A 272,387-nucleotide genomic window follows, 5' to 3' on the forward strand; every position below is an offset into this window, starting at 1 on the left:
GGGCAACAGCTTCTCCACTCGTAGGCAAAGCAAATTGCCTGATATCGAGTGAAATGAAACAAGCGGCTTAAAAATGTGCAACAGCTGAAAGATGAGAGTCCTTACCTCACAGTTCTCATTGTGGCACTGAGATGAGGAGGGAAGAGCTGAGCTGTGCAGTTAAGGAATCCCTCCCCCCAAGAATATTATGCATCATTTTTCAGGGTGATAAAGAGTAAGGGCTGGATTTTAGGTTTTTTATGTGTGGTGCAGACTTTATAAGAGCAACATTTTGTAGACAGAGAGCCCAGTCCAGGCTGGATGTGCCTGGGGGGAAATGCACACTGGAGCCAAACTGCAGCCATCACCAGCATTTCATTACAACAAAGGGGTTTTTTCTTAGAAAAACAGTTCTGCAGAATTTACCAGCTCCCAGCTCACGCCATTTCAGCTGATTTGGCACTTTTTGAGGATGGAGTGACTGTGCTTGGACAGTGACAGAGTTTCAGGAGGGTTGGTGAGGGAAGGGCAAGAGAGGACACCACCTGTGAGGGTTATCATGGAATGGGTGTGAGAAAGTGAGAGGAAAGAAGAATCTTCTTCTGGAACCAGGTATTTTTCTACTCATGCTGAACTTTATCCCCTATAGGGCCAGAATGCACTTAGAGAGGAGGTTTTATGCAGTAGTGAAGAAAAACCAAACAAAACAAGGAGGATAAATCCTGTAGGACCCAGGGAGTGGCTCAGGCTGGAGAGCAGGAAAGGTTCTTCCCCAGAGGGTGCTGGGCACTGCCCAGGCTCCCCAGGGAATGGGCACGGTCCCGAGGCTGCTCCAGGAGCATTTGGACAGCACTGCCAGGGATGCCCAGGGTGGGATTTTGGGATTGTCCTGTGCAGGGCAGGAATTGGATCAATGATCCCCGCGGGGCTCTCCCAGCCCAGGATATTCCCTGATTCCACGCTGTTGTTTGGCCTTCAGTGATTACCTGGCACCCCCTGCTCACCACCTCGGTACCTCAACATCCCCACACACTTCCCTCTGTCCCTCAAAGGCTGAGGAATCCTGCATTCCCCCCCCTCTGTCCTCACACCACCTGAGCAAGGGGTTATTCCCTTTCTTTGGAGTGGAGAGGGATCAGCTCTTTGTCCCACTTGCACCTGACTCCTTTTCCCATTAACCGGGGCATTCCCATCCTCCCCCTCCTCCTGCCCTGATGGGATAACGAGAGCCCCCTGAGCTGCCCAGGCTGTGCCCTCCATCCCCACCCTCTACTCGTTAACCTGGATCCACCTGCCCAGGCTGGGCTCACTTTCCTGGGCTGTTGGGGGATATAAATAACCCCGAGGAGAAAAAGGGAATTTTCAGTCCCAATCCTCTGTGGGTGCTGCTGGCAGAGCCTTCTAAGGAGTGATCCCTCCAGAGTAACTCTGCTGTAATTCCAGGTAGGAAAATATTCTTTAATTCCCTCACTGGTCTTAGTTCTGTTCCTCTCATACAAATTTCCGAGTGGCTCTTCTGTAATGGTTTATAAAACCAGGTGAATGTGTAGCTGGTTTGTAAAAGCCTAAAGAAAGGCCTTGAAGTGATGAATAATGTAATAATTGTTATGGCTGTAAATCTGTTAACCTTGGAGATACTGTATTTGCCTGCCTTTTATTACTTAAAGGATGTAAATGCCTGCTAGAGTGTAAATTTTGAGCTCAATAAATATGTTGAGGACTAAATATTTGGGACATTTAGTGTAGAGATAATCAATTCACAGCCTGCTATTTATTTTTATTGGCTACAAGAGGAAAAAACCCATAAAAGGGATGAGAGGATTGTGTGTAACAAAACTTAGAGCTGTAGTAGGAGTAGGTGTGACATAAACGTTAATTTACTACAGGGTGATGTGCACAAGGAGCATTTTGCGAGAGAAAATTCATGTGATGTTCAATATATTCCACCAATTAAAGTGTGTGTGAAGCTGTGTGATCTTTGGGTGCTCAGAAATGCTGAGCTTGGTTTATCTGGGTTGCTTTCAAAGTCTTGCAGGAATGTTTAATCTATAATTAACAGCTCTGCTTGCAACTATCCTGGTGGATGAAGACGGGGCTTCAATGAAAACCTGGGTGGTTTTTCATGGGATTCCAAGGTGCTGAGCACAAAAATGACAGAAAATACAGATTTGATGTTAGCATTGAGCTGAGTGAAGTGTCTGAGTTCCTGGCTGGAGGGAGAGACATGAGCAGCCCTGGCTTCAGATGCTCCTAATTAATCCAGGCAGAGGGGTCCTGGAGCCAGTCCTACCTGAGAGCCCTTTTGCTTTGCCTCTGCTTTATTATTTATCACCCTGTCACGAGGTTTTTATGTACTGTCATGATATGTTAATTAACTTGTGCTTCCCCCCTCAAGTAATTTGCTTAAGATTTAATTAAATAGTGGATGTTAAGTGTGGTTTAGTGAAGAGGTTCAGCTGTGGTTGCTCTTTGCTGCCTTGGAGGAATATTAAAGCTGGAGATTCACTCTGTTGGGAGCACTTCCTTCTGTGCTGTGGGTTCTACCTGGATCAAACAGGAGAAACCCCCCATGGATGTTTATCCACATTTATGGACTAATTTTAGTTACAGTTACTATATTAAGAAGCTGTTATTTGGCTGGTTTATGGACTTTGCCATGCCTGTTGCTGTCCTTGTCTGTGCTGAGCTATTGGGCCTTTGAAAGTACAGGATGGAATGAAAAGCTGGCAGTGCCTCAAATTATCCATCCAGGAAGGCTGATGCAGCTTTTGACTTTCCAAGGGGAAAAAAAAACCTAGATGAAAATAGAGGGAAACCAGCCTACTCCGTGGGGATTAATCAGAATTTCTCCTGGGACTTGGGATGAATAGGATGAGACTCTGGGACTGTGTGGCATCCACTTGGTTTTTAGAAGGGAAAGTGCAAACTGTGGGTGGTAACAACAAATGAGAGTTTGCTCTGATTATTTAATATCTGTGCTTAGGATGCAAAGAGTTTTGGTCCATGGTGTTTCTTTAGAAAACTTGCCTTTAAGGTGTCTATTTGATGTGGTTTTATAGGATTCAATGGGATTATTCCTGTACTTTTAGAAAAAAAACTGATTTTCTGCCTCTGCCCCAGGCCCTTAACAGGCAGCTCCTGCAGACAGAGGCATTTTCTCCCTGTCCCCAAAGTGGTTAATTAAAAATAGAACCCCCAAGCAAGCCCAAGCCCAGCTCTGTGCAGCTCAGCAGAGCTGGGCTGCAGAATGAGCCTTTTGTGCAGCTGCTGCTCCCTGGGAGCTGCAGCTGTGCCCGGTTCCCTCACAAATGAGTTCATCAGCCCCATTATTCCCCAAAAGTGGAGCAGCTGCTGCTCCACTCCAGCCTGGCTTCCCGTGCCTGCCTCTCAATTGGTTCACTCCAAACATTTTGTCACTGAATCATTCATCTGGTGGTAACCACATGGGCAAAATCCATTCAAATGCTCCAGAGGGCAGCAGTTGGGAGCCACTTGCTCAAAGGATGGGATCATGCTGGAATATGGAGTGTGGGCTCCCAGCTCCTGGCTGTTAGGAAAAGGTGCTGGAAGGGGAATGCTTGGGGGAGTTGGATTGTGCTGCTGTTTGGGAGCAGCGAGGAAATGGGAATGTTGCCCCTATTTCCAGGCTTTTATCTCGATGGGTTTGGTGCTTCACTTTTGTTCTTTGTGAGTCTCTGGGATGCAGATGTTCCTGGAGTGGAAGGTGGCAGCTGTCAGGAATGTTAAACACCAGGAATGTTGGCAGGGGCCGAGGGAGAAGCTGGCTTGTTCACTAGGAAATGCAACTAAATATTTACAGAGATTTTTTCCAGGATTTTCCTAGATATCCTCCAGTCCCCAAAGGACTCCAGCTGGAGTGAGCAGGGTTTGCATTCACACAACCCTCAGGATGTTCCTGCTGCTGTTTCCAGTGCTGTTCCATGGCTGAGGCTGCACTGTTGGGGGAAAAAAAGAAGGAAATTCAATTTTCTCTAGAGCTACTCAAAAGTCTTGGAAGATCCAAAGAGCTTGGAAAAGCAGGAGGAGAATGGAAACACAAAGCACTCGGTCCTTGGAAATAGTCCATGGTCCTTTCAAGTGCTGCAGATAACTGGGAAGTTTAATTTCCTAATTGCTTCCCTTATTCCCTGGGTGTGAGCTGTGCTTCCCATCCTGTCCATGGAATGTGATTTGAGGGAAAGCTCTGGAAATGTTCTGGCTGCCTGGGAAAAGGGGACCAGAATCCAAACCAACTGGGGCTCATAAAAGGAAGGAGAGGGCAGAGAGTGCCAGGACACAGGGAATGGCTTCCCACTGCCAGAGGGCAGGGATGGATGGGAGATTGGGAAGGAATTGTTCCCTAGGAGGGGGATGAGGCCCTGGCACAGGGTGCCCAGAGCAGCTGGGGCTGCCCCTGGATCCCTGGCAGTGCCCAAGGCCAGGCTGGACATTGGGGCTGGGAGCAGCCTGGGACAGTGGGAGGTGTCCCTGCCATGGAACAGGGGATGGGATTTGAGGTCCCTCCTAACCCCAAACCAGTCTGGAATTCTGTATCCGCAGGGCACAGTCCATCCCTGCTCCAGCCTTACAGTTCCCCTGGTGTTTGTCTGGCAGTGGCTGTTCCCCATCTCCCCAAAGACACAGACACACCTTTGTATGATATCCATGGGTTTGTATCCAGGAGCACCTGGAAAAGGAGGGTTGGGAACAGCTGCAGGACAACCCAGAAAGGGAGAGCAGGCACACCATCCACGGCACTGAGTTTGGAGTGGGACGTCCTGCTCTGCACAGGAGGAAACCGCACAAGCCTGGCTTTATCCTTGGTTTCCACAGGCGGATTTGGGAATGTGCTGCAGGATGTGGGACTGAGGCGAGGAGCCAGCCCTCCTTCCCTGGGCTCTGTCCTCGCTCCCTGCTCGATCCCGGCCACACGGTGGTGGTGTTGTTTTCCTAATCCCGGAAAGTTCTTCCCAGGAGCAACTGAAGGAGTGGGAAGGGCTGGGTTTGTGGGATGCAGCTGACTGACAACAGGCTGATGGTGAGAAATGTTCGTGCCGTTCTCATGTCAGGGCAGCAGTATTTGTGTGGAGGAGCCGTGCTGCTTTTCCAGCTTCCCAGGCCTTGGAATCTAAAACTCCCCCGAGTTTGGTGGTTTAGTGCTGCTTTATCCCCATGGGGAAAAACGAGGTGAGCCGTTTTTCCAAGAGAACTTAGGAACTCCGAGTCCTTGGGAATCATTTTATGAAATTAAACTTGGTTTCTGAAAAGGTGGCTTGGGGTCTGTGCTATAAGTAATGGATCTATCGAGATTCCTGTTAGTTTAAATCCCAAAAATATCTTCTTTGGAGCCTGTCTGCTCATGGACAGGGTGCCCAGAGCAGCTGGGGCTGCCCCTGGATCCCTGGCAGTGCCCAAGGCCAGGCTGGACATTGGGGCTGGGAGCAGCCTGGGACAGTGGGAGGTGTCCCTGCCATGGCAGGGGTGGCACTGGGTGGGCTTTAAGCTCTCTCCCAACCCATTCCAGGGTTCCATGATCTTCCTGGCATATTCCTGGTTCTATTGTGGCTGCAGTGGAGCCTGGTGCAGTTGGTGCTGTGTAGCCTGTTCTTTTCTGTGGAATTTAATTTCAAAATGCATTTTAAAAAGGGCAGTTCTGGGCAGGTTCAGTGTTTGGGGGCAGAGAGGCTCTGACAGCTCTTTTCTATGAGCCACCTGTCAGTGCAGCTCTGGCATCCTCAGCAACCCTCCAGTGTGATTTACTCTGAGTAGGCTTTGAATTCATTGTGTGCAGCTAAACTTTGTCAAGTTTTTGGACTTAATTTGCTTGTAAGCTATGGACAAAAATGGCAGTAATTTGAATTTTTTCTAGGTCACTGTACACTATTATCAGCTGGGCTCCTTTCTATCAATTTCAACTATTCAGTTTTTAGCCAACAGATTTTTAAAATAAATATTCCCTGGCTGAAGAGGGGGAGATGCTGTTCTAAAATTGTTAGAGCTTGTTGTTAAAAATGACCTTTGTGCAAGAGGAGGTTATTTGATTTAAATAGACTTTTAAAAAGTTCCTCATTTCAGCAGAGCAGATTTTGAGAGACTGAGAGACTTGCCTGACCATTAACTGAGAGCAGGAAGAAATTCCAGGGCTGCTCCAGCTCTAGTGGCAGCTGAGAAGGGGGAGAAGGGCTTGGCCCTTTGTGTGGAAAACTGGGATGGGGAGAATGTTGGAATAATGAGAGAGCCTTGGAAGGTGGAGAGATCATCCAGGTGGTGTGGTGGAGGTGGGAGCTGGCCGAAAGCACAGCACAGGGCAGCCTCGTGTTGGCCCCTGTTTGGTGTTTCTACATAAATTTGTGTCCATCCCCGGAGCCTGGCCGCTCTCATCTCAGCCTCGTGCCTCCGGTGCTGCTTTCACCTCCCTAATTCCATTGTTCCAGCCTGTGCCCAGCCAGGCTGAGAGATTTGTGCCCTGGCTCCTCTTCAGCTCCTGTTTCTGGGCTGGTGAATATTTATGAGCAGTAAAACATCCTGTCCAGGCCGTTGGAGGCAGAGGGACTGTGCTGGATGGAGGTCGTGTCCTCGGTGCGCCCGGGAGCTCCTGGCTCTCCTGCCAGCCTGAGCTCGGGTTAAACGCTGCTGCAGGAGAGGGAGGCCTGTCCCTCTGGGCTTGTGCTTAGCAATTCGAGGCAATCTCTACCTGAGGTGGAGTGGGAAGAGTAATGAAACACCAAATGTTTTCTCAGGAGAGGCTCCTCCAGCAGAGCCAGTCCTCTGTGCTGAGCAATCTCCCGAACAGGAAACACAACCAGCCCCATCCAGAATTAGCTCGGATCCATTCTTTTCAGCCAATTTTTCTTTTTTCCCTGATAACGCACTCGCAACACCTCTAATTTTAGCCTGGCTGTACGTTCTCAGAGCCAGCAGTGCCAGGAGGGTGTAGTAATACCCTGAGAGCTGATGGGAACGTGACTGAGCTGAGGGAAATGTGCCCAGCTCCCCACACTCCCACCAGAGAGCAAATCCCAGGGAATGTGGCTTTGGAGCACCACTTGTGTGGGGTTTGAGAACAAATCCCTGTCAGGGGCGTCCATGGGCTGCTCACACCCCGAGCAGTGCTTTGTCCATGTTTTGGGTGGGAGTGTGGATCTCTGGAGGTGTGGGAAGCTCTGCAGGGGGCCCTGGGCAGGCTGGATCCAGGGGTCAGCAAAGCCAAGGGCTGGGTCCTGCTCTGGGGTTACAATAACCCCTGGAATGCTCCAGGCTGGGGAAGAGGGGCTGGAAAGCTGGGAAAAGTCCTGGTGGTGTTGGTGACAGCAGCTGGACAGGAGCCCAGGGGTGCCCAGGTGGGAAAGAGGCCAGTGGCCCCTGGATTGGGTCAGCCCCTCATGATGAGACTCTGAGGGGCTGGAGCATGTCCAGGGCAGGGAATGGAGCTGGGAAAGGGGCTGGAGCCCCAGGAGAGGCTGAGGGAGCTGGGAAGGGGCTGGAGCCCCAGGAGGATTCCTGAGGGAGCTGGGAAAGGGGCTCAGCCTGGAGCAAAGGAGGCTCAGGGGGGACCTTGTGGCTCTGCACAAGTCCCTGACAGGAGGGGGCAGCCGGGGGGGTCGGGCTCTGCTGGCAGGGAACAGGGACAGGAGGAGAGGGAACGGCCTCAGGCTGGGCTGGGGCAGGCTCAGGGTGGACAGCAGCAGGAATTTCTGCATGGAAAGGGTGGCCAGGCCTTGGCAGGGGCTGCCCAGGGAGGTTTGGAGTGCCCATCCCTGGAGGTGTCCAAGGAAGGGCTGGAGGTGGCACTCAGGGCTCTGGGCTGGGGACAAGGAGGGGATCAGGCACAGGCTGGGCTCAGTGATCCTGGAGGGCTTTTCCAGCCTCAGTGATTCTGGGATGTTTTCAGGGCATGAGCAGTGCTGTGATGGGGTTGTGCAGAGGAACTCAAACTGCTCCTTAAATCCCTGCTGTGAATCCTGGCTGGATGAGGCTGCCCGGGGTGCTAAACACCTGTGCTGGAGCACACAAAACCTCCAGCACTTAGTGCTGGGCTTATCTTACTCTTATCTTCACTTAGTCTTGATCTCAGCACCAGTTAAACACTGGGCAGTGCTTTGAACTTTCCTTCTTAGAAGACATTTGGGCAGTTCAGTTTCTGGAGCCTTCAGATGAGGACTCTGTGTCCTCCTAGAGGTGAAATGGGTACTCAGGGCTGGACTCCCCATCCCCTGGGAGTGCTCAAGGCCAGCTTGGATGGTCAAACCCAGATTTTTACCACTGGAAGTTTGAGCTCCTGAACAGGTCCAGGCTTTACTTCTGTGTATTTAAAAATGGACACAGAGACAATTTAGACTAAACTCAGGACTGGAATTTTTCAGGGTTTCATCAATGCCTCAGTTCAAACTTGGCATTGGGCTCAAATCCAGCTCCTTTAAAAATATTAAAAACAAACCAAAACAAATGTCACTGGGAGTTTCTGATGGCACATTAATGATAACAATGGTAACAATGATAAATGAAATTAATGTGATTTGCTTTCTTAGATAAGGGCTCCTTGGGAGTTCTGGCAGACAGTGAAACAAGCAGGCCCATGACCAAGTGATCTCCCTGCTCTCAAAGCTCCCCTTTATCATCTGTGCTGTTTAAACTAATCAGGGAGTTCTTTTGACAAGAGCTTGGAGCTTGTGAGGTTTCAATTGCCAAGAAAACTTTTGAGGAGCAGCGGGCCCTTAACAGTGAATGGGTGTGAGTGAGATTTAGACTGATATTTAATTTGGGCCTCAGCCACAGCCTGGGGGATGTAACACTTAAAGCTCTGCTTTTACACAGTGGTAGAAACTTGGTGCAGTTGAGTGAAATTCCCGAGGTGATCCCTGCTGTCTTCGGGACCAGGGATAATCTGCGTCCTGAGCAGTCTCAGTGTGGGGAACCACGCGGCACAAACTCTGCTCAGGAAGAGGCCCTGTGCAAACCTGCCTCATTATGTAGTGATGCTCAGGGATTGCCAGGGCTCTGTCCTACAAGCATGGATCGTTTTTAACCTGAGCAGTATGAAAAGATGGTGTTTAGAGCGAGCTGCCTGTGTCTGCCGGCCCCGGGTTTGGGGACAGTGCTCAACCACTCTTTCCTTGGCCATTCCAAAGCCAGGGGGTGGTTATTTGTGGAACTAAACTTGCTGTAGAAGTACAAATTCAAAGGAAAAGGAGCATTTCATTAGGTTTTGATCACTTTTATTTATTTGTTTATTTATTATTTTCTTTCCTGACTGAAGTTCTCCCTGGGTCTCAGGGCTCACCTGTGTGAGTTGTAGCTGTGGGAATTACGCACTCCCTGTCACCCAGATTTTTTTACCTGATCACATGAAAGCTTTCACGAATTCTCATGGACAAGAGCAGATGTTGCCAGGTTTAAAAATAAAATTAAACCAACAGCAGCAGCTCTTGAGAATTCCTCAGCCATCGGGGCTTAGTTCCATGGTGCTGTGCTGTTATCTGTCAACCATTCATGCAATTAAGGGAAAATCTCTCCCAACGTTTCCATGGTGCTGGAGCACTCCAGGAGAACAGGCAGCCCACACAGGAGCCAGGAGCAATGAAATATTAATTGAGCACCAGCACATGTTCAATAATCTCCACACTTAATCCAGGCCTGAGTCATTCAGGCCCAGCAAATGAGGCAGTGGAACAGAGCACAGCCTTGGCAGGGACTTCATCTGAGGGGAAAAAGCCATTTCTTGTGGGACCGGGCTGGGGAGGTGGCAGTGGTGCCTTGTGGGGCCAGGAGCTGGCCCAGGTGGGTGTGGGAAGCTTGGGATCCAAGGTGTGCATCCAGAGGAACCCAAAGGAAGAGGGATTTTGAGATGTGCATCAAGCTGGGAATGATGAATTTACTGTAGGGCTGTGAGATTGTGGAATCTTGGAATGGTTTGGGTGGGAAAGGACCTTAAAGCTCATTTTGTTCCACTGTTCCATGGGCAGGGACATCTCCCACTGTCCCAGGCTGCTCCAGCCTGGCCTTGGACACTCCAGGGATCCAGGGGCAGCCCCAGCTGCTCTGGGCACCCTGTGCCAGGGCCTGCCCACCCTCCCAGGGAACAATTCCTTCCCAGTCTCCCATCCAGCCCTGCCCTCTGGCAGTGGAAGCCATTCCCTGGGTCCTGTCCCTCCTGCTGAAGGAGGGTGGGCAGATCCCAGATGGAGTTGGTCTCCCCGTGTGCTGCAGAGTGGATTTGGGGGAAGCTGTGCCTCCTCCAGCAGCACCAGCACACATCCCAACCCTCTCCCCATGGCTGTGTCCACCTTTGGAACGTGCTGAGCCTTGTGCTTAAAGTCAAAAGAAACATTTCCAGACTCTGGGAATGCCCAGGGACTTCTCCAAGGGCTGGGGGTTGTGGTTGGTGATGCCACCTGGCAAGCGTGGATTGAACACGGCTGGGGCTTGGGAGCTGTTGGGTGCTCCCACATGGACAGGGGACCTCCAGAGGCCCCTCCAGTGACACAAACCAGGAATGAAATGAAATTCCAGATTCTGGTGTGGTGTGAGCTCCTGTGTGATCTGTCTGGGAATGAGTCTGGATCCAGGGAAGCGCTCCAGCCGGGCCTGTGCTGCTCCGCTCTGGGGTGGGCCCATCCTGCCCAGCTGTCCCTTTGCCATTTGCTCTCTGGGAGCTGGGATATGTTTGGATAAGCTGGAATTAGTGATGCCAGAGTGGCCTCCTCTCCCTGGGAACAAAATCCTATCCTGATTCAGCTTTCCAGAAGAAAACTTTCCCTGAAAATCTCTGAGGGGGATGCAGCATCTTCCCAGCTCCAGGTCTCTGCTGCTGCTCCTGTTTCCCACCTGGAGCTGCTCTGGAACTTTGGGGAGGAATTGGCATTTTTTGGCCAATTTTTTTTGGCATTTTGAAGTCCTGCAGATGAAGGGGCCCTGCCAGCCCCTGCTGCCTTTTCCTCTCTGCTTTAGAACACCATCCTGGTTTTTGTTCTCATTGCTGCTGGAAAGGAACAGTCCCACAATGAGTTTTTAGGCTGAATAAGTTATCAGTTGCCTTGCCCCTAAAAAGGCCGGATCACAGCTTGAAATGGCAGCATTCCAAGGTGGTTTTCCAAGAATTGATGGTGTAGTTCCAAGCAAAAGGCTGGGAGAATGGATATTTGTGAAGAAAAATCATGGGAAAATTGAGAGTTGTGTTCTCTGGCTTATTTAATTTCTAAATATCTCAAAGAGGGCTGTCAGCTCCCTTAAATGAGAGCAGATAATGGGGCAGATATTGATACCTGCAAAGAGACTTTCGGGGCTGAACTGTATTTATTTTAAACTTCTGAGGTGTCTGATCTACAAAAACCTGAGCAGATAAAGTTTAGAGAAGAAAGGGAGTAAAAGCTCTGGGCTTGAAAGGGAAGTTGAGAGGGAAATATCAAGGTTTTCTGCTTTTTGCCCTTTTTCCCTAATTTCTCCACTTCAGATGCTAATTAACATTTCAGAGGAAGGACGGCTTTGCTAAAAATCCAACACCTCTCCTTAAGGCTCGGCTTAAAAAGAATTCGAGACTTGTGTTGAAAACCAGGCTAATATTGGCATTCCTGATATTTTAAGGATAAAAGAAGGAACAAATCAAGCAAAGCCATCCTAGACAGTCTCTCAAGCCCACATAAAGAAACAAATTCAGGCAAAAGAGGGTTTTGGATACTTGGCAACTCCTCTTTAACATTAATTCCAGTTCTTTTCCCTTATTTCCCTGAGTGATGCATCCCAGGTAGTTGTTCCCTTCAGGTATTTCTGGAGACAATTCCCCATTCCTGGTCAGGCAAATCACTGTGGACAACAGTGGCACCTCAAAATATTGAGTTTTCTGTAATACACCAACTCTGGCAGTGGGAAGCCATTCCCTGTGTCCTGCCCCCCCATCCCTTGGAATGGGATCTCCTGGAGCCCCTTTAGGGTCCTGCCAGGGGCTCTGAGCTCTCCCTGGAGCCTTCTCCTCTCCAGGTGAGCACCCCCAGCTCTCCCAGCCTGGCTCCAGAGCAGAGGGGCTCCAGCCCTGTGGCCCTAAAATGTTTCTCAGCAGAAAAGTCAGCTCTTCTGTTGTCCAAATCTCTTTTTTTCTTGATTTAATCATGACTATAAATGTTATTAGACAATTTACCAGTCATGACAACAAAGTAGAAGTAATTATGGATGTGAATGACAAAAGGAGTTGTGTTCAGTAGGATAAATGAATCCCGTTTTCCATACTGTAGTGAGAATATGTTGTTGGGATGGGCAGTGCAGTCCTCCCAAGAGGGAGTTTTCCAACTCAGATCTCAGCTGGAAACCCTCCAGAAGATAAATCCTGTCTCCGTGGGCATTCCCTGGGGTGGGAGCGACAGCACTGCTGCAAAATTGACCCTTGAACCTTGTGGCTGTTTCAGGAGCCCTCTGCCAGCACCTCCCTGCAGGATGGTTTTTCCTGCAGTGGCCGGTGAATATTTCACCCCTCAGACCTTTCAGACCTTCAGCCCTGTGTTTGTGGCAGCTGAGGGTGAGCTTGAGGTGACCCTAAATTAACTTCGCTGTGACAGCCCAGGGATCCATGAATGATGTCCTGGTTTTCCATCCCCTCATAACTTCACCTCTTACTGTAGCCCCTGATTTTTTTCCCCCCAGATAAAAAATATCCGGCTGATGAAACAAACTGGATTTTTCTACCTGATGGGGGAAAATTTCCCTTTCCCACTTCTCCGTGGCTTTTGGTCTCCTGTTTCTGGCTCCCAGCTTTCCTTACAGACACTTAAATTTCGCCCTCTCTCCCTGCTAAGGGCAGAGCTTTTCCTGGCTCCTGCTGGAGCTCAGCGCTGCCTGGCCGAGGTTTGGGAGTGCACGGAGGGAATCCTGGCTTGGGAGGAGCCTTCTGCCCTTCCAGGCTCTGGGAGGCCACAGAGATGGGGATTATTGCCAGGGGCTGGGGTGCTGAAATCCCTGTTCCATGGAGGAATTCCAGGATATAAAGCTGGGCACGCTGGCTTAGCCATGGCAGCTCATCCATGGATTTGTTTTGTTTTTCCCTCCTGAGGCAAAGCTCCATCGGGGTCTGCTGGGATTTTGTTTGACTGAACTCCTGGAAGCAGAGCTGAGCCTGGGGACCACTCCTGAAATTCTGACGCCCTTTAGCTCCAACACTCCCTGGATTTCAGCCTCTCAGCCCTTTCCCTGCTGTTTTCCTGCCCTGCTTTTATCCCCTGGCTCTGTCCATCTCCATTTGCTGCCCCACCAGGCCGGGTGTGAGCAGGTTCCTGACATCATCCTGTGCCTGGAGCACTTCGAGGCTCCTGCAGCCCTGCTGAGTCCCTGGAAAACCCAGCAGTTGTGCCAAAGTGCACTTTTGGGGTTGGACATCCTCCCTGCCTGGAAAACCAAAGCCCTGCAGGTGCAGCCTGGGTGAGGGTGGAGCACCCTGAGCTGACCTCTTCCAGGGGAGCTCCAGTGAGAATTCCCTGCCTGTGGCAGGGGCTGGAATGGGATTTTGAAGGTCCTTCCCTGGATTTCTGTAGTGCCAGAGGGTGCTGGGAGCCAGCAGCTGCTTCCCTATTCCTGTGGGGATTCCCCCACACCTGTGGCACCTTGGATTTCTCTGGGTTTCTTTTCACTGCTCATCCATTCATATCCAGTCCTGGCTCTTACTTAGGGGTATTAATTCTGTATTTATCGGTCAGCTGGGCCTTACTGGGATGTGTAAGCTCAGTTCATAGCTCTGGCAGAGTCTGAATAAAGAAAAACCAGTTTCAGGAGCTGTTCCCTTTCCCTGCTGCTTTCGGCTGGATGTTTGCAGGCAGTTGAATGCAATATTGACTGGGACATGAGAAGGATGAGGGAACAATCTGAAATGCCATCTGTTAGGCCCTAAATGAGGGTGTAAATCCACCAGAGGTGATGTTTTAGAGGTTCAGTGGAGCAGAGCCTGCCCACATGGGGCTGTGCTGACTGAGGGCCCAGCCCCTCATTGATTCCATTGAGGAAAATGAATTCTTGAATCTCTTAATTGTGCTTGCAATGGAAATTCTCTGGTGTATCTGTTTACCTTCCTCATTCTCTCATCCCTCCCAGTCTGGATTTGATCTGTTGGGATTCTTGGAGTTATCCCTCCATCCTCTGTGGGTTTGGGTGCTGCTGCCCTGAATCCCTGTCCCCAAACCTGCAGCCCATCCCTGTCTCCAGCCCCACAAACAATTAACTCTTGAATTAAAATTCCTGGTGTAGCAAACCCAACTGTCCCAGCCTCCTTGACCTTTCCTTTGGGGGCACTTCCAGGGGGCACTTGGCACATCCAGGGCATCTGCTGTGGGAAGAGCTCTGCCACAGCCTCATTTCCCACCTTTGTCCTGCACCTGGCTGGGATTTTCCTCTTCCAGAGCTCGTGCATTTGAGGAAAATGTATTCCAGCAGCACTCCTGCTTCCTATTCCTTCCTCACTGCGCATGGATAGAGGGAAGGCATGGCACCAAATGAGATTTCCTCTGATTGGAGCTCCTTGGATTTCAGACTCCTGAGTCGGGGCAGAACTCGAACAGTTCTGAGTGTGGCTCGTGCATCTGCTGGGCTTGCTCGGGAATGGGAACCACCCCGTCTCACCCACTGCCCTAAAACCTTGTTTGAAAAGCCCAGGAATGCAGAAGAGAACCCAAACTGGTGCTTGAGTTGCCCCAGTTCCACAGGCAGGGCTGTGTTTTACACAGGGCCGAGCTGCCAAGGCACTGGGAGAAGCAAAAACTCGGTTTTCCTGATGCTCCTGGAAATCCCTTTATTCCCCAGAATGTGCTGGGGCAAGGCCACCTTGCTAATGAGGAAAGCCCCAGTGGGAAGCACCAATAATGGGTGCTTACTGTCCAGCTCCATCTAAAGCTCTTTTGTGCTTGGATTTAAACAAACAACAAAAAAAGCTGCTTTTATTATTTTTGTGAGTTTTATCTCTTCAGCTGGTCTGGAGACAGCGTGTTAGTCAGCTGTGTGGGCAGCGAATCACCCAGGAGGTCAAACTTGGTGTTTTAATTAAAAATACGTGGCTTTGACATATTAAGCATCCATTAAAAGCCCCGTGGCTTGTCTGGGGAGGCTCTGAGGGCAGGACTGAGCTGATTAAATGGAAAGAATGGAAGCGTTGCTTTGGATTATCGTTATTGTTTTGCTTGTCTCCCAAGGAAGAGATCTGCAGGGTTTATCTGGCTGGGGGACAACCAGCAGGTGGAAAAATGTCATTTTTTTTTTTTTGCTGTTTTTGTGTGATCAGCACAGAGCCGAGTGGGGGGTGTTGGGTGGTGTGGCCCAGAGGCTGCTGGACTTCTCAGGGAGAGGAGGAATTGTAGTTTTTAAATCCATGTGACACTTGAAGCAAGGAGGATTTCTCCCCCCGTGGGCTCTGTTCTCAGGGGTGCTGGGATGCAGACCTGCAGGGCCCTGGGGTTTCCTCAGAATGGGAAGGTTCAATTCCTTCAGGAGCAGGTGTTAAGTGTAATTATGCCAAAGAGATGGAGCAGTTATTGGTTAGCACACAAGCAGTGATCCTGGCCCTGGTTCAGGCCACCCTGCACACCTAAGTCTGTCCTGGCTCTGATGCGTGCTGAATCTGAGGAATTTGCATCCTGGCAGCGCTGGCTCAGCTTTGCAGCTGGATTTCAGGATATTTGGTGCCTTCCCCTGCTGGAGGTGCTGCAGTCATGGCTCAGGGCCCCTGGCAGTGGGGTTTGGGTGCTGGGGCCCCCATCCTGCTTTCCCAGCAGGGGTTGTGTCCCCAGGGTGTGCTCCTGGAGGCTGGATGAGCTGGGCATCTCCAGCAGAGCGGGGCTTCATTTCATTAATGTTCACACAAAAACCAGGAAATAAAGAGAAACCTTTAAAATAAAGCCCCAAACACTGAAGGACTGAGTTGTAACCCAGGGAAGGGTTGTCCCTTTGTCCCACATCCATCAAACCTGAGCACTAATGAAAGGGGCTTCTCCCTTCCAAGCAGGAATTGTTCCCTGGGAGGGTGGGCAGGCCCTGGCACAGGGTGCCCAGAGCAGCTGTGGATCCCTGGCAGTGCCCAAGGCCAGGCTGGACAGGACTTGGAGCAACCTGGGACAGTGGGAGGTGTCCCTGCCCATGGAATAAATGAGTTTTAAGGTCCTTTCTAACCCAAACCAGTCTGGGATTCCATGATTGTTATCCTAAGGAAAGTGGGAAAGTGAGATGCTGCTGCTCTGCTGCACAGCTGCCCTTTCTGGGGTTGTTTTGGGCAACCACAGCTTTCTTTAATTTTGAAATAGAAAATGGGCAAAGTATTTGATTAATCTGGGTAAATTCGAGTGGGCTGTGCCATTCTGTTTAAATGTGATTTCAGCTGAATGGAAGGCGCTGGGCCCTGAGGAGGTGCGGAGCTGTGCATTGGTATTCAGGAGCTGCAGGGCTGCACTCTTGCCAGGCTATTTAAAACCCGCAGAAAAGCCTCCCGAAACAAGGTTGTGCTCCTCACTTACCATTCCAGGGCTGAGAAGCTGCCACCTCCAGAGAGGCAGCACAAACCTCACCACGCTTGGAGCTTGTCCATAACAAATCTGAACCAAATTTGGTTCCTTTTGCTGTCGCCTTTCCATGGGGGTGTGGGTAAAACAGGAAGATTTAATGCGTGCAAGTGATTTAATTGCAAATGGACAAGGATTCTGCACTGAGACTGTGCAGTGCTGCAGGGATGTGGCCACTGCTTGAGAGTTTGGGGGAAGAAATGGGTTTTGAATTGCAAAACTTTGTCTCACTTGAACAGACACCCTCGTACGTGGGAGCTCTGGGAATTCAGTTACAGCTCTCCTTGAATATATTAAAATTGGGGGGTTGTAGTTTTAAAGGAAAATAATCCCAGCACGGCTGAGGGTCAGCACTGTTGGGTGTGGTGGCATCCTGGCTGTGGGGGAGCCTCAGGGATGGTGCCACAGTCCCAGATTTTAGGGAAAGCTCTCAGAAATAGCATTCAAATAGGGCAGCTCATTGCCATCCCCTTCCCTGCTCTTCCCAGCTTTCCTCCACTGCAGGCACTGCTGGAGATGGGAGGCTGTGGTGGTGAGGAGCAGCTCTGTGAGGGATTTGGGGTTGTCCTGCTCTGGGGATGCCCCTGGTGGTGCCAGGGAGCACGGGCAGATCCCTGGGGGTGCTCCCACAGCCCAGGAGCCAAGGACAGGTACAGCCAGCTCCTGTGGTGTGCTCCCTCCTGGGACCACATCAGGAAATCTGGGGTTCTGGAGAGAATTCCGTGACTTTGTCACACCCACAGGCATCTCCTGGCTGAGGAATCCCGGGAGTAAAGCCCTGGGCAGGAATGTTTCACTGCTGGCCATGGGGGAGGCTCTTCTGGAACATTCCAGATTTCCCTGGGTTTTTAAGGTGCAGGTTGCTCACAGCTCTGAGTCAGTCACGCCTGGAATGTCCTGAGTTGGAAGGATCCACAGGATCATGGGTCCGACTCCTGGCCTTGCCCAGGACAATCCCAAAATCCCACCCTGGGCATCCCTGGTAGTGCTGTCCCAATGCTCCTGGAGCTCTGGCAGCCTCGGGGCTGGGAGCATTCCCTGGGGAGATCTGGGTGGCTGGAGCCTTGGATCTACAGCATTTTCAGCTGATTCTGGAGCTCAAAGGGGAATCCCTGGATGCTGATCCTGTCCCTGCTAGTGAAATCCCTCCTGTCCTGCCTGGGCAGGAATTCTGTGCTGGGACATCCCATGGGATCGTCTGTCCCCTGCTTCTCCCAGAATTCTGGGGGGGCAAAGCCACTTTTTGTGCTGGGAATGCACGAAGCTGTGGATGGTGGGAACCAGACCATCCCTGAGATCTGTAGAAGGGCCAGGTGTGAAAACCTGGTGCTACAAATCCCACAGCTCCCCAGGAAACAGGTGCCAGAGTGAGGTGACTTTTCCTAGGCCGAACCTAAGGAAGTGGGGACAATGTTGAACTTATCAGTGCACCAGAAGAATGAGAATCCAAGGGGAAAAGCTGAGTTTGGGCTGCAGTGTTGGACAGCAGGGAGTGCCAGTGATGCCTGGGAAGGCTCTGAAGTGCAATTCTAGTCAGAAAAATCACTTTGGGACAGCGATGGAGGGGCTGGAGGCGGGTCATACCCGTGGTTTTCAGGAGTGTGTTCCTTGCTGCTGTCCCTGGGAATGCAGCCAGAGCCCTCCAGCTCAATAAAAGCTGTGACACTTCTGAGTTTCAGCAGTGGTGGCTTCGTGGTGACCTCTGGGGAAGAGGGGACTTTCAGCCTTGGCTCTGTGAAAACCACAGGCTTTAGGAAATGAAAGTCACCCTTTTGTCCCCAGTGTCAGCAGAGCACTTTGAAGGTGTCAGAAGGGACAGAGCTGCTGAGTCAGGGCCTTCCCACAAAACTGCTTTTCTGAGGAAGAAGTGTGTTCTGAGGGAATGTACGAGTTCTATGAACACCCAGCCTCAGTGGGAGATCCCAGCAGAAGAAAATATGTGCTGGAAAAGGCAGGTGTGGAATGTGATGGGACCTCTCGCTGCGATTAGAGGCAAAAAGCAGGAGCCAGAAGGATCCCAGGAGCTGTTCCTGCAGTAGGGCAGAGCTGCTGCCACACAAACTGCTGCATCCCTTGGGAAAAGCCCCTGCAGCGCCTCCCTGGTGGGGAGGAGAAGCTCCAGGGTGACCTAACTGGGACCTTTCCTGAAGGAGCCTGCAGGAAAGATGGGAGAGGGATTATTTACAAGGGACAGGACACAGGGAATGGTTCCCAGTGCTAGAGGGCAGGGATGGATGGGAGATTGGGAAGGAATTCCTGGCTGGGAGGGTGGGCAGGCCCTGGCACAGGGTGCCCAGAGCAGCTGGGGCTGCCCCTGGATCCCTGGCAGTGCCCAAGGCCAGGCTGGACATTGGGGCTGGGAGCAGCCTGGGACAGTGGGAGGTGTCCCTGCCCATGGCAGGGGTGGCACTGGGTGGGCTTTAAAGTCTCTGCCAACCCCAGCCAGTCTGGGATTCTGGGATCCCTTTTTCTGTAGTTGAATTTAGAGTGGAATGAGCGAGGGGGGAGACACTGATGAGGAAATGAGGAATGCTGGAGGTGTCAGACTGAAGCCCTACAGCCACTGGTGCTGGCCCAGTGAAGGGAAGCACAGGGCTGAGGGGCCTGTGGGGTCACCTGGGCTGAAATGGCTCTGGGCTCAGCATCACAGGAGGATTTCAGAGCAGATTCAGACGAAAGGCAGTGAGGGGGAGCAGCATCAAAGGGCTCTCCAAGCCCAGTCTGTTCCCAGCCCTGCAGGAACATGGAGGCTGTTTGCCGTGGCCAGTGACTGCTGTGTCTTGTGCTTGAAGTTTCCTCAAATCACAAGGGATTTGGGATCCTAAAAGGGTTCTGTGGGGCAGAGCTCTGCCCTTGGAGCACTCCTGGCACTTCCGTGCTTGTCCCGGTGCTTCCCTGCCCCCAAACGCACCAGCACAACTGCTTGTGGGGCAGCAGGTGGATCCAGCTCAACAAAAACACCCAACCACTCCCCTGAGGGGCCAAACGTGCCAGGAGGACACCAGGTGGGTCAGGAGGTGGTGGAAGGAGAAGCTGTGGAGATTTGGTGCAGTGAAAAGGAAAGCAGGGAGCTGGAGGGGCAGGAGGGAGCCCGCAGCATCCCGGGGAAGGGAGCGGGAGGAGGGAGCCTCCAGCATCCCGGGGAAGGGAGCGGGAGGAGGGAGCCTCCAGCATCCCGGGGAAGGGAGCGGGAGGAGGTGCCAGGCTGGCGGTGGCAGCGTGCCTGTGAGAGCGGCAGGGGTTGCTTAGCAATGAGCAGCAGAATAAACATTCCTGGAGAACCATCTCAGGGCTTCAGCTCCGTGTGAAGGCAGCAGCTGCTCTGGCAATGGCAGGGATGTCCTGAGGGCCTGGGCACCGCTGGATGCAGCAGGGGAGCGCCCAGGGGGACCTGCCCAGGGCACCTTCCCAGAGTCCAGGTTCACGCCCAGCCCAGGGCCCTCCCTGGAGGGAGCATCTCCCCCTGACCCAGGGGCTCACACACCAGCACAGGCTGTCCGGAGGCTGCCCCACACCTGGAGTGCCTAAGGCCAGCTTGGACAGGGTTTGGAGCAGCCTGGTGTAGTGGGAGCTGTTCCTGCCCTGTCTCATGGAATGAGATGAGCTTTAAAAGTTCTGTTCCAACCCAAACCATTCCACGATTCTCTTGAGGCACCACTGGGCACCTGAGCCCTGCGGAAGGGCCCATTTCCATCTCTTCCAGGTGTTTGGTGCTTTGCTTCCCTTCCCCGGTGGTGGCAGGAGGAATTTCTGCATAGAAAGGGTGCTCAGGCCTTGGAACAGTCCAGGGAGGTTTGGAGTGCCCATCCCTGGAGGTGTCCAAGGAAGGGCTGGAGGTGGCACTCAGGGCTCTGTGCTGGGGACAAGGTGGGCATCGGGCACAGCTTGGGCTCGGTGACCCTGGAGTGCTTTTCCAACCTCACTGAATCTGGGATGTCTGGTTTTATTCACTGAGTAAATCTCACCTATTTTAGTGTCCTTTGATTATTTGTGGGATGAAAGGCAGGGCCTGGATGCTGGAGCTGTGGAGCATCTGAGACTGAGGCAGTTTAGGAATGCCGATATCCTTCCCTGTTTAATTATCCCGTGTTTCATGGATTGTGGGGAGGGGAATTGCTGTTTGTAAATCCTCTGTTCTCAGCACCAAGATGGAAGTGTGGAGCTGCTTTGTTTCCTCGTGTTGCAGCAGAGATTGAAATGGGCCCCCAGTGTCCCTGGAGCTGGAGAAAATCTAATTAAAGCAACAGCACTTCGCTGTGCCTGTGCAAGATTCCCAGCTTTATGCCGTGGTGTTTGAGTTTTCCTTTCCTGATGTCTGGTGGAGCTTTGGGAGACCCTTTGCCTGTCCCGAGGCAGGGTGGGCTGCACGGCAGAGCCCCTGAGCCAAGAGCTGCTGCTGCTCTCCTCCTTTCTGCTGAACCTCCCTGGGAGCGGCTCTCCGTGTGCTGCGGCGGAGTATTGACGAAATGTAATTAAAAACCTTCTGTGCTGCCGATGTGCTGAAATCCCAGCGGTGATAAGGGGTTATCAGAGCTGCCCCGGCCTCCGAGGGGAATCCCTGAACCTTCCAGGTTGTGAGAAAATCAAAGGGAAAGGCCAGAGCTGCTGGAGGGAGGGGCTGAGAGCAAAGCAGGGTAAGGTTTTGGCAGCCTGCGGGCGATGAGTGCGCAGGTAAAAAAGGTGTGAACTGAAGATATCAGAGCCGCCTCTGCCTGACCCTCCTGGCCGGGGCAGCACCTTCGTGCCTCCCAGACGAGCAGGTCTGGGTGGATAAATCCGTCCTGAGACTGTTGTTCAGATCTAATCGGTAGGGTAATTTGGGCAGGGTAATTTGAACACACATCACATCCCCCGCTGCGCTGAGCCTGCCCTCACCTTGCTGCAGGCTGTGCCTGGAATATCTTCCTCTCCCATCCAGGAGAAGGGCCAGCTCTTCAAAGTGTGGAGCCTGGGGCTCCCAAATCCCAGAAAAACAGCCTGGAGAGCTCTGGGAGAGGGGGTGTCCCGGGAACATCACCAGTGTCACGGGAAGATGAGGACACCTGGATGCTTTCCACTCCTCGTGAGGGAAGCAGGAGGTGCCCAAGGAGGGTTTGGATGTGGCACTGGGCTGGGGACAAGTTGGGGACAGGTCACAGGCTGGACTTGGGGATCTTGGAGGTTCTATTCCAACTTCAATGAATCTGCACCTTCCCAGCTCGGGCTTCATCCCAGTTTGTGATGGGTTTTGTTGGGAATTTGTCCCGTGCCCGTTAATGGTTGCAGAATTCCTGGCTAGCCACGGAAATGCCTCTGGAGCAGGACTGGGGCCAGCGTGGCTGGAGGGTTCTGGACACCAGGAACAGCAGCAGATCCTTCCTGAGGGAAGGCAGGGACTGGAGCCCTGAGCGAGATGGAGCAGGGGGAGCAGTTGCTTTTGTAGCCTGTTTTTAATAGAATTCTTTTATTCTAAACCCAAGTCCTTAAAACCTGGAAACTTAATGAGGTGAAGACATCATGCTATGGAACAATGTGTGTATTTATGGGTAAGGTACTTTAAACCATTTATTTGTCCCTATTGGTCTGAACCTCTTTGAAATGTCAATAACTGAAACTGCAGGGCGGTGGAATTGGAATTTGGGGTTTTATGGCTCAGCTGTGGGAGAGCTCTGGGATCTCCTGTGATGATGCTCAGGAGTCTCTGAAGTTTGGGGCTGGCAGGGAGGAGCAGCAGCTGTTGGGGCTAATTCAGGGTTGTAGGACATGGCTGCACCTCAAACCCATCCTCGCTGGCATGGCCACATCTCTTGGCACTCCGGGAGGCAGAAGGATGGATCCCTGATTGAAGAGTCAGATTTGACCTGATTGATCTGTATTCCATGAAAACAGGACACTGCTGGGTTTTGCCAGCAGGATGAGGTGTTAAATCCTGATCTTTCTTGCAGGAAATTTTCCTGTTTCAGAGTAGTTTAAAACTTTTTTTTTTTTTTTTTTTTTTTTTTTAAAACCTCAGATTTGAATTTGTGGTTTAACCTGTAGCAGCTGCCTTGCATGGCTAATGAGGGTGATTAATACTGATAAATGGGCAGTGGAAAGGCAGGGCCACGGGTGGGGTGGTGTGGCTGATGCTGCAAAGTGCTCGGAGCTGATTTAATGTCACAGAGCAATCCCATGTGATGCAGTTTTCTCCTCCCAGGACCTGGTTCAGCCCCAAAAATCCTCAGAAGAACTTAAATCAAGAGGGAGTTTTATCCTTTTCCTGCTGAGAGGTGCCTGCAGGGAGCCCCTGGATGCCAGGCTGGGAATGGCTGCGGCTGTGGGAGCTGGAGGGGATGGCTGGGACACCTCTGCTCTCCAGACACAATTCCTGGATCCACGCTGTTCCAGAGGGCTGGGACACGGACACCATCCCAGGAACACCCTGGCAGCACCCCGTGTCCCGGGCTCTGTGGGGGTGAATCCCCCTGGGAGAGGGCAGGGAAGCGGAGCAGCAGCACGGCTGGCTCTGGGAAGAGCTGTGCCACACACAGGCCTGGAAAAGGAGCTCAGTTTGGGAATGAAGGTGAAGCTGAACCTCTGCTGGATCTCTCTGAATCCCAGAGGGTTTTTGGAAGCCTCGTTGTCCCATCTGGGATGCCAAAGAACTGATGCCTTAAGAGGCCTCCTAGACCCAGAGACTGGACAGGAGTGAGGGAATAAAGGCAAGGATTTATCTGAAAGGCCTTCAAAGGTACCCCTGGGGAGCCAGGATGGGCCCTAAGATGGACAACAGGTCACGAGTTCTTCACACTTTTATAGGTTTGGTTCATTTGCACAGCAGGGTTAATTAAAGCTTCAGTTTAATGATGTAATTTCCCCTCAGCTTGCCCCCCCCTTTAGAGGCTTTTGGTTTATAATTTTGGGCCTAGGACGGTCTGGGTGTCCTTGGAGAGCAGGCCCGGAGAGGCTTTGTTATGTCTGCCCGGCACAGAGAGCAGAAATGAACAGGCCACAAGAAACTCCAGAGTTACACACTGGGCAGTGCAGGATTTGAAAATAGAAAAGTTAAAACCTAAGGCATCACTTCAAGCCCTGCAGAGCTGCTCTCCTCAGCAGTACCGTGCCTCTGGAAAAGGGATTGGCCCTTCCTGGCCGGAAGCAGGATCCGCACTGCGATTCCCATTTTTCCTGTACAGAGTAGATCTTCCCTAATTCTTTTCCCTCCACATTGTTTTTAAATGAGGCTTTTCTTTTCCTAATTAACCACGCAATCATTGCCTTTCTGCCTCTGCTTTGTTGGGGCACTTGAAGGTATCTCACTGAGGCTTTGTTTCTGCTCTGGCTTCCCCGCAGCTTCCAGAATCCCAGCCAAGGCTCTGCAGCTGGAGTTTCCCTGCTGGAGATTTCTCCTTGGAAAGAAATCAGTTCAAATTTACCTGTGCAGCATTTGTTTGGGATTGAGGTGGCATTTCTGCCTTCAGAGCAGCTCCTGGTTTGGTTGATCAACAGGAATTATTGATCCGGGGGGGATAAATGAGTTGTCTTAAATCTTCTGCCTCACTTCCTGCTGCTCCAGAAGCCACCCCGAGTCCTTTCCATGGATTTTCTGTGGACAAAATGCAGATTATCCCTTGATTTACTCTTTGTCCACTCAGGGTTTATCCCAACCACGTGCAGACCAACACCACAAGCCCATCCCTTGTTATACTAAGCACAAATAGTTCTCAACTTCTCACTGATTTTTAAATTTTATTTGGAAAGTAATAAAAAAATCTTAGTTTTTCTTTGGAAAAGGAGATTTTGTGTCTAATGGAGTTTGCTCTGGGGAGAACAGATCCTCCTCTGGGAAAACTTCAGGCAGCTTTTAATAGATCCCTGTTTTTCCTTGTGCTGGGCTTTGGTGTTAACTTCCAACAACTGCAACAATTATTTGGGAGAACCTGGTGCCATCCCTGAGCTCCCCTTTCTGCTGCTTTGTTGTGCTGCAATTTGGGAATCATGGATGTGACAAAACCCTCAGTTAAAGCCAGCTCCGGCATCCAGACAAAATCCCGGGCGTTTCATCCCGATCTCCCAGGATCCCGAGCTTGGAGCAGGTCTGGGACCAGCCGAGCCCCAGGCTGGGGTTTGTATCCCTGGGGACGCAAATAAGCAGGAAAAGCAAAGCAGAGCCCATGGAAGCTGTGGGATGCTCCCAGGGGCTCCTGCAGGGAGCAGGGCTTGTGTGGGGCTCTGCTGTCCCACTGCCCCTGCTGCTCTCATCCCAGGACATCTCTGTGGATCACTGGGGCACAGAGTCTGGATCTGGCTGTTGAGCCCAGAGGGGCGTGAGGAGAATTCCCTGCAGTCACTCCAGAGGCACTTTTGGCACAGAAAGCCTGGAATTTGTCCCTGTTACACTTTGGGCAGGGCATGTTTGCAGTGCTGGCACGAGGCAGGTATGGAGCACGTGCAGCTCCACTGCCAGGAATTCATTCAGGAATTAATTCTTCTTGGAGCTGTTCAGGAGTGCTTTAAATCTTGCATGAAGGGCTCAGGCATCAGTGGAACCTCCATCCAAATTTTTCTTTGCATTTCTGTCTAAGATGATGCTGAAATGGAGACTGAGGTTTTATGTCAAACTTCATCACCTGCAGGAGGAAAATAAATGAAAACCTGGAGCCACGGGGAGCGCTGTCCAGCATCCTGGTGAAGGATTAAGGGGAAGAACTGCAAAATATTGGGATTTTGACATGGTTTTGGTTTTTGTGTAGCAGAGCTGGCTGGAAAGGGCACCCCTGAGATGCCCAGGTATGTCTGGCCCTCTGCCAGGGCAGGATTTGGGGACGGCAGGATGAGGGTGCAGCTTTCCCTCCACCCCTGGCTGGCTCCAGGCTCACAGGAGGAAGCAGAGGACAATCATTTTCTCTCAGGGCTGCTTTGGCACCGGGGCTCTGCTTTCCAGGAATGCAATTTAATCCATGGCCAGGCGAGTGTGAAGGATTAATGGGAAGAGCACGGGGCTCAGATCCAATCTCTTTGATTTCAGCCATAATTCCCTTCTAAAGTGCAGCAGCCATCCCGACTGAAGGATTCGCACCCATTTGATCCCTGCAGGGTGGGGAGATTCCAGGTGTTTATGGGGTGGGATTTACGGCACAGCCTGGATCTGCCTCCAGAGTCCAGGTGTGCTCCCAGAGAAGAGGGAAGAGGCTGCTGGGAGAAGTGCCCTGCTAAGGAGGGAGACTCTGTTGTTCTTTATTAATCATTCCTTCCTGAAAATCAATTAGCTGGCACAGGCAGCCCAGCAATCTCCTGGTAGCCATGGAGACGGCCCGGGGAGCTGGGGGAGAAAAGTGCAGTTCAGTCAGGAAAAGTCCAAATTTTGTGCTGCAGCGTTTTTAACCTTTCGGAGACAATTACAAACTATTTTAATTAGCAGTGTTTATCACCCACTGGAGAACAGGAGGAGCTGCACAGGCCCCCACAGACCTCACTCATCCCGCTTTGGTGCAGAACAATCGGGGATTTACGTTTGGAATGTGCTGAGTGCCTCCAGTTCCCATTAAAACAACAACTTCTCCGGAAGCCAAATGAGCAAAGCTGATGATTGAAGCACAGAGGATGACAATCAGAGCCAGGCTGGAGCTGGGCTTGGGGAGGACCCTCTGCATTCCCAGAGCCTGGCACCCGCCCTGGGGTTTGTGGGGTGTGCAGGAGGCGCTGCCTTTACTCCAGGCTAAAGGATTCTTCCCGTTTTCCAGCTGCTGGGCTGGGAATAAAATCTGCACTGTGCCAGTGCCCCAGCCCAGGGTCATCTGGGGCTGGTTTGGTTGGGTTGTCCATGGGAAAAGTGGATGTGGCATTCCCCAGGGTGGTGCTGGGACGCTTTTGGAGTGCACAAGTGGCACAAAGCCCCAGTTGTACCCCAAACGTGCCCCCACGTGGGAATATTCAAGAGGGGGCCTGAATGTGCTTCCCGAGGTGGGAAAACATGGTTCCTTCCCTGGATCCAGCACCGAGGGATGCACATCTGCTCTGTTGGGAGCTCTCCTGGAGCATCCCGGCCAGGAGAGACCCCACCTCCTTCAGCCAGAGCTCAGGTTTGAACGTGGCCATTTTTTCTAGGACTTCCCAAAAGGAAACTGGTCTAAAATCTGGGACAACATTTTGTTTGGATGGCAAAAAAAATCTTTGCAAAGTTTTCCACACAAAAGGAATTTGTAGGGAAGCAGCTTCACTTTGAAAATTCCCCTGCAGAGAACTTCAGAATTTTGCCTGTAAAGGTGTGGATTTTATTCTCTTTGATAATTTCACTGGAGTGCATCCCATGGGAATAGGGTTTGGCAGAGCTGTGAACCTCATCCTCAGCATCCATGAGGACAGGGGTGTGTGGGATGCCAGGAAAAGGAGGGAAGGGGTGGCCGGCCCTGGCCAAGGGGCCCAAGGGGTGGCATTTTCGAGGAGGTCTCAGTTTTGGCAGGAAATTTGTCCCTTGCTATGTGATCCCCTGGATTTCTGGCATTGCTGCTATTTCTAAGATGTATTTTTTAAATGATGAAGAATATTAATGTACCAAAGGGTTTAAGGGATGACAGAGTCAGGAGATCTGGGTTGTACTTGGAAAGGCCCTTGGAATGGGCTGCTGCTGGAAGTGCAGCTGCTGGATGTGAATCCACAGGGAGGCACTGGGAAGATGTCCTGGACTGTCCCTACGGCTCAGAGCCCGACCTGCAGGTCCCAAATCAGCAGCAGATCCACGTCTGAAGGTGCTGGAACATCCCCAAGCTCCCTGTGCAATCCAGCCTCTCCGTGCTGGGGAGGGATGGAGGAGTGGGATGAGCCTGCGGGGTCCTGGGTGGGTGGGGGGACACAGCACACGGAGCCTCCACGTGTCACAAATGCAGCTCAGATCCATAAACACCACGAAATCCCAGCTGCAGCCAGGCACAGAGTGGAGGCAGAGGTGACACCCCGGGGCCCTGTGATTGTCCATCTGGTGATTCCACATCCAATCCCAATTTGGGAGCAGAGCCTGTTTTTCTGGCAGCTCTCTCTGCATCTGAACCCGGCCATGAAAACCCAAGATTTCTCTTCACACTTCCACCTCTTCACCAGCCCCATCCGTGGCAGGAGTGGCATCGGTGACAGCTTTGTTGGAATGCAGGAAAGCCCCAGCAGGGAGTTCAGCGCGCAGCTCCAGCCCTGCAGCTATTCCTGGCTGAGGAGCGGTGTCACTCCGGAATAACAGCCCCGGCAGGAATAGCAGCCTCAGGCACTGGAGCACAGCCCCCGAGGGTTTGTTCACAGCGAGCAAGGTCAAAGCTCGAACCCAGATTTGTTTCTGTGGAGCTATAAGTGGCAGCTTTTTCCTTGGGAGAAGAGGCGATGCGGGCTCCTGGGAAGCAGCAGCACGTGAGAACAGCCGGAGCCGGGGTTTTATTGGGGAAATGTCCCGATTGCCTCCTGAATACCTCCTTAAAACGTTCACCTGAGCGAACTTGTACTGCAGTGTGTTGCCATGGGGGAAACTTCTCATTTAAGTCAGGAGGAAATAAAAAAGGGGCAAAGATCCCCTTGCCCCAGCTGCCCCGTGGGGGCTTTGGGCTGTTTGCAGGGAAATCTGTTGGATTGCTCAGCTCCAGCCATATCCCATGGACAGGAGTCAGAGGAAATTGGGATTTTGTTCATTTTTGAACAGACTCCTTTGCTCTTTCTGTAGTGATTGGTGCCAAACTTTGGACAAGGCATGGAGGGACGGGACACAGGGAATGGTTTTCCAGTGCCAGAGGGCAGGGCTGGATGGGATTTTGGGAAGGAATTGTTCCCTGGGAGGGTGGGACGCCCTGGCACAGGGTGCCCAGAGCAGCTGGGGCAGTGCCCAAGGCCAGGTTGGGCTTGGAGCATTGGGACAGTGGGAGGTGTCCCTGCCCATGGAACAGAGGAATGAGATGGGCTTTAAGGTCCCCCTTCCAACCCAAACCAGTCCAGGATTCTGGGATTTCATGGTTAGGGTTAGGTAGCCCAGAAACTGTTTGATCATTCCCTTTGAGCTCTCAGAGCTGCCTGCATGGTGAAATCCCTGGAAACACCAGCCTGGGGGTTAATCCCAGTGGAGAGAGTTTTGATTGTAGCTTTAGACTGAAGGGAAGCATCACGTGGATTTTTAGATTCCTTCCAGCTCTACCAAGGCTTTCATTTGCCCCCAGGTTTATAAAAATAAAAGTCTGTGGGCTTCTGGCTGGCTGGCAGGAATTCTCCATGGCTTTTCCCGCAGCAGTCCGTGCAGGAAGCATCCCTTTCCCTTCCAGGGATTATGCTGAGGGATGCAGAGCCCCTTTGGCTGCCTTCACTTGGATGCACAGATTCTGTCACCTCTGTTTGCTGCTCAGACTGTGAGGGGAGGTAACTCCCAGCACAAATTCAGGATCAGGCTCTGCCCCCTTGGAAAATGTGGCTCTTGGAAAAGCCTGAGCTGTTGTGTTTGCTGAGTTCCCCGTGTTCCTACTGTCCAGCAGAGGAGTGTGGGAGGTCTGTCTGTGCTGAGGGGCAGCAGAAGACGAGGAGAAGGATTCCTGACTCCATGCTCAGACTCCCTCCTCCATCCAGGGCTTTCCTGGGACACCACTCCCAGACTCGCAGCCCCATCCAGGCCCAGAGTTGTGTTCTCCTCTCTTCCCAGGATATTAAGAAGCACCCGTGACCCAGCGGGGTTTGGGAGGGAGGACAGGTCAGGCAGGATCCTCCAGCCTTCCAGCTGACCTGGTTTGGAGTTCCATCCCATCACAAATTCATAAGCAGACAGGATTTTATCCTCAGAAATTCCAAGCAGAGAGGATCTGACAGCATCACGGGAAATACTCTCCCAGACCCGTGTAGTCCTGCAAAATGAATGCTGAAGGAACACTGGAGAGCTCACTGAGGGACCATGGACAGCGCTGGGAATCTCAGCCCATGTGGAACTCCTCCTATAGGTTTTGCTGGTGAATTAGGGGAATTTTAGGGACATTTCCTTGCCTGAGCAGCTCCTGCACCATTCCCCTTGCAGCAGTTGGCTGCAGAGCCACGTGTGGCCAAGTGCCACTGCCAGGGACAGCAATGGGCCAAGTTTTTGTCCCATCAGGTTGAGGCCTCTCCCGTCCAGCTCCTGCTTTTGCAGCTTGGCATCAGCCCTGGCCTCTCTCCTGCTTGGATTGTCCTCAGGAGGCTCCCCATGGACACCCAGCGGGAAGAACGTGTGGATCTGATCCTGCGTTTTGGAACCTTCCCTGCCAAAAGCCATCACTCGCCGTGGCTGCTCTTGTTGCTGGAAAAACCAAACAGAAACATTCCAGTCTTAGCTCTCCAAAGGCTTTTTTTGAGGGGGGTGGGGGATGTTTTTATTTGCACTCTGTGGCTCTGCTGCTCTCTTCTTGTCCCCTTCCGCCTCGCGTTGTTCTAAGGATGGTGCTGGCCTGGTACCAGACTCCTGCAGAGCAGATGGAGCTGGGAATGCTGCTCAGCTGGGTTTAACCTTCGCCTGGGCTCCCAAATTCCCGGGCAGTGGATGTGGGAGCGCTGCTTAGGGCAGGAATTCCCCCTGGGGCTGGCACAGTGAGGTGTGGAGGTGTGTCCTTGCAGTTGCACAGTGGAAATCCAATGGAAAAGTGGGGTGTTGTTTGTGTCCAGGGGGTCTATCCTTTATCCAGATGCAAATCTGCTCGTTCTGGAGGACCTGGATTTGCAGGGGGCTGCGTCTCCTTTGTGCCTTAAGCCGGGGCTTTTGTGGGCTCCTCGTCCATCCCCAGCCCCACACCAAAGCAGCCCTGAGGTACTCGGGGAGATTAAAAGGATGATTAAAAACTCAGAGCACGACCAGATCCATCAGTCTTTTAAAAGGGGATTTATTTGTAATCAGGGAAAGAGGAAAATGAGCTCCTGGCCTGCTGAGTGGGAGCGATGTGGCGAGGCCTCGAGCTGGGCCTGCCTCTCTATCTCTAATGAAATAGGAGTTTTTGTGGGCAGGAGGGACCTGCTGCCTGTTCCACACTGCCCCGTGCTCCTGGGCTTTGTTATTCCCGGTGTTTGTGGCATTCCCAGCTGTGCGGGAGCATCCCGGGGCTGCTCGGGGTCTCACGCACACCGGGAACGGGCCCCGAGCTCCCTGGATGAGGCCAAGCTTTGGGATAAACCTTACACAACAGCACTTAGGCGAAAGACTTGCTTTTTCTTAAAAGAAAATAATTCTCCGTTAAAATTTTGACCTGTTTTAATAAAAAAGTCGAAAAGAACAGAAAACTTGCATTAGGAACATGGAAATGTCTTTTTCTCTCTGTACCAGGCTGGCTCAGCTTTGTCCTTCTTGCCTTTGAACAAGAGAAACACCTTTTAAATCCATTTCTGATGTTTCAGCTGGAAAATGACTTTTAAAGGGAATAATCATGTAACACATCTCCTGTTTTCCTCACGAATCTTTGAAGCAAAGGAAGGCAGAATATTTTTTTTCTTCTGAATGTGTTCTGGTCCTAATTGAAGCCTGAGCCCATCCGCTGTCCCTGAGGGGAGACCTTCACTTGTAATTAATTTTATACAGAATATCTATGTTAAACAGGTGCAATTACAGCACCCAAGTCCCTATATTGGGCTGGAGTGCCTGAATTACGAGCAGGTTCTTGCAGCCCTTCCTGAGCCCACAGGTTTGTCCCAAATTTGAGGGGTGCTGTTGGTGTGAAGTGCCTGGGCTGGGATTCACTGGGATTTACTGGGCCCAGCCTCTGTGCTGGTTTTATCCTCAGCAGTTCATGGTGATAAATTCTGCTCAGTGTATTAAATAATTTCTCATCAGCAATAATTTATTGGTGGGTATTGGAGAACCCGTCAGGCGTGAGGGAAGTGAGGCGAGGATGGGGTTGGGGGGGTTGTGTGTCCCCTCTGAGCCAGGGACAGGGGATCTGTGTGTCCCCTCTGTGCCAGGGACAGGGGATCTGTGTGTCCCCTCTGAGGCAGGGACAGGGGATCTGTGTGTCCCCTCTGTGCCAGGGACAGGGGATCTGTGTGTCCCCTCTGAGGCAGGGACAGGGGATCTGTGTGTCCCCTCTGAGGCAGGGACAGGGCTCTGTGTGTCCCCTCTGCAGGCAGGGACAGGGGATTTGTGTGTCCCCTCTGCAGGCAGGGACAGGGCTCTGTGTGTCCCCTCTGCAGGCAGGGACAGGGCTCTGTGTGTCCCCTCTACAGGCAGGGACGGGGGATCTGTGTGTCCCCTCTACAGGCAGGGACAGGGCTCTGTGTGTCCCCTCTGCAGGCAGGGACAGGGCTCTGTGTGTCCCCTCTGAGCCAGGGACAGGGCTCTGTGTGTCCCCTCTACAGGCAGGGACAGGGGATCTGTGTGGCCCCTCTGAGGCAGGGACAGGGGATCTGTGTGTCCCCTCTGAGGCAGGGACAGGGCTCTGTGTGTCCCCTCTGAGGCAGGGACAGGGATCTGTGTGTCCCCTCTGAGCCAGGGACAGGGGATCTGTGTGTCCCCTCTGCAGGCAGGGACAGGGGCTCTGTGTGTCCCCTCTGAGCCAGGGACAGGGGATCTGTGTGTCCCCTCTACAGGCAGGGACAGGGATCTGTGTGTCCTCTCTACAGGCAGGGACAGGGATCTGTGTGTCCCCTCTGAGGCAGGGACAGGGCTCTGTGTGGCCCCTCTGCAGGGCCCTGGCTCCCTTCCCACTTGGTGCTCCCTTCCCACTTGGTGCTCCCTCCCCACTTGCACCACACTGATCCCTTTGCTAAGGGAGAGCTGGAAGAGCAGCCAAGGATGTAATTCCTAATTATGGCAACTGCCAAGAGAATAGAAGCTGGTGTTGATATCAGAGGCAGAGGGCCCTGAGGAGGAGGGGTGGCAGCATGGCCAGGTGGCCAAGAGGCCCAGGGGCACCGGGATTGTCCCAGCCCCAGCTGGGCACAGCCCCAGGGCAGTGACCATCGCTGTGCTGGCTCTGCTGGGGCACCTCCAGCCCTGTGTCCAGTTCTGGGATCAGCACTCCAAGGAAGACATTGAGCGTGTCCGGGGAAGGGAATGGAGCTGGGGAAGCGGGTGGGGCACCAGGAGCAGCTGAAAACCAAAAGTCCCCAAAGATGCAAAGAGCCAAGAACCTGAAAGAAGTTTTCCTACCCATCTTGGCAATTAAACACCTTTGAGCTGGGACTTTATCAAATGCAGCGCATTTTCAAGGCAGCTGTAGTCTCTAACTGGAGTTTTTTGGGAAAACCACTGGGAACGTTCAAAACTGCCTCTGTTTGATGACAGTGGCACATTGTCCTCTTCTTTCTCGCTCACATTTCCGCACAGAGACGTTCAAGGGTCTTGTGGACCCAAAGTATTACTTTTGGGTTTATTCCTTTTGTGTTGGGGGTGCTGGAGTTGGACTCTGGTGATCTTTGTGGGCCCCTTCCCACTCGGGATTTTCTGTGATTCCGTGCTGTGGGGATGGAGGGAGCAGCCTTTTCCCTGGAAAACAGCTCGTTGGGGCTGCAGGGCTCAGCTCTGAGCAGCAGGTTGGATGAGAGTAAATCACTTAAGAGAGCCTTGCTAATATCCATAAATCATGTGGAGAGTCCCGGAATTTCACTGATCTCATCCATTGTCGCTTGTCACAGCTGCTGTAATACATCCCTGAATAGCAGAAAATAACTCAAGGAACCAGAGGCAGGACACATCTGGCATGTCTAGACTCAAAAATAGGTTACGCTGGGAGATGTCAGCTCTTCCCCTGAGTCGTTCACCAGCAGTTAACAGATTTCTGAAAGGATTTAATTTCATTTGCACCAGGAGCAAGGTCATGTTTAAATTGCTCTTAACTAAGTGTGGCCTATTTTTGCTCCTCCAGAAATGGCTGCTCTGAGCTGAGCTGTCACCAGCAGGAGAGGGCATGTGGAGCATGTGGAGAGGGAAGGAAAGTAAAAGGAGGATCTTTTATCATCCCCAGGATTTGGTTGGGGTTTATTTCAACTTTTGGCTTCGGGTTCCTGTAACTCGTTTTTCTGAAAGTGGTTTGTGCCTCTGGGAAAGGGAGCGGGTTGGGAGTGGGGGGCTCCTGGGAAGTGCACCCCAAACTCGTCTCACCAAGGAAGTCTCTGCTGTTGAGTCTCCCTGCTTTTTGTATTGTTTTCCTGAAAGTTTTGCAAATTGGGAATTACTAAACCTCTCTTCCTGTCTGTCCTTGTCTCAGTGTCTCGGAGATGCTCCTCCTTATTGCATCCAGCTGGGGCCTCTTCTTCTGCTGTTTGCCATGAGAATCACTTTTTCAGTCATCACTTTTCTATTAATTGCGCACATCAGACTCATAATTCCAGTGACTGAGATGGTCACAGGTTGGACTCAATGGTCTTGGAGGGCTTTTCCTAAATGTGATTGTTTTCCTGATGATCTCTACTGCTCTGATCAGCCTTGTGCTGCCACAGATGTGATTGTCTCTCTGGTGTCTCCTTGTGTCTCTTCTTCCACCCTGCATCTCATGCTCAGGAGTTGTCCAATTTCAATACAGAAACTGGAGATGGGAATTCTGGCAAGAACACAACCCAAACCAGCAGTGGAGAGTTCAGGAGCTCAATTTGACCTCATCAGGTAGAGTTTAAAACCCCTTTCAGTGACCTTAACAGGACTTGGGAGCTGCCAGGGAATGAAGGATCGCAGGCCTGGTGCATTGTCCACAGCTCAAATCAACTGAGCAGCCTCATCCCATCATCATCCATGTTAAATAACCCAGCTCTTGTTCCGTCTCCGGCAGGAATTTCCTCTCCAGCTCTGCTCCACAGCCAGGGCTGATGCTTGGGGTCTGCTGAGTGTGCAGGACACAGCTCTTGGGAACACCAAGGGGAGTCTTTGCTCTGGGTTTTGTCGCAAACATCAACAAATCCAGTTGGACTTGATGGTCTTGGGGCTCTTTTCTGACCTTAACGATCCCATGGTTCCATGGAACATCACCCTGGGGTGTACACCTGGAATGCTGCAGCCTCCCAGGGGCAGGCAGGGCACAGCTGGTGTCCTGGTGGAAAGCAGAGGGATGGATCCAGTGATCCCAGTGGTCCCCAGTCCTTGCCTTGCCTGACACTGCTTCTCCACGGAGAACAGCAGAAACATCTCTGCGTGTCCAGATTTGCAAACTTCAAGCCTTCAGAATCCAATAACTATGGATTTCACCCCTCCTCCCTGAAAGGCCACTTTCCCAGATCCCAGAGAGTTGATTAAGTTTAATTGGATTTGATTCTTTTTGCTATCGATGTGATTCTTTTGGATTGATAGGCCGAGAAGGCAAATAAATATTTTTGCAATATGAATGTGAACTTGTGAGGCAAAATGCCAGTGAAGTCATCCCCGACTCTGTTTTTAGCTCCTTTATTCCCTGCTCCACGTTGTGACAGTGCCGTTCCTTCCCTGGGCTAAGAATAGCCCCAAGTCCCCAGAGCAGCCTCAGCCATCGCTTCCTGGGCTTCACAGGGAAAGCCAACTCTGCATGAGTGTGGGAAGGGGAAAAGCACCTCCAGCCCGTTGGGTTTGGGTCTGAACTGCCCAGGAGGGATTTTTGTCCACTGCCCTTTCTGCTGGAATAAAATACTGGGATTCAGCTGCAGTGAGGGGATGAATTGAGGCTAAATCCAAAGTTTTCTGTGCCTGCTGCAGAAATCCCCTGTACCGGTCTGGATGATTTTAATGCAGGGATGGACAAGTGCTGTGCCATGGGGAGTTTTCCTGGTGTTCCCTTCTCCCTGCACACTTCCTGGGAGCAGAGGGGAAGGGGGAGGGGTCCCTGTCCCTGGCTGAGGCTCCTTTCCCCATGGGTCAGGGGCTGGCTGCAAGCTCCAGTTGTTTTATCAAGGAAAAGTCATGGATTCACAGCAAAATCCATAGCTGATGGCAGGGAAAGCAGGGCCATGGATGGGGACATCTGTGCAACACCCCAGTCCTGGAATCCCGGGATCTCTGAGGTTGGAAAAGCCCTCCAGGATCACCGAGCCCAGGCTGTGCCCGATGCCCACCCTGTCTGCAGCCCAGAGCCCTGAGTGCCACCTCCGGCCCTTCCCTGGACACCTCCAGGGATGGGCACTCCACCTCCTCCCTTTCCAAGGCCTGACCACCCTTTCCATGAAGAAATTCCTCCTGAGACATGTCCCAGATGTGGAGATGGATCCACACCTTGCCCCAGGTGGGAGTTGAGTCCCTGGTGAGGTGTCCCACCAACCAAACCAGCCCTGTCTCCCACCTCCTTGGATTCTGGAGCTCATCCTTGGATTTGGGACCCAGAGAGCTGCTCCTGTCCCCATGACCCCAGATGACCCCAGCCTGGATCAGAAAATTCCTCTTATTTATTCTTTTATCTGCATCCAGCCCTCCCCCGCGCGAGGATTTGCATTTCTTTGTCATCTCCTCATGAGGGCTTTGCCACGACCGGCAGCGTCTCCACCCCACACATTCCAGAGAGCTTGGAAAAGCAGCCATTTCTTTCAATTCAAGTCCTCCTCAACACACCCATTCTGTTGATGAGCTGAGATCATTCTGCAGAAGTGTGGTGGCAGCAAAAGGCATCTCACACCAGAGAGGTTAAAATAACGGGATGGGTTTATTCCCAGCACTTCACTTCTGATGGAATTTGCAAAGGTGTCACCCCGTGCTCACACCAGCCCTGCACTTCACCACGGAGCTCTCCAGCTGGGAATTAATTATTAACCCTGCGTGCCCAGCCATGGGAAACAATGGATAGCAGCAGCTCCAAACACAGTTTTATGCCTTTGTGAGTATTTGTGAACCAAAGTGCAGAAAAGTCCCCAATACCAATTTTCTGGCAGCTTTTAGAGCTTAGAATTACCTCATTAAGCACTGAAGGAGAGATGAACTCACAGTGAGAAACCTCAGCTCTAAACTTGCAAATAATTGCTGTGAGCAAGGTGAATATTCCTGATGTTTTCCAAGGGCTTAATGTGCCTGACTTGTTCCAAAGGCATTTTCCCCCTGAGCTGTTTTATTGTAACTTGTCCTGGCTCAGGTTTTTGTTCCTTTTGTTTTTTCAGAATTTCAGTTTTTCTTTCAAGTCTTTACATTTCAATAATTGGTTTTGTGCCTTTGAATGTCTTTTGCTGCTGGCCACTGCTGCCAGTGCTCCTCCAGCTGCCTGGCTCCACACTGGGATGCATCCAGCTGTACCACACATCCCGGCATTCCCGTGTCCCTGTGCTAATTCCAAAGGGGTTTGGATGATGCCATTTCCATTCCTGTGTGGCAACAATCAGAGGGGCTCTGTGAGAAATGTCTCAGGTGAGACCCCACCTGCAGAGCTGCTCCAGCCCTGGAGCACAGGGATGTGGAGCTGCAGGAAAGAATCCAGAGGAGGCCCGGAGCTGCTCTAGGGCTGGAGCCCCTCTGCTCTGGAGCCAGGCTGGGAGAGCTGGGGATGCTCACCTGGAGAGGAGAAGGCTCCAGGGAGAGCTCAGAGCCCCTGGCAGGGCCTGAAGGGGCTCCAGGAGAGCTGGAGAGGGACTGGGGACAAGGCATGGAGGGACAGGAGCCAGGGAATGGCTTCCCAGTGCCAGAGGGCAGGGCTGGATGGGAGATTGGGAAGGAATTGTTCCCTGACACACCGGGCAGGCCCTGGCACAGGGTGCCCAGAGCAGCTGGGGCTGCCCCTGGATCCCTGGCAGTGCCCAAGGCCAGGCTGGACACTGGGGCTGGGAGCAGCCTGGGACAGTGGGAGGTGTCCCTGCCCTTGGCAGGATGAGCTGGATGAGCTTTAAGGTCCTTTCCCACCCAAACCATTCCCGGATTCTGTGTAAAAGGGCCAGGGTTGACACCGGCTGGGTGTGCCAGGGCTCTGCCATGGGGAGGGCAGGGAGCCAGGCTCCAAACCCCGCCCATGGAGCATCCCCATCTCTGAGCAGCTGGAATTGGCTCCTGCTGCTGCTGGAATGTCCCCTGGGCCCTGTGGCACTGTCACTGACCCTCGGGAGCAGCCACAGCCGCTGGGGGACACCGGGGGCTTTGTCCCAGCTCAGCTTCCTGGGAGTCGCTGGCAATGCTGTGCCTGGAAATGGATTTCTTAGGCCTGGCCAGTGAATTTCTTAAGCCTGGTCTGTAGGAGCTGCTGGTGTTTGCTGGGCCAGGAGGGGCTCACAGAGCTCGGCTTTTCTATTAACAAAAGCAAACAAACCAAGTTTAAAAACAAGTTGCGTGTTTCAGGTTTTCCTCAATTATTTTGGAGATTTTCCTCAATGATTTGGAAGTGTTCTTTCCTGGAACACCCCCTCCGGAGTCAGCCCTCATGAAATATTCACAGACCTCTCCAGCTGCCGGCCCTCCATTCCCAGCTCCTCTGGGACTGCAGGAAGGAGAGGAGAAATGCTGCTGGATCCATCCCCTTTGCCAAGGAGAGCCAGCACTCAGGAGCTTCCCAGGCTTTCCTAGGGAATTTGGGAGGGAGGCTCCTGGCCGAGTGGCAGGAGGAATTGCAATCCTTCCCATTCCCAAGTCAATCCAACAGGAGTCCCACAAGAAGCTGCTCTCCTGTGAGGAGCTCGCTCTGCAGCCGCTGCTCCCCCTGCTCCACGATCCCTCGTTAAATCTGGGAACACTCGACATAATTGGATCCCAGTCCAGAGCTGGAGCTTGGAGTGCCACGGCAGCACAAATAAACATCTTCACCACAGCTGTGGGGATAAAAATGTGCTCAGCTCCTGAGAAAAACACAAAGTCATGGAATCATTAGTTTGGAAAAGCCCTCAAAGGCCACCCAACCATTCCCACAGCACTGCCAGGCCCTCCAGGTGGTCATCCAAGGTTGGAGTTGGTGGTGTTGAAGATCCTTTCCAACCCAAACGATTCCATGACTCTGTGGAAGTAAAACATCCCAATTGGGAAAGAGGCTGGGAGGTGTTAAGGAGCTCCGGAAAGCTCAGCTTTCGGAAATGCTGCTCCCCACATTAATCCTGACACAGCTGCCTGAAGGTTATCAGGAACAGGGGACCCGTGATTTCCCTGAAATCAGGTTTTGTGGTTCATCATTCCTGCAGAGCATGTCAGTGCAATTACCATTTACCTAATGAACTCCTCAATTTAATTAGCATAACCGGGGCCAATTTTGTGCTGTAACATCCATCCTGCTGCAAGGAACATTCCGCTGGAATTCGCCCATCCCCGCAGAGGCCTGGGCTGGCAAATCCTCCTGGGACTGCTCCCCAGAGCCAAGGGATGCTTCTGCACTGGCTTTTCCCTTCCCATCTCCAGTGGTTTGCTGGGACAGCAATCCAGGACTGGGGGTGCTCCAGCCAACCTGGACACTGGGTCCAGCCCAGCGAAATCCAGTCCAGCTCAGTCCAGGCCTAAGCATTGTGTTGGTGTGGTCAGTGGCGCTGAAAATATGAGGGAGAACAGGTTGGGAACAGAAATATCCACGTGGAGAGAGGCCTGGATCAGCCAGGAGCCCACATCCATCCCTGTTTGACGCACAGGGAGAGGAGTGGGACCTGACCCTGCTTGGAGTCAGTCTGGAATACAAAACTCTTCCCTCCATCCCTGCCCTCCTCCATTCGGTCACTTGGAGAATTTACAGTAAAGTAGGATTTAAGCCCTTCCCAAAAGTGGTGGAATGTCACAGAATCATTAAGGTTGGAAAATTTCTCCAGGATAATCAAGTGCAGCCTTCAAGCAAACCCCCCATACCCACTGAACCGTATCCCAAAGTGCCACATGCAGTTGGTTTTTGGACACCTCCAGGGATGGTGACCCCACCACCTCCCTGAGCAGCCCCTTCCAAGGCTGAATCACTCAGGGAAGAAATTTATCCCAATATCCCAGCAATATCTACTCACAAAAATCTGGCGGTTCTGGCCAACATCCCAAGGGAGAAATGTGCAGTGTGACAAATATCCTTTACATCTGGCTCAGGAGAGCTGACAAGGATTTCCAGCTGGATTGGACACAAAAGATGGAAAAGCTGCTGGGTGAGGGGCTGCTCAGCAGGAGCAGTGGCAGCAGCGAAGTCGGGTTTTGGAGAATCCCAGAATCCCAGACTGGTCTGGGTTGGGAAGGACCCTAAAGCCCATCTCATTCCGTGGGCAGGGAGATCTTCCATAGATCAGCTCTTTTCCATCAGGAGCTTGGGATGCAGAGCTGCCTCCTTGGAGCCCTCCAGGCACCAGCATGGATTTATCCACGTTTTCTCCCCCCAGGTATTTTCTCCAGCAGTACCCAGAGTCGGGGCAGTGTTGCTGGAGCAGATTCCCGCCCGCAGCGATCCCATTTTAATGGGAAAAGCTGTTCCACAGCCAGATCCTCAGGACAAAGCACCAGGATTCCTGATTATTCCTCCTAAATGAACCTGACTCTGTTAATTCCTGGATATAAGAAATGCAGAGGAACATATGTTCTGCCAAACAAGCTCTGTCCCTCAGGGCTCCACGTTCCACCGCAGCGCAGGAGCCCTTGTCCTTGAATAAATCCTGCCTGGAATTTGCTCCAGCAGTCACAGTTGTGCTGAAGGAATTGTTGGTTCCACAGGACTGGGGAGGGCCTGGCTGTGGAGTCTGGGGCAGATGAGGGAGAGCCAGGCCAGGCAGATTTACTCCATGTGGGAATAGCGAGGATCCACTGGGCCAGGTCTGTTTGTCCTCTCCCTTCCCAGCTAAAGTGACGGCTGGAGTCTGGTTTAAAATTGGAATTGGATGTGAAATTGGGATTTATTGGCTGTAGTTTCCCATCTTCCGTCATTCCAGTGGTCCCTCCTGAGCTACTTTGCCTCCTCTCACCTCTCTGCGTGAGGGGTTTGATTTATGTGAAGCAAAACAGGAAAATGGGAGATTCCAGACTGGTCCTAGTCCTAGTTCATCCAGCAGGAGGGCTGACACCTTCACACTGTTCCAGGAATGTTTGGGAATTCATCAGCCTCTACCCCTGGGAGCTATTGCTTCCCAAGTCCTGCAGGATTCCAGCAAGCCCTTGAGGAATATCATTGACCCTTGTGCCAAGGTTTGGTTAAAATTATCCTTTTGTGGTCTCCTGGCATGGAATTGAAGTGGGATCAACTCTTCATGCTGGAGCTAAACCAGAGGCTCGCAGCTTCCAGATTTCTTAGTGAAACTGAATATTCCAGGGATGTGGGAGACCTGAGGGTGGAAATCGATATTGGATGATCTTCCCTCAGGAAACACGTGCAGAGTGGTGCTGTTGGGGCAGAGCCTGGTCCCGCTCCTGCCTCTCCCCATGCCGTGTTCCCACCCTTGGCAGATTTTGAGGAGAGCCTCCCTCTCAGCCCTGTCCCTCTTTCCTTGCACAGTTTGGAGTAACAGGAATGAAAACCATTCCAAACCAAAACATGGGGCCAAGTGTGGCCAGAGCAGAGCATGGAAAATAGGATTGTTTCTGCTCGGTGCTGAATTGAATTCCTGGTGGAAGCGATCAGCGCTATTGCCAGCAATTGACTGGATTTCGATATTCCAGGTGGCTCCAGAAGTGCCTTTCCTGAACGGATTGATGCCCAAGGGCTCACTCTGGAATGGTTTTGCTCCGTCCCTCCCCTGTCTCATTCCCAGCCCGGCCGTGCCAGGCTCCTGTAGGATCCATCCCCTCTCCCTGGTGACCACAGCAGCCCGTTTTTCCAGGAAGAAAAGCTCCTTCCTGCTGATCCATGGGATTCCCCAAATTCTGCAGCATCCCGGGATGCTGCACCTCCCGTGTGGCTCGAGGGGAGGGTGGCAGGAGGGAAAGCAGCTGGGAATGTCCTTGGAGCTGCAGATCTTGGTCTACCCAGCCCCAGCCCGGGAGCTGCTGCTGCTCAGCTTCCTGGGACTGGGATGTGTGGAAATAATCATGGAAGACAGAAGAGCTGGAGTGTTAAACATGCAAGGATGGAGCTGCTGGCACAGCTGCAGCCCACAGGTCGCAGCCTTTGTTAGCCCAGAGCTGCTGGGAGCTGCAATCCCTGCACTGAACCACACGGGAAGAACATTCCAGACTTTTTTTCCCAGTGTAGGTTGAATTCTGCCCCTGTCACCTCCCTGGCTGGGCTGATGAGGTTTTATTGGTGCTGATGGATATCAGAGGTGAGGGGAGGCTGCCCTGGGGACAGCAGCAGCTCTGAGGTCGTGCCTGCGCCGGGAGAATCCCACCTCCAGTGGCTCCAGTTTCTGTGGAAACAGCACGTCTCCACGGCTCCCACTTCCACATGCTCCAGAAGTTATTAATAACGCTGGAATTGCTTCCCTGGGAGCTCTCACTCCAGGGATAGCAGGTCGGAGCCAGTGGCCAGGTGTTGGGCCTGCCGTGGGTCTGAGCAGGAGCTCAGGCTGGATGAGGTCGAGCGCTCCCGGAGCAGCTCCCAGGCTCTGCAGCCAGGCCATGGGGCCCTTCCCGCTCTGATTCCCGGTGGTGGGAATTGCAGCCGTGCATCACGGCGGCTGAGGCTGCCCGGTGGGGGTTTCACGGGAATATTCCTGAGTTTGGGGGCTCTCCTGGATCCTGAATTTCTGTCTCTGCCTGCAGAGCCGGGGCTGTCTGGACAAACCTCAGATCCCGCTCTCCACCATCCCAAGCTGGAAAGAAAAACAGTAAAATTGATTAATCCGCCCTGGAAATCCTTAATTGTGTGGTCCGGACACAGCCGGAAAAGCGGAATTTTCCTTCTGCAATCTGATTTTTCCGTGATTAATTTTATTTCTGCTGGCTTGGATTGGTTAATGAGCAGCTTTGCTCTGCCCAGCACGTGTGGATGGAGAGTTTTGGGGGGCATTTGTTGCTCAGCTTGCTCCACTCATCCCATTTTAAGGAGAAAATCCATCCCTGGAGCGAGGAATTCCTGCAGGCAGGGCCAGCTGGGAAGGGAATGCCCCGGTCACACTCCAGCTCCCGGGGTGGAGCATCCCCAGCTCTGCTCAGCCACCCGTTCCAGGGAGATTTTTATTGGACTGGGAGGGAAAACCTCGAGAGGCTTCGCTGCCCAAGCGGGTGAAGGGGATGGAATGCTGGGAGCAGGAGCCTGGGAAGGGCAGGATGGAGCTGGAGCTCACCAGGAGCTGCCACTGCTCAGGAAATGGGGTGCACTGAGGGTCGGGGGAAAGGAGCAGGATTTTTTCCCTGGAGCAATAATTCCTTTAGTATTTCTCTGAGTGCCTTCATCCCCGGAGCAGCTGGCTCACATTCCTGACTTTTTGTGGATTTGCTCCTTTGTTCCTGATCTCAGAGGTGCAAACAGCCCAAACTCACCCTGAACATTCCCTGTCCATCACGTGGCTTCAGGCCGGACCTGGATCCAGGTTGTGTCTTGTCCATGGGATGCTCAGCTTCCAACAGGAATTTCAGATTTTTGGGATTCTGCTGTTTTTTCCCATGGGAGAGCACGGGGCAGCAGGATGAGCTGTTCAGTTCAGGTCATCCCTGAACTTGGAGAGATCCCAATGTCATTTTTAGGAATGCAGTCCTTTTCAGGAAAGATCTATAAAGTGTTTTGCTGCAGCCTTGTCTGTTCCAATTGATTTCAAGTGAAACCCACAGGATTTGGTTTCTGCTTAATGAAGTTATGAAGTCTTATTGCAAATTAGTTTAAAAAACCAATTTATTCTGCTTTGGAGTCTGCCAGGACAAAGCAGCTGCAGTGGAAGGGGCAGCAGGCCTGAGTGCCCAAGCAGAACTGCCCTGGCAAAGCAGAATAATTCTTTTGGAAGTGAAAATAACTTAGAATTTCCATTGTCACAGCCTTGGAACTTGGAAGATCTCCTTTAAAATGCAAGAGGTTTAGGGGATAATATTCCCTTCTTCTTTTTCTTTCTTTCTTTTTTTTTTTTTTTTTAAAGGCAAATATTGTTAGCTCAAAGTTTGTGTTTTCTACTGTTCAAAAATGTGTTAAAAATAACGAGTAAACCTGCCAGTGGCCTTCAGAAGGTGCTAAACTCGCTCAGGAGAGAAAGCCAGGAGCGTTTCCCACCTCCGGAGGCTTCTTGGGATGCTTCCATATCCCGATTAAGGGAGAGAGGCCAAAGTCTGTCTGTATAAATGTCATCCAAAGGCTGCCTAATGGAATTAGCAGGAATGAGGCAGTGGAACTCCACTGGAGTCAATTGAGTTGCTCCCACTTAATTGGTGAATTTGTCATCAAATTCTTCATTTGCTCTCGGAGGGATGGAAAGATGCCATAAATTCTGGATGCTAAAACAGTCCCCCCGTTGGTGAATCAAACCCAAACAAGGAATTGTGTGCGGCAGGAAAGAGCCAGGAGAGTTAATGAGCATTAATTGGTGACGAAGTTCGGTGCTGAGGGAGGCTGGGGACCTGCAGGTGGCTCCAGGGAAACCAGGTGTCCCGCATTCCTTCTTCCTGTAGAGTTCCTTCTTTTATTTATTTGGATTTGTGGCTTTACCCTTGGAGACACCAGGGATGGGAACAAACTGGGGCCAGTTTGATGCTGAGGCTGTTTTATTCTTTTTGCAGATTCCAAAGACTGGAGGGATCAGGAATGTTGAGGACGTCGAGCTGAGGGGGTTGAGGTGCTGTGGGCACCTTGGAGAAACCTGATGGTTGTGTGAGGAACTCCACCTATTCCCACATCCAGGGAAAAGGCTGGAGGCTGAGGGCAAGATCCAAAGGAGGAGCTTTTCCCAGCATCCCAGCGATTCCAGGAGCAGAGCTGACCCCTGGAGCCCCACCCAGACACTCACGGCCAGGAGGGAATCAGGACACAAAAATGGAGACATAATTAAAAATTAGGAGCTGGCCCTCAGCAAAGCAGATTAAGGAATTAGACTGAGGCCAAAGCAGGACTGCAGGCCAGGCTTAATTTCCCTCCCCAGGGCCGGCTGAACTCCTGACTCGTGGCTGCTGTTGTTTGATGGTTTTGAGGTTGTTGTGTCTGGTACAAAGCTCTGCCCCCATGCCCTGCCCAGCCTGGAACCACCTTCCCCCAGGGACCACATTTCCCCAGCAGACACAATAAATATGTGGGGGTTTCTAACGATATTTCCGTGGGGTTAAACTGGCAGTTCTTTCTCCTGAAGCAGAACATCGACGTTGCCGAGCCTGGCTCATCCCCCTTCTCCTTGGCTGGGCAATAACGGAGCTTTTGATCATTCCTGGGAAAAATGGAGTGAAGGAAGTTTGTCTTTCCTTGGAAAGCTGGAATTGGAGCCGATGGGTTGTGAGGAGAAGGCTCCACGCGGGTAATGAATTTAAGGCATCCGATGGAAGGGCTGAGCCTGCGGCTGGTGGACACGGAGCTTCTCCAGGCTGGATGCTGACGGTCTCCATCCATCCATCCACCCATCCATCCATCCATCCACCCACCCATCCATCCATCCACCCACCCATTCATCCATCCGGGACAGGAGCCGCCTCCCACCTCCCCGACACAGCTGCTGGTAAGTCACGGCTCTAAAGAGCTCCCAGCAAATTTTAAAGTGCTTTGAGTTCTTTCCAATAAGAGCTGGCAGCAGAACCTCGGAGCTCTGGTGTCTGGAGCTGTTTGCTGGTGCGTTCTGAGCGCCAGCGCGGGCTCTGCGGGGCCACGTTTGTGCCACGAACCGCAGCGTGCACTTGGTGGCTCCTCCGTGCAGAAGGTTTTTATCCTGCTGCCAGCCATGGAAACTCCAGTGGCAGCCCGGAAAATGCCGGCTGCCTCACACACCGGAGCTGCCTCATTCCTGCTTTTGCATCCTCCCGCCTCAGCCTGTGCCGGGCTGTGCTGTCTGTGGGGTTGGGGATGGCAGTGGCAGCCCTTGGCAAGGTGTGAGCCGCCCCAGCCCCGGTGCCAGCGCTGTGTCCTCACAGCCCCAAGGTTGGCTGATGGGGTTGGATGGTGGTGATGGTTGAAATTGATGATCTTAAAGATCTTTCCCAGCCTTCACGATGCTGTGATGCTCCAATTCCATGAGTTCATTGCACAGCTGTCACTTGGGCATCGTTTTCTTTGCTGGTGCTGTAAAATCCCAAAGTCACAGGCTCAGGAATGGTGACATCAGCAAGGGGAGCTGGGTGTTCCTGTCCTTGGGAGAGACAAGGAGCCCTCGGAGCTCCTGGTGACCCTGGCGCTTCTGGAAGTGCCAGCAGCTTCTGTTGCTTCATCCTCTTCTTCCTGCCCCTGCTACCAACACAAAATACTCGGAGATTTTGTGTTTCGATCAGAGCCTCTGTCCCATGTCCCCAAACCCTCTGCTCAGGGGTTGTTCAGAGGTTTCAGAGCCAGATCTGATGAGCAAAGTGTGGCTTTGTCTGGTTTGGTTTATTTATGAGATTGGGGAGAGGGAATGATTTGTGCTGAAGAAGCTGAGGGAGCTGGGAAGGGGCTGGAGCCCCAGGAGAGGCTGAGGGAGCTGGGAAGGGGCTGGAGCCCCAGGAGAATTCCTCAGGGAGCTGGGAAGGGGCTGGAGCCCCAGGAGGATTCCTGAGGGAGCTGGGAAAGGGGCTCAGGCTGGAGCAAAGGAGGCTCAGGGGGGACCTTGTGGCTCTGCACAAGTCCCTGACAGGAGGGGGCAGCCGGGGGGGTCGGGCTCTGCTGGCAGGGAACAGGGACAGGAGGAGAGGGAACGGCCTCAGGCTGGGCCAGGGCAGGCTCAGAGTGGATATTGGGGAAATTCCTTCTGGAAAGGCTGTCCAGCCCTGGCACAGCTGCCCAGGGCAGGGGTGAGTGCCCATCCCTGGAGGGATTGAAAAGCCGTGTGGATGTGGCATTGGGGACATGGTCAGGGGTGGAGTTGGCAGTGCTGGGGGTGGCTGGACTTGGATCTCTGAGCTGTTCCCCTCAACCCCAGCTGGTTTCTGCCAGCAGAGCAAGTGACCAAAGCTGCTGAAGTCCAGTGACAATTTGGGTTTGCAGCACCTGCTGTTTCTCACTTGCTCAAACCTCTGCTTTTCCCAAATTGGCTGCAAAGATTTCCTGACACTTTTTCAGCCCATGTGAATTGCTGCAGCTCCCCTGAAGCCTGGGGAGGTTTCTGACCCTGTGTCAGCCAATAATTTGGCCCCTGGTTGTCAAAAACTACTCAAGGCTCATGTCCATGACAGGGAAAACTTATTAGGAGGTGAGAATTGCTTGCTTGGCTTTTCCTGCTTCTCCTGGTGACAGTAAATAACACAAGAGCCCTCACAGAGCTCTGATAAAAGCACAGAAAGAAACAGCCAAAAACCCAGCTGCAAGGAGGAGCCCCAGGGTGGGTCAGGGTTTCACCTCCCTGTGCCAGGGACACGGGCCTGGGTGCCAGGGGGGCCGCAGAGGTGGCACCCAGCTGGAGGACAGGATAACTGGAATTCCAGCGGCTCAGACTGCCCACAGAGCTCCAAGGTGGGGTGGCTCTCAGGACCTTCCCCTGGCCTGGGGTAGTGCTGGGGCACAGAGAAACCAGGACTGTGCTGGGACACGGGGGCTCCCCCCCGCTGCATCCGTTCCGTGCTTTCATCCCAAGCCATGGATCGGGTCTGTGCCTGGAGGGGGAAAAGCCCTGCTGGAAACCCCCGCGGGAGCCCTCAGGTGGCAGTGGCTGCTGAGGGCTCTCCAAGGCCCCCCACCCCGGGCTTCCAGACACACAGACTGAGTCCTGAGCTCCCAGCGGTGCCCAGATGTTTTCTGGGATGCTTTGGCTGCAGGCAGTGTGGATAACTGGAGCTGGCACCGCCGGGTGCTTCCATCTGTGGGAAGTGGATGGGTGGGCTCAGGTTGTTCAGGGAAGCTGTGGCTGCCCCTGGATCCCTGGAAGTGGCCAAGGACGGGGCTTGGAGCACCCTGGGGTAGGGGAAGGTGTCCCTGCCCATGGGATGAGCTTTAAGGTCCCAAACCATTCCAGGATCCTCTGCCTAAACCCTGTGATTCTCCTGGAAGCTGGGGAAAGCCTCTGCAGGTGGGGCTGCTATAGTCCAGAATCCAAACTGGATTTCATTTCCAGGCATCCTCGGGACAAGCAGAGCTGTGTGGGGTGCCCTGACCCAGCCCACTGCCCCCAGGCTCCAGACTGGTGTCCAAGGATGGAAAGGAGCTTCCTGCTGCTCCTCCCAGCCGAGGGGAGCGGGGCAGCTCCCGCTGCAGGACAGCCAAGGCTCCGTCTGACATCAGGGCTGATGAAATCGAATCCCTGGGAAGGAGCCAGCGTGAAAGGCAGGGAATATTTCCCAGCCAAGAATTTCTGCGGGAAATGGGGCTTCTTGCCCTACTCCAGGCTCGCCTGTGAAATGGAAAAGATGACTCGAGCTGGGTTCTTGTTTGGATTGGTTCAATTAAGCTGAGTGGGGCTTTGAGGCTCAGGTTTATTTGATGGAATTATTGTATGGAACTCATAAATGTGATACTTTAACCCCCAGAGAGCCTCTGCTGCTCGGGTGAGGGCTGAAGGAGCTGCACTCTGCCCTGCTCCCGGGGCTCTGATGGAATGAGTGTAATTCCTGCAGGCCTTGACCCAAATCTCTTTTTCATCTCTTGCTCTTGGATTAAGCCCCTGATGGAGGAGAGACTTGAAGGAATTCTTGTCAGAGATGCTTAAGTCGCTCAGGAAAAGGATGAGACAAAAAGAGCTGGGAGGTTTTAGTAAACATTTAATGGTTTTTGCATCGTTTCAGAGGCATTTGAAGCGTCTGGGGCTTCTTGAGAACCCCACAGGTAAAATAGAAATGGGGTCTGGAGGGGAGAGGGGCTTCAGGGGGTGTCCAGCCCCTCCTGGGCTCCAGCAGTCTTTAATTAAAGAAAGAGAAGCCGATGAGAGCCTCCACAATCTGAAGGCAGCCTTGCACGTGTAGGAAAGCCTTACTAATTTGGGGTAGGCAATAAATAAAGGGTCTGGGTCTGCTGGGACAGCTCAGCATCCTCAAAGCAGGGCACGGGACACCCCGAGGAACGAGGAGTTAGTTAAAGCAGGCCAGCAGTAATTAGAGGTGGGAGACTGAAATAATTAGAGATGGGAGGCTTGAAACCACTCTGAAGAAATTATAATTATTCTTGATACATTTTAATAAATAATTTCTTTTTAAAAAAAGGGAAAACTCCCTTGGAGTAAGAAAAAACTGCTTATTGAGGGAGCAGCCTCATTGCACAAGGGGAGGGAAGGAGCTGGGACTGCTCGTGGTGATGGGCAGGGAGCAATTATTGCTCCAACCAGAGTGGGAACCAGGGATTGCAGGTGGTTCCATCTTCCCAATCCCCAAATTCCGAGCTGCTGCCAGTTTCAAATGCCTGTCCCAGTCCCCTCTGGAAGAGGCTGTTCCCAGCCTGGGGGTGCAGGGAGTGGTGGCACGGGGAGGATCTCGGCTGCCTTTCCAAAGGCACAGTTCAGTGCTTCCCGCGGAATTCCTTGTGTGTCGTTTCCCTTTTTAACTCTGGAGCCCCCATTAACCCTTCGGGGCATCCTGCCTGTGCTCAGCATCCACACACAGAGTTCTTCCCGAGGAGATCCATAAATCCCAGTGCTGAGGGAAGAGCTGCTCTGGAGGCTTTTGGGGGCTCCCTCTGCAGCCACCGTGTTCCGTGTCCTTGGAATCCATGTCCACATGCACTGTCCCTGCCCTGCTCCAGGCCTGCTGGGCTTTCCAGGCACTTCAGGGGCCTGCGGCAACTCCAGGGCCCGAGTTTTTCTTCCACCTTTCTTTTCAGTGGAAGATGATGGGATATCCCACGGAGGGGCCGTTTATCTCCAGCAGCCTGGGCAGCAGCGATCGCCGGCATTCCAGGAGGGATTTCCCAATCCTGCCCCTGCAAATTGCCCACTTCTGCTCAGCTCTGACTCTCCCACGTGTTCTCCCTTCCCCTTTTGTCAGGGAAATGGATGGAATCACCGAGGTGCTGTTTCGAAGCGCGCCCGCTCATTGAACCCCCGGCATTAATTATTGAACGTTCCTCCAGCAGGCAGAGGTGTGCTGGGGGAGTAATGGAGCTCTTATCATCAATCCTCTGGAGAAAAGAGATCACAATTCCAGCGTGGGAATGTTGGGCTATCCATTGGAAAATACTCCGCTGTTTTCTCCTCAGGAGCCGAGTGAAAAGAGGAAGGGGAAGGGTGGTGAGATTAGAGCTGGGTCTGATTCCAGCGCAAAGACTCTGGAGCGTCGGGATTCTCCATAGGATCCTCTCATCTCCAGGGAATTCCTCCCTTTGGTTTGGTGCTTCAGGAACGTGGCAGATTGAAAAACTCTCCCCTGGCAACACCTGTGGGTGCCTGAGAACGGATTCATGGAAAAGGGAGAGGTTCTTCGGGACATTCCCGTCTTTATGCCCAGAAAAGGGAGAGGTTCTTCGGGACATTCCCATCTTTATGCCCAGAAAAGGGAGAGGTTCTTCGGGACATTCCCGTCTTTATGCCCAGAAAAGGGAGGGTTTCCTTAGAACATTCCCGTTTTCCTGCCGAGTTTTCAGTTTTGGTCCATCCAGGAGGGAATGAGGAGCTGATGTTTGGGCGGTGCTGGTGATGATCCCACTCCAAATTCCCCCCGCCCTCTCCAACCCTCTGTGCCGCCTCCATCCTCTGGCGCGGGGCTGCTCCGGGAAAAGCCTCACATCCCAGGAAAAGACACTTTGGAAGCCGAGAAAGGGCCAGACCCGCAGCCCCCGAGTGCCAGTGGATCACTGGGCAAGGAATGCCAGGAGCTGGAGCAAAACCCGCAGGGAGGGAGGCGGGAGCGGACTGCTTGGAGCAGGAATGGGAGGGGAAATCCCGGTGGGTGCTGGGGGGTCTCCAGCAGCAGCGAGCCCAGGGCTGGGAGCTGTGCAGGGCATTGGGGGAAGTTGGGAGCCGCCCCATTCCAGCTGGGAATGAGGCTCGGGACTCCCCGCGACTGGAACGGGAATAACCCGAAGGACAAAGCGGCTCCCGGTTGTTTTTTTCCCAGTTCCGTGGTTTCGTCTGCAAATTCACGAGCGCTTTCCGACAAAAAAAAAAAAAAATTTAAAAAAAAAAAAAAAAAGGGAAATACTCCTATCCAAGAGTGTTCCCTGGTAGTTTTTAAAATGGAAATGTTTGCAGAGGGTTCCATATTTCACAGAAATTAAAGAAAATCCATCTCGTTCCCGGAATGCTCCGTAGCATCCTAAGGAGGGAAGCAGGGAAAAGTATCGCCGGGAAAGTGATAATACATCAAGGTTCCTGTGCTCATTATCAGCACAAGAGGCATCATATACATAAAATGTGGGTCAGAGCACCGCATTTAGCTCGGATTTATCCCTGGCGGGAGGCACTCGTGTGCTCCCGCAGAACAACACATGCTCCGACAAGGAATTCCAATGGCACGGCGCCTCCTTATCTCGCAGATAAGCAAATGTGCTCGCTCCCCCAGGGATGATTTTCCAGCTTGTCAGCTCCTCCCTGCTCCCGGCCCCGCTCCCGCGGCTGCGGGGTGGGAGGGGGGAATATCCCGCTGGAAGGTTTGGGAGTGGAGGAGCTGAGGGAACCACGGGGCATCTCCAGGGGCACCTGGGCAGGAGGATGGATCGGCCCTGGGGAGGGCAGAGCTGGAAGGAGGAGGCCGGGAAAGGAGCCCGGAGTGTCTTCCCTGGGCAGGAATGTGGGATGGAGCAGCCAGGGAGCCATCCTGGAATCCCAGAGCACCTGGAGCTGGGAGGGACCTCAGAGCCCATCCAGTGCCACTCCTGCCAAGGGCAGGGACACCTTCCACCGTCCCAGAGTGCTCCAGCCCGGCCTGGGACACTGCCAGGGATCCAGGGGCAGCCACAGCTGCTCTGGGAATTCCATCCACGCCCCTCCCCACCTTCCCAGGGAACAATTCCTTCCCAAGATCCCATCCAGCCCTGCCCTCTGGCACTGGGAAGCCATTCCCTGGGTCCTGTCCCTCCATGCCTTGTCCCCAGTCCCTCTGCAGCTCTCCTGGAGCCCCTTCAGGCCCTGCCAGGGGTTCTGAGCTCTCCCTGGAGCCTTCTCCTCTCCAGGTGAGCATCCCCAGCTCTCCCAGCCTGGCTCCAGAGCAGAGGGGCTCCAGCCGTGGAGCAGCTCCGGGGGCTCCTCTGGATTCTTTCCAGCAGCTCCAGGTCCTCCCTGTGCTGGAATCCCGGGGCTGGAGCAGCTCTGCAGGTGGGGCCTCACCTGAGCGGGGCACAGGGACAGAATTCCCCCTCTCCAGCCTGTCCCCTGGATGCCTCCCTTCCCTCCAATTCCGTGGGAATCACTAATGGGAGAAGGGATCCAAGGGAAGACGCCCATTTGGAAAGACAGGCTCAGCACCAGCCACTCCCAACTCAGGGATGCAAAAGGAACCCAAAATACCAATTACTGAGGGGAGAGGAGCAGCTTGGAGCCGGATTAAAACCAGCACACAGAGTGTGTGTGTAGCGAATTCCCAGACAAACTCCCAAAATTCCCGATCCCTGCCTGGATCACACGGATGTTTTTAGGCACGAGCCTGTACAGGAAATATTCCCGCAGAAACTCTCTGGACTGTTCACAAAATTAGAAATATCTGCTCAGTTTTACACCAGCAGAGACTCAGCCTCGTGTTTGCACCTCTCGTTGCTGTGTAAATATAGAAGCTGCTCCCCTCCAAATTCTTTCCTGCTTAATTTAAGTTCTCTTGGATTGAGTAGGGAGCTAGGTTCATTCCCTGGAATAGGGAATGTAGTTCATGGAATGAGTTCAAGGGGGCTTTCCAGGTGGAGAGGGAGAAAAAAAAAGTATCTAAAAATAGATATTATATTTATATATAATTATATATAAAATAGATCACATATAAAAATAAATGTGTTATTTATAATAAACTATATGTATTATAATATATAAAATACATATATTTTGATTTATAGTTTTTACATGTATTTTATATATATATATATATATAAAATTAAATTTTAAAACTCAGGTTGTGTGGGTTCCACAGGTTTAAAAATAAAGCCTGGCAAATAGTTTAGTGTAAAAAAAAAAAAAAAGGAGGAAAAAGTCAGACTCTGTCGGTAAAAACGATCTCCAAAAGGAGGGACTCAAGGGTGAGATGTTGTATTTTTTTGCAGTGGCTGCACCCAAGGTGCTGGGGAAGCCTGGCTGGTTCCATGCTCCGGGAAAAAGCAGGAAAAGCGTGGCAGAGGATGGGCTGCTGGAGCAGGATCCTTCCCTTCGGCATCACCTCAGCCTCCCGGGGCTGCTGCTCTCCCTGAGCTCCCAGGCTCTGCCCAGCTGATGGTTGGGAATGATCCTCTGGAATGACTTCCCTGCCTTGCCAGTGGCAGCTTCAGCATTCCCAGTGGAAGCTTCATCATTCCCAGCCCGTTTCGCCCTGGAAATGCGGAAATCTTGCTCTTACTCTCAGTTTTGGGGGGAAGGAAGAGCCTGCAAAGCTGTGCAGTTCCAATCACAACTTCCTTGTGCCTGATGAAACCTGGATAACCCTGGCTTTACCCATTTTAGCTGATTTTTCACTACTTAAGGGAAATTTTGACTTTTTGCTCCTTTTCCAGCAGCCTGGGGTGGGGCTGAGCCATGGCTCACCTGGGCACGGCTTTATTTGATGTCTTGCCCTACTTCCAAGAACTTCCACACATTTAAAGTTCAGCCAAAGCATCTGAACCTTCCGTGATCCCTCCATCCCTCCATCCCTGTGCTCTTGGAACACCCCAGACTCGTCCCCAGGGGGGTTGGTGACACGGTGGCCTTTGCTCTCTTGCCTCACTCCCAGTTTTTATACTTCCCATGCTCTATAAAGTTATTTTTTCCCCTCGAAACCCTTCCCGTTTCTGTCCTTAACCTCACGTTTGATCCAGGTCCCTGTTCCCGTTTTACACCACTCGCAGATTTTTTAATATCTTTCTTGTGACCTCTGCCACCGCTCCTTCCCGAGGAGGGATTTAATTCCCCAGCTCCTCGTGCCCATTGGGAAGAAATGCAGATTTGCTGGAATGCTTGGCATTAATCCATTTTGGATTCCAAGCAGTTCGATGGAGCCCAGCGAGAAGGGCGGGCAGTGCTCTCCCAGTTTCCAGAGGGAGGCACTGGAGCAGGATGCCCAGGGAAGCTGGACACCCAGGATGGTGTCCCTGCCCGTGGGACAGAAAGGAGCTGGAAGGTGCCTTCCAACCAAACCATTCCCTGATTCCCTGGTGCTGTGGACAGGACTCCCCAGTACCCCCAGCTGTGGCAGCTCCCTGGCTCTGGAGCTCCCTTTGCATTGTTTTTGGGATGGGGAGGTTGTTCAGGATCCAGTCCTCCTGCTGAAACAGCCACGATTTCGGGCTATTCCCGTTTTCCGAGTCTTATCAATCCTCATCCATCCTGTACCAGCTCCTCCCTCCTCGTTGGGTGTCCCCAGCCCAGCACTTCGGTGTCTCACTCATCAGTGACTCAGACACATTCCAGCCTCTCCATGATCCATGGCTGCACTCCTGACATCCATCCCACAGCTCCTCCGTCCCCGGGCAGGGGAAGGCAAGCAGCACCTTCGCTGCCTGATTATTTCATCCTTCCAATGGTTTTTCCCCCTCCTCTTCCTCCTCCCATTCCCCAGTTTATCATTTCTGGAGATGCTTCACCTGCAGCAATTCCCGATGATGGATCAGCAGCTCCTGCCCCCTCCTGTGCTGCTCCTCATCCCTGAATTATTTTGGAGATCCCTCCTGGTGGCAGCTCTTGCCTCTAATTTTCCCATTATCATGCAGAGCTCCCGAGCCAGTTCATCCCAGAAATGCCAAGGGCACGGGCTGGGCACAGATTGCTCTTTGTGCTCCTGGTCGCTCTGGTTTCCAGGGAGTCGTTCCCAGTATCCATCCCCAAAAAGCCCCAAAACACGGATGTTCCCACAGCTCCCTGACGGGAGGGCGCAGCTGGGCAGGGTTCAGGCTGTGCTCCCAGGGAATGAGTGATGGGAAAAAGCCTCGGGGAGGTTTAAGTTGGATCTTCGGGAAAGGATAAAGTTTTCCTTATCAGCATCCCAAGTGGAATGCTGTCCACACCTTCTTCCCTCATTGCAATCCCAGCGTGGCTCCTGGAGTCCTAAAAGTCCCTGGATTTCTCCCGCTGCTCCCTCCATCACTGAAAGTGCTGGAACTGCAGCTGTTTGGGTCCTGTTGGTGGGAAAAGCTCCAGGGACACCTCAGAGCCCCTTGCAGGGCCTAAAGAGGCTCCAGGAGAGCTGCAGAGGGACTGGGGACAAGGCATGGAGGGACAGGACCCAGGGAATGGCTTCCCACTGCCAGAGGGCAGGGATGGATGGGAGACTGGGAATTGGGAATTGTTCCCTGTGAATTCAGCCTGGTCCAGTGGAAGTGTCCCTGCCCATGGCATGGGGCTGGAATGAATTCAAGGGCTTCAAGGTCTCTTCCAAGCCAACCCATCCCAGAAGTGTTTGGTGCGAACAGGCTGTGTTCCTGCAGCCCAGCTGGAGCAGGGATTTCCGCAATGAGGGAGCCCAGCTCCCTGCACTGCTCCCCGCTGAGTGGATGTCCATGCTTTTATTCCAATGGGCTGGCAGGAAGGTAAACAGACGTGCTGACGTGAAAAATCCAGTTTCATTTTAATGAAATGTTTATTCACAGATGGTTTAATATTAATGTTAAATTGATCTCTGGAATTTTTCCCCATCAAAAATTAATGCGATGCACTCTTTGCCTTTGTGCACGGAAAGCATCTCCCAATTAACTGGGAGATAACCACTGGAAATCCAACACTGCCACTCAGCCAGTCCCAGGCCATTCATTTCCTTAAGTGCACAAGCACTCCATGAATAATTAATGATGATTAATAGTGGTATTAAACTATTGCTGCTGGATCAGGAGAGCGGAGCAGGTACCAGTTTGTGATTTATAGCCGGGAAATAAGGAGGAATTTGGGAAGGGAGGAATCCCTGTTCCAGCTGGGTGCTGCACACCCTGTGCGTGGGTGCCTTACACATCTGACTTCACACCTGCATGGCCACACAGGTGCCACCTCTGGGCCTTTGAGGAGCTCCAAACTTTTCCAGGGATTCGACCAAACTCTTCCCAACTTGGTCTAAGGTGGGAGTTGGACCCTCTGGATTCTCTCCAGTGAGGGAGGGGCGAGAGGTGTCCCAGAGCCTTGTGGGGTGTGGCAGAAATCCACGTGGGGTGGAACCAAAGGAAGGGACAAAGGAGCTTTTCCCATGGCAATGCCCCAGGGAGCAGCCCCACGGCCTCCATGCAGGGCAGGATCCCACCCGGAGCCGCTGTTCCTGGAGAGCAGCTCCGTGCTGGGCTGCTCGGCACAACGCAGGAACGTGCCTGGGCTGGCAACATTAATATTGATTAAAGGGTTTATGACTAAGTGTGAGGAGGAAGCAGCAGCCTGTGCAGAGCTTGGAATAATTTGGAGTGGTTATTTTTAGGCCAGGATGAGATAATGGATTTACACCGAGCCGAGGGCCGGGTGCTTCATCCCATTCCCGGCCTTCGTGGCTTCGCGTCCCCAAGTATCCCTGGGCACATCCCCCCTGGGCCACCCTCCATCCTCCTTCCCCATAGGAACAAACGGGACCTGGTGCAAATTCCTGCTCCTTTCCTGGTGCTTTCTGCCTCATCAGCACCTCTGGAATCCACAAGGAAACCAGAGAGGCTGAAAAGAAAAGAAAGAAATTAGTGAATGTAGTTTACCAGGAAAAACGTCTCCAAACCCTTCTTTCCATATGTTTGTTTGCTAAGCCATGGATTTTCCTTGGATGTTGGCACACAACCAACCCACTGAAATTAAGGAATTGTTCAAATATCCAACTTGGAACATGTGAAACATTCCAGCCTTCAAAATAATGATCTTGGGAAGCTCCGTTGGCACTGCCGGGATCCCAAAATCCCAGAATGGCTTGGGCTGGGAGGGATCTTAAAGCTCATCTTGCCCCATGGACAAGGGACGCCTCCACTATCCCAGGTTGCTCCAAGATCCATCCAAGCTGGCCTTGACACTTCCAGGGACATGGAATCAGAGCAGACCCACAAGGGCAGGGACCCATGTGTATCCCTGTGCATTGTGTCCTTTCCACCATGGACCATCCCATCCACCCCACCCATGGCCTCCTGAAGGCAGCTGCTGTTGCAGTTCCTCCTATGGGCTTGGAGCCAAGCCCATGCTCTTGGCCACGGGAATGGGAGGAATTCCATCCAGCCACCTGCCTTCAGTGGGACTCAAAGGGAAAAGCAGGAATTCACACCTTCCCCCTGCTGTGACACTCATCACGAGGAGCAGCCGTGATTTTCCCCGGCCCTTCCCCACTCGTTCCAAGGGAAGGAGTCTCTCCTGCAGGAGAGCCGGATGATTCAGCGGCGTGGAGCTCCCGCAGCCTCCCCTGTCTCCCTCGGTTGTCAGGGAGGATGGGCTGAGCTGAATTTTAACAAACCCACTCCCCTGCACCTCCTTCAGCTCCAGAGGCGAAAAACAAACGGAGGCTTGGAGACATCCTGAGCACGGATCACATCCCACTGCAGGAGTCGTGTCCTGTGGAGATCCTGCTGGGAATCTCCTGCTCTTCAGCCCTCAGAGATCCCCTGCACTGGGCAACTCCTGCTCTCTCCATGCAAAAGAAAGGGACATAAAAGGCTCTTTATGCACTTTCATGTGTTTGGAAACAAATCCTCCTCCTCCAAACGTGTCCTGGATCCCTTCGCTTCGGAGGTTTTGAGATTCAGCCCAGTGGTTTCCCTAAAGGAGCTCCAGGAGAGCTGGAGAGGGACTGGGGACAGGCAATGGAGGGACAGGACCCAGGGAATGGCTTCCCAGTGCCAGAGGGCAGGGATGGATGGGATTTTGGGAAGGAATTGTTCCCTGGGAGGGTGGGCAGGCCCTGGCACAGGGTGCCCAGAGCAGCTGGGGCTGCCCCTGGATCCCTGGCAGTGCCCAAGGCCAGGCTGGACATTGGGGCTGGAGCAGCCTGGCACAGTGGGAGGTGTCCCTGCCATGGCAGGGGTGGCACTGGGTGGGCTTTGAGGCACCTCCCAACCCAAATCCATCTAGGATTCCATGATTCCCCCCGTCACATGGAGGTGGAACTTTGGGAGCCCACCCTCACTGTGGGAAGGCCGGGCCCTACCCAGGGCTGCACTGCCAGGCTGGACCCTCCCCATTCCCAGCAGGATGGGGGAGCCTTGCTGGAGCCCCGCTGGATTCACCCCCCAACGGAGGGATTCCCTCCCTAACAGAGCTTGCAGTGCCCAGGATGGAATTCCAGAGAAGGGCTGGATAAACACAAGGGGAGGTGGACACCGAGGCTCCCACTCCTTGTGCTCCCCAGCCACGTCCCCTGCCTTGGCTCGGCTCCGTGCACGGAGCATCCCCGTGCCAGCTTGGGAACAGGGAGCAGCCACTGCCAGGCACCAGCTCCTTCCACAGCCACTTGCTATTTTTTCCTGAAGAAAATAAATTTTTTAGGGTTTTTTGCAGTGTCTGTCCTAGAGCATGGACAAGAAAGGTTGGTTATAAATTATGGAGGGCTGAGTCCTCTGTGGAGGGGGAAGGAAAATCCAGGGAGCCTCGGGAAGGGGAACACAGCATTCCCTGGATGGGTGGGGATGAGCCAAGGGAGGTGGGGATCCCACCAAAGCCTTCTCCTGACCCTGGGAAGAGCTCCTGGGGCTCTCTGGCCGGGCAGGGAGCAGCCACATTCCATAATCCAACCCCAACCCTGCCAGCGGCTCCGGAGCCTTGCGAGGGCAATGAAAATTTCAGCAAAGGCAGTTGGAGAGAAGCACGGGATCATGGAATTCCTTAGGGTGGAAAAGACCTCCAGGATCACCGAGCTGAAGCCTTGGAACAGCATCTGAGCACAGAGGCTTTAACTGGGCTCTGCTTGGGGAGGCGAGGCCGAGGGGGAGGCAGTGTCCTCCTCCAGCTCCTTCATCAGCTCCGCCGCTGGATTCGGGATATGAGAGGAGTTGGGAGCATTAATAGAGGAAAACGAGTTTTAGTCACCTTGGGGGGGAATTAAAAAGGTTTTACTTTGGCCAAAGAGGGGAACAACAGAGCTGGGCAGAATCCGTAGCTGCGAGCAGCCACTGGATCCCGGAGCAGTGGGAGCTCCTGGCTGCTGGGGTTGAGGGGGAATGTGTGGAGTCATCCGTGTCCCTGGGACAGAGGAGGATTCCAGCACTGGGGCAAATGGAACCTGGGTTCCTGCCATTCCCTATTCCCAAATTATGGTCCCCTCTGGAGCAAACAGAAGGGTTGAGAGCATTCCCACCAGGTCCCCTCTAAGTTGCAGCCTCTAAACTGAACTCGGGGACTTCCCAGGAAAGAAGCCCCATCCCTGTGTGGTTGGCAAACAAGGAGATGCAGGAATTGGACTGGGGAATGATTTGTTCATCCCAGTTTTCCTCACGTTATCCTATTCAGTAATTCCATGAGCCAGTCCAAGGGGAGCCATCACACCTCTCTGCCTTCCAGCCCTGCACGTGTGGCTCCTCAAGTGCCCTAATTCCGGCCCCAAATCCCAAATCCTCCATTTAATGGAGGGCCAGGAATCCTGAAATCCTGCTGCTAAAAGTGAGAGGAGCTCTGGATTCCCAAAGAACTGTTGGGATGGGCTGAGCCTCCCCATCCCACACGGCACATGGGGAAAGCCAAGCTCAGCCTCTCCACTGCTGCATTCCTGATTATTTTGACTCAAAAGAGCCTGGAGTAGGGACAAATCCATCATTCCTTTGGATAATTTGAATGTATGAGTGTGATTTTTAATACCCAGGCTTCTCCAGCTGCATCTTCCCATTTTTTATGACGTTTCTCCCCATTTTCTGGAGCAGGCCTATCAATTCTCAGCTGCTTTCTTCCTCTTGCTTAATTGAAAATGTCACTTCTTGTATTTAATGAGAATTCCTGCCCTATTCTAACCCTGTCAGAAGAGACTTTATCCCAAAGCTGGTCCTAAAAGCCCACTGCAAAAGTTTTTCTGCTGCCATAAATCCGTGAGGGATTCGGGAGAGCTGCTGGGGCTGACAAGGATTTGAACCCCGTGTGGGGAAATTACAGCTGGTTTTCCAATTTCTCTTCATCTCTGTATTAATTCCATATATTGTCCTTGCCCACCAGTGCTGCTCTTGGCTCTGTGCAGGGATACCGAGCCCCAGGATGGGAAAGGAGCTGGAGAAGCAGTGGGTGGGTGAGTCCCCATCCCTGGAGGGGTTTCACTGTGGATGTGGCACTTGGGGACGTGGGCAGGGGTGGCCTTGGCGGTGCTGGGACTCCTGCAGCTCCTGCCCCCGTGGTTCCCCCACTCCATGGCAATGTCATCCCTCTTCTTTTCCTTTTTATCTGGAAAGATGTGTGGAAAGGTTGGGAAATCTGCCCTGCAGACCAAGGCAGACGGGAAACAAACAGTTCCTGATGTTGCTGCCGCTGGTTTTGGGGATAATGGGGGAGCAGCGGTGGGGATGGGAGGGAGGGAAGGCTCTGATTCATAATTCCTCATCCCACAATGTTTACAGCACTTGGGCTGGGAAAAATACCTGTTCCCAGGAAGGATCCTCAATAGGCCTGGCTTTCTGCTCGCTGCCATTGCTTAGTAACAGCTCTATTTTTAAATGCTAAGAGGGTAATAGACCAAAAAACTGGGAGTTTACTCAGTCTCTGATCCAACAGGCACTAAACCCAGCGGGATGGGGCCGTTGGGATTGTGGGATTTGGGCCAGGAGCTGCCCACACCAACCTTCAATGCTTCCAGCTGGGTGAGGAAAACCCCAAAGTTGCCAAATCTGTGCAGTCCTCAGCTCGTGGTGACCTCCTGGGGAGGGCATCCTGTCCGTGTGAGGGGTGGGATGTTCCTGGGGCAGCCACGGGTGGGGAAGGAGAGTGCAGATGCAGGAACAGGAGATCTTCCGGGGGAACCTCCTTCCTTAGAGGATCTGCTTCCACCCCAGTGCCACTCTGGAAAGAAATCCTGGAGTCCCAGCCTGGTTTGGGTTGGGAGGCACCTCAAAGCCCATCCAGTGCCCCCCCTGCCATGGCAGGGACACCTCCCACTGTCCCAGGCTGCTCCCAGCCCCAATGTCCAGCCTGGCCTTGGGCACTGCCAGGGATCCAGGGGCAGCCCCAGCTGCTCTGGGCACCCTGTGCCAGGGCCTGCCCACCCTCACCGGGAACAATTCCTTCCCAATCTCCCATCCAGCCCTGCTCTCTTTCAGCTTAAAGCAAATCTCCAACCATTTCTGCTAAAATACATTCCCAGGAGTATCCAAACCTCCTAAAATCTGGTTTGGGAAGCAGCTTTTGCAAGCCCCATGGATCTGGGAGCAGCACCCGTTTTCCCACTGCCTGGATCCCATGCGGCTGCAGCGGGATGGCTGAGGCTGCCTCCTGCCATGGGATCTTCCCTCATGGAAAATACCAGGATAAATGGGATCAGTTGTTTTGGACTCACCCCTGTGCCCCATCCACTGAAGGTCATGGAATTTTATTCCTTTCCCTGGGCTTTGCAGCAGGCAGCAGAATTCCCTCCATCCAGGCCTGGCATGGATTATTCCTTTCCTTTCTCAAGGACACAGCAGATAAACTCCTGGAAATCCCTCGGGAGCACAGGAGGGAGAAAAGGAGAGCCAGGGGCTGATAAAGAGCTGGAGACAAGTCCCTGAAGCCTTGTGCCACCACCACCTACCCCTGTGGCTTTAACCCATTCCTACAAGGAATATGACATTAAACACACGCCCAGATCCCAGGCTTTGGGGATGAGGTGCCAAACCAAGGCTCAGGGCACAGCAAAGCCTTCGCTGTGTGCACGTCCCAGTGCCACCAGCCCCTCCTGCTGCAGAGGGCTCACTGGAAGGAAGCCACCAGGCAGAGGCAGGTGCTGGTTTATCCCTGAGATCTCCCAGCGACGCTGCTTTGGGAGCCCTGCCAGGCTGCAGCTGCCTCTGCCCGGCTCCTCTGCCCTGCCCACGGAGGGACCCGGAGCCTGGGCACGGCAGCTCCCCCAAAACCACCCCTAGAGGGGAAACCCTCTGCGGTGCCAACGCCCGGAGCACCAGGAGTGATTTAGAGCTGTTAATTATCAGAGCGTGGCAGGAAAAGAGGTGCCGTAAGGGAAAGCACGGAAGGTGTGTTACGGACACAGTCCCGAGGGTGGAAACGGCATTTCCCGGGATGCTCAAAGCCAGAGTGACCCCGGCAGTGAACCCTGATGGAGGAGAAAACGGGATCCGCGGGTGGAGGCTGTTCCTGGGAGGGAATGCTCGCTCCCGGCCGCTCCTGCAGCCGCCCTGGAGCTGTCCTCGGTGGCGTTTCTGGCAGCGCAGCCTTGCAGCTCCTCCCCGCACGCATGTGCTCCGCGCACGCCAGCACGTGGAGTCCCGGAGCATTCCAGGACCCTACAGATGGTCCACATCCTTAAAAACCCATCTCATTCCACCGCCGGGCACTCGCTTGTGAGCGGCACAAAGCCCAGCAGAGCGAGGCACCGCGTCCCCTCCCACGGCCGCACCAGCCCGCATCTGGCACAGGGGGATTATTTATCCCTGTTTTCCCTTTCCCATTGGGACTGACAGTGCTCAGGGGCCGTGGCTGCTCCCCCTCCCTCCCACCTCACCCCCACGGCCCGGATTTTAATTTTAGAGGCAGAGAAAATTCCCGTCTCTTAAAGGTCAGAAGGATGCGAAGGAGGGAACAGAGAGAGCCTGTTCCAGCGCGGCCACAGCGGAGCACACGGAGAGGCTTTGCTCCTGCTGCAGTGCCTGCAATGTATTTTTGCCACACGTTGCTGCAGAGTGCAGCCCACTGCAGCAAAGGAGGGGAGCGAATTCCCTTCGCTGGGCTGGGCGCTCCGAGGAGAGGCTCTGCACGAACGGAGCAGCCACCAAGCCTGCCAGCTCCGGCAGCAAACGCTGCTGGGGAGCCTCTGCAGCAGAGCCATCCCCGCTCCCCCGCGCTGGCAGAGCGGCTGGGAATGACCTTCAGCTGCTCTTCAGACGGCGAGAGTCGCGCCTGGATTGTGGGGAACGGAGAGGGAACCGTGTGGCTGAGAGGCAGCTGTGGCGAGACGAGAGGCAGGGATTTGAGTACTTTGGGCAGACCCGGAGAGCTCAGCTTCTCCAGGGAGGAATTAAATAGGAGGGAAGGGGTTTGTGCACCTCCTGATCGTCGGATGCCGGGAGCTTGGTTTGGAGGAGACAAAATGGAAAGGGGAGGATCAGGGATTCTTCTGACAACATTCCTGACCCCCGTGGCCAGCACTGAACATCCCAGCGGCTCCCAGCATACCCATGGAATCACGGAATCCCAGGCTGGCTTGGTCAGAAGGACCTTAAACCTCATCTCATTCCAGCAGGGACACCTCCCACCATCCCAGGCTGCATCCCGGAGCAGGAGATCGGGATTGCCCCAGCTCCTCTCCCAGATTCCTTTGTCTTTCTGGTGAGAGAGGGAAGAGGGAGCAGTTTAAGGTCCCTGGCTGTAATATTTTATAACAGGTTTTTAAAGTGCTTCCAGATGATGGAAATGGAATCATTTCAGTGTTAAAAGAAGAAATGAGTTGTTCCAGTTTGAAGAAGGGTTATCATTTTTGCAGATCCAGCCTGATGATGTCATCACTCCAGAAAAATGAACTTTTTCCTAATTTATCTTCAGTGCAGGGATGCAAATATCCCAAGTTATTCCAGTGGCTTCCCCTCAGTGCCGATGGCCCCATGCTCCTTCTCTCCTCCTGCACCCCATTTTTAACCCCAGCCCTTGCCAAGGTCCAGAGGCTCAGGTGACCCACGAGCTTCTCCAGCCCCTCAGATCCCTCTGCCAGGGAGGGAAGCTCATGAAGTGCCACCCAGATGGAAGAGCTCCGGCAATTCCTCATGGATAACCCCAATTATCCATCGATTGCACACCGGGGATGAGGAGGGAGGGCGGTGCCCGGCTGCTTTTTGGGTTTCCATGAAGATTTTCCTTCCTTTCCACCCCCGTTTTTCATCTCCTAAATTCTGCCTCAATCAAAATTCCCAAACTCAGTGACTTTTATGGGCAGAGCCTGCCAGGTCCCTCCTGCCCCACCCCTGTCACCCTCTCCCAGCCCCCAGCTGGACTCTTTGTCACATCCACCGGGTCCTACTCGGAAGCTGACCTAACACCCCCCCATGTCTGTGGCACCACGGCCGTGCCTCATCCCCTCCTCTCCATCCCACAGTGAAAGGCTCCAGAAATGGAGACCAGCTTTGCCTGGGAATATATCAAGTAGCACTGGAGAGAACTTGGAAAAACCAGAGGGGGAAAAAAATATATTGGGCATTCTAAAGGGAAGAGAAGCTGTGCAGCTCCAGCATTTATTGAATAGAAGGAGCTGTGTCCTTAAAGCTGTGCCTTCTCTCCATAGTCCAGACTTCTGAAAAAATGGGGGACAAAAATAGCTTTAATTCAAGGTTATCTGTGTGATGCTTTGATTTACCCCCCATCTTCCCAGCTGGACTCGACCAGACCCTTCTGAGCCCAGACTCGCAGAACCCTTTTAGGGAACACATCCAGCTTTCCTAGGAAATTTGCTGAAGGAATTAATGATTCTAAGCCTCGCCTTAGCCAAGCCCACAGCAGGGAAAGCGTTGTTTGTAGGAGCTTATCAGGGGAAATGCATGGAAGAGCAGCGGTAAAGCCCAGCTTAGGGACTTGTTCCACTGATCAGCGGGAGTTCCGCACCAGCAGAGTTCAGGGATGTGCCTGGCGTCCACATTTCTCACTGTTCTGGCCTGCTCTTTGCTGGCCTTGCTTTTCCTGCCTCCACTGGAGTCAGTGTCACTGTGAATTGGTGTGAGATGATGGGAGTTGGGGATTTAAGTTCCGCAGCTCCAGCCTTGCCCTTCCCAGCTCCTGGCCCAGGGAGTTTGGCCCCTGGGAAGGTTCTCACCTCCCCCTGCCCTCCTGCATCTCCCCCTGGCACATCTCTGTGTTTCTCCCACTCCACACTTGCCTTTGCAGGAAGGAAGGTCTCAATTTTGTACACAAGGGCTCGACTCTTCCAGGGCTTTTCCAGTTCCTTTGTGCCCTTCAAAATCTTGGTGTTTTTCAGGAATATCAGGAAGGAAAAGAACTCTCTGTTGTAACAAAAAATTCCTATCTTGTGCTACTGCAGATCTCCTGGGAGACAAATTTCCATCCCCTGCCTCCCAGAAGCTGCCCCTGTCCCAGCTGACACTGGACACCCTGAGATCAGAATCACTGGGTTGGGTTGGAATGGACCTCAAAGCCCATCCCATCCCACCCCTGCCATGGGCAGGGACACCTCCCACTGTCCCAGGCTGCTCCCAGCCCCAATGTCCAGCCTGGCCTTGGGCACTGCCAGGGATCCAGGGGCAGCCCCAGCTACTCTGGGTAACATCGAACCAGGGGATGCCCGCTTCGAGCACTGCAAAAATGTTGGTGGAGCAAAACTTTTCTGGGCTTAATTTCAGTTCCCACTCGGAGATGGAGAGAGTGGGAGAGACTGGGAGCATCCCCAGAGCAGGAATTCCTCCACCAGCGACAGGGAGAGGAGAGGTCATCAGTGCCATGGGATTATCCCCGTGCAACAGCCTGGAGAGCTCGCTGCTGCCATAAACCCTCCTGTGATCCTCTTCCAGCTCCTATAAATGCTTTCCCTCTCTGCTGCCAGGCAGATTCCACAGAGCTGGAAGAGCGAGGTGCTGACCTCACCCAGCCAGAGCTGTGAAGCCACCGTGTCACTGCAGCACTGCCCCGGAGCCGTGGGTGGCAGCGGCTGCCCCAGGGAGCCCGGGCTGGCCGGGAATGGGACACGGTGGGACCAGGGCTGGGCTCTGCTGCCTTTGGGAACAAAGAGTGGGATCCAAGAGCTGAGCAGCCCCAGGACTTGCTGCTGCCACAGCTGCTCTGAGGAGCACCAGGAGAAGCTGCAGGAGCCCAACCTCGTGGGCAGTGATGTGGTGAGAGGTGTCCCTGCCCATGGCAGGAGTGGAACGAGGTGAGCTCCCAACCCAACCCATTCCGTGTTTCCATGAACCCCTGGAGGGTCCCCGGGATCGCTCCAGGTCACACACAGACCCAGGGCAGGGTGGGAGTAGGGTGGGACATCCATGTGCGTGTCCTGCTTTGTCCCGCAGTGGGTGATGCTCGCGGGGATGGAGGACAGCCCGGACAGCCAGGACAGCCTCACCCGCGGGCACGATGCCCCTGCCAGGTGTTTCCCATCGCCCCCGCGGTTTTAGCCCGTGGCCTGCGACACCCCAGCCCGCAGAGGACATTGAGCTGTCACCACCTCTGCCCGCGCCGCTCCCGGGAGGCTGCGAGCCCCTTCCCGCTGCCCGGCCCCGCACCTTGGCCAGGGTGAGGAAATGGCTCCAGCCGTGGGAAGAGAGCGATGCGGCGGGCGGGGGCAGTCCGAGCGCGGGGCCGGGGGATGCTCCGGGGATGTTCCGCTCGCGGGGCGCCCCGTCGGGGCGGGGATGGGCGGCACCGCCTGCGCGCACCGCTCCGCTCCGCTCCGCATCCCCCGCACGCCCCGCACAGCATCCCCCGCCCCGCATCCTCCCCGCCGAGGGGGGGGGGGGGCGCGGCCGCGTCCCGCCCCCCCGCACCGCCCCTGCGCCGCCGCGGAGCGCAGCGCGGGCGCGCAGCGGGACCGGACCCGCCCCGCCGCCGCCGCCGCCGCCGCCGCCGCTTTGTGTCTGGGCGCCGCCCGCGGAGGCGGAGCGGGCCCGGCCCTGGGCTCCGCGGCGCGGCGGGGCGGGCGGCGGGACAGCCGCGGGCAGCCCCCGGCGGCGCCCGCGCAGCCCCCGCACCGCGGCTCGGCCGCGCATGGACGCGCGCTCCCGCCTGCACCGTGAGTAGCGGGGCCGGGGCGGGGGGGGCGCGCAGCCCCCGGGGATGCCCGGGCCGCCCACGCCCCCGGGCGCGGGGAGGGAGCGCGGGGCGGCTCCGCCGAGGACAAAGGAGCGCGGGGAGCGCAGCGCTCGGTGCGCGCAGCCCGGGCTCGCTCGGCGCGGAGCCGCCGCCCCCGCGCAGCCCCCGCGGCGCGCTGACAGCTCGGGCGCGATTCCCGGAACCTGCCTGCGACGGGGGTCGGGCTCGGCGCAGCTCCTGGAAAATTCTGCGCCCTTCGCAGCGCCGGTGCCGCCGCGGCGAGGCGCGGGGAGGTGCGGAGGAGGCTCCCCCCGCGCAGGGACATCGCCGCGGTCCCGCGTGGCGCCGCCGCTGCGTCCCTCGGCCGGCCCCGGCCCGTGTGTCCGTCCCGGCCGCCTGCGGAAGGCCGGCGGGTGCTCAAGTTGGGTGCCCGGGGTGTGGGGAGCAGCGGGGCGATGGGCAGCGGCTCATCCCCGTGCCGGGGGATTTGGGGGAAGCTGGGCAGGGCTGGGCCGTGGCGCTCGGAGCCCGCGTCCGCGGCCCCATGTCCGTGTCGCTGCCCGGGCACAGCGTGTGCCGAGGGCACCGAGCTGGGTTTGCTCGTTTTCTCTGGGAGGCTGGGCCGGGGAGGGTCATGGATAGGAGAGCCCTGCTGAAAGTTCCTCGGTTTTTGGGAAATAGAAACGGTCCGGTGGATATTTCTGCCGTGCCCCTCACTCCGTCTAAATCCCTTCCTTTTGCTCCTGTCCATCCATGATTTCCAGCTAAAAACTCCGGCCACGTGCCGTTGGTTGGTGTCTTTAACCTCAGGTGTTCCGCGTGAGAATAATCCTTAGGAACAGCTGAAATCCAACGCGTTTTCCTCACCATTCCATGACAAGAGAAGTGACTTAATCCGGTGGGTTTTGCTGTTCCGCATCTGCTCGCTCAGCTCCTCACGGAGGAGGGAGGGAGGGAGGGATGCTCGCTCGCCATGGCAACCTCCCGGCGCAGATTGCAGCCACTTCGGGGAAGTAGCAGGACTTGGGAAAGAAATAGGAACAGCTGATCTCAGAACCGGCATCGTCAGGGATGAACTGTGCATATTGGAAAGCATGACCTGTTTTTGGGAATGTTCTTATTGCCTCGGTTCGGAGGTGTGGGTGTGGAGAGGGAATGGGCCTCCAGGAGGTCACGGAGCTTCCTGTGGCTGCAGCCGCAGTGAAAGGAGGGCTCTTCATTTTCCAAACACTGTTAAGTCCTGTGATTATTCCAAAATTCAACGATTCTATAATCCAATACCATGCTGTGCCATGTTACCTTGGTGTCCCTGTGAACTCTAACCTTGGCCTGTATTCCATCTGTAAAACTTTTCCTTGGGTAAAGCAGCGTTTTTATTTTTTAATTACCTCACAGAGGAGGAGCTTCGTGCTTCTGTTCCACGGCTGATGTGAAATCCCTAAAAAAGGGGGGTTACATTACACTGATTTTCGCAGTTGCTGGAGTAACAAAACCATTCCTGAGTGCCTGGTGGATCCGAGGAGCTGCAGTTCAGGAGCAAACGCTGCAGAGAGCCGGGCTGGAGGCAGTGGAATCCCGGGAAGGAGGAGTGCTGCCTGCCCAGCAGCAAATTCCCCATTCCCTGGGCCTGCAGGAATTTGTCACTGCTTCCTAACAATGCATTAAAAATTGGTTAAAGTTTAAAATCCCACAGAGAGGATTTTAAAAGGAAGCTTGGCCGTTGCCCCGGAATATGCCAAGGCAGCAGCACCATTAGAGCCCCTAAAGTTCAGATTAACGAAATTAATCACCCCTGAGGTCTTTGCATCTGGACAAGGCTTTGCTGGGAGCGTTGGTCCTAAAGCAGAGACTCCAGGGATCCCAAACACAGCAGGACATGGAAATCCGTGCCAGGGGAGCAGGGCTGGACCCACCTCGGAGCGTGGCTCTGGCAGGACAGGCTGGGGCTGTGTGGGGGCAGCCCCAGTGTCCCCCCAGAGCCCCGTGGCCACTGAGCCACTCCAGCTCTGCCCTGTCCCCTGGGCCAGCACCATCCCCCCGGAGCTGCTGGGCCTTGGCAAACCTGGGAGAGGCCTGGGATCAGGGAGAGGAGACTGATGGACAGCAAGGCTTTCCCAGGGCTTCAGAAATGGTGAATTTTATCCACCCAGGGATTCAGGGAATTTTATCCTCCTGGAATTCAGCTGACACCCCCTCCCCTGGGTGATGGGGGAGCAGAGGCTCCATCCCTGGAGCTGCCCAGGAGCCCGGCCGTGGTCCAGGGCTGCCCACCTGGGCTGTTCCCACCTGGGAAAGGGCTGGGGATGTTCTGTGAGCAGGTGGAGGAGGAACTGCTCCCCTCCAGGGTGTGAATCCATCGGGCTGATCATCAGCACTGGGAAAGTCCGCTGGGACACAGCTGGGGGTGGGAACCCACCCCCAGCACCCCGTGAGGTGTCCCAGGAACATCCAGGGCCACTCGAGAATCCCAGTTAAGGATCTCGGTGGATGTGAGCCCAGCACAGCCCGAGCTCCTCGAGGTGGTACCAAGCCCTATTTAAAGATTTCCAAGAGCCACGATGTGTCCTTGGTTTTCATCTCAGCTCCCTCTAATTTTAGCGTGGTTTCCGTAGGCTTTCATTTGCAGATTGCATCAAATCCTAGGACAAGGCTTGCAGAACTCGGGGCTGGGTTGGGTTTTTTTTTCCCTGGGAATGCAGCAATTTGTCGAGAGCAGAGAAATCCTCCGTGTTTGACTGGGCAGAGCCGCCCCTCCTGGTGTGAGCTGCGGAGAAGTTGGGGAAGAGAGGAAGGTGGAGGGATGAGGAGGGATGGCTGGAAGCAGCTGGGAATGAGGCTGGGGAGGTCTGACAGCCCTGGGGAGAGGCTGCTGCCGGCAGGGCTGGAGCCAAGCGCAAAATTAGCGAAAGAAAGGAGCATTAAATCCCAGCGCTCTGGGAAGGGGGAGCAACTGCCGTGTTAATGGATCAGGTTCTGGCGAATAAAGAAGAAAAGAAGCTGTAAGCTCAGGAAGGCTCTTTTTTATTATAAGGAGGAGAACATTCCTCATCCTTTAGTTCCCTTGGATCCGGAGTGAATGACTTTAGAGCTACAGGAGTTTAAGCTCATCGGAGGAAAACGCTGCTTTTTTTTTTTTTTTTTTTCATTCCCCAAATATTTTGCTGGGGAAAAGATTTGGAAATAAGAGCTGGAGCGAAGAGAATCTGTGGAGAGCAAATTTAACCTTTTCTAGGCTAGGAACCAGTGGCCAGTGGGCAGAAATAATCTGAATTTCTCACCAATTGGGTGAAGGGGAGCAGCAGAGTTTATCCAGCCCCGGCAACCGGGATGTAGGGAGCAGCCGGTGGGACTGGGAGTGCCGGGCACATTCCCATGGCTGGGAATCCAGCGCTCGGCTCCGTGTCACGTGAATCGCCAGGCACCGCTCCTCTTCCGAGGATGCTGGAGATGTAAAGACGTCCTTGGGAGATCTCTGCTGCTCGGACTTGGATGCTCGGGAGCTCGGATTGAAATCAAGCAATCGGCCGAGGGATCCGCCGGGAATAAAATCCGGGATTAAGGAGCCTTTGGACAGCCGTGGGAGCTCGGGAATCGTCCCCGTGGGACAGCGAGAGCAGCGGGGCAGGCAGAGCATCCATCTGCTGCTGCCACGGAGCCGCGCCGGCGGCTCAGGCACCCAGCCCGGTCCCGGAGCTGCCCTGGAGCGCAGGGTCCAGCGGGATTTAAAGCTTGGATCTCTTGGATCGGCTCAGCCCGGGATTGTTTCGCAGCCGCTCATTCCACAGCACCACTTTGCTGGGCACTTTTTTTTTTTTTTTTTTTTTTTTTTTTTGTCGCTTCGAAATTTTTGCTGCGGCGGCCTGAGGGCAGCCCGCGAAGGAAGGGATGGCATGGCACGGGCAAGGCGGCATTCCCGAATTCCCTCCGAGAGGAACCCGCCGGGGCAGCGGATTCACCCCTCCCCTGAGCTACGGCAGGAGCCGGGAGCGGGGCCGGCGCCGGCGCTTGGTGTCCCTGCTGCAGAACCCATCCCTGCTCTGCAGAGGTGCTGGGGCTGGGGGACAGAGCCGAGGGGACACGGCCCGGGGGGGACACACCTGGTGGCTTCGGGGGGACAGACTCTGCGGGGCTGGGCAGCTGCTGCCGGGGGGACGCAGCTCGGGGCAGGGGGACCTTGGTGGCTTTGAGGGGGGGACCAACCCTGGTGGGAGATGAGGAGCTGCTGCCAGGGCAGGGGGATCTCGGTGGCTTAGGGGGCCGAGGAGCCAAGCTGTGGCTGCCAGGAGCTCTGTCTCCATCTCTTCCCAGGTCAAACCATTCCCTCCCATTCCCTGCTTCTCTTGCTTTTTTTCCCAAATTTAAAAAAATCAGCTCCATCCAGACACATCCGTAAGTTCTGTTCCCAACACCCCCTTCCATCTTCCCTTCGCTGTTGCCCTTCTCAGTGCTGACCTTTGAAGAGTCTTTGGGGCAGAGGTTCCTCAGCCCTGGGAGATGTTTGGGAGATGTTTTTGGCCCCCTGCTCCTGCCAGAAGGGCACTTTGCCAGCCTGGACCAGAGGGGCAGGTGGGGGTGGTGATGGAGCGATGCTGGGAATGGAGGGATTAGGTTGGGAAGGGGACACTCACTTCATAATTAGCGTTAAAATCAGGACTTGGACTTTGATGATCCTCCCAGCTGGGGATATCCTGGTTCTATCCTCCTGAAGGTGTTGGAATCTCGTTGCACTTTGATTTCGCCCCAGGTATTTGCTGTGTGTGCGGCGTCCCCACCTCGAGGCAGCTCTGCCTGTTGTTCCAAGAAATATTCCTACATTTTCCAGCCTGAGCACTAAATTGGGGGCTTTCAGCAGCTCCCTAATTATGTGAGACATTTTTTGTATTTAACAAATGGTTCTGATTCCTGCCAGCACTTCAGCCCGGTGTTCCAGGCCCGTGGGTGTCAGGGAACAGAACATATTTCTGTGTCTGTGAATATGATCCCACACGTTGTCTTAAGTGGGAAAATGTTCACAGCCCTTATATGGAGAAGGTTTTTTTTTTTTCCCCTAAATCCATCAGTGCTTTCTCCTGCAGTACTAACGCAGTTTGATCTTCCTGGTGCTCTCCAGGCTGGATTAGGAAGCAGAAATACGCAATGGGCTTTCTTCTTTTCCTGGCAAAAGCGTGGCGTGACCTGCTCTGCCCTCAAGGAATTGGGCCTGCAAGTGGGGGATGCTTCTCCGCACCTGCAGAGCTGCCAAGTGCAGGTACCTGGGAGCAGCCAGGTGCTGTTTCTCCTGGAACTGTGCATCCCTCCTTCCCCCTGGCTGGGAGCTCCCACCCCCAGCCGTGTTGGTGGCATTGCTGCAGCCTCCTGGCTGTGCTGGCAGCCGGGAATGGTGGAAGGAGCTGGGATGTGTCACGGCACGGTGACGTGTCCCACAGCGGGGCCCTGCTCCCCACCCCTGTGCCAGGGGGATTTTGCCGTGTGACGCAGGGAAACGTAGGGAATACAGGAGTTCTGGGAGCACTGCACGGTGTCCTGAGGGAACATGGGTGAGAGGATGGATACAGACCCATGGAACAAAGGGGGAGGAGTTCCTTAGGCTGGTGAAAGGGTGGAATTACCTTCCAATGGATTTTGTCCAGGAACACTCATGGCTGCATGAAGTATTCCTGCCCAGGGGCATCACTCCCAAATCCTTTGGGGTTTTGTGATCGTCATGGGAGGAGCAGGAGTGGAGTGAGGCTTGTTCTGTGCTGGTTCCTGGGAAAGCTGAGGCCGCAGGGGAGGATGGCCAGGCTGGAGTGGCCGTGGTCACTCAGGGTGTGGCTGTGGGGTCACCCACGCTCCAGGGTCCCTGCCCCATGGGAAGGTCTGCTGGGAGAGAGGGGAGAGGGATGGCAGAGCAGGGATGCTGTTGGCTCTGGGCCAGTCAGGCCCAGAACCAGGGAATGGCTGGGGATGGAAGGAACCTCTGGAGATCATCCAGTGCAACCTCCCTGCCCACCAGGGTCACCCAGTGCTGGTGACACCGGAACATGTCCAGGTGGGTTTGGGATGTCTGCAGAGAAGGAGACCCCACAGCCTCTCTGGGCTCTGCTCAGGGCTGGGCCCTGCCCAGGGCAGCAGTTCTGCCTCCTGTGCAGGGCAATTCCTGGGCTCAGGCCCTGCCCGTGGCTCTGGTGCCGCTGCCGGGCCCCGGAGCAGAGCCCGGGCCCTGCCCTGAGCCCTCCCTGCAGCCAGGGACAGCCAGGGCTGAGGGCCCCTCTCAGCTGGGGCTCCTCTCGAGGCTGAGCAGCCCCGGCTCCCTCAGCCTGTCCTGGGCACGGAGCTGCTCCAGGCCCTTCCTCAGCTGCGCAGCCTCCGCCGGCCCCGCTCCAGGAGCTCCCTGGCCCTGCTGGGCTGAGGAGCCAGAGCTGGGCACGGCACCCCAGAGGTGCCCCCAGGGCTGGGCACAGGGGCAGGATCCCTCCCTGCCCTGCTGGGAATGCTCTTCCCAATGCACCCCAGGATCCCATTGGGCACCGCTGGCTCAGGGACAGCTCGCCGTCCCTCAGGATCCATTGGGCACCGCTGGCTCAGGGACAGCTCGCCGTCCCTCAGGATCCCGTTGGGCACCGCTGGCTCAGGGACAGCTCGCCGTCCCCAGGGTCCTTCTCCAGGGATTCCTGCTGGATGTGTCATTTTGGGAATGATGTTCTCCATGAACCTTGAGCACCAGCACAGTGAATACACTGGATTTGTAGGAATTTTTCTTGGGACCATAGAACAGGGTTTTCTGTACTTGTTGTTCTGGGGGTGCAGACTCTGCAGTATTTTTCTCAGGGTTTTTTTTCCCAGCAAAGCCACTTTTCAGGATTCCTGCAGAAATACCCAGGAAAGAGGCCACACTAAAAACTGGGAGCACATCAGCTTTCCAGCCTGGGCACAGAAAATCCTGAAAACAAGGAATTCTGTGCATTTTCCAGGGCTGTCCTTGTCTCCACCTGTCAGGGAAAGGCACTCTTTTACTGGGATGTCATTCCCACTCTGCTGGATGAACATTTCCAATTGTGATGACAACCATGTGGGAACTTGGACAAGTGGAACGTGGAGCTGCAGGAGCTGCCAGGCAGAGGCCTTTCAGCAGAGCTGCTGTTTTGGGGGGACACATTCAGCACCAGTAGGTGTGAGGCAAGGTGTCAGCCTGGATTTAATCCAAGACATCCTGGGTTTGGAGTGGTGGCTTTGGATAAATCTCATCCCCAAGGTCACTCTGTATCCATGGGGAGGGCTGGGAAAATCCACACACAAAGGACTTGTCTGATTTGTTTCCTTCCTCAGTTTTTTTGTTCCAACTGATTTTGTGGGAAATGCAAACTAGGGCGGGAGTAAGGAGGCAGGAGAGTGGTACTCCAGGGAGGTTTGGAGTGCCCATCCCTGGAGGTGTCCAAGGAAGGGCTGGAGGTGGCACTCAGGGCTCTGGGCTGGGAACAAGGTGGGCATTGGTGATCTTGGAGAGCTTTTCCCCAATAATTCTGGGATTCTGTTTCTCAGGATTTGCATCTCCTCTGTGCAGCTCCCACAGCTGGAATATCATCCATAGGGTTGGTGAAGGCAGGAAAAACCTCCCTGGTGTCAGCTGTCAGATTAGCTGGGACTGGGTGAATCTGAATTCCTTCTGCTGGATTTGGTCCTGCCTGGTCACCTGAACTCATCATTCCAGGGAGGGAGTTGCAGTAACCAACATTTCCCTGCTGGATTTCCAACAGAGAGTGCCTGGAGATTGTGGGGTGGGAAGAGCTTTTAATATTAGGGCACTTGCTGTCAGCTGTGAACTGTGATTTCCAGTGATTATTTGTTTCCTCCTAGCTCCTGGGCAGCTCATCCCCACATCCAAACACATCTGCCTTTTACTCAGCCTGACTGAATTCCTCTCTGCCCAGGAGTGTCTGCCCAGATGTGGGAGATCTGACTCTGAGCTATCCCACAGCTTGTTCCTGCTCTCTGGAATACCCAGAAGGTCAAATCCCACTCCTTTGTGTCCTCGTAATTTAACTGGAGTCAGGAGAGCTCCACAGAGTGCATTCCTTGGATCCCAGTGCGGACAGGAGGGTGCTAGACCTGTGGGAGCTCTTGGGTGAATCAAGTGCTCTGTTGAGAGACTCATCCATGTTTGTCTTAAAAAAGCTTCCAAAATTCCCTCTGGAGCAGCTCCAACCCAGCTAATTCAAACAGGAATTAAAATGGGACTTTGAAATGGAAGCAGAAATATAATAAACAGAAAATAAAGCAAATAAGTATTGAAATAGAAATAAAACACAGAGCGGTGACTGCTGCCACCGTTTAACTGCAGATCCAACATGAACACTTCTTAATTAAGGAGTGGAAAAAGCTAATTAGCAAACTGCATCATGGCATTGTTGTGGAGATGAGGGCTTTGTTATTAAAGTTGCTTTGAGGAAGCATGCCAGGAAAGAAATCCAGGTTTCCTGGAAGATCTGTAATGATTTTGTAATGGATTTCCTGGAGCAGGATTTTTAATTTTATGGGATTTCAGCTGCTTGTGTGTTTGTGATTTATTTGTCAACAAGGGGAGCAAAAGCCAGGTTTGTTTGGAGTGGTTCTGAGAGTCCAGAGACAAGGTTTAGTGGGTGGAGTGCACTGGATCTAAAGGAACTCGAGCCGTGGTTTATTCTGCACGGGTAAATCGGGAATTAGGGATGGAATTCGAGGAGCTTTGGGGGTTGGAGATGAGCTGAGGCTTGGAATGAAATGATCTTCCACAGAATCCCAGAATACGCTGAGTTGGAAGGGACCCTCGGGATTATTGAGCCCAACTCCCGTCCCTGTACAGGACGTCCCACGAAATCCAAGTGGGAATCCCAAAAAGGGGGAAAACACCCCAAAAAGCTGTGGAATCCAACCCAGCCCATCCCAGGATTCTGCAATTTGGAACAAAATCCTGCAACTCATGTGAAAGTTACGTGACCTTAATTTTCACAGGTTCAGACAAATCACTGATAACTTTAGTCCAGGGCACGTGGAGAAGCTGAGAACGGGAGGCATCCTTTTCCATAGGAATTCTTGGATTAGGCAGTGTCCATACGAAGCAGGAATCAGCCGGGATCTGTCCCGGCGTGGAGCAGTCTCTGACAACGAGCCCAGCCCGCTCTTCCCTCGGAGTGCCCAGCGCTGGTCCCCGGGCTGAGCTGGGAGGTGGTCGGTGCCCTCCGGGCAGGAGGGGCGCTGGCCCCTGCCGGTGAATTCCCTTTTCCCTGCTCGGGAAGCAGATTGTTCCCTGTTCCGGAGCCAGGGCTGCCCCGGCTGTGCTGCCAGCCCCGAGCCAGGCTCCTGCTGCTCGCATTTGCAGCTTCATTTCACCTGGGACAGTGCCTGGAGCAGCCCCGTGGGAGCCTGGAGCAGCAGAGCTTTGTGGATGAGATAATCAGCAACTCCTGAAAGTGATGAAATAAAGGTGGCATCTCCCAGCAGCGTTCTGCCGTGGTTTTGATGGATTGTTTGAGTGTTTTCCGGAGACTTTCCATACTGGGAGCAGCAGGCAGAGCATTAAATCCAGGAACCCCAGGGCCTGCTGAAGGTCAGCATTCCCTGTGTCAGCTGCAGGGCTGTGGATCCAGCACAAATATTGCAATTTTTATGTTCGTGGGGTGGTTTTTGTCCTTTTTCCTCCTTTTTCTTCAGTTTAATTGATGCAGCGTTCTGTAAAATAAGTGGGGGGAGAAGTTGTGGCAGAGAACCAATTTTGGGATTTCTCTTCCGTGTATTCCCTGTCTCCTGTGAAGCTGTGTGTCTGACATTTGGATTCCTTCTTTGACCTTTTGGTAGAGCAGCTTTTCACAGAATCCTGGACTGGTTTGGGTTGGAAGGGACCTTAAAACTCATCCCATCCCACCCCTGCCATGGGCAGGGACACCTCCCACTGTCCCAGGCTGCTCCAACCTGGCCTTGGACACTCTCCAGGGATGGGGCAGCCACAGCTGCTCTGGGCACCCTGTGCCAGTGGGAGATGTTAAAATCCCGATTTTAAGTTTAACATCATCAACAAAGTTCTCCAAAGACTCCTCTGACCCTTTGCCCTCAGTGTGGTGGTTTCTGGGAGGACAAAAATTCATCTTTCTTTAGAAAGGTTGAGCCCTTAAAAATCCCATTCCTTTAGCTATTGATGGTAATTAAGAGGGTTAATTAATCAGGGTTTCCTTCAGGGCTGTGGCAGCACTAAAGCACAGGAAGGTGAATGTCCCAGTGTGATTCCAGCTGCATGGAAGGAGCCACAAGGATCACCCAGTCCCACTCCTCAGGGAATGGCATATCCCGGGATCACACCCAGGTCTGGTGTTAGCAGCTCCCTGATCCTGGAATGTGCCGGGATCTGGGATAAGCTCTGGGATTCAGGGTGGGCACTGCCTGCCCTGCTCCTCCTCACAGCGGGGCAGGTGAGGCAGCGCTGGCACCTCTGTGGGTGGCTGTGGCAGGAGGTGACAGGTGCCACCTCGCCCACGCTGGGCACGCTCCTCCCACCTGTGGGAAGCCCTGGAGGCTTTGCCAGGGACCGTGAATCGCTGGATCAGGGGTTTAAGGACTGTGCTCTCCAGCCTGATCCCAGCCCAATTCCACACCCAGCCCAGGCTGGCATTCCTGCCTGTCCCATCTGCAGGAGCAGCACTGACACACCATCCCAAAGTTCGTCCTAAGCCCTTGCACGAACCAGAGCTTATTTCAAATCTGGGAGTGCAAGCACTGAATATTTGGAATATTTTAGGGATCGGAGCCTGTGTGCCTTTGGCAGCTGGGGTTTGGGTTTGGAGTTTGGTGGGGATTGGTTTGGGATTTTTTTGGTAATGTTCATTGGCATCGCCAGGCACTTTCCTTTAAATTTTTTTGGATTTTTCCCTTTTCAGTTTGGTCTGAATGACCTTTGTTTGTTGTGAGCTGAACATGTTTGTGTTTGATGTCTGGGTGAGGGTTTTGTTACCCTGTGAAGGGGACGATGCTGCAGGGGGAGGATTAAACCCAGGGCTCGTTATTTTACGTATTCTGGGACTTTTCACCCTAAAATGGAGGTTGTACTTCCCACTTTCAGCCTGGAGCAAAGGAGGCTCAGGGGGGACCTTGTGGCTCTGCACAAGTCCCTGACAGGAGGGGGCAGCCGGGGGGATCGGGCTCTGCTGGCAGGGAACAGGGACAGGAGGAGAGGGAACGGCCTCAGGCTGGGCCAGGGCAGGCTCAGGGTGGACATCAGCAGGAATTTCTGCATGGAAAGGTGGTGGAATTGCCTGGGGACGTGGTGGAGTCCCCATTCCTGGAGAGATTTCACAGCCCTGTAGATGTGGCACCAATGGAATAAAGGTCCCTGTCCATTCTCCTCAACGGGAATTTGGGATGAACTCCAATGGGGGAATGCAAGAATTCCAGCGATTCCAGAAGAAACTCTCAGGCACTCTGTCTGTCCCTGAAAGGCTTTGTTCCTTGTGATGATTTCCAACATTGCTTCCAGTTCCACAGGTTTTAAAAATATCCTTCCCAGTTTTGGTAGGAGGAAGTTTTCCTGTAGGAAAAGCGAAATGACCATAAAAGGCTTGTTATTAAATCTTACGAGCTCGGTGTTTTTAATTTAACTTGTTACATCATAGGAGTGTGAACTCATTAAACTTCCTATTCTTATATGTGGGATCTATTTTAGCTGATGAATCTCTAAGAAAAAGGTTGGAGATGCGTCAGCAGCTCCTGTGGCTCTCTGGGAGGAAAATACATGGAATTAAAAAGGACTGTATGGAAGGGAAGGCAGCAGTGCCTGTGTCCTTCATCCTGCTGGACAAAGAGCTCACTGGGAGGAGGGGACAGACCCCGACCATAGCCCGGGGGGCACACTGAACACCTTGGAATCTTCTCATTCCCTTTCCAGCTCTCTGGATGTGTCTTATCCTCGGTATAGTTGGGATTAGTGAGGAACCTTCACCCAGTTCAGCCCCTCTGAGCCTCTTGCAGTGCTTTTGCTTGACTTGCCCAGCACTTGGGTGGCCCTGGCTGGCTGTCCCTCGGTCCCTGCCCTCTGAGCGTGTGTATTTCTGCCAACACCTCACATTTGAGGTTCTCTTGCAGCATTATTAGCAACAAACCTGCTTTACAAAGACCTGAGCTGTGCAAAATGGGTCTTTTATGGGTTTTATCCCAGCGCAGGAGAACGTTGCTGGGGGGGCTGGTGCTTTGGAGTGAGGGTCTGGGGAACGCCCCTGCCCCTCCCCAGGGCCTGTGGCACTGCTGAGGACAGGCCCAGCTCTGGCTGTGCTCTGCGCTTTTTATTCTCCTTTTATTCCGACAGCCCAAGCAGATATTGCTCCCTGCTGTCCCAACCCCCTCTGCAGCACAGTCCCAGGGGCACCTGGCACTCCTCCCTTTGGCTTTCCCGGAGGTTTGGAACTTAAATTTTGTTTGGGTTGGAAGGGACCTCAAAGCTCATCCAGTGCCACCCCTGCCATGGCAGGGACACCTCCCACTGTCCCAGGCTGCTCCAAGCCCCAATGTCCAGCCTGGCCTTGGGCACTGCCAGGGATCCAGGGGCAGCCCCAGCTGCTCTGGGAAATCCATTCCAGCCCCTCATCACCCTCACAGCCAGGAATTCCTTCCCAATATCCCATCTATCCCAGCCCCCTGGCAGTGGGAAGCCATTCCCCGTGCCCTGTCCCTGGTTTTCCTTGCACAGGATGATTCCCTGCCTGATGCTTTGGGGAAGAGCTGAAGTGACCAAAGGCTCGGAGCTGTTCCCTGGATTAGGCCCCGCTCCAGCTGTGGAGGTTCCCACCAGCAGTGAGGCCTCTTTTCCCAAGTTTTCCTTTGGAATTCCAAGCCCTTCAGTGCAGTACCCTGAGCCCTGTTGGGAGTGCAGCTCCTGCTGCAGGCTCTGGGATCGCAGGAGCTGTGATCCTTGGGAATGCATCCAGCCCATCCCAGGAGCTGTGATCCTCGGGAATGCTGCAGCCGCTGAGGCGCTGCAGGTTGGGAGGCACACGCGGGCTGGCATTAATTGTGGCATTAATTGTGTTAAGCTGCTGTAATTCTCCCTAAATCGTGTTGTGTGCTGCTGATTCCGTCGGGCTGTGCAGGATCAGTGTCAGGCTGCCGGGCCTGCAGCTCTTCCCTCTATCCCATTTTCTCCGTTAACGTGGTGGAGCAGCTCCCTGCTCCCTCCTAATTCCCTTTGCCAAGGAAGTGCAATTTGCCACAAAGGTGTTCTTTTAGTTACGCCTGTGGCCAGCTTGGATGGTCTTAGAACAGAAAGGCTCCAGAGAGTTACAATCCCACAGATTTTTGGGAAAGAAGGCACTATGGAAAATAGGGAATGTTGGTCTGGACTGTCCTGGAGGTTCTTGCTGAGGTAAACCCCCAGAAGTTCCTGTAAATTCTCCTTAATCCAACATTAGAACCATCTATGGAGGCATCAATACATTCACTGCTCCAGTAAGTGACCGATAATTTTATTTCTAGATTTCTTCCCAAAATCTTGGCAGCGATCAGCAGGACACCCCTTTGGCCTGAGCTCTTCCAGCTCCTGTTTGGGAAGCAGGGAAATTCCTGCAAAATGTGGAAAACTGCTCTTATCTGGTGCGTAATCACTGCCAGAGTGGCTCTCTTGTGCTGGAAACCACCCCAGGCCACCTCCTGCTTTTCCAGAGATGATTTAACACTCCATAAATCAGGATACACGCCCGAGCAGTAAAAAGGGACAGTATCTCATGATACCATAGGAAGAAGTACCATTATTTACAAATTGAGACAGGCAGTGCCACCCTGTTTGCTCATTTCCAAGAGAAATAATTCACCCAAACTCAGCAGTCAGGGAAGGGGAGCTGCCACCTGAGGCTGGCAATTTTTGGCAATTTAGTTGTCTGGAAAATGTAAATTTTCTGAATTAAATAACTGTGGAAGAAAGTGGCTTTTGGGGCTGATTGTGTGCCTTGCACTGGGGCAAACTCACACTTCCCCAGCTGCTGGTGGCTTTCTTATCTCCTGAGCCACTGCCAGATCTGCAGAACAAGGAAATCAATTTTAAGAGAGGCAGAGAAATCCCCAGCGCTGTTCAGGGACTCTGGAAAAGTCTCCCAGGGAACGTGGACTGTGCTGAGGTGTTCCCGATACACCAGGACAGGATTTGCTGCCTTTCCTCAGATATCTGGGAAAAAATCCTCAGATATCTGGGGAAAACCTGAAGGAAAATGATGTAAAGCTGCTGCTCTGGGTTAATTCAAGTTAATTTAATTTCAGACTCTCTCTTCCACCACTCACTCCTGTTCAGGGAAGCCTTCCAGGCAGAAACCTCTCTGAATTCCTTTCCTGATCCTCATGGGAGGTGTCTTTGAAGGAGCAGGGATCAGGAGTTCATTAAACTCTGTGTCCAGAGGTTCTTCTCGTGGCACATCCGTGCTCTGAGGGCCTCGTGGTGCTGAGGGAAGCAGGACACGGTTTGAACTCTGGAGCAGTTTGCTCATTAAGGGCTGTGCTCGGAGCCGAACCTCAGGGACGCTGCAGGGAAAGGGAAATGTGTTCATTTTACCTTTGCAGTTGTAAGTGCACAGCTGAGAACAAGGGGAGGGAGGGGGAGACTCCAGCTCAGGCTGCACAGGAGAGAAATGAGTCCCTTCCTGGCGTGGGGGTGGAAATGAGGCTGATCGCTGGGATTTCTTGGGGAAAAGGAGAGGAGAGACTCCTCGAGGAGGCAAAGCAAGAGAGAAAAGAAAGGAGTCTTTATTTATTTAATTAATTATTATTTTTGTTTGGGTTGGAAGGGACCTCAAAGCCCATACAGTGCCACCTCTGCCATGGGCAGGGACACCTTCCAGTATCCCAGGCTGCTCCAAGCCCCAGCTCCCAGTTTGCTCCTCCTTTGCCCAAGGAGACACAAACTCAGGAGTAAGGGCTGGGTCCCGTATTTCCAAATCCCCAGTGGGGATAACTGGACAACTAAAGATAAATATTGTGGGTAAATTCAGTGTAGAATGCAAATTTGTCTGATTTATTTTAATCTTCCCAGACTTTGGTTCAAGTTTTGCTGCCCAGCTGTGCTTCAGTAAACATTATTGCAGCTGATTGCCTAAGCTGAGTTTGAGGTGGAATCCTGAGGTATCAGCTCGGTCTGGGATCCTCAGGTGCTGGATTTGAGCTGGGCACTGAGGTGTGAGGAGGAGCTGAGAACTGGGAAATCCCTCCTGAATGGCCTCTGGCAGGAGGCCCAGCTGGGAAGGATTGCAAAAGGCAAACCTTTGGACATCTCTCATTTAAACCACCGAATTCCCAGCTTCCCAGTGCTTCTAGAGCTCACCTGTATTTGCTGTCGTTCGTGCTGTTGTGTTCCTGATTGTGAAATATTCAGGGAGTCACAATCCTTTGGATTTTCTTAATGAAGTCCTGGGCGTTTTTTGTGGGACAGGGATTTGTAAGTGATGGATCTGTGCTAACAGCAGGAGGAAAGGGAATTGCACAGGACTGAGGGGCAGGAGGGAAACAGGGAGGTTATTTCAGACCAGGAGTTGTGTCTCCATGAGGGAACTCAGCTGTTCTGTATCCAGCTGCTCCTGGCTCGGCTCCGGCAGCTGCCGGGAGCAGGGGCCGGGCCATCCTCACACCTGTAGCTCCTGCCTGGGAGTGCTCCCCAACATCAGGGAATCATGGAATCACCGAGCTTGGAAAAGCTTTCTGAGAGCATCGAGTCCCCCAGCACTGCCAAGGCCACCACTTGGGACAAGGTCCCCAAGTGCCACATCCACAGGGCTTTACATCCCTGCAGGAATGGGCACTCCACCCCTGCCCTGGGCAGCTGTGCCAAGGCCTGACCGCCCTCTCCATGAGGAAATTCCTCCTGCTGTCCAACCTGACCCTCCCCTGGCACAGCCTGAGGCTGTTCCTCTTGTCCCATCCCTTTTTCCTTGGGAAGGGACCAGCAGGATCTCCACAGGTGAACTCACAGTGAGCAAATCCATGTTTAAGGACGTGGTGTGGGGATGAATCCCACTCTGCAGAGCCTGGGAAGCAGCACCAGGAAGGGGTGATGGAGCTGCCTCAGGCTGCTGCAGGATGGCTCCTGGGGCAGCTGTCCCAGCCACTGGCATTCCCAAAATCCGTGGTGGGAGCTGTGCCAGGCACGATGCAGGCAGTGTTCTCTCCATGGCTTCAGTGGGAAGCTGGGATGAGCTCTTTCCATGAAATCCTGGTTCTTGGAGTGACTGAGGCCTGCCAGCCCCGAGCTGGTCACCCATCCCTTCCTCCATCTCCGTTTCATTCCCTGTTCTCCCCTTCCCAGCTGGAAACATCCCTTGCAGACCCCCTGAGTGTTCCATGTAGCTGTGGAGCTAGAGGACACTCCAAGCTTTCCTGGGAGAGCAAAGCACTTCCCCTCTTGGGTCCGACCCAGGAATTCCAGTGGTGCCTTGTGCTGTACGTAAGGAGAATGTTGGGAGGTTGGAGTGGAATCCCCTGTGACAGGACCACGGGCACATCCCAGCCTTGGAATGTTTCCAGTTCTGGAGGGCTCTGAACCGGTCCTGTAATGGAAACAAACCAGGATTTTAATATTTAACCAGGAGCTCCATCTTTTCTTTCCTGGCTGTTGATAAGAGAAGTTGTGTTGGGTTCTTTTTGTTGGAGAAAATTGGTCAGTGGCAAAGAAACATGTATTTGCCATGTCTCGGTTTTGTTTGGGATGGAGGGAGAAGGGAGAAGCGAGGAAGGAATTCCATTATTCCGAGTCGGAGAAGCTGAATGGAGCTTTGGAGCAGCTGGGAGTAGCAGGCAGGAGTAGCCCTGGGCACTGAGTGATGTTTTGCATCACTGAGTAAAAATGGGCTCGGCGGGGTTGACATAATCCCAGTGGTTCCCTCAGAAATCTGGAGTCCCCGCTGGAATTCTCCGCTGGAAGTGCTGGGGATGGCTGACGCCCTCAGGGACAGGGTGGCATTGTTGGGGTCTGGGCAGGGCAGGAGTTGGATTCCCTGATCCTTGTGGGTCCCTTCCCACCATCCTGAGCTTCTCTGACTCGATCCCAAGGGGAATTGACCCCTCTGGAATCCCACGCCTGGAGAAGCTTCCTGGGAGGATCCAGCCTGGATGAGAGGCAGCCAGGCCTGACAGAGAGCTGGGGCTGCCACATCCCAAAAATCAAATCTCTCCTGGTATCCCTCAGATCCAGCCCCTCCTGGTATCCCTCAGATCCAGCCTCTCCTGGTATCCCTCAGATCCAGCCTCTCCTGGTGTCCCTCAGATCCAAACTCTCCTGGTGTCCCTCAGATCCAGCCCCTCCTGGTGTCCCTCAGATCCAAACTCTCCTGGTGTCCCTCAGATCCAAACTCTCCTGGTATCCCTCAGATCCAGCCTCTCCTGGTGTCCCTCAGATCCAGCCTCTCCTGGTGTCCCTCAGATCCAGCCCCTCCTGGTGTCCCTCAGATCCAAACTCTCCTGGTATCCCTCAGATCCAGCCCCTCCTGGTGTCCCTCAGATCCAAACTCTCCTGGTGTCCCTCAGATCCAAACTCTCCTGGTGTCCCTCAGATCCAGCCTCTCCTGGTATCCCTCAGATCCAAACTCTCCTGGTATCCCTCAGATCCAGCCTCTCCTGGTATCCCTCAGATCCAAACTCTCCTGGTATCCCTCAGATCCAAACTCTCCTGGTGTCCCTCAGATCCAGCCTCTCCCGATGCCTGTTGGCCCTGCCATCCATTTTTAATGGAATTTAAACGGATGACAGGGAAAGTGCGTCTGGAATTGGCCTCGTGTTTCTCACATGAAAATATCCCCGAGTGCTGTAACAACCAGAGGGTGGTGAATTTATATCCCAGAAAACTCCCAACACTTCTGGGTGCAAATCAGTAACAGGGAAGGAGATAGGGAAAAAAAATCCAGTCGTTTTTGGGACAAATTTCTTGCCCTGCATTTTGTAGGATATAAATCTCCTCTGTGACATGAGAGCTGTTATCACCAGGGGCTAAAACCCAGCAAATAAACCCAAATAAAGCAGTTAAAAGGTTCATTCTGCTCCTAAAAAAGGGCTCCTACAATTCCCATTACTGTCATTCCGAGTTAAGTATGGGGGATGCACAGGAAAGGAATTCCAGAACTTAAAAATAACATCTACTATGGAAATGAATATAAAATTACCAAATTTATACTTTAAAATGTGTTTATTTTAAAATATATTTTTAAATATATTTCTTTAAAAATATATCCCGCTTTTAACTCTGAAGGGATTCAGTTACATCAATTATTTTCCCAATGTTTCTTTAGTTAAAAGGTGAATTTAGAAAAATATTTCTGTCTAAATAAATAACTATAATTATGTAATATGCATTTATATAAACATAAATAGGCATTTATAAATACCTCATGTGCAAGTAGATAAATATATACATTTATAAATACAAACATGGACATATAAATACATCAACACCCAAACCACACAAATTTAAATATCTAAACAAGCAAATATATCTTAATATAGCAAATCCAGGGATTATTTCCATATGCAAACACGCAAGCATAAATAAATACAGGAAATAGGAATAGAGATGTTTAAATATGGGAACAAGCCACTATAAATGCAGGTATTTGGCCTCGATTTTGTAGCTGGTTTTCTTTTTAAGCACCTCCTGATTTCTGGGCAGGAGCATCCCAGTGCCAGCCCTGGCTGGACCGTGGGACATCGATGCCATTCCAGAAGGGGTTTGTTCTGTGGATTCCCTCTGGGGGAACTTGGTGTGAGGAGGGTGAAAGGTTCTTCAGCTCCAGCTGGAAGTGTCCCAGCCCACGGCAGGGGCGGAACTGGGGGATATTTAAGGTCCTTCCCAATCCAAACCAGTCCAGGATTCTGGCATCCCTTTTTCTAGGGAATTTGGAGTGGGAGGAGTGGGGAGTGAGGCGCTGAAGAGGGAATGAGGAGTGCTGGGGGTGTCAGACACTGCAGGCCCTGGTGCCAGCACAGGGAGGGACTCTGGTGCTGAGGGGGACAGGTTGGAGGGAGGATCCATGAGGAAAATGTTCAAGCTGAACAGATGGAATGTGGAATCATCACAGAACCAGGGAATGGTTTGGGCTGCCAGGGACCTCAAAGCCCATCCAGTGCCACCCCTGCCATGGCAGGGACACCTCCCACTGTCCCAGGCTGCTCCCAGCCCCAATGTCCAGCCTGGCCGTGGGCACTTCCAGGGATCCAGGGGCAGCCAGAGCTTTCCTAGACCTCCCCACCCTCCCAGGGAACAATTCCTTCCCAATATCCCACCCATTCCTGCCCTCTGGCAGTGGAAGCCATTCCCTGGGTCCTGTCACTGGGGCAAATTAAAATCCATATTCTTTGGCATTTTCTTGGAATCCAGCTCAGTGTGAGGGTGAATCCGTTCACTCCATGGGAGGGGAGCCTGTGATTCCTGAGGAGCTGTCCCTGAGGGTTCCCACAGTCCCACGCTCCCAGATCTCTGTGTCCTGCTCCGTGTGCCGGGTGGGTGCTGGGAATGGCTCCAGCCCTCCGTGGGCAATGCACGAGTCCTTTCCTGTGGAAATCATGGAAATCAGGGACTGAAGCAGCCTGGTTCCAAATGCCACATACATACACAAAACAGGGAATGAATATGCATGGCATTAATTCGGGCTCCCATTCCAGCAGCAGGAGTGGAGCTGAGCACTGTGCTCACCCTGTCAGGATGTCCTGGGTGTTGGATAAAGAGCTTCCCTTGGAGCTGTGCCAGGGGTTTAGCTTGGATATTGGAAAGGTTCTTCCCCCGGAGGGTGCTGGGCACTGCCCAGGCTCCCCAGGGAATGGGCACGGCCCCGAGGCTGCCAGAGCTCCAGGAGCGTTTGGACAGCGCTGCCAGGGATGCCCAGGGTGGGATTTTGGGATTGTCCTGTGCAGGGCAGGAGCTGGACTCCACGATCCTTGTGAGTCCCTTCCAACCCAGGATATTCCATGATTCTGTGATCTGTGCGTGCCAGGAACGGGACTCAGCATCTGGGAGCCCCAGCTGCAGATCCAAAGCCTGATTCCCATCTCCAGGCATTCTCCTGGATGGCTTCATTAGCCCAGGGAAGGGTTTGGTGGCAGGAATCGTTGGACTTGGAGTGGTGATTCCATGACGGATCGCCTGTGTCAGTGGGAACATCTGTGCAGGGGGGAAACATCTGTGCTCTGGAAAGGGAAGCGGATGGGATGGGATGGGATGGGATGGGATGCATGGTGCAGGAGTGATTCCAGGGGGAGCCACATCCGTGTCTGCAGGGAGAAATGTCCAGGAAGGAGGTGGGGGAGCAGGGATTCCTCATTCCTGCTGGACTCCAGGGTGGGAGCAGCCCTGGGATAATGAGTGGAGCTGGAGCTGGGGGGTCTCTTTCTTGCTTTCAAGGAAGAAATTAAAAAAAGAAAAATGAACAAGAGAGGAGAGAAAAAAGACCAAAGGAATTTCCAGGAATGGCTTCAGGCCCATGTTCCCCCTCTCCTTCAGCGAGATGGGGTTTCCTAGAGACAACTGAACTTCCAGGTTTTTAATGAGGTCACTGAACACAGAATAAACCCCTGAGAGGATCTGGGGGTGCAGAGAGAGAGAGAAACCTCGTGTGCTGATCCACCAGTGTGAAATATCCAGTGAAACAGCTGGAATATGGATCTGGGGTTCTTTCCTGAAGCAGTGAGCACAGCCGAGTTCATTCTTGGGTTTCTAAGCTGAGCACAAAAGGTAAAATCATGGTTTAAGTCTTGTCACTACTGCAGAATTCCCTGAGAATTCCTTTGTGCCTCTTTCCTGCAGTCAGTCCAGCAGTGAGCAGAATTCCTGGCCCATCCCTGGCAGTGTCCAAGGCCCGGTTGGACACTGGGGCTTGGAGCACCCTGGGACAGTGGGAGGTGTCCCTGCCCATGGAATGGGATGGGGCTGGATGGGATTTAAGGTCCCTCCCAATCCATCCATTCCATAATTCCAGCATCCTCTGGCAGTAAATTCTGAACTAACAGGAAAATCCTTTCTTAAAATTCCTTTTAGGAGGGACCCCACAATATAATGAAAACGCCCAGAGTGTAATTGCATTTACACATTTACAGCGTGGCATTAAAGGGGTTTTAACTGGGATCCAGCCCATGCCTCTCCCAGGAGCAGAGACCCCGGTTTTCCCTGGCTGCAGGCGGCAGAATTCCACCTTCCTTTCTGCAAATAGAGGCCTGATGCCCTCAGTGAGTATCCAGAGGGAGGCCCTGGTGTTATTGAAGGGTGGCTGTGCACTTTTCCCAGTGTTTAGCAGCTTGGTAGCTCCCGAATGGACACCCAGGGACTGATTTCCAAAGTGGGCTTTAACCTCTGTCCATAAACACCACGTTTAGTTCTCCTGACAGACGTTCTAAGTGCAAGTTGGGTGATCAGGGATTTAATCACCCTGCCTCCAGTGAGGAGAATGTTTCCAGCACAGAAAATGAAGCAAAGTTTTAAGGTTTTGTTCCAGAGAGCAATTTGCAGGATTGATAGCCTGAAATGACTTGTTTGCCTTAAAAAACGCTGTAGGTATCCAGGAGGGAAGGCAGGCAATGCAGGAATGACCTTATTTCACCCCAAAACACAAGCATCTGTCTGGCATTTCACAGGCCCAGCTCAGCCAGTGCTGGTTTCAAACCTTCAGACTCAGAATTATTTCAATTGTTGGAACTATCACCGAGATTCCAGTGCCTTGCTGGGGTTAAAATCATGGAATTGTTTAGGTTGGAAAAGCCCTGTAAGATCATCAAGTTCCTTCAGCACTGCCTATGTCCCCAGGTGCCCTAAATTCTGCACATTTCCCCCAAGTCTTGAGCACTGCTGTTGGAAATGAAGTGGGATTTGGCTTTTCCAGGAGTTTGTGTTTGATTCAGTAGGAAATCCACGACATTACAGAGAGTTCAGTGCCCTTTATCCCAGAGGGCAGCTGTCCCAAGGAATAGGAGGCAGGATGGGGAAAAGGAAAAGGGCACTGCTGAGAGCAAAACCATGCAGCAGGAAGGAATGGGAATATTCCAGAGGGGATGTGTGGCAGTCACATCCTCACCTGGGACTGGGGAGCTGCAGTTCCTGGGCCAGAAATGCAAATCCAGGGACTGTTTAGGCAGTTTTATGGATACTTAGGATAACGTGGAGTGGCCCTTCACCGTGTAGGTGTGAGGTCCTGGCAGGTCCTTAGGGCTCAGGATGGGAATTTAGTCGGGAATATCCCTTTCCTTGCTGCTGTTCGTTCCATGCAGGTTCATCCCAAAAGGTGATTTTATCCCGAGGTTTTTGGGTCAGGCTGTTCCGTGCTGGATCCATCCATGGGCCCCAAGGCACCAGGCTGTCCTTGGATTTCTCCCTGCACTACAGCTCTGGGGGAGAAACGATTTGCAGAGTGTGAGTAAGACATCCAAAAAGTTGGAAAAAAAGCGATTCCCTATTATTAGTAATGAGTTATGTAAGGAATCCTTGGTTACGAAAGAACGGGACCCTGCCACATTTAGAGATCTGCTGCAATTCCTGGTGCTCTCCAGCGAATCCCATCTGTGCTTCTCACTCCATCCATGCTTCTGCAGCAGAAAAGGTTCCCTAAGTGCTCTGGGAATCACCAGGAATGTGCAGCCACAGCCTTGGCATCGCTGGGAAGTGATCCCTGCCCTGTGCTTATCCCAAAAAGCTGCCAGTCAGGATTAGGAATTCAAAAAGGAAGGGAAATGTTTTGCCTTTGGTCCTTTGTAATGTCTTCTCCAAGAAAATCCATGTTCCATGTAGGAATTTGAGGATGACGTTCCATGTTTTCAGGCTGGATGTGCCTGCAGGTGTTTGGTGTTCTGAGGAGGAGAAAACCTTTCCTCAGGATGCCACTGGAATTATGTTCTCCGAACAGGCACTGGGGGTATCCAGAGGGTGGATTGCACCTCAGTAACTGTGGCCTTAATACGTTTTCAAGTGGAAATCAGTGAAGTCCTTATGGATTAACGAGGTGCTGGGGAAGAGGGATAAAAAAAGAGGGAATAAATATTCCTTAGACCATGTTCAGGGATATTTATAGCCAAGAGTAGCCAGAACTCAGGATTTTATGTTTCAATCCAGCTGCTACCTGCAGCAAGAGCTCCTCGATCATTTATCCCACCTTTAGTGGACAAATTGATTGTGCTGTTTGCTTGTTTTATCCCTTTCCTCATAAAAACTTCAGGAAAGGGTGGAACTGCTCTGCTGTTCCCCCAGAACTGGGGGTTGGTTACTCGTGTGAGGCTGAATTCCTGCTGCTGCATCTGTTCCTCGCTGCTTTACAGCCACAACAGCAGCAACATCCATAATTAAGCAGGCTCAATAATTTCCAGGATATCCACACACTTTTAATTGTTTCTAAATTGGCTGCATGAAGCGCTTGATTGATATTTTTTTTTTCCCAGGCTTGGTTCTGGATAATTTGGTTTGTTGTTGATTTGTGTTGGGGCTTTTTTTTTTGGTTTTTCTTTTTGAAGTTTGGAGTTTTTCCAGCCGAGGACCAAGGAGAAATCCCTTCTTGTTTTTAGGTGTTGTTAGAGGAGCTTTGAACGTTCTGGGATTTGCTGCAGAACAGGGAGATGTGGCAGTGAATAATTCTGAATTCAATTGTTCCTCTTTCCACACGGATGGGGGAGAACTCTTGGGCTGTGTGATGCACGGATCTTTTGTATCCTCGGGGGACTTTATTCCTCGCTCACCTTGATGTTCAGAGCGCTCTTGCCTCCCACCAAACCGATTGTGAGAGCCCGGGCCACGCTGTGCTCATGGAAACGGGTAAAACCGAGGTGGGGAGGGCAGCTTATTTCGGGCACTCCTTACCTCTGAAGTGCTCCATTTCCCAGCCCTTCCCCACCCCTTTGGAAGCCGTTTTGTGGGACACCGAGGAGCACAAAGTGTGCGCTCACCCCTCCCAGTGCGAGCGGGGCCCGGGAGCCCAGCCCTGTGCTCCCGGGCTGATTTTCAAATGCTTTCAAATATTCCTGGCCCTGGCCCTATAAATATAACTTAAAAGCCTTTCTGAGAGCACTTTTGCCCCGGGGGTGCTGCACAAAGCCCCAGTGTTCTGGGGGATAATGCAGACAGGGCTTTTAGATAGCGTTGCTTTCCTTGCTGGCTTTCTTCTCCGAGCCTGAATAAAACCATTGCTGCCGTGTGCTTTCTCTGTGCCTCCTCTGAGCCCTCTCCTTGTCCTGGGTCGTGTCTGACTGGGGTGACTGGTGCTGCCTGGCTCGTGCAGCTGCCAAGTGCTGAGGTTAAATCATGCGAGGACAACAAGTGAACAGGAGCCGTTGTTCAGCGAGCCCCGTTCGGGGAGATTTCGCCCTTTTTCTCTCCGATCCATCTGCATTTTCAGGGTCACAGTTGTCCCCGCTGTTTGTGGCACTGTGTCATCCCCATATCCCCGCTTTTCCTCTCGCGGTTCCTCTGCCTTTCTCTGGGGAAGGTGCAGAAGGCACAGCCTGAACATCCTCCTTGGAGGAGAGATTTGGTTGCCTGGAAACTACAGCTGAGCCAACTGGAATTTCAGTTCCAAGGGAAATTCTGGGGGTTCTTTCTTTCTTCCTTTCTTTTGGGTTGGAGCAAAGGCTGCACAATTCCTTCCAAACTGACCCAGAAGTGCTCAGTGGAGACATTTCAATGCCATCTGGTGCAGATGCTGAATTCAGAGGCTGGTGGAGGATACAGAACATTTGCATGAGGAGGGGTTTCAGTGTTCTGTCCTAGAAAGGTTCAAATGGATTTTCTGGAGCTGATTGGCAACTTTGACACCTCCCACCTGGGAACCAAAACTCTTGCAGGGAAATGTTTGCATGGCAAATTGTATTTTGGGCAAAATAATGTTCTCACTTAAAACCTCCATGGCTGGGAGATTTTAGGGGCTTCCAGTTGCTTCTCCAAGCCCAGCTTTGGGCTTTCTGTTCATGCTGAAGCCAATCCAGTGATTTTTTTAAGTCCTGGCCTGTTTTATTTCCAGCTGAGGGGCACTGCCTGTTTCTTCCCTTGGTTTTAATGTGTAAAACTTGGGACATTCCCTGTCAGCTGCTGGAGGAAAAGTGTTGGAGCTGCAGTGGCCGGGAGGGCTCCTCCTCTCCCCTCCCTTCCCGTGGGTGCTCCGGGGGATCTCGGAGGGGATCCAGGGACATGTGGAGATGCTGGGCTGTGGCAGGAGCTCCCGGGGCTGTCACCCTCCCAGGGACACTGTGATGTGCTGTGGCATGGACCAGATTTCCCGGCTGGCTCCGGGAGCAGGGCAGGGATGGGCACATTGGATAGGAGCTGGGTCAGAGCACTGGGAATCAGCTCTGGTCCCAGCAGGATGGACCTGAGGCAAAGGAAATCTGCTTCTTCTGTCCTGAGCTCCCTGATCTGCCTTTCCTACCTGCTCCCAGTCAGAGGGAAGGGATGGGGGCTGGTGCTTGGCATTTCTCTGACATTGTGCCGGTGCTGATATTAATTTGTGATGGAGAGTAGAGAGAGAGTTCCTAAAAATAAATTACTGGGGAACTTCTCATAAGTTCCACACTGACTCCTTCCCCCTCTCCCTCTGGCATTTTCTTGCACTCTAGTTTGTGGCATTGGCAAATTTAGGGGTGGCAGGGTTTTGATTGCTGTGTTTCTGTATCAGCACTAAAAGGAAATCAATAAAATTTGTCTTTTGGCTTCAGATGGAGAAGGGGCAATGGCTTCCCAGTGCCAGAGGGCAGGGATGGATGGGATCTTGGGCAGGAATTGTTCCCTGGGAGGGTGGGCAGGCCCTGGCACAGGGTGCCCAGAGCAGCTGGGGCTGCCCCTGGATCCCTGGCAGTGCCCAAGGCCAGGCTGGACACTGGGGCTGGGAGCAGCCTGGGACAGTGGGAGGTGTCCCTGCCCACGGCAGGGGTGGCACTGGGTGGGCTTTGAGGTCCCTCCCAACCCAAACCCATGTGGGATTGTGGGATGTGATTCCATGAAATATTTGCTGGAAGAAGTCCCTGTTGTGTTCGTGGTGTTGAGACAGCAGAACTCACCTGATGGCAAATAAATTCTTATTTATTATCAGCCTTTCCTAAAGGGCGTGACTGGGTTGGCTCAGGGACAGCACAAAGCTCCCATCTTTGAAGCCACAGTGTAGCCCTTTTTTTTGCCCATTTTAGGTCCTTTTCCTTTGCTTCCTGCATTTTCAAGGGAACTGCTCAGGCTGGGCCTGTGCTCAGGGTGGAAAGTGCAAATGAAAAGCTCCCAGCTCCAGCACTGCTGCAGTGACTTCATTCAGAGCAGCCCTTTCAAAGCAGGTGCTGACCTACTTGCTTTAAATTGGGCCCTTTTCAACTGTACTTAATTAAAATGTATTCCTCTTTTAACCCGCTCCATGAAAGCCCTTTGTGCATCCCATCGGTCACTACCTAGAAATGGGAGCTCTGGGAATGGTGTCCGGGAGACACTCCGCTTTTTCCCTAAGGAATTGTTCTATCCTGGTATTCAGAGCCGTTCAGTCGAGGCACACGGATGCCTTTGTGATCCTGGAGGGTGCTCAGCAGCGCTCACTGGGTTTTCATGCCCAAGAAAAAGAAGGAAACCTTCGGGAGTCGTCGGAATGAATTCCCTGGCAGCGCAGCCCTCGGTGTTGAAAGCAGCGCCTGGAGAGTGCTGAATTCCAAGCGCTTTCCAGACTTCCCCATTCACTTGGAAACAAATGTCACTCTGGGTTATGTCAGAGCAGAGCTGCCGGAGTAAATGACTGCGGACTTGCAGGGTCTGACCACCCAACAATTATCATTTAATAGCTCATTTGTCCCGAGGCAGCTCTGGTGATGAGAGGGAAATCCCGGGGTCTCCAAGGTCGCACGTGGCCGGGATCAGCTCGGGATTGTTAAGGAAACCTTGCCGTCCATTGAAGGGTTTCCATCTCCAAAAGGAAGCTTTTGTCTTGTTTATTGGGCTGTAAATCTGCTGGAAAAGGTTGAATTGCAGTTAATTCAAATGCAAGCAAACAATGAGCAGGATCTGCATCTGTCACGGGTTTGTTCTGGGGTTGTTATTGTGGCATTTGGGAAGGGAGCAGATGAGTTTGTTTGTTCCGGAGCCAGTTAGGAAGGGACAGAACGATCAGTCAGCAGCAGGTACCAGTGTGGGAACAACCTTTCCAGAGCCGTGCTGGGAAGGAACTTTTTTCCTTGGAAATAAAATCAGTGTGCTGGGGGGGTTGTATCAGTCAAAACCTGATGGGGTTTTGGAGCTTTTTTGAACTTTGTTGAGCAAGATTTTCTGTTTTCCTAATCACTGAGTGGCTTGGGTTCAACAGGACCTTAAACCCATCCCATTCCACTGGAAGGGACACCTCCCACTGTTCCAGGCTGCTCCAAGCCCCAGTGTCCAGCCTGGCCTTGGGCACTGCCAGGGATCCAGGGGCAGCCCCAGCTGCTCTGGGCACCCTGTGCCAGGGCCTGCCCACCCTCCCAGGGAACAATTCCTTCCCAAAATCCCATCCATCCCTGCCTCTCTGCAGGAAAAGCAGAGGACCTCACCTCCTGCTCTGCTGGGCTCCATTCCATGGCTCCACCTCTCAAGGAAGATCCTGCTTTGGCTTCCAACTCCTTCATTCTCCTTCATTGATATTGTGGAGACAAGGAGGGTTTGTCATCCCAGAAGTTGATGTGCAGGTGTTAAAGACTGCCAAAGCAGCCAGGGCTGCTTAGAAATGCTCATCCCTGTTTCTGGAAAGTGTTCCACCATTTCAGCTCTTTGCCTTTCGATCAACAGACACAAACTTCAGGAATAAAAGCATTTCCAGCATAGGGAAGTGGCCTAATGAACCCCACCTTTACTGTCTCAGAATCTGCAGGACTTGGGATTTCCTGAGCAGCATCTCCCAGTCTGTTTTAAAGGCAGTGGAATTGCACTCACACCACCTCAAAAATTCCTGAACTTGTCAAAATTTGAGGTTGGACAGCAAATTCTGAAATGAAGAAATGAAGATCTGTCACTGGGAAGTGTCAGAACCGAGTTTCATTTCTTTGTCTGTGAAATAGGTCGATTTTTGCTCTAATTAGCCCATTACTTGTCACTAGAAGGTCCCAATAACATCTGAGATTATTTGACGGGACATATGGATGGCATTGATCTCAAAATCAAAATATTGTCTTTATTTAGTTTCATTCCTAAACAGCACAAATTGCTGCATCTTTTTCTGGTCAGAATTCCTCCTGTTTTGTTCTAGTGAAACATCTTGACAGTTGGAATCAGAAAATACGGGATACCTTGGGAGTAAAAGGGAGGAAGAGCTGTTTTCATTAGTGTAGAAATGTTACCGCAGTCTCACACATGGGTGTTGAAAACATCTGCTCCTCTAATTAGTTCACTGAGTATGGCTTGGAAGGCTCAGACACATCGTGCTGGGCTCCCTTACAACTGAAACAACAGGAAATCATCCAAACCCAGGCCTAGACAAAGGCTCTGTTCTGATACTGCTCTCTAAATGCTGACATTCCAGTTTGAAGCAGCAGCTCTGGGTTTTGCGGCCTCAAACAAAGCCTTGAAAGCATTAAAACAAGAAAGGTTTGAGCAGGGATGGCTGGAATGTTCTGTGTGGTGACTTTCGTGACACTTACTGGCGTCTGAGGGACTAATTAGCACTTAATTTGGGCTTGTTTTTGTGTTTGGGGAGCGCAGATACATCCACGGCACTGTTTAATGTGAAGTACAGCAGGTCTCGGTGGTGGGGTGTTAGCTCAGAGTAGGTTATGGGAAGTTTTACTTCCCTTTTTCCCTTCCTAGGGAATGACCAGTTGCCTGGGACCCAAACTGGAGCCGGCTGGGATGGGGGGCTTTGGATTGATCCTTTTCTTCTTTCCCCTGGGAGAGACTCTGGCTTTGTGGGACTTCTCACTTCTGTGCCTTTACGGATGACAGGGAGTCTGCATCCCGTGAGGTTGGAAATTCACCTGGAACGTCTGGGAAATTCACATAAAACGTCGGAAATTTACATAAACTGTTGGAAATTCCCGTGGAATATGTAGGAAATTCACCTAGAGCAACTTTTAAAGACACCAAAAATCACAGAGTCGTAGAATTCCAAAGCAGTTGAGGTTGGCCGGACCTCCTGCGATCACCGGGAGCGGTCACCTGCAGCAGGTTGGCCAGGCCTGTGCCCAGCTGGGTGTGGATTTCTCCATGGGTGGAGTCTCCACAGTCTCCTTGGGATAACTTGTGCCAGAGCTCCATTAGAGCCACACTAAAGGAGTGTTTTCCTGGGTTCAGGTGGAATTCCATCCGTGCGGTGTCAGTGTTGGCCCTTCCTGGGTTCATTCCAGGTCTGCGTTGTACTGGGAGCCTGGAACTGGGCCCAGCTCCCCAGAGGCCTCACCTCCTGTGGCACATGGAAAAGTTGGGAGCTACTAATTACACAAATGAGGAGAGCAAACCAATTAAACCTGGCTAAGTACGAGGGGGAGATGATTTGGAATGCTGGTGTTTGGCTGTTCCACATTAATATGGAAGTGGGCTTTTCCAAGGATACGCTTGTGTGCTCCTGCAAGGAAACGTTTCCATGCCAAACCCCAGCCCTGACTTCACTGGAGTGCTCAGGGCTGGGATTTTGGGTGTGACTCATCTTTAGTCACAGCAGAGCCTGACATTCCCACTTGGAAAAGGCAAAAGGAGTTGGGCTGGTTGGGATTTTGTGTTGGAATATTTCAGAACTGGAGGAGAAGGAGGGAATATTCTGTTTGCCTCCCCCTGATCTCTGATAAAATCCCAGGCTCATGAAGTCATGGATTGTGCCAGGCTGCCGTGGTTTTTCTAGGATTAAAAGCCAGGCCAGACTGTTTTATAGGTGCATCAACATCCCTTGGAAAGCATTGGAGCAACTCCTTGTGTCCCAAGGCAAGAAATCAGTGGGATCCAGTCAGGCTGCTGCCCATGGGCATCGACCAGGAAAATGATTGGGTGCCCTTTGTGAAAACACAAGGGAGCCCCAGGAGAATCGTGGAATCATGGAATGGCTTGGGATGGAAGGGGCCTCAGAGCCCATCCAGCTCCACCCCTACTGTGGGCAGGGACACCTTCCACTCCAAACCCTGTCCAACCCAGCCTTAAGAATATCCTTGTGCTTCCCTGCAGCCCTTGCAGAGCTGCCAGGTTTTGGCTTTGTGTCTGTAAACTGATGGCTCCTCTGAAGAAAAATTCCCTAAAAGCAAAAAATTAACTCAGGAAAATGTCAAGGAAAAAACTTGTTCTAAAGCAGGAGGAACTTCTTTCTCTGCCAGACTGACATCTCCTATAATCATCTTCTAAATGCAGAAGACAGGTTCTTTGTCATCTAAAGAATCGCTTTTTTGCTCTCATGGGAAGTGACAAAGTGAAATCCTTCCCTCAGAATTCCGTCTGTTCGCGGTGGATGCTCACGCACCTCGCAGCCCTGGTTCAGCAGCTCCCAGCTCATCCCAGGCACTGCCAGACTGCAGCTTCTCTCTCTTTCAGTGAGTGTTTATTTGTATCTTTGACTCAGTGCAACTCATCAAAAATTAAAATTTAATAGTCCTGGCCCAGCATTGGCAGCTCTAATTCCAACACCAAGAGCTTCCATGGATTAAATTCCATCCCAGCTCTGCTCTGTGGAGCTGAGGGGGTGCTGAAGGCCAGGCTGGACATTGGGGCTTGGAGCAGCCTGGGACAGTGGGAGGTGTCCCTGCCCCTGGCAGGGGTGGCACTGGATGACTTTAACATCCCTTCCATCCCAAACCATTCCATGATTCCAGGAGAGCTCTCAAGTTCCTTTGACTCCCAGGCACAAGGCTTCTTTCCATGGGGATAAACGTGGCTTAAAACACTGTGGGTGAGGAACTCGGCTGGCATTCCATTTTCCAGGGTCTGTTGCCCACTTTCCCCTGGAATATTTCCCTCCATCCTCACACACACACAACTGGCACAGAGTAATTCCTGCACGTGGCTGTGGAATTGTTTTCCTGTTGTCTCTTCCCAAATCCTTTCCGCTCCTCTGTACTCCCAGTAAATTGCCAGCTTGTCCGGTGTAAATAATTCAGGAAGTTCTGTTCACACCTTCCAGAGAGCTGAAGGGGTCCGAGAGGGACCTGCTGAGCGTTCTTCCTACTGGGAACAAACCCAGCAGGGTGTTCCGGGGATATCCTGTCCCCAGCAGCCCCTTGGGTGGTGCTTGGAATGGGGTCACGGAGCCTTTGGGATGGGGTTGCGGGATTTGAGGGAGATCTCAGAGGGTTCCAGGAGCACAGGGCAGGCCCAGCAGGGAGCACTTGTCTGGGTGCTGAGGTTCTGAACGTCAGGATGGAGTCAGGGAAGCACGGAGCCTGTCTCCAATTTATCTGCTGGCACAGCTGCAAACTTTCCCATTGTTTTTTGTGGGATAAATTAAGGATTGAGGAAAGGGGATGAGCAGAAATGTCTGGTTTGTAGGAAAAGGCCAAAGATTTTGGAATATTTGAATTAACGTTCTTATACTTCCTCTTAGTGCCAATGCCAGCTCTGAGGAGCTTCCTTGGGGTCATTCCTGGGATACACAGGACATTTAGACCTGGATGGGGTCAGTAGAGCCAGGAGATGATCAAGGGAAAGGACCTGTGGAATGTTATTGTTGATCTCTGCCTGAATGTGGGACTAATCCACGGTTGGAGAGGATTAAACCAGGAGAAATGTGCTGGAAATGGCTTGGATCAGAAATCATCTCAGTGAAACATTCTGTCTCATTTTGAATGTTATTTGAATTTTACTGAATTCATTTTTTTCTGGCTGTGTGAGATCATCATTCCACCAAACACATTCCCCCCTTTTCAGGAGATTTCTCCAGTTTGAAAAGTTTTCAAGCAAAAGCACTTCCAGCCTGGTTTTGGCAGCTGCCAATAGCCAGCAGTTGGAATGCCAAAGTATTAAAATAATGCACCTGCTGGTTGAGCAGGATGAAACCTGTGAGCCTCTGAACCACCAGTTTCGTGGCTAATGGGATTAAATTTCATAACAGCAGCACCGAATTTCACAGCTAGGAAGGAAATAAATGTAAAATATGCACAGAGCTGGAATTTATTTTTTCCTCTCTTTGTTTCAAACTTGAATTTGGAGGGTGAGGAGAGAACTCCAGAATGTGCTGTAGATAAGTATTAAAAATGGGGTTTAAAGCAAGCAAGCGTTCAAGGGTGGAAGCTGTCAGGTTTCTGAGCAGGGAACGAGCTGGTTAAAATACAGTTTTTATCTATTTTTATAGATTTAATGTTCTAAAAGACTCTGTAACTATGGTTGCTGCTGTCTTTCTGTTCCATTTGTGCTGAGCAGAAGAATGGGGATATTTTTTGCACCTTTTGGGAGAAGTGGAATGTTTTTACTCCAAGGAACCTCGCTGTGATGAAAGGATGGAGAGGAGAGCTCAGAGTGAACTCTGCCTTGCCTTGAATCTATTTCCAGTGGGCTGAACTTGGAGAAGGGAACCTGTGGATAACCCAGATCCTTGGGGAAAGTCAGGAGGAGCAAAGGCTGTGGTCCAGCTCTTTTTTAAACCCAGCCTTTGATGCTCGTCCTGCAGAGGGTCTCAGCTTCCTCAGGCTCTGGGATCAGCCACTGGAAAGTGAGACTTCTTCCCTGATTTTTAGTCAGAATTCCCAGCGCTGCTCCTTGTGCCTGTTCCCTTGGCTTTTCCCTGTGCCCTACTGAGGAGGGTCGAGATCTGTCCTCTCTGCCACCCTCTCAAATGGGGTGACAACAGAGAAACCATTTCCAGCCTCACTTTATTGCTGTTCTGCCCTTTTCCTTAGGGTTAAACCCCCAAATTCTCATCGAAATTATGGGATTTTAGAACATTTGCTTTGCTCCTGCCTTACACAGCCAGAGAAGGAAGCTCCTACAAGGGTGCCCCTGGTGTTGGTGACTTTGTGACAGTTTTTAGGGTTCCCTCTGAATTCCCACATTCTGCTGGACTTGTCTCCCTTCCATGCAGTCCATCCCTATAAATGAGCCCACTGGCAGAGGAGAAGGAGGAATAAATAGCCTCTGGATGAATCCAGGCCAGTTATTAATAGCTCCAGAGACTCCAGAGAAGTGAAGGCCTCCAAGAACATTCCAAGAGGAGCATCCAGGATCAGGAACCCTGGAGCTGGGGTTGGGGGGCTCAGGTGAGGGGTGAGGTGGTTGGGAGTCGTGGTGAGGCCTCAGAATTCCCCAGAAAAGTCCCTTGCCGTGCCCTGCTCCGGTGCTCCCTGGTTCTATTCCCTGGGAGCAGCCGCACGGAGCGTTAGGATGTTGTTCATCTTCCCGATGCCATCTGTTTTCCTGGGTGGGAGGGAGGAATGGGATTCACTCCAAGCTGTTCCAAATGTTTTTCCCTGGTCGAGGCTGAGATTCAGATGTTCATGTGCAGCTCCTGACGCCGTTCAGCGGCACTGGCAGGGCTGGGCTTGGGGCAGTCCTGATCCAGATGGATCCCACGGAGCTGGGATCACCTCTGGGTGGGGATGGAAAAGTCTGGGGGTCGCTGCTGCATCCAGAGGCAATGGAGCTGTCCCTGAACACCTCTGCTGCTTCCCGGTGTGTTCTATGGACTGAATGCTCCCTTCTAAGCTTTTGTCCAGCTTTTTTCCCAGCCCTATCCCACCTCTCACTGTTCCCACATCTCTGTGATCATCTTGACTGCTGCTGCTTTTTCATTCCTTTCTGGATTCTTTCATGTCCCACCCCACATTCTCTTTATTTTCCCTCCACTCAAGCAGTGGCCAGAGCCCTGATCTTTTCTCCCTCTTTTTCTGATCCTTGTCCTCATTTTCCGATCCCTGGATTTTTTTTCCCACAGGCAGCTGACACTGAGCACAGTGAGATCCTTTTTTTATTTTCTTTCTCAGTTTGCAGTTTTCTGCCTTTAAATCAGTGAATCTCACCCCAAAGCTGAGCCTGGGAAGCTGAGAAGAGCTTCTGGATACTTTTTCCTGGTTTTTGCAGTGGCTCCTGCAGAAGGGTTTTCTGCAAGTGCCTCCCTTGCATGACAACACTGGAAAACTGTCAGAGGCTGGGAGGTGGGAATTCTGGGGATTGAAATCCCTGCAGCACCTACAGCTCAATCCCGGAATCCTGGAATGCTTTGGGTTGCAGGGACCTTAAATCCCATCTCATTCCATGGGCAGGGACGCCTTCCACCATCTCAGGGTGCTCCAAGCCCTGTCCAGCCTGGCCTTGGACACTCCCGGGATGGAGCAGCCACACTCCTCTCATGGATCCTGACTTCCCAGTCAATGCATGGCTGGGAAATAATTCTGGTTTTAGGAGAATCCTTTTCTTTCTTTTAAATTAAGTCCTGATAGGATGAGTTTGTCTGGTTTAGGCCGTGGAGGGACTGAATGTTTATTTTGCCATTCTAGAGCTCAAAGAAGGGATGTGTTTAATTAAATATTAACAGAATCATTGCCGAGCTGTAAGAGCTCACTGCCTGTAGTAAATCAGAAAGTTCACGGTTGTCTTGGAGTCACCCAGCTCTAAGGGCTTTAATGGACATAATTCAGTGTATTTTGGCTGGATTTTATTGCTTTTTGGAGGTGACATCCACATTCCCCACAGGAGCCCTTCCCACTGCCTCCTCCAGGTCTCCCGAAGAGAATCCACGTGGACTGAGAAGGGACAAAGTGTCTCACAGCTGCTAAACTACCAATCTGTGAGAGATATTTCAACAAAAACGAGCATTAGATAGAATAATAAATATAAATAATATCATCTAAGAATAAAGGAAGTGTTTTGGCAACAGCCAGAGACGATTGGCAAATGTTGAGGAGCACTGGAGGAGGAGCTGGGGACCTTGTGCTGCTGTGGGGACATTGATCCACACCTTTTTTTTTCACCATTATCAGTAGAAAGGTGGCTGGGATCATTTACATGGAAATAAACTGATGGATGCATCGGCTGTCCCGATGAATTTAGAAAAGCTCTGGGAAAAGCCTCCGTTCCTGTGCTTGCACTGTGGGAATGACAAACAGGGATTGCTCAGCTCGGTTCTGGGAAAGGATCTGGGAAACAGGAGATTGGTGCCGTTCAAAAAACTGAGCTAAATCTTTACAAAATGCACCTGTTTGAGGGTTTTACTCTGGAAATGATAAAATTGGCAATTCCTGTCAGAATTAACTTGAGCTTTGTAAGCTGGGATTTGGAGGAGATTGTAACAACATTCCAAGCTTTGCTGGGAGTATTACGGCTGAAATTCCAGGCACATCTGGGCAGAACCTTCCGGCTTGATTTGGATGATTTTGGATGATTTGGATGATTTTGGCTTTGGTTTGGTTTGTGGTTGTCCAAACAGTTCAGTATTTGATAACCGCCACAGAAAATACCCATAAAATCCTCATTCAGCCCAGGATGGGAAATTCCCTATTTCCCTTCCCTCTGGATTAGAGCTCCATGCCTTTGGGCCAGGCTTGAACTCCTTTGCTGGAGTCACCAGAGCAGGCTGGAAATGGAAATTTGGTGGTTATTTTTAAGTTGCTCCCAAAAAAGCAAAAGCCCAAAGGCTCTCGGTGCCTTTATCCAGCTAAGGCTGAATGCAGCAGGTGGGTGGACGGTAAATTTATCCAAGGGTTTTGTCCATGTTTTTTAATCTGGCTCCAGGCTGTGGCTCTGGACATCCAGCACTTGTTGTGATTGCTCTGGGGAGGAGCCTCAGCCTAAACTAAACCAGCTGAGACAAGGAAAATCCGTATGTTTTGTTGGAAAGCTTAGGCTAAACAAGGGAAATAGTAAAAAAAAATCCCAAAGCAAATCACTGTGGCTGAAGGAAAAGGATGTGCCAAAGTCTTCCAGAGCTGTTCTGTCCACACCTGCAATTCCCAAAGCTCTGCTGTTCCCTCCCCTTAGGAATGCAGCACTTTTATTCCCGGAGTGGAACGATTTGGTGCAGTTCTGGTGGCTGCTCCCAGTTTACAGCACGAGCGATAAAATTCCCCTGAGAAAGTCATTGCTAGGATTGCATAATTGGGCATTAAAGTTCTGATTATACTTTCCAAACTCCGGGACTTTGTTAAAAACCTGACATTCCAAAGCACTGAATTTCAGTGTTTGACAGCTCAGCTGTGAGAGTTTTTTTACAGAACATTTGTACCAGAAGAACAGCATGTTAATTGCCTAAAAAAAAACTGGGACAGATTAATCATGGAGCAGGATACTTGGGAGAGTGTAGTTCTAGAGCCCTCTGCTGATGGATTTCCTCATGGAAAGGGTGGTCAGGCTCTGGAAGGGGCTGGAGTACCCATCCCTGGAGGTGTCCAAGGATGTGGCACTCGGTGACAAGGTGGGCATCGGGCACAGCTTGGACTCGATGACCCTGGAGGTCTTTTCCAACCTCCCTCATCCTGGATTCTGCAGCCATCCCAGCAGACTTCCTGCTTTTCCATGATGTCCTTGAACATTTTTGCCATTATCCCTGCTCCTTAAACCCCTGACCCTGGAGGTGTTCCAGCTGAAACACCGGAGTGACCTCTGTGTGCAGTTTGGAGAGCGACTGGCTGCTGGTAGCTGGCCTTGGATAAGGAGTTTACAGCCACAAAGCGCTCAGTATCAACGCTTTATTTTCACTTTGTTGTTAGAAATGGAAGCTGGGTTTGTGTCATGCAATAAAATGACGGAATCGATCTCCTGAGTCAGAACAGACCCACAGGGATCGTCCAGCTCCAGCTTCTGGCCCTGCACAGCTCTCGTTTGTTGTTCTTTGAAGCAGGGAGGGCTTTGTTTTCCCAAATTTATCCAGCCAAGGCTTTCTGGCACAATCATTTCCTGGGAGCAGGGAGGAGCCGTCCTGGAGCTGCCCTGGAATCTCCCATTTCCTTGTCCAAGGGCAGCTGCTCTGGGGGTGACTCCGACGGTGCCATGGGAAGGGTTGGGAGCCTCCTGTTTCCAGATCCCCCCTCAGAACAAGGAGAGGGTTGAATTTCAGCCAGAGAGGCTGTGCTGAGCTCTGAGCTCTGAGTTCTGAATTCATCTCCCTTCGATGGGGGAACTGACCCTGGCAAAACTTGTTTGAACCACGAAAGAGCGGGAGGCATCGGAGTGTTAAAAACCGGGATACGGGAAGGAAGTGAGGACGTGCCACAGATTTCCTTAGGGAAGTGAAATCCAGTTTCAGGGAACCACTTGCCAGTTCTTTCCTTTTTTGAAAGAACATTGTCTGGGCAACCTGAGGCTGCCCCTGGATCCCTGGCAGTGTCCAAGGCCAGGCTGGACGGGGTTTGGAGCAGCCTGGGATCATGGAAGGTGTCGCTGCCCATGGCTGGGGTGGCACTGGATGGGCTTTGAGGTCCCTCCCATTCCAGGATTCCATGCTATCCACTGAAATACAGAGGAGACAGGCTCAGGAATTCCTGGATAATGAGGTGTTTATGGGGATAAATGTCGGGCTTAATGTAAAATCATTTGCTCATGTTCAAGGAACCAATTTTCCACAGCTGCTTGTGGGAATTCTGCCCTTGAGATTTCCCTGGTGCTGACATTCCCTGTACAGCCACAGACTTTGGCATTCCCATAATCCCATTTATAAACAGCCATGGGGCAGCTTCCTGCACTGCATCCACAGCTAGGAGAGGGGTGGAATAACAGGACAAGGAGGAACTGGTGGACAGTAAAAGGTTTTATGCTTTTTGTCAAAATATAAGGAGTGGAGTGAGCAGGGAAAAGTTTTGAGTTGGGAGTGAACAATGGGAAGAACGAAATCCCCTGCTTGTGCAGGGCAATGGAATGTTTCCGTAGGAATTCCTAGAAGAGAGGGTAATTCCATGGCAAAGAAAGGATAATCCCACAGGGCAGAAAGGCAACCTGATTATTGGGAATAACTGTGGTGGTGCAGAACTTTAAACCCAGATGTGGAGTTTGGGGAGCTGAGGGAAGAGGGTGTGAGCCAGGGGAGGGGTCCAGAGTGGGAGCTGTGCTTGGAATGGGATGCACGGAGGGAGGGAATCAAGGAGCAGTGGGATGGGGAAGGAAGGAGAGGATGGCCCAGGTGAGAATTATTGCTGGGGAATAACTGGAAGAGCAGAGAAGGTTAAAGAAGGTAAATGACAGCTGGGAAATAGTGGGAATATCTGTAGGAATGGGGACCTTGTGGGATAGAAACTCTCTCAAGGTGCAGTTGGAGTGGTGGAGCTTGGCAGAAAAGCTGGCATGGGATCAGAACTGGAATTTTTAACGGTTCAAAAATCCCTGTTCTGTTCAGAAAGGAAAAGGTTCTGTGACAGGATGGGAACATTTCCCCCAGGGAGAGAGCGACACATTTTCCAGGCAGTTTGTTCTGGGTATTCCAGAGGTTTGGGGAATACAGAAATGAGCTTGATCTCCTGTTTGGAACTGCAGTAATACCTGCTCCAGTGTGGATGTCCCATCCCATGGGAGAGAGGCAGCAGGGACAGGGAGGAAGGGAGAGGTCCCTCATCCCTCAGGAGAAGAGAGACCCCGAGGGGCTGGAGTGTGTCCAGGGCAGGGAATGGAGCTGGGAAGGGGCTGGAGCCCCAGGAGAGGCTGAGGGAGCTGGGAAAGGGCTGGAGCCCCAGGAGAGGCTGAGGGAGCTGGGAAGGGGCTGGAGCCCCAGGAGAGGCTGAGGGAGCTGGGAAAGGGGCTCAGGCTGGAGCAAAGGAGGCTCAGGGGGGACCTTGTGGCTCTGCACAAGTCCCTGACAGGAGGGGGCAGCCGGGGGGGTCGGGCTCTGCTGGCAGGGAACAGGGACAGGAGGAGAGGGAACGGCCTCAGGCTGGGCTGGGGAGGCTCAGGGTGGACATCAGCAGGAATTTCTGCATGGAAAGGGTGCTCAGGCCTTGGCAGGGGCTGCCCAGGGAGGTTTGGAGTGCCCATCCCTGGAGGTGCTCGAGGAATGTGTGGATGTGGCACTTGGGGACACGGCCAGGGCTGCTGGGTGACGGCTGAACTCGCTGATCTAAAAGATCTTTTCCAACCGTACAATTCCAGGGTTCTGTGATTCCACATCTGTGCCAGAGGATCAGCTCTCATTGTGAGTCACAGTTGTGGCTCTCAATTAAAACTTCCTGTCCTGGCTGCAGTTTGTGGCTCCCGTTCCCCTCCCTGGCACTGCCACCCTGCCAGCTCAGCGGAATGCCCCTGCTTCTGCTGCTGCAATCCTGCTGAGCTGATTATCGTGTCAGCAATAATGCAGCTGGATTGTGATGGAAACCACTGGAAAGTAATTGGGGATTCTGTAGGATCCTGTGAGGAAGAAACCCAGACTTACTGGAAGTTCTGTTGTTCCTCCTCGAATCCCACTTTGTTTCCGTGGTGCCCTTAGCAGGTAAATGATTTTCTCTGCTCTTCCTTTGGAGAGCACTTCCAGCCACTGCTCCATAAAGCAGCAAATAAAGCCCATTTCATCCCAAATTTCACAGCAGATAATCTCTTAAACTAAAGGATTACTTCAAATAAAAGCTGCGAGACATCGAAGATCCAAGCAGAAATGTAAATTCCCTGATTTCCAGACAGCACACTTCCCAAAGAAATGTCTCTTGTTTGTTGGGATTCTCTCCTGCTGAAATGTCTGCAGGGTGAGCTGTCAAAGTGATTGGAATTTCTAGCAATTAAGAGCATAATGATTAATTTTGAACATGTGTCACTAATGTGCAACAAATTGCTGGAATTCTGTCGCTTCTATAAAAAGAATCGGGGGTTTTCCTTGAGGTCATGCAGAAATTGTCCGTGGGGAGAACAGGACACAGATTTTTAATCATCAAACCAACCCCAAGCACTGCTTTTGCTGTCACTAAAATGTCCTTGCAACTGGAGTCATCATCACCTCGGATTATCCAAAAAACCCTTACTCAGGAAAGCTCCTTGAGGAGTTCCAAGGCGAGGCCAACAGTAACCTTTGGAATCAATGAATATCTTACCAGGAAAGATAAAGATTTGCCTTTATATCCCAAAGGGCTGAGCTCTGGGCATTCAAAACTGATACTCTGTGGAAATAATTCTTCAATTTTACTTTACCCTTCTCTGCACCTTTCCCACATCTCAAGGTGTTGAGGTCCCAAGGGACCTCCCGGGACTTGTAGCAAAGCCAGGGAAACTTTCCCTCATTAATATTCCCGGGAGACAAAGGCTGAAATCTGATTCTTCATGCTTGGTTATTTTACTTTAGGATTAGCCAAATCTGAATGGAAACCTGAGCACAGACCATTGTAATGGGGACATAATGAAGAGAATTCAATTATCTGCATTAAATGGTGTTTCTGGGGGAGATATGCTGCTTATCTGGGAATTTCTGTGCAGGAAAACAATTCAGATAATATTTCACACCCCTCTCTTTGATGAGACCAATTCCCCTTTGGAAGCTCCCTAATAATTCTGTTGTTGTGACTTCAGAGCCAGAGTTTCTTAATCTTTTCAGGGAGATTAATGAAGACTATTACCAATTATACAACCTGGATAAATCCCTAATTTTGTGTTTCCAGTTAGGAACAGCGACATTCCCGCCTCCCTCACCCAGCTCTGGGGGGAGGTTTGGGAGAAAGTGCTGCTTGCTTCTGAACAGGGTGTGGAAAAGTGTAACTTCAATCAAATAGAGTGACTTCCAGTGGAGAATCCCAGGATTAGTGAGGCTGGAAAAGCCTTCCAAGGTCATTGAGTCCAACCTGCAACCGATCCACTCCGATGTTTTTTTGGGACATCAAAGATTCCACCCCAGCCATGGCAGGGACACCTCCCACTGTCCCAGGCTGCTCCCAGCCCCAGTGTCCAGCCTGGCCTTGGGCACTGCCAGGGATCCAGGGGCAGCCCCAGCTGCTCTGGGCACCCTGTGCCAGGGCCTGCCCACCCTCCCAGGGAACAATTCCTCCCCAATATCCCATCCATCCCTGCCCTCTGGCACTGGGAAGCCATTCCCTGTGTCCTGTCCCCCTTGCTCCACCTCTGTGACCATCCTGGTGCCTCCTCTGGACTCTCTCCAGCAGCTCCAGGTCCTTCCCATGCCCCAGGGCTGGGGCAGCTCTGCAGGTGGGGTCTCACCTGGGCAGGGCAGAGGGGCAGGATCCAGGCTTGGAATGCTCCTTCCCATCTGGATATCTTATGGGGATTCAAGCAGATTTTTCAGGAAGGGCAGTGCTGCTTTCCAGGCGGAGAATAAGCAGATTACCCCTCATCAGAGGCCTTTTCTGAACGGGAAAATGGGGAGGAAATGCAAAGCAGCAGCAAGGACTGATGTAAGAGCTTACATAAGCACAGTTCCCGTGTCACAAGCACGAGATTATGGCTGGAGACAAAAGTTTGGGATAAAGAATACAAGGTAGAGGTGGTGAGAGCTGCACAGCTCACAGAGCAAAGAAACAAAGTGCTAAAAACTCCCAGTTTCGTGCAAAGCTGGTGCCCACAAAGCTGCAGCTCACGGAAAGGTGAGCAGCAAATTAAAAACAAGAAGCTGGGTGAGGAGGTGGCGAAGCTGTGGAAAGGTTCCACGTGGTTGTAAATGCAGAGAGAATCTTCCTCCTCCTTCAAAGCTCTGAATTATTGACAGGGTTGTGTTTCTAATTGCAGTGGGGTGCTGCAAATGAAGATGACTCCGAGAGCTTTGAAGTTCCCTAATTATTGCAGTGACCCAGACTGGAACTGGACACTGTGGAAATCAGCCAGGCAGCCCACAGAATTAATTAAAGGGAAGAAAGGAAATAAAAGTGGATGTCTGCCCAGTGCCAGGAGAATATCCATGGGGGAGAGGCTTTGGGCTGAAGGAAATTCGAGGATTGTCTGCCTTTTAATTCCAACCTTAAACTCAGCTTTGTTCCTTTCCTTATGTGTAGTTCCAGTTATCAAATCTCTTTTGGCAGAGAAAATCCAAATTCTGGGGTATTGGAGCAAACTGGGAAACTCCCAGCACCTTCCCTAAGTCAGAGGGAGGAGCAGCTACCCTGGAACACCTCCCAGGAATCCTGGTGAATGCTCCAGAAAGGGCTCCTGCTTCCCAAACACGTTTTATGGGATTTGGAGAACAGAGGGATGTGCTTTAAAGAAGGGGAGGTTCAGACTGGATTCTTTATTGGAGATTGAGGTGGGACACTGGGAAGAAATTCCATGTTAATGGTGTTGATTGTGCTGCTAGTAAGAGAAAGAAAACAGGAGCAGAGAAGCCGTCCCTTGTGTGAGGTGTGTGACAAAGGAGGCACTGGAGAGAATTCCCTGCTGCTCTGGAAATAATCCCTGTTTCCTGAACCCTCTGGCAGCGCTTTACTGCTCATTCCAGCCCTGCCATGCTCCCATTCACACTTCCAAGTTCTCGATGTTCAGGATTTCTCTGTAACTTTCTGGCTCTGCCAGATCCCTGCAGCTGGGATTTCTTGGAGTTTTCTGAATGGAAGAGTGGGAGGGATTTGGGGTTTGCTGCCCGGTCAGACAGCTCAGGCTGGGCCCTGACATCCCAGACCCTGCTGGGTTGAATTTGGACTCTGGTTATTCACCGTGGCACTGCAGCAGCTCCCCAAGACACCAACGCTTCCGTGGAGTGTTCCATGGAAAACTTGTTTAGGAGAAAAATTAAATCCATCATGAATGTATCCTGCAGAACAGCAAATTAGAAATTGATTTATGCTGCCAGTTACACAGAGGCAACTTCTGGAGCTTTTTGCAGCAGCATTGTCACCACCTCTCTTCTACACCCCCTGCTTGACTCTTCAGGAGATCCCAGAATTGTGGAATGGTTGGGTTGGAAGGGACCACAAAGCTCATCCCATCCCACCCTGCCATGGCCAGGACACCTCCCACTGCCCTGGGCTGCTCCAGCCTGGCCTTGGGCACTGCCAGGGATCCAGGGGCAGCCACAGCTGCTCTGGGAATTCTATTCCAGCCCCTCCCCACCCTCCCAGCCTGGAATTCCTTCCCAGTATCCCACCTATCCCTGCCCTCTGGGTGCATCTCCTCGTGTGCAGGCCCATTGCAGGGGATAAAGCTTTTGAGATGAAGAAAAGGAATTGTTCTGTCTTGTTCCAAGATCCTTGGAATGCTGGAATTTGCTGAGCTGTTTCATCCCACCCTTAAATCAGCTGGGTGAACATGCAGCAGTTTTCTCTGTCTTTCCAGCAGGTGAGGGAAATGACTTCTCCTGTGACTCCTGCTAAACAGGGATTCGCGTTTTCCTGCACAAAAGATCCATTAATTGGGAAGGGATTGTATTTTACTGTAATTGATTTCCATGGAGCTCCCGTTTTCCTCAGATGAAGGATTTTCTTTATATGACAATGAACTCCAGGTACTGCTAATGAGCTGCTCGCTGGAGCTGAAAAGGAGCAGGTTCTATTTCTGCTGCTCTCCTCATTTATCTGCCTTTATTCAAGAAATAATCTGATTTTCCAGCTCTTTTGGAGGGTCTGATCTTCCTATTTAACGTGGGATGTGGGGCAATGACCTCCAGGACTCAGCTGTGGGGAATTACCATTTTCCCCAGAGTTAAACGGGGAAAAGCACCAGGCTCTGGTGTTTCCAGGAGGAGTGGGAGAGGAATCCCTTGCAGGATTAAGGAATGGATCCAGCTGCTGTGTCCCGCACTCAGCTCATCCAGGGGGTGGCTCCTGGACTGATCCTTTTCCATGAGCAGCCACCAGCACCAAGAAAAGGATCCCTGAACATCAGGAGAGAACAAAATGTAGGGAAGGAAAGTGTAATTACCAAAGCTGGAATTAGTCCAGGGTAGGAATTAATAACGCTGAAATTAATAAAAGGTTTAATTACCACAAGCCCACAGGGCATGAAATTCTACTCTTTTCGATTGTAGCCCAGATCCTTCCATTCCATACTGGTGCTTCCTGCAAAAACCTTATTTTGCTTTTTTTGGACTGATTTAGTGCTTTTTTTTCCCCTAAATATAACTCAAAACACTGAAGTGGTTTGGAAAATGGGAGTTGAGGCTTGAGCCCTCCTTGTCTTTGTGGTAAATACATTTCAGGACAGCCTGATGTATCCATAATGTTTAAATAACTCCAGGATGGCTTTAGGGACTGCTTGACGTGTTCCAAATCTGCTTTTGGAGTGTTCTCTCCATCCTGAAGTGGTTTTGTTGCAGTGATGAGGAGTAGGGCTCTGTGTAGGGTTACTCACTGAGTTAGGGGTGCTCACACGCACTGGGGGTGAGAAAGGGTCTGCAGCCCTGGGATCGAGGGTGGGAGAAGTTTGGGAGAACTTCCTGGGTGTGTATTTGAGTGCAGAAAAAGGAATGGATTTTGCTAAACCCCTTCTCAGGGTTTCCAGCAGAGCGCGGTGGCACGGGAGGAGCAGGAATGGTTTGGGATTGCACAGCAGCCAAGGATTCCATTCCTGCTTTCCTCAGCTGCTTCGGGAGCCTGTGGAAGCTGCTGGAGCCCTGCTGCTGTGGGGGATCCAGGGATAATGCCCCTTTCCCAAGGGAATCCGACCCAGGTGACCCCACCTGAGCCCAGGCTGGGGCTCGCTTCCCGCTGGGCTGGGGACCAGCCTTGGCTCGGGGCTTCCATGGATGGGTTTGGGTTTTGTGGCTCCCCACAGCTCATTTTCCCATAAACACGTGCTTGTGGCTGGGCTTGGCGTGTTCCCTTCTGTCCCAGAGTGGGGAACAGCTGCAGGATTGAGGTTTGGTCATTCCACTGGCAAATCCCACCTTTTCATTCCAGAAAGGCACCACAAGAACTGCGCAGTGCAGACTCCGGATATCTCTCAGGAAAACTGGTTTTAATGAACCTCAATCCGGAGAATAATTCCCAGGAACATTCCCCTGAATGCTGCTGGTGTCACAGTCCTGCTTTTCCTCCCTTTTTCCCTCAGTATGCTGCTTGGAGATGACAACCAAAAGGAAAATCATCGGCCGCCTGGTGCCGTGCCGGTGTTTCCGTGGGGAGGAGGAGATCGTCTCCGTGCTGGATTATTCCCACTGTGGCCTGCAGCAGGTGCCAAAGGAGGTTTTCAGCTTCGAGCGGACCCTGGAGGAGCTTTACCTCGATGCCAACCAGATTGAGGAGCTTCCCAAGGTAATCCATGGGATGTGAGGGCAAAGCCACGGCCTGGAATGTGTGCCCGGCTCTGGGATAGGGATTGCTCCTGACCGGAGCTCCTGGGGAGAGCTGGGGGCTCCAGGGTTATTCCTTGGAATTGGTGCTGGACTGGGAGGAGTAGGGACTCCTGCTCCTTCTTCACATCACAGGAATGGGGCAGCTGCTGGAGCCTGAAAGTGGGAAAAACAACTCTTCAAGAGAAAGGGTTCTGGCCCCGGAAACTCCTGTGGTATCCATGCCTTGATCAGGAGTCACCACTGCCTTTGGAGCCTCTCTGTCCCTGCTTTCCAAAGCAAGCTCTCCTTCAGGATGAGCCCTTTATCCCTGTGGGATATTGCTGGGAATGCCAGTGCTGTGCTCTCCTTCAGGATGAGCCCTTTATCCCTGTGGGATATTGCTGGGAATGCCAGTGCTGTGCTCTGTGTCAGGATCAGCCCTTTATCCCTGTGGGATATTGCTGGGAATGCCAGTGCTGTGCTCTCCTTCAGGATGAGCCCTTTATCCCTGTGGGATACTGTTGGGAAGTACCCACTGTCCAACACTGCCCTGAGATCATCCAAGTCATCCTTCCAGTGTAAAACTCCTCCTCTGGAATCTTTCAGTCCATTCTCCTGCTGGTCACTGTTCACTATAAGGAATTAAAAGTCACTGTAGCTGAAATGTTCTGGAAACAAAAGAGGGAAAGGTGGAAAAACCAATTAATGGCAGGTGCTGGCTCCACAATGAAACATCAAGGGATGGGATCCAGGCCTTAATGGAATTGTTCTCCACAATAATGAAAGGTGCTTACAGATCTTTCATTAAACATTGCTCCATTCTCCATCACCTCACAGCAGATTTCCCATTTTTGCTGCACAGAGACTTTGTAAAGATTCCATTTACAAAAGTAGAAAATGGACTTTTTCCGTGCCATGGAGTTGCTTTGCTGGGATGTGATGGTTCACTGCTTGGGAGGTGGCACTCCATGGAGGAATTCTGCACAGATGGTGGGGCAGGGCAGCCAAAATCCCTTTATTTTCATGTAAAAATGCTGTGGAGAGCTGGCTGAGCTCTCCTGGAGACATAGCACAGAACCAGCTGGGTTCTATTCCAGAAATCCCAAATGGATCCTGGGGAAAACCTGCTCAGGAAGCCCTGAGGTCCCATTGTCTTATAATAATAACAACAACAATAATAATAATAATAATAAAAAAACCAATAATAATATATTTTCTTATTTTCCTTCTGCTACTGAGGAATATTGGGAGTGTCTCATTTAGGGAGGGTTTTTTGGGATATTTGCGTTGGGTCTCTTGGAATTATCGAAGTGTTTCAGACTTGGGCTTGAGGGAAAACAAATGTATCAGGGCAAGATGCCATAATTCTGTATGGAAAAAAATGAGGACCAAAGGGAAGAGGTCCAAAATGCTGCAACTGGGATGAAGGAGATAATTTTCATTTAGAGTAAATCGAGTTTAACATAATCTTGGCCATGTGGAAGAGAAGATTAATGACAGTGTTAATAGCACTCATCAGTTTTGGTCTTGGGCCTTTATTAATTGTTACCAGGAAATTCAGCAGTCGAAATAATTCCTTTATCAAATTTTCTGCTCCAGGTGTTTTTGCTGCAGAGCTCAGAGCTTTTTTTCATCACTGAATTAACGTTCCAGGAGAGAAAAAGGCCTTTTTCCCGTGAAACTGGCACTGTCTTACTTACCATGAACTTTTTGTGTTGTACATTAAACTCTACCACTCTCTCCTCCCTCTGTAAATGTGATTGCAAAGAATTTATTCCAGAGGAAAATTTTGGCCAGTTTCTGGTTTTTGCTAGATACTCTGTGCCTCTGATATAACAAAATTCTTTTGAATCAAAACCCTTGATCATGTTTTATTATTGAATGAGGAAACAACTCAGTTAAGTCCAGCTCTGCTTTAGTTTCACGTGATGCTCTAGAGCCCAGTCAATTCTTTTCCATTGAACTGATGCCTTTAACTCACTCTGCCTGATCTTATTTTTATTTTTACCCTGCATTTTATGTATCATAATGATGATTTCTTTTCGTGCTGATTTTTAGTTCTTCATTTCTTGGTTTTTTAAGCATTTACAAGATTATTTTACATTTCTTGCTCTCTTTTTGGCTAAACCCAGCCAAGTCTTTTTATTCTTTTTGCCTTTGACTTCATTCTCCTGCTGCAAAAAGGGCCCTTATTTGTATGAGTCAAGTGAATTGATGACTAATAAAGAGCAAATTGATCTGGATGAAAGTGGAGTCGCTGGAATCAGCATCCAGAAAAACATGAGTGGGATGGAATTCTCCCCAGAGGTGCAGAATAAAACCCTGATTTTGTAACTCAGAGCTCGGTAGCACCGCTTGGCTTCGGTCTGACAGGAATCAAAGTTGTGTATGGACAGAGGGAATGATGATCCCAACAAAATCCTGATGGCCAGGGAGCTCTGGGAACTGGGAAAAATATCTGTTGAACATCCAGTGGGTGGAAACCAAGCAGTCTTGGGGCCACATTCCCGCATTCCATGTCTCATATTCCTTCTGGTACAGCAGCACATCATAAAATCACTCCAGAGGGAAGATTTTTAATTGGGCTTCTCCCTTCAGCACTTCCAGAGCCTTGGGTGTGTCCAGGTGGGGTCAGAACTCTGAGTTCTGAGCCTTCCTTAGCTCCCAGAGGAATTCCTCAGGCTGGGAATGTGCTCTGGGTATTTCCTTTCCCATGCAATATTTCATTTGTCTTCTTTAGTTCATCCCATTTCCTGCCCGAGGCGTGGCATGGAGTGGCCACGTCCCAAAACCTGGCAGATTCCCTGTGCTGGACATTCCCGCGATCCAAAGCCAACGCTGGAGTCTCTTGGTTGTGTCACTTCCCAGCCTGGTCCCAGAGGATGTGTTTCCTTAAGGGAGGAAAAGCTCCTGGATTCATTGGGAAGGAAGTGCTCATTTTCCAGAGGCACATTCCCTGTGGATGGGGTGGGAAGCGCAGTCCCAGCACGGGCTGAGGTTTTTTCTCACCCTGAGCACTTGTTGCTCACAGCATTCCCTCTCCTTTTCCTGAGAATCAATTCTGTTGAAGGAAAAGCAGGATTTTCCCGAAGGATTACGACAGAAATGTTTCAAAATTATCTGAAATGTACTCAAAGTGAAGTAACACACTGGAATTTTCACAGCATTCCTGTGGTAATTTGTTCTTCCATGGATACTCAGTTGAGTTTTCCATCCAGGCAATCAAATTATTCTGCATTCCCAGATAGTTCATGGACTTTATCCTGACAGAGGGGTCTGGGAAAAAGACTAAACACGGTGGGAACATCTCTGGCATCTGAAGAACTCTCAGGAGGTGCCTGCAAAGGGCAGGTGTGGTCCAGAACTCCCTGAATTTCCTGGTGAAAACTGGGAGCCCACTTCTATAAAATTGGAATGGGACGGAAAAATTAGAATTGAGTCCTGAATTTTGGGCAGGGATTGGGGAAAAGTGTCCTTTGGATAATGCCAAAGCATTTGTGGATCTTGAGGATAATTAATTTAATCTGAGTGCAGACACAATATTTTAAAATCTGCCATGAACTGAAATTATGAAATCAAATATTTTAATTTACCAGGAGTCACAAAAATCTGGGAATTTTTATGGTCCATGTGAAAGATATCAATAATTATAATTTCTATGATGCAATGATATCAAAATTCATGGATGTGATGAATTTGCAGGTTTGGACTCTCTCTGAACATTCCTGCTACCAATGACCCGTTTGATTTATCCCTGTCGACTGTGGGAACGCCTTCCCAAAAACCCCATTGGGAGGACGGAATTCTGCTGTGGCAGGTGGGGGGTTTGTGGTGTTTGTGTGTCATGAATGATCCCAAATGGATTCTTTTTTCCCATGAAACCCTGGAACAGCAACTGTTCAACTGCCAAGCCCTGCGGAAGCTGAGCATTCCCGACAATGACCTGTCCAGCCTCCCAACGTCCATCGCCAGCCTGGTCAACCTCCGGGAGCTCGACATCAGCAAAAATGGTGAGGCCTCCAAATCCTGAGGATCCCAAGGAATTGGGAGCTGCAATGAAGTTTTACCTCCTCATGATGGAGAAATCGGTGCTCCGTCTCAGGGTTCCCGCCTGGTGCTTTGGGGAAGGATCCGTGGAAATCCACCTCTGTTTTTTCCTTAAAAAATAGAGTTTTCTGTAGCATCCCGTGCCCTGGTGGCTTGTGCCCAGTTGGGAACAGGAATGTGAGGCCAGTTTTCCATGCACTTAGGAACATTCCACTTCCAAAGTGGTTTAGAGCTCACTGGGCTCGTGGGGGGGATTTAAACAATTCCCAGGATTTATCTGGACTGATTTGCTGCTGTGCTTTCCCAGTTCTGCATTTTCATATCGATGGGCCTAAAAACCTTTGTGTGCCTGAGCTCAAGGGTCTTCATTTTAAAAAATGAGGCTTAGGAACTCCTGGAAATGTTGGGAAATTTCCTGTCAGTGGAGGCCTGGAGACTGAGGATTCTGTGAGAGATGAGACAGGGAAAAGCAGTTTGGGAAGAGATGAGGGCACGAGTATCAGCACAAATGATGTCACTGTTAATTCTAGAAGGTTGTATAAATCAAGCATTAGCAGAAGAGTTCCAAGTTTGTGTTTATATGTATTTATTTAGGGCTTTTAGATTTAAGAATCACCTTTGAGATGATAATTCCAAGCTGTGTTTCCTCCCTGCTCAAGCTGAAGTCTGAGCTGAAAAGCCCAATGAAGAAACCAAGCTGAACAGGTTTTGTGTAGATAACATTTTGGTGTATATAATAAATATTTTTGTGTATCTAACATTCTTTCCATGTTTCTTTAGGAATCCAAGATTTCCCAGAAAACATCAAGTGTTGTAAGTGTTTAACGATAATCGAAGCCAGCGTGAATCCCGTGTCCAAGTGAGTACCAGGAGCTCGTTTTGCTCATTCCAAGGGTACAAAGTGTGCTCAGTGTGAGCTCAGAGTTCAGGGCTTTGTGTCCAGTCCTTTGGCTGCATTAATCTGAATTTTTTCTAATTGTTTTAACCCCAGGGTGGGTTTATCTGAGATCTGAGTGTCTGTTAGTGCCAGTCAGGCTGGGCACCCTCTTGAACACAGGGCTGAGGCTTCACCTGGACACTTCACCAGCCCTTATTCCTTATTCCCTCCAAAATCCCAACGAAAAATGTGTTGGAAATCCAGGATTTACAGAATGGAGTGAAGGGGAGAGAGGATGAAATGTTGCTGTTTCAGATTAAAAGAAATAGAGAGAAAGGAAGAGGGAGAGGGAGAAAGAATGGGAGGAGGAGAGAAGGGGAGGAGGAGGAGAAGGAGGGAGAAGGAGAAGGAGAAGGAGAAGGAGAAGGAGAAGGAGAAGGAGAAGGAGAAGGAGAGAGGGAGAAAGAGGGGGAAAGAAAGAAAAAGATAGAAGAAAGGAAAGGAAAGGAAAGGAAAGGAAAGGAAAGGAAAGGAAAGGAAAGGAAAGGAAAGGAAAGGAAAGGAAAGGAAAGGAAAGGAAAGGAAAGGAAAGGAAAGGAAAGGAAAGGAAAGGAAAGGAAAGGAAAGGAAAGGAAAGGAAAGGAAAGGAAAGGAAAGGAAAGGAAAGGAAAGGAAAGGAAGGAAAGGAGGAAGGAGGAAGGAAAGGAAAGGAAAGGAAAGGAAAGGAAAGGAAAGGAAAGGAAAGGAAAGGAAAGAAGGAAAGGAAAGGAAAGGAAAGGAAGGGAAAGGGAATGGGAAAGGAAAGGAAAGGGAAAGGGGAAAGACCTTTGGCTTAACCCCCTCAAGCAGGAAGGCAGGAAAGGCTGCATGTGCCAGGCCTTTGCATTTCCTGTGTTTGTAGCAATGCAGAGAAGATGGGAGTGGGCAAAAATGTCTGTAAGAAGTAAGTTCTTCAGGAGAATTTGGGTAGGGAAAGAAGGTGAGAGAGAAAGTCACCTTTCTGCTTCTAAATATACATTGTTATTATCTCCATGGCAACCTCGGGGGGAGCATTAAGGTTTGCACTGTTTTTTTAGGCTGCCAGATGGCTTCACACAACTTCTAAATTTGACCCAGCTCTATCTAAATGATGCCTTTTTGGAGTTTCTTCCAGCTAACTTTGGAAGGTAAGAATGAGTCATCCCAGCACATTCCTTTCATTTGAACCCGGCTCAGGCTCGCAGGGGCCAGCTTAAAGCTGGCTTCTCTTGAAAAACTGAACAAGAAACGCAGAGATTTTGGCTTTCCAGCCCCGTTTTCACGAGTGACTGGGAGAGTGAGTGTTGTGTCAGCGGGAATTCGGTGGTGAGGCGATGCAGTTTGGCACTTTGGGGGAAGGTGAGGGAAGCAGGGCTCGAGGATGCTCGTCCTTCCCGCGGCGTGACTCAGCTGTGGCAGGGGCACAGAGCAGCACTGTGGGCCCTGCCTGTGCCAAACGGGCACGAGGGTGAAGAGCCGTGAGTCAGAAGGGCAGGGAGAAGCGGCTGAGCATGGTGGAACAAGCAAAGATGAGATGTGGAAGCAGAACAAGAGAGAGCAGAAGGGATGGGGAACGAAGGTAAAAATAAAAGCAGCAGGAGCAGAGCCAAAAAATGTTAGATAAGGACAAAGCAGAGGTGGTGGGAACCAGAGTCAACCCAATTTCCATAGGAGGGGGCAGCAGGAGCTGGGGGGCCTTACCCTGCACAGCCTTGGCGGGAATGGGGAGTTTGTCCCACTTGGGTTGTCCCCCTGGGCAAGGAGCTCAGGAGACAAAGGATCAGCAGAGCAAATCTTTGGGGTTGTTCCAGAGCTCACCCAAGCCCAGTTTTAGGCTGGTGCCTGCAGCCACCTAGTTGAAAGGTTTATTATTTGTCTGAGAACATCAGCTCAGCTCTCCAGAGGTGACACTGAGGAGACCAAATCCTGTTGGAAGAGGCTTTGGGCTGCTCAGGCCTGGGGAGATAAAAACGCTGCCTTCCCACAGCCCCTGGGCTGGGCCTGGCTCTGCCCTGGGCACCTTCAGAAAAACAAAACAGCAGCAGCAGCAAGGGAGTTGTTTGCCGGTGAGGAGTGTGTGGAATGTCAGGGTAACCCCTAATTCCTGCCCCTGGAGTCAGATATAAATCCAAACATCAGGGGAAAAGGGATGGACGGGACACCCTCAGTGTGGTGTTTGCACCCATCCTGCTCTGGCAAAGCCCTGCTGGGGCTTGGGCTGAAGATCTTGGGGTTAAGGACAGGTTTAGGAGCCTAAATCTTCTGGCAGAAAACACTTTCTGTTACAAATGCTGATTTTCTATGAACAAAGGGACTCTAATTCCTTCATCATTATTGTTATTTCCCTCCTGTCTGATGTCTTTGGGGCCGTGCATTTACAAACCTTGCTCTTGTTTTCTTGTTGGTTTTTTTTTGTTGTTTCTTCCAAACTTTCCGACTTTTCCTGTGTTTTCCTTGCTGGAGTCATGGATAAAATGAATTTAAAATTGCTGGGGAAACCTGATAAATGTCAGAGCTTTTCAGAAGACATGAAATGATTTGGCTCGGAGTTTTGTGCCAGAGCCAGCCCCACAAGAACTGGACATTGGATTATTGTGCATGAAACAGCCTTCTTAAAAATTAAAATAAGTAATTTCAAAGCATTCTGATGGATCCTTTGGATGCACTCATGATTTCCTCTCCTGTTTCCAGACTTGTCAAATTGCGAATTTTGGAGTTAAGAGAAAACCACTTGAAAACTCTACCAAAGTAAGTGATGGGATATTTATATTTAATCACCTGGAATTTCCAAAAGTGCCAAATATTTGGATTGGTAGCAATGCAGTGGCGATGTTTCTGCGATGAGTTGGTTTTTTGCATTTATTGAAGAAATTCTACTGAAGGTTTTTAGCTAAAAAAACCCCAATTTATGATTCCATGATATAATGGAAGATGGACAGTGGTTGACCAGCTGAGTGTAACTCAAGAGCCAAAATTTGGCATTTTAAGATAAATATCTGATATTTTAAGATAAATAAAATTGGGAAGCACCAGGTGAGCTAACCCTGGTCAGTGAGGACGTGACAGCATTTTCCTCACCCAGGAATCATCTGAAGTGTTGAAAACATCCTCAGGAAAATGTTCTCCCCTCATGGTCTGTCCAGAATTAAATGGTTTGGCTTTACTGTGTCAGCAGGATATTGAGGAAATGTCCATTTTGGAGGATTTCTTGGTGCTTTGACAAAAAAAAAAGGAAGTTTTTATGATTTGTTGTCGTAATTTGAGCAACATTTAAAGGGTGTTTTGAAAAGGAAATGCTAAATAAATGAACAATAAACTTCTCCCCATCCCATGCCTGCTGTAGGAGCTGCACTGGAAAACAGGGAATATGCTGTGCTGTCCAGACCAGAACTATGGAACTGTTGTCTGGAGCAGGGATCAGCCTGAAATGGAGAAGTATCCCTGGATTTGGGGTTTTAGGAAGGAGGGCTGTGTGTCCCCATGGTGAGACTCCCAGTGGTGGCACTCAACTGGGTTTATCAAATGCTGCCAACACTGATTTTTCACATTATTCAGCTCATTTTCAAAGGAATTTCTCAACATCTCCTGCCCAGGAGTCACATTTTGCTGCTTCCCATGGAATTTTATCCACAGCACTGCTCTGGTTTAGAGGAAAGCTGGTTTTTGGGGTTAAACACAATATGATTTATGTGGGCTGAAAACACTTTTCTGTAGGAATTTTCCAGTTCTCCTGTTCTGAGTTACTTTTATCCTATGAAAACCAAACAAATAAACAACTTTAATCAGTTTTTATCTCCATTTAAATCCGGGATCTGTCCAGGACAGGGGACTGGCAGCCTTTGAGGTGTTGATTTGTGTGCCTGTGGTACCTGGGCTGCTCCTAAAGCTCAGCTTAACAGGAGGGAATTGCCTCACCCTTGGATGCAGAAGGAGCTGGTTGGAATAACTGGATGGGATTTGTTTGGATTGAGGGATTGCAACTCCCCAGCAGCACAATTTTGGTCAAATGGGATGTTTTTATATTTTCTAACTCTAATCCCACTAAAGATAAGGCTGATTCCTGACTCCAGAGGGAGCAAGGCTGGGACTGTGTGGCGCTGGTGCTAACAAAGGAGTGTTTGGGGAGTTTTCTCTGGGATAAGAAGTGTTTAATCAGGGGATTTTGGTCCAGTTTAGGGGGTTGGATGGAAGATTCCAGTTAAACGGGGTTCAGTAGCACCCAGTTTGTGGAGTGGGACTTTTCCCGTGATTCCAAGGATGTTCCTTGGGAAGGCTCCCAGGGGAAGAAGGGCCTGGCTGTGGCAGCTTTGCTGGAACCACCGAGGTGGAGTGGAAGGAAAAGGTTTTGCTCGTGCAAATTCCACCCTTAAAGTGCTGGGGAAAGGCCAGGGCACAACCTTGGCATCAACTGGGGGGGAAAAAAATGGGAATGTGGGGCTTTTCTGGGATTATTTTTTTCTCTGTGGGCAAAAGGGCTCTCAGGACAGTGTCAGAGAGAGGATGGAAGTGTTGAGGATTTTCCTCCCTGTGGTGGGGGATTTCACCTCTGATCCCAAAGGCTGGAATGGGGCTGGAAAAGCAGGACTGGGAGTGGAACAGGGTGGTGGTGGAAGTGCAGGAAGGTGGCAGAGGACACAGGAACCCCTGAAATTCCAGGCTGCTTTATTCACCCAGCCAGGAGGAGAAGGGAAATTGGGAGAAAACCCCCATGTTTCCAACAGAACCAACTGCACTGGGGAGAACAAACGCGGGATTGTAAAATCCAGGAATGTTACACGGAACAGACATCATCCATTCTGGCTAGAGCACTGAAAATCAGGATATATGGCACAATGCACCGGGGAAAGGAGTGGTGCAGATCCTCGAGTTTGTATTTAAAGGTTTCCTTCCTTGTGCTGCCATTTTTTAACTTTATCATGAATAAAATAGCCTCAATATCCTGGCACTTTGTCCAGAGGTTCTAATGCAGGACACGAAGAGAAGGGCAAGAAAATAATATTAATATTGCAATTGCAATTTCAATTTTAATATTGCAATTTGAATTTAAATAGGTGTGAAACAGTCTGGAAGGACATTTTAAGTCCCTTCTGCTCAGGGTTATTTAAGTTAAGTGGGGCTTAAGTGGAAAAAGAGTTACCAAAAAGCAGATTTTTTTTTTTTTTTTCATGTCTTTCATGCTCTAGAAAAGATGGATTTTGGAATATTTAGAAAATATTCTAAAAAGTTTCTAAAATATTTAGAAAAAAAAGAATATTTTAAGGAAAAATCCAGCATCTGGGCATCAGCAGGAATGAAATGTGCTTTGTGTTAGGCAGAGCTCTAAATCTGCTCTATTTCCTGCTAAATCCAGGTTGTTGGAAGATGTATCCATAGGAACTGGATGCAAAATGGTCTAAAATTACTGCAGAAATAGCAATTTAAGGCAATTCTGACTGTGGGTGATGAAAACATGGCAGGATATTCCCATTTTCCCCACAGAAAAGTTTTTAACCTGCTGAAAATATCTTCATGTTTGGCCCAAAGATCCTCCATGAAATCAAGGATTTATTTTCCCTCTGTGTGGTTGATCAGAGATTATCACTGATCATTTTCCAGGACCTTCTGAGCAGCTGGAAATATTTGGAAATCTCTGCTGGATGTTGCAGATAATTTCTGATATTTTATTAAGGCTCTAATTTGTCCAACAAAAAATAGAAAAATCTGGATTTTTTTTTTTTTCTGGAATTTCTGTAAAATTTCAGAGCATTTGGGAGATTCTGACCGAGTTTTAATTTGGGAACTTTTACCCTGCTGGTGGCCTGTGCTGGGAAAAGTGCAGTGGGATTTCCTCCTCCTAAAACCTCCTTAGCCCACCAATTTTCCTGATTTTTCAGCCCAGACATTCCTGAATCACAGCACATTCCCTCACTAAGGGGAATTTTGTATTTTCTGGGAATAGGCTCTGTCCTAAGTATTCATTTCTCTTCATGGTCAGCAGACCTGCTGCTCCTAAACTGATTTTCTGGGGATTTGAACACCCTGTTGGACTCCTGAGAGTGACCAGGAATATTCAGGAACCTCCCTGATGGCTTTTTTTTTTACCTCAGGAAAAATCTGGAATCTCCCCTGTGCTGCTGGTTGCTCCAAGCAGCCTGGAATTTTCAAAGACCTTGGAGTAAAGTCCAAGCCCTGAGCTGATCTCTGGGCAGGGGAAAACACCTTCCCGGGGTTCTGTGGGGTTTCTTCCCAAAGTCATCCATAAAACTGAGGGGTTGTGGGGAGCTCCTTTGGACCTGGAGGGGCTGGCAGGGATGAGAAAATCCCTGGATTTGCTGATCTCATCCTCTGACTCACTGGCTCCCAATAAAGTCGTGGCTCCTCAGCAGATCTTTGGGATTTTGGGCAGCCCTTGTTTTCCTGCTGGGAAAAGTGATGTCTGATAGATCATTTCCAGAGGAGTGAGCCCTGGTGTAGGAAAAAAACCCAGGAATTCTCCTGGACTTCAGGATTAATTGGCTTTGTGAGGAGGAAAAGTTGCAGTCCTCAAAAACGGGAGAGGCTGTGGCATTCCAAGGGCACCAGCAATTAAAACTTGGGATTTCATGTGCAAAGTCCCGTCCCGAGGGACCAGCAGGGATGTGGGGATAAATCAGGAGCTCTCCAGTCGGGAATGAGGCTGGGAATGAAGGATGGGAGTGCTTTAGAGGGGTGTAAAATGGACATCTGTCAGGGAGTGCTCAGCGGAGCCAAGGGAGCGTTCGTGGCACGGGGTGAGGGAAGAGGGAGAGCTCCTTTGGGAAAGCTCCCAGGGAAATGGGAAAGGCCGGAGCGGGTCCTGGCAGGAAAAACAGCGACTGCACAGCGACGGTGTGGGAGGGCCTGAAAGTAATGGTATTTCTGTGAAAAAAGGAGAACCGAGGGGAGACACTCCAGTGTTCGTGTGCGCACTGGGGAAACTGGGGACTGGGGAAACTGGGGACTGGGGAAACTGGGGCCTGGGGAAATGGGCTGAGATCAGCCAGAAATGGCACATTCTGCCACAGATCACCTAAAGGCCTGTGAGTGAGTCCTGGCGCGGCTCAGCGCTCCCATCTCCTCTTTGTTTGGCTTGCTCTGTCCTTTGGGGCTTCCAAGCTGAAATTCCTGAAATAATCGGATTTTCCAGCCCTCTCTTCGCAGTTGGTTTGGTGCAACCTTCCACAATACTTCATCCCTGTCCTTTGGCTCCTGGCTGGAGTCAGGAATGAAAGGACTTCATGGGCGAGATGATGAGAATTGATGATGGTGGGGGGGATGGGGTTTTATTTTCCTTTTGTTAAAATCACCCATTTTATCTTGATCACTTTTCAGCCTTCGAATCGAAGCCAGTGTTCTGAATTCCTGATTGCACATTTTAGGCTCCGACTGTACCAAAGCATAACCACTGAAAATAGAGGGTTGATTTTATCCCTGGGAATTCCTGCTCGTTCTGTTTGCTGTCAAAATTCAGATTTTCCTTGGAAAATCATTGTTTGGCTTTACCTCTTGTAGGTGATCAAATTTAGGAATTTTCTGCTTTGGCTTTTTCTCCAAAACCCTCGAGCTGGGCTGAATTTCTGGGGTTTAATTGCCACAATTTAAGGTACAAAAGGATTTCTGTGCACTCAAGCCCATAAAAAATAAATTTTCCTATTTTGGAGAATATTTTCCTATCGATGCTCCAATATTTTCCTCGATGAAGGGAAAATTGGATAAGTTTTCTTCTCATAATTGAAAAGCACACAAGGTCAGCCCAGTTAAAATTTTCCATTAAAAATATTGGAAGGAGAAATGGCCACAAGAAGGATCTTCCTCAATTAAGCTTCTCCTTCTGGGTAATGAATGAAGGGGTGAAAACCAGATTTTGGTGCAGATGTCATTGAAAATATCTGGTTTGGCTTCCCAATTATCTATTGGGAAAAAAGCTTGGGGGGAAAAATCCACATTTTTCACCCACAAGAATTTCCTCTTAGGAATTTCCATAAAATGGAACTTTCTCTGAATTCCAAGTGTGCTTTGAATTTTTTCTGTACAGACCATGTGAAAAAAATGACGTTTTTCTCTGACATTCATTCCATTTTTTTTTCCCCCCAGGCCTTCCCACTTCTTTCCATTTCTCTCTCTCCCCCCAAATTTAGAGGTAGACCCAAAGCTTTAATTTGAATTAACCCCATTGTGGATCTGCAGCAGTGAATGTGCCAGGTATCCATAACTACCCAAAATCGAGGGAAAAACCATATGGGAACAAGGCAGAGTGGGGAAGTTTTCCTGTTCTTGCTAAAATTCAGATTTCTTGGGATGATTTGCAGCTCCTATTTATGCTGGCGTTTTTAAAGGGCTGGGGCTGTGTATAAGGAGATTAAACACATTAAGGTTTTTAAGCAGCGTCATAAAAACTGTGTGAAAATCAGATTTTTGTTTTGTTTTGTTTTTAAAACAAAATCAAGTGAATTAGCCCAGATTCTTCCTATTATCAATAGCAGTGGCTGCTTTACAGAGGTCAGATTTGCAAATTTGTAGTTTCTAACCCTGTGGAATCACAATTTTTGTGCCCTTCTGTAGCCAAGACTTTGCTCCAAAGGGAGAAATGAAGTGAATAATCCAGAAATTCCAGGAAGACATTCCGAGATTACAAATGTCCCAATCCTTTACCTCCCTTCTGATGGGAATTTGCTGGATAAAAGTGGTTTTTACTTCCAGGAACCTGATCATTGAGTGGTCCCAAGCTTCCCTGAGCCTTACAAGTGTCGGTACCGTGAAATGCACGTTCCTCGCATCCTCAGCACTTCCCAAATCCCACTTTAGGAAGTTGCCTGGCAAAAATCACAGGGTTTTTTTTTTTTGAAGTGTGTTGAAGTCAGTGGAAGAGACAATTTAAATCAGCTGAGAATCTGTCCGGGGGGCGGCTGAATTTAGGGAGAAGCTTCACTTTCTCCTGCTATTTTTTGAGATGCTGCTCCACTTTCTCCCGAGTTTCTGATAAAGACGGGAAGTGTTTGCCACACTTTGGGTTTATAAACATTTCCAGGGTTCCTGGTGACCTGTTTTCCTCAAATAGCAGCTCTGGCTGACTTTGGGAACTCGCACTCCCCCCCAGCTTTACTACTCTGGCAGCACGTTATTAAAATATTGGCAATATTTGAATCAGCAACTGCTACTACGAGGTTTCCCTTCAGGGTTTTTTAAGCTGAATCCATTTGCTGCTCAGGGAAGAGGCTGGAAAATGTATTCCATTGTTTTGCTTTAGGAAAAAAGGCTTTTCCTATTTTTAAGGGGTGTAAAGCTGTCTGGAAAATTGCCTTAATTGTTCTTCATAGAATCCCAGAATTCCAGACTGGCTTGGGTTGGGAGGGACCTTAAATCCCATCCAGTTCCACGGGCAGGGCCACCTTCCATAGACCAGATGAGCTTCAAGGTCTTTTCCACGGAATTCTGGGATCCCATGGTCTCCTTAGGAGTGCTGAATTTCAGAGGAAAGCTTGCTGGCCCCAAGTGCTGGGAGGGGAGAACGTTTACAGCCGTGGAGAATCACCCAACCTCACGCTCCTTTTGTTCCTCATTATCCCAAAATCCTGGGCTCCTCCCAGAACCCGGAGCTGAACACGCTGGAATTCCCTCTGCTAATGGGATTGGATTTGGTCACACTCCACCCCTGCTCTGCTGTCCCAGTTCATGGCACAGGGAAGTGGCTCCCAGGGCCGTTCCCGTTATCCTGGGTTAATCCCAGCCCTGCAGAATCCAAGCACCCTCACGCAATTCCAGCAGGGAGCCGCTGGAGTGCTGTGGGCAGCGGGATGGGGTTTCACCTATGGGATCACTTCTGGTTTTCACAGCTTGCAGGGAACTCCCAGCTCCTCCTGTACCCGGGTGCTTCGTGTCCCTGCCCCGTGGGAGAGTGGGATTGGCTCGGCCTGGCGCCCTGGGATGGGGGCTCTGGAATCCTGCAGGTTCTCACGGAGTAGGTTCTCATTTAGGGGTTTTTTTTCTCATTTAGGGATTTTTTTCTCTCATTTAGTAGGTTCTCAGTCGGTTCTCACTTAGGAGGTCCTCACTGCGTAGGTCCTCATTTAATAGGTTCTTTATCTCATTCAGTGGGTTCTCACTTGGAGGGTTTTTTCTCTCATTTAATAATAGGATTTCCCTCTCATTTAGGAGTTTTCTTCACTCATTTAGTAGGTTCTATCCCTCACTTAGTAGGTTCTCACTTAGGAGGTTTTTTCCCTTATTTATTAGGTTGTTTCTCTAATTTTGTAGGGTCTCAGTAGGTTCTTTCGCTCGGTGGGTTCTCATTTAGTAGGTTCTTATTTAGTAGGATTTTTCTCTCATTTACTAGGTTCTCAGTAGGTTTTCTCTCATTTAGTAGGTTCTCAGTAGGTCATTTCTCTCATTTACTAGGTTTTTTTCTCATTTAGTAAGTCCTCACTTCGTAGATTTCTCTCAGTAGGTTCACATGTAGTAGTTCTCAATCATTTTCTTTCTCTTCCTTCCCATTTAGTAGGATTTTTCTCTCATTTAGTAGGATTTTTCTCTCATTTAGTAGGTTTTTCTTCTCCTTTAGTAGGGTTTTCTCTCAACAGGATTTTTCTCTCGTTTAGTAGGTTTTTTCCCTTAATAGGATTTTTCTTTCATTTACCTCTCATCTAGTGGGTTTTTTCTCTCATTTAATAGGGCTTTTCTCTCGTTTAGTAGGTTTTTCCTCTCCCTGAGTAAGGTGCTGGATTGTGGATGGTTTCCAGCCAAACCCTTGGAATGACATTTTGCCCTGTCACCATCTTAAGCCACACCAAAGAGTTCCTGCAGCTGCTCTGGGCTGGGAATTCCAGCTCATCCCTCCCAGGGCCATCCTGGGAGCTGTGTTCCTGCAGTGCATCCACCAGAATTCCCTAAAGTCGGGAAGCAGAGAGCCCCAAACCACTGCGGGACCTCGTGCTGCCTTTTCCATGAGCCTGGAAAAATTCCCTGCCCTCTGGAACTTTGTGTCAGCAGGAAAATAAAGATAATTCTGCAAAATTTTATGGCCCTCAACTGCTTTTATTCCTGCACATGGAAAACCGGATTGGTGATTGCTCCTGGATCCTCCTGGATCCTCCTGCCCATAATTCCAGAGGGATGTTTCAGGAGTGACCCGAAATTTTCCAGGTGTTCCTGCCCATTCCCAACCACTTCTCAAGGAAAATGCAGGTTGCTATTGAGCCCTGGCACTTTTGGTCTCAGATCCATCCCAGCCCAAATTTATTTCTCTGGCTTTCCTTTGGAAGTGATGCTGGGTTTGATCCCTGCTGCCCCCAGACCACGCTGCAGCAGGAGGAGGAATCAAAAGGACTCTGAAATGAGGAACTAAAATTCCTTTTCTCCTGTTTTTGGGTTCAGCTGACGGAGTCAACTTTGGGTTGTCAGATATTCCTTAATTCCCATCGAACCTGGTTCATCCCTGGGAATTATTCAGCACCTTAAATTAGATCTTCTCCTGTTCTCTGGCAAAATAAATGGGAAAGCAGGGCTAAAAGTGCATTTTCAGTCTCTCTTTACTCTCTGTTTGTTCATTCCATGCAGAATTAGTACAGAAGAGCAGAAAGTGTGAGGAATTCTTTGGGGGTTTGAATAATATATAAACATAAAGGTTTATAAGAATAATGTCTTGCATATCCTGATGAAACTTTGGTTATTTTTAGTCAGTTTTTATTATGGGAAACTTGGGCTGCTTCTCCTCGAGGCGGTGGAGACAGAGATCCCAAGTACTGTTAAATAACCCAATTCATTTGATATTATAATTTGATATTAATTTCATGACTTGGTGGAGTCTCCATCCCTGGAAGTGATCAAAAAACCTTTGGATGTGGCATTTGGGGACATGGATCAGTGGTGACCATGGTTGGACTCGATGATCTCAGAGGGTTTTTCCAACCTTAACAATTCCATGATGTTATTATTGGAGGTATTTTCTCTGTGGCCTAAAGCAGAGGATTTTCCTGGTTATTTGAATTATTTACAATTTTTAGATAAATGGCTTCTAAATAAGGCAGCAAAGTCAAACCTACAAGACCATGAGAAGTTAAATTAAGCCATTAATGTGATTAGCAGGAATTGTAATTAATACCCCTGGATTGTATCATGTGAGTTGTAATTTATGGAGCGGGGATGGTTTAAAATGTTCATTTTTCACCAAGGATTCCATAGTTTCTCTGCTGGTTTCCATGCCTTTGTAGTCTTTTAAAAATCACATTCCCGTGTTTAAAAATCATTAAAAAATAAAGTCACCTGATTCTGAACCTCATGGGAATTCCACCCTCACAGCCCAAAATCCCCTGAATGGAGGCACTCATGAATGGAAGGACAGCTCCAAACGGGATCCCAATAAAGATTTGGGGGGAATCTTCATTTGCCACTTCCGTGAGCACATTAATTCTCTGCCATTACGTCATTTAAGCAATGAAGATTTAACTGAGCATTACTCATAATTGCTCCTTTCCTGATCCACCTCTATACAATGACCCCACATAAAAACCAGAATGAAGCTTTCCATGAGAGAAATATAAGTCATTACACGAAAGAGATAAAAATATCAACAGCTAATGGAAAAATCTCATTTTCCACTGGAACATTGGCAGAGCTTCTTTTGATGGAGCCCCAACTCCCTGAAACTAATCTGCCCCTACATCAATTTTAGTTTCTGGAACTGTTTATTTGACTGTAGAAATGGCACAAATAATGGTCAAAAGTTGCATTTTAAGCTGAATTTACAGTAGAACAACAAAAGCTGTCAAAGTTGTGTTCAAAAGAATTTGGGATGACAGACAAAGGTTTTACCAATTTGAGTGTATTTTATCTCTGAAGAGTTTCAAGATTCAATCATTGAAAGTCTATAATAGAAATACCTAAAATAGAAAAATAGATATCAGATAATATATAATGTGTATAATAATTAAAATATTAGCTATAATGGTATGTTGTGATCTATTTCAGTGGGGTTTATTTCCCTGTTTCTGTGGGGTTTATTTCCCTGGTTTTGTGGGGTTTATTTCCCTGTTCCTGTGGGATTTATTTCCCTATTTCCATGGAGTTTATTTTCCAATTTCAGTGAAGTTTGCTTCCTAATTCTGTGGGGTTTCTTTCCCTGTTTTTGTGGGGGTTGTTTCCATATTTTTGTGGGGTTTTTTTTCCCTGTTTTTGTGGGGGTTATTTCCATATTTCTGTGGGGTTTCTTTCCCTGTTCCTCTGAGTTTATTTCCTGGTCCTGTGGGGTTTACTTCCCCATTTTAACGAAGGAAAAGTGGAATTTGCTGGCAGTAAAAATGCAGCAGTGCTCTGAGCACAGCCTGCTTGGGCCGTGACTGAAATGCTGAACCAGGGCTCTGGTTTTCAGCCACAGCATTTCAATAATAATCAGTTTTACCTCTGGTACAAATTGCAGAGATAAAATGGTTGATATTTCAGATCACAGCAATTAAGGCTGTGCTAATTTTTTGATTAGGATCTGATTACCTCAGGAGGCCTCTGAACTGCCTGTTGCCGTTCATGTTAAATGACTTAATTATTTTTATCCTCTCTTTTTCACTGCACCCCCCAAACCCAGTGTGGTGTTGGGAGCACTTTGGTCTGTCAGGGCTTAAGGAGAAATTCTGCACTTGGGATAAAACCCTGCTCTGTTTTTGCTCATGGAAACAAAGGCAAAAATTGATTTATTGACTTTGAACTTGATTAAAGCTGAACCTCAGGGCAGGGGCAGCCACGCTGGGGACCTGGCCCAAGAGTCCAAACGCTTTCTAGTGGTTTCTAAAAAACCACAACAAATGCATAAATCTCTATCAAAAAGCCACTGTTTCTGTTATATTTCATTTCAGTCACTTATTAATATAACATGGGGCATTTTCCCTGAGGTATGATGCAAAACTCTACCAAGATTTGTTTGTTTCTGTATAAAAATAACTGTTGCTGGCTTTTGAGTTCAAGAACCTCAGTTAATGTCTCAAGGATTGTTTAAATTTGCATCAGCATCAAAATGGTGCAATTCTTTTTTGCCATAACAATATCAATGCAGCTTTATTTTTATCCCAGCAAAATCTGACATTTTGCAAGTTAAAATCTCATTTTAAGTCTTTCCTAATCTGTTCCAGGTCAATGCACAAACTGACTCAGCTGGAGAGGCTCGATCTGGGCAATAATGAGTTCTCTGAGCTGGTAAGAAATGCTCCTGTTTCTAATGGGAATCCTGTGGGGTTTGGATGCTCTGTCCATGGGGCATTAATGCTTTTACTGGAAAGGCTTTGTTGGATCGTGGCCTTGGGCAAGGGACATATTTCCCTGTCCCATGGAAGGTGTTTCGTACTGCTGAGGGGAATGTTGGTGACCAAATGTGCTTCATCCCCATCAGGATTTTCTCCTCAGCTCAAGGTCGCTGAGCATTCCCCCTCTGAGCAGGTTGTTACTCCTGGGATGCTCCCTGGGGGATGGATTGAGGATCTCAGGATGAATTATTGTGTCAGTTAGGGGCTGATTTCTTAATGTCGTTCATTATATCTTGGAAATAATAGAGACTGCTATCACCAATGATTAGAAATTGCTTTTTATTAGCAAGCTGTGGCTGCTCCTGGATCCCTGGAAGTGTCCAAGGCCAGGCTGGACGGGGCTTGGAGCAGCCTGGGACAGTGGAAGGGGATGGAATGGGATGGGATTTAATGTCCCTCCCAACCCAAACCAGTCTGGGCTTCTGTGATTCCAGAAGAGGTAACTTTGGGACTCCCAAAGGAGTTTCTGTCCCTAACTCATCCCCAAAATCAGAATTAATTTCCTTGAGATTTAAATCTTCTGGGAATTTTCTCTGTTGTCAGCACAGAAGGTAGAAGATGCTGTTGCTGGGGAGTCCTGGAAGACCAGGATCAGAGATTACAGCCCTACAAGGGAATAGTTCCTGTAGCCTTAGTTAAAACTGAGATAATTCCACTTCAAACAAACCCTGAAATGTCACCTGGTGGTAAAAAGCTGTAGCAAAGTCTTTATGTCTGTTTTATGGAGTAACTCCCACCCTGTTCCAGGCTGCTCGTTTATTCCATGCAGGAGAAAAGAGAGGCTTTAACTCAGATTTTTAATTAAAATCTTCAGCGTGGATAAACAGAACAAAATTTTCAGAAGTGCTGCTTGGAATTTTAATTGTAGGAATTAAATCCTTCCCGAGTTCAGAGTGTCTCTTCTGGGGGTGGCTGGGGTTTGTGGTGTTTGAAAAGAATTGGACAATATTCCGTATTTTTCCATGGCAGCAGAGTGATCCCACAAGTGATAGATGAGGAGAGGGGTGGCCCCATCCTGCTGTTAGGGCCAGAATTCCCAAGGTGACTCATTTTTCAGGCAGCTGCTCCAAAAATGTAGGAACTGGAGCCAAATGGGCCAAGAGGCCAAGGAACAGTGGGAATCTGCAGGAATGCCTTAGGAAAAGTGGCACTAGTTAAACTCACACCTAGGAAAAAAGGATTAGAAGGTCCTGTGTTCATGGGTCCTGAAAATCTGATCTGGGTTTCCATAGAAATCTCCTTTTTATTGGAGGAAGATGAGTCGGTGGTGTGGGAGAGCTTCATTTCTTTGGTGTCCAGGGACTGTTGTGGCCCTTCCCTCAGACCTGGAAAAGTCCATGCCCTTCCTGCAGCCAGATGGAGCCACGGGCACGGGGCTGCCATGGCCAAAACGAAATAATTCCGTTCATCCACTCTGCTGGGAACAAGATTCCCAAATCCTGGGAGACGCGCGCGTTCCTGGAATGCAAATTGTGGCTCCCTAAATAGCAGCTGTATCCAAGATGTAATCAAGGAAGGGAAGAGGCAGCTCCTGTCATGGCTCTGCAGGAGCAGTGAATCCCAAGGTTTGGCATCTCCCTGGTTTTGGGGAGTCAAACCTGGCCCTGGGAAGAGGAGGAGCAGCAGCTCTGCCTGGAGCAGGTGAACGCTGGTCCCAGCAAGGACCAGCTTTGCTAAGTTTGGCTTCTCTCCATCCGGTTCCAGAGGTTCAGGAGTCTGCAGCCAGCAGCAAGGCTTTGGGAGGGATTCAGGGAGGGAAGAGGTAAAGGTGGGGAGAGAAGGAAAAGGAAAGAAGATCAAATAGAATGTAATTTTATCAAAAAGTCATGTGAATCTTCCATTCAGACTCCATCCCAGGAAGCTTTTCTGTATGGAAAGGGTTCCAGACCATGGAACAGGCTCTTGGAGAGGAAGATTAAGGAACATTTGGACAATTCCCTGAATAATACCGTTTAAGATTTGGTCAGACTGAATTGAACAGGGAGTTGGACTGGGTGGTCAATGTAAAACCCTTCCAGCTGTTCTTGTTCCTGTTCCTGTTCTTATTCCTGTTCCTATTCCCATTCCTGTTCCTGTTCTTGTTTCTGTTCCCATTCCTGTTCCTGTTCCTGTTCCTGTTCCTGTTCCCGTTCCTATTCCTGTTCCTGTTCCCATTCCTGTTCCTGTTCCCGTTCCCGTTCCTATTCCTATTCCTGTTACTGTTCCTATTCCTGTTCCCATTCCCATTCCTGTTTCTGTTCCTGTTCCTATTCCTGTTCTTGTTCCCGTTCCTATTCCTGTTCCTATTCCCATTCCTGTTCCTGTTCTTATTCCCATTCCTATTCCTTTTCTGTCCTGTTCCTATTCCCATTCTACTCTGTTCCAATTGTAGCAGCCTAAGTGGAAAATGAAGATATTCCCCAAACAGACCCGAACCAAAGCATTTCTGACAGACACAAACAAGGTTTTCATGCCACTTTAGTACCAACCCATCCACGAGATCTCATCTGGATCGTGGAGTGCCATCATGTGGAATATTCCATGGTGCTCCATAGTAACGGGAAATCCCATCATGCTGGGAAATTATAATCCAAGAAATTCCCCGTCAAAGTGTGCTCTGTACAGGGGCCTTGGAGAAAGGTGTCTGTTAATGAAAGGGATTTAAGAGCAAATTAAAGTTGAGAGGGGAAATTATGATTATCCATAATGACCTCAGCCCGTGAACACTCCAGAGGGATAAAGAGACATTAATCAGCGCAGGAACAAATAGTAGCAAATGACCATTAATCAATTTAGCCTGGAAATTAGAAGTGGTTTTAATCACTGAAGGACAGCAGAATTTCAATGGATTTAACAGAGGCAAAATAAATCATCTTTAAAATGTTCACCAATAGTTTTTAATAGAACTCATTATGTGGAGATGTGGAAAACAAGGAATGAGTTCTCCACCTTATCAGCTTTGTTCTTACCTGATGAGACACCAGGAGCTCCTCCCACAGTTCCTGGGCAAGTGGAAAATCAGATTTCTTCTGGGAGTGGCAGCATTCCAAACCAGACCACACGGACCAGCTCGAGGTCTCTCTTATGGTCTGAAGGTCCATTTGTTCCTGCCTGCGTTGGAATCATTCCAGGGCAATTGTACTGCTTCCAAATGCTGGAACCTGATTTGGAATGGACTATTTCATGGAATATTTCATGGCATATTTAATGCCAGGTTCTGCCAGGCTTTGAAAAAAATCTCTACAACTTGAGAGGGCAAAGGCAAATTCCAGGTCTTGGTTTGCTGTGGAAAGTGTTTCATGGGAAAGGAAAACACTGCTGAGGAAACCTGGGAATATATATTGTCCTGGATTTGTAGTTCTGGATTTTCCCAGCTGTAAGGAGTGAGGAGTGATTCGGGGACTTGCCTTTTTCAGCCTCTCTCCCTGGTACCCTGAGGTGCTGAAAAGAATGAACCAGATGAAAGTTTAATTTTGCAGCTCCAGGTTTTATCAGTGCCCATGATCCCTGGTGCATCCTGACTCCCGGGTGTGCCAGCTGCAGATATTAAATCTCCCAAGGATGTGTCCTTTCCACTCATTCCTTCTGCAAAAGCTGCTGAAATGTTACACGTTTTCATGAAGAGCAGCAGTGGTTAAATTACACGAAGGGAATGTTCTCTCCTTGTCCTTGAGCACCTGAAAGGCTGAGGGGGGCTGTAAAAAACCAAAGGGAAGTGAAGAGGGAAGCTTTTTTGTTAAGAAAATACTGATTTTTATTTAACTAAAGAAATACTGCTTTATTTAGCTGCCCATTTGTTCTTCTCCCCAGCCCGAGGTTCTCGAACAAATCCAGAATCTAAAGGAGTTGTGGATGGACAATAATTCCTTGCAAGTGCTACCTGGGGTATGGACATTTATTTTGTGGAATTATTGGGTGGTTTGGTGATTGCCTGGTGGGGAACACCTGCATTTCCTGGGTGGGTGCACAGAGTCATTAATGAATGAATGAATGAATGAATGAATGATTATAAAAGTTATGGGATGGTTCAACACAGAAAAGCTCCACCTGCCTGCTGGGAGGTGGGAATTGGGAATATCCCTTGGATCTGTGTCCAGCTGGAGAAATAGCTGCAGGCCCAGGAATGCCAAATTCCAGCAGATTTAATGAATTTGGAGCACATTAATTAACCAGGGTGGGGGGGAGGTTCCTTTTTCTCCTTTGAGGCCGAGCCCACCCCGGCCCTGCCGTGGGGACAGCAACGATCCAGAGGGTGCTGAGATAACTCCGAATCTGCTGGATTTGTGTGTCTGTCTCTAATTAACGCTCTAATTAACAGCTCTATCTGCTCAAGTAACTCTGTCTCACGTGCTATTAAGTCTATAGGGAAGTTAAAACAGCTCGTGTACCTGGATGTGTCAAAAAACAGGATAGAGACGGTCGACCTGGACATCTCGGGCTGTGAGGGGCTGGAGGATCTCCTCCTCTCCTCCAACATGTTGCAGCAGCTGCCAGATTCCATAGGTGAGGAAAGCTTGGGGATTCCTCTCAATTTTTTTTTTTTTTTTAATATATTTTTTTAAATTATTAGGATTATTTTTTGGGACTCCGGGATTTTATAACCGTGGAGCAAGAAGTGCCATTAAATGCCAAAGGGGGCAGAAAATGGTGTCTGGGCACTCCTGTTTTGTTAAGTTAGGAGCAGAATTCCATGGTCAGAGGGAATTGATCCACCTGGCTTGCTGTTTTAAGGAAAAGAAGCCAAGAAGGACAGAACTGATTTGGTTTAAATGTAAAAATCAGTCTGAGAGTGATGAGGGGAACAATGGGAAGCTCTGGCAGGAATCTGCTGCTCATTCACAGTGGAAAAAGGAAACAAAAAGGAAGTTATTCAAACTATTACTTTTCTTTTCTTTTCTTTTCTTTTTTTTTTCTTTTTCTTTTTTTTTTTTTTTTTTTTTTTTTTTTACACGCCTGGAATTTCTGGATTATTTGGGATCTATGGAAGTTCTGGGAGCCAGGTGGCTCTAGGCGCATCCCTCTGTCCATCAGGATATTTCCTTTCAGTCCCAATCCCTTATATTTGCTTTTCCCTTTCCCCTTGAACATGGAACTGTAGAATTCCTCCATTTGAAATCAATTTACTCCAATTCCAACATGGATTGCTAGTTAACAATGCTAATTATTGACACTCTTACTGGGTGTCTTCTCCTCCCATTTTCCATCTTGGTCTTCTATGTTTCCCCATCAATCCCAGGAGTTTTGTTCCATGGATTTCTGCCCAGATTGATTTTTAGAGGGCATTTAGCAGGAATATATCCATTTGGAACAATACTTCCTAAAATCCAGAGTGGAGCTGTTCGGGGTTGCAAATCATTGCTTGTGGGATCCCAGGAAATATCCACGGGAGCTGTTTATCCATAATTTCTCCTGCAGGATTGTTGAAGAGACTGACAACTCTGAAGGTGGATGACAACCAGCTCACAATCCTGCCCAACGCCATTGGAAAGTGAGTCCAAGTTTATAATTTTTAATTAAAATACATTTTCTCTTCTGCTCAAGGAGTGTGGGTTTTCAAATATAAAATAAAACAAATACACTGAATTATGAAATCATTTCCAACGCCCAGGTTGTGACACTTAAATTTGGAGCACCACTTTTAATCCTGGGGATTTCTCAGTGCCAGGGGTGAGAAGGTAAAATATATCCAATTTTCCAAGAGGAGAAACAAAGATTTCAGTGTGAATCAGTTGGGGGGAGCAGAGCAGCAAAAGTAGAAGAAGGAGAAGTATTTGGGGGAAAATCCATGTGTTCCCATGGCAAGGGCCAGGGCTTGGAGCTGGGAAGGATCTGGCTGTGGCCTCACAGGGATGGAGGGCTCCTAAAATATGTCAGAAACCTCCGTGGGAAAGCCAGAAGGATTCCAGGAGCTGGGCTCACGGGAAGCATTCGGGACGCTCTGCAGCCCTCTGGTGTCGGGTCTCACACGGCTCTGCCTCCTTCTGCTGAGGGTCTGCAGCTTGGTGGCACCCCAGGACCTCAAAAAGGATCCCGTTCCACCCCTGCCAGGGCAGGGACGCCTCCCACTATCCCGGGCTGCTCCAAGCCCTGGCCCTGGCCTGTCTCAATAAGAATTGAGCTGTTGTGGTGCCATTTGGGAAAAATAATCCATATTTGTGACCTGTTCAGCTGCAGCCACTGAAAGCCCAAGCTGGCTCATCCTTGGGGTGTTTATGGGACATTCATGGGGAGCATTAAAAGCTGGTGATGGGAATCACTGAAGGACAAATCTTTGCTCCCCAAATCTCTGTGGAGCAGTAAATTCTCTTCCAAGTGAAAGCTCCAAAGGCTCCAAGCTCTCCTGGATGCTGCAAAAAGATGGATTTCATATCCAGCTTCAGCAATTTTGGGAGTCAAGTTCTAAAACCTTTTAAAACTTTTTTATTTATTGAATTGCTCCAATTGAGGGGAAATCCCGTTTTTAACCCAACATCTGTTCAGTGTTTGTTGTGGAGCCTTAATTACATTTCCAAAGGCCCAGCCACAGCTCCGAGGTGGAACTGCAGAGCAGGTGGGATCACCTGCGATCTCCACGCTGTGGTGGAGCCCCTGGCTGTGCTTTTCCAGTGAGAAATTCCCTCTCCTCTAACGAGGGCAGAGTCTCCCACATCAGAATGAACTTGGCTCTCTGACTCATCCCTTTGGATGGATTCCTGCTGGGGCTCTTTCTCCTAAATCCCGGTGGTGGAACCCCCCCAGAGCCCGTTACTGTCACACAGGGATTGGCAGAGTGCAGGAGGGAACATTCCCTCTGGGATTTCTCCATGAGAGCACTTCAGTGCTGACTCCATGCTCTGGTGGGGAGTTCAACCCTCGTTTTTGGGATTTCTGCTCAAAGGACAAGCCCGTGGTAGCTCTGAGAGTGCACAATAGGCCCAGCTTAATCAAACATTCCACCCAAAATCAGGGATTCCCATTAATTCACTGACGGAGCCAAAGGCTGGGGATGTTGCCTGTGGGATCTGGGTGGGTGGGAAGGTGCCAGGGGAATTCAGGACCCACAGCTGGGCCTGGGGCAGTGTTTGGAGCTCGGGGGTGTTTGGGGCACGGGGCCAGTCTGTGCCAGGCGCTGCAAAGGCCGGAGCAGATTTGTATTCCCAGGTTTTAGCAGGATCTGGAGTGACGGAACCAGGGGGAATGGCTTTGAACTGGAAGGGAAAGGGCAGGAAGGGCACAGGTGAAGCTGTGGCTGCCCCATCCCTGGAAGTGTCCAAGGCTTGGAGCACCCTGGGATAGTGGGAGGTGTCCCTGCCCATGGCACTGGATGGGTTTTAGGGTCCCTCCCAACCCAAACCAGTCTGGGATTCTGGGATTCTTTGGTCTGCAAATTTCCTTCTGCCTGGTGCTGGATGAACAGTGCCTGGAGGTGACCCCTGGGATTTGGGCTGCTTTGGCCATTCCCTGGGTGCTGTGGCTGTAGGAAATGCAGCTTGGATCTTGGGTGGGCTGGAATTACTCTTCCTACTCCATGAATCTCTCTGCTTATCTCTCTGAGAATATTCCTCATTTTCCTTGGGCCATGAACTGCCCCGTTCCAGTGGGTGCCCCAGTGACCAGCAGCTGATTTGTGTCTGCCTTGCCTTGAACCTGTCGGGAAAGATGGGAATTTCTCCCAGCAGCACAGCCAGGTGAACGATATTTTACCTGAATTAGCACTGTCAGGATGATGGCTGCTCCTGCCAGCTTCCCCTCGTGCCCGATCCGTGATCCGTGAGGGACAGAAAATCCCTTTCTGAAGTGCAGCTCTTCCACCACAGGGGCTACAGAGGGGAAATACAGCTTCCCAGGGATTTTGGTGTTTCTATTGTGCCATCTCCTGATGGCAGGGGGCAGGAAAACAGCCGGGAAGGGCTGTGCCAGGCATCACCTTCCCAATAAAATTCCGGGCTGATAAAGTCATCCTTCACTGCCAGGGAAAGGTCCATGGATGCGGCTCAGAGTGTCAGATCTCCTGCTGGATTGGGAAGGTGGCAGCTCTCAATTAAGCTTATCTCCTTTCTGGGTGTGTTATCAGCAGGGAAAGGGGGAATTGCTCATCCTGCAGTTTACCAGGATTCCCACCGGGCTTCCCTCTGCTCCCGTGAAGCAGGGAAACAACTGAGCCTCTGCCTTCCCTGACATCCTTCTGTGTGTGGCTGGAATGAGTTGTGCTGCCTGCAGAGCCTGGTTTAAAGGAAAGCTGGAACAGAACCTGGCAGAGCCTTTGGATGTGTTCCAAGGAACCCTCTCCCTGATCCCTTTGGCTTCCCTGCCTGCCGGAGTGCAGCAATTTGAGGGGAGTTCTGAGGATTCCCTGGGAGGAACAGCAGTCCCTGGTTTCATGGGGTGTCAAATCTGAAGGCTGAAAGATCTTTTTAATTAAGAAACTGGAATAAAGGCAAATTAGATACAGAGTGAGGGGCCAACCCTGCAGCTGAGACTCCTGTGAATCCTACAGAGCAAGGTCTGTGGGAGGTGTTGCCAGAGCTGCACTTCTTATCAGATCCACCAAAATATTGGAGAAAAAAACCAGAGAATCCTCTGACAAGTCCCTAAGGCACTGGACAGGGAGACGGGAAATTTTAGGAAGAAATAATTGCTTGTCATTTGACCTTGCTATTGATTAAAGTACTTGAGAGTAAGAGGTGGAGTGTGAGGAGCAAAGGGGGCCAAGGAGCTGGGTGGTGGCACCTGTGGTGGTCACACAACTTTCCCTTGAAGAATTTTAATTTGCAGTCTCACTTTAGAAGAGAGTCAGGAAATATTTCTTCAGAATATTTTGGAATATGTCTATAGCCTCCATATGTACTATGTATATATTTGTATATCTCGCTCTATAACGGGTTTTACATCCATATATTCCCGTTGGGAAGTGTTACTTGGATTACCAAAGGTCACATTCTTGGTTCCAAATGAGTTGCTTGGAATTCTTCCTCATGTTCTTAAATATCCTCAATATCCCAGAAAATCTGAGTGATAACGTGGGCAAACCGAGTGGCCTTCAAGTGGGTTCCAAAAATCCTGTTCTTACAGACTTCTGCCAGGGAAATCGTGGAAATCATTGAATGATTTGGGTTGGGAGGGACCTCAAAGCCCATCCAGTGGGCAGGGCCACCTCCCACTCTCCCAGGCTGCTCCAATCCCATCCAGCCTGGCCTGGGACACTTCCAGGGATCCATGAGGAACCACAGCAGCTCTGCCCTGGATGTTCCCTCTCAGGGTGACGCCTGGAGCTGGTGAGGCTTTGGAGCCCGCAGAGGTTTGGGGTTGTTCATGGGATGATCCAGTCCCTAACGAGGGTTTCCCGTTCCAGCTTGTCCTTGCTGGAGGAATTCGACTGCAGCTGCAACGAGCTGGAGTCGCTGCCCTCCACCATCGGGTACCTGCACAACCTGCGCACCCTGGCCGTGGACGAGAACTTCCTGCCGGAGCTGCCCAGAGAGGTGAGCAGGGGATTCCATGGATAAATCCCAGGCTGTGGGAGCCAGGATTCCATCCCCGCCCCTACAGACACGTTATGTGCTCAGGCAGCTCCTTGTGCAATTGCATTGTCTTGATGTGCAAGAGCAAATATTCCTGCTGTGCTCAGTGGTAAAAAAGGGAGCAGTAAATCCATGGAAAGCTGGGAATATCCCGGTGAGGAGCAGCGGGAGGAACCCCAGGCATTCCCTGAGGTTGCTGCCAACAGAAAAATGTCATTTTCTGATTGACTCCTGGATTTTCTGCCTTTTGTGCCTTTCAGTAAAACCCACTTTAGCACCTCCTGACATGAAAAGTGACAATAAACACTCCCAAACTTGGGATTCCATCATTTTGGGTTTTGCATTCCCACAGATTGGGAGCTGTAAGAACGTGACTGTGATGTCCCTGCGCTCCAACAAACTGGAATTTCTTCCTGATGAGATTGGCCAGATGCAGAAGCTGAGGGTGTTAAATCTGAGTGATAACAGGTACAGTTCACAGCATTTTCTTTTTTTTTTTAGCCAATTTAAGAATTCATTTTTTTAAATTTAAGCTTTTCCTTTGAGGTCTTTGTAAAGATACATTTCTCTAAAATATACTTTAAAATAAAAAATTATCTTTAGAATTCTAGTTTAAAAATAATATAATTATCATTTAGTTCATTTAAACTGTAAGGAAAGAATCTTGATTGTTTTTTCATCTTTATGGTTTGGTCTCAGTTCCTTTGACATCCAAAGGAAAACTTCAGGAAAACTGAGTAAGGCCAAAATCTGGACCTTGGTGTGTTTTAATAGCTTAAACCCCATTTCCTTCTTTCATCTCCTGCTGTTTCCATCCAAAAACTGAGATATTTGGCTTTCGCATTGTCTGTAGCTTTGCAATATTTAATGATTAAAAAGCTGATACCCAGGGAATCAGGAAACAGGAATTTGTTGTCCTGCATCCACTGAAATCCAAGGAACATTTTTCATTTCCTTCCTTTTTTTTTTTTTTTTTTTTGGTCAAACCCCAGATTCCTCTGTCCTTTTGCACAGGCCTGTGCTTAGATAAGAAACAAATGCTTAAAATGAGCCTTTCTTGATCCCTGTCCTGTGCTGCCACAGGCACGTGGAAAGACTGAATTCCCCTGGGATTGGTCCGTGTGGATGTGCCAGGAATGTGGGAATTTGCAGTAGGACCACAGGTCTGCCGGGCAGTGCAAGATGCAGGGGGTGAATTCCATTTTCTCTCCAGGAATTTCCAACCACACTCAGGAAAAATTAGGGAAGGGCTTTCCAGCCCTGTGGCAGCAGTTTCATCGCTGAGATTCAGGTTGGACATAAATGATAAATTATGGAAAGCCATGGAAAACCCCCTGGAATACTCTTTGAAATTCCTTAATTCAGTTCCATTCTGCGTTGCAATCGTGTGGCATAAATTCCATCCTGTGTGGGCCTGTCCCAAATCCAGTGGATTTCCAGGTGGATATTCCCAAGGCTGGTCCCTTCTCTGCCCTGTGGAGACACACAGGAGGGCTCAGGAGTGGGGGGGCAGAGGACAGTGCTGATCCAGGATGTCCTGGGAGTTCAGGAATGCAGGGAGCCTTCCCTGGCATGTTAAACCACCCTGAGCAGGGTCACTGCCCCCTTTGCCAGCCTGGAATTGTGCCAGGAGTTTGAGCTGAGGAAGCAGGAAACTGTTGGGGGGCATTTGGGGTTTTTTCCCCATTTTTTCCCCAGTGATTTTCCAGCCAGGTCAGCTGCTGATTCCAGAGCCATCCGAGTGTGCAGGGACAGACTGGGATGCTGGGGTGGGACAGGGGGAGGCAGCTCAGGGGTAGGGGCAGGCAGGGCTTCCCAGCCTTCCTGGATTCCAGCAAAATTCCAGCTCCCTGCCCCTCCTCCTTTCTTCCCAGCTGTGAGAGGATTGGGATTTCCACTGGGGGGGGGGTGGGATTGTGGGACCAGTATCCCAGTGATGTGGGGTGGGATGTGCTGTTCCTTGGGGTGGGATGTGATGTTTGTTCACGGGGTGGGACGTGGCAGCTGTGCCCTTCCCACTCCCCCTCCGTGGTGTCTGGGGACCCAGATCCCAGACCTTCAACCCTTAAACCCGGTGGAATTGTCTCTAAACCTGGTGGAATCGTCTCCTGTACTCTTCTGGAGTGGTTTGGGAAGTGAACCTTTCCAAGCTGTTCCTCTCTTGTTGCTCTCAGCTCCGGCTGAGTTCGAATGTTGCCCTGCTGAGATGTTGGGATAATTCTTCTGCCATGGAACTTCCCACCTTAATGAGACTAAAAAGTCCCCACATTCTACTCCGAAGAGTCTGGATTAAGTTCAGACACCTTCTTATGTTGGATTTTCAGTGACTTTTTTACTTTTCTGTGGTCTCAGTTTCTTCACCACCATTCAGGCAATCCCTGCTGTTCCTTTGGATGAGTTCATGCCAAAGAAGAGCCAAAGAGAGCCAGGGCTCCACTTCCTGCTGGAACATTCCCATGTTCCCACAGCAGCTTTGGCCCTCTGCTCTTCCCTGGATCTGGCAGAGGAGGGAGATCCCAGGAGCTCTTTCCCTGGGTGCCCCTCCCAGCCCTTGGGAGAAGGAATTTTGCTCAGGGGAATCAGTGTTTGAGCCCCTCTCTGGTGCATTTTGGAACTGGGGCCAATGGGAATCCCAGATTCCATTTTGCTCAGGGCAGTCCGCGTTTGAGCCCCTCTCTGGTGCGTTTTGGATCTCTGGGCTCAGCCACTCCAGACCTTCACTCTGTTCCGTGTCTTCTCCTCATCCCTGGACGTTGGGACTTGCTGATCTTACCTGGCCAGAAGCCCTTTGAATTTCAGGACTTCCTTCAAACATCCATGTTGGAATTCCACTCAACCCAGGGCAACTCCAGCTTTCCTTCCCTGTGCCATGCCCCTAAAACTGTATCCAACCTTCTCATCTCCACACCTGGGAGTCCTCTCTCCCTTTATCTTCCCAGCTCCAAACCTTTCCAGAGGGAATGCAGGATTCTCTTGGCTCTGCCCAGCAGAGCCAGCAGGGGTTGGATCCTGGATCCTGGATCGTGGATGAGGTGGGGTCTCCCTGGGGCTGGAGCGGCCCAGCTCCGGTCAGTCCGGGAGCTCTGGCTCCCATGGGATCCATCCTGCCCCCGCTAGCTCTGGAGTGCCACAAGGTGGCTGTGCTGAGGTGTTTGTGCAGGTGCAGCTCTGTGGAAGCTCTGGGAGCTCCAGCTCATCCCGAATTTCTCCCAGGGGTGGCCTCAGGCGCTCATGGGAGTCTGGAAATCCCAAATTCCTTACCAGTAACCGGTGTCCCTGTCCATGGGTAGCCACAAACACCTTGTCTCCCATCTGCTTCTCCTCTTTCCTCAGAGTCCTTCCAGGTCTGAGCCCTGTGATTGAGAGGTAGAATTGTTAGAAAGTTCATTTGGGCTACACCTCCCTCAGAGCCTCGGTTACTGGTAAGTGACCTTTCTTTTAGTTCCAGATTGTTCTTAAAGGACTGAGTGAATTCCCCCTTCGTGTTCTTAAAGGGCTGAGAGAGAACCCACCCTTCTTGTTCCTAAAAGGGCTGAGAGAGAATCCCTCTTTCTGTTCCTAAAAGGGCTGAGAGAGAATCCCCCTTCTTGTTCCTAAAAGGGCTGAGAGAATCCCTCTTTCTGTTCCTAAAAAGGCTGAGAGTGAAACCCCTTTCCTGTTCCTAAAAGGGCTGAGAGAGAATCCCCCTTTCTGTTCCTAAACGGGCTGAGAGAATCCCTCTTTCTGTTCCTAAAGGGGCTGAGAGAAACCCCTTTCCTGTTCCTAAAAGGGCTGAGAGAGAATCCCCTTCCTGTCTGTGCATCCAGGGTCACAACTTGTCACTCCCACAGAATCCCAAAAAGCTCCTCAGACCTCCCCACCCATCCCCACACATTCTGCTCCCTGTGTCCCTCCCTTCTCCTGCTCAGGAATTAGGATTTCACTGCACCCCACGGCCCCTTCCCAAGCAGGGAACTGCTCCTGGATCCCCACCGTGGTTTGGAGCACGGTGTGGGGCTGCTTCCCACGGATCCTGATCTTCCAAACCCTCACACCCCCCTTTGTGTGGATTTCCCCTTGGAGAACTGGCACAAAGGACAACTCTCGGGGCTTTGTCTGGTGACCCCACTTGGGGTCGTTCACTTCCAGCACTGGATTTGTCCTGCTTGGGTCTTTGTTTGGAAAATTCTCTCTGAATGTCACCAAAGTGTGGATTGATGGATCCAGGGATATTTCCCAGGTGTTTGTGCTCCAGTTAATCATCAGGGGAAACTCTTCCCACACCCTGAGCCTGAATCTTAGGGCACAACAACCCCAGAATTTGATACCTGTGAAAATCCCAGTGGGTTATTTTACAGAAATGTGAGAAAAACTATTATTATCAAGAAAAAAAAGTTTCAATTCTGTGTGTCAGGAGGCTCCCAGTAAAAGCAAAGACCACAAAGACCCCTCAAATTCCCACATTTGGTATTTTTCAGATATCATAAACAGTATCAGTGCCATTTTCCTGGCTTTTCTGTAGTTCCATGGGTAATATTCTTCTTTTTACACAGTAATATCTTACTCTGGAAGTGTTTAGCCCTTAAGAACATCACAAATGATGTGAAAGACAGGATCTGGGATTAAAGATGGCAGGAATTTTTCTAAACCCCTCATTCCAGCCACTGGCAGTAACTTCTCCATGGCTGTGAAGTCCTTGGAATGTCATCCCAAAACTGGGCTGCTTTGGGTTGAGTTTGGGTTTATTCACCTGAGGAGCTTCAGGGGAAATGTCTCCTTTTTTTTTTTTTTTTTTTTTTTTTTTTTTTTTTTTGTTTCTCTCAAGGAAACATTTTCCATGTGGAAATCCAACACTGGAAAAACAACCCGGGCAGTTTTGCTTCTCCACACTCTTCCTGTGGATTGTGGCTTTCCTGGAAAATCAGTCAGGGTTTACAGCAAAGGAAACATTTTGATGATTAAGCTTTAAAGTTTGGCACTTACCCGTGGTGGGGGTGCAGGCTCTGGGGATGTGCTGCTCCCTGCCCCATTCCCAGTCCCAGCCCTGTTTCCAGTTCCCTGGAACAGCCCCACATCCCCTTCCAGCAGAGCAAGGCCCTCAGGGCGAGCTGTTGATGCAGGAGAATCCCAGCCCTGGGAAGAACAAGGCGTTTTGGGACAACACAGGTTGCCTTGGGGTAGTGGGAGGTGTCCCTGCCCATGGAACACTAGAATGGGATGGGATTTAAGGTCTCTCCCAACCCAAACCGTCCTGGGTTCCACGACTCTGTAAAAACACCCTGCTCAGAAGGAGTTACAGGAAAAACATCAATGAAGATCCCACAAATATCTCACCATCCATCCCCATTCCCACTCTCAGATCCCTTTTAGGAAATGGTGTTTAAATGTCTCATTAAAATGCTAATTTTTTCCCTGCTCCATTTAATTTTTCCATTTAGGTTCACCATGAATATTTATATTATTTTAATCTTTGGTCTGACATTCCGACAAAAATGAATTTTCCATCATCTCGGAGTGTTTCTGTTCCAAACTTCCAGTGTCCCACAAAGGGAGCTCTGTGAGCAACACTGAGGTTCCTCTAAACCTCCCCAGGACCAAGATTTTTTCTTTTCTCTGTCTCATAAGTTCAATTTTATTCCATTATAGCCAAAGGAAAATATCAGTCTCTCCTTGGTAGCAAAGGGTATGATGTCAGCAGTTCTACTTTCCAAGGAGAACTCTTAATGTGGAATATTAATCAAATGTTGTAGTACAATAATAACAATGATAACAATGATAACAATGATAACAATGATAACAATTATAATAATAATAATAGTAATAAGTGGAATGTTGATAAAATATTGCACTTTAGTAAAACTGATTTTAAAAAAGCAGTGAAATGTTAGCCACTCCAGTGTGGTCAAGATGAACATGCTGCACACCAATCTTCAAAAAAATGGTTTTGGAAATGAGGGATTCACCTTGTCCCAATATTCTCCCTTACAGACTGAAGAATTTGCCCTTCACTTTTACCAAACTCAAGGAACTGGCAGCCTTGTGGCTTTCTGACAACCAGGTAATGCCTTTCCATATTCCCATTTTCCTTAGGAAGGGGCTGTAGCCCCTGTCCATGAACCCTGACACTCAATACAAGATTCAGAGGAGTTTTGGAAGGGTTTGCTCCCAGCCCAGCTGTGGATTTCCATATCCAGCCATAAATCCTGCTGGGTATCATTTTTCAACAGGGAAAAATCACCTTTGCAGGATTTATTTTACCAGGATCAGCTTCTGCCTCCTTCCCAAAGTAGTAAATAAAGGGCAAAAGTAGCACAGGAGTATTTTGGAAGTAGAAACTCAAGATGTTTGTTCCCAAACTTGTTATTACCCTGTTCCAACCCTTTGCTCCATCTGCTGCCTTATCCTTGCCTTCCTCTTCCCTTTTCCCATCCATTCTCCCATCCCTGCATATTTTGGACTCCATGGCAGTCAGGGAGGGTTCAAACAAGTCAAAGATGCACAAGGACTCTGGGAGAAAACTCATTTCTGAGCCTTTGCAACCTGAGGGGGCCTGGCTTTGTTCCAGGCTTTGGTTTACAGCAGATATTCTTTGGAATTCTATTTTAAACCAAATTATGCAACAGGAACCCTGAGAAATGCAACAGTTCCAGCAGCAGCTGAGCCCTAAAATAAGTCTGAAATGTACATTTAGTTTTAGAGAGGAGCCAAAAATGTGAAAACTGAAAGGGGGGGGTAATAGAAAATTAGGATTAAATTTTAATGTGTTAAATGAGGATTCTTGGGGTTTTTTTCCCCTATGATTTCCATTAAAAAATTCACATTGCCTGGCTGTGCAGCCCAGGCACAGAACACCCCCAGCCCTTTAAATAGACAACATTTTCCAGCATTTTGACTTTCCTGTGGCAGAGCAGGGACTGATTTCCATTCTGTGCACTGTGACAGTGACTCCTGGAGCAAGCTTAGAGCAAAGCAGTGATAAAACATCCCCAGCTGAAGTCAAACACAGCAGGAGCTCGCAGGGAATGCTCCGTGGAAGTTCCACAGTGTCTTGCTCCCGGGTGAACTGACAACCCCCAGGAATTTACTCCCCATCAATAATTAACTCTTTGCTAAGCCTGGCTTAAAATACACCCCAAGAGGTGTTGAACTGTGTGGTGACAGGTTTGTTCCCTGATCCTTCTCCCTTGGAGCAGCGAGGTGGGATTCCTGATGTTCCCTGTGCTGGGAATGACAGGCACTGCAGGAGTGAGGAGCGGCAGAGGAGGCCCCACGCTCCTTGCAGCCCGTGGGGAGTTGGTTTTCCTGCAGAGCTGCAGCCAGCCTCGCATTCCCTGGGCACGGGAAGCCGGATCCTGCCCAGTCCCCCGAGTTTACGGATGTGTTTTCCCATTCCCTGCAGTCCAAGGCTCTGATCCCGCTGCAGACGGAGGCGCATCCCGAGACCAAGCAGCGAGTGCTCACCAACTACATGTTCCCCCAGCAGCCCCGCAGCGATGAGGGTAAAATTCCAGCAGCTCTGTGTTTGGAGAGGGGGAGGAATTCCAGAGGGAGGGAGAGGAAGGTTCGGCCATGGCTCCATGGATGGGCCAGGCCCACAGGACATCCCTGGTTTGGCCCCCACGGAGGAATCCTGTCATTCCCGGGCTGTCAGATTGGTGTTTCCTGATTGACCTTCTCAGATTGGCATTTTCTGGCTTACATTTTCGGACTGCCATTTTCTGAACCCCTTTTCTCTCCAGAGAGGCTCTGCAGGAGCAGTCTGAACCTGGCTCTGGGTGTGCACACACCGGGAATTGTTGGGAGCTGGGAATGTCCAGCCCTGTGCTCTGGGGGCTCAGGGCTCCCAAACCTTGCTGGATTGAGGCTTTGCTCCTCCCACAGCTCCATTAAATCCCAATTTTCACACTCCCCCTCTGCTCCAGGGCTGCCCCAAACCCTGGTGGTGCTTCCCACCACTCTGATCCCAGATTTCTTCATAACTCTGGAACGGTTTCTCAGTTCCCATTGTCCCCCTCGCATTTTCAAACCACCACCCAAGTGACCAGCCAGGAGAAGTCTGTTGGGATCATTCCCATCTCCCTTTCCAATTCCCTGCAGATTTCCAGTCAGACAGTGACAGTTTCAACCCCACTCTGTGGGAGGAGCAGAGGCAGCAGCGAATGACTGTGGCCTTTGAATTCGAAGACAAGAAGGAAGAGGAGGAAAATCCAGGGAAAGTTAAGGTAAGTTCTGCTGGATTTATTCTGGGATTCACATATTATGGACAGGGTTCAATATGCAGGTCTTGAATTGAACTGGGTTTGTCTTTTAATGTCACATTCCTGCTGTGTCCCAAGGGGAATTAACTCCCTGTTGGGAGACAGAATTACTGTCCAACCACGCCTTTTTTAGGAGTATTTGAATCCCATAGGGGATCCCATAAAGTAGAAGTCAACGAGGGCTTTGCAGCCTCATGGAATGTGCAGTGGAAAGGGCATCACTTGTAAAAAATGAAGTGCAAACACGAATTTCCTCCCCCAGTTTTGTGCAGTTAATGTCATTCCAGAGTTCTCCATCAATCCCTCAGTCAGCTGCATTGTCAGAAGGGTGTTTGCAAACCTGTCAGCCTTTACCTGGCATGAAAATGTCTATTCCTTGAATAATGTAAAGGAATTATCCCACACTTCAACCCTGCAAATTTCTAACTGTGGTAGAACAGCCAAGGTAAAATGTAGGGTCAGAGATAAGGTCATCTGAGGAGATTTAAATCAGATTTTACTTCTAAAACTAACAGTTCTCTTGTCAATAGCAATTTAACATTCCACTGAAAACTTGGTGGAAATTCTTGGTTTTTCTTTCCAATATTTTTCCCAGTTGGGAATTTTTCTCCAGCTCCTATACCCAGAGCTAATGGGCTCTGCTGCTATGGTGAAACAGAAAATGAAGCCAAAAGCAGCCTTCACCTCACAATAAATAGATTAAGGTGGAATTTTACCCTGGATGAATTGCAGGCTTATGGGCCATGCATGGAAAACAGCACCTGGGAAAGTTTTCTGTTGTTCCACCACTTGCTGCCAGAATTTTACCTGGGGGTGACATGGCTGAAGGCCTCAGCATGAACATTTTTAGCAGTTTTGCCAGACCTTTAAGGGCTAAATTGAAATAAATTGAAATTCTCAGCGGGCAGTAACCACCAACACTGCAGCATTTTATACCAGCAGAAGCAGTCTGCACCTTTTACCTCCCATCAAACGGAACTCTCAGCCAGACAGATGTTAAAACAGATTTGGTCACTGGGATTGTTCAATAACTCTTTTCCATCAAGGATTTTGAAGTTTGAAAATTCTCTCTTCGGGGTCAGGCTGCTTTTGCTGCAGTACTGGCATGGGATTGACAGGGAATACAGATCTCCTCTGGGATGGTAAGTGTGGATCAGTGAGGGGAAGATCTGCATCCCAGTGCAGCTGCCAGGAGTTTGGCTGTTCAATATTAACACTCCCAGGGATGCAGAACTCCTGCTGAAATCCCTGCCTGGGATTGTCTGTCTCATCCCAGCCCTCCAGTTCCTTCTCTCTGGCTGGAGTTCCCGAGGATTTGCTCTGTGCCTTGGCTCTCAGCCCTGCCTGCCTCAGCCCTTGCCCTTAAACCATGGCCTGAGCTCTGGGAGACACCAAGTGCCTCATTAGGCCACCCCTAAACACGGTTTCATTCAACCATAATTGAAGCAGAGCCTGGGTGCTGCTTTCCAGACTTAATTTATCTTTTTCTGGTGGAATTCTTTATGAGAAGTGACATCCCACTCAGAGATTTGAACATTCTCCGTTCTGCTCCGTGATGTTTATTCTCTCCTGGTTCAGATCTGGATGCCAGCACTTGATGCAGTTTTATTTACCAAATCAATCATGCTTTTGCCTCTGAAATACTCCTATGGACAGACCATTTTCAGCTGAATCCAAAATTGCTTTTTTGCTCCTCGCTGGGAATTCAAATCGAGCAGCTCTGGCAGGGAGCTGTGTTAAAATCAGCTCCTTTGTCGGCTCACCTGCACCGTGAGGTAAAGCTGCTGTGTGGTAAATGATTCCAGATCCCTTCGTTTCCCAGCCTCGTTATCCTGACACCCTCTGGGAAACTTGGGAACTTCAGCTGTGGGCTTTTCGAGGAAATCTGTGGGTCTGTCAGTCAGTTAAAGCTCAGTCAGGCCTTGGGGACTCTCTGGAGTGCTTCGGGTCTGGTTTCCTGTGCCAGAGAAGAGTCAGAGACACCCGGCTGTGTGTGAACATTATCCATCTCCAGGAGCAAATGGCTCCCAGAGGATGGGATCCTGCTCTCAGCTGCCATCCATAATTCAGATTAATTGAGTACACGGAGCGTGGCTAAATTAATTCTGCATTGCCAGCAGGATTGTTCAGGGAAGTGTGATGGGATGTGCCAGCAAAGTGCAGAGTTAACAGCACCCTCCCAGGGTGAGAGATGGGCTTGTAGGGAACCACTCCCATCCCTTATTTTATGTCACTGGGATTCCACTCTAGGCTGACAAAGAGTCAGCGAGCAAATTTCAGTCCTGAACTCCTCAAACTCCCCAAACAGATCAACCAAACCGTGAGGAAGGCGCCCTCAGCCCCAGTACCGTGGCCAGGCTTTACTTTGCACTCTGTTTTCAGTCTGTATTTCTGCTTTAAGTCCTGATTTTAATTCATCCTTTTATGACTGTTCAGGTGGAGATAAATCTCAAGCGTTACCCCACTCCATACCCCGAGGATTTAAAGAATATGGTCAAATCTGTGCAAAACCTGGTGAGCAAACCCAGCCTGGGAGTGCGGCCCGAGAACTCGGCCCCAGCTGCCAACACTGACCCCACGGGCAAGGACAAGTACGAACACAAGTGGCCCCTGACCCCCAAGGAGATCTCAGTGGAGGTACTGTAAAGGATCCTTGTTCCTCTCCAGAATTCCAGACTCTTTTGTAAGGGTTTTGTACCACCAAATGATGTTCTGATCTGCTGGGAACCTCAGACCTGAGATTCTTGTTTCCCCTGTAAAGTTTTAGAGTGAGTTGCTGAGTTTCATCCAGTTTTAGAGTGAGTTGCTGAGTTTCATCCAGGTCGAGATTGAGTTGCTGATTTCCCCAATGCTGCTGAAGTTTTGGGTTGAAATCTGCCTTGATGGGAATTCTGCTGTGGATTTATCCCAGCACCCTGTTGAATTTCATGGAGTGAGACTGGCATGTGGCAGGAGGATGGGCCCAGGCACCATTTCCATCCCATCCCACCCCGTTTCATCTGTTAAAGACCACTCAGTTCTGTCTGGCCTTGCTGTGCTCTGCTCCTGGGATTCCTGTTAGGAGCAGGAATCCAATTAACCCTGCCCAGAGTTAATGAAGGCAGCTGGAGAGCTCCTTCCCCTGCAGGGAGCAGCCCTGGATGGTGACTCCCAGGGAGCTGCAGGATCCAGCTCTTCCTGGAGTGTTTGCCAAGCACAGGGACGAATTCCACCCCGGGATTAATCACCAAAAGGTAAATTCCTAAATCCTTCAGTCCTGCTGGAGCTTGGTCTCATCTGCCCCATCAAACCTGTGAGCAGGCACCATTCAGAAAGAAGGGAAACCCCTTCCCATGGGAGTTTAAAAGCCTGGAGAGGTCTGCAGGAATGCCAGCATTCCTGAAAATCTTTGCAAAGCTTTAATGCTGAAAAAAAATAAATGAGGAAAAAGTTTCTCCTTCTTTTTCACTCCTCTGTTTGTCTGAACATTGTGACAAACTCATTGTCCTTGAAATGCCCCTGTCTGTGGCCAGTCCTGTGTGCAGGAATTGTTCTCCCTCGGTTTTCCTTGTCTTTGGCACAAATATTACACATTCAGCTCTAGCTGCTCTCTCAGTGCTGTGTTTTATTTGCGGTTAAACATTTTCATTCCTTAAAAAAATAACCCCCCAAAGTTGTCTCTTCAAGCTGGCTTCAGAACACTTCAACTCTAGGCACGATTTCGATTAGGACTAAAATATTGAAGCTAAATATTTAATTTCAGCTAAAATAGTTCAGTTAAATCACTCGTGTTTTCATCTAAATCTGAAATCTTCAATCCCACCATTATTCCTCTTGACTCATTAAATTCTCACTGTGTAAATCTGGTCCTTGAACCAGCTGGTGACTGGGGCCACAAGTCTTGACATCCTGCTCTTGTTGCTGAACACACAGAATTTCTTTTGTATTATCTATCATTTGAACTTGAATATTCTCAACAGCTTTCTGTGGGTTTTAATTATCCCTGCGTGCTTCCATCTGGAATTTGATCCGTGTGGCCTGGCAGAGGTTTTAGGTGTTGCTCCCATGGCTGTGGCTGGGGATGTGGCCTCCAAAAGTCAGTGGTTTGTTAATGTTTGTTAAAATGATGTTGAGTTTTTCAATGAAATAGGAACATGCCAGTGAGCCGGGCCCCAGCAGTGTCCTGGGAGCTGGCAGAGCCAGGGAATGCTCCCTCAGGGAGTGGAAGGAAGGAGGAAATGGCAGCAACACCATGAGCACCAGCGAGTCTGGAATGCTGCTGTGGAGACATCCCTGGCTTTGTGTGGAGACACAGGAACCTCTCAAAAACCTCTCTGCACGAGGAGCTGAACTGCTGCAGCCAGAGCAGGGTGATTGCTGAAGTGCCATGAAATAGTGGGATTGCAGCTCCCTCCCCGAGCAGGAGCCGTGAGCCCCCCCTGTTCCCACGTGCCAGCGAAGGTGAGATTTCACCTTCTGTGCTGTGCAGGTGGAGATGGGGGAACTTTTTCAGGTTTTCATTTCCCTGGGACGGAGTCAGGACTGGTACCACAACTGCTCCACCAGCCAAGGAAAAGAAAAGGGATGTTCTTGTCCTTCCCAGACACTGGGAGGGGGTTTGGCTCTAATCAGGCTGGTGCAGATACATTTCCCTCTCCTTGGCTTCCTGCACGAGGATAAAACACATGCGAAGTGTAGGCAAAGTGTGAATGGTTTTGTGAACAATATTGGCCTGATTTCAGTTGTAACCCAGTAAATAAAACATAATTAAGCTCCATTTGCTTTGCAGATAATTAGCAGACAAACTCAAGCCTCGAGTTAAAGCACGCTCTGAAACTGCAGGTGTGTTGTGATGTAGCTAAAGGCTGAAGGCAGTTTCTGATCCCAGGTAATTGAATTTCAGGTGCACTGCTCACTTCTCATCCTCAGATCAGCTGCTTTCTGATCTCTTCTGGCTTTCCCTGCAATTAATTTGCACGTGTCTCTTCAGAAACTGTTTCTAAATAATGAAAAGGAGCAATCTGGAATGAGGAACTGAATGATTTCAAATCCTCTGTACCATCCTTCACCTTCCTTCACAGCAAGCAAACAATGTCTTGATTAATCCTCAATTAAAACAAACCTTTTCATCATTCTGATTCTTTTTGAAAGATGTGAGTTTTGGCCAAAGAGGAGTCTGGGATTATCTGGGGGCTTGTGCTGCCTTTCCATGAGAAACAATGAGGAATATCAATCAAAACCAGCAAGTCACATCTTTATAGTTCGTGTTCTGGATGTGTTTGGATTGAGAATATCCCACATTTCCTCTGCCCCATCCCTTCCCAGAGCCCTGGGCTGCTCCAAGCAGATTCCAGGAATCTGGTCATTCCAAAAATTCTGTCCCTCCAGATTATAACTTAATGTTCTTGTGTTCTCAGCCTGAATATCTGGGGATATTTCTCTTCCCATTTGTTTCAGTGGTTTGTACCAGGTGTTTTCTCCTCACCACAGTTCTCTGCCCTCTTCCCGTATCCTTCCCCAGTTAATCCTGAGGAATAAATCCTGACTTAACACAATTGCATTCCTCTCTTCCCTTCCTCCTTGCAATTTTCTTTCTATTAGTGACCTTTTTGTTCTTGGCTTTGTAAGAAAAAGGTCCTCTTAAAGAGAGTGGAATTAAATGGAGTATGATTTGGGGTTTTTTACTGCATATTTCACATATTCACGGCAGATTCACAAATGCCAGAGTGGTTCTTTCAAAAGTGCGTTGGTTTTTGTTGGAATAGCTGGGCTGGGGGATAAAAGGAAAATACTATAAAATAGGGAACTTCATGCACCTGAAAGAGAGCCCTGTGTTCACCATCTTGTCAAAAACGGAGCTGCTGGGTCTTCCTCTCTTACAGCAAGGGGGGCAGTTTAAGCTTAAAACTCCTGGAAGATTCATGGTACAATATTGGGATTCCAGGTTCAAGAGAAAGAAACCAAAGAATCCCCCAAGAGCCCCCTGCCTGACCCTGAGAACACCCCAAAATCACCTCTGGAAGCCCCGGGCAGGGAGGACAAAGCCCAAAGCTCAGAGGTACAGCCAGACCTGGGCTGAGAACTTCACCCTCTGCACTGCTCTGCACTCTGACTGCCCCAGCAATGGGGTTCCACCAGTTTGCCCCACTGCACTGGGAAGGGCTGTGCTGCGCTGGGGTTTGGCTGTGGGGGAGTCACTGGGCACTTGTGGAGCACCAGGGAAATCCTCTGCATGGGGAAGGGAAGGCTTGACTGGATCACTCCATGTGGGAATCACCATGGAACTGTGCTGCCTTAAATATGAGCCCTGAGGGGGTTGATTCAACTGAGGACGCCTCTTCTGGGAAGGTCCTGCCTCCAGTAGAATATCAAATACAGAGGGATTGAAATAGCTCTGGTGTAAACAGCATTAAATTCTCCAGGGATAAATCACATGGCAAATGCTTCTACAAACCTCTGTCACTACAAAAAGTAGTGATTGGCGAGCAAACCTCTGAAAGTTTCCTCCTTGTGAGTAAAAACAAGAACACTTTAAAAGCATTGTAGCATTTTATATTTTAACAACATGGATTTGGTTTGGGTACTCCAGTTGAAATTGCATCTCTAATTATTCCGTCTCTCCCCATTGCCTTCCCTCTCCAAACTCACTGGAGAACCTTTCCAACCTGTCAGGGCACAGAGATCCTCCGGTGTCACCCATCCCTGGCTCCCCAGGATGCTCATCCTCCTCATCTCTGAGCTTTCTGCAGGGATCAGAAGGTCCCCAAAACTCCTGTTGGTGCCCTCATTCCCTCCTAGCCACCCCAGGAGCCTAAATGTCCTGATTTAAAATATCTCTTTCTAAGAAAGAGTCCCACTTTCCTCCCCGAGTTTAACCGGGGTTATTTTCAGCACACGTCCTGTTGCGGGGCCTGTGTGAAGGTCAGATGTGCTGAACTCTCTGGCAGAAGTTTATTAAATCCAAATCATTTTAATTCAGCCACAAACTCCTTAGAGACAGAGTCACTTTAATTAAGCATGGCTCCAGGGACAGCTGAATCTCTGGAAGGACTCACCAGAAATAACTGAGAGAGGAGTCCTCCATCCTGAGAGTGGTTTACTCTCCGTTTGTGTAGATTTCCTTCTACTGGCAGCATTTCAGTGACCTTGACTTCATCAAAAATCTTTACACGGCCTTGATGTATCTTGCAAGTTCCATCTGGTTTGCCCACATTTCCAGAACGAGCACATCACCCTCGTTTTGAGGAGGATTTGTGTAGGATTAATTAGAACTTTCTGCTGACAAACTGGCACCACAGTGTGGTGCGTTTGGGGCGTTTTAATGCCCGTGAGGAGAAGGCTCTGAACTGTTTGTGTGCTGCAGTTTGAAGTGTTTCTGTTGCCTGTGTTCACTCTGCACTGTTGTGTCCCTCAGGATGCCTTTGGACATCCTGGCAGCGAGATGAGGATAGGGGAGCTCCGTCCTTCCATGCCCGAGACGCCGCTGTACCCCCCCAAACTCGTCCTGCTGGGTAAAGACAAGAAAGGTACTGATGGATTTACAGCCTTTGAGCTGAAATGGTGTGATGGGGATGTTCCACCTCTGCTTGTAGCCCGTGGATATTTGTGCACATATCGATGTCATCCGTAGTTTTAACTTAAAATGTGTTTTTTCTGGAGTTTCACTGCCGAGTTCCAGCCCCTGAAAGCGTTTGCTGTGTTTTGTTTCAGAGTCGACAGATGAGTCTGAAGCAGATAAGATCCATTGTCTGAATAACAGCGTTTCCTCAGGCACTTACTCAGACTATTCCCCTTCCCAGGCTTCCTCAGGGTCTTCCAACGCGCACGTAAAAATGGGCTCCCTGCAGACCACGGCTAAAGAAGCAGTGAATAACTCTTTGTGGGGGAACAGGTGTGACATCTTTCCTGACACAGCTTCTGCTTGCACTCTGTCCTGTGTGGCCCCTCAGAGTGACCCCGTTAGGGCGTTTGGCTTAAAAAATCCACGTTTTTATGCCATGTTGGCTGTGCAGAGCTGGCCGCCCTCCATATTCCATAAACAGCAGTAATCCCACAGCTGGTGGTTCAGCTCTGTGCCATCTCCAGGCATTAAAGCTCCTGGAGATGGAGCTGCAGCTGGTGCAGTTGGTGTCCCACTGCTGCTGTCCCAGCTCCCTCTGCCCTGGACCTCCAGAAAGGTTCTTGGGAAGCCATAACCTGCACTGGAAACATTCCAGGACCAGCCTGTCCTGTCTGTGCCTGCCATAAATCCCCTCACACTGTTCCATCCACAGCCCTGCCCCATTAAAGAGCTGGATGGGAACAGGCACAAACTGCCTCTGGTGTCTCTGGTTAAAAAGTGGGGGAAACCTTCTGTCGCACTCATCCATTATTTTTACAGCAGGAAAATCTGTTCAGCAGGATTTCTGGGAACACAGCATGGAGCCAGCCAGGCCTTTGAGTGACTTCTTAGCTTCTCCGTGTGTGTCCTGACAGAGTCTGTGCTCCAGGGCAAAAACCTGCTGCCACCGTTCCCGTGCCAGTGGCACGACATCCACGGAGTTTCCAACAGCTTGAGAGTAGCTCAGTTGGTGCTGAAAACACCAAGGGGGCAGGTTTGATTCCTGGACTCAGTGATCCTTGTGGGGCCCTTCCAGCTGGGAATGTTCTGTGATAAGAATCCCCGAAGTCTCCCAGTGCGATCCCGAAGCCAGAGCGTAGATGGGAGGAGGCTGACTTGCTTTCCAAGGATGATGAGTGCTGACGTGCTGGGATGGAGGACATTTTATCTTGTTCCCTTCTCTTGTCTTTGCAGGCTGGCCCAGTCGTTCCCACAGCCCCTGGAGACCAAGCCATTGCTGAGCCAGCGGGAAGCGGCTCCGGCCGGGAACGTTCCGGCGCGCCCGGAGCGGCGCCCGCTGAGCGACGCCTTCGCCGACAGCTGGAACGACGGCTCCCACTACGACAACACGGGATTCGTGGCCGAGGAGAGCGCAGCAGAGAACCCCAGCACCAACCCCCTGCTGAGCACCAAATCCAGGAGCTCCTCCGCGCACGGGCGCCGGCCGCTGATCCGGCAGGACAGGATCGTGGGGATCCCCCTGGAGCTGGAGCAGCCCGCGCTCAGAAACACACACGACTCTGAAGTGCCTCCTCCCAATCCTTGGCAAAATTGGACCAGAACCCCCAGTCCTTTTGAAGACAGGACAGCTTTTCCTTCCAAACTGGAAAGCACCCCCAACACCAGCCCTTTGCCTGAGCGGAAAGATCACATCAAGGAGTCTCCCGAAATGACAGGCACTTTCACTCCAGGAATTCCATGGGAATATCACGACTCCAACACTAACAGAAGCCTCACGAACGTCTTTTCCCATATGCACTGTCGCCCAGACCCTTCCAAAAACGTCATCTCCATCAGCAAGAGCACGGAGCGGCTCTCCCCGATGATGAGGGATTTAAAAACGAACAAGTTTAAGAAGTCGCAGAGCATCGACGAGATCGACATCGGTGCGTACAAGGTGTACAACATCCCCCTGGAAAACTATGCATCCGGGAACGATACCGTGGGCCCCCACGAGAGGGTGGACAAGCTGCTGGGCCCGGAGCACGGCGTGCTGAGCATGTCCCGCAGCCAGTCCGTGCCCATGCTGGACGACGAGCTGCTGACCTACGGCAGCGTCAAGGTGCAGCCGCAGCACAAGGCGTCGGTCACCAAGAAGGTTTATCAGTTCGACCAAAGCTTCAACCCGCAGGGCGCCGTGGAGCTCCCGGCCGACAAGCGGCTCCTGCCACCCTTCCAGCTCAACGCCGAGTACCTGCCCCAGCCGGCCAAGAGCCTGCCCCAGGAGCTGGTGAGCCCGCGGGGCTACCGCGGCTACGCGCCCGTGGAGCCCATGTTCTCCTTCTCGCAGCCCTCAGTCAGCGAGGAGCCGGCGCCGGCCCCGTTCCCCGGCCCGGCCACGCGGCCCGGCTTCCTGCGCAGGGCGGATTCGCTGGTCAGCTCGGCGGAGATGTCCGTGTTCCGCAGGGTGGGCGAGCCCCAGGAGCTGCCCCCGGCGGACAGGTACGGCCGGGCCCCGTTCCGCGGCGCCCCGGAGCGCCAGGGCAGCATGGCCGTGCCCGAGGCCCAGTTCCTCAAGCGCAACGGGCGCTACGAAGACGAGCACCCTTCCTACCAGGAAGTGAAAGCCCAGACTGGGAGCTTCCCAGTTAAAAACCTCACGCAAAGGAGGCCCTTGTCCGCACGAAGCTACAGCACAGAGAGCTACGGCACGGCCCAAACGCGGCCGGTCTCAGCGAGGCCCACCATGGCAGCTCTGCTGGAAAAGATTCCGTCAGACTATAACTTGGGTAACTATGGCGACAAGCCTTCCGATAGCAGTGATATAAAGCCGAGGCCTCCCCCTGGGAAGGGAAATGAGAGCTGTGCTAAAATGCCTGCTGACTGGAGACAACAGCTACTTAGACATATAGAAGCTAGAAGGTTAGACAGGGTATGTTTGGCATTTCTCTGCAATTAATGCCTTTAGTTGTGTGTTTCGCTCTGTCAAACGATTTGCACGTGCAGTGGTGACCACCAGAATTCCCAGGGATGAAATTCCTGCCGTGGTGTCCGAGGGAATGGCCTGCCGAGGGCCCTGGGTGTGCTCAGCTGGAGTGAGGGATCCCAGTAAATCCAGAGGCTCCTCACTGGTGACATTCCTTGGGGCGGTCACTGGGGTGGTGACTCCGGGTCCTGGGTAAATCCAGAGGCTCTGCCCCAGTGATGCTCTGTGGTGCCCGTCGCTGGGGTGGTGACTTCTGCAGCTCTGCCCAAAATTAGGATGAGCCCTGAGGTTCTTCCCTGCTCATGGAAGCGCTGCTGGAGCCACCTCGTCAGTGACGACCGAGAGCTTGGAGAGGTGCTGGGCACGTCTTGGCAGTAAAAGGGAATAAAGGAAAAAGAGAATAAGTAATAAAATGTATTTTAGCTCTGGTGTCACTGTTAGTGCAGGGGGTTTAAAGGTGTCTATAACTGAGAAATATCCCTGGGTATCCACTGCCACTGTTCTAATGGGAATGTGATCATTTCTCCTTGTAGCTGTAGGAAGTTATGCTGATTTGCCTTCTATCCAAAGGGTACTTTAGTGCATGATTCAGTCATTACCTATTTAATGACCTAATCCATGAATCTGATTTACTCCGTGGTCTGAAGTGGTTGTGACAAATTCCTGTGGTGAAATGCATAAGAAGTCATTGCCAGATGTGTCCATATACTGCTTTATGCTAGAGCCCCCTGAGTTTGGTGTTAATATTCTCCTTACCTTCCAGTTGCTCGGGTGTGATGATATTAAATTATCCTTAAGGGTCAAATGGGGAAACTTTAAAAAGGGGCTCCAGGGCTGAAGCGTTTTCCTCCTTCAGCTCTTTTCCTTGTGCTGTGTGAACCCACTGGAAACTGCCTCCTACCCAGGGAAACCAGTGCACCCCGAGCAGGGGTGGAAATAAACACTTGCCAGAGGTTGCTGGTTTAAGGAATATCTTTACACTGAGTCTACAACGTGCACTGAGGGGTACTTTAACCCCGGAAAGCTGACACTGGTGCTGGTCCCTCATCCCTGCGAGGCAGTTCCTGCTGGGTGCAGAGCTCCAAGGAGCTGGGCTGGGCTGCAGCTGGAGGCTGTGCTGGGGGAGCCCAGGAGCCGTGTCCCTGCTGTCCCCAGCTCGTCCCGTGAGGGCAGCCGGGTGTCCAGGGCGCAGGATGGGGCAGAGGCCTCTCCCACAGGGGCTGCTCCTCCGTGCCAGGACCACCCCTGGCTGCCCAGCCAAACCCAAATCTGGCCGTTTTTGCAAAAGCAAGACTTGTACCCTGTGAACTCCAGATCCCAACACCCCCTCATGTGCTGTCAGCGTGGAAGTCCTCTCTGGTGCCCATTCTCTGTACGAGGAGCAATGTACTCGCTTTGTGTGACCAGTGCATGCCTGGAGGAGCTATTGATACTCGGTACTGTTTGTTGGCTTAAACTAAAACTCTGTGAACTTAACCATGTATGTGTGAGACTTAATTCTGAGCATGTGTGTTCATATGTGTCCCGTGGTTGTTTCCTCTACTCAGAGCGCTGCTTACAAACACCACACAGTTAGCCTTGGCATGCTGCACTCTGGAGGGGTTTCAGCCATGCATGCCGGCCGAAGCATGACTTTAAACTTGCAGCCTAAATCTAAATTTGAAAACCAAATGCTTCAAGAGCTACCTCTACCGAAAGTAAGTATGGGCTAGCCAGCATTCCCGGCATTCCCGGTTAATTAATGATCCTTGCTTCCTCCTGGTTTAGCTTCTGCCGACTCCTCGTGCTTTTACAATGCCCAGTCCAAAAAGCAAGGCTGGCAGGGGTGCAGTTGTGCCCCTTGGTGGCCTTGCTTTTTGGATTCCGGAGCTCCCTGGCTGTCATTCCTGCTTTCCTGCTCTCCTCACGCACACTGGGGCCATCATTTGCTCCGTGGGGAACCTGGTTTGCTCTGGGACTGTTTGATCCTGGAAAAATGGGTGTGGAAATATTAAACAGGCTCCAGGAGACAGGGATTTTAATATCTAAGCATTAAGTGGGTGTGCTGTAAGACCTGATGGGTTTTGAACACGTTACCACACCCAAACCCATTTTAAACTTTGAGTAACACCTAAAAAAGATAATATTTTCCTCATTTATTTACTGTTTATCTTATATTTAGTATCAATACATTGTTGACAAGTAGAGACATACAAAACTGTGTATTCCCAACAAATATTTGAAGGGAGAGGCACACAGGGCAAGGCAGAGAGGGCCATTCCTGCAGGATTTTCTATGTCAGAGGGACGGGCATGGCTCAGCCTCTCCCTGCCCTGGCACAGGAGCTGAGGGGACAAATCAGCAGCAGCTCTGTGAGTAATTAAAGGGCAGCAGAGCCCAGATCCTTGTGTGCCAATGGGATCAGCTGTGCTGGGCACTGCCAGGCCGGCCCCTGGCACCCGCCCAGGCTGGAGCAGCCTGGCCAGCAATCCCCAAAGGAGGGTTCCAGGCCCGGTTCAGAGCTCAGATCCAAGGATTTGAGGAGAGCAGGATAATTGAGCAGCAGCATGAGCTGGCTGTGCGGGCTGGCCGGAGCCCAGCCTCGGCCCTGCTCCGCTCGCCGGTCCCACGCGTGCTCCAGCCGGAATTCCCGGCAATCCAGGACAGGATGGCAGCACACAGGGAGCAGTGTAGGCCTTTCCCGCTGTTCCTGACCCTCCATACTCTGTCACCTCCATCCCATGTCCCCCCACTGTCCCCAGGCTCCCGTCCTGCTCTCGGTCTGTGCTGCTCTGTTGTGGGGCGGGAGGCTCCGAGGGGATCCCGCCTGGATGTGTGTGCTGGGTGTGCAGGGACGACATTCCAGTGTTGTCTTTGCTTCCCGAGAATTTGTTTGTCTGCTCAGGTACTTGTCAAGAGTCCTTGGAAAAAATCCATTGGGCATCAACCCCAAAGAATGTTGCTGGTTCCCCCCCCACGTTAGGAATGAGGTGTTTGATGGCACTGGCAGGCATTTAGGCTGTAGGTGAATATGGATGTTAATGATGGATGTCTGAGGAAATTCAGGAATCTGCTCCATGATACATTTTGGGGTGTGGTCTGATGGGGATTATTCTGCTTTTCTATTCCACCAGCATTCCATTGCTCCATATCCATAGAAACTGTGATGCTGAACTGCATTGAGGGGTTGTTCTCTTGCTGTACTGTTTGGGAGAATTATTGTTGGGAAAGATCACTGCAGGGGGAAATTATTGTTGGAAAAATACTGTGTATGTGTAGTATTGCTGAATTTTATTTCTGCACACCTTCCACAGAACTTGCATTTCCTAAAGAATCCAGGCCACAGCAGTTCAGTCTTTGCCTCTTCCCCTCCCTCCTTCCGTGGCCTGGATTCAGGAGAGTAATGAGTGAGGTCTGGCTGTCAGGAAATCAACTTCAACAATGAATTACACTGCAAATGTTCATGGCCTCAACCTGCTCCTTGTGGAAAATGTGGGAAGTGCTGCTTTTCCTCTCTTCCCCAGATTTCATGGAAGTGGAGCTGGGTTGCAGCCTGTCCCAGCTCAGGAAATGGCCGCTATTGCAAGGGGACAAATTCCTTGTGCTGCAGCAAATGAAATCCCGGGATTTCCCTGTTCACTGAGGAAGCTGGGAGCTCCCTCTGTGTTTTCCCTTTTCCCTCTGGAGTGCAGAGTCCCCTCTGCAGGCCAGGCCCAGCGCTTTCCAGAGGGATCCTTTCAATTTCTGGCACCCAGCTCCCAGTGAAAAGTTTTTAAAGTTCGTGGTTTGGTGCAACCCATTCCCAGGATGGGAATTCCCACCTTCCTTGGGAATAACAGTGAGGATGGGAGCAGGGGTTCCCTCTGGAATGAGCCTGGGGAGGGCCCCCAGCTCCAGGAATTGATGTGAGCAGATTCCCAGGACAGCTCTGGAGGGAATGGCTCCTTTTTCCATTTTAATGGGGGTAAAGAAAGCTCTGCAAGGAGATCCTGGGCTTTAAACAGGGGAAATGCTTTTCCAGTGGTTTTGAATAGAAGGAAAATCACAACTTCCATGATTTTTCTGGAAGATTCCTTGAATGATGAAAAAAATACAATGAAAGTTTCCTTCTATTTCAAATAATCAGGGTTGGATTTTTTTTTCACTTCACCTCAGAGATGTGATTTAAATCATAATTCCCTTCGAATTACTTTTAAACTTCTGTTGAAAAACAGTTTTTAATGGAAAAATTTTCAGCTTTCGCATTTCAAAGCAAATTTGATTTATTCTTCAGCCATCTAGAGAAGTGTATCCTGATTTTTTTTTAGTCTAAGCTGGAGAAGAAATTGCTGGAATGGCAGAGGGGAAGAACAGATATTTTTTGTTCCTTTGCAGATTCCCATTAATCAGAACTCAATGAGCACTACACTGCACCATGTGCTCTCAGTGGCAGGACAATGCTGGAATTTTGGGAAGCTTGACACCCAAAAGGTGTTAGGAAAACCCCCAGTGATGACAGAGAAATAGAGAGACAGATAAAGGAAAATCGGGATGGGGCAGGAAAAGTCCAGACCCCCTCCAAAGTCCTGAAAACAGGAGGGAAACAACCAGGGGGAAAGTGACAAGGAGGAAACGTGGAACAGGAGAGAAAAGGGAATTATGAACATTTAGGAAGCTTTCCCTGTGTGTTGTGACCATTCCTGTTGAGGCAAACACTGAATTCCAGGTTGATATTGTACAAAAAACGTCCCTGGCACAGGCCAGGAGGTTCTGGGAGCTGCACACGGAGCCAGCCCCAGCTCAGCACTGCCAGCAGGGGATGTTTGCTGCAGAAAACACAAACAGCTCATTTTTCTTGGTGGCACATCCCTCCTGCAAAAGTTTCTGCTGCTGGAATGAGCAGTGGGGAAGTTCTAACTGCAGAATTGACAGCAGACTGTTCAAACATTGGAATTCTGCCAAAATCTGTTGCTCTGAAAGTAACGAGTCCCGATAAACGGATTTTCTCTTCTCCCTCGTCATTCATTATTCTCATTAATTCTGCCCTGACCCTCTCGAGCTCCACAGTGGTGCTGTGTTGGTGGGATACTGGGCAGACTGGGCATTGTGCACTGCACTTGCTGGGTTGTTGTGACTGAGAGTGGAGGGGTTTGTGCTGGTGACTAAAGGCTGCCCTGCCTTTGTGAACAGACCCCGTCGCAGCAGAGCAGCCTCCTGGACAACGGGCAGGACGAGGTGGCCGTGGGCAGCCCCTGGACCCCGTACCCGCTGGGCCGGCGGGACGTGCCCCCCGACACCGTCACCAAGAAGGTAAGGGGTGCCAGGCTCAGCCTGAGCCCGCCCTGGATGCAGCAGGACAGCTTTGGGCAACACCTGGGGTGTTTCAAGGCTTAAAGCAAGAGGTGCTGTGAGTTAAGGGTGCTGTTTTCGTGGTGCCCCTTTGTGCGTTCTGCTCACGGAGGGCTGGGCAGGGTTTCATCCCGAGCTTTCATCCCAATGATGTTGTTCAGTCCATATAAAGCACGGGTGGTGGGATGGCTCCTGCCCAGCCCTGCCCAGGCACAGCCCATTTGCTGATAAACTCCCTGCAAAAGGGTCTCGTTCCTGGTGGTTCTGTGGTGGTGGATGTTGAATTCCAGTGCTTGGAGTTCCTGGCTGCCCCTCCCAGCCCAGCTCGGCTCATGGGCTCAGGGGCTGCTGGGTTGGGTTGCTCTGGCCATAAAGCTGGAGAATGGAGAATCCTCACAAACTGTGTCAGAGGAGGAGCTGCAGGGATGAGCCAGGATAATCACAGGGATCATTGTCAGGAGATCCATCCTCCCCATCCCTGAAGTCCCAGGAGTGAGTGACACCCAGTGGAAGCCACGATGTCACACTGGCACCTGCTGTGTGTAACGATCCCAAGGATCTCCCTGCTGCTCCAAGCTTTTATCCAAGGCAGCTGCAGAAGCAGCAACCCTTGGCTTCACAGGGCAGTGCAGCCAGAGATCCCCAGGAGAATTCCTGGAAGATGGGAAACAAAAGCCATTGCTCCCAGAGATGCCTCTCAGGCACAGGAGGGGGAGGAGGGTGAGCTGATGGTGTGGGACGGAGCTGGCTCTGACAGCCGAGCTGTTTATCCTCTGACCTGCAAGAAATTGGGATGAGAAATGTAAGAATCCTGGTTTTCCCAGCTCCAGAGGCTGTGCTGGGGCTGGGGAGGATTGCAGCCGGCTCTGGAAGCTGCGGGAATTGGCTGTTCCTAACGGGACGGTTCCCACAGGCAGGTAGCCACATCCAGACCCTGATGGGATCCCAGAGCCTGCAGCACCGGAGCCGGGAGCAGCAGTACGAGGGCGGCATGAACAAGGTCACCATCCAGCAGTACCAGCCCCCCCTGCCCATCCAGATCCCGTCCTCCCAGAGCTCCCGGGCCCCCCAGCCCCAGCGGTGCCTCATCCAGACCAAGGGCCAGCGCAGCACGGACGCCTACCAGGAGCAGGTGAGACACGGGGGCATGAACATTCCCGGCTTTTCCAAGGTGTCCACGGGAGAGGGGAAGCTCGGGCAGGAGCGGGGCAGCTGAGCTGGGCAGCCCAGGGGAGCTGGCATCGGACTGGGGGAGCTCTGGCTGGGCTGGGGGCAGGCTGGGTCCATCCCTTCCCCAGCACCAGCCACCAACACCCATTTTCTCCCACACTGACCCAGTGACAGCGTTTGGAATTGAGGTCCCTGAGCAGAGCTGGCACCCCCGGGTCAGACTGAATTAATTTGCAGCTTCTGCCCTTTCCCCAGTGTCCCAGTTCAGCGCCAGCAGGGCTCTGCTCAGACCTGCCCAGCACAGCCCAGCTGCAGCCCCAGTGCCCCAGCCTGGCACGGGCACTGGGGACTTTCCTCATTCCCTGCTCCTGTCCCCATTAGATTTGTCCTTAATGACCCTGCAGGGCCTGTGTGAGGCCCTGAGAAGCAGAACAAGGTGCAGAGCCATCCCTAACCCTTCCTCCTGTGGGAAGTGTTGGTGGAGCCCCGGGAGCAGCTCCTGTCCCACATCCCTGATGTTCAGAACCTGCTGGGGGAGGACGTGCTCAGACCAGCTCAGGGCACGGCCATGAAGCTCCTCTGAGCTCATTTTTATTTTATATCCAATTCCTCAATGCTCTTTGGAGCCACCCTGACTAAGAGAGAAGGCCCTGTTTGCTGTGGCAGGAGAGGTGGGTGCTCGGTGCAGTGCTCCAGAGATCCCGGAGTGTTTTATCCCTTGGCTTTGTCCCAGGGGTGCTGCACATCTGGCTCCTCCTGGGAAAATAAAACTGCCCCAGATGAAGCCTCACTGATGGGTTTATCCCAGTGCTTAAGTGAAAAACTTGGCCAGGATGAACTTGTCTTTCACAGGTCTAAAGGGTTTTAGTTTTATTTTATTAAACCTTAAAATCCATGCAAAAATCCGTGGACCACAGGGAATGTTGTGGTACCACTGCAGCGTGGGAAAATCCTGCCAGTACTTCCAGCTGACAGCAACATTCCAGTGGCTTTTCCCGTTTTGTGGAGTGCAGGGGCTCAGCTCATCCAGGGGAGTGGGATGTGAGGGAAGGAGGCGCCGTGGCTTGGGCAGGGTTTAGTGCTGACATCCCTGTTTTTCTAACCCAGTTTTGTGTGAGGATAGAGAAGAATCCTGGCCTTGGGTTTAGTATCAGTGGTGGAATAAGTGGACAAGGGAATCCGTTCAAACCCTCAGATAAGGTAAGTTGGAAATTCCTCTCTCCCTGCTCCTTGTTTGAGAGCTCACAGAGTGGAGGCAGAGAACGTGAGGGGGATGTTTGTGCCCTTCTGTTGGGATAGTTGAAAGGTTTTTCCCTATGCTTGGATTTTTTTGTTGTTGTTTCTTTGTTTGGGTTTTTTGTTTTAGCAGAGTGGTGTTTGCTTTTTTTCCCCCCAGTTGAAGAAGATGAGGGAATCAAGCATCAATCCCATGAGTGTCTGACCCATATTCCCTGGATAAGATAATTTTTGGGGCTGTTTTCTGGAGAATTGCCTCTCTCACTTTTTAAGAGTCACCTTAGGCCCTGATTAAACTTTTACTAAACTAATTAGAGGGAACCCTAAAGCACGATATCATCCCTGGAGGCTGAAATTCCAGGGTTTGTAGCTGCTGTGTCAAATAAACCCAGCCTGGAAATCCCTGGATCCTTACAGACCCCACAGCAGCAGTTGTGTTCTGAACTGGGAATTAAAACTGACACCTGGTGGTGGTCAGGGACACTCAGGATTCATTCTGGGAACTGCACCTTTCAGATAGATCTATTTGCAATAAAAGGAAGCCCGGAAAAACTCCAACATGTGGTGAGTCCCAGCTCCCAGGGGTGTAGGATTGGGAAGTGGAATCTTACACCCATGGATTTGTGTTTGGTGCCACGGGACTGACTGGAGTTTGTTGGAAAAGGAGGCCTTGAACACATTCCCGGAGTTGATGTTCTTGGATAATTCTGGATCTGGGTAGCAGAAACAGTGAGAACTTCCATAAATACGGAGAATGTTTGGCAAATCATGAAGTTAAAGCTGTGTTTCCTGGGGAAAGCAAAGATGTCAGTACAGATTATGATACACATTATTCTAATAATAATTAACACTTGCCCCGTGTTAATCACCCTGCTGATAACCTGTGGCTCCTGCCCTGTTCACACTGGACTTTCTTTGTGATGTGGGATTTCAGTTTACAACGACCCCTGAGTGCTGAAGGTCCCAGAGAGCTGCTCCACCCCCAAACTGGTGTTTGATTGCAAACAGATTAAACCAGTTTGGCGTTCACCCATCTCCAGGCCCCAGTTAGGGAGCCCCCTGTTTTTTGGGATGTAGTTCTTGGAGAAAGCATCCTAACCTGTGTTACTTCTGACTTATAGGGTATCTTTGTTACTAGGGTTCAGCCTGACGGCCCCGCCTCCAGCCTGCTCCAGCCCGGAGACAAGATCCTCCAGGTAGGGATGCCTTGGGATTCCTGGGATCTGAGCTCATCCTAAAGATACAGCGGTGGTGTTTGCAGCGGGACTGAACCGCCAGTTGTGCTTTTAGGGGATTTTAATATTGATTTCCAGCAGGGGTCCCCAAAGCACTTTTTGCCCACAGGCGCCCACCTGGCTGGTGTCAAACTCGTGGGCAGTGCCCCAGGGCAGGGATTGTCCCCTGTGTCACAGCCTGCCCCATGATCTCCCTCTGGATCTTCCAAATCCTTGAGGTCCCTCCCAACCCCCAGCAGTGGAGGATTCTAGGATTCCGTGAATGCCTCCTTTTGGCACAGTCATCTTTGGGGTTTTCCCTGCCTGGAATTTGTATTCCTCTTTCCCGGAGCAAAGATAAAGATCTTTTATTGTATTATATTAAGGCTTTAGGCAGGTCCTGGTCAGACCCCAGAGCCCTCCCAGAGTCACGGTATGATTTCAGTGGGAATGAAATCATTCCTTGGAGCGCCCAGCCCAGCCCTGAGCCATCCCACAGAGGACAAGAGAAATGTGTGCTTTGTGTTCATGGGAAACCCTCAGATGTTCATCCTTTATCTTAGCCTTGCTTCTAATTGCCAAACACCCCTTTTTCCCCCCAAAACCAAGCCACTAAAGCCTCTTTCCCTGTGTTTTCCCTGCTGCAGGCCAATGGACACAGCTTTGTACACCTGGAACACGAGAAGGCTGTGCTCCTACTGAAGAGTTTCCAGAACACAGTAGACTTAGTTATCCAACGTGAGCTTACTGTCTAAATATTTTTTTATAAATAGTAAATATGTCTAGCCAGATCTAATGTTCAAACAGATTTATACATAGGAAACCAATTTTTTGCCAATTGCTGGACCAATGGCAAACAGTAGTGCCAAATGTATAATACTCTATGTTAGTACCAATCATCGGGAGAAAATATAAGAATTAACTCTATAAATATATTGTTCATGTGGCTCCGTATTAGTTTTACTTGTCAGCCTCTGGCTGTGCATTGGTGCGTTTTTTTAACCAAGTTCCTTCTTAAAAGTCAATTTCATATGATTTCAAAACACAGAAGCACATACAAATCCTTTAGGAATTCTGCTGTCCATCAGAAACACTGCCTCAAAGTTGTATATGCCTTTATAAAGATGAAATATATTAACCTGTACTTCCCATGAAATATTTCTATCATGTCGCATACGAAAGTATAGAGAAGAAAATATTTTCATAAACACCTCAAAGAAAGTATATATTAAATTAAATTTAATAATGTTCATTTATTTTCAATGCAAAGATATTCTATGCCTTATGAAAATACCTGTACATATGCCGTGTGTATAGCTGGCTCCGTAGGGATCAGGAACAATTCACTATACAGGGTGAGAGACTTCTCCAATTGTAACTCTGGGACCTCGGGACAAGGAACCCACGTGGGAATGGGATAACTCCCTCTGGAATGGGATAACTCCCCCTGGAATGGGTGAACTCCCTCTGGAATGGGCCAGGTTGGACGGGGCTTGGAGTAGCCTGGGCCAGTGGAAGGCATCCCTGCCCATGGCAGGGGTTAAACAAGATGAGCTCCAAGGTCCCTCCCAACCCAGCCCATTCCATGGTTCTATGATTCTAACTCCCTCTGGAATGGGTTAACTCCCTCTGGAATGAGTTAACTCCCTTTGCTTTGGCTCTTCCCTCGATTCCATGTGCACACACTACAGGAGAACACCGAGGACAGGCAGGTTTGGCTCACGGATGGAGGAAGGTTGTGATGGTGGCAGTAAAACTCCTTTTGTTGCTGCTAATTTTACGCTTTAATTTTTCATTTCAGATTCCCCATTTACATTGTTGTGTATTTTCCCCCCTGCTCCAGGCCCTGATGGGCCCTGCTCGGGATATTCCCGTGGGTGAGGCTTTCTGGGATCCTTGATTGGAGTCCTTGAGAGGGATGGGCACAGGTGTCAGAGCTGACACATCCCAGGGAGCAGCAGGTGCCCCTGAGCCAGCCTGGGAGGAGCATTCCCAGCACAGGGTCAGTGGGACAAGCCTTGGTGTCCAGGTCCTGGGGCTGTTCCCAACGGGGAATCCCAAAGCCCAGACCGTGCCCAGCTGCTGCTGCTTCTGGGGTTCCAGGGTCCAGCTTGGGTATCCCTGACAGCAATATGGGAAAAGCCAGGGAAAGCCCCCTGCAGGTGTTTTTAGGGGATCCCACTGCCCTTGAGCAATGGCCAGGGGCTGAGGGACAGCCGGCTCCGGGATCACCGGCACCATTCCCACCCAAATCCCACATCCAAGGGTGCAGCCACAGCCCACGGACACACCCAGGGATGTTCCACTTCTCTAAGAATTCCCAAACCTTCCCTCTCTGCCTGTGGGACCTGGGGAGCTGCAGACACAGGGAAGCCTCCAGGACCTTCCACTCCTAATAATTTCCCATTTTCCCAGTGCCAGCTCACAGTTCCTACCCAGGTGATGGCAAACCAGGAGAGTTCTCAGCCAGTTGTTCCCAACAGCGACCATTTAACATCCTCGAATCCGGTTTCATGTTATCCAAGGTATTTTTTAACACATCCACGTCTGCATCTGTGTTTGGTGGCAGTGCCAGCCCTGGGAGGGGACAGGGGGCTCCACGCAGGAAGCAGGCAGGACAAGGCTGAGGGTGAATGGGGCAGCTGAGAGCAGAGCCAAGGAAATCCAGGAAAAATCTGAGTAGGAAATGCCCAGGAGGTTGGTTTGCTGTTAGTAGTGAGCACTTGGAGTATAAAGATGTTGCTTGGTTAAAGCCCTTTCCAGTGCCTAAAGGGGCTCCAGGAGAGCTGGAGAGGGACTGGGGACAGGGGATGGAGGGACAGGACACAGGGAATGGCTTCCCAGTGCCAGAGGGCAGGGATGGATGGGATCTTGGGAAGGAATTGTTCCCTGGGAAGGTGGGGAGGCCCTGGCACAGGGTGCCCAGAGCAGCTGGGGCTGCCCCTGGATCCCTGGCAGTGCCCAAGGCCAGGCTGGACATTGGGGCTGGGAGCAGCCTGGGACAGTGGGAGGTGTCCCTGCCATGGCAGGGGTGGCACTGGGTGGGCTTTGAGGTTCCTCCCACCCAGCCCATTCTGGGATCCTGTGAACCCTCTCTGCTGTAATTTAGCATTGAATTGTTATGCAAGCAGAAATGCTTCTGTACAGACTGTGTACATAGCTCTGAGGGGACTGCAAGGACAGGGAATGCAAAACCAGGAGAAACGAACCCCACACATCGGGATCAGCTGAGTGCAGCTGTCAGGGAGGCCCTGGCTCCTAGGGGGGATCAGGGGGTTTATTCCAGGGAGCTGCCCGTGGATGAGGGATGGGAATGGGGAGGGATGGGAATGGGGCTGTGCTGCCCTTCAGCTCAGCCCTGCTGGGCCTCAGGGGCTCCGTGACCCCCGGCTAGGCAGGGCCTGTCCCACCGCAGCAGGGTTGGGGACAGGTCCCTCACAAAGGCACAGGGGGTGACAGAGCTGCGGGGTCACCACCCACCGTGGCAGGGTTTGGACATAGATAAACACAGCAAGTCCCACCTCAGCACAGGCAGAACTTCTTCCCATGGAGGTGGCAGAGCCCTGAACAGCTGCCCAGGACGGGCGTGGGGTTTCCCTCTTTGGAGACGTCCCAAACCCACCTGGATGGGTTGGACTGGATGCTCTGCAGAGGTCCCTCCCAGCGTGTGATTCTGTGAACTGGTGGGATTTCACAGTTAGAATTTCCAAAGGAAACTGGGGATGTTGTGTGCAGCTGGAGCTCCCTGCCCGCGCCCTGTCCCTCCCCGTTCCCCGTGGAAGCGCACAGAGCCTGGCGGCGTTCCCGGCAGGCAGGGCAGGGCCATCCCATCCCGCGCCCATACAACTTTCCGGGCAGTAGTTTGGATAGGATACGGATCCGTGGACGCAGATCCATGGGGAGCTGGCCTGGCCCCGGAGCCACGGGCGGGCACAGCCGTGGTGGCAGCGGGGCCAGGCCCGCGGGGCACCACCACCACCACCCAATCCCAAAGGCGCCATTTGCAAATCGCGGAATTTCAAACCAAAAAAAACCAAAAAACACAAAAAAAACCACCCAAAAAGCTTTTTGCCAATCCTCTCCCTGGCTGCTTCCAGCTGATTTAGTGGAAGTGGCTGACTGACTCCATGGCCTTTCTGTGTCTCTCTCTTGGGTGGCGGTGGCCGTGTCCCTTCCCTCCCTCCCTCCCCTTCCCCGGGCAGGGCACTCGCTCATCACTTCGGTTTTCTACCTGTGAGTACTGTATCCAGTTCAGAACCAACAGCTTCCTTTAGTAAAGATTTTACCATTTTATAAAAGACATGTTTAATTATGATGGAGATGGCTGTATTGTAATTAATATTTTGAGATAATTGTGATTTTGAGCTTAAATTATATACAGAAATGGTCATTTTTGTATGTGTTCAAAGATTGCTATATTCCAGATGACTGTACTTTTCAGTTAAATTCCAGTATCCATGTAAATAAAGCTGAATGAGGAAATATTTACTACTTTATTAACATAGATTGTGAATGTACTTCATGTTTTTTGCAGTATAAAGACTTACTGAACTTGAAAGCTGCTTCATTTTATGTGCAAAAAGGTACTTCAAAATTCTATTTTAAATCTATTGATTGAGTGCAATCAGCTCCTGTTCCTTGGCACATGCAGGTTGTCCCCTCCCCGTGCCCTGGAGGGCCTGGCCCGTGCGTGTGGGGTTGCTGCATTTTGCAGATGCTTCTGTGCAGAGGGAGCCCAGGGACTGAACCGATGCTGTGCAGTGCAGCAGAGCCATTTTCGGCTTTGCTGTACCCACCTTTTTCAGTATTTCAGAAAAAAAAAAGTGTTTTGAATAACATTAAAAAGTCTCTTTATTGTATAAATAATAAAAACGTCACCTTATTGTAAAGGCTTGCGGGTGGTTCTTTTCCTGGCAGAAAGGAGGATGCAGAGGGAGGGGAAGGGGGGGCTGCTCCCCCCATCCCGCTGGGAATGAGCCTGGAAAATTGGGCAACTCCCAAGTGGGACTGCCCTGGTCCAGCTGCAGCCACTGGGAGATACCAAATACGGGAAGGGAGTGATGGAAATGGGGAAGAAAACTCAGGGGTGGCTGCTTTGGGGGTAAATGTATGGAAGGACAAATGTATGGCAACAAAAGGGGGCAGGGGGTGAGGGCAGCAGCAGTTCCATCATCCAAGGAGCTGCAGAAGTGCCCCTGGAGCTCCAGCTGGCCCCTGCTGTCACTGCACACAGGCACTGCCACGTATTTCCCACAGGACAGATCCTGTCCTTCCCATTCCTGCTCCCCCAAACCCTTTCCCAGACAGGTCAGTGCCTCCCATTTCCCTCCCAGCCAGGACCAGGTTCTGGTCCCCTCCTTGGGGACCACGGGCAGGTGCAGCTGGGCCTGAGCCCCCTGAGCCATCCCTGCTGCAGCTGGAATGCAATTCCCACACCTGGAGAACTGAGGGTGAGCTCAGTGTGCTTTGTGTTCATCTGGACACATTCAAAACCGGGGAATTTTACTGTGGAACTGTATTAAATCCTGCTGTGCTACAGACCCTCCCTCCAGGGCTGTGTCCAGGTCTGCAATAGAGACCCTGAGGAGGCTGGAGCATGTCCAGGGCAGGGAACGGAGCTGGGAAAGGGGCTGGAGCCCCAGGAGAGGCTGAGGGAGCTGGGAAGGGGCTGGAGCCCCAGGAGAATTCCTGAGGAAGCTGGGAAGGGGCTCAGGCTGGAGCAAAGGAGGCTCAGGGGGGACCTTGTGGCTCTGCACAAGTCCCTGACAGGAGGGGGCAGCCGGGGGGGTCGGGCTCTGCTGGCAGGGAACAGGGACAGGAGAGAGGGAACGGCCTCAGGCTGGGCCAGGGGAAGCTCAGGGTGGGCACCAGCAGGAATTTCTCCATGCTAGGGGTTTTCAGGCACTGGAAGGTGATGGAGTCCCCACCCACAGGGCAGCACTATTACATTAAGGGTATCACCTACAGGACAGTTGGAAGTGTGTTTGAACAAGAGAAGTTCCCAGTGTTCCTGTCTACAAAGCTCAGTTACAGCTTGAAGGACCGAGAGCAGACATCCAAGGGGAACATTTATTGTCTCGCTGCAGCTGCCAACACCAGCCCCATTCTCACCCCTGGGGCACCTCTCACCACCTCACAGCTCCAGTACTCGACCACACTCGCAGCGGGGGCAGTTCTGGGGACAGCAATGAAACAAGATAAAAAAGGGATACAAAAACCACAGTGTTCCCTTCTGCCTTTGGCCCCAACCTTCTGATGGTGCCAACTCTCTTCGACCCCAGCTCAGCTGCAGGAAGCACCGTGGCTGTGCTGAAGGCAGCTTTCCATGCTGTCCTTTATCACAAACAGTGTAAACAGGGTGTGGGACGCTGAAACCCCTGCTGGAACATGCAGAGGGCAGGGAATGTTTCACAGGTTGGGTTCTTAACACTGCAACAAAGGCTCGTGGCCGGGCAGGCTCCCAGCCAGGAGCAGGAGGAGGATGGAGGAGGATGGAGGCAGCAGAGCCCAGGGGTGCTGGTGGGACAGGGATACCTGGATTGTCCTGTGGTGCCCAGGCGGGAATGCGGCTCTGCAGGTATTCCAGCGGTGCAGCCGTGCCCTCGGCCAGGCTCAGGTGGCAGGGCCAGGCCAGGGCCCAGGGCTCAGGTGGAATGCCCAGGGCTGAGGTGGGAATGCCCAGGGCTCAGGTGGGAATGCGGCTCCGCAGGTATTCCAGCACAGCAGCCGTACCCTTGGCCAGGATGGCGGCGCGGGGCGTACGGAACGGGTTCCCTTCCAGCAGCAGGCTCCTGCAAACAGGGATTAGTTACTGGGATAAAAACTCCTGTACCCACGCACTCATCCACTGCATACAGATTTCTGAGGCCTTTGAAATTCCTGAGTAATGCCTCTGCTGTCCTGCTGAAGGAGTTTGGGTCTCTGCTTCCCTCGTTCACAGCAGCTCAGCTTTGGAGAGAGCTGAATTTTAATTTACACTGATAAATCAGTGGGGGTGTAGCACACACCCCACTCCTTCAGCCTCTACCAGGAGGAGTGAGAAAAGAACTCTGGAATATAGAAACAGAATGCCAGAGTGGCTCAGGCTGGAAGGGAGCAGTGGGGTCAGCTGATCCAACCTCCCTGCTCAACAGGCGGTGCACCAGCAGCATGACTGGGAGCACAGGAAATGTGACCCCCCCAAAGCTCCACCATGAGCTTCACACAACCAACAGACCCTCAACATCAGCTTTAAATGATGAAACAACTCCTCCAATTCCCTGCAATACTGAGAAATTAGGGAAGAAATTATGGAAGAAACTGCCCTGTTCTACAAATGCTCAGAGTGACCCTTTTTGGGCAAACCCAATGCCCTGCCAACAGGCGCTTTTTCCTCTAGGAAACATTCCCTGAAGAATCCATACAGAACACGCGTTTATAACCAGGCCCCCATGACCCCACACACCTGAGGTTCTCACAGTTGCCCAGCTCTGGGGGCACCTGGAGGAGGTCATTGTTCTGCAGGTCCAGCGTTCCCAGCTTGTCCATCTCCTTCAGCTGCACAGGGTCGATGGATCCCACCTGGTTGTTGCTGAGCAGGATGGTCTCCAGGGCTGGCAGGTGATAGAGGACACTGGGGAACACCTTAAATCTTCAGGAAGACAAAGGAGGGATGGTCAGAAACAGGGCATTCAAAACAGGAGCCCCCAGCTGGTTGAAGTGGCTCCTGGTTCTCACACCACAGGAAAATTGTGTCAAATTGAGCCCAGCTCTTTTTATTGTTGTATTAAAAAAACCTACAGTTGCTCACCTATTAAAAGCAAGATTTATTGTGTGCAGCCTTTTCAGTGCCTCCATCCCCTCGGGCAAGGCTGTCAGAACATTGTTCCTGTTATCAGAGGAAGAGACGAAACAACAATCACTAAACTTAGTTGGGGTTTTGGCTGAGAACCCCCAGGACAGAACATATTGATCATGCTGATCAGCTACACAGTCTGGGGCCAGTTTCCTGCCCCATAACGGGGGCAGGAGCATGCCATGGATTCCCATTTCTGCCAGGAAGACACTCAGAGCCTGTCCTCTAAAGATTCCCAAGCACCCACCAACTCCACAAACGTGCCTGAAATTCAGCTCCTTGTTCCCAGAGGAAAGCTTATCAAAGTACACAGATCCTGGAGCCAAAGTGAATCAGTCAGGTCACTCTAAACCTCCCCAAAATCCATGCACTGAGCTAGTCCTGATCTAAACAATGCTGGGAGCATTTCTCAGGAGTCAGAGGAGGCAAGGTGACAACAAGGAACCAGCTCTTGCCTCTGTTTCTGGCAGTGCAACAAAATCTGCACCTTCCCCATACTAACTCCCAGGATTTTCTGGTGTGGTTTTCTCCTGGGGGGTGGTGGGAGTGTTTTGAAGTAGCAACATCTCAGAACCCTTTCCTGACTGAGGCAGGATCTCTCCTCCAACAAGTCTCAGAACCAGTCCATTGCTTTTTAAGCAAGGCCCAAATTTAGGCCACGTCCTATTCTGGCTCTGCCATGGAGGCATTTTGGGAGTGAGAGATGATTTCAGTGCTGCCATCCCACTGGAACAGATGGCTGGCGTAGGGAGGCAGGGAAAGAAGATCCCAGGGAAGGAAGTGCAACACACATCACCAACCTGAGATCCAAATGTGTCAGTTTATGGAGCAGGCACAGCTCCGAGGAAACGGAGGAGATCTTGTTGAAGCCCAGGCTGACATCACAGACTGAGTCCTTCAGCTCCACAAGCCTGAAGCACAAAAGGAAGATGCTTCCATTATGGAAGCTCAGGGCTGCATTCTCAGTTACTACCCCCGGTTTATTCCACAAATCAAGGACATGTTGTGTTTCTTGGCTTTTCTGAAGGGATTTTGGGAAGACCATGGGATGCCACCTGTGGGAGCTGCTGCTCCTCCAGCCTTACGCTTGGGGTAAGGCAAAGCTCAAATCATTTATCTACACTTATCAGACTGCACTTTCTCTCACTGATTTCTCTCACAGATGATGCAACCAAAGCCTCCTCAGTAAATGCAGTCAGCAGCTATTGCAGAGACCATAGCACAGGTGACATCACTGCCACCTCCTGCCCTGGAGATGTTTTAACACAGACTTTACCCACCTTCTTCTGCAGCCAAAAAAACCTGACAGAAATTCCTATTTTTTTCCCCATCTTTTGTTTCTGCTCATTGTTGTGCTGTTACAAATTGCAGGAGTATCTGCTGCATCTATTGTATTAACATGCTTTGGTGTAAAGGTTTTAACAGCTCAAGAAGTTCCCTGCTGAGTCCCTCAAACAGAATCTCTGGTTTAGCCCCAAAACAAAAAGCAATTAAATGAGAAGACACTCCTGTCTCTTGTCTGGATCGGCCTGGAATTCTGAGCCAGCTGCACACTCCCCCACACCTATCCCAGGGAAAGCAGCAGCCTCTCACACAAAAAGTGACAAAGCACAGGGTGCACAAGCAGCAGCTCCCAAAACTGAGTCTCTAGAAGCCTTTTTTCCCTCAGGGATTGCACCTCTCCAAGCTGTCTGTGCCAGAGGTTCAATGTTCACCCCACCTGGGAATAAATCACCCCCACAAGAGTGGCGGTGTCCTCAAAAATCAGTGTGGATGATTTTTTGAGCTCCCAGAGACACAGCAACCTCCCTGCTAACACAGAGGGATGATTTCCTCCCAGCAGTGCCAGGGAAAGCTTTTCCTTGGCTGTGGCTGGCAGCGGTGACTGCACAGCCCCCCTGCACACGAGGGTGGCACTGGTGCCTCCTCACACTCGGGTTTGTGTGCACACAGAGCCCCAACAGCTCAGGGGGAGAAGCGGATGCTGAAACAAAGGCAGAAGAGCAAATCCCAGCTGGGAATGCCCTTCCCAGCAGTACCTGGGGGGGATCTCCCGGAGCTGGTTCTTGCTGAAGTTCACGGTGGCCACGGGATTGGTGCCCACGGCATCGAACACGGCAGCGGGGATCTCGGCAGCCTGCTTGTCACTGGGACAGAAGTGACACCAATTAACCACTGCCTGCTAATTAACAGCACGTTTCTGCCTTCTTTTAGAGAATATTAGGAGTAGAACACTCAGGTTAACAGCTGCAGAAAGCTCCCACCACTGCCCCATGTCCACAGTGTCACCAAACAGGACTTTTTTCCCTTTCCCAACCATTCCAGGTCCATCTAAGGAATAACTGAGCAGGCAGTCCCCTACTACAAGATGTTCTGGGACTTAGTGAAAATCATAAAGAGTTTCAAAGGTACTAAAAGCACCTGCTGGGATTCAGCACTTCAGTGAGTTATTGCAGGATATTTGATAATACAAAAAATAGTTCCAACCCCACAATCCAAATCTGCCTATTCCCAAGCACAGGAATTAAAGGGGGAAATGCTCCCATGCAGCAGGGTTTGGGGACAGCTTGGTGTATAATGAAGGTGGGGAAAAAACCCACAAGCATGAAACAGGACAGTGTTCTTACAACTTCAGGAATGGGTACTATTCCCAAATACCTGTATTCCAGTAATTTCAGCGTGGTTATGGCGTGGGTGTTGACCATGGACTGGCTGGGAAGAGTCATGGCTGTCACAGGAGCCTCTTCATTGGGGCCAGGTCCATCATCTGGGGACACCAGAGGGGTGCAGTGACACAGCTGAGCTGCTCTGAGTGGCCCCAGGCAGCTGCCACCATCCCCCTCTAATCCTGCTCTACTCTGGCTCAACTGAAAACCATCAGATTCGGATTATTTCCATCATTTCCTTATAAAGGGGTTTTTCCATCTTGGATTTGGGGGTTCTTTTAGGGTGTGGGAGGGAGAAGGATTGACCTGGACTTTGCAAAGCAGGGGAGGAAGTACTAGAGATGTGCTGGTGGCAGCTGCTCTGTGAGGCTCTGCTCCATGGGGTAGGGAGCTGGAAACTACAAAAATTCTGAAATTCCCTGAAAAAAGGGAATTCTGACTGGAAATGATGATATAGAGCAGCTTTATCCACACCAGCACATCTGACCACAACTCCAGTTAAAGCATTAGTATTTACCAACCCCCCTCTATGAAGTTCCTTCTGATTACTCCCCACAATCCACATGAAAAAGCTCCTGCACACCTGAAATGGGAATTCCCACCCAGCTGAGCAGGGCGAGTCCAACCATTCCATAAATCCAACTTCCACTCAAAGGAATCCAGCAAAACTCTCTGGAAACTCAGCAGCATCCAGCAATAAAAGCCTACTAACAACTGTGCCCAACCACAAGTAGTTAAGGAAGGGCAAAAGGGGCAGAAAGAAGCTAAAAAGAGAGGAATTTTCCAATTTACATCTCTCCAGAAACAGGAGTGGCACCGTTTTAGCTCCACGGATGCCCTAAGAGGCAGGGGAAAACCACGAGCACTGCTGGACATGCAAGACATGAGTTAATTGTGTTCTCCACAGTGGTATTCCCTGCTGGGAGTTCACCACACTGAGCATTCCATGAACTCCTGTCAAGTTCACAGGGCAGATTTCCACGGAAGAGGATGTCTGGAAGGAATTTTTGAGGCTGATTAATGCTGCCATCCTCTGGCCAGTGCAGAGACCCCCTGGGAAAGGAACACTCACACCACTGGCAAGGGCACCTGAGCCATCTATTGAGGCCCCTTCGAAATACAGAGGCCAAACATCCAGAGATTGGGTTTGTAAATGATAATCCTCAATTAAGAATGTTTATTATTCAGTATTAGCTAACAGGATAAGAAAAAGAAACAGAAATATCACAGCAAATTGTTGAGTAAAGGAAATCATTACTGCAGGATAACTGGGGGGACCTGGATTTAAACAACTGCACGTCCTAAATTCTAATTTATTTTAATTTCTTAGAATATTCTCTTTAAAATGCAGCAGAAGAAAGCAACATACCTTGGATTTTGCTTCTCAGGTATTTCAGCAGTTCCTGGGTTCCTTTCTTTAAAAAAGAAACAAAACCCAAGTCACTCAGCAGTGTCTGTGCAGCTGGGGGGACAATTCCAGCACACAGGTGGATCCCACAGCACTCCTGACTAAAAATTTCACTGAAAATCCCACAGCAAAACCCTCCTCCACAGCAAAACCCTCCTCCACAGCAGCCTGGGAACTTGCTTAGCTGGAATTTTATTTATTCCAGCTGAAAATTTCTGATCCTAAAGGACAGCCTCAGGCTCCACTTTTGTAGCTCCTTATGTGAAGAGTTTTGTCACTTCCAAAAGCAAGGAAAAAAGCTCCCATGAGCTTAATTTTCCCTTTAAAAAAGCTCCAGCACAATTTGCTGTGGAGAAGACATCTACAGTTTGTCAGTGAAGCCGACTGCTCATTGTTCTGCTACTTTTTTATGGCCCAAATTATAAACTCTGGGAAAATCACAGCAGTTGGCAGAATTTGCAGGGATTTTTAACAGCTCCAAAGATTTCCCTCAGTCCTCTCACAGCAACTTCCAGTGGTGAGACACAGTTGCCACGTGCATAACCTGTGAGTAGTGAAGCCCAATCTCCTCTGGACTGTTTGTTTTAGGGGAAAGGCAGGTTTGGGGTATGATTTTACAGGTTTCAGAACCAGGGACTGACCTAAAGTGCTGGATGTGAATGAACATTTCTCATTCCAGCTGACACAGCCTATGAGACTGGATGAACACAGAGAGATGAAGGGAATGTGGATGCTGGAAAGGAAGGAATTGTCACAAGGAGACAGGCAGGGAGAGGTGGGGCTGTGCTGAGCATGGCAAGGGAAGCCAACAGGGAACAAGCTGGGAAGCTGCGAGGGAAAGGTGAAGGTCAAACTCAAACCTCAGTAACACACACGTGGAGAGGAAAGCAGAGAGCAAGGCAAAGCTCCAAAGCTAAGTGATGGCATGGGAGGTAACAAAAGCACACCAGGATTTAACAGAAATCAACTGGAAATTCATCAAGAACCAGGAATGGGGTTGGGACTGGAGTGAGAGGCCTGAGGAAGAGAAGGTGAGCTGGGCAGGGCTGGAGAAGACAAGAATCTGCTGCTCCACTGCACTCACCCCAGCCCTTTATCTCAGTATCCACCTGCTCCAAGCAGTACCTGGGGAGCCCTAAAGCTCCTCCATCAATTGCTCCTCTAAACCAAGTGTGAAAAATCCAGCCAGGCACAGAAAATTGCAGCCACGTGGATTTACAGTGCCGGTGATGGATCCAGGCAGCGCAAATAGAACACAGCCTGACGGACTCCTCGTGCCTGGCCTTTGCTCCAGGTGGCAAATACAGCCCAGCAGTGACAATTCCAGCTGAAGCAGCAAATCCTCAGTAATCCAGGGAATAGCAGGACTCCAGCAGCCCTGACTCAGACTCCTTTCCAGGAGCACTTTGGACAAGTGCTCATTAACTCAGTGCACACTCTGCTCCCTCAGTCAGGCGCATGAGGGTTTCCCCCTCCTGACAGATGTTAGAGATTTCATTGCAACACAGACTTGTCAGTGCTGCTTATTTTTGGAGCATCCCAGAGCTTTAGGAACATTGATTTTACAAGCCTGGCAAAGGCACAGAAGTAGGAATGTACAACACCACTGAGGAGAGGGGCCTGAGAGGGAAGAAATAACAGGGAATTCTGCAGCACGAGCAGTGCCCATGCTCCAGCCTCCCTGCTGCCCTGAGGACTCCTTTTCTCAGGAACAACTCACACCCTCCTTCTGCTGCTTCTCCTACAAGAGAACAGACAACTGAATCCTACATCCTTAATTAAGACAAGATATTAAATCCCATCCAGTGCCACCCCTGCCATGGCAGGGACACCTCCCACTGTCCCAGGCTGCTCCCAGCCCCAATGTCCAGCCTGGCCTTGGGCACTGCCAGGGATCCAGGGGCAGCCCCAGCTGCTCTGGGCACCCTGTGCCAGGGCCTGCCCACCCTCCCAGGGAACAATTCCTTCCCAATATCCCATCTATCCCTGCCCCTTGTCCTGTCACTCCATCCCTTGACCAAAGTCCCTCTCCAGCTCTCTTGAAGGCCCTTCAGGCCCTGCAAGGCCACAGTGAGGTCACCCCAAAGCTTCTCCTCTTCAGGCTGAACAATCCCAACTCTCCCAGCAGTGCTGCTCCATCTCTCTGATCATTCTGGTGCCTCCTCTGGACTCTCTCCAGCAGCTCCAGGTCCTTCCTGCACAAATGTTCACACACAACCAAGCCCCAGTGCTTACTTGCAGCAGGTCTCTCCGAATGGTTCTCAAAGGATTTCCCTCCAGTGCCAGGAATTTCAGCTGAGGGAGGTTCCCCAGTGTGTAAGGCAACCTGCAGAGGGAAACAACTGATTCCAAAGCAGCTCCAAACCAACTGTTAAAGAACGTGCAATGGTTGGTCAGACGGGACTCTGAAGCTCAGGTTCAAAGAAGATTCAGGATCCCAGATTCATTTAAGTTGGAAAAGCCCTCCCAGACCACTGGGTCCAACCTGTGCCTGATCCCCCCTTGTCCCCAGCCCAAAGCACTGAGTGCCACCTCCAGCCCTCCAGGGATGGGCACTCCAAACCTCCCTGGGCAGCCCCTGCCAAGGCCTGAGCACCCTTTCCATGCAGAAATTCCTGCTGGTGTCCACCCTGCCCCTCCCCAGCCCAGGCTGAGGCCGTTCCCTCTCCTCCTGTCCCTGTTCCCTGCCAGCAGAGCCCGACCCCCCCGGCTGCCCCCTCCTGTCAGGGACTTGTGCAGAGCCACAAGATCCCCCCTGAGCCTCCTTTGCTCCAGCCTGAGCCCCTTCCCCAGCTCCCTCAGCCTCTCCTGGGGCTCCGGCCCCTTCCCAGCTTCCTCAGGAATTCTCCTGGGGCTCCAGCCCCTTCCCAACTCCCTCAGCCTCTCCTGGGGCTCGACTCTTCCCCAACTCCCTCAGCTGCTCCTCACAGTGCTTCCATGTCATATGTACGTCACACACAGAACACAGAACATTTAAGAACTCCCAGTTTGATCACAGCAATCCCACAACATACAGAGGGTTCCTTCATTTTATGACTGAGTCATTCCTTAACTGCCCTTCCCCCAGGAAGGAGGAGCTGCCACCACCCAGCCCCAGCCCAGGTGCCACTATTACCTACTGATGTCATTGTTGGCCAGGTCGAGTCTCTCCAGCTTCTGCAGCACCATGATCTCCTCAGGCACTGCCTTGATCTTGTTGTCCCTGAGCTCCAGCACGCACAGGGAGCTCAGCTGTTTCAGATTCTCTGCATTCAGGATTTCAATCTGATTCTCGCCAGCGTGCAATTCCTATGGGAACAAAGAGCACCACTACTGTGGCCAAATTACTTTATAACTTCTCTCCTAAATCATGACACCAGCAGTCATCAGTATGATGATGTGTTTTTTCTCTGTAGTTACAAAGAAAAAAACGATAATGAACAAAGTGAATTTATCCAGAAAACGTTCCCAGAGATAAAAAATAACTGCTGCAGGCAATATTAGATCCAGCTTTCAGCCACTCCTCTCCTAAATACTTTTTATTTTCCAAATCTGGAAAGTTGTGCAAACTCATCTTTCAAAAGGCGGAACAATGAGGACACTAAGAGAAGTTGCACGTGGGGATGCATTAAACAGAGTTCTAAGCACAGAGTTGCCATCTGGTTCTGATCACAGCACCTCACAAAAGCTTGTGTTCAAAGTAACTGTCACTATTTCAAAGTTCACAGCAAATGCATCTCCAGCAGAGCAGCCATTCCCAGCTCACCTTCAGCAACTTGCAGGAGGGAAACTCTGGCAAGGAACGCAGTTTGTTTTTCCTCAGGTAAAGCTGCTCCAGGGATGCCATGGTTGCTAGTTTAGAAGGTACTGTTTCCAGGTAATTTTTGGTACAGTCCAGCAGTCTCAAGCCTGTGGAGTTAAACATGCAGTGACAGAAAGAGGAGAAAATAAAAATACCTTTCTACAGCAGCATAATTATCCTGGGGTTTAATTTGAAATAAAGGCAACAACATTTTGCCAACAACTCTGATTTTCTTGAGAAAACAGTAACTCCTCAAGGATGTATTTTAAAACCCTGCACTGTATTGCTGAACATAAGCACAGCACTGGCTGTTTGGCATTTAGTAACTCGAGGAAAGTGATTTACTTTTCATGGCACTGAGATCTGCAGGCAGCTCCTTGAGCTGGTTACAGGCCAAATTGAGCCGCACCAAGTTCACCAGCAGAGCACAACTGGTGGGAATGGCTGTGAGCTGGTTGCTGGACACATCCTGCAGATTGAAACAGAGAGAGAGATGAGAGATGTCTGAGAACATCCCAGGAGTGCTGCTAGTGCAAAGTTAATTAGTGGCAGAACAGTAAAATTAGATGGCTGACAACTGGCACAAGTGTGAGAGAAGAAACAATCTCCCAGGGCTGCCAGATCACTGGGGATTTCAGCCTTCCCAAAATACTTGTCAAACCAAGAACAAACTAAAAACAAACCCCACCATGCAATAACTGACATTAGAACAGTCACTGGAATATTCACCAAGTTCTGCCACTGAATCCACAGGATCTTTTAACTGGCAGTGGGGAAACATGGGTAAATCCTTTCCAAACAAAGAAATAGGTTTGAAGTTGTGCTTTACCAGCTCCTCCAAGGTGAGGAGCTGCCCCAGCCTCTCGGGCAGGAGGCTCAGCTCGTTGTGCTGCACCAGGAGGCTCCTCAGACGGGGCAGCTGCAGCAGCTCCTCGGGGAGGCTCCTCAGTTTGTTGTGGCTGGGGTGGAAACATGGAACACAAAGGGAAAGGACGAACACTCAGGAGTTTTTAGGAATGTAACTGCACACAGAACATTTGCATCCCACAGCCTGCTGGTCAGGACACTGCCACCCGTAAGGAAAACCTGGCTCCTGGGAGCAATTAACTATCTTTACTTACTTGGTCAAGAAGACTTTTAATCCTACTCTGAATTTACAACATTCCAGACAGATCCCAGGGTTTTTTTGTTTATGTATTTCTCACATGCAGTGGCAGCATAACCTCTCCTTGTGCACAAATTTACAAAATTACCCCAGTAAACAGAAGATTTTGAACCTTCCAGCACAAACAAGATCTACACAGTTATTTACAATGTGCATTATTCATGACTGGAAATATTTTATCCTCAGAACTGCCAGACTGAAGCAAATAAATGCAGATATTTTGTGTATGATTATTCAGAATATCACTGTTTACATCTTCCAAGCAAGTGTGACTTTGAATATCAGTGAAAACAATTTCAACAAATACAAGGCCACCAGTTTTGATCCAAAATTGATAATATAACATATTATAACATATATAGTATATAATATATAATAATACTCTACAGTGAGTAATCTGGAATTAATTTTTTGAAAGAAAGGTTGATGTCCTGCCATCTCTCACTCACACCTGAAAGTCACTGTAGTATTTCTCACGTTTATTCTGTACCATGGCCTTACCTGACATCAAGTTTCTGGAGATTTTCAAGTTGCCCTAAAGCAGAAGGGAGTGATGTCAGTTGATTGTCATGCACCTGGAAAAGAGAGGTTTTAGAATACAGTTACTAATCTGTACCTTGCACAGCTTTTTCCCAGGCCTCCCCACCCTCACAGGGAACAATTCCTCCCCAGGATCCCATCTGTCCCTGTCCTCTGGCAGTGGGAAGCCATTCCCCCTTGTCCTGGCACTCCAGGCCCTTGTGAAAGAATACACCAGGGAAACGGAAAACAAAGATCCAGGACGACGTTTTCCCACCTCCTACGTGGAAGTATTGTCAGAGCACCAAGGGATCCTTGTACTCACATCCAGCATGGTGAGGGCAGGCAGCAGCTGCACATCCTCCGAGAGGCTCTGCAGCTTGTTGGAGGCCAGGATCAGCTTGGTCAGGTCCGTCTGCTCCCACCAGCGATCGGCAGCTCCGAAGGACAGGTTCTGCTGGGCTTCCTCCGGGACGTCCAGGTTAATCCTCCACACGTGCTCGGGCACTGCAGCACAAACACAGGCGTCAGCTGAACCCCAAAGGTGTTTGCTGCAAGCTTCCACTATCAGCGTGCTTTCCATAAATAAAATCACAGAGTGGGTTGGAAGGGACCTTAATGATCGTCTAGTTCCAATCATATACAGAGATGGATGTATATACGTGGATGTATACATGCATGTGCATACATAAATACATATATACATACAGTACACACATCCCTATAGTCACCCTGCAGTCCGTTGTGTTCAAGACACACTTTTGCAGGGCTGACAAGAAGCCGATGGAAACACGCCAGAAACAGACAAAAGTGAGTCGATTGCGAGCAGATGGCGCTCCCCGGGAGCCGCTCCCGCCCCGCCCGGACGCGCTGCCCGCAGCCCGAGCCCCGCGGTGTCCCGGGGGGCAGCAGCGCCGGCGAGGTGCGGGGCAGGAGGGCCCCGCGGGCGGGTCCGGCTCACGCACCGTGGGTGAGGCCGCGTCCCGCCAGGTTGAGCTGCCCGCTGCGCCGCGCCAACCGCAGCAGCCCCTGCGGCACAAGCGGCGCCGGCTCGGCCGCCCGCCCGAACCCCGGCCCCGCGCCGCCACCGCCCGCCCGCGCCCGCCGAGCCGCCGCCATCCCCGACACAGCCCGAGCGGGGCCGGGGCCGAGCCGGAGCCGAGGTAGAGCCGCAGCCGGAGCCGGAGCCGCCCGGAGCCGGCGCCGCCCGCCCGCCTCACGGGCGGAGCCGCGCGGGGCCCCGCGGGCGGAGCCGGCCCAGCGTCGGCGCCGCCATTTCCCGCCCCGCGGAGCCGAAATGGAGACCCGGAACGCTCCGAGTGTCCCGGCGGCCAGGCCGGACCGCCCTACTCGGGGTGCTGTACGCGGACACACGGGGAACAGAAAATGAAAAGGCGCTTTTACGTCATTTTTTTATTTTTTCCTTTCCCCGTTAGCCCAGTTTGCAGTGGCACTGCAGCCTCGTGGGGTGCTGGGGGTGGTTGGGGCTTCATGATCTTCCGGGTCTCTTCCAGCCTCAACAATCTCAGGGTGGTTTGGGTTGGGAGGGACCTTAAAGTCCATCTCATTCCACCCCCAGCCACGGGCAGGGACACCTTCTACTGTCCCAGGCTGCTCCAAGCCCCAATGTCCAACCTGGGGACGCTGCCAGGGATCCAGGGCAGGCACAGCTTCTCTGGCAATTCTGTTCCAGGGCCTGCCCACCCTCACAGGGAAGGATTTCTCCCCAAAGATCCCATCTGAAGCCGCACATGGAATCAGCCTCGTGTGTGCAGGTCCTACCAGCAGCTCTCAGTGAGAGGAGGATGATGAAAAAGGAATGTCCCGTGTTGAATTGTAGCTCCTTTCACTCTCAAACAGCACATTCGTGTTTCAAACACTCTGGTTTCTGAAAAACGCTTCTATGCGTAGATCCGCTGGAATTAAAAGTAATTGGTGAAGGTTTAACTACATTAGTCAAGTATGTGATTCAGGAAACACACTTCAAGCACTTGCTCTTCACTAAGGATATTGGCCTCATTAGTGTTTTACCAGTGTTCTTTAATCCCCCCTTTTTTTTTCTCCTCTCTCAGTGGAGGCAGAAACACCCAGAAAATACTGGATATTTCAACTGATTAGTAAAAAAAGCAGCGGTGCTTAAAAATGGCTTTTATGGACTCAAGAAGGTGAGTGCTCTGTGCCTCAGGGCCCTTGGTAAAAACACTTGTTGGTTTCATCGCATTCAGTTTCATGTGCTCCTGGAAATGAACGTAAATTCCACGTGGAACATTGCTGTCAAATTCAAATTTGGAATTGAAATATGCTTTCGGCAATTCAGTACGAGATACGGCATCTGTGATATTTCAGAAGTGGAAATGTTGTAATACTTAGTAAGGGAGGATAGTGGGTGTCTCCTACTTTATGAGTCAGATGCGGCAGAATTTCAGCTTGATTAATAAGGCAGGCTTGTTCTGTTTACATTCAGGAATGTTTATGGGGAAGCACATTAACAAAAAGCAACAAGCTCATCCGGAAATAGCGTGATTTTTACTCCATGAACTGCAAATACTATTTTTTTTCTCCTGTAACATTAAAGACAACTTCCCACCCCAGTGTTGTACTGCTTGGACAGTGTAACTTGTGAGAGTTTGGTTTGTGAAATGGTGAGGGAGGAGAAGAAAAGAGCAGGGCCATGAAGGGCCCCTCAGAGCTCCCTCAGCGCCCCCGTCCCGCGCTTTCCCGCCCCTTCTGCGCACGCGCCGCCCCCGCGCGCGGCCGTCCCTGTCCCCGTGCGTGCCGGGCCGCGCGGCGCACGCGCGGGGCCGCGTGCCGTGGGTGCGCGCGCAGGCGCGGCGCGGTGCACTGTGGGATACTGCGGCCCGGGCAGGCTGGTGAGGCGGCGCGCGCGGGGCCGGCGGGGCCGGGCCGGGCCGGGCTGGGGGCTGCGGCGAAGCGGGGGCGGCGAAGCGGGCCGGGGGGAGCGACCCGAACCGCACCGCCCGCGCCTCACCCGCTCCCCGCCCCCGCTGTGTCTGCTGCAGCACCGGCGGAGCGGGCGGCGGCGCGATGGCCTCCAGCAGCGGCACCGACGTGATCCAGGTCACCAACGTCTCGCCCAGCGCCAGCTCGGAGCAGATGCGGACCCTCTTCGGCTTCCTGGGCAAGATCGAGGAGCTGCGCCTCTTCCCCCCCGAGTGAGTGCGGGCCCCGCCGCCTCCCCCTCCGTCCCTCCGCCCCCCCGCGCCCTGCCCGCGGCCCAGCGCCGCCTCCCGCCCGCCCCCACGGCCGCTCCCGGCCCGGGCCGCCCCCGCTGCCGGGATCCCGGCCGGCGGCTGTCGCTGCGCACCCCGAGAGTTGGTGTTCCCAGCGCGGCTCTGCTCGGTCACGGGATTGCGGGGATTGATGTAGGGCGTGGGGTGACACGTGCGGCTCCTGTGAAATTCACGTTTGTTTCCAGGAGTTGTTTGTCCAGGGTTGTGTCTACTGAGCCTCTGCTGTCTGCGTCACCTCCATAGGACGAAAAGTTCTAGATGCATATAAATGCATTTGATACAAAGAATTTTGTGCTAGAGTAGCTAAACACTGATTTACAAAAAATGCACTTTTAATATTTGTGTTCCTTGCAAATAAATCTGTGCTAAACAGGAAGGTAACCGCTATCAGACAAATGCATTTCTGAGTTGCACATCTTGCAAGGAATTCCGTGCAAATTAGAACAAATAATGCACATTTAAAGTGTGTGTATAACTGAAAATAAAGTATCAAATACCCCGGCAATTTTTAAATAGCCACAAACCAAAAAAAAAGAAATAAGTCAATTTTTATGTCTTCACAAACAGTTAAATTCTAGTGTAACTAAGTGCTTTCAGAATCCTTTCTGATGCAGTGTAAAACCTGGGTGTTAGCAGTGGTGATGGTTGTGCCAGTTTGATTGATTTACAGAGCCTGGTGTCATTATACGTTGGTGTTTTGCATCTTCATTATATAAGTTAAAGGTGTTCTTTCTGCCGTGATGAAGATTTATCAAGCAAGAACATAATCAATTATTTATAATACCCAAAATTGGATTTTTTATTTTAGGGGAAAAAACTGTCACAAAGCATTTGTTTTTCCTCATTGAGGCTTCAATCGCTGCTAGCACAAACCAGGGAAACCCAGCCATCCTGCACATCCAGAAATGTGATCCGTGGTGTTCTTGCAGCTACTTTGGGTTGGATTTGGGCAATTTCAGGTTGGAACTGGAGCCTGGAAAGAAATGGAATGTAACCGTGTATGGAATTGGAATGCAGGGACGGCTCCAGATGGAGTTTCCTTGTTCCCATCTGGGATAACTGACACGGCAGGAGCTCACCTGTGACGGGTGTAGTCAGGCTGCTGCTCTTTGTTGGAACGCTTTGTCTGCTTTTTCAGGGGGGTTGTTGCAGGTGATTTGTGTCTCTGAAACTTTGTAGCTTTAGATACACATTAACTACTCTGTTCAGAGATTACTTCAGTGCCTTGGCGACCTTTCCCTTGTGTACAGAAGGGCCCTGGCACTCACCTCCTGTGGGTTTTCCCTGGGCTGATGGGAATCTGCTGTGGGTCACTTCAGAGTCCCCAGTTCCACTTCACCCCAAAGAGGGGAACCTTTTCCAGTAGTGACACATTCTTTTTCTGTTCCTTCTCCTTCACATTCCAGCTCCTGACTTTTCCCTGCCCATGGTGTTCATCCATTTTTGGAGGGGTACAGGATATAAATTATAAATCTGTGAATTCTCCCCATAATCGGGATTCCTTTCTATCCTGGATCCTGCTGGGATTGTCCCTTGCCTGTAGTATTTGAGGAACCAATCCCATTTCCGTTGCTCCACCCCCTCATTTGATCTGTGTCACTCTGCTGCAGAACTTCCTTATTCTCCTGCACTTGCAGATCACTTCCTGAGCTTCTCTGAATTCCTGGTTTTCCACTCTGCCCTCATCCACCTCCTTTTCCCAGTTTATTTCATCCCGTTTCCCCTTTAGTGTACGCCTCAGCTTCATGCTGCATCTTTAATGCACAACCAGCTCTGGGACTTCTTCCAATTTTCCTCCTCCTCCTCCTCCTCCTCCTCCTGCTTTTCCCTGACTCCATTGCCTGATTCTCACCTTTATGGTATTCCAGAAAACTCCATCCAAACTGAAAAGTGGAGGGAATGGATTTCTGAGTCTCCTGTATTCCAACCCCAGGAAATCCTTGTATGTCCCAGCATTCCAGTGGCTGAGAGACAATTCCTGAATTTTTCAGTCTTGAGTGAATTAGAATAATGATGGATGCTGGCTTTTTTTGGGAACTGTTGAGAACATCCAGTTCTTGATGAATTTCACTCAGCTTGGATTTGAGAGTGACTGGAAATACCATTTTTAAAAGTGCAGTACACAGATGTAAATTAAATGTCAGGCTGCAGAAGCATTGCCTAACACATTTTCAGTTGTTATTTTAGGCTCATTACTTTGGGAAAAAGCTCAGCTATCCCAAAGCATTCCCAGTGGCACTCCTGGCTGTAAACAGGATCTGCTGAAGGGTAAATAAGATCTGGTTCCTTTGGTATCACTGACATATTAAAAATGCCTGAAAATACTGGGCTGCATTTATGTAATGAATTGTGTCATTTTTATACCATTTATATCAGTAACTCCTTCAGCTGTGCAATCACCCCTTGATTTACTTTTCTTTACAATTTTACCATGATTTTGTTAAACACCTTCATGCTTCTTTGGGATTATATTTTTATTCTGTTTTATTTCTTGTTATTTCTTCTTATTAGTTCTTACTTGAGGGCTAAAAAAGGCACCACTTTGGCAAGCTGCTGTGGATTCCTGGGCACAGGAGAGCCAACAGTTTCTTCGATTTTTTTTTTCTCATTTATCACTGCAGTTACTTCCCAATTTATTCAGTTTTCAAGCTGTGGGAGCAAGTGGCTGTTTCTAATTTTAATGCTTCAGAAGCTGCAGTGTGCTGCCTCCAATTTAGTTTTCCACATCAGGTTAAATGTAAGGTTATTAAAATGTGGTCTGACAGACACTGGGGGCAGTTGTGTGTGTTTGGCTCAGTGGGGCTGAAGGTGAGGGAGCATTTGGCATTTGCAGTGCCAGAAATAGACCCTGGATCTGTCTGGTTGTGTTGGAGTTGTTCCCTGAATTCTGACAACCCCCAGTGCTGAAAGGCTTGATCAGCCTCAGCAGCCCAGATCAAACTGCTCTGCTGCTGGGATGCCTTTGAAGTTGGATGTTTTGGAGTTGTGGCTGGGAATCCAGGTAGGAAAAGCAGATTTTTGTCAGGATCAGTGAATGTTTTCAGAGCTTCCCAGGCTGATCTGGACTTCTGGCTTGGTGTAGGAACAAGGGTTTAGGACTTGCTGCTGCTTCCACTCCCTGTCCTGGGCCTTCTGGAGGCAGCTTTTAACTTATCTGTCCCACAGTTCTGTCTGCAGAACCATTTTTCTTCCTGTCTTTCACTTTGTACGTCCAATTAGCGCAAAATCTGCCCCATTTTCGGGACATGGGAGCTCTTGAAATCCATTCTGGACCTTGCCTGGGTTGACTGCCTCTGGTTTTTTGGTTTGGTTTGGTTTTAGGGAAGTCACAGCCGTAGTTCTACAGTTCTTTCCTGCTGTAGGAAGTAGGTATTTCTGGGTTGGTTTTTCTTTGAAGTGACTCAAAACTTCTCAGTTTTGGATTTGTAGGTCGACAGACACTTGTTTTGAGCTGGGAATAAGCACAGACCTACTTTGTGGAGAGGTCTGTGTTTGCTGTGCTCACTTTTCTCTACGGAACAGTGAAGTGAGCTGGAGGGTTCCCTGCCTGAGATCCTGGAATTTCCTTAGGTTTGTTCTTTCCTGCTGAGGGACAGGCAGGAGCTCAGCACTGGGCATTCCTCAGGATGTGCGAGCATGATGAAGTTTAGTCTAAAAGCTGGTATGGAATTGGGTTGATAAATAAAACAGAATCCCAGACTGGTTTGGGTTGGGAGGGGGCTTAGAGCCCATCCAGTGCCACCCCCCGCCATTGCCAGGGACACCTTCCACCTCCCAGGGTGCTCCAAGCCCTGTCCAGCCTGGCCTTGGACACTTCAGGGATCCACAGCTTCTCTGGGAATTCTATTCCAGGGCCTCAGCACCCTCAGAGCCAGGATTTCCTTCCCAATATCCCATCTATCCCTGCCCTCTGTCAAGTTAAAGCCATCACCCCATGTCCTGCCCCTACGTGCCCTTGTCACGAGTCACAAAGATCCTGTAATTGTCACCCTCTTCATTTCACAATTTACCTTAATAAGCAATTTGGGGCCTAAAGCAGGGAGTGTGAAACGACAGGGTTTAACTGATACAGAATTGGTAACTTTTTATTTCAGCCAAGTTTTCCTCCCAGCCAGGGAGGAACTTGCATTTGGGTGGCCACTCATGGGTTTATAGCTCATCACAGAACTATTGCTCAGTTGCAAGTGATAACAGAGCTGATGTGCAGCTCCAAGTGAGGCAATGTAACAAATGGTGTCATTTTGGGGTTGGTCTGTGTGGTTTCCTGCTGTCCCTGAGTGCTGCCTCTGTCTCTTGCAGTGACTCCCCCTTGCCGGTGTCGTCGCGCGTGTGCTTTGTAAAGTTCCACGACCCCGACTCGGCCGTGGTGGCCCAGCACCTGACAAACACTGTGTTCGTTGACAGAGCCCTCATAGTCGTTCCCTATGCTGAAGGTTTGTAACTTGTTTGATGTTCTATGGGGCCACCCTTGGGTGGTGGTTGATTCCTGTCTAGTGCACAAAAATTAACAGTAGTCCAATGTCAAACACGTCAGAGACCGCCATTCTGAAACCCTTGGTATATTGCCTTTGGCCCCTGGATTTGATCCGTTTATTTACATAGTGACACCAAAGTGGAAAGTTTTGTGTGTCTTAAAAGTGTAGAATAATGACATTTTAGGCAGAATTCTATGCAAATTTTGCTCTGTGTCAGTCTCAATGAGACATTTTCCCAAACAGACTGTAATGCAAACAGGTCAATATTTTAAGGAAATTGTACCTTAATAATTGTTCGCCACTTTCACTCTCTTCATGAGAATGGTTTCTCCCTCCCCGAGAGTGCATGGGAGAGGAATTAACATTCCTTTGGGATATGCTGCCACTACATTTATTTGGGAACAGCCCCAAAAAAAGGCCCTCACTCTCCTTGTGGAGTCCAGTATACCAAGGGTTTGAATAATTACGGTTTAATTCAAAAGTGACAACTTCCAAGAGGTGCCACATGGGCACTGGTCCTAGTTTTTAATTCCAAGTTTTCTTGTTCATCCTTGATATATTTAATAGAATTTCACTAAATAATAAACTCTTCTCTCTGTTATTTGTGTGTGTGATTTTTGTAGTGGAGAAGGCAAATGCAAAGCCCTTCCAGATGACTGAAAAACAGTGGGTCCTCTGCAGCTACAGGGGATTCTAGCCATTAACTAAAGGCCAGCAAGCACTCAAGTCCCCAAGTGTTTTCCTGGTGTAACCACTTGTTAACTACATTTTCTCTTCTTCTTTTTATTTTTACATTTTAGGGTGTTACAGTAATTTGAAAGGCAATGAGCAGGGTTTTTGGAACTTACCTTAAAAGCAAAGTGCTGAGAAGACACCTCTTCTTACAGAAGTCTTATTAAACTCTTCTAGACTTGCTTTAGAAGTAACTGATTTCCATTGTACTTGTGCATTTCTTGATTTTCTTCTGGGAAAGATTGCATTTAATAAAATCTTGCAGATTAAGTCATACTACAGTGCTAAGTTTGGTACATGGCCTGGGTTCACACCTGTAATCTGTCACACTGGAGCTGTCTCTTGAGGCCTGGGGAGCTGTCTTATCTTATCTTTGTATTCCTTAAGCTTAAAAGATACGAAACTTAAACTTAAAAGATGTCCAACTTAATTCCTGGAGTGTAGGAATGTGCAGTGTGGCCTCTGATTGAGCCCTGCTGCTTCCTGAGGGCACAGAACCCCTTCTGTAATGGAGTTACTGCTCCTGCTGCCACTACTTGAGAATAGCAGAGCTGAAAGGCTTCTTGTCCCTGTGTGGGTATTAAACACAGCAACAGTCCAGTGAGATGGTGCTGCAATATTCTCCAAGGCCCATGGGAATAATGCCAGTGTTTAACTCTTCCTACAAGGATGAACCCACTTTTCTCTTTGTCAGTCTGACTTTGTCCACTGTGGATAAATCTGGCACACAGAGAAACCCACCCAGCAGCTTTGCTTCAGAAAATCAAATTATTAAAGTAGAATATTTTACTGGGCCTGTTAAGGAGTCACTCCTGGGCTGTACCTTGTGTTGTTTAACAGTTCAGAATTTAATGTCCTTGGCACATCACTAGAGAGATGTTCAGCCACTGAAGTACTGCCCCTGGGTTGATAATCCCATACTTCTGTCCCTGTGCTGGAGCACAGTTTTCCCCAGAAATTCAGCCTGCCAGGGTCCCAACTGAACAAGAAGCAGCATTTCCCCAACCCACAGTGCCACTGCTGATGTGCTTAAAGCCAGGCATGTGCTGAATGGGGCCCTCCTCTCTGGTTTCTGCTGTGCTAATGAACCTGTGTGATTATTGCCTGTCACTAAAGCAAATGTTTATTATCTGTTTAGTGCAATAATTCCCCCCCTGTCCCAAGTTTTAGCTCACACAGACACTTTGGTGTTGGCTGTTGCTTTGTGTTATAGAACTATACACAAAGGCTACGGTAAGGTTTAGTATTTGTCATTTTCTCTGGGCTAATTCCTAGATTTGGAAGGATCTCTTAAGGTTAAAGATGGCTGGGGGGGGTGTTTAGGTTCTTTGGTTAATGTTTGTTTCTTTTGTCTGTTTCTTTTTCTTTCATTTCTACACATTCATGCAGTATTTCATGGTTCTAACAAAGCAGCAGTAAAAAAAGCTCTTGAAGCATGAAAATTAACTGGTGAGGGGCCTCATTGCTTTTTTAAAATTGTAGTTTATTTAAATACTTTTTAAAGAAACAATTAGAGGATCAGATGCATGAATTTTTTTTTAATGGATGCAGATCTTCTATGAGGTGTCTCGAGCTAAGTCTGAGGATTTGTATTTAGATGCCAGAAATGTTGTAGTTGCACTGATTTGAAATGTTTAGCTGTAATTGATAAATATCCTCTTGAGACATAATTTTGCATGCCAAATGACCCCATAATCTCTCTGTAGGTATGTTGATATATTTATGCATTCCTGCCCTTTGCCTCCATGACCTTTTTCCCCTGTCCCTCCATAACTTTGGGTATCTAAAGTGCTGCCAGCTCAGTGCCACGAGCCAGATATCAGTGCTGTGTATTGTACATTTGTGTAGATTATCGGCACTTCTCAGTATAGGTGGGAGGAACCATTACCTTTATTTAACAGTGGTTTTTCTTTTTTGTTGTTGTGTTTTACAGTTCTTTTCCCTGGTTCAGCCTGAACTATATACCAGGCCCTGCTGAAAATACCACCCAACAGTTTTCTTCTGCAGCTTATCCAGTTTCTCTTAAGTGCCCTGTACATATTGTATGTTTTATGATGAGATGCAGTTTCTTAATATGTATTACAGAAACACTACTGGTATTTGCAAATATATAGTAAAATTGTTTTATTGAACTCTCATTTTGGGGGCTTGGGCACATTAACAAATTAATCCATCTGTATAGGGCTTTTGCTGTTGGATAGAGTAAAACTCCCTCCACAATTGTTTGTAGTAGGGCCCTGAGCACTCTGTGTGCAGAGCAGGCAGTGAAATAACCCCTGGTCTTAGCTGGCTGCAAGACTTTGGGCCACAAGTCCCCTCTGCCACGGCAGGTGGCAGCAGCATTGTTGGTACTCTAAGCTGGCACATATTGGAACAAATGCATTTTACTGCACAGGTAAGGAATGTGCCAGCATCCCTGTGTGTATCCCAGCCACAGACACACCCCCAGCATTCCCGGAGAGCCGCAGGGACCGCATTCCATGTGACACGTCAGCAAAAGCCCTACCAAAAACACCCATCCCTTCTCTTTAAGTTTGCCAAAATTTGTATGGTAGGTGTAAAAGAAAACATAGTGAACTGTACCATATTATTAACCCCTAAATCCAACTTTTTTTGTCTTGTGTATCTTGATTTTTCTGTGTGCTTTGTAGTGAAGCAGCCGACACGAGTCGTTGTTCATAAAACAGCTTTTGAAAGTTGAGAGCACTCTCACCCCTGGAGAACCGACTGTGCTTGCTTACGTTTGGTTCATGACTTAAAAATCGAGTACAGGTGATGAAACCTTGGCAGTGTTAACAACAAAGTAGTGTGTATTGTGCTATTTTTTTGCTCTAGAAACTTAACCTTTTGTAGAGAAAAAGGAACAGTCAAATTGTCACCCATTGAAGTTGCATTCTGACAAAAAAAGTTAATGCTAAATATTAATAGCCATCAAGCTTTGTATTTTAGCCAGCATAAGTACTTTCAACAAACTCAGGTGGTGTATCAGGGAGACTTTGCTGGGTGTATTTGTGTATTTGGTGCCTCTGGGCTGGGATGCACTCTAATGCCAGGCTGTTTCCCTGCAGGAGTCATTCCTGATGAGACTAAGGCTTTGTCTCTCTTGGCACCAGCTAATGCCGTGGCAGGGCTGCTGCCCGGGGGTGGCCTGCTGCCCACTCCCAACCCTCTCTCTCAGGTAGGCTGGGCAAACATTGGGTGGGTTCTGCTGCATTCCCACTTAGTTGCTGCTGTTTCTTTCAGGACTGATGTGCTAATGGCAATTCCTAGAGCATTTTATCAACCCTGATGGATTGGGACAGCTCTGATGTGAATCGGGGCGCAATAGTGACAAGTTGTTAGATGGGATATCCTTATTTCCCTATTCCCTTATTTCCTGGTATCTCAGGGCCTTGTTTGTTTGTCCTTCCATCCCTCTCACCCATTGTACTTCGCAGATGTGACAAGCGGTAGAGATCTCACAGATTTTAAATTCCTCGAGTCCAAGGAGCTGCCACGCTGTGAGATTCCCTTCATTAATCCTCCAGCTGAGGGCAAAATTGGAGCCTGGTTATGTGAACCTACAGGAATTCATGTGGAAGATGAACAGGGAGAACTGCACATTGTGGGAGAAGCTGGAGTCACAGCTCAGCTCTTGGCAGGGCACAGAATCAAAGGGCAAGAGGCAAATTAATCATAATAAAGCCTCATTAATTCTGCACTTCTCAAAACCACTTCAGCTCATGCTTAGCTGAAGGACCCCCTGGCCATGGAGCTGCTCAGGAGGGAAGAGCCTAAGTTTAACCTTTGAAACCCAGGGAAGAGGTTGGAAGAACCAGATACAACCCAAAAGATTTCATTCACTAAAAACTCTGCATGTAAGTTCTGGGAATGGTTCTTGAGCCACCTTAATTTCAGTTGTGTCTCTGAACCCCAGGCTGCTCCCAGCCCCTCCATGGTGGGATGTGTTTAACACATCCATTTTAGGGGAATGTGCTGCAGAGTCAGGTTTTCAAGCACATTTTGGAAGTGTGCCTCGGGTTTTGGTGTCTGTCTCCATCTCACTTGAAATGGCCCAAAATGAGCTGCTTTGGGGAGCCTTCTGCTCTCCCAGTAGCTTTTTAACCAAATTTGAGACATTTGCAGGGATGCAATATTGTTAAATTGCCTTTTAACATAAACCATGGCCATCTCAACCCTAAACTGAATTAGAAATGAGGTGATTTCCTCAGAAACTTATAATGAATTTCTCTTTCAGCACTGAAAAGTAACTTACTTTTAAACTATCCCTTCAATTTGCTGGAATGCTTTACTCCTTCACCTTTGTTTTCCCTGCCCCCTGGGCTGCAGAGGGAAATGCTGACACACTGACTGGTTTTTGTCACTAACTGCTGTCTCTGTCACAGATTGGTGCTGTCCCTTTAGCTGCTTTAGGAGCTCCTGCTCTCGACCCTGCCCTTGCTGCTCTTGGGCTTCCTGGAGCAAACCTGAACTCCCAGGTACATTCTCATTCCAAAACACCCTTCATTGTCCCCTCCTTTCCTGCTTGAAGAGTGGCTTTCATTTGTATCAGTTCACAGCCACTGCCTGGCAACTCCAGGGATTGGTTTCTGCTTGGGAAAAAGAAAATCCCCTTGAATATCAAATTAGATGTTGGCAGGGGCCAAGGTATAATTTGGGAATAGCAATGAAATATTTCAAATATGTGTCATTATCAGGCCATGAACCTGCCTTGTTCTTCAAGTAAAAAGTAGTTTGACTTTTTAATTTTGTAGGTGTCAAAAATGTGAGGAAACTTTATTAGGTTGTGAAGCTGAATAAAAAAGGCTTTTAAGTACTGAGTAATAGACAACTGAGTATATTTGTATCAATAAAAGTATATCAATATATTGAACATTCTATATATTTATAAATAAAATACTTAAGAGGTAAGAACCAAATACTGTTTTACAGCAACAAGAAGTAGCAATAATTTAATGCATTTCTAATGCCATAATTAAAAATTTTTTTATGCATTCCATTGGAAGAACAAGCAAATGATGGTGAAAATTAAATAACAAATGGAAATAAAAAATTTTGAAGGCAAATTAGAAAAATGTAAATTTGGGGTGATGGAGGATTTTTGTACATTAAACCAGCAGATTGTAACAACCATTTCAAAAATGAAACTTTGGGTTCATTGTAAAAAAAATGAGTGAGGATTAAACATTTTCTTAGTACTACCTCACTGGTACAGGAAGTGACTGATCATCATAATACCTGGATTCTCCTAAGAGCTGTAAAATAGATTTTTCCTGGAATTTTTAGATGTTTATAAGTTGGCCTTGAGGCCTTCAGCGGACAGACAGCTTAGAGAGAGCTCTGTTCTCTTGCAGTAACAGAAGGAACCTGTGCACAGAGTTACTAATACACAATTATCCATACAAACACATCCCAGAAGGGCTTTTTATCCGTTTGTGGTTTTATTCCTGATTCTCTCCAGGGCAGGGCTGGGTTTGGCTGCTGTGGAAAGTAAAGCCCCAGTCACACCCAGCCCCAGTCACACCAGCCCAGTGTGGCCTTTCCTCTTTGCTGGGAGCGTTCTGGTCTGGTTTTCCAGCTGGGAGGGGACATTCCCAGGAAAGTTCTCTTGAGCTCACACATCTCCCAGCCTGGTTTTAACTTTGTTTTTCCCTTACAGTCTCTCGCAGCAGATCAGCTCCTAAAACTGATGAGCACAGTGGATCCAAAGTAAGCACCAGTGTTCCCAAACACTTGTATTGCACTGCTGGGGAATATCCGTGGGGATTCAGTGCCCAATCCCTCTCCTGCTGGAGCTGATGCCAGCTTGGAAGGGCCTTGGAGCACCCTGGGCTAGGGAAGGTGTCCCTGCCCATGGCAGGGGGTGGGATGAGATGGGCTTTAATGTCCCTCCAAACCCAAACCATTCCAGGATTCCCTGATCCTCTGAATTGGCTCAGTCTGACAATGCAGACCTGCATCCGTTGGATTCCTCAGGCCTGAATTTCTGGAATTTTGTGTTGACCAGGTTGAACCATGTGGCTGCAGGTCTTGTGTCCCCCAGTCTGAAATCAGATACCTCCAGTAAAGAAATAGAAGAGGCCATGAAGAGAGTCCGAGAAGCACAGTCCTTAATTTCTGCTGCTATAGAGCCAGGTAATTCCAGCCTGGAATGAGCCATTCCAGCCAGGATGGAGCTTGGATACAGCACATGATAAAAGCTGATGGTCTGCAGAGTACTGCCTTAATGTCTGTGGTCTGCAGGGAATCCATTTCTTAGGCTTTTAATCATCCTGCAGTGGATGCTCCATGTGTCCTGCAGAAATGGGCTGGAATTAATCTGTTGTTTTTCCCAAAATTCGCTGGTTTGAAGGCTGTAAAACACCCAAGCTTCCCTGAGGGAAGTGCCTGCTGCTGTCTCAGGTTCCAAGGGAACATGGATTTCCTGGCCTCACCACTTGGCACCCTGCTGATGCTTCTCAGGGATGCTTTCCTTTATCTTCATTCCTGATCTGGACAAGTTTGTAAATGATTCTCTTTTTGGAGCTTCCTTCAGCAGGTTGGATTTTAGAACAAGCTCCAGCAGCTCCCACAAATGTCAGAGCCACCAAATCTGAGAGGCAGGAACTTGAACCCTGAAAACACAGAATATTCATCAGTTTTGCAGCCTCCTGATGATTTCTAGGAAAGAGCAGAGCTCCTGCTCTTGTTCTTGCTTTGCTTGAGGCTCTTTAGTGGGAAATTCAAAACAATCATTTGAGAGCTTCTTCAGCCCCTCACAAAACGGCAGATTCTGGGATTTTCACAGGGTTTTCCATTGCCCTGCAGCCATCAGCTTTTCACTGACTCAAATGAAGTTTTTTTCTGAATTTTGACTTCTCCAGTTTTGCATAAAGCTGTTACTTGATGTCACAAACTTGTCCCTGTCTGTTGGTTCTGTCGTCTTGTGAAGAGAACGATAGATGGATGAGCCTTGATTTCAAATGGCAAAATCAGGTTGATTTAGATCTGTTTCATGAAGCTCCAGGTCCTTTCCTTTAGAAAATCCTTATGAATACTAAAAGCCATTGGTTTTTCTTCTGCTTTTCCCTTTTCAGACAAAAAAGATGAAAAACGAAGACATTCAAGGTCGAGGTCGCGCTCGAGGAGGAGGAGGACACCTTCCTCATCCAGACACAGGTGACTGAGCAGTTCCTTGAAAACACCTCCCAAACAGCTGGAACAATTCCTGCAAAAATCATTCTTGGAAGGGACACTTGGGTTTGATTTAGTGCTCTAAAGATCTGTTGACATTTTGGTATCACCAGAGCCCCTGGGCAGGGCAAGGGGAGCAGGGAGAGCTGTGGATGGAGGCTTGTGTTGCGTTTCTGGGGTTTCCTTCGCCCCGAGCAGCTGGGCTGGGAACATCTCACAGTGTCCTTTGTGTGACTCCTGTGTTGGTGTGTCCCTGGCAGACGCTCCAGGAGCAGATCAAGGAGAAGGTCCCATTCCAAATCCAGAAGCAGGAGGCGATCCAAAAGTCCGAGGAGAAGGAGATCTCATTCCAGAGAGAGGAGCAGGAGGTCTCGGAGCACATCCAAAACCAGGTACTGGCTCCAGGGAATCCAGTCCTGAGCAGGGCAGGGATTGTCCCCTGTGCTGGCACTGCTGGGCCCCTCCAGGGCTGCCTCCAGCTCTGGGCATCAGTCCAGGGAGGACATGGAGGGGCTGGAGCATGTCCAGGGAAGGAAACAGAGCTCCTGGGGGGCTCAGCCTGGGGAGCCCCCCCTGTCCTTCCCAGCTTCCCGTTCCTTTCCCTGTACAGCAGATTAGGAAGTGCTGTTGGATGGTTTGAAAACGACTTAATCTCTTTTCTACTAAAAGGGATAAGAAGAAGGAAGAGAAAGAAAAGAAACGTTCTAAAACTCCCCCCAAAAGCTACAGCACAACCAGAAGATCCAGAAGCACAAGCAGGTACAGAAATGGGATTTTCCTTGGTCTCTGTTCCCAGCAGGGTTTTGATCCACTTCAATATTAAATAGAAAAAAATGGTCTTTGATAGAGCAGCCAGTCTGTGGAAGGTGTCCCTGCCCATGGCAGGGTGGGAGGAGCTGGGCTTTGAGATCCCTTCCAACCCAAACGATGCCTGGCTCCCATTGGATCATGATTCCAATGTGGATGTATCTGGTACAGGCACAGCAGCACCTGTACCACCTGTGTCTGTTAAGATACTTTAATTTTCCTGCAGTGTTTGAGGTAAATTCTTTGGGCTTAGAACAGTTTCTCCTTGCTCTGTGTCAGAGTTGGATGTTCACTGCCTTTCACTCTTCCTGATTCAGGGAATAAATCCAGGCAAAAGTGTTCCCTCTTTTTTAAAAAAACTTCCAAATTTAACTTGCAGTTTTTACAGCTCTCTAGTACCCTGTGAGCAGGGCTGGGATTGGAATTAGGGATGCATTTGTAGCTTTAAAGAAATAAGCACTGATTTCCAAAGCTGCTGTCCCTCCCTGCAGAGAACGGCGGCGCAGGCGGAGCCGGAGCGGGACACGGTCCCCGAAAAAGCCCAGGTCTCCCAAACGGAAAATGTCCCGGTCCCCGTCACCCAGAAGGTCAGGGAAACACTGGGCTGGAAAAAACGGTGTCTGGGTGGGAAACTCCCAAACTGTGACCTACAGGGAAGCTCCCAGGGGATTCTGTCTGGGGGGGATCTCTGCTGCTTTCACGGAGCTGCTCTGGGGTTGGCTGGGAGCTCCAAGGGTCAGGTGTTCTCGGGGTGGTTGGAGTAGGACATGGCACAGTTCCCAGTCCCTTTGGCTCTGCACAGTAGGAATCAACTGATTTTGGGTGGCCTGGGCATTCTGGGAGCCTATCCCAGGATGGGGAGCTCAAGGTGCTCCTCTGGAAAACACTGGAGCATCGCTGCTCTTACTGTCCAGGATTTGGACTCCGTGATGCCTTTGGGGCCTTTCAGCTCAGGAGATCCCATGGTTCTGTTTGCCACAGCATTTCTCAGCCTTGGCTTTGTGGTGCTGTGCTTGAGCCAGAGCTGAGAAACTGGGATTTGGGCTATTTCCTGAAAGCAGAGGCTGTTCCCTACTTGTACTCTGCCATTTTCCTTTGGGTTTGTTGTGAGCTGTGGGTACACAAACCCTCTGGACACAGTTCCAGCCATGGAACAGGGTGGTGGTGCTGGGCTTCATCCTCTCCCTGCTGATCCTCATAGGCATAAAAAGGAAAAGAAGAAGGATAAAGACAAGGAGAGGAGCAGAGACGAGAGGGAGCGGTCAACGAGCAAGAAAAAGAAGAGCAAAGACAAGGAGAAGGATCGAGACCGGAAATCCGAGAGTGACAAGGATGTGAAAGTATGTTCCAGAAACCCCTGGAGCTGCTCCCAGCCCTGCTCCACATCCCCCCCGACCCTGTCCCGGGGGAGGTGCTAACGTGTCCCTTTCCCTGGCAAAGCAGGTCACAAGGGACTACGATGAGGAGGAACAGGGCTACGACAGCGAGAAGGAGAAGAAGGAGGAGAAGAAGGTGGCGGATGCTCCCTCTCCCAAAGGGAAGGAGCCCGGAGCCGAGAAGGGCAGTGGGGATCCGGGCAGGGAATCCAAGGTGAACGGGGACGACCACCACGAGGAGGACATGGACATGAGCGACTGAGCCTGCCCACAGCCCCTCCACAGTGTGATCCTTTATGCTGTACTTGTTAATCCTCAACCTAGATGTATCCAGCTCCGAGCTCTCCATGGTCTGTCCATCCCAATACTAACTCACACCCAAAGCTTGAGACAGGGACCCCCTGCTCCAGGGACCCGCTGGGGCCGGGCCAGGCCGCACGTCCCTCCCCCAGCACGGGCTGGGCCACCCCTTCCTCCCTCCCTCCCTCCCTGCTTCCCTCCCTCCGGAGTGTCCTGGGCTGAGCCAGCAGGGCCCAGCAGCGTGGGAATGCCCCGGGAGCGTGGCACAACTGCCCTGTCCTGCCACAGCAATGTGGGAATGTCCCAGGAGTGGGGGGAGTGTGGCACAGCCCCCCTGTCCTGTGGGAATGCCCCAGGAGTGTGGCACAGCCTTCCTGTCCCATGGGAATGCCCCGGGAGTATGGCACAGCCCCCCTGTCCTGTGGGAATGCCCTGGGAGTGTGGGGAGTGTGGCACAGCCCCCCTGTCCTGTGGGAATGCCCTGGGAGTGTGACACAGCCCCCCCGTCCTACAGCCACCGAGGGGCTGCCAGGGCCTCCCGGACACACTGGAATTGGCCTTGGATCGCACCAGCTCTTCACGCTCTTGGCTTTAGTTCTGGTTTTAAGCCACATGCTGGGTTTGATTGGGTTTGGTTTCCCAGTGGGTTTTGGTTGGCTTTGCCCGGGGTTCAGTGCCCCGACATTCCTGAGGGCTCTCTCTCCACCGTGTCCCTTCCGCTCCGTCCGGGGCGAGCTGGAACGGGCTGACCTCGGGAAGGGGAATCCTGCCCATGTCCGGCGAGGGAGGTTGGGGGAGCAGCTTCACCCAGGGCTGGGGGCTCAGGAGCTCACCCGCTGCAGCAGGGAGTGCATTTTAAAATGACCTTGGTCTGTTTTTAAAGCAAGTCCATTGACAATGTACTTTTTACTTGATCTCAAGTTGTACAAACAGATGAATTTGTGTTCCTGTCCCGGCCGTTCCCTCCCTCCCGCACTCGGTGATCCCATGGTATTTGCAGAGTAGTTACCCAAAGCTGTTCCTTAGTTCCAGCAGCTCCAGAGCTTTTACTTTTGTGCAGGTAAAGAGACAAAAGTAGCCGACAGTCTGTGCCATGTCGATGTACAGTTTCGGAAAATGTTTTACAAAACTTTGATAATAAAACCCTGAAACTTCAGCTCCTCTTCCTACAAAACTGGTGGGTTTTATTTCCCTGTCACAGTGAAGGAGGAGTTATTTTACTTTTGGGGAGGAAATGGGTTAAAATGGGAATGTGGAGGTTTATGGGACCGCTGAGAAGGATGTGGGAGCGCTGGTGGATGAAAAGCAAGAGAAGGCTCTGGGGAGACCTGATAGTCCCTTGCAGGGCCTAAAGGGGTTCCAGAAGAGCTGCAGAGGGACTGGGGACAAGGCCTGGAGGGACAGGACACAGGGAATGGCTTCCCAGTGCCAGAGGGCAGGGATAGGAGCCTGGCAGGGATCAGTTGGAGCAGCCTCAGGACCACAGCTGCAGTTACAGAAATCTTTAACTGGGAATGGTTGAAGCCCTTCCTGGAAGTTTTCCTGCCCCTTTTTGAAATCAGCAAATCTGTACCTACAGAGGGAGGCCCTGCTCACTCTGAGCTCAGGGGCTGATGCTGGGGGCAGGAGCGGAAGGCTCAGTTTAAAAACCAAAAACAGCAAGCCCAATCCCTCCAAAGCCCCCAAAAAAAGCCCCCAGCCCTCCCTCAAAAAAACCAAGAGCCCGAACCCAAAAACCCCAATCAATCTCCCTCAACAACCAAAAGAAAACACAAAACCAAAAATCCCCTCAAACCCCCCAACCTTGTGCCAGGCCAAAGCCTCTGTGGACATCCCAGGCTTTGTTCTCCATCCCCCAGAACTGTCCCGTCCTGCAATCCGAGGGAGCCCATTCCTGGATGGAGGAGGTGAAATCTCTGGAAGGACTGGAAGCAGCTCAGTGAATTTCAGGCTCTTTTTCCCCCCTCCCTCCCGGGCAGCTGTTCCCAACAGCTCCCTCAGCTCCAGGTGAGGCCGGGAGCTGCTCCCCCTCTCCTTTCCCCATAAAACCTGGCATTCACAGAGGGCCGAGAAGAGGCTGTAATGAAAATGCAGGATTTTATTTAAAAAATGACCAAGAAAATGCCCTTGCAGAACGCAGCAGCAGGAGCTCATTCCCTCCCCTCCGATCCCGCTCCGGACGCGCGGCCACAGCAGAGCCGAGTCCCGGGAAGCGCCGGGACAGGAGAGGGAAGCCTGGATTGCACAGGTGGAGCAGTTTCCAAATCCAACAGCATAGTTTGGTCTTTATTCTAACAATGATACAACCCAAAGTGACTATGAGTGAAGGGAAGAGAAAAACAGGGAGCAGACGACAGGAAAACGCAAGAGGCAACTCGTTTTCCACAGGAGTTACAAATTGTCAGGAAAAGTGAAACTGCAGCATTACAGGAACTGGTTAATCCGGATTAAATAACGCAGTTCTCCTGGTGGGAATTACAACTCAGGAGCAGAGACAGTAAAATAACAGAGGGTTGCTGGGAATATCAACAGAACACGGTGGGATTCCAGCACAAACACATCCGGGGGTGACGAACGGATTCAACGCAGGAATCGGGAATTGCAGTGGTGGGAGTGCAGTGGCCGGACAGCAGCTCCGGGAGAGGAAAACCAGGGAGTTCCCTTTGCCACAGGACAGAGCAGGAGTTTGGAAGACCAGAGGAACAGTTTGGTTCAGAAACAACCCGCGGGATCCTTCCACAGCGAGGTCGGAATTGGGTTGAGCAAAATTCCTGGTTGTCTTTTAAGAGCCATAAAAAACCTCAGGAAAAAGATGTGGTGGGAGGGGAGCCCCAGCCCGGGCAGCCCCGACCCCCAGGAGCAGCGGGATGTGATTCCCACCCAGCCTGTGCCAGCTCCCTTCTCCTCCTGCCTCGGACACCAACTCCCAGCTGGGGTGTCCGGAGGCTGCTCCTGGTCCCCCTGACGTTCCCAGGCCACAGGGATGAGCTGGAGCTGCTGCACGGACACGATCCATGGATCTGTGTTCACTCCCAGGGACCAGACCCTCCTGGAACACCCAGCCTGGCCTTCGGGAAAATGGGAAAACCCGAGGTGAGGCTCTGCTGGGTCAATCCTGCTTGGAAAAGGAGTTTCCCAGAGCCACGGGAGAGGGGAGGGACCCTGTGCCCCACACACGGCCAGGGCTGGGAACACCCCAGAGACATCGGGGCCCACAAACATTCCCTGTGTCCATGCAACACAACCAGTGACAAAAACAGGCTTTAGTGGAGAAAACATGGATATCAACATGGATCTCAGCGTGGGCAGTCCCTCGGGATCCACAGGCAGCCCAAGGCTCAGCACAGCGTCCCTCTCACTGAGGATTCCTGCAGTGCATCCATTGGGAAACCTGCCCGGGCGTCCCTACGCGTGAGAACTCCTCACTCGGAATGTTCAGACAGGAAACACATCCCGGAAGGAGGGACAAGTACCGAGAGCAGCTCTGGGAGCCTGCAGGGCTGCCTGGGAGCTGGGGGGCAATCCAGGGAATTCCCATCCCTCAGCTCCACAGGGAGGGCAGGAGCAGCTGGGATTCCCTGGGATAAACCAGAACAAGGACAGTTCCAAACCTGTGCCCACATTCCAACACAGAACAAGCCTTAGGAGCAGCTCACTGCCACCCTTCCTGCAAACCCTGCAGGTGGCCCAGGGAGCAGCCGTGTCCTGGGGGGTTAAAATCCCCTGGATCTGCAGCCAGAGGCCACAGGAACCACAGGAAACACTTCCAGGACCTGCCCTGGGCTTGGGGCAGACGCCCCACGGCCAGCAGCCCCCAGTAGGGGCTGTTCCAGGGGGGATGGAGCCACAGGAGCCTCAGGCCCATGGAAGGCTGCACAAAACCCTTTTTGTTTTCCAGTTCCAAGCCCAGGATCCACCCTGGGATCCAGCAGTGGCTGCGCTGCCCAGGCCCCACAGCCCCAGCAATGCTTCACGGAGCCAGGGATGAATTTGGGATAACCAAAAATGCAAAGCAACACAAAAAACCAGGGATCCTCCCTGTACCACTGAGGAAAGGGATTTCTGACGTTCACCTTGGGGTGAAGCCTCCTGCCTTCACTGGAATTCCCAAGGAATGGGGTGCCCTGTAGGGCACCGGCTGCGGCTCCACACCTGGCACAGGTCCTGCAGCTACACAGAACATCCTGAAGGGACCCCTGGGAGGGACAAGGGACACCAGGGAGGGACGGGACAGAGCCCTGTGCTGCCCCACAGGCACCGATCCAAGCTCCAGCTCAGCCCCACGGCCATTCCCAGTCTGTCCCAGAGGATCCCACCTGGCTCCCAGGAGCAGCACAAATGGTGTCAGTTCATCCCAGAGGTGTGAAACACATCAGGAATTCATCATTACCTGGGAGCACAAGTTCCATCATTCCCAGAGGATGCTCCACACCTGCCCTGACACAGCACTGCAGGAGTCACTTCCCTTTGCTTGTTTTCCCTAAAGTTTTATGCTGGGTTTGAGTTTGAATTAACAACAAAGCTGCACTGCTCCCCTGTCCCAGTGCTCCCCTGTTCCCACACATCCCAGAACTTCCCTGTCCCAGTGTTTCCCTATTCCCACATGTCCCAGTGCTCCCCTGTTCCCCAGGTTCACAGAGGTGCTGGGAAAGGACCAACCCCTCCCTCCCACCCCAGTGCACCTGGACTTTGCTGACAATGATTCCCTGGGCCTCCTCCATGTCCTTTCCCAGAACAGCCTCTTTGGGATGGATCAGAGATTCCAGCAGTTTGGAATCCCTGCTCTCAGGTGTGCCTGACACCTGGCCCTGTGCTGAGCCCCTCCCTTGTCCCTCGTGCTCAGCACAGCTGTTCCCTCCACTGAGCATCAGTGATCCTCTTCATTATAAACTTTGATCCTTAACTCTATGGAATTCCAGAAAAAGTTTTACCTACAGTGCACAAAGAATATAATTTGGAAAATATTTACATTTTTGTACAACGACACCACAGCACTTGAATCTAAATTTCTTCATACAAACAAATAGCACCATCAGCCTTTTGCACAAATCCTGCCTAACCAACCCCACAAAGGTGGATTATTGTCGGATGAGGAGACTGGAACCACTGGGAATGGGAATAAGCTCGAGGAGCTGGAGTACTAAACACCCATGAAGGAGGGTTGGACAAGATGAGCTTTAAGGTCCCTCCCACCCCAAGCCAGTGTGGGATTCTCTGATTAAAATAAGAAGAGGCAGGAAATGACTGTGGAAACATCCCAATGAAAGCTCCCGAGAGCACCACGATGACCCCAAGTGCAGGGAAAGCTCCTCCTGCATGAAGGGGGAATGCCTGAGCTTTTCCCAGTGCCTCTGTGCATCCCAGTTTTCCAGGCTGCTGAGGGCACACACAAACTGGCCTGGTGGTGCTTGGCCTTCCTGGGACAACTCTCCCAAGTGAGGGTCAAAGAAAGGATTAACAAGTGACATTCCTGGCCAGGCAGCCCTGGAGTGCTCCCCAAAACCACAGGGAGCCAGGCAGGGAGCAGAGAGCAGCGAGGGAAGCGGGAATGAAGGGATCAGGCAGGGCCAGCACCAGGCTGGGCCAGTGCTCCAGAGGTGCCTCGTTCCCTGCAGGGCACAGCTGGCTCTGCCCTGGGTTGCAGGAGGAAATCCAAGTGTCAGTGGTGCCCGTTTGGTTCATTCATCTACAGCCAAGGCATTCCTTTGGGATACCTTCCAACATTCCGTGGCTGAGCTGTGAGCTCAGGGAACAGGGAGCACGGGAAGGACGGGGGGCTCACCCCCAGCCCCAGGCCCAGCTCGGTGCCAAGGTCCAGCAGCGCCTTGTGGATCACCACACGTGTAAAAAATTTAAAAACCAGCAGCTCCTCCCAGCTAGGGGTGGCAGCTCCCGGGCCAGGACTGGCTGTGCCAAAGGGAATGGCAGCAGGAGGCTCTGGGAAGCGGGAGCTGGAGGGGCTGGATGCCCAGTGCAGTGCCAGCACATCCGCACTGCTGCTCGTTCCCTTCGCTGCGGGCTCGTGGAGTTCATCCCTTGCTGTGCCCCACGGCTCTACTCTACTGTGGGTGCAGCCATTCCCTTTCCCTGGGATGTGGATATTCCCCAGGAACCTGGCAGTCCCGTTAGAGGTCCGGGAAGCGGCTGGGATCCTCCTTGTAGTCGTCGGGAATGGTGAAGATGGAGTCATCGAACTCGTCGTAACGGAACTCCTGGAACGTCACAGTGGCCGTGATGGTGGGGAACACCGGGATATCTGCAGGGCAGGGAAAGGGCACACTGAGGGGCAAGGAAAAGCCAGGAATGGCACCAATCCCCAGCCCTGGAAGGGTCCAAGGCCAGGCTGGATGCGGCTTGGAGCAACCTGGGATGGGAGGGATTTTGAGGTCCCTCCCAACCCAAGCTGCTCTGGAATGCTGTGCAAATATGGCAGAGGTAGAGCACAGCCTGTCGGGGATTGTCAGGTTCACACAGCTCCCTGCAGTTCCAGGAATCCTGTATCCCTTAGGAAAGGGGCTAATGCTTTTGGGCAGCTTGCGCTGGGATCATCTATCCCACGAGTAAGTTGATTTTACACATTTCCATCTGTTTCAAATGCAACAGTTTTATATTTTTCACTAAAAGTACATCTATCACCAGTAATCCTTGAAGAAAAGGAAACACAGGAATGTTAGAAAATATTCCACACCTGAGAGCCTCCTCCAATACAGGAATAATCCAGCACATCCCACTGCCCTCAGAGCAAGGCCCCAGCACTCCTGTGCTCCTGAAATCTCCAGCAACACATTCCGAGGTGAGAGTTCTCTCCCAAATCTCCAAAGAACACCTTCTGAACATGTTGCAGGAGTAAGTGCACGTGTTTAGACCTGGATTGGATATTAGGGAAAATTTCTCCATGGAAAGGGCTGTCCAGCCCTGGCACAGCTGCCCAGGGCAGGGGTGAGTCCCTGTCCCTGCAGGGATTTCAAAGCCATGTGGATGTGGCACTTGGGGAGATGGGGCAGTGGTGGCCTTGGCAGTGCTAGGAATGGTTGGGCTTTTCCAAGCCCACATTCTGGATATTTAAAGCCCCAGGACTTGCTGTGTGCTCTTACCTAATTTGACAGGAAAGCCTGGTGGAAGCTTCATTTGAACAAATTCTCTAAGTTTGTTAAAGTGCTTGAAGGGTGCAATGACTTCTAAGACATTCAACAACCTGCAAAGGAGAGCAGAGCCTGTGACAGATCCTCCTGCCACACCTTGTCCCTCTGGAACAGGAAAACATGATCCTAAGGGCCCGGGGAACAGAGGAGGTGACAATGACATCGTTCCCCCTCTCCACTCCAGGGTTTCAGGGTCACCCCACATCCAGCTCCCAGTGATCCAGAATTACAACAAGCCAACATCAGGACAGCAATTCCTTGTCCTCGTTTTCCACAGGAGATGAGGGATGAGGTAGCACCCCCCTCCTCCACGGACATGAGGAACTGACCTGCCTTTGCGCTGGTTTAGGGGACACAATTTTGGGCTAAAACTTGTTATGGGGAAAACCATTTCAGAATTCTGTGGGCTCAGGCCCATTAGGGAGCAGTTACTGATAACCCTGCCCAAAGCTCTGCTCCTTATCAAGCCAGATAAGGGCTTGGCTCCTCCCCCAGCCACAGCAGCTCCCAGCTCCCCACAGTAAGGGATTCCTAGTTCAACAGCCTGACTGCACTCAACAGCCTGATTTTTGTACTGCCAGCTCCCACTCCTGGGGTCTGGAGGACTCTGCAGTTCATGAAGACGTTAAAACATTCCCTACAGGAATAACACCCATGGCCAGGAGCTTGGACTCACGATTCGATTCCTAACGGGAATTCCTGGCTCATTGCTATCGTGGCTTTGAAGGTTTTCTTGCTCTCCTTGCAGACCAGCTCCCTGCCCAGGTGAGGAGCTCTGTGAGGGAGAGGGAGAGGCAAAGTCAGTGCTTCCCAGGGAAACCGTGAGTTTAGAGGAAGGAAAAGAGCCTTGGGTTGGAAAACATCAGGGAAGAATCCCTACTTTCAAAGGATTTGCTTTATTGTAAAGCTGTGCAGAGTAAAGATAAAAACCCCTCTTAATTTAGATTACTCTGAATTCTGCTAAACCAAGAGACAAGACAAAAACAGGGAAACTACTCCAAGAAAATCTTCCAGCAATGCCTCATAAACATGGTGTTAATAAACCCTACAGGAAGTGTCTATTAACCACGGCCCAGAGATGCCCACGGCAGGGGATGGAACTGGATGGGCTTTAAGGTCCCTTCCAATCCAAAGCATTCCAGGATTCCCTGCCTGTAGCTGAGGCACTGCCACTGTTCCCACACGCAGGGATCCCCTCCCAGCCCGCTGGAGAACAAACACAGACACCAAACCCAGCGTTCCTCCCTCCCCACAAAACCACACACAAGCAGCACCCACCAAGTGGAGGATACAGAAAGCCCCACCAAACGCCCCCAGCCCCATCCCAGGAATCCAGAGGTGTCCCTGGGATCCCTGTCAGCTGCAGCAGCACTCACTTGCCACTCTCTGCAGAGATGTACTCCTCCCAGGAGATGGTGTTGGGGGACGGCGGCGTCAGCGACTGCCGGCGCACGGGCTGTGGGACAAACACGGCTCAGCTCCCGCTGCCTCCTGTCCCCCCTCAGCCCGACATTCCCTCCTGGAACTGCCCCTCAGCTCCAGCAACAGCCACAAAGCCTGCCCTGCTCATCCCAGGCTCCTGCTCTCAGCCCCCACTGAGGTGTTTGGCCTCCAAGGACACTTTCTATAGGATTGGGCTGTGCTGCTCCACCGTAATGAGTTAATTCAGGGGTCTGAGCGCCAAGGCAGCAGCTCCAGCTCACACAGAAATAAATTAATCACTTTAAAAGCTCTGTGTGTGTTCCCAGCTGAAGCCTGGCTCGTTCTGAAGAGCTCTTCATCTCCTGGTGCTAATCACAGGCTTCCTCCCATTTTAATGAAGCTCAAAGGAACACGATTGCCTTTCTGGCTTCCCTTTCATTCCCAACAATCAACATTGGGTCTAAAAGAATCCGAAGTGATTTGCCACAGCCAAACCCCTCATCTCTTCTAAGAGACAAATTAAATCTGAATACCCAATATAACCACAGAAATCCTTCCCTGTGTGCACTAATCAGGGTAATTCATTAATGCATCACCACAGTTACACTTGTGGGTCATGTTTATTGTTTTTAAATTACGCCAATGAAAAGAAAATAAAAACATTATCTATGTATTTTGCACAAAGACTGGTGTGCAAGGTTATTCTCCCACATCCTGGGAACAGTTTATCAATTATACCTCAAAATTTTGCTCCATGAGGTTGCCCCCTTTGCTCAGGCTCTCCATGATCGCTTTATTCCGAAGGATGTCCTCCTCACTGAGATGTTCCCTTCTTTTCCTGGATTCCAATACAAGTCCGTTCACCAAGTAGAAATCTGCCAGAAAATTTCCTACTCTCTCCTGCACGAAAGGAATTGGGACATTAATGACTCACAGAAGATAAAATAAAAACATTTCAATTCTTGTGTATCCAATAATGGCAATAAGGGGACTTGGAGATTGAGCTGGAATTCCCCCAGCCCCCACATGGGCTGGCAATGGGCAATCCCAGAACTCCAGCAGGAACAGGTACTTCTTATCAAGGGAAGCTTTAAGACAGAGATTGTTTAAGAATTTGAGTGAAATCCCTTTCCAGAGCACTCCCATCCCTGCCTTTCTCTGATGAGAATGCACAGAATCCTTCCTGCACTCCCTGGAATTAACCTGCAGAGATCAGAGACTCCTGGAATGAAGTCATTCCAGTACAATCTGTCCTCCCCCTGCCCAACAGCTACAGTATCTTTCTTCCTAGTTTCTCCTTCTGAAGGCAGTCCAGCAGAGAGATTCCACATGGAATGAACTGGTGACAACTGGGGATACAGGGAGAGGGATTTTTCCTTTGTCCTGAACATCTTATCCTTTCAGAATCCTGGATTGGCTTGCATTGGGAGGGACCTCAAAGCCCACCCAGTGCCATCCCCTACCAGGGCAGGGACACCTTCCACTATCCCAGGCTGCTCCCAGCCCTGTCCAGCCTGGCCTGGGGCACTTCCAGGGATGGGGCAGCCACAGCTTCTCTGGGAAATCTGTTCCAGTGCTTCTTCCAGCCCCTTTCCCTCCTCCTTCCTGCCCAGCACCAGGCTCAGAGCTTCCCTCCCACTCACAGTTTTGTCCTCCCTGAAGAGCCACCCTGTCTGGGCCCGTGTGAACGTGATGGATTTGGTGGATAAGGTGGCAGAGTAAATATCACTGCTCATCAAAATGTCAACCTCCTCTTCTGTCTCCATCTCAGATTCCTGGAAGAAAAATTCCAAAATACTCAGCAGAACTTACAAACAACGATTACTTCTTCTAAAAATACACAAATAAATACAAATCCATAAGCCTTGTCCTTTGGATCTTTTCCCAGAAGCAGCATTTCCTGAATTTTCAAATGGTTTTATAAAACCTCTGGCCAAATGGTTTCCAAATAGTTTAATCTTGAATATTAATGTGAATAAAGCATCCAAATGGGATTTATGCAGCAGCTCAGCAGCCACACCCTTTCCAGAGGCAATAATCCATCTGTTTAAGTGATTGGGGGATAAAGCTGTAATTAAAGACTTGACTAATTACAGGGGGTCCAGTGAGTCACGTTGTTATCAGCTGAACTGGCCATGGAGTGACTAAAAGGATGCAAAGCAGTGGGAACGTGTCTGAAAACCCACCTGAGGACACCTAAATTAAGCCCAGTGGAAAGATTAAAAGCAGCACATCATAATTTAAACCATAATCTTTCCAATCTACTCCCATTCCAACTTTTCCTCCATCAGAAATCTGGATTCAAAGCTGGTTTTCCTCACAAAATTCAACGTCACCTTCACAGCTCAAGTTGGAACAACTGAGGGAAAAATTCTTTGGTTTGCAGTCCTTTGGGTCTTTCTGAGGCAAATTTTGTTTAATACATTCCCAAAAAAGCCTGGGATGTGTCCCACCCCCTTCCCAGAGCTTTACCTCGTGATGTATTCGCTGGTAAACTTTTTGCTCATTGTCTAAAACTACAAAAGATTCGGAGGGTGCGGCGTCACCGTTAAAAATGAAGCTTAAATCCCCTCGTTGGCACTTCATGTCTGTAAAGTCTATCAGAGTTGTGTCCAGCCTGTGCAAACAAAGCCACATTTCACACAAATGACCCATAAACACAGGAGGAAAATCAGCTTTCAAGAAGAAAAGCAATTTTTTTAATGGCAAACAAACACATAAAGGGCTGAGTTTTCAGGGGATTTTGTAAGTGAAGCCTGGATGCAGAAATCAACAAAAAATTGCTATAAAGGTCAAGTTTTCTTCAGAAAATTGTATTTGATACTGCCAGCATGAGGAGGGGAGAGAATTAATTCAGTGTTACACATTGAGAAACAACTCCTCAGCACTGTCCTACACAGCCCCTGACTTGAGTAACAATATTGGGACATGACCCAAATTCTGAAGAGGACTAAGAAACAAACTCTTTTTTTTAACCTGACTTAGTTTCATTGCTATTTCTATTTTTCTCCCTCACCAACACAAAGGAAATGCTCCTGCAGACCTGAATAACTGGAAGAAGATGGAGCCAAGGCCATGGATCTCTGTAGCAATTCACATCCAGTATTGCCAGAGCATTTGTTTCTCTTAAAAAGGTGGTTAAAGAACCTGAACTGGGTGACTTCTTCAGCTCCAAGTGGTGAGGGGTTAAAACTCCTCATACATTTACCTCTGATTCCAAGGAAAAAACTTTTCTATTTATCTATTTCCCCTCAGTTCAGCCCTTGTACAGGCAGAGCACTCAGAAATGAGAAGGAAAGTAACAGCCCCAGACTCAAATTTCACCTAAAAATTTACTTTACACACCCAAGCTACACCTTTAATAGAGCAAAACTTTCTACAGGTTGAATCTCCAGGATCATATTCTTGCCTGTTTTAAACTTTGGCCCCTGAGGAAAATGCCAGAGAATACATTTGATTCCAAACTAAAGCAGTTGAAGAGCGGAGCTTGAAGAGACTCTTGAAACCCCCCCACTGAATTTGTGAATTTGTTACATTAAACACTTTAAAGAGAGAAATTGTATCACTTTGTTTTTTTAACTACAGACTGGAGCAGCAACATTTCTCCACAAAATACTGCAATTTATTTGCAATTGTGTTATAAATATCCCAACCCCTGGTTTTCACTGGCATGTCTGGTAGATAAAGCCTTATCCAGCTGAACTGCTCTTGCTCTATATTTAAGTTAAATTCACCTCAAAGGAGATAATCAGAGAGCCTGAAATTCCAAGCCACAGTGCTGTGTCATGGATGTGCCCAGACTCCTCAGGGGATTCTGTCAGGCCCACTGGGATCCAGCTTTTCCCTGGCACACAGGTATTTGGGTACAAAAGCAGCACTCACCTGATATTTATACCTTGTTTGTGTATTTTACATGCATCAGAAGGCAGAATTCGGGAAAGTAAAGGCACTAAGGGAGGGAGAGAAAAGGCAATCAGGACACTGAGATCCCCCTGCAAAGTATTCCCATTAAAACCATTCCATCAGTTTGATCCTGGAATGTGTTTTAGTACAAATACAGCATTTTCCATCATCATCTCAGTCAAACACAACCAACACCAGGGGTATTTCTGTTTGATAAAACCAAATTGTAATTGCACACACTGCTTCCAATATCAGCCAGAATTTCTATCTCCATCACAGGTAAACCATTTATAAATTCTAATAATTCTGGCTGTTCACAATTTGAGTTCTGGCATTTGACAGTTTATACATTGCACCAACTGAAAGCCTGGCTCCAATTAAACCAGAAAAAATGGTCCAAAGCATTAAGCTTGGACTAAGCCTTTATTAAAGCACACAGAATCATGGAATCCCAGACTGGTGTGGGTTGGGAGGGACCTTAAGGATCATCCCATTCCACCCCCTGCCATGGGCAGGGACACCTTCCATGGACCACGTTCTTAAAGCAAACAGCTCCTTCCCTCCCTTACTGAGTCACTGGATGACAGAAGAGAATTCAGCCTCAAAAGTGAATAACCAAAAAATAAATCTGGAAAAAGTTGTGTGTCCTTTCCTTAGGACTCAGATCTTGAGCACTGGACTGTGAATGTTTCAGCACAAACCAGAGGAGAACAAGTGTGCTGCAGGCTGATTGCATTATCTCCCTGAGGGAGGGACATGGAATCACTCACCCCAACTTTGAAAATCCCAGTGAAGCTCTAGATAGAAGTCACCTAGCTGAGAAGAAAAGAAGAATGTATTAACAAGCTTTTGAGGCTAAATAACTGTAAAATTTGCTGAAACACAGGCAGAAGTTGTGTTTGGCAAACAAGGAAAACTTTCTCGAACGTTGTACTTGAATTTACACTGAACTTAAACATTACTGAAGCTTTAGCTGCAGCAGAATCAATAATGGTACAATGATGTAACTGATTTGAACTCACATTTTTAATCATTTTTTAATACTAATTCACACTACCATCAAGCCCTGGATTGCAAAAGATTTATTGTAAACATGTGTTTAAAAAACACCTATGGAGCTCTCTGCTTGCTCTGATTGATCCCATCCAACCCCACGGAATTAGAATTAATTATACAATAATTAATGAGTCAAGTTTCAGGCAGGAGTATTGCAAACACCCATTTCCACCGGCCTTGTGGAAATGTGCTGGAGTCATCAGGTCAGACCTCCTGTGCCTCCAGCCAAAGCCAACCCCATCACGAGGGTGCTCAGGGATCACCACCACAGCTCAGCTTTCAGAGGGACAATTTCATTAACTTGTGATAAACACCTGCATTTCTGCAAACTGCTGCCCCCAAACTGAGCAAAATTTCACTGTGCCCAAGGGGAATTGGCTGCTGGATGCTGATGGAGAATGAAACCAAAAATCCCCTCCATCACTGAGCAAGTGTCATCTGGGGACTGAACAGACCAGGAAATTATTCACTGATACAAGACTTAAGAAAGCCCTAATGATCTAAAGAAATAGAGATTCTTTAAGTCTGAGATTGCAAAGATGACGAGCAGGTCTGTCTTACATAAACCTTTTATTTGAATTTCTAAAAGTTGAAAGGAAGCATTATCTTAAAATAAATATAATTCTGTGACCTCTTAAAACGGAGCCAAGATTGCTTTTAAGAGCAAAGGACTGGTAAAAACATGGAAAAAACTTCCTGACAGTTTTCCAGAGTGTCCATACTCAGAACACAAGCCACTGCCTTCCACCCCATCTGTTTCTGTCAGCACAACTCACCTCTTTCAGGGCTTTTAACAACCGAGGTCTCTTCTCTTCAACACTTTCCCTGGACTGCTGCTTGAGCTTCCTCAGGAGTGCTGAAACTGCACAGGAATTAATCCATGAACTCAGTTTGTTTGGTAATTACAGGTGAGTGCCTTACTTGAAGTCTTAAACCCAACAATGCAATGGAACATTTCATCAGACCTCTGAGAAATTAATCCCAGTTACAGTAAGTGCACATTAACCTGCTCTGGTCACCCCAGGAAGAAACTGTTTGTAAAATAAACTAAATAATCATGCCAAGAGGGTTTTTACACAGGTATTAGTAAATAAGTGGATACAAATACATGGCATTGAATATGTGTGACATCTGCTCCACTGAGAAAATCAGTAGTGAGGAGCTGACATGAGAATGCTGTTGGTAGATTACAATTTAGTGCATTAATATATTAATAATACATTTATAGATGTAATATATAGTGAGTTTTCTGCTATAGGAATGCACCACCACACATGGCAGTACCAAATACTGTTAACATCCACCAGTGAGTAGCACCAGAATAATTTCCCTCTACTACTCCATGTCTGAGGTGAATAAATAATATTTGAATAATAAATAATAAATTATATTTCCCCACTGGCCTGTTGAGATGCAGCCTAAAAGCCACATCCCATTGGCAACTGGTACAAAAACAAACCTGTGACCACAGGGAGCAGCTCCAAGGAGATGATCCCACACAGCTAAAATCCATTTGGATCCTGTCACTCCCATTCCAAACCTGGAATGCTCGTGCAGAGCTTTCCCAATCCCTTCAGTCTGAGCAGAGTTAACAGTTGGCTTATGTAACCCAGTGCAACTTCTTATCACGGAAATGGATGTGCCTTATCACGTTTAGACATAAAATGTTCAGCTGATTAAGAGAAACCTTTCAGAGAGCTCAAAGAGCGCTGTGGGAAAATAACACATCTTGAGAGCTTTGCCTTCCTGTTCTGAATGAGCCCCAGTTTGGGATTAATTGGCAAATTTGGATGAAGGAAGAGGTGCTTACTCATCTGTCTGTCTCCATAGCTGATGGCTTCGGCCAGAGGGCTCCATCCCTGAGCGTTTTTCACCTTTACTGGAGCATTATGGGCTAAAAGCAGGTGGGCACATTCTAGGACAAAATATCCACAAAATATCCACAGTTATTAACAGCAAACATCAGGGATGCAGCAGGATCAGTCAGAATAAAACTCTACTAAAGCAATGCATATCAGAGATATTACACAGATTATCGAAACACGTATCTGGAATCTGACTCACTCTAACAAACAAAGCCATCTATGCAAATCCTTCCTGCACTCCCCTGTTCAATATTAGCACTAAAAATCATTGCTGATCAGCCACCAATTACATAACACTGCACACTTGTCCCTCCTGCTACGTGGATTTTGCTTTTTATAACATTTCTGCATGTCAGATACACACGCCACTATGGAACAAGGATATTTATATTTAATGGATGACATCAGCTCTCTCCGCTTCACACACAAACCCATGCACCAAGAGATACCTCAGCGCCTTCATCCCTCTCCGAGGGGTGAACGGACCATGGGGACACGGATTTGGGGCAAGTCCCAAGTCCATCAGGTGTATGGGAGGCAGAGGAGGCTGAGGCACCAACACATGCTGTGTCCCAGAACAACCTGGGGAATCTGGGATTTAAAGAGGGCAAACAGGCGCTGCTGTTCCAGGAAAGCCTCAGAGCAGGTGTGTAACCCAACTGTACCACACAGCTGCACTTGCATTCCCTGTCCACAGGTGAAAAGTGACAGTGGAATGAAAAAATTAAGGAGACAAGGAGGGTTCCAGTGTTCCCATGTGCTCCTTGGAAACGGTTCTTCATTTTCCAACCACAGGGAAACCTCAGCACATGTCACTGAAGCCACCCTGAGCTGTCTGGAGCTGATGGAGCAGGCCCAGCTGGAGCTGGAGCTGAAGGAATGTCTCATCACCAAGACTGGGACTTCCTGGGTTATTTTCCTACCACAGGTGCCACAGGAAACTGCACTGGTCATTCCAGATGCAGCAGCTGTGAGTCAGTGGCAGGCTCAGAGGCTGGGGAGGAAGAGATATTTCCCTGCTGAATGAACTGTCTCCTGTGGGAATAAACAAAGGCCCTGACTAACCCAGCCAAGACACCGAGGGATTTTTATGGTTCCTTAAACACAGTGCCCAGGACAAGAACATCACTCTGCAGGGAGCAGGCAAATAAGCTTGGAATTACCAGCCAGATTCCATTTCCAGTTCAATAAACAGGCTGGGAGAGCTGGGGGTGTTCACCTGGAGAAAAGAAGGATCCATGGAGAACTCAGAGCCCCTTGCAGCGCCTAAAGGGGCTCCAGGAGAGCTGGAGAGGGACTGGGAATAAGGAGTGACAGGGAAGGGGGAATGGCTTCACTGCCAGAGGGTTAGATGGGATATTGGGAATAAACCCCAGATTTCTTTTCCCACTCTTCTCCAAATCCATGTGGCATCTTCTTCCCAGAAAACCTCACTAGCTTGAAACACAAGATTACATCCCTTTTTCCTCTTGCCCCCAAATCTTCAAGATCACTTGAAGAAGAAACAAAACAAATGGTTCTACCCACCTTTATGTCCCAACATCACAGCAAGATGTAAAGGAGTGTTTCCTAAAATGAACCATAGAAATAAAAGAGATTAGATTAAAGTTACCAGAATCCATTGCAATCCCTTCCTTAGGAAACCCCAGTTCCTGCTCTAACCCAGAAACATACCAACATCCACCAGAGGAGTGACATTTTTCTAAGCAACCCTGTGGATTGTAATTGTCAAAATAAATATTTCAAGACACATTTCATGGGCCAAGAGAGGGTTTTTAATGATATCTTGAAACTCACTCCAGGCAAAGAGGTCCAGTTGGGTCTCTGAGAACGACACAACCCAAACCCCACTGCTCCCCACGGGCTGAAGGGTCTGATCCCTTCACAGCCTGACATATCTGGGTTAAAAGCTACTCACAGATATGATACTGATTAAAAATTTAACAGCCTGTTGTATTAATTTTTCAAAGACTGAGTACTCATTTTTTACAACTACAGCACTGGGCATATTAAGAAGGAACAGCACCTTCACTACAAAGCTGCCTTTTGGTTGTTTCCAAAGAAAGCTTTGGGGATGATCAGCAGCCTCTCAAACCTGCCCCCATTTTCCTGGCAATGCTCATGACACAGGTGGTATTTGTGTTGTTAAATATTCACTGTGAGGCACCCAGAGCTGTTTTTCCTGGATTAATGCTGCTACCAGGCTCATGACACACTTCATTTAGGGAGCTTAAGGACGCAAAGTTCTTCCATTTAACTGTATTTTGCACATTTAAACACTTTCTTAGAGCAGTCGAGAGAAAAAATGCTGCAGAACAAATTTCTTGTGCAATTCTAACACACACACACTTGATTGAGAGTTATTTTCTAACTTCCATTTTGTCAGCAGGAAGAACCTGCTCTGTGCAGAGGATGTGCTGCACATCTGGGAGAGGCTGCTACAGAAATGCCAGCACCCTGCAGCATCATGGAATTTTGGATGGAGATGGAAACTCTGCCCTGCTTGCCCAAGAGGGGTTGAAAGGGCTGTTCAATGTGTCCTGCATTTCATCCTTGCAGGACACTGACAGCATCCCAGGCAGCCACATCCCAGCTCATTATACACTAACCCAGCTAAACTCCTGCTTCTATTAATAGCTGCTCCAACATCTGGGAGCCAGCACAGCACTGGGAATCCTGGATGCTGTCAGGCTCTGGTAGGGATGGAAATAACCTTCCTGAGGAGCACGTTTGAGAGGGAGCCACACCATGTGCTCGGGAAATGCAAATGATGTGATCCATGGGAAAATGCTTTCATAGAATCATGGAATCACAGGTTGGAAAATCCCTCCAGGATCACTGAGCCCAAGCTGTTCCAAATGCCCCCCTTGTCCGCAGCCCAGAGCCCTGAGTGCCACCTCCAGCCCTTCCTGGGACACCTCCAGGGATGGGCACTCCAAACCTCCCTGGGCAGCCCCTGCCAAGGCCTGAGCACCCTTTCCATGCAGAAATTCCTGCTGATGTCCACCCTGAGCCTGCCCTGGCCCAGCCTGAGGCCGTTCCCTCTCCTCCTGTCCCTGTTCCCTGCCAGCAGAGCCCGACCCCCCTGGCTGAGCCACAAGGTCCCCCCTGAGCCTCCTTTGCTCCAGGCTCAGCCCCTTCCCAGCTCCCTCAGGAATTCTCCAGCCCCTTCCCAGCTCCCTCAGCCTCTCCTGGGGCTCCAGCCCCTTTCCCAGCTCCACTCCCTGCTCTGGACACACTCCAGCCCCTCAAGGTCTTTGTTGGAATGAGGGGCCCAGAACTGAACCCAGGGTTTGAGGTGAGGCCTCAACCAGTGCCCAGCACAGCTACAGCCCCCTGTCCCAAGAAATCAGTGCTCCAGCAGCTCCTGGAATCCTGCCTGTGCACATCCAGGCCTGCTGGCACAGAAACACACCTCGAACACAGCACCTGTCCCCACACACGTGTGGCCTTTCACCTCTGCTGAGGCACCTGCACACCTACAGGGAGCCAGGGCTGTTTTTTCCAGCTGTTTTCCAGCAGTAATTCAGCAAGAGGATTTGTCTGTTCCAGGATTTAAGGTCTTAAATGCATGTTATAATAAAACTGTAAGTCATCTACTAGGTGTAGCTACAGGCTTCTCCCAAGAAACTCATTGTTTGGGAATAATGACACTGGCCTTCCTCTGGGCAGTGATTTGGAGGCTAATTTAGGGAGCCGGGCAGGCACTCAATTAACACTCAATTGCTTTTAGCAGAACAGCAGGAGTCTCCCATTCCACAGGATTTGGCTTTCCTGCACTGAACCAACACTAAAACAGGCCTGGATTATTAACAATAAGTTCTCTCTCCCCTCTGTCCAATCCTTATCACATCGCAGGATTCCTCTGGTGTATTTCTGAGCAAATGATCAGCTGGAGTGTCCCCCAAATAATTCCCAGCTCCAGTGTGTAAACAAGTGACAGATGGAATCAGGCAGGAAGAAAACAATAACAAGGAAATGTTACTCAGCCCTTTGGAATGTCAAGCCATCAAGAGGTTTGTTGTGGGTTTTTTTCTGAATAGTTCAAGTAAAAACTTGGAGGAAGATGGTGAGTCAGAGATCCCCAAAGTGTCCCAACTCTAAGCAGAGCTGGGAAAGCAAAGAGGTATTAACTGGAGATTTATATAGGATATATATGGATTAAAAAAGGATGGAATCAATGTTTGTGATACACACTGAGGGTGAAAGTGCAACAAAGAGGGATCAGGAAGTGCCTTCAAGTAAAGATCTGGAGTTGCTGCTGCTGCTGAGTTGCTTGAAGAGGAACTGGAGGAGGAAGAGGGAGAAGCAGCAGCAGGAATAGAGCGAGTGGGAAAAATCCTCCCCAAGTCTGCTGCTTTCATTCTAGCAGGATTTGCTGGAATGAAGGTGGCAGGATAAACAGATCTGTAGCTGGATTTGGAACACTGCCCTTAGGAAAGCGCTGTGCCAGTTGTAGGGAACACTCCTGCCCATCCTGGCTGGGAGCTGAGCCCTGTGTTACTCTGCATCCCTCAGCTTCGTTCCAGCGCCCAATGCCACCACAGATACAGCCGGAATTCCTGATTCCATCACTCCTGCCATCGTGCCACTCCCAGACACCCTCTATCTTCGTGTCCCTTTTGAATCTACAGACCACAATTAAGCACAGCCGATCTCCTTATCAGAAACACAACACAAGTGTCCCCTTTATCACAACTTCTCAGACACCACACACGTGGAACTTGGAATTCTCCAGCAGAAACGGATCATGTTCCTCTTGAAACAGGTATTAAAAATAGAGATTAAAACTAACCACGAAGGTCAAGCTGATCCCCCAGGCTAATTTATTTGTTAACAGTATAAAGCATTCCCCAAATTAAAGTGTTTTTAAAAGGCCTGGCAAGACATTCAATATTTACAAATTTCAGAGCAGCACAAGGATCAGATTCCACCTCTGCCACTGACACTGCTGTGGACAGAGCATTTGCAGAGGAGCAGCCGTGAACGACTCTCTCAAAATCCAGAACCACAGCATTTAAAAAGAAAGGAGAAAAAAGGTTTGGTTTTTTCTAGCCTGAGGAAATATCAAAGACTGCTCTGCCAACAGCCAAAGGAAGCGCTCATCATCCCCCAAAGCAAACAGGTGACAGCTCAGACACCTTAAAAAGAACGAATCTTTTAAATGCAATGGGATCTTGGACACAGAACAACACCTGGGCAGAGGCAGCTCTGCCAGGACAGTGCCGGTACTGGAGCCAACACTGCTCATTCATATTACGAAAATCATGGAATTACGGAATGGTTTGGGTTGGAATGGACCTTAAAGCCCATCCAGTGCCACACCTTCCACTGTCCCAGGCTGCTCCAGCCCCAATGTCCAGCCTGGCCTTGGGCACTGCCAGGGATCCAGGGGCAGCCCCAGCTGCTCTGGGCACCCTGTGCCAGGGCCTGCCCGCCCTCCCAGGGAACAATTCCTTCCCAGTATCCCATCCAGCCCTGCCTTCTATCAGAAGAAGCCATCCCCCTTGTCCAGTCACTCCATCTCTTGTCCAAAGTCCTTCCTAAAGGGGATTCACACACCCTTAGGAAACTCCCATATAAAACTCCCACGAATTCCCTACTTCCCCGTTCCGCATCCGCACCTCCCGCCCCGGCGGGACGCGGTCCCGAGCCCCGGATGCCCCGGTGTGTCCCGCTCACCGTGACTGTCCTTCTGGGCGATGCCCTGGGTGCGGATGAGCGCCGAGAGCCGCCGCACGTCCCCCTTGAACACGCACTCGTGCACGGGGAAGGGGCCGCGCTCGGGCCCGGCGGGAGCGGCCCGGGCCGGCGGGCGGTGCCGGTGCGCTCCGGGCCCGCGGTGCCCCCCGGCCCGCCCGCCCTTCCCGCCCGTGAAGGCGCCCCCGGGCGCCGCGGCCGCCTCGTCCTCGCCGGCCGCCAGCAGGTCCCCGTCCTCCTTGCTGGGCTTGTGGTCCCTGCGCAGCGAGCGGAGCTTCTCGCCGGTCATGGCCGGCGGGAGCGCCCGGAGCGCTCGGAGCCCGCGGGGCCGGTCCCGCCCGGAGCCCCCGGCGCGGCCGCAGCTCCGCCCGCGCCTCACGGGCCTCGGCTCCGCGCCGCCATCTTGCGCCGCTGCTCTCGCGAGACTGCGCCGCACCGCGAGGGCGCGCGGGCGGAGCCACGGAGTGACCGGGACGGGCGGGGCGGGATCCGCCCCCACGGGCACGGCCTGAGGGGCGGGAACGGGGGTCGGGCATCGATCGCAGCAACCAAATCCTGAGGGGCGGGATCGGGGATGGGATCGATCGCAACAACCACATCGTGAGGGACGGGATCGGAGATCGGACACCGATCCCAACGGGCACGGCCTGAGGGACGGGATTGGTCCCAACGGGCACGGTCTGAGAGGCGGGAACGGGGATGGGCTCGATCGCAACAACCACATCCTGAGGGACGGGATCGGAGATCGGACACCGATCCCAACGGGCACATCCTGAGGGACGGGATTGGGCACCGATCCCAACGGGCACCTCCTGAGGGACCGGGACAGGTAGAGTCCACGACTCCCTGGGCAGCCGTTCCAGTGCTTTTCCACCCTCCTCGGAAAGTTCTTCGGGGAATGATGGGACCTGGACAAGTCTTCCTCAAAAACACGTGCGGGGAAAGGGAAAAATGGGACAGTCCCCTTGTCGTAGTGCGAGCCCTTGTGGGTGCATTGTCAGCTCAGAAAGGACCTGTCTGGGTCGGAGCTTCCCAACTTCCCACAGCACTTCCCGGTCCTGGGCCAGTTCTGCAAGTTTCTGCTTCCAGTATGGAATGAATAACTGTAGAAGTGATGATGTCCCAAATTCCTGGTAAATTGGATTTTTTACTAATTCTTCCAGGGAAAACAAGCCCCAAGTTGCCAGGAAGACCAGACCTGCTGTGATAACAGAACTGCCTTCCTGCTGACCTCATCTTTCCCCAGCTTGCATCATCTCCCTCATCCCAAGTGGCCAAGGAGAATTCCAGGCAGATTTTGGAATTCTGTGCCTGTTGTCCCCAGCTGCTTCCCACACAGCTTTTTACAGTCTTAACACAGACTTTTAAGTAATTTCAGGAAAGAAATCCCAAAGATTTGTTTTTGCTCTATACTCCAGTGGTCTTTCCAATGAGATTTTTCTGTCTCTCCTTGTTATTTGAGGAAAGTCGAACCCATTTGCAGGCAGAATGTGAGAGGCTGGCTCTGTCAGCAGTTCTGATGCCTCCTGTCTGTTCTCCCGTGCTGGAAACACGCGGAGCACAGCTGGTCTTGCGGCAGGGATGGATTGGCTCAGGTTTTAGCTGATGTTAGAAGCCTCACGCTGCATTTTTAATTACTGGAGGCATGAAGTCACTGTTTACCAGCTTATTATGGGCTCCCTTATTCACCCCACAAATGGAACCGAGTCATTACTCATGGGAAGGGCTCTGGGAAAACTGCTGTTTGTAGGGAATCCCAACTGTGGGATTATTGTACACTTAAAAATTCTTGAGAATGGTTTTTTTGTCCGTCTAACTTTCCTACAGGGAGCAGATTTGTCACCACGGGATGGAATTCCTCCCTCCTAAATACCAGGTTTCTGCTTGTGTGCTGGAGCGTGGCCCTGTACACACCCCAGGGTTTGTTCTGCTTAGATCCAGCTTTGCTCAGACTTTATCCATATTTTTGTTGCAAAGAAAATGTTTCCTTAAAAAATCTGATATAAAAATCATTCATATGTGGCCTTCAGCACATATGTGCTCTTTGTCTTCAGATGCCAAAGTGCTGTTCCATGGACGTCAGTCCATGCGAAACAACCTTGGCAGGGAGACCCAGTGAATTAATTTTTAATCACAGAATCCCAGACTGGGTGAGGCTGGAAGGGCCCACAGTGGCTCCTCTGGTGCCACCTCCCTGCTCCAGCGGGGTCATCCCAGAGCACAGGATTGAGTCCAGACAGGTCTGGAATATCCCCAGGGAGGAGACCCCACAGCCTCTCTGGGCTCTGCTCAGGGCTGGGCCCTGCCCAGGGCAGCAGTTCTGCCTCCTGTGCAGGGCAATTCCTGGGCTCAGGCCCTGCCCGTGGCTCTGGGGCCGCTGCCGGGCCCCGGAGCAGAGCCCGGGCCCTGCCCTGAGCCCTCCCTGCAGCCAGGGACAGCCAGGGCTGAGGGCCCCTCTCAGCTGGGGCTCCTCTCGAGGCTGAGCAGCCCCGGCTCCCTCAGCCTGTGCTGGGCACGGGGATGCTCCAGGCCCTTCCTCAGCTGCGCAGCCTCCGCCGGCCCCGCTCCAGGAGCTCCCTGGCCCTGCTGGGCTGAGGAGCCAGAGCTGGGCACGGCACCCCAGAGGTGCCCCCAGGGCTGGGCACAGGGGCAGGATCCCTCCCTGCCCTGCTGGGAATGCTCTTCCCAATGCACCCCAGGATCCCATTGGGCACCGCTGGCTCAGGGACAGCTCGCCGTCCCTCAGGATCCCATTGGGCACCGCTGGCTCAGGGACAGCTCGCCGTCCCCCAGCACCCCCGCGTCCTTCCCCAGAGCTGCTCCAGCAGGTCCCCCCCAGCCTGTGCCGCGCCTGGGGTTATTCCCAGGTGCCGAGGTACTCCAGGCAGCGCTGCCGGGCAGTCAGCACTCTGCTCCCCTGCGGATCAGCCGCGTGCTGCCGGATTATTCCCGGCCATTCCCAGGGAACGCCGCTCCTGGATCCCGGGAAGGCTCCCCAGGAGCGGCCCCACACCGCGCGGCGCGCGGGCGCCCCCCAGCGGGCGGGCCCCGCCCCACCGGCAGCCAATGGGAGGGCGCGGAGGCCCCGCCCCGCCGGCGCCGCAGCCAATGAGGAGGCGCGGAGGCCCTGCCCCGCCGGTACCGCAGCCAATGAGGAGGCGCGGAGGCCCCGCCCCGCCGAGCCCCCTGGAGCGCTGAGGGCCGGTCCCACAGAGCCGCGGCCATGGCAGGCGAGGGGACCCGGGGGTTTCTGCCGCCCTTCAAGCACTTCGCCACCAGCGCCATCCACGCCGGCCAGGAGCCCGAGCAGTGGCGCTCCGGGGCCGTGGTGCCGCCCATCTCGCTCTCCACCACCTTCAAGCAGCGGGCGCCCGGCGAGCACGCGGTGAGTGCGGCCGCCACCGGGGCACCGAGCCCGCCACGGGGACAGCGGGTCACCCACAGGGACACCGAGCCCCCCTCCCGGCCCCAGCGTGGCCCGGCCGGGGGCCCGGGAGGCGGCAGGTCCTGGGAAGGGGAGGGAGCTCCCGGTGCAGGTGTTTCCCCACGTGGCAGCTCCCGGGCAAACGCGAGCATCTCGCTCCGCCGGGAGCGGGGCTTTCGCCAGGGAGGCTGTGGAGTCTCCTCGCTGGGGATATTCCAGAGCCGCCTGCACGCGACCCCGTGCCCTGTGCTCTGGGATGGCCCCGCTGGAGCAGGGATGGGACCGGAGCAGCCGCTGTGGTCCCTTCCAGCCTGACCCAGCCCGGGGTTCCGTGTTCCCGCAGCGGACGGGGATCGGGAGAGGTTGGGATGATTCCCGTGCGAAAGGCGGGGGAAGGGGAGCAGGGAGCACCCAGAGCCCCCTTTCTCCAGGGAGCTGCTCCAGGGCTGCCCAGAGCCGGGGATCTGGGAGGCTCTCCCTGCCCTGCCCCCGCCGCAGGGCCCAGGCAGGATCCCTGTTTCACTACACACGCTTTGTGTAAGAGCCTGCTTCAGTTTTCCTTCCAAACCGAGGGAATATTTCATAAGGATTTTGTGGATGCCCTGTAGAAAGTGCTGGAAAGGTTTGCAATGAGCTATGCTGGAATTTCTGACGGGACGTGGCACAAAGCTGCCACTCCTAATTCAGCACCTGCTCCAAACCCGTGCCGTGCTGGTCGGCAGGAGGAATTTGCCTTGTGATCCCTCATTCCACACAGAATCCCAGCTGTGCTGAGGAGGCCCGCGGGAGGAGTCACGGTGCTGTATCCTCAGCCTGATGACAGGATCCATGTTCTTGCTGGGAGCTCTGCAGAGTGATCTGCAGGATTCCTGACTATGAGGAAGTTGTCCTTAAAGAGAAATCCTAAAAGCAGGCAAATCCCAGGGTGCTCAGCAGGTTCTCTCGGTAACAACTGCATCTGTGCATGCATGAGTGGTGTTTTCCTTATTAAATTTCCCCAGAATTTGCATAAAAGCTGTGGCACTGAGAAACGCATGGGTTCTCAAAAACTGAGGAGTTGTCCAGTGCCCTGTGGGTGTGATGGAGATGGACTCACGTTTTTCCTGAGAATTTCCTCCAGAGAGGCTGTGGAGTCTCCCTCACTGGAGATAACCAGAACTGTCTGGACAGGATCCCGTGCCCTGTGCTCTGGGATGGCCCTGCTGAGCAGGGATGGGACCAGGGGACCCTCCTGGTCCCTTCCAGCCTGACCCAGCCTGGCATTCTGAGGATGGTTGGACTGTGCAGCCCAAACCCTTTGCTCCCACAGTGCCCACAGATGGATTCCTAGGGAAAAGCAGGAGAATGTGGCTCCTCGCACCAGTGCCCCCCAGACCCCTTTCTCTGGTGGGGACTCCCAGCTGGATGTGCCAGGACATCTTCCTGCTGCTCTGGGAGGAGCTGGATGCCCTCAGCCAGGGCTCTTTAGAGAGCCTAGAACTGCTGTTGTCCCAAACTTTCCCAGTGCTCTCTCTGATGTTTTTTCTTATTCCCATACCAGGGTTATGACTACAGCAGGTCTGGGAACCCCACCCGGGATTGCCTGGAAAAGGCTGTGGCCGCCCTCGATGGAGCCAAATACTGTGAGCAGCTCATGGGTTGGACGGGGCTTGGGACAGCCTGGGACAGTGGGAGGTGTCCCTGCCCATGGCAGGGGTGGCACTGGGTGGGCTTTGGGGTCCTTCCATCCCAAACCATTCCATGATTCCGTGACCACGGCTCTGGCTGTTGGTTGTGGGCAAGAGCAGCTCCGTGCTGGGCAAGAGCCCAACGCTTCTCGTCCAGAAAAGTGACAGGACAGGTTCTTTTCAGAGGCAAAGCGAGGAAGGCCAAGGCAAGTCTGACTTGTTGTGTCACATCAAACACGGCCCATCTGCCACTGACTCCTTTCTCTTCCAGGCTTGGCTTATTCCTCTGGCTTAGGAGCTATTCTGAACATCTGTCACCTGCTGAAGACAGGGGACACAATTATCTGCATGGATGATGTCTATGGAGGTGGGTACAGCACCCTGTGGCTTTAGTCTTCATTGTGCAAGGGATTAAACCTGCCTGTGGTTCTCAGGAACTCTGAATTTCCCACGTAGGACCTCACTGTTCTTTGAAGCCTTTTCACTTTGTGAGGACACAGATCCCCCTGTCTGATCTGGATGTTGAAATATCTGTTGGCACAACATGGAGGCTTAGAAATACATAACAAGGAATCCATGTTTGAGTGAGGGGAAATGGCAGCACCTTTGTCTTGGCCAGGTTTGTTTGCAGAGCAGGAGCCTCTGCAGCCCAAGGCAGCAGCACTTCCCAGTGTCTGGTGTTTCTCCCAGCCCTTCCCAAGGTTTGGCCCTTTCCCAGCCAGCATTTTGTCTGGACTGTTGCAAACAACAATTCATCATTTCCTCCAGAAGCACAACTTTGCTCTGTTGTCCCCATGTCCTCTGAACACTTCAGTGCTGCCCCAACCCACTCTTTGGTGTTGACCTTGCACTGTTTTTATCAATCCCTGTTCCAAACAGCTCCCCAGTGGCAGAGTGCATCCAGCACTGCCAGAGTCCTTCCACAGGGTGAGCTCACTGCAGTTCCCAGGGACATTCCCTGCTCATTAAAGCCTCAGCCTGGGCTGGTTTCTGCAGGGAGGAATTTCATTGTTTCTCCTCTGCTTTGGTTTGTTATGAAGAAAGGGTTTCCTTGCAGAAGAACCACCCAAACATCACTCAGATGTTTCCTTCAGCTCACAGACTGCACCTCCATGTTCCATCCCTTCATGCTTGGATGGAGAACTGAGTCCCTGGGGAGAGCCTTGGCAGAAGGCCCCAATCAATCAGTTTTTAATCCAGGCAGTATTTCCTGGTAGTGAGTGCTGCATCAGCACATCCGTGGATCAACTGTTGCTGCTGGATTCTTTTGTCTTCCCAGGGAAAGGCCTCAAGGTCAGACAGGAAGGAATCCTTTTTAATGGAGGGATGGGAAACAGTAGCTGGAGTCCTCCCCTTCATTCTTCTTCTCTGTTTAATTTCCTGGTCAAAAACTCCCACACTGATTTCCAGTACTTCATCAATCACTCTGATCCCACATTCCCATTTTTGCTGTTTCAGGATCATTAAACCTGCAACAATCTTGAAACTTTGTAAACAAAGAAAATAGACATGTGCCATTTCTGGTGTGCAGCGTAAAGCTGTGCCCTCCTGACTGTGCCTGGGTGGTGCAAGAGGCTGGAGAGCAGGGAATGAAAGTTAAGGAAGTTTCATTTTGTGATTTTTGGGTTTTTTTAGGCACAAACAGATATTTCAAGCGAATAGCCTCAGAAAATAATTTGAAAGTAATTTTTGTTGACTTCACAAAACCAGAATGCCTGGAAGCTGCAATCACACCAGAGACCAAGGTAGGGGAGAGGGAAATGGATTTTAAAGGGATATTAAATTGTTCTGTTCTTGCAGCTGTTGAGCTGAGGGGGGGCAGCTTGGGGCACAGCTGGATCCACCATATCCCAGTGTGCTTCCTCATGGAAAACATCCTAAGAAGGGCAAAAACCCCTGGAGAGAGAGAGGAGGGAGAAGGTGAGAAGGAGCAGAGGGAACCCCGAGGAGCCCGGAGCCGGAGGTGCTCCGTGGCACTGGGTGGGTGATCCCTGCTCCAGGGGCAGGGAGCTCAGCTGGGAAAGGGTTTGGGACAAGACTCAGTCCTGGCTGTGCGAGGCCTTCTCCAGCTGGGATGCCCTTGGGATGGTGCCAGCCCAGCGGAAGGGAAACCTCCCTGAGCCTGGAGGAGCCCAGCTGAGGGCTGCCCTCGCTGCAGCAGGGCCACTGCCCGGTCCCGCTGCACAGAGCCCGTGGGGAGCTGACCCCAGTGAGCACCCAGAGCCCTTGGGGCTCACCCAGCACTGGGAGCTCTCTGACCTGGTGTTTTTGTTGGGTTTGTGCAGCTGGTTTGGCTCGAGACCCCCACGAACCCCATGCTGAAGGTGATCGACATCCGCGCCTGCGCAGACGTGGTGCACAGGTACCCGGGGGTGCTGCTGGCCGTGGACAACAGCTTCATGTCTTCCTACTTCCAGGTGTGTCACCTGTCCCAGGGGAGCTGGAGACACCTTTGGAAAGGGATTATATCAGATCTACTTCCCAGGAGACCCAGCTAAGCCCTGGTATTTTGGTGTAAAGTCACCCTTCTTGCAGAGTGCAAAGTGCCTGGTTTTGTTCAGGGTACTGAGATCTTGCTGAATTAAGAGAACTCTGCAGAAAGTGTTAATGCTTAGCTCAAGCAGCTCTGCAGTTGGCCTGGGACATACCAGAGGCTTGGTGATTTTCCCCTGCAACATATTACTCACTTTAGAATTCTCAATTTCCTCCAGAAAGGGCTGTGTGGAAGAGCACAGGGAGCTGGTTAATGTGTCTGGAGCAGCCTGGTGTGGAGCGGAAGCCAGTGCTAATGATTAATTGGTGAGAGCAGTAGGTGATGCACCACACTGTGCTAAGAAAAGGAGAATATCACAGTGATCTGTCCATCAATACTGAGTGTAAAAGGCCTTTTCCATGGTGGTTCTGGCTGTGCATCTCCACATTCCCTGGGTGGAAGTCTGTGTTTATTGTGGCACCAGCAGTCTTTGCATCTGCCTGCTTTGTTACATATTGAATGATGCCCCTCACTCTTTAGAATGTGTTGATATCACATGCACAGTCCCTTAATTAGCGATTGATTAAAAAACTGGCACTGCCCAGCACCTCTTGCCCATCCACCTCCTGGTTTGTCTCGCTTCAGGAGGCACCTGGGGAGAGCTGGGAGCTGAGGGGGCAGAGAGCTGGCAAAGGAACCTCCTTTCCTCATGCAGGGCAGGATCTCCAGCACCTGGAAAACAAAGCAATTCTTTTGCTTTGCAGTTTGAGTCCTTCATTTCCTAAGGAAATGCACTTTATAGAGTAAATTCCATTATTTGTCCCTGCCTCAGCTGAGCAACAGAACTATTTTTCCCAAATATGAGCTGCATGTTGGATGTGTTCAATCTCTTCTCTCCCTGGAGCCCGTGGGAGTTGGAGCAGTGCTTTTAAATCCCATTTTCTTGTGCTTACCATGAATTCAGAGTGTCTCCCTGTCCTGCTGCTTTTAGCACATGTTCTATGGTCATCCTCAGGTCTTTGTGTTTGGTTTCTCCACTTATTTTTCCTGTGTAAGCTCACGGCCCTTTGGAATAGCTGGGAAGGAACCTGAGTGCACACCAACTTCATTCAGAGCTGTGCCTTTCCTTTCCTTTCAGCGTCCTTTGTCCCTGGGGGCTGATATTTGTATGACTTCTGCAACCAAATACATCAACGGTGAGTGTGAGAGTTCAGCACTTCCTTGGGACAGGGATGGATGGGATCTTGGGAAGGAATTCCTGGCTGGGAGGGCGGGGAGGCCCTGGCACAGGTGCCCAGAGCAGCTGGGGCTGCCCCTGGATCCCTGGCAGTGCCCAAGGCCAGGCTGGACATTGGGGCTGGGAGCAGCCTGGGACAGTGGGAGGTGTCCCAGGGATTTTATTAACAGTGGGGGTTTGTGGCAGGACCCTGGAGCAGCTGGAGTGGCTGATCCCATTCTTGTCCCCTGTCATTTGTAGGGCACAGCGATGTTCTCATGGGCCTGGTCTCTGTAAACCGGGATGATCTCTACGAGAGGCTGAAATTCCTGCAGTACTGTAAGTCCAGACAGGGAATTCCTGACAGGAATCCTGTTCACATCCCCAGCTCCTGCTGGGGAGGGAGTGCATGCACACAAGTGGGAAATCTGCCTGGGAATGTAACTTAACAGAACTGGGAAAAGCTCAATTAAAAAAACTCCAGTATGAAAACTCCAATCAAATGAGAGACGTTGGTCTCCACTTCCTGGGCGCTTCGGGAGCGTTCTGGGGCACATCCTGAAACCATTGGGGTGCCCACCTGCAGTTAGGGGGGTTTGGAACTCACTCGCCCAGCAGGATGTGCCCACTGCAGATTTATCATCTCTGTTAATTCCAACCATTTTCCGGCCTCTTCATTGCCAGGAGTAAATTCCTGTCCAGGGTTCTGCCCTCAGCAGAGGCAGGGAAGGTGCTTTGTGCCCAATGAATGCAATCCTTGAGGCCTGAGCTTGTTAATTGGCCTCATTAACTGGCTCCCCAGTGCGGGAGATGAGGAGCAGAGATTGCCTCGGGTGTCTTCCCACTTGTTGTAACCTCAGAAGTGCTGGAGATGAGGACGCGTTTGGCTTTGCTGAATGCAAAACACCAGCGCTGCTGAGCTCTGTGGAATTGTGCTGCCATTCCCACAGCCCTGGGAGCTGTCCCCTCCCCCTTTGACTGTTTCCTCTGCAACCGGGGGCTCAAGACTCTGCACATCCGCATGAAGCTGCACTTCCAGAACGGCCTGGCTGTGGCCAAGTTCCTGGAATGCCATCCCCAGGTGGAGAAGGTCATTTACCCAGGTGGGTGGGCAGGACTTGGGAGCATCCCGGGGGAGGGATTTGGGAGCTGTGGTGCCCCGTGACTGGGGCTGGGTGCCCAGTTCAGTGAGACTGGAGCTGCCCCAGCTCTGCACTGGAATTCACTGGGAATTCTCCCAACTCTCCCCCTTCCAGGGCTGCCTTCCCACCCCCAGTACGAGGTGATGCAGAAGCAATGCACGGGCTGTCCTGGGATGGTCACCTTCTACGTCAAAGGGAACATCAAAAATGCCTCTGCCTTCCTCAAGCACCTGAAGGTAAAGGCAATAAAATCACCCTCAGAGGGAGCTGGAGCTGCCCTGCTGAGGGGAGGGTGGAAGTGGCTTTTCTTGCCTGGTGCTTTGGGTGTTCCCGACTCCGAATGGGGATCATTTGTCCCTGGGGGTTAATGAGAGGGAGCAAAGGGACGCCTCGGCCCCGGGAAGTGTTGGTTTGCTCCCAGGGCGAGGAGGCGTGTCCAGCTGAGCCCAGGAGCTGCTGCTCCCGAAGGGCTTCCTGCAGGACGGGGGAGCCGGGGCTGGTGCAGCTCCGCCCGGGGCTGGGATTGTTGGGGTGTCTGTGCAGGGCCAGGGGCTGGATCAGTGATCCCTGTGGGCACTTCCAACTCAGGATATTCCAGGATCTATGAACTCCCTTTCCATGCAGCCATGACCTCCTTTCCCTTTCTCCTGTAGGTGTTTACCCTGGCTGAGAGTCTGGGTGGCTACGAGAGCCTGGCAGAGCATCCGTAAGTTCATCCTTCCATCTTCAGAGCCTCAAAAAGCTGCAGAGCACCACAAAATTCCCACCGTTTTCCAGCCCCCAAAGCTGTTTTGCCTGTAGTGGAACTCCAGGACTGGTGTGCAGCACAAAGCCAGGGCAGACCCCAGAGGGAGGGAATTCTGGGAGAGTGCAGGGATGGAGGAATTTTGCCTGGAGGGCTGAGGCACAGCTCGTGGCCATGCAGACAGTCGCAGAAGCTGCTGAGCCTTGGGATAAGGAGCAGCTTGGATTGAGGAATGCCGTGCTCCCTGCTCACACAAGAGGGCACAGCTCACTGTGTGCACCCAGCTGCCTCTGGCTCCCTGGCAGGACCCAGGATTTTGATGGAATTGGATTGTTTTACTCAAAGCCAATTTGCTTTTTGGGAAGATACATGGAAATTAATGACTGTATTTCAATGCTAAATCGTTTCACTTACTGATTTCAGATTAACAGCAAACCCTGAACCCCTCCAGGAGCTGACAGGAGCTGGTGCCAGTGACTGAGCACGTGGGGAAATCCCTTCTTGCCTGTGTGCTCTGTGGCTGGAGGGGATAAACCCTCCAGAGTCATTTGGGACAGTTTGAGAAGGCATCTGAGAAAGCAGAAGTGAAACCAGGAGGTTTTGTACTGGAGGTTGCACATTCCCCACATGCAGAGCTTACAGCTCTTCTTTAGAATAAAAATACAGCTCTGGAAGGAAGAGGAATGGGATTTTCTCCTTTTTAAATTCCAGATTTTTAAGTATCCACTTCTTATTAATCATTTGTGTCTTGGAAATACAACCTGGAGACGCAATTCCCTGGCTTGTCAGCATTCCCGTCATTTCCAGGAGCTGCTGCCAGGAGCTCTTTGCATCTGTGGGGTCACACAAGCGGCACAGAGGAGGTGTCAAATCCTGCTGCCTTTTCAGGGGTGCTGGCAGGGAACCAGCTGGGTTGGTTTTACCAATTAAAGTCCCAAGTTCTTGGGAAAAATTCTCTTTTTTATCCCTGCAGGGCCATCATGACCCACGCCTCAGTGCCTGAGGAGGAAAGGAAAGTTCTGGGAATCACAGACACCTTGATCCGCCTCTCGGTGGGGCTGGAGGATGAGGAGGATTTGCTGGCAGACCTGGCCCAGGCCCTGAAGGCTGCGGTGAGTGGGGTGTTCCCCTCCAAAAATAATCCCCATCCAGCCTTTCCCACTGGCTGACCCTTCAGCCCCTCCCAGATGGGCCCTGGGGTGTGGCTGGAAAGCTCTCCCTGCCCGGTTTCCCTGTGTGCCAGGGATCCAGGGGCAGCCCCAGCTGCTCTGGGCACCCTCCCAGCGCGGAATTCCTCCCCAGTGTCCCACGCAGCCCTGCCCTCTGGCACTGGGAAGCATTCCCGGGTCCTGTCCCTGCGGCCCCTGCCCAAAGCCAGCCTGCCCCGATGCAGAGCTGGGCAGATCCGGGTGTTTGAAGGGGGAGTTTGGTCTGGGGGAGCGGCCGTGGGGGTTTGGGGGGCAACGGGGAAATGTGAACCTGCAGCAGCTGTGGAGGCACAGGCAGGAAAGGTTTGTTCCTGTGTTTTCTCTTTTTGTGTCTGGTTGTTTTTATTGGGGGGGAGTGTTGGGGTTTTTTAGGATAGGGAAACTTATCACCAGTAACTCCCCAGATTTCTCTGTGCCAGCACAGAGCATGAAGAGAATCAAACGCTAAAATGTGACTTTTGCTTGTGAAAAGCAAAATCAAAATGTGTGGTTGATAGAGGGGCCGAGCACAATGATCCCTCCCTTTGCTTCCTGCAGTTTGCATAAACCCTGAGGGTCAAAAAGGAACTTGGAACTGGACATGGCTGTGGACGAGGACACGGAAACCCAAACCACTCTTGCTTTGCCTTTGCTTTTGGGAATTCCAGCCTGGATTGCCGGGACTCTCCCGTGCTGCTGTTGGGTTGCTCTCCCTGGCTGGGCAGGGACTGTGCTGGGCACAGCCTGGGCTCTCCCTGGAATGTCTGGAGCCAGGAGCTGTGTGGGAGCAGCCATGGGTACCCCGGGCATGTGCTCCCTGCTCTCCAGCAGAGCTCAGGGCTTCTCCTGCTGCTGCTGCAGGGTTTGGGGCACAGGGGCTGGTTCCTGGTACTGCTCTCAGTTCCTTCTCTTCTCACCCATCAGCTCAGCGCAAAAACTTGATTGACCTCAGATTTATTTTCATTCAGTTTAATTTAATTTAATTCAGTTGGAGATTTGCTTAAAACCTTTTCCTTCTCTTGATGTTTTATTGAAAATGAAGTCCAACAGCTGGTAAATAATAACTTTCTAAGGAGGAATCTCTTTTTTAAGAAAAAAATCATGTGCTGTCATGGGAATTATTGGAATTATTTTAATAAAAATACTTTTCCTTTCCTTGCTTGTATTCCCATGTGCCTGTGCTCCTTGTGTTCAAAATCGGGGCATGGAGTGACCCCGGAGTGGTTGGAATTTTGCTGTGGGAAGTCAGGAGGGCTGGAGCTGGGGTGAGGGGCTGGAGCTGAGGCAGGACAATTCTGTATTGGCCACACCCAGAATAACCTTCATTGCACAGAGGGATTAAATCCTGCGAAAACCAAGGTGAAGGCGTTCCCACCCAAACCCACTTAATTCCAGAGAATCCCAGCCTGGGTTGGGTTGGAAGGGACCTCAAAGCCCACCCAGTGCCACCCCTGCACCTCCGGAGCACCTCTGATATGAGGCGGGGCCAGCGGTCCCAGCACGTTAATTACTGTTAAGTAACGAACTGGGATTAATGAGCTTCTGTTAATTACTGTTAATCCCAGTTGGGTAATTAACGCCTGTCGAGGTGCTCGGGGCGGGATCCGAACCCGCGGCCTGCGGAGTCCCCTCAGGCCGGCCCGCCGCTGGCGTCACACGCCACGTGCCCCTGTCTCGGCCAATCAGCGGCCGCCGGCGGATTCAAACGGCGGGCGGCGGCAGCGGCCGTTGTGCGCGCGGCGGGGCCAGCAGGGGGCGCTGCGCTCCCCGGCGGAGGGGCCGCCATGGCCGGGCCGGGGCCGGGGCCGGGGCCGGGGCCGTACCGCGCCACGAGACTGGTGAGGCACCGGGACAGCGGGGGCTGCTCAGGCACTGGGCGGGGCTGCTGAGGCACCGGGCCGGCGGGGGCTGCTCAGGCACCGGGATAGCGGGGGCTGCTCAGGCACCGGGACAGCGGGGCTGCTGAGGCACCGGGACAGCGGGGGCTGCTCAGGCACCGGGACAGCGGGGCCGCGTGCGGGACTCGGGGGCGCGGCTGCTGCGGGGGCAGCGGGGCGCCGGTGTCACCCGTGCGAGCGCTGGGGGACGGGAGGTGGTCGTGCCCCTCGGGCCTGCTGTCACGACATGGGGGGGGCTTAGGGAGGCTCCCTGCCCGCTGCCGCGAAGTGTGGGTGCCCTGGGGCCCCCTGCTCCTGTCACGGCACGGGGGTACCTGGGGCCGTCCCGCGCCGTGCCCGGTTCGCGGTGTGTGCGTGCCCGGGGGTGCCCTGCCCGCTATCGCCACGGGGGGGTGCCCTGGGACCCCCCCCCCCTGCGGTCGCGACACGGGGCGCTCCGGGACCCCCCTGTCACGACACGTGGGTGCCCCGGGCCCCCCGCCCCGTGGCCCCGATCCTCGGGACGCTGCGCTCGCCGCTTCAGCTGCCGCGCTCGCTCCGTTTCCGCGCAGTGGAACGAGGTCACCCGGCACTTCCGAGCGGGGATGCCCCTGCGGCGGCACCGGCGGCGCTTCCGCTCGCACGGCGGCTGCTTCACCGCCGCCGAGGCCGCGGACTGGCTCCACCAGGTGCTGAGGAGCAACAGCAGCTTCGGGCCCGACGTGACCAGGCAGCAAACGGTGCAGCTGCTGCGGAAATTCCTCAAAAACCACGTCATTGAGGATATCAAAGGCAGGTGGGGAGCTGAAAACCTGGAAGACAACGGTGCCCTGTACAGGTACTGAGATTGAAATTATTCCGTGGCCCTTCAGATTGAGAATTTTAATTTAAAATGCTCAGATTTGTAAAAAGAACTTGCTTTGGGTTGAGCGTTTTGGGCAAAAAATTAATTATTAGCATCATATTGCTCCTCTGAGTGTTCTGCTTTGCTCCTGTGTCCATGCTTTTGTCTGTCCGAGGTTTTTGCTGGAATACAAGCAGTACTCCAGTGCTTTGGAGTGAAGCCAGAGTGTTTTGTAGTAGCTTCCTGCTGGGTTTGCTTCTCTTGGACCTTTTATACAAAGTCCAAGTGGGAAATAGAGCCAAGCAGCTCTGAAATGAAAGATATTAAAGGCCCTCACTTCTCACATTCTGGCCTTTCTCTGTGCCAACATCTTCAGCTTGACTTTGGCATCAAGATAAACAGCCCAAAGCTACTTTATCATATGATACATTTTAAAAATCAGTGTTTTCCTTTTGATTTTCCTGAATCTCTTCACAGTCCTATGGAGTCACTTTGGTATGGAGTGAGAGTTTTCGTTTTGGTCAAGTCATTTATTTGATTACCGACCAATTCTAAATGTATTTAACATCTCTCCTGTTTACTACAGATTTCCTTCAACATCTCCAGTTAAACCTCTACCAAGCCCGCCAAGGGAGAACTTGGAAAACTTCTCTGGAGACAAAGGAAAACCTTTTAAACTGCCCAGTTCATCCAGGAGGGCTTTGAAAAAACCGGAGTTCCTGCAGTCTCTGGTAATAGCTTCTGTTCCTTACAGGATTGCAGTTGTCTTGTATCATCTTTACTCTTTAAAAAAGTAAAACTAGAATCTTTTAGTGACACTGTTCTGTTGTGGCATCTTGCCTTGAGAACTCATTTGGAGGTAAGGAATTAAGAAATAAATTGGTATGGGAGGGGTTTTTATTTTGTTTTGGGTTTTCTTTGTTTTGTCTCAGTGCAGAATTATCCCTGCTCAGGGATTTTAAAGTACTGGGAGGGCTGGAAGGTGAAATTCTAGAAATTGTGTGCACAATATGGCCTTGTTGAAACTTAATTTATCTTTGGGGGACAAATAAAAGGCACAAATCATTTAACTTTAGCTTTTTGGAGAAGATGGAATGTGCGCGTGGCCCTTGATTAATTTGAGATTTGTGTGCATAAATTCTGAATTTAGATTCCAGTCCTAAAGGAGGATAATTCACATATTAATAAGTCTGGATTTAAGGTGTTTTTACCTTTTCAATTGCTGATTTTGAGATTGATCAAGGTTGTTTGGTTATTTTTTTTCCACTTCTTTTGCTTTTTAGTTGTGTGCTTCCATTTCAGTGCTGAGGCTGAAGGTTCCTCTCTGGCTCATGTGGAATTTAATGTTCCACAGAATGCCCTGTTCTTCTAATTCCAATTTTCTCTAATTTTTAATTGCCTTAAGAGCCTTGTATTCCTTACAGTATAAACCACTCATTTCCAGGAAAACTTAGCAAGACCAAAACCTGATGTAATACAAGAAAAGAAGGAAGACACACTGCAAGGCAGGGAAATAAGCCAGGAATATGTGCAAGAAACATGGAGAAATATCATCCTGATACAGTAAGTGACAAATTACCCAAAGCACCTTCTTTCTCACTGAGGTATGAGATAGCCCAATCAAGCTTTTGCAATTTGTTCTTAATTTTTAAAACTATGTTTTAAGCTGAATATTTTTGCCATTGTTTACACAGCTTTTCCAATGTATTTGTTACCATTGGATTGTTGCGTTTAAGGAATTTCTGGCCATGTGCTGTTGCTGAAATATGTTTTAAACACCACAGGTGCTCTTCCTGGCTGACTGTTGCTGTTTGTCCCAGGGAAAATTGTCCTCCTGGAACTGAGAAGTTATTAAACAGCACTTGAGTTTCTCGAGAGTTTTTGGATAGATATGAAAAGAACTTGTTTTCCTTCATTCCTTGCAAATCTCTGCTCTCTTCCTCCCCCAGTTTGCAAACCATTTTGGGGCTCCCCTCGTTGGAGGAGGTTCTGCAGCCGGCCCAGATCATTCCTGAGTTTGTCATGTACAACATGAGCAGCACCAGCAAACACGGGGTGGTGATTCTGCAGGACAAAGCAGGTGGCATTTATTTCCCTGGCTTTGCTTAAACATTCTTTGTTTATAAATAATAACTGATCTCTTTCATGGTCTGTTGTTTGCACTTCTTTCCCAAACCACAGCACAGCTCAAGGACCTTAAATCCCATCCTGTTCCACCCCCTGCCATGGCAGGGACCCCTTCCCCTATCCCAGGTTGCTCCAGCCTGGCCTTTGGCACTGCCAGGGATCCAGGGGCAGCCACAGCTGCTCTGGGAACTCCATCCCAGCCCCTCCCCACCCTCCCAGGGAACAATTCCTTCCCAATATCCCATCTAACCCTGCCCACCTTCAGCTTAAAGCCATTCCCCTTTGTCCTATCAAAATTACATGTGTAGCAATACTTGAAGTCAGTTTTAAGTTTAATCTTTTGTACTTTAAGTGTTATTTAATACATATGAGCCATTATTAGTTGCTAATTATTTGGGCTTATGTGTAAATAATGCGTTTATCTGTTTATATTTCAGAAGACCTCCCTCACTGGGTGTTGTCAGCCATGAAGTGCTTGGCCTACTGTAAGTCCCTGAAGAGCTTCTAAGTTCCAGAAACCTCTTTTGAAAGTGGAAAGGGAAATACTTGTGTGTGTGAAATCAGTTGTGATGTTTCAGTTCGGAAATTGGGCAAAACCTGTGTGTGGTTTCCTCTAATGCAGCTTTTCAGGAGTGAAAGGGACTTTCCTTTTCCAGTCCCTGGCTTTGAGCTGGACCAAAACATTTCCTACGTTTCATATTAAGCTGGGGACAGCAATTTTCTTGGGTTTTTTAACCATCAACTAGACATTAATTAGATGAGTGCCTCTCAAATGAAACCAGAGATAATGAGCTTTTTTCCATGTGCTGAGTTTCCTCTTGCTCAAGAATCCAGAACTCCCTGTGGGAGAACTGGCATCACTGTGCTTTGGAAATGAAGGAACATAAAAGGGTTGGTTATTATTTTGCAGAGGAACCTATAAAGACCATAGATTAATTTTTCTGTCTTTATTTTCTTGGTGTGGAACAGAACTGAGCACAGCTCTTCAGTGGCTGCCTGGAACCTCTTACACTATTTGTGCCAAATACAATATTTGTGGATTGCTGACAGGATTCTTTGCTTGTGAAACAAGAATAAACTTCAGCTGATTTTCAAAAATTCCTGTTACAATGGAATTGTGGATTTTTGGTGTGAATTTCCTTTCTTCCCCTCTTTTCAGGGCCCAGGAACAATGACATGAGCCAAGCCACCTACAGTGGGTTTGAGCGCGACGTGTTCAGAACAGTTGCTGATTATTTTCACAGTCTGCCTGAGCCATTGCTTACTTTTGAATACTATGAGCTCTTTGTTAATATCTTAGGTATGTATGAATTTAGAAACAGTCAGGGAAGCTGTAAGTTTAGATCAGCTGGGGGACAAATGTGTGATTCAAAGCAGAGCTTGGCCCCCTGATCTGTGTGGGAGCTCAGATCTGAGGAGGATCGTCACTGCTCCATTCTGTATTAGTGTTAATTAAAATGTAGTTCTGTCTCATGTTTTCCCATTTAAATTGCTGTTTCAGCTCACATTCTAAATATTCAATAACAATAACTTTTAAAAAGTGCTTGTTCTGCCTGTTCCTCACTGTTGCAGTGTTACCTGTCTTTGTTCTTGCATGTTGGTTGCAATTACCTTGTTAAATTGCTTTGGGACTGAACTAAAGTCTTCTTCATTAATATCTTAATTAATATCTTAACTTTGTTGTCTGTCTGCCCATTTAGCAGCTCTCTGAACTGGTTCACTTTCACACCACTTGCATCTTTAACATCTCTTTCATTTCCTGATAGTTATGTGTGGCTACATCCCAATTCCAGATCTGGGCAGTGGAAAACGTTCTGTCCAAGAGGAGAAATGTGACCCCCAGCCTTCAAAAACTCTTCAGTTGAACTCTTTCAAGTCCACTGAGTGTCTTCTCCTAAGCCTGCTCCTCAAAGAGCCTGATGAGAAGAAGAAAGGTGAAGCTTCCAGGAGGTTTTCCTCAGAAGAGCTGAGAGCCCAAAAGCAGCATGAAAAGAAACGGCAGCAACACCAACTGCCATGTCAGCAAGGGAGTGCTGGGAACCTGATGGGAGGGAGCTGCCAGAATCTTGCAGGATCCAGGAATGAACAACAGCCACGTGGAGCATTTAGGACAAGGTGTTATTCCTTGGAAAGAATTGGAGCTGCTGCTTCGAGTGTGTGTAATAAAGGAGGATCTGCCTCCCTCCGGGGAGGTGGTGTGAGCACCATCACGGGAAGTGGAGAACTGCTGGATGAGCATGAAGTGACTTCTGTGGTGGAGCTGGGCTGGGCTGGCTCGGGCCAAACACAGAGCCATGGCCTCAGGAGAGTGTCTGCCCCATCCACCCGGGGTGAGGAGCTGTGGGATGGCAGCCACGGATCAAAGCGCCGCTCCCTGAGCCTGCTGGGCAGGAGGAGCTGCAGGAGCTGCACTGCCATCAACAGACCCATCGCTGAGATCACGGTGCAGCCCTGGGGGCAGGGAGAGGCCAGCCCCTCTGTGCACAGCAGGACTGAGGGCTCTGGCAGCACCATCCAAAAGAGACTCTGCAGGAGCAGCACAGAACTGTCAGAACGCTCTGTCCCCCCCTCCCCTTGTGTGTTGGCTGGCACAAGTAAGGGCTTTCTCCAGCATGTTGTACTGCCTTGTCATGTGGCCTCACTAATCCCTGCTTCCCTCACCTCTGCCACTCTTGCTAGGTTTGCGGATAAGGCATAGAACATGGATTTGTGGGGTTTTCAAAGAAAATCTGCTGGCTAAATTGTTGAAATTGCTGTAGCTCTGCTAACAAATAGTAGTGTGTAGCATCTTTGGAGTATGAGCTTGATGTGTCAGTAATTGGCTTTTCTGCTCAGGTAAGTGAGGAAGGAGGCAGGAAATCTGCACACACCTGCCTGTTGGAGATGTCTTTTTCTGCTCTTTAAATCATTATTTTTTGGAAATAGTTCTGGGAATAATGAGTGTCATTCCTTAATTGTATTATGGTCCTAATTGCACCATAATGAAGAAAGTTGAAGATGAGCACACAAACAAAGGCCTGTACATTCTCTCTACTGTGTTAGAGCTGATTTCTCTGAAAAGTTAAGAAATTTGTGGTACTGAGGTAAAAATATGCTGGAAGTTGGTTCAAATCTTAATGCCAGTCATCTTTGTGGTTAACCTGTAGATCTCCTGCAGCCTCACCTAGAAAGAATTGCAGTGGAAGCTCTGCAGATCTGCTGCTTGCTGCTTCCACCCCCGAACCGCAGGAAGCTGCAGCTGCTGCTGCGGATGATGGCCAGGATCAGTGGCAATGTTGATATGCCACGGCTGCACGATGCCATGGGCACCAGGTCCTTGGTAAGAGAAGGAAAATCTCTTCTTAAAATGCAGATGGTTCTTCAGTCTGATTTCTCACCCAGCTGCCATTTAGAATCCCAGAGTGGTTTGGGTTGGGAGGGAACTTAAAGCTCATCTCCTTCCAGGTTAAACCTGGCTCTTGGTGTGCATTAGGTCTGGGTTAGGTTGGCTTTTTTCCAATCACCTCACTTGTCTCAAGGTGACCAATTGAAGATTTAGGTTTAGATGAGATGTAGGAAGGAATTCTTTGTTCAGAGGGTGGGCAGGCCCTGGCACAGGGTGCCCAGAGTAGCTGGGGCTGCCCCTGGATCCCTGGAAGTGTCCAAGGCCAGGCTGGAGTGGCTTGGAGCCACCTGGGATAGTGGCAGGTGTCCATGTCCCAACCCAAACCATTCCAGGATTCTATTCTATGATTCTGTGAAGATGTTCATTTTTCCATAGGTTAAGCCTTTTTGTGTTATTACCTTTTCAGAATATGTATTTTTAATTGAAAGTGCTGCTCAATTCCAAAAAAATTACTTTAATTCAGATGAGGGAACAGCTATGACTCTTCCTCCTTGTGTGACCATACTTGGCAGTTGGTACTGGAGAATTTGTGCCACTGTAGAGTGGACAGAAGACAAGTAAACCCCACAGCTGTGTGTACTGAAGCTGTGCTGAACTCTTCCAGCTGATCCAGACGTTTTCCCGCTGCGTGCTGCGCTGTGCACAGGAGGAAGACCTGGATGAGCTGCTTTCCACACGCTTGGTTTCCTTCCTGATGGACCATCAGCAGGAAATACTCCAAGTCCCAGCTTACCTGCAGGTTGCTGTGCGGGATCACCTTGAGTACCTGAAGATGGCTCAGGTTGGTGCCATGAGAGCAGTTCAAATTCATTTGTTAATTGTTACTTCTGAAGGTGGGAAAATGCAAATAAACCCAGGGTATTTTGAATGTATAGATATTAATTATCTTATCATGTTTTGCAGCTTGTGAGTGGGTGTGGGTGTTTATTAGGTACTTACTCAAATAGTACAGAATGAGTTGAGTATATGCAGAGCCTTTTTTCTTTCAGTGCAAACAGGAAAAAGAAGACATTTGTGCCATCTTGCCAACATATTCCTACTGCAAACAAATCACTCCTCAGGAGTTTGAAGAACAAAAGGTCTCCACCTCGCAGGCTGCAGTGGCAGAGCTCTTGGAGAACATCATCAAGGATAAAAACCTCTCTGTGAAGGACAAAAAGAAAAAGTTAAAACAGGTGAGTTTATTTCAGCTGCTTCTGCAGTGCCTTTGTGAGGGAAGGGCTCAGGCACCAGAGCCTGGGGCAGGAGAGGAGCAGAACGTGCTGAGAAATGTTTGTGCTCAAGAGCTTTTGGGTGCTTTGTGTGCTCTGCTTGGGATTTTAAAGATGGTTTCTAATGCTGCATCCTATGGAGCCAGGCTGGGAGAGCTGGGGGTGCTCACCTGGAGAGGAGACGCTCCAGGGAGAGCTCAGAGCCCCTGGCAGGGCCTGAAGGGGCTCCAGGAGAGCTGCAGAGGGACTGGGGACAAGGCCTGGAGGGACAGGACACAGGGAATGGCTTCCCACTGCCAGAGGGCAGGGCTGGATGGGAGATTGGGCAGGAATTGTTCCCTGGGAGGGTGGGCAGGCCCTGGCACAGGGTGCCCAGAGCAGCTGGGGCTGCCCCTGGATCCCTGGCAGTGCCCAAGGCCAGGCTGGACATTGGGGCTGGGAGCAGCCTGGGACAGTGGGAGGTGTCCCTGCCATGGCAGGGGTGGCACTGGGTGGGCTTTGAGGTCCCTTCCAACCCAGACCACTCCATGATAATCCAGACTTTGACTCTGCCTGGCAGCAGTGGAGTTTAAACAATGATGTAAAACCAGTATCAAATTACTCTGCTGGAGATCTGCTCTCTGTTCAGTGATTCCTGATGGAATCACAGCCTGGATTCCTGTGGTGCACTGGCCATCTAAGTCACCATTAACATGCCATAGGTGGGTTTCAATTCAGTAGGTGTTAAAAGCAATAATTTTTGGCTTTAAGAGACCAAACTCTCTCTTCACGATCCTGAAACATTCTTTTGGTGGCCTTGGCCTTGTGTTTTGTAATATTTGTAGTGCTCAAGATTATCTTGCACTTCTCTGGCCTACCAACATCTTGCCTAATAGTAAGGCTAAAACACAGCAGTTTTGGCAGGATTTAATCCTGGAGGGTTTTTCTTTCTTTTGGCAAGTGTTTCTGCCCAATGGAATAGTTCTGTACTTGCCCTGGAATCTCCTAAGCAAGTCTTGTGACTCCCATTTGAACAAGCAGCTTTTCAGGGCAGGCACACTTGGCTTTGGTGCCCCTCGTGCAGCTCTGACTTCCATGTGTGTTGTGGAAACTTTCTGGGCCTCTAAAAGTGAGCCTGGTTTGGTTCAAGAGCATCAAAACTTCCTGAATGTAAAGCAGAATGGTTAATTACAGTTGATTAAGACTTGGAGTAAGTGAGGAGTAAGAAATGATTCACAGCAGCAGGGGAAAGGAAGGAAATGGGGGCCCAAAAGTGATCCCAGGACTGGAGGTGCCCCAGCAGTGCCAGCACAGGGATGGGCACTGCCCTGGCGCCTGCTGGACACACTCTTCTTGATGGGAAATGTTGGGAATTTTGGGGAAAAGCCAAATTCGTGGCACTTTCTAGAGGGTAAGGTCCCAGTTGTGCCAACAACCAGAAGTTACAAAAGGGGTTGGCTGAATCCATCAGTGGAAAGGTTTGGCTGATGTCCAGGTATTTCACAGTTTTTCATCCCTTCCTGAGGCCTTGCATGGGAAACAGGCAAAGTGTCCAAATCACATCTCTGATTCCAGGTATTTTCATTTTCATGGAATCAGTGTAAGCTTTCCTGGGAGAGCCCTTCCAAAACAGGCTGAATCTTGGCTCCCTGTTGGGTAAAACTCATTTATCCATGGAATTCCTGGAAGGCAGCTCTCCAAGCACACCACCGTGGAGTGTGGAGTTTTTGTGGGATTATCTTGTCATTGGTGCTCGTGTGTGCTGCAGTTCCAGAAGGAATATCCCCAGATCTACGCGAGCAGGTTCCCAACGACGGAGACGGAAGCGCTGCTCCTGGAGAACAAACCCACCATCAAACAGCCCATGCTGAGCCTCAGGAAACCCAAATTTCGGAGCCTCAGGTATTGATTTCAGCCCACCTGAGCCTTTTCTCCCTGCTGGAAGGCTGAGGGATTCACCAAAGGAATTGCTGCAGGAGTTTGGCGGTGGCTGGTCTGTGGAAGGAGGAAATGTTTACATGGACACTGTGCTGGAAAGGTGCCAAAATAGCTTTTTTGTTGTTGTTGTGCAGATACTTTGGAATAACTTCTAAAAGAAAAATATTTATCTGTTTACAAATTATTACAATATATTGGAGTAGGAAAATGTGAAAATCCACATAAAGCTGTTGTTAACCAAAAATTTATATATGGGTTTTTTATGGGAAACTAATGACCTGCTCTTGTTATAACCTTTTAATGTCTGGTCAGGAATTTGTGCCGTTTATTGGAGTTTTTACGTGTGTGTGTGTGTTGTGACTAAGTGCCTTTTCTATTCTCAAAATGTTTGTCTTTAAACAAAGGAGCCTCTATGAGTTCAGAACCAGGAGAGCCAGTTTACCATAAATAAATGATTATCTTACTCCCTAAAATGCTTCTGTTCATATCATCTGTAAAACCCTCATCCGTTTTTTGATATTTATTTATATTAAAAGACTTGAAGTGTATTTCTGGCATTTTCATGGAAAATTCATTTTGGATCTGTTGGTGTGATTCTCAAAATAGGAGTGACCCATGAAGTGAGATGAGTGGAACCAGAATACAGAATTTCCGTATTTTTTCCAGAGTTAGGGATTTGCTTATTAATTACTATAAGATAAAGGTTCCCCCACATGAGTATAAATCTGCAGGAGTATTTTTGGGAAGGAATAATTAATAATAATTAATCTACTGCATGGCTCTGAGATCCCAAATGGTTTGGGTTGGGAGGGACCTCAAAGCCCACCCAGTGCCACCCCTGCCATGGCAGGGACACCTCCCACTGTCCCAGGCTGCTCCCAGCCCCAATGTCCAGCCTGGCCTTGGGCACTGCCAGGGATCCAGGGGCAGCCCCAGCTGCTCTGGGAATTCTATTCCAGGGCCTCCCCTCCCTGACAGCCAGGAATTCCTTGGTACATCTGTGACCCTGAGCCTGTCAGTTCTCTCCTAAAAAATACATTTTTTCTCCCTTTTTTTTTTTTTTTTTTTTAAGATTTTGTTAGAAACCCAAATTAGGCTCATTTTACCTTGGATTAATGATGCCTTAATGTCCTGTGGTAACTTTGTGCTTTCAGGGCAGGGACAGCTGTTCCTCCCTGGAACATCTGTGATCAACTCCCTCCAACATTCCAGCACCTGCCTGAACTTGCTTCCAATGCTTCCCAACCCCTTCCACATTGCATAAATGCTTTGTTTATGTAGTGTTCCAGTTAAGTAACTTACGAGGTGAGAAGCTCACATTTCCCAGGATTTGGCTTTCAAAGGCCTGCCCTCATAATTCCCAGTTCTTGATCCAGGTTATTTAATGTTCCTTTCTAAGGTTTTGACAGAACTTAACCAGAATGGGAATAAATAGAGAAATTACAATATAATTATGGTTATTTAATACAAAGGGTTAATGGGGGCCCTCAGTCAAAGGTTTTCTGTGAGAAGCCTTAAATGAACACTTGTCCAAGTGGAAACACTGCCTTGAAGGAGGGAGCAGACAAAACCAGGGAATGAAACCAATGCTCACATGCTGGTTGTAGCACAAATGGAACAGGGACATATTTAATGTCTCTTTTTGTCCCTTCACCCCAGTTTGGATCCCTGGAGCTGTTTCCAGTTGAAAGTTTGAAGTTGCTCTTTACAGCACTGTTGTTTCCATGAATGTTGACTCTTACTAGAGGTGGTTCCCGATGATGAGTCTGGAGGAGGCTGACAGGAGACCTCAAGGGGCTGCAGCTCCACCCAAGGGCCAGCTCCAATCTCTGCTCCCTGGCAGCTGGGAGAGGACCTGGGAACGGCTGGAGCTGTGCCAGGACAGGGTCAGGCTGGAGATCAGGGAAATCTGAGGCTGCTGGGCACTGCCCAGGCTCCCCAGGGAATGGGCACGGCCCCGAGGCTGCCGGAGCTCCAGGAGCGTTGGGACAGCACTGCCAGGGATGCCCGGGGTGGGATTTGGGGGGTCTGGGCAGGAACAGGTGCTGGAATGGATGATCCCTATGGGTCCCTTCCAGCTCAGGAGATTCCTTGATGTCTGACACTGGCATTTTCTTCTCTCTTGCTGTCTCCAGTGTCACATCATTCCTGGGTGAGGTTCTGGAGGAGCCAGGATGGTCCCTGCAGTGCCGAGTGCCAGTGCCAGCTCCCGGCGTGGCTCCAGCACCCTCCGTTTGACTCCTCCCTGGGTTTTTTTCTTTGTAATCACTTCTGCTTGGGAAGAATTTAGGTCTCAGAAAAACAGTGAAAGCCCCTTTTTGTGTGAACAGCAGGACAAAAGCTCCCAAAGCCCCGGGAGGATTTTGGTGCTGAAAGCCGGCTCTGTTCCCGGGGTGCTCTCATTGGTGGGGGCTGTTTTGGGACGGGGCTGCCCTGGGCAGGGCTCAGCACCCCATAAATACCCAGCACAGCTCTGCCTCTCTGATTAGCTCTGGAGGCTCAAGCCCTTCATCAGGGAGGATGTACAGCCAGTGAGTATTCCTGAAGCTCCTCTGTAGGGAAGCACATCCCAGCTGGAGCATCGGCTGGGGCTCTGAGGGGCAGCAGGGTTGGGAGGGGAGGAGGAGGAGGGGAGGAGGAGGAGGGGAGGTCTCCATGTGTCCATGCTGGTACATCCCCTGCCAAGGTGTGGTTCTGGTCTGGGGGAACAGACTCACCTCCAGGTTCCAGAGGATTGACCAGAATTTGGAGCAGAATCATGGAATCCTGGAATGGTTTGGGCTGGGAGGGACCTTAAAGCCCATCCAGCACCACCCCTGCCAAGGGCAGGGACACCTTCCACTGTCCCAGGCTGCTCCAAGCCCCGTCTGACCTGGACACTTCAGGGATCCAGGGCCAGCCACAGCTTCTCTGGGCAGAGTTCACCAGCAAAACCAAAGAAAAAAAGGAAAAAGGCAAAACCCAGGCTTTTTGAAAAGCTGGGAGCTACAACTGGATTTTGCTTCCTGACGATTCTGGTATCCTGGGTTTGTTGGGCTGCAGTATGGGCTGTCCCCTCGGTGTCCCTGTCCCTCCTTGTGCTCAGGACAGTTCTCAGTAGCTGTTTGGAGCCTCAGATCCTTTCCCTACAGGAAAGCTGCTTCTCCTCCCTCCCTCAAGTTCTTTGCAAGTCATGGATCATTCCTTCCAGAAAGATCCATCCCTCCCTGGGAGGGGGCTCCCAGGTCTGCTCCAGGCTCACGCAGCTCTGCCCCTTTCAGGGTGGAGCATCCCGCTGGAGGCTACAAGAAGCTCTTTGAGACAGTGGAGGAGCTGTCCTCTCCAGTGACTGCCCATGTCACAGGTTGGTCTGGGGCCTCATCTCCTTCTGCTCTCCTTTGTTCCTGCAGCTCAGGGGCTTCCAGGGCTCAGAGGCTTTACAAGGGCTGGATGTGAAGGAGCTCACAGGGCTGGTGATTTGGGTAGCGAAAGGTCAGATTGGGTTGGGACCATCTTCAGACATTTCAGTACTGAGTATCTTGGTCCACAGCAGGTGTGGAGGTGAAGAAATCAGAGCTTAAAGAGCTCATGTGTGTTTAGACACCAAGTTTAAAAAATTTAAAAGATGAGTCTGAAGTTTTGTTCTTTTTGCTGTCACAACAAAACTTCCTTGGTTTGATTGGCCATGCCCATCCCAACGCTGCCTCTCCCACAGGCAGGATTCCCACCTGGCTGCGAGGAAGCCTCCTGAGATGTGGTCCTGGCTTGTTCGAGGTGGGCTCGGAGCCCTACTACCACCTCTTCGATGGCCAGGCACTGCTGCACAAGTTTGACTTCAAGGAGGGGCACGTCACCTACCACCGAAGGTACGCGCCAGCTTTCCACGAAACAAGAATAAATAAGGAAGCGTTTGCATGTCTGAAACGCTGGGGACAGGCTGTGCCTGTGGGAGACACCGGTTTTGTTGAGTCCATGTGGTTCTTGGAAGAGCTCTAGCAGCGGTATCGCTGAACCCAGATCCAGCAGTGTGAGGTTCTGGGGACCTGCAGACTGCAGAGCTCGCATGAGGTTCGTCACAGGAATATTTGTATTTATTGCAAGCCTGGTGTCACCTGTAACAGGCCTTCTCCTCCTGGCCCTCCCAGGTTTCTGCGGACTGACAGCTACGTGCGAGGCATGACAGAGAAGAGGATCGTGATAACAGAGTTTGGCACCTACGCCTACCCAGACCCCTGCAAGAACATCTTCTCCAGGTACCTCGGGGTGGTACAGACATTGCTGGCATGTCCTACTGAGTTTCTGCTTCCCAGGAGCCCCTGACTGCCTGTTGGTTTTCTCTGCTCAGGTTTTTCTCCTACTTCAAAGGTGTGGAGGTCACAGATAATGCCCTGGTGAACATCTACCCCGTGGGTGAGGATTATTATGCCTGTACTGAGACCAACTTCATCACCAGGATTAACCCAGACACCCTGGAGACCATCAAGCAGGTGGGTCTTTGTCCTGGGCTGTTAGAGGTGTGGAGGGTTAAAACTAAAATGAAAATCACGGAGTCACAGCATGGGTTGGGAGAGACCTTAAATCCTATCCAGTGCCAGCCCTGCCATGGCAGGGACACCTCCCACTGTCCCAGGCTGCTCCAAGCCCCAATGTCCAGCCTGGCCTTGGGCACTGCCAGGGATCCAGGGGCAGCCCCAGCTGCTCTGGGCACCCTGTGCCAGGGCCTGCCCACCCTCCCAGGGAACAATTCCTTCCCAATATCCCATCTAACCATGCATTCCTGTCCCTCCAGGCTCTTGTCCCAGGTCCCTCTGCAGCTCTCCTAGAGCCCCTTTAGGCACTGGAAGAGTCCCCCTGAGCTTTCCCTTCTCCAGGCTGAACACCCCCAGCTCTCCCATGGCAGAGGGGCTCCAGCCCCTGGAGCATCTTCAAGTTTGGGTTGGAGTTTGCAAATCAGAGCTCAGCTGCAGACTTTGAGAGGAACTTCCCACATCCAGAGCAAGGATGTGTTGACTCACAGCACCTTGCAGAGCCGGTGCCTTCCCACCTCCTGCCAGGGAAGCTGCTGACTCTGTGCATGCTGTTCTGCAGGTGGATCTCTGTAAATACGTGTCTGTCAATGGGGCAACGGCTCATCCCCACATTGAGAATGATGGCACAGTTTACAACATTGGGAATTGCTTTGGAAAAAACTTTTCCCTGGCCTACAACATCATCCGGATTCCTCCTCTGCAGGCAGGTCAGTCAATCCCATCTCTAAGCCAGCTGGGAAACTTTTCCCTTATACATAATCTCTTTATCCTTTAAATGAACTTTGTCATCGAGTTAGGTTTCTTTCAAGCTCCTTTGGATTTTTTTTTTAAATGTTGTATTTAAACCACTTCCAGGTGGTTTCTAAACAATGAATTTTGTGTTAAAGGCAGAAATTTTCTGGGTAGATGCTCTAAGTACAGACTAAGTGTGGGTAAAACCTCTGTAACCTCTCACTTGTCCCATTCCAGACAAGGAAGACCCCATGAACAAGTCGGAGGTGGTGGTGCAGTTCCCCTGCAGTGACAGGTTTAAGCCCTCCTATGTCCACAGGTAACATTCCATGGGGTCAGCAGGTCAGCTGGAACCAGGGACTGGTTCTCACATGTAATCAGCAATGACAACTAGGTGATTAACCAAAATCAGGGTAATTTTGAGCGATGATGCATATGCTTAGGATGAGCAACTCCATGGATTTTGTCCAAACTGACCCCAGTGAGCCTGATGTGCTCCCCTGCCTTTCCCAACAGCTTTGGGCTGACCCCAAACTACTTAGTGTTTGTGGAAACACCAGTGAAAATCAACCTCCTCAAGTTCCTCTCCTCCTGGAGCCTTTGGGGAGCCAACTACATGGACTGCTTCGAGTCCAACGAGACCATGGGGGTAAGCGTGGGGTCATCCCAAACTGGGCTGGACTGGGCAGCCAGACCTGGGCTGGGAGATCCATGGTCTTGGCTTCACCTTCATTTCCCTGAGCCTAAGCCCAGCTCTGTGTGGTTTTCAGGTGTGGCTTCACGTGGCAGAGAAGAAGAAAGGCAGGCTCCTCAACCTCAAGTACCGCACCTCAGCCTTCAACCTCTTCCACCACATCAACACCTACGAAGACAATGGGTTCCTGATCGTGGACCTGTGCACCTGGAAGGGGTGAGTCCAGGGCTCCCTGGGTATCACAACTGCCCCTTGCACCAGACACGCCCTGGCACATCCCTCCTGGGGCCTCTGGCACTTGCATGAACCCATCTAAATAGTCACACATGGTGACATGTAGACTATACAGCAGGGAGCCTGTTAGACACTCATTTTCCAAGAAAAAATTATTTTTATCTTTTACTTACTTTTATCTTTAGTAAATGTTAGTGACTGCTGAAGGGTTGATGCTATTCTGGCTCCTGGGGCTGCAATGAGCAGGGTGTGGGTGAGGCTTGAATGCTGCTCTTCATGTAAACACAGAAATGTGGCATTGAAATGATGAAGCTCAACCCTGTGTTGGCTGCATACCCAGGACACCCTGAGCTGAGCTGATCCTGGCACAGAATCATAGAATTCCAGACTGGTTTGGGTTGGAAGGGACCATAAAACTCATCTTGTCCCACTCCCTGCCATGGTCAAGGACACCTTCCACCAGAGCAGGTTACTCCAAGCCCCTTCTCGTGCTTGTGGGAAACCAGGAGTTTCTGGGTTTTCCTGCCAGGGGCTGTGATGCACACACAGCTCAGCTCTGCCGAGGAGCTGGACTGGAGCTTGTGTCACTCTGTTTGCCCAGAGAAGCTGTGGCTGCCCCTGGATCCCTGGCAGTGTCCAAGGCCATGCTGGACAGGGCTTGGAGCACCCTGGGATAGTGGAAGGTGTCCCTGCCCATGGCAGGGGCTGGGACGAGATAAACTTTAAGGCCCCTCCCAACCCAAACCATTCTATGATTCTACTGAATTTTAGGCAGAAAACACCTCCACTTCGCCCCCACTTGCAAAGTCCAGCTGTGTTTCTCTCTGTGATGCTGTTTTGTGCAGGTTTGAGTTTGTTTACAATTACCTGTACCTGGCCAACTTACGGGGCAACTGGGACGAGGTGAAGCGGCACGCAGAGAAGGCCCCGCAGCCCGAGGCCCGCAGATACGTCCTGCCCCTGAGCATCGACAAGGTACTGGAGGCAGCACCACTCCCTGCCAGGGCTCCTGTCCCCATTTACTCCAAATTCAGCATTTTGATTAAGAGGGGAAACTTGAAGTATGGGCCTTCAGAGAAACTTTGTATTTTCTTTAGCTGATCAGTGTTTTTCTAGTTTATTTATATGGTTGCCAAGAGAGGTTGTGGCTGCCCCATCCCTGGAAGTGTGCAAGGCTGGGTTGGGTGGAGTTCTGAGTTTAGTGGAAGGTGTCCCTGCCCATGGCAAGGAAAATGAGATGAGCTTTAATGTCCCTTCCAACCCAAACTCTCTGATGACTCCATATGTTACTGTTCATGGCAGAGCCTGTGGGGCAGCAGTTCATCCCAGAGCTGCTGATAGCGCAGAAGGGAGCAGCCACAGCACAAGCATGAGTGGTTAAATCCTCCAGCCCTCAGTGTGAGGTCCCTGCAGCTGCCAGCCTGGCACAGACAGAGCTCTCTGGCTGGCAGCTGCTGAGTTCCTTTCCATGAGCCCGCTCATGGTGGCCGGCGGGTGGGCCGAGGGCTGCCAGGGATGCTGGTCAACTGAGCTGCTCAGAGAGCTCACTGGGCTGTGGATCAAGTGAGAAGTGCAAGCCCACGTGGCAGTGCTTAATGAAACCTCTGAAGGTCTTCAGAAGGGAGGAAAGTTGTGTTTAGGCTGAGGAACAGGACAGTTCTTGCAGCACTGCCAAGAACACGGCAGCAGTCGCCTCCTGCTGCTCGCTGAGGCTCTGCCGTGTGTTGCTGCTTTCCCTGTTCAGTGCTGTTTGATACAATTCTGTGCAAATAAACTGAAAATTTTCTCCAGTGTCCTGGGTATTTCTCTTTGTCACAGGCTGACACAGGGAAGAACCTGGTCACCCTGCCCTACACGACAGCTACAGCGACGCTGCGCAGCGACGAGACCATCTGGCTGGAGCCAGAGGTGATTTTCTCAGGGCCACGTCACGGTACAATGACACCCCAGCTCCCCCAGACCACAGCAACACAAGTGCTGCCTGCACACTGTGTCCCACTAATCCTCAGCATTTATATGTTTATTTTTCCTTGTAGCCTTTGAATTCCCCCAGATCAACTACGGGAAGTACGGTGGGAAGCCGTACACGTACACCTACGGGCTGGGGCTGAACCACTTTGTCCCAGACAGGGTAACTATCAGCCACTGGGGGATGGCTTTAATTTGGGGACAACAAAGAGTATTTCTGAGCTCTGGGGTTTTGGGTTTTCCTCACCTTTAGCTTTGCAAGTTGAACGTTAAAACCAAGGAGACCTGGGTGTGGCAGGAGCCGGATTCGTACCCGTCGGAGCCAATCTTCGTTTCCCACCCAGATGCGCTGGAGGAAGATGATGGTAATGCTGGTGGGGTTGCTGGCATTGGGATTGGGAAGGGCTGTGTCAGATGGCACCAGCCTGGCGGCAGGGCTGTGCCACAGCTGGGCAGGGCAGAGCCTGCAGGCAGCTCCTGGATGAGATGGGACAGGTGCTAACACTGGTGGTAAATTTCTGAGGAAAACATGGCAAAATTAAAACTAGAATCATGGAATTTTTGGGCTGGGAGAGACCTTAAAATTCATCCCGTTGCACCCCCTGCCATGGGCAGGGACACCTTCCACTACCCCAGGCTGCTCCAAGCCTTGAACTTGGCCTTGGACACTTCCAGGGCTGGGACAGCCACAGCTTCTGTGGGCAGCCTGTGCTGTATCCCTGCCCGTGTCCCTCAGGAGGGATGGTCACACACCACTCCCAGGATTTCCAGTACCCCGAGTACCAGGGGGCTGCTCTCACTGCGCCCAGCCGGGGTCAGACAGAGCCCACACCCAGCTGGGCCACACCTGTTGTGTTCTCACCTTGCAGGGGTGGTGCTGAGCATCGTGATCAGCCCAGGGGTGGGACCCAAGCCTGCCTTCCTCCTCATCCTCAACGCCAAAGACATGAGCGAGGTGGCCAGGGCTGAGGTGGAGGTGATGATTCCCGTGACATTCCATGGGTGCTTCAAGAGAGCGTGACCACAGACAGCAACACCTGGCCCAGGCTTCTTCCAGCTCCCAAAAGGTGCAGTCTCCATTTACAGGTGACCCAAACTCCTTCCACAGCCCTTTGCATTTGTGGGGCTGCTTAACTCAGATCGAGCAGTTCAGTCTTGTTGATGATTCTTCAAAATGGTTAATCAGGTATTTTTTAAATGCACCCTTTGATATTATTTCCCATTAAACCACAAGTTTGGGGTGATGGAGAGGTTTTGTTTATGCAAAATAAAACATTGTAGCTGCAGCAGTGTGAAAGATGCTGAAAGAGCAGAGAGTAACCTCAACACTTTTACATGTGGTAACATTGTGTACTACAGGCTGTGCTCTGCTAGATGATCAAGAATTTTTAGCCTATACTGAAGGATTATGGATTTAAATACCATCCTGGTCACTGCTGTAGTATCCTCAGAGCAATCCAAGTGGAGCCTTTCCACAGCTGCTTTGGGAATCCCAAGTGGGTGGCAAGGTAGAGTTTTGTTCTTCACTGAGGCTGCAAACTGCACACCTTCCCTTGTGTGTTTGCCCTTTCCCCTTTCTTTTGTCCAAGTGCAGTTCCTTGATTTCTGGATTTCATGTTAAAACACGGACATGAAAAAATCAAGCAATTGTTACGCCTTGGGCTGACTTTGCTTCCTTAGAGTGCTACAGATGTTCAGTTTAATCCTTCCTTCTCCCAAAATAAACTTTCAGCTGATGTTAAAAGAGGCTACAGTTGAAAATAAAAATTTCCTGCTAGTAGATTTAAAATCTGGGATTCTTGTTTGTCTTCAATTGTTCAACATTTTTATTAATGGTATCAAAGAATTAGAAAATCTTTACACTCAGAGTTCTGACAGAGGGTTCTGGTTTGAGAGGGCTGCAGTTACATCCTGATGATGGGATAGGAACAGGGAGACACAGCCTGGGACTTCTTCTGTTCCATGATCTCCAAGCACTGGGCAATCACCTAATTAGAAACAAAAAACAGTATAAACAATGAGCCTCAAACAAACAAACAAAAAACCCCAGTAAAACTCACTAGTTCTGCACTTACTTATTCCTTCTTTTTGTGAAACACTGAACACGGTAAAATGAACAGTTCAACTCTCACATATTTTCATGTGTAGCCCATAAAGTGGGAATTTCAGGGCTCTAGGACTAAAAAAACCGTTCTTGGTGCTCTCCCATTATCAAAGTTCCCGTAAACTCCATGAAAATATTTAGCATCCACATAGTTCCATAAATATGTACCATATTTAGAAGGGTTGTGTTGTGATTTAACCCAGCTGAAACCAGGACAGATTGAGATCTTCAAGTAAACAAATTTCAGAAGTGCAGAGAACATTTTTATTGCTAATAAACAATCTAACAAGGAAAAATAAAAGAACAAAGGCAGCAGCTTTCAGAAAGAACCTAATGGAAGGAGGGATGTCTGCCAATTTCAAATCAATAAAAAGGCAGGGAGACATCCCAAATGTACACAGCAAATTAAAAGCAGGAAGAGAAAATTACAAAAAGCAACATCCTAGGATAAAAGGATGGAAACAAAAGGAATTTGAGGAGCCTGAACTTCAAAGAGTGAAGATATGGGTAATTACATGGGAAAAAAAAGGATTCAGATGCAGAATCAAATTATGGTAAAGTAAAGGAGTGGCTCAGTGAGGAAATGCTGTGGTCAAGTAACCAGAATTGAAGAGAAACTTTTTGGGTAAACTAATGGAGAAGAGACAGGATGAGAATTACAGAGATAAATTTCATGGAGTAAGAAATGGCAGCCTCAGGTCTGGAAACAGCACACTGCCAACCTTGAGTGAGTCATGATCACCCCTTGTGAGATTGGAGAATAAAATGGCCTAAAAAGAAAACCCACCTTTCTAGTGTCTTGAGGTAGAATGATCCCATCATCCCAGACTCTGGAAGAGGAGTAAAAGGCACTGCTTTCTTCCTCTAGCCTGGAGAGGGCAGAGAATAGAACAGGCTTAAAAGCACAATAAAAACAGTAGAGCAGTGAAAAAAACCTACAGATGAAACAGGCAAATACCTCCATCTGAAGAGAATGGGCAGTACTGCTGTTAAAATGAATCAGAAACCAGCAAATAACAGAGCTGCCCATTCTGCAGTAATGGGAAGATCCTAACAGAAAGACATAGAATTACACGGAAATTTAAAGTATTTTTCCAGTAGATTCATGTTTGCTTCATTAGTCTGGGATGTGTTGCTCTGTAAGATGAACAAAAGTGGGTAATCTAACAATGAAATTCCTGTAAGGTTTATATTGCATGTCCTTACTTTGCCTTCAGCTGTTTCAGCTCTAATTCCTCTCCTGTCCAGGCCCCAGCTGGTGGGACTGTGGGGAAATGTCGAGAATCCACAAGAGCAACTCTTGCATTGGGCCAGAGGAACAGAAAGTTTGGACTGAATGATCTCCCACACTACAAGAAAAAAACCCAAAGAACGGCACAAACTCACTGAGATGAATCATAAAAGGGTGTCTGTGGGATGGCACAGCCAAGGGCAGGGCAGAATGGAACACAGGTGGATTTGTAAAGCATTAATGACACAGCTCCTGGCTCAGCACAGACACCCTGTGCTAGGAACCACCACCCTCCCCACTGCCTTCAGTAGTGCTATTTTAATATTTAATTTTGAATTCTCAGCACTTCCATGTTTAATTCTTCCATGATTACTTTTCAGCAATCACATATCGTGTTGCACTTCTTACTTAAATATTAGTTCAGAGCTCGAGTTACCCAGCTGTGTTTTAGAAATGCAGTGACACTTGAGCAGTGTGACAGGTGTGTCCCCAAGCCCCGGGCTGGTGCCACCCGTACCATGACGTAGCTGTCACTCCCAAAACAGCCTCCAATGACAATGGTTATTTTGGGAACAGCAGCACAGGCAACTGCAGCCATCATGGAAGCCTGGGCTTTCAGCCTGTTGGAATGAGCCTCTGCCTGGAATGAAAATAGGTTATTTTAGATCCTTTAAGACTTTATTCTAGATTCCCTCCACTCCCACCAAACTTGTATTTCTAAATCATTCATTTTTTTTACAATTCTGCAGAAACAGATCTGGAATCTAATGGATGTTTTACTCTCCCTAGTCCAGGACAAAACCTACTGAGCTTTACTGCCTTCACGTTAAAAAGAGAAATAGCCAATTTTCGGGAGTGCAGAGTTATCAGAGGAATCAATAAGCTGTATTTCAATGTCAAAAGCATTCCAAATTCCAAGTTTTCCAGCCTGCCTTGCTAACTGAAGAGTATCACTTTATATCAGCATCCAGGCCTGCTTAAAATTCAAATCAGAATGTTCTTAAATCTTAGCAAATTCATAATCTTAGCAATCATTAGCAAAGACATTACGAAGCTTCAGTGGTTGAAAAATTATTTTCCTAACAGTTAATAAATTTTTAAAAGCACAACAAGAACTAGAAGTTGCTTGAAATATATTTTAATACACTTGCCATACCTGTGAGATGCTTGCAGGCCCTGCTGGCTGCGGAGCAGTGTTTTGGAGGAAGAGGATGGGAATTCCCCTCTGGCCACAGAGCTGGACAAAGTGGCTGCCCTTGAGAGCAGCATCGTGAGCCAGCTCCCCATTGTTGGCCACTATCCCCACCAAGTGCCTACAGAACAAACATGGACAGTTGGACTCATGATCTGAGAGGTCTTTTCCAACCTTAACAATTCCATGATTCTCCCTTTTGAACCCTAGAGATGATTGGAATGGTGTAAAACCTGCTGAGGACACAAAAGCTGTTGAGAAATGCATGCCCATCCATTTGGATGGTGACTGTTCCCAGCCATACCCTTCCACATGGCCAAATCCTGTCACTAATGTTGTTCCATAAGCAGCCTTGAATTCCTGCAATCTGCTTCCATCCACCAGACGGCTCAGAATCTGCAAAGGAATAGACAGAGTTTACTAGAGAAAAGGAAGTGAAAATAGGAGAGTTCTGCTAAAAGAAATGCTCTGTTCAAATAGTAGCAGACCTGAGTTATGCAAGAGGAGCACAGAGGGTCTTTGGGTGACTTGCTAAATACTCAATATGCACCATAAAACCATCCAATTTGTGTTTGGTTTAATTACCAACTGTGTATTTTTAAGACAAAGGCCAACTCCAAAATCATTTTAGTTTTACAAAGCACAGTTGTTCCTGTGCATAAAAATGTAAAAAAGCAAAAACCAACTCCCAGTGTGCGCAGATTTTGTGCAAGAAATGCTTGGTTCATATGGCTCATGCTTTCTTCCAACACAGTTAAAAGCTGCTTTCAAAGCTTTCTACAGTCAATTCCCTCAAGTGCAGGGATTTACCACTGGAAAAGATACTGGATTCACATCCTTGGAGACTAAATCTCACGTAGAACACAATGAAAACAGTGTGGGCAGCTCTGCATGTCTCTGCTTAAGCGTTAGCACGTGTCCCAGCCTCAAACAAGTTTATTTTGAGCTGTGTTGTTTTTCAGTCAGTAATTCCACCATTTCTTTTACAAGACACAATCTTGAATACTTGGAAAAAGCCAAAAAGGCAGGGGAAGAGAAAACCAGATATTAACAGGGTATATGTTCCCAAGGCAGCCAACACAGTGCAAGACATGCTGACATAAAGTATCTCAAAAGTGCATGGAAAAAGATGGGCAGCACTGGCACAATCTGGGGTTATTTTATCTCCAACAGGATTTCAGGTTAAATATTTTCTATAGTCCCACAAAACAGTTGCCACCCTGCTTAGTTGCAGGCTTAAGACAGGTTGGCAACAGATGAGGTAATAATTCAGAATAACACCTGGAGCTGTGGGATAGATCAGAGGGAAGGATGGAGGAATGAAATCCCTTACCAGTTTGACAGGAAGAGTACAGCCATAATCCAGTGGTGCCAGCCCCAGGAGCTCCTCAGGGCTGTACAGGGGACTGTCATGATCCCTGTCCTCCTCTGGCACTGGCTCACAGTTTAAGGTGGAGACAACATTACGAATGCACTCATAGGCCTCCTCTTCTGAGGGTGCAAAATGGTCAGTGCAGCCACTGACTCTAGGAGAGAGAGACATTAATTAGCATTGAATTAATGAGTTCTGAATTCTGAGAGAAATTCCAAACCCTAGGAAAAAAGCTGAGACTCTCCAAATGCCCTGTGGAAATACTGTGTGATTTGGTTCTGTATGAATGAGCTGAAGTCCTTCCCTGTGACTTGTGTTAATCTTTTCTTAAAGAAACACCTTTGAATTTATTTTCATGATGCTGGTGTTGCAAACAACATCAAAAATGGAGATCAGGAGAACAAACTTCAGGAATTGTTTCAAAATAAGTGGTTGCAGCCAAGATATAAAGACAGGAATGTATTCCATGTAGCATAGCTGGGTTAGCTATGTGTATTCTGGAAAACACTTGGAAAAGAGGAGATAGCATCACTCTTCTGTAACTGCTCCCTGTGAGGCACAGGGGAAATGACTTGCCTGAAGTTGTTCAAAAAGTATGTGGAATAACAGAGATCCAAATCCAACTTGTCCAGTCCCTGCCTCACCCCACAAATAACCTAATTTTACTTTCATTTGACCGATTTAACCCAAACCCCTGAACCCAAGAAGGCAAACCAGTGTAACCACAGGTTCCACTCTTAGCCCTGATCTGAAATGCCAGTGCCACATTCCTTTAAAGCCGAGCATGCCAAATTCTCTCCCTATTTTTGAGAATATTCCACATACTGTGAGTGAAGCCTGGCTCCTCCAAGGTCCTCAGGAGAGACATCTTCCCCTGTAGCAGCTTTCACCAGGGGTGGCCCAGCAAGGAACAGTGTCCCAGTTTTATCTATGATCACAGATTCCTCAGCCATGGTGGGCACGTAGGCACCTCCAGCCACACAGGAGCCACACACCACGGCCACCTGAGGGGACACAAACCACAGCCATGCTGGAGAGGGGACAGGAAAAGCAAAAACCAAAGCCCAAAGTTGTTTCAGAAATGCAGAAAGTGCTAAATCCCAGCTTGGAGGACAAACCAGAGACAGAAATACCAGCAGGAGCAAGATTTACGACCCATTTGTACCTTTCCCACACCCCCTTGCACTCCCCATGCCACAGTACCTGAGGGATTCCCACGGCAGACATGATTGCCTCGTTGTAGAAAATCCTGCCACCGTGCAGCTTGTCAGGAAACAGCTCTGACTGAGGGACAGGGAAAAGAAAAAGGGATCTTTAATATTAAATACAAGAGCTGATGGTTCCTCTTCACTCCATTCATTCCCAAACGCACCAAAAGTGACAGTGGGAAGGTCGCCATTAATAATCACTCCCAAACCTTTCATATATACCATTCATTATGGTATTTATTCCTTTATACATTGTCAAATGCCCCCAAAATACCCATGTGCTTTGAAAGCAGAGGTTAAATCTTGTGATTTTTTCTGAAACCAATATATTCTACACAAACTGACTGTAAATGTAGAGAAGGGAAGGGTAGTGGTTCTACTTTATCTGTGAAATGCCTTCAGCACTTTCCTTTTTTCTTAGTTTTGGATACAATTCCAGGTAAAAACTTTTCCTGTGTGCTTGCCCTCAGTGTGCAGAGAGAACAACTACAGTCTCCATGAGAGGATGATCTCTGCATTTTGCAAAAGATCCTGTTCAAATTCTTACTTTGCAGTCAGAATTGCAAAAACTCCGCTTTTAAAGGCCACAGAGCTCAGTGCATCACTGGCACAAACAGGACAATAAAATACAGAATACTTTAAGGATTGTGAAGTGAAAATAGACACCTCACACCATGTTCTCATTTACTAAAGACACAAAGGCAGTTCAGCACACTCACTGGAGTTTCTGATCTCTGATTAGGCGGGAGATGCAAGATTAGCCCAAGTGATGAAATAAATACTGATGTTTTCTGCTCTGCAGAGGTGCCAGCAGTACCTGCAGGGGTAGGAAGGCTCCCCCACTGTCCACGAGGTGCACAGACAGCAGCCTGTTCTCCATGGCAATTTCCTGGGCTCTTAATTGTTTTTTCACTCCAATTGGGTAAATTGTTCCTCCTTTCACAGTGGCATCACTTGCAATGAAGACACACCAGACCCCACAGATTTTGCCAATTCCTGAAAGTGGTACCACAGATATTTATCAGGACTCTCTAAAATAACAGACAAAACAAGGGGGGCAAATATTTTCAGGAGTTTTTTTCAGTAATGCTACATCAAGAAGCTCCAAATTAAATTGAAAATATCACACAGGGAAGAAATCTACCCTCTTCTCTGGAATAACAGTATTGTAAAAAAATAATCTAAATTACAGAAGACAGAACCTCAAATAAATTTACTTGCTTCTGGTGACAATGTAACAAAAAAATTACACTGTGACTCCCAACCCTTGAGATAAAGGGGAAGCAATTAAAAACTACCCCTATAAAACTGAAAAATACAACAATCAGTGATAAAAAAAAGTTTTCATACTGTTCTTCTAGCTACTTTTTAAACTGGAACCACTCTTCGAAATGCAATTTCACTGATATTGAATGAAATTGAATTTCATTGAATTTCAATGAAATTTCATTTTGAAGAGCTGTTCCAGTTTAAAGAGACAATGTTTGAATAGAAAATGCAATTGTCTACGATTTGAAAAACCCTTCAAAATGTATGTCACAGCTCCTGTTTCTCACCATAACTTTGTCCCCTCTCCTTTAAGAGGCAATAGCTGATTTGACACGTCACCCTACATTTATTGAGATGAAAATCAGTAGCTGGTAAATAGAATAAATTACTAAATCTAGAAGAAATGAAAGAGATTTTTTTTAAAGGTTTCACCCAGATTTCCCAGAATAACAATACAGCAGTGGCTGAACTCTTCCCTGTTGGGAATAAGAACTGGATAAAACTAGTGTTCACTTTTCCTAGGAAAGCACTTAAGATACTAAAATATCCCATTAACCTTATTCCATGCATCCTTTTTCCTCCCCTTTTCCTTTCCCAGTCCCCCCAGCATTCCATTGCCAGGCATTACCAGTGAGGCAGCCGGCAGCAGGGACATCCCCGTAGGGCATGTCCAGCCCTGCCAGCGGGGACAGCTCCAGGAAATCCCCATCATCCAGGAGCAGCCTCAGGCGCTCCCGCACGAACAGCTTCTTGTTGCGCTGCGTGTGCCGCAGGACGGCGTTTTCTCCCCCTCCTTTCTTCACCCTCTCCAGCAGTTCCGAGTATCTGATGGAAAAAACCAAGTTTCGGTTCATGGGAACAAAGAGCTGTGGGGTGCGGTCACACGCTGGAGGGGACGGATGACTTCCAGAGGGACCCGGACAGGTGGAGAGGTGGGGCTGGAAGAACCTCAACAAGGCCAAGTGCAGGTCCTGGGTGGAAAATCCCAAGGACTAACACAGGCCGGGGGAGAATGGATGGAGAAGAGCCCTGGGAAGATCTGGGGTGTTGGTGGATGAGAAGCTCAACCTGCCCTGTCCAGAGGAGGCCCCGGAGCTGCTCCAGGGCTGGAGCCCCTCGGCGCTGGAGCCAGGCTGGCAGAGCTGGGGGTGCTCACCTGGAGAGGAGAAGGCTCCAGGGAGAGCTCAGAGCCCCTGGCAGGGCCTGAAGGGGCTCCAGGAGAGCTGCAGAGGGACTGGGGACAAGGCCTGGAGGGACAGGACACAGGGAATGGCTTCCCAGTGCCAGAGGGCAGGGCTGGATGGGAGATTGGGAAGGAATTGTTCCCTGGGAGGGTGGGCAGGCCCTGGCACAGGGTGCCCAGAGCAGCTGGGGCTGCCCCTGGATCCCTGGCAGTGCCCAAGGCCAGGCTGGACATTGGGGCTGGGAGCAGCCTGGGACAGTGGGAGGTGTCCCTGCCCATGGCACGGGTGGCACTGGGTGGGCTTTGAGGTCCTTCCTGACCCAAACCACTCTCCTTACAAGCTACCCTTTAGCAGGTTGAACTTAAATAGATTGCCCAGTTTTCACACAAATGGCATGAAAATGAAGATAAAGTCACATTTCCAGATTAAGCAAACATTTCACTTTTGTTATCCAGAAACTGTTTAATAAAGCAAATAATATAATATATAATAATGAGGCTATCATAATGTGTCTGTCCTAATTCAGCATGAACCTCCACGTTCCAACTATTCCACAGAAGAATCCAGCCAAGAGCTTCCTCTGTCAGTTCCTGCAACAAATTTATCTGACAAAAATCAGTAACTGAGAAGTAGAATAAATTACTAAATCTGGAAGATATACTAAAAGCAGGGAACACTGCAGTGTCACAAGGAGGAAGTGATTACCTATTGTTATTGTCAGGGCAGCACTGTGTATAGGTAAAAAACTGAATAAACTGCAAACAAATCTCAATTTTGGTCTTAAATAAACCAAGTTCTCCCTTTATCTCAAACACATTTTTCCCCCAGATGCACTACCTTTAACTGTAAATGTTGTTTGACACAAAGACTCACACAGCACTATGATCCGAGTGCGGCTCCCCGCACACTGTGAAGGGTGGAAAAACTCCGGAGGACAAAGCTAAGGATTTTAATCATGTCCTCAATGCCACCACAGGAGGGCACAGTGTGTTTTCCAAAGCTTTGCTTCCAGCTCGTGGATCACTCCCCTGAACAAAGGCCTTTGCAATTTTGCCATCTGATCTTTCAGGACAAACACATAAAACACATTTTCCTGTTTTATCTGTAAATCACGATGGATTGCAGCACCCATCCCCTACTTTGTCAGGAGTGTGTGAGTCACCATTTACGTCTTTGCATTCAAAACGCAACACGAAACAAATGTTAGGAAGGTCTGGAAAAAGTACTTCTTGGCAATATATGCAAAACAACACATAGCGCTATTTTAAATACAGTTTGCACCTCGATTTGGGTATTTCAGTCAACGCTTCACAGACTGGTTTGTGCTGGGAGAGACCTTAAAGCTCATCCAGTGCCACCCCTGCCATGAGCAGGGACACCTTCCACTGTCCCAACCTGCTCCAAGCCCCATCCAACCTGGCCTTGGACACTGCCAGGGATCCAGGGGCAGCTACGTTGTTCCATGGGGCATAAGTGCCCGTAAGTGACTCTCACACCATGTTACAAGTAGCAACACTTTTAAAACCCCACAAAACCGGTTTATTACCTGTTAATCACAGCCTCGCTGTTCCTTAAATTCGCTTCAAACACATGTCGGTACACGGCGGGGACACGTCCATCTAGAACTGGGAATGTTTTGGGATGCCGCCTGGATTTGGGTTTATTACTCACAAATCGGCGGGGAGGCAGGTGGTGCGTCCTTCCCCAGCCCTGCCTCGGCAGAGGCAGCTCCCGATATTCCCTCTGGAGCAGGCGGGTCGGGGGTTGTTCCCCATATTCCCTTTGGAGCAGGCGGGTCAGGGGCTGCAGCGGCGCGGAGGGGCCGGGGCGCCGCCGGCCCAGGGCGCACAGCGGGGCCGGGCTCCACATCGCCCCGAGAGCTGAGGGACAACGAACGGCATTCAGCGACGGGAATTATAGCGTGGATTCCCTCGGTGGGGGTCGTGAGGGGACACCCCCGGTCCCTGCGCTGCCATGGGGGTCGTGAGGGGATATACTCTGTTCCCGCCGAGGACCTGAGGGGACACCCTGACTCCAGTCGTGCCACGGCGGTCGTGAGGGGACACCTCCGTTCCCGCCCCTTCGCGGAGTCGCGAGGGGACATTCCTGATCCCGCTTTGCTGCGGGGTTCGTGAGGGGACATCCTTGTTCCCGCCCTTTCGCAGGGTCGTGAAGGGACATCCCTGTTCCCGCAGGCGACATGAGGGGACACCCTGACTCCAGCCCCGCCACGGGGCTCAGGAGGGGACACTCCCGGCTCCCTTCTTCCCGCGGGGGTCGGGAGGGGACACCACTGCTTCCCGCCTTGACACGGGGGTCGCGAGGAGACGCTCGGACTCCAGTCGGTCGTGAGGAGACACACCTACTTGGCGCGGGGGCCGTGAGGGGACACCCTCGGTGCCTGCCGCGCCATGGCGGCCGGGAGGGGACACCCCCGCTCCAGGGCGGGCCGGGCGGGCCCAGCCGGGCCTGCGGAGCGCGGCGGCGCCGGGGCCGCCCGAGCCCGGGCACGGAGCGCGGGGCCGCGGCCCCTCCGCCGGAGCTCCCCGGCCCCCGCTGGCTCAGCTCCCCGCCCACCCCGCGCCCGCCGCGGCCCGGCCGGACCCTCTCGCCACCGCCCCTTCCTTACCCCGTCCGGTCCGCGGCCTGCCTCTCCGGGCGGCTCCGCGCGGCGGCCCGCCCCCGGTGTCCTGTGCCCTCCAAGGCCCTTGCCATGTGTGTCCTCTGTCCCTGGTGTCCTGTGCCATATGTATCCTGTGCTCCCGGTGTCCCGTGCCCCGAGTGTGCCGTACTACGGGTGTCCTGTGCCCTGGGTGTCCCTTTCCTTGTGTGTCCTATGCCCCAGGTGTCCTCTCTCAAATTAAGTTTATCGTTAGAATACCAAAACTAATTTGATTTTTTTCCTTCCACGCCTCATCCCATCCCTGGGCTGCTTCGGTTTGCTATTGTCAGCCTTCTGGAAATTACTGCGTGTTGCCTTTCAGTGCCGTCATTAAAATGCATCCCTGCCAGGGAGCTCTTTATCCATACTATACATATTAATAAGGCTGGGTAGCAATGATTAAGTGATGACTAATATGTTAGTGAGTGAAAGTATCCAGCATGGGCTGGAATTTGTAGGTAAATAAGTTATATATGTTATTAAAAAATCTTACAGGTAATAATTAAAATTTGCTGAGATATAATAATTTAAAATTATATTTTTTATCCTTTTACAGCTACAGCAGAGAGGACACTCTTCAGTGCTGTGCTCCCTTGTATCAAAAAACTCAATGCAGGTGGAGCTGTGGGAGGTGGTGGCCGCTGCCCCGTGGGATGTGCCAGGGTCCCTCTGGCTGTCCCAAACCCTGTGACAGGGGGAAGGGCTGTGCTGGACAAGGGAGAGCCCAGGGAGAAGTGGGCAGAGATGCTCTGCCAGAGCAAATGTAGCATTCAAGGGCAGCACAGACACTCCAGGGAGTCACCACTGCCAGGACCTCCCCACCCTCCCAGCCAGGAATTCCTTCCCAAGATCCCATCCAGCCCTGCCCTCTGGCACTGGGAAGCCATTCCCTGGGTCCTGTCCCTCCAGGCCTTGTCCCCAGTCCCTCTGCAGCTCTCCTGGAGCCCCTTCAGGCCCTGCCAGGGGCTCTGAGCTCTCCCTGGAGCCTTCTCCTCTCCAGGTGAGCACCCCCAGCTCTGCCAGCCTGGCTCCAGAGCAGAGGGGCTCCAGCCCTGCAGCAGCTCCGGGGCCTCCTCTGGACTGAACAATGTAATTTAACAAAACCACTGATCCAGACACATTATGGGGACAGATACAGCCACACATGGTTCCTGATGGAGCCCATGCATGAATTCAACAGTTGCTGCACCAATCCAGCTGCTTTGGGGCATTTTTGGGGATGGCTGTTGCTCATTCCAGTTCTTCCCTCCTTCCCTGGTGTAGCCAGAACTCTTTTCTCCCAACACTTTGAGAAACTTGTGAAGAGCTGAAGAGGAGACAGAAGTCACTGCGCAGCTTTACAGAGATCTTTTGCATTTCCTTTGGGATTTCATGTGAATTCTTGTGCTCTCTGTGGTGCAGGTGATAATGGGGAAGGAATGAGTGCTGACAGAAATCCATATAAAGCAGAATACATTTGAAGAAGTCTGAATTTCAGAGAGTTGTTGGTGGTGCTCAGCTTCCTAGAGGAGGAATTGCAGATAGAAATACTTGGATATGTGTTTGAAGTGAGATTTGGGCTCCCTGGTGTTTCTGGGCTCCTTTTAAAGTTGATCCATATATCATTTCCCTGGATTCATAAGATTTTTGAGTTCTCAGTTCTGTGAATGTATCAGTGACTCCTATCCAATTATAATTCTCATGCTTCTTATTTCATTTTCCATAATTAAGTGTTAGGCTTCCATAGGAGACATTATCTCTAAACCACTGGTGTTGCATAGCAATTTCATTATATGTGATTTTAATTTGCAGAATTTTTAAGAATACCTTTTGCAGTTAATTTCTTGGCTTATATTGTGGTGGCTTTGGCAGTGCTGGGTTAACAGCTGGACTTGACCTCAAAGCTCTTTTCCAGCCTAAATGATTCTGTGATTCTTCATTAATTTCCAAGTTTTCCAGTAGATAGAATCAGTGGTCACAGGCAGAATTTGCTGTATGTAACAGAGAGGGCTTTTTCTCAGGCTTAAAAAGAGTAATTTTATTTCATTCTCCTGAAAGCTGAATGCTGTTTGCTTGGATTAAAGGATAAAGAAACACTCTTCACATTTCAGCCCCCACATTTCTGAGTGCCTGTTTATCCCAGAGAGAAGGCGTCAGCCACCAGTTTGTACTGGGAGGCAGCCTGGGATCAATAACAAATCCTCTAATTAAGAGCCAACGGATCCTAATTGACTTATGTTAGTTCTCCAGCTGGGCTCAGCCTTCCTCTCTTGCCACGGCATGGAGCATCCTTTGTTTAAGGCACCCCGAGGTAGGAGAACCCAGCCCCTCTGAGAGGCTGCAGCCTTGTGAAGTGTTTGAAGTTGTTATTTTCAGAGCTTATTTTAGCGACTCCTGAGCTGAGCATTGAGAATATATAGAGCAGCATTTAGGGAAAATGTTCGTGTGGTGGTGGCTTCCTTTACCATGAGCTGCAGCTCTGCCAGCCAAGCTGAGCTGCGCCATTTAAGGAACACTGAAGCTTTGAGTGAAGTTTAAACTTAGAAACTTTGCTGGAGTGCACCGGATGCTGGGGGAAACCAGAACACACTTTTTGGATTGTCAGACCAAAGGCAGGAGGGTTCCCACAGAGCCCTCCTCCTTGTGGAGCTTCTGTTTCATATTTAGATTTTGTTTTTTAATACCCAAAGAGCTTTTAGTTGGGTTCTGACCATGGTGGCCTGGAAATTGGGCTAGATTAAAGCAGGGTTTGTTTGTTTACTTAAAAGTGCTAACAGACTTGGACAGTCCTGCAGCGTTTTTCAGGACTTACATCATTCTAAAATAGATTTGATTCAAAACAGATTTGATAAGAAAGTAATTCTCACTTGCATCTATCCCAAAGGAAGAGCTGAGCCTGGGCAGGTGTGCTGAGAGAGAATCTGGATTTGATATGAAATATTAAGAAGTTTATTTATTTTAATTGCTGGAAGATCCAAGAGAATACAAGAAGTTAACTGAAGTAGTTAGAAGATACAGGAGAAGTTGGGAGCCGGATCCTCAGTAAGTAAATGCCATTCCCACTGAGGGTATATCAGATGCTCCCATACTGTCCAGCTTCTTATTTTGGGTGGTTTGAGGTTTTCTGAATCCCCAGGCAGAGAGCCAGGGATGTCTTCCCGAACTGTGCCAAAAGATGAGGCTGATCCATTGAGTCATGGAAGTTCTGTGCACATTCGTTCATCACAGCTGTATGAGACAGCAGCTGTATTACAGCACCTCTAAAAAATATGTATTAGCATCAAACCCTTAGCCACAATAACTTTTCACATCATTTAACACAGTATGACAGTGTTTTTAACTCTAGTTTAGCCTTCCCTGCTTCTCAGTCTGTTGCCACAAAGAGCTGACAAATCCATGAATAATCACATAATAACTCCAATTGTGGGAACACAGCTGATGTGGAGAGGACAAACAATGTGTCCTTTTGCTTACATCACTGAGAAATGTGAGTTTCTGTTTTGCCTTACTCCTGCAAAAAATGTACAGAGCAAAGAGAGAAGAATTATCTTAAAGGAGCAGAATTATCTTCTGGTTAAGGCATAATTAATAATGTGTACATAACTAACAGTGTGTACATAATTAATAGTGTGTACAATTCCCTGTTGCAGGGCCAGTCTGTCCTAAATTGCACTGATAGGAGCTGAAAAGAACAGAATTTTATTCTGAGAATGCAGGTAACTGGTGATGATACCCAAATCAGAAGGAAAATAACTCCAACGGGTCAAAACCTGTTGGTTTTACCTGCGCAGGTGTGCGGAATCTCTGGCTGCTGTTGTACAGCAGCTGTACACAACAGCTGTGTGAAGATCTGTTGCCTCCTCTGTTTTAAAGGCCTAATCAAGAGTCTTCTGAAGTAATCCAAAAGCTCTTTGTGGGTGAGAGGAGATGCAGATTCAGTTGCAAACTCCAGGAAAGTGCTGATGGATTTATTCCCCTGTGCAAACCCCTGGCACTGAGCGCTGACACCAAAGCCTCAGCCTGTGCCCGACTGTTTGGAGTGCCTTGACCATGGGTTTGTAAGGCCTTTCCCAGCTAGTAATTGGTGACTGGATGTGGTCAGGGCAGGCAGATAAACACTTGGAGGAAGGGGGTGAATCACTGAATAAATATCCTATCGATGCTGTAGGAGCTGCTGTTACTCACAGCACCTTTGGAGGGGGGGCGGGATGTGACGTCTTTGTTTTCAGGAAAATGTTACTTGAAAGAGGAATTGAGGTTAAATGTGTTCCAAGTCTGCAGCTCCACACCTTCCTCATGCATCTCTTGTCTCCTTCAGACCGGTCACCAGTTTAACATCCCCCCTTCTTCCTGCATATCCCTCTGGAACTTATCCCCCCCTCTGAGGTCACAGCAGAGAAGTGTCAATTCTGTAAATGCCAGTGTAGTTGCATCATTAAAAGCCCCCAAAGCAGATGGTCTGGGTTAAAACAAAAAGCCTTTTTTTTTGCCAGTGAAGCAGCATTATAGTGATTAGAGCAGCCTGTTGGCAGTTCCTGTCAGCAATTTTTGCAAGCATGTAATATATAAAAGGATAAAAATACCATTTACTGTGATTTGCTCACCGCAGAAAGAGGCCGGAGTGATACAGTACCAAAATCAGGAGGAAAAGCCCTGCAAGTAGTTTTCTGTCCTCTCTTTTGCACTTTTCCAGGATCCTGGCAGATACAGTAAGTCTGCTTGAGGAGTCTTACCCTCCTTGTGGTTGCTGGGACACCCCATTAGCCAGCAGCCCCTGGGCAGCCTGGGCCATCCTGAACTATGATGATCTCTAAGGTCCTTTCCAACCCAAACCATTCCATGATTCCATAATCCTTCAGCTGATGG

General features: G+C 50.4%; 8 protein-coding genes and 1 long non-coding RNA gene across 27 annotated transcripts; 5 read left to right on the forward strand and 4 right to left on the reverse strand.

The window, feature by feature from the left end:
• Positions 1–58,245: 58,245 nt before the first annotated feature.
• Positions 58,246–63,256, reverse strand: LOC104695121. The gene is made up of 2 exons (XR_752799.4): positions 60,685–63,256; positions 58,246–60,191 (listed from the first exon to the last, which is right to left on the reverse strand). It is a non-coding gene; the product is annotated as an uncharacterized LOC104695121 (long non-coding RNA).
• A 2,753-nt stretch (positions 63,257–66,009) lies between these two features.
• Positions 66,010–168,159, forward strand: LRRC7 (leucine rich repeat containing 7). 6 transcript variants are annotated; one of them, XM_039555870.1, is made up of 25 exons: positions 66,010–66,069; positions 110,800–111,002; positions 114,915–115,032; positions 115,850–115,928; positions 117,023–117,112; positions 118,656–118,712; positions 130,076–130,139; positions 134,036–134,110; positions 134,584–134,728; positions 135,641–135,713; positions 139,557–139,686; positions 140,078–140,193; positions 145,693–145,762; positions 147,104–147,203; positions 147,802–147,926; positions 150,399–150,599; positions 155,356–155,467; positions 155,652–155,832; positions 156,736–158,413; positions 160,015–160,164; positions 163,616–163,735; positions 164,688–164,906; positions 166,052–166,144; positions 167,302–167,376; positions 168,042–168,159. In XM_039555870.1, exons 1-25 carry the CDS (start codon positions 66,045–66,047, stop codon positions 168,147–168,149), a joined length of 4,407 nt encoding a protein of 1,468 aa, XP_039411804.1. In that variant the 5' UTR covers positions 66,010–66,044; the 3' UTR covers positions 168,150–168,159. The 6 variants fall into 6 exon arrangements, with proteins under 6 accessions (XP_039411804.1, XP_039411807.1, XP_039411808.1 ...); XM_039555874.1 differs by lacking the exon at positions 66,010–66,069 and adding an exon at positions 153,886–153,999 and having other exon boundaries at positions 108,895–111,002; XM_039555872.1 differs by lacking the exon at positions 66,010–66,069 and having other exon boundaries at positions 108,897–111,002; positions 167,319–167,376; positions 168,042–168,124.
• A 5,290-nt stretch (positions 168,160–173,449) lies between these two features.
• LRRC40 (leucine rich repeat containing 40) lies at positions 173,450–185,901 on the reverse strand. Of its 2 annotated transcripts, XM_039556241.1 has the most exons (15): positions 185,733–185,901; positions 185,093–185,274; positions 184,750–184,823; positions 183,913–184,042; positions 183,429–183,552; positions 183,048–183,190; positions 182,418–182,590; positions 181,538–181,628; positions 179,264–179,309; positions 177,887–177,995; positions 177,268–177,375; positions 176,029–176,139; positions 175,184–175,261; positions 174,839–175,024; positions 173,450–174,185 (listed from the first exon to the last, which is right to left on the reverse strand). In XM_039556241.1, exons 1-15 carry the CDS (start codon positions 185,884–185,886, stop codon positions 174,080–174,082), a joined length of 1,815 nt encoding a protein of 604 aa, XP_039412175.1. In that variant the 5' UTR covers positions 185,887–185,901; the 3' UTR covers positions 173,450–174,079. The 2 variants fall into 2 exon arrangements, with proteins under 2 accessions (XP_039412175.1, XP_039412174.1); XM_039556240.1 differs by lacking the exon at positions 185,733–185,901 and having other exon boundaries at positions 185,093–185,491.
• A 1,664-nt stretch (positions 185,902–187,565) lies between these two features.
• SRSF11 (serine and arginine rich splicing factor 11) lies at positions 187,566–204,037 on the forward strand. 7 transcript variants are annotated; one of them, XM_039555776.1, is made up of 13 exons: positions 187,566–187,637; positions 187,788–187,940; positions 192,318–192,451; positions 196,294–196,403; positions 197,611–197,703; positions 198,885–198,934; positions 199,233–199,360; positions 200,302–200,383; positions 200,659–200,790; positions 201,068–201,157; positions 201,697–201,792; positions 202,407–202,545; positions 202,649–204,037. In XM_039555776.1, the coding sequence occupies exons 2-13, from the start codon at positions 187,813–187,815 to the stop codon at positions 202,841–202,843; spliced, it is 1,377 nt and encodes a 458-aa protein (XP_039411710.1). In that variant the 5' UTR covers positions 187,566–187,637; positions 187,788–187,812; the 3' UTR covers positions 202,844–204,037. The 7 variants fall into 7 exon arrangements, with proteins under 7 accessions (XP_039411710.1, XP_039411717.1, XP_039411714.1 ...); XM_039555783.1 differs by lacking the exons at positions 187,566–187,637; positions 187,788–187,940 and having other exon boundaries at positions 192,359–195,997; positions 202,646–204,037; XM_039555780.1 differs by lacking the exons at positions 187,566–187,637; positions 187,788–187,940 and having other exon boundaries at positions 192,359–195,267; positions 195,877–196,403; positions 202,646–204,037.
• A 922-nt stretch (positions 204,038–204,959) lies between these two features.
• Positions 204,960–224,342, reverse strand: ANKRD13C (ankyrin repeat domain 13C). Its single transcript, XM_039555971.1, has 13 exons — positions 223,952–224,342; positions 219,797–219,838; positions 218,215–218,319; positions 217,181–217,266; positions 216,119–216,164; positions 215,328–215,394; positions 213,918–214,062; positions 213,089–213,220; positions 212,184–212,345; positions 211,400–211,479; positions 210,700–210,798; positions 209,976–210,076; positions 204,960–209,137 (listed from the first exon to the last, which is right to left on the reverse strand). The coding sequence occupies exons 1-13, from the start codon at positions 224,256–224,258 to the stop codon at positions 209,007–209,009; spliced, it is 1,503 nt and encodes a 500-aa protein (XP_039411905.1). The 5' UTR covers positions 224,259–224,342; the 3' UTR covers positions 204,960–209,006.
• Positions 224,343–227,156: 2,814 nt separating this feature from the next.
• Positions 227,157–236,978, forward strand: CTH (cystathionine gamma-lyase). The gene is made up of 12 exons (XM_039556471.1): positions 227,157–227,354; positions 228,934–229,015; positions 229,332–229,427; positions 230,696–230,805; positions 231,346–231,477; positions 232,672–232,729; positions 233,011–233,088; positions 233,700–233,852; positions 234,006–234,127; positions 234,545–234,597; positions 235,610–235,748; positions 236,382–236,978. Exons 1-12 carry the CDS (start codon positions 227,193–227,195, stop codon positions 236,388–236,390), a joined length of 1,194 nt encoding a protein of 397 aa, XP_039412405.1. The 5' UTR covers positions 227,157–227,192; the 3' UTR covers positions 236,391–236,978.
• Positions 236,979–237,587: 609 nt separating this feature from the next.
• DEPDC1 (DEP domain containing 1) lies at positions 237,588–247,732 on the forward strand. 6 transcript variants are annotated; one of them, XM_039556278.1, is made up of 12 exons: positions 237,588–237,661; positions 238,273–238,538; positions 239,131–239,275; positions 239,989–240,107; positions 240,494–240,624; positions 241,109–241,156; positions 241,831–241,971; positions 242,438–243,265; positions 243,818–243,990; positions 244,661–244,837; positions 245,046–245,231; positions 247,015–247,732. In XM_039556278.1, exons 1-12 carry the CDS (start codon positions 237,608–237,610, stop codon positions 247,153–247,155), a joined length of 2,409 nt encoding a protein of 802 aa, XP_039412212.1. In that variant the 5' UTR covers positions 237,588–237,607; the 3' UTR covers positions 247,156–247,732. The 6 variants fall into 6 exon arrangements, with proteins under 6 accessions (XP_039412212.1, XP_039412214.1, XP_039412213.1 ...); XM_039556280.1 differs by having other exon boundaries at positions 242,465–243,265; XM_039556279.1 differs by having other exon boundaries at positions 241,112–241,156.
• Positions 247,733–249,627: 1,895 nt separating this feature from the next.
• Positions 249,628–257,109, forward strand: RPE65 (retinoid isomerohydrolase RPE65). The gene is made up of 14 exons (XM_010408709.4): positions 249,628–249,715; positions 250,445–250,527; positions 250,879–251,029; positions 251,309–251,416; positions 251,509–251,650; positions 252,252–252,399; positions 252,662–252,743; positions 252,941–253,073; positions 253,195–253,334; positions 254,198–254,327; positions 255,171–255,285; positions 255,389–255,483; positions 255,574–255,685; positions 256,190–257,109. Exons 1-14 carry the CDS (start codon positions 249,705–249,707, stop codon positions 256,339–256,341), a joined length of 1,602 nt encoding a protein of 533 aa, XP_010407011.2. The 5' UTR covers positions 249,628–249,704; the 3' UTR covers positions 256,342–257,109.
• A 31-nt stretch (positions 257,110–257,140) lies between these two features.
• Positions 257,141–267,853, reverse strand: LOC104695493 (methylcrotonoyl-CoA carboxylase beta chain, mitochondrial-like). 2 transcript variants are annotated; one of them, XM_039556434.1, is made up of 13 exons: positions 267,510–267,853; positions 266,427–266,760; positions 264,325–264,521; positions 263,245–263,423; positions 262,423–262,503; positions 262,045–262,223; positions 261,181–261,373; positions 260,152–260,243; positions 259,812–259,968; positions 259,173–259,295; positions 258,631–258,773; positions 258,212–258,293; positions 257,141–257,308 (listed from the first exon to the last, which is right to left on the reverse strand). In XM_039556434.1, the coding sequence occupies exons 1-13, from the start codon at positions 267,625–267,627 to the stop codon at positions 257,225–257,227; spliced, it is 1,962 nt and encodes a 653-aa protein (XP_039412368.1). In that variant the 5' UTR covers positions 267,628–267,853; the 3' UTR covers positions 257,141–257,224. The 2 variants fall into 2 exon arrangements, with proteins under 2 accessions (XP_039412368.1, XP_019146983.3); XM_019291438.3 differs by lacking the exon at positions 267,510–267,853 and having other exon boundaries at positions 266,427–267,253.
• Between the last annotated feature and the right edge of the window lie 4,534 nt (positions 267,854–272,387).

This window comes from Corvus cornix, chromosome 8 (assembly GCF_000738735.6).
Source record: "Corvus cornix cornix isolate S_Up_H32 chromosome 8, ASM73873v5, whole genome shotgun sequence".
Lineage (NCBI taxonomy): Eukaryota > Metazoa > Chordata > Aves > Passeriformes > Corvidae > Corvus > Corvus cornix.

What these genes read in the sequence shown, in the direction of transcription:
- LRRC7 (XM_039555874.1), top strand. Translation starts at nt 110,754, where the DNA reads ATGCTGCTGGTGTCACAGTCCTGCTTTTCCTCCCTTTTTCCCTCAGTA. An exon ending in TGTGGCTTTCTGACAACCAG is followed by an intron (nt 145,763 to 147,103) that starts GTAATGCCTTTC and finishes CATTCCCTGCAG; the next exon opens with TCCAAGGCTCTGATCCCGCT. An exon ending in GCTGGGTAAAGACAAGAAAG is followed by an intron (nt 155,468 to 155,651) that starts GTACTGATGGAT and finishes GTTTTGTTTCAG; the next exon opens with AGTCGACAGATGAGTCTGAA.
- LRRC40 (XM_039556240.1), bottom strand. Translation starts at nt 185,473, where the DNA reads ATGTATATATGTATTTATGTATGCACATGCATGTATACATCCACGTAT. An exon ending in CTGCCCTCACCATGCTGGAT is followed by an intron (nt 184,824 to 185,092) that starts GTGAGTACAAGG and finishes TCTCTTTTCCAG; the next exon opens with GTGCATGACAATCAACTGAC. An exon ending in TCCTCACCTTGGAGGAGCTG is followed by an intron (nt 183,553 to 183,912) that starts GTAAAGCACAAC and finishes TTCAATCTGCAG; the next exon opens with GATGTGTCCAGCAACCAGCT.
- SRSF11 (XM_039555776.1), top strand. Translation starts at nt 187,813, where the DNA reads ATGGCCTCCAGCAGCGGCACCGACGTGATCCAGGTCACCAACGTCTCG. An exon ending in AGTCGTTCCCTATGCTGAAG is followed by an intron (nt 192,452 to 196,293) that starts GTTTGTAACTTG and finishes GTTTCCCTGCAG; the next exon opens with GAGTCATTCCTGATGAGACT. An exon ending in CGGAGCACATCCAAAACCAG is followed by an intron (nt 200,791 to 201,067) that starts GTACTGGCTCCA and finishes TTCTACTAAAAG; the next exon opens with GGATAAGAAGAAGGAAGAGA.
- ANKRD13C (XM_039555971.1), bottom strand. Translation starts at nt 224,258, where the DNA reads ATGACCGGCGAGAAGCTCCGCTCGCTGCGCAGGGACCACAAGCCCAGC. An exon ending in CTATGGAGACAGACAGATGA is followed by an intron (nt 217,267 to 218,214) that starts GTAAGCACCTCT and finishes ATTCCTGTGCAG; the next exon opens with TTTCAGCACTCCTGAGGAAG. An exon ending in TTCCCGTTAGGAATCGAATC is followed by an intron (nt 210,077 to 210,699) that starts GTGAGTCCAAGC and finishes TCTCCTTTGCAG; the next exon opens with GTTGTTGAATGTCTTAGAAG.
- CTH (XM_039556471.1), top strand. Translation starts at nt 227,193, where the DNA reads ATGGCAGGCGAGGGGACCCGGGGGTTTCTGCCGCCCTTCAAGCACTTC. An exon ending in CATGGATGATGTCTATGGAG is followed by an intron (nt 229,428 to 230,695) that starts GTGGGTACAGCA and finishes GGGTTTTTTTAG; the next exon opens with GCACAAACAGATATTTCAAG. An exon ending in TGCAACCAAATACATCAACG is followed by an intron (nt 232,730 to 233,010) that starts GTGAGTGTGAGA and finishes TGTCATTTGTAG; the next exon opens with GGCACAGCGATGTTCTCATG.
- DEPDC1 (XM_039556278.1), top strand. Translation starts at nt 237,608, where the DNA reads ATGGCCGGGCCGGGGCCGGGGCCGGGGCCGGGGCCGTACCGCGCCACG. An exon ending in CGTACCGCGCCACGAGACTG is followed by an intron (nt 237,662 to 238,272) that starts GTGAGGCACCGG and finishes GTTTCCGCGCAG; the next exon opens with TGGAACGAGGTCACCCGGCA. An exon ending in CATGAAGTGCTTGGCCTACT is followed by an intron (nt 241,157 to 241,830) that starts GTAAGTCCCTGA and finishes CCCTCTTTTCAG; the next exon opens with GGCCCAGGAACAATGACATG.
- RPE65 (XM_010408709.4), top strand. An exon ending in ACCACTTTGTCCCAGACAGG is followed by an intron (nt 255,484 to 255,573) that starts GTAACTATCAGC and finishes CCTCACCTTTAG; the next exon opens with CTTTGCAAGTTGAACGTTAA. An exon ending in TGCGCTGGAGGAAGATGATG is followed by an intron (nt 255,686 to 256,189) that starts GTAATGCTGGTG and finishes CTCACCTTGCAG; the next exon opens with GGGTGGTGCTGAGCATCGTG.
- LOC104695493 (XM_039556434.1), bottom strand. Translation starts at nt 267,627, where the DNA reads ATGGCACAGGACACCAGGGACAGAGGACACACATGGCAAGGGCCTTGG. An exon ending in CAGGCCGCGGACCGGACGGG is followed by an intron (nt 266,761 to 267,509) that starts GTAAGGAAGGGG and finishes GTTGTCCCTCAG; the next exon opens with CTCTCGGGGCGATGTGGAGC. An exon ending in CTGCCGTGGGAATCCCTCAG is followed by an intron (nt 262,224 to 262,422) that starts GTACTGTGGCAT and finishes GTGTCCCCTCAG; the next exon opens with GTGGCCGTGGTGTGTGGCTC.